This window comes from Xiphophorus maculatus, chromosome 24, assembly GCF_002775205.1.
Source record: "Xiphophorus maculatus strain JP 163 A chromosome 24, X_maculatus-5.0-male, whole genome shotgun sequence".
NCBI lineage: Eukaryota > Metazoa > Chordata > Actinopteri > Cyprinodontiformes > Poeciliidae > Xiphophorus > Xiphophorus maculatus.
Genome location: NC_036466.1, coordinates 9767140 through 10000000, shown reverse-complemented (window position 1 = coordinate 10000000; position 232861 = coordinate 9767140). Strand labels below are relative to the sequence as shown.

At 39.2% G+C, this 232861-nt stretch overlaps 12 protein-coding genes across 27 annotated transcripts in view; 7 read left to right on the top strand and 5 right to left on the bottom strand.

Annotated features, from left to right (window-relative positions):
- Nucleotides 1-805, top strand: part of lig4 (DNA ligase 4) — a 4283-nt gene extending 3478 nt beyond the window's left edge. The window contains exon 3 of the mRNA XM_005813318.2: nucleotides 1-805. This exon is cut by the window's left edge and continues 22 nt beyond it. Within this exon, the coding sequence (XP_005813375.2) occupies nucleotides 1-639 (639 nt within the window). The 3' untranslated portion in view covers nucleotides 640-805.
- Nucleotides 806-4648: 3843 nt separating this feature from the next.
- On the top strand, nucleotides 4649-29106 carry LOC102226345 (transmembrane protein FAM155A-like). Its single transcript, XM_005813317.3, has 3 exons — nucleotides 4649-5868; nucleotides 23799-23970; nucleotides 25242-29106. The coding sequence occupies exons 1-3, from the start codon at nucleotides 5182-5184 to the stop codon at nucleotides 25538-25540; spliced, it is 1158 nt and encodes a 385-aa protein (XP_005813374.1). The 5' UTR covers nucleotides 4649-5181; the 3' UTR covers nucleotides 25541-29106.
- A 27469-nt stretch (nucleotides 29107-56575) lies between these two features.
- LOC102231199 (cholecystokinin receptor-like) lies at nucleotides 56576-92018 on the bottom strand. The gene is made up of 5 exons (XM_005810197.3): nucleotides 91784-92018; nucleotides 78534-78782; nucleotides 67521-67782; nucleotides 61890-62017; nucleotides 56576-59836 (listed from the first exon to the last, which is right to left on the bottom strand). Exons 1-5 carry the CDS (start codon nucleotides 91932-91934, stop codon nucleotides 59262-59264), a joined length of 1365 nt encoding a protein of 454 aa, XP_005810254.2. The 5' UTR covers nucleotides 91935-92018; the 3' UTR covers nucleotides 56576-59261.
- Nucleotides 92019-92145: 127 nt separating this feature from the next.
- On the top strand, nucleotides 92146-103225 carry LOC102235083 (carboxypeptidase O-like). 3 transcript variants are annotated; one of them, XM_023329431.1, is made up of 11 exons: nucleotides 92146-92230; nucleotides 98982-99131; nucleotides 99209-99750; nucleotides 99913-99958; nucleotides 100039-100140; nucleotides 100229-100333; nucleotides 100489-100605; nucleotides 100879-100969; nucleotides 101051-101253; nucleotides 102630-102714; nucleotides 102786-103039. In XM_023329431.1, exons 3-11 carry the CDS (start codon nucleotides 99683-99685, stop codon nucleotides 103037-103039), a joined length of 1071 nt encoding a protein of 356 aa, XP_023185199.1. In that variant the 5' UTR covers nucleotides 92146-92230; nucleotides 98982-99131; nucleotides 99209-99682. The 3 variants fall into 3 exon arrangements, with proteins under 3 accessions (XP_023185199.1, XP_023185198.1, XP_014328461.1); XM_023329430.1 differs by having other exon boundaries at nucleotides 98982-99750; XM_014472975.2 differs by lacking the exons at nucleotides 92146-92230; nucleotides 98982-99131 and having other exon boundaries at nucleotides 99683-99750; nucleotides 102786-103225.
- A 472-nt stretch (nucleotides 103226-103697) lies between these two features.
- Nucleotides 103698-112544, top strand: LOC102234813. The gene is made up of 16 exons (XM_014472977.2): nucleotides 103698-105844; nucleotides 105961-106630; nucleotides 107404-107499; nucleotides 107717-107950; nucleotides 108618-108777; nucleotides 109106-109138; nucleotides 109225-109260; nucleotides 109342-109434; nucleotides 109513-109554; nucleotides 109634-109684; nucleotides 110430-110585; nucleotides 110683-110787; nucleotides 110925-110960; nucleotides 111040-111114; nucleotides 111226-111291; nucleotides 111721-112544. The coding sequence occupies exons 2-16, from the start codon at nucleotides 106010-106012 to the stop codon at nucleotides 112293-112295; spliced, it is 2379 nt and encodes a 792-aa protein (XP_014328463.1). The 5' UTR covers nucleotides 103698-105844; nucleotides 105961-106009; the 3' UTR covers nucleotides 112296-112544.
- Nucleotides 112545-112770: 226 nt separating this feature from the next.
- LOC102234554 (trafficking kinesin-binding protein 2) lies at nucleotides 112771-127533 on the bottom strand. 5 transcript variants are annotated; one of them, XM_014472972.2, is made up of 17 exons: nucleotides 127430-127533; nucleotides 124935-125125; nucleotides 123589-123780; nucleotides 120670-120729; nucleotides 120245-120321; nucleotides 120057-120173; nucleotides 119424-119636; nucleotides 119261-119339; nucleotides 119027-119157; nucleotides 118867-118941; nucleotides 118648-118785; nucleotides 118482-118561; nucleotides 117746-117886; nucleotides 117364-117662; nucleotides 115888-116388; nucleotides 115706-115805; nucleotides 112771-115577 (listed from the first exon to the last, which is right to left on the bottom strand). In XM_014472972.2, the coding sequence occupies exons 2-17, from the start codon at nucleotides 124987-124989 to the stop codon at nucleotides 114794-114796; spliced, it is 3042 nt and encodes a 1013-aa protein (XP_014328458.1). In that variant the 5' UTR covers nucleotides 124990-125125; nucleotides 127430-127533; the 3' UTR covers nucleotides 112771-114793. The 5 variants fall into 5 exon arrangements, with proteins under 5 accessions (XP_014328458.1, XP_023185344.1, XP_023185345.1 ...); XM_023329576.1 differs by lacking the exon at nucleotides 120670-120729; XM_023329577.1 differs by lacking the exons at nucleotides 123589-123780; nucleotides 124935-125125; nucleotides 127430-127533 and adding an exon at nucleotides 122147-123561.
- A 774-nt stretch (nucleotides 127534-128307) lies between these two features.
- On the top strand, nucleotides 128308-136840 carry LOC102234302 (STE20-related kinase adapter protein beta-like). 4 transcript variants are annotated; one of them, XM_005810209.2, is made up of 13 exons: nucleotides 128309-128569; nucleotides 129311-129395; nucleotides 129519-129585; nucleotides 130234-130314; nucleotides 131280-131382; nucleotides 131464-131585; nucleotides 132792-132900; nucleotides 133021-133141; nucleotides 133215-133386; nucleotides 134302-134406; nucleotides 134480-134736; nucleotides 134816-134858; nucleotides 135899-136840. In XM_005810209.2, the coding sequence occupies exons 3-13, from the start codon at nucleotides 129574-129576 to the stop codon at nucleotides 136061-136063; spliced, it is 1290 nt and encodes a 429-aa protein (XP_005810266.1). In that variant the 5' UTR covers nucleotides 128309-128569; nucleotides 129311-129395; nucleotides 129519-129573; the 3' UTR covers nucleotides 136064-136840. The 4 variants fall into 4 exon arrangements, with proteins under 4 accessions (XP_023185341.1, XP_023185340.1, XP_005810266.1 ...); XM_023329573.1 differs by lacking the exon at nucleotides 130234-130314 and having other exon boundaries at nucleotides 128308-128569; XM_023329572.1 differs by having other exon boundaries at nucleotides 128308-128569; nucleotides 129311-129585.
- A 92-nt stretch (nucleotides 136841-136932) lies between these two features.
- On the top strand, nucleotides 136933-181350 carry nbeal1 (neurobeachin like 1). 4 transcript variants are annotated; one of them, XM_023329569.1, is made up of 56 exons: nucleotides 136933-137169; nucleotides 138048-138142; nucleotides 138551-138817; nucleotides 146203-146294; nucleotides 146516-146677; nucleotides 146757-146838; nucleotides 146927-147054; nucleotides 147338-147420; nucleotides 148072-148157; nucleotides 148460-148823; nucleotides 148906-149012; nucleotides 155599-155685; nucleotides 157535-157618; nucleotides 159405-159503; nucleotides 159577-160148; nucleotides 160629-160761; nucleotides 160846-160965; nucleotides 161887-162196; nucleotides 162983-163068; nucleotides 163191-163280; nucleotides 163361-163538; nucleotides 163617-163750; nucleotides 164812-164971; nucleotides 165049-165151; nucleotides 165223-165382; nucleotides 166098-166256; nucleotides 166331-166490; nucleotides 166581-166669; nucleotides 167638-168243; nucleotides 169097-169272; nucleotides 169352-169640; nucleotides 169999-170307; nucleotides 170401-170550; nucleotides 170621-170778; nucleotides 170958-171082; nucleotides 171169-171295; nucleotides 171383-171531; nucleotides 171600-171733; nucleotides 171831-171932; nucleotides 172635-172730; nucleotides 172808-172932; nucleotides 173020-173160; nucleotides 173250-173380; nucleotides 173455-173564; nucleotides 173637-173754; nucleotides 174628-174725; nucleotides 174805-174921; nucleotides 174994-175083; nucleotides 175177-175286; nucleotides 175654-175826; nucleotides 175915-176009; nucleotides 176091-176207; nucleotides 176919-177080; nucleotides 177168-177316; nucleotides 178284-178419; nucleotides 179130-181350. In XM_023329569.1, exons 3-56 carry the CDS (start codon nucleotides 138767-138769, stop codon nucleotides 179229-179231), a joined length of 8274 nt encoding a protein of 2757 aa, XP_023185337.1. In that variant the 5' UTR covers nucleotides 136933-137169; nucleotides 138048-138142; nucleotides 138551-138766; the 3' UTR covers nucleotides 179232-181350. The 4 variants fall into 4 exon arrangements, with proteins under 4 accessions (XP_023185337.1, XP_023185339.1, XP_023185336.1 ...); XM_023329571.1 differs by lacking the exon at nucleotides 155599-155685; XM_023329568.1 differs by having other exon boundaries at nucleotides 178284-179222.
- Nucleotides 181351-181438: 88 nt separating this feature from the next.
- On the bottom strand, nucleotides 181439-186654 carry LOC102233786. Its single transcript, XM_014472970.2, has 7 exons — nucleotides 186583-186654; nucleotides 186442-186479; nucleotides 185855-186067; nucleotides 183723-185680; nucleotides 182942-183079; nucleotides 181776-181887; nucleotides 181439-181654 (listed from the first exon to the last, which is right to left on the bottom strand). Exons 2-7 carry the CDS (start codon nucleotides 186476-186478, stop codon nucleotides 181581-181583), a joined length of 2532 nt encoding a protein of 843 aa, XP_014328456.2. The 5' UTR covers nucleotide 186479; nucleotides 186583-186654; the 3' UTR covers nucleotides 181439-181580.
- Nucleotides 186655-189304: 2650 nt separating this feature from the next.
- Nucleotides 189305-198296, top strand: fdx1 (ferredoxin 1). Its single transcript, XM_005810196.3, has 4 exons — nucleotides 189305-189850; nucleotides 196302-196426; nucleotides 196508-196637; nucleotides 197771-198296. The coding sequence occupies exons 1-4, from the start codon at nucleotides 189717-189719 to the stop codon at nucleotides 197877-197879; spliced, it is 498 nt and encodes a 165-aa protein (XP_005810253.1). The 5' UTR covers nucleotides 189305-189716; the 3' UTR covers nucleotides 197880-198296.
- LOC102233530 (rho GTPase-activating protein 20-like) lies at nucleotides 197956-213923 on the bottom strand. The gene is made up of 16 exons (XM_005810206.3): nucleotides 213837-213923; nucleotides 210771-210856; nucleotides 208419-208592; nucleotides 208193-208342; nucleotides 207008-207049; nucleotides 206834-206918; nucleotides 206664-206741; nucleotides 206478-206544; nucleotides 205585-205782; nucleotides 205332-205504; nucleotides 204530-204694; nucleotides 204143-204255; nucleotides 203881-204073; nucleotides 203531-203645; nucleotides 200578-201110; nucleotides 197956-199511 (listed from the first exon to the last, which is right to left on the bottom strand). The coding sequence occupies exons 1-16, from the start codon at nucleotides 213909-213911 to the stop codon at nucleotides 198852-198854; spliced, it is 2907 nt and encodes a 968-aa protein (XP_005810263.3). The 5' UTR covers nucleotides 213912-213923; the 3' UTR covers nucleotides 197956-198851.
- A 13-nt stretch (nucleotides 213924-213936) lies between these two features.
- LOC102233271 (paraspeckle component 1) lies at nucleotides 213937-232346 on the bottom strand. Of its 4 annotated transcripts, XM_005810205.3 has the most exons (10): nucleotides 231851-232346; nucleotides 230862-231011; nucleotides 230616-230767; nucleotides 229681-229776; nucleotides 229406-229602; nucleotides 229240-229324; nucleotides 228893-229004; nucleotides 225872-225929; nucleotides 221831-221967; nucleotides 218813-220788 (listed from the first exon to the last, which is right to left on the bottom strand). In XM_005810205.3, the coding sequence occupies exons 1-10, from the start codon at nucleotides 232232-232234 to the stop codon at nucleotides 220615-220617; spliced, it is 1545 nt and encodes a 514-aa protein (XP_005810262.2). In that variant the 5' UTR covers nucleotides 232235-232346; the 3' UTR covers nucleotides 218813-220614. The 4 variants fall into 4 exon arrangements, with proteins under 4 accessions (XP_023185061.1, XP_023185060.1, XP_023185059.1 ...); XM_023329293.1 differs by lacking the exons at nucleotides 218813-220788; nucleotides 221831-221967; nucleotides 225872-225929 and adding exons at nucleotides 213937-214021; nucleotides 216682-216724; XM_023329292.1 differs by lacking the exons at nucleotides 218813-220788; nucleotides 221831-221967; nucleotides 225872-225929 and adding exons at nucleotides 215234-215591; nucleotides 216682-216724.
- Nucleotides 232347-232861: the final 515 nt, after the last annotated feature.

The window sequence follows — 232861 nt, the reverse complement described above, 5'->3', positions numbered from 1 at the left end:
AACCCGGGACGGGACACTTACTGCGTGGTTGCCGGCGTGGAGAACATGCGCGTGAAGAACCTGATTTCCTCCAATCAGCACGACGTGGTCTGGGCGTCATGGCTGCTGGAGTGCCTGGATCAGAAGGAAGTGGTGCCATGGCAACCGCGCCACATGATCCACATGTCGCCCTCGACCAGGGAACACTTCGCCAAGGAGTACGACAGCTACGGCGACAGCTACTTTGTCGATACGGACGAGCAGCAGCTGAGGGAAGTGTTCAGCAGGATCGACGGGGAGCAGGCGGCGATGGCGTCTGTCGGCGCGGCGCAGGTGGAGGAGCGTTACGGCTGGGACGACCTTCCCACCAGCATGTTCAGACCCTTCACCTTTTACTTCCACATCTTGGATCCGAAAAGCGCAACAGGTGCTACCTGTCTGGACATCAGGGCACTGGAGGTTCGATACCACGGGGGAACGGTGGCGAAGGCGCTGGAGGAAGGAGTTTCTCACGTCGTTGTCGAGGAAGAGACGAGACTCCTGGAGCTGAGGACGCTGAGGCGCCGCTTCAGGAAGAAGTTTAAGATCGTTAGAGACTCGTGGGTGACCGACTCCATTACGGCAGGGCATCTGATGGACGATGCTGACTACCTGGTTTGAAGCTACAACCGATTAGCGAAGTTTGCATTTTAGCTGATTTTAACACAAAATTTTACCAAGTCATTTTTCGCCGAGTTTCTTATACTAACTTAAGTTAGTATAAGACAAAACTAACTTATAAATAACCTTTAAGCAAGATATAGGAGCTTATTTTAAGTAAATAATTCTTCGGTATTGATGAAAAAGTAGATTATTTAACTTATAAAATGGGAAACATTTCTTGTTACAGTTAAATAATCTGCCAGGAAAACGAGTATCTTGCTGAAAAGTTGCTTGTATGTTTATTTTTTGTCTCATTTCAAACTAGACAAAAATACTTGATAAGATTTTCGATCAGATTAGAAATAAAGTTAGAAATTAATTAGTGTCATTAATATACTTCTCAGTGTTTTAACATAGTAAATGTTTTCTTTATGATTCGAAATTGAACAGAAAATTATGTTTTATCCAGTTTGAATTAATTTAGGAAATATTGAGAGGACGTTTTATGGGATTTTATGCACATAGGAGTGTAAGGAAAATGATACATAGTGAAACATGGTGGTGGCACCATCATGCTGTGGGGAGGTTTATCTTTTTTAGTACAGATGTGTGATGATATGTATGGAACGAAAAACTGAACTCTAATAAACATTTTTGTCTGAAATGCAGAAAACAGCACCACCACAGCATGATGCTGCCACCACCATGTTTTACTACGTGTTGGTCTAAAAGTCTAAAATGCTACACTGAATATGTACATTTATTATAGAAACATGCACATGAATACTACATTCTTTTAAGAGACACTATGTTGCAGCATCTATATGCTTTTTAAATTTAACTATTAAACTATTTTTATTATTTTATTGCGTTATGATTGATCAATAATGAATTGAATCCTATCCACCTGTCGGATTGAATGAGCATTAACATGATTTGTTTACAGTCAATAAAATTTTTGTTTTATTTCATCAGCATGTTTATTGGCTTGTTTTTAATAGATAACCTTCAAAATAAATAGCTTCAGAGTTTTTAAATTACGTTGGATTTAAATTATGTTTTTTGTTCAAAAAAAGTTAAAAATTTTTATGGGAGCCGTAGCCTTTTTGATTTCACATGTATGTGGGCATTTGGTGGAGGATCTGTGATGCTGTGGGAATCTTTCTCTTCTTTTCCAATGGGTAAGATGAGTAATAATAATTGTAAAACTGGGAATATTTCTAAAGAGATGGTTCCCCCATTGAGTAAATGTGTGGTAGTGGTCTGTCTTTTTCTAACTGTCTGCAATTTGAGTCGCAGCTTCAGAGAAGAATTACCCCGACCGCTGCCGGGAGCTTTGCATCAAAGGTGCGGCCATGTTGTTTCTGTCTTCAGAAATGCCAGCAGTGCGTCTGGGGACTCGGTTATATGTTCTAACCTTCATCAGCATTGCCTCGTGGGTGCAGGTAAGCTCCCTGTAACCGCCCTGAGTGTTGTTGTGTGGAAATGCTGCGTGAATACATTTTCAACTGAGTTGTAAAATTCTTGCAGGGGCAGTAATATGTAAAATTGACTTTTTTTGGCTTTAAATCACGTTATAATCATCAAAAACATACCTGGAGTGTTGTTTTGATTATTTCATGCATGTTTGAGGAATCCTTTAATCTCCATGACAACCATTCAGCTGTTCAAAACACCTGGGTGGACTTAGCCCCGCCTTCCAGGCACAGCTCCTCCCCCACTGAGCTCCTGCAGACTAGCCAGCAGCAATTAGCAAACACCTGGTAGAACTGCACATCTGTTATGGGGAGCTTTTATAAGTAAAAACATTAAAGGGTGGATGTGACGACATCCTGAAGAGCAGGAGTTTTTAAAGACACAGAGGCCCAATTTCAAGGCATTTAAATATGACTTAAAGCTTTTTTTAAAGTCAATTACCGTTTTTATAACAGTTGATATTAACATAGTTACTTGATTGTGCTATAAAATGGCACTATGTGGCTGGATAATGCATAATACTGCCCATTTAAAGCATTAAAACAATACATTTAAAGGAGTGGAGAAAAATTTGGTGCTTATAAAACATGTGGCCCACTAAGCACTCTGTAATCCATCGCCCACTCTCGACTATTTCTAGGTGATTCAGAGTGAGCATTTGAGTGACAGGCTTTAATTAGAGGTACTCAACTAGTGCTTACTCCTGCGTGGAGTTGCAAGTGTGAAGCCTTGACCAGCCCAACTGTTGGCCGTCTGAAAGAACTTCCAAGACTTTATCATTCTAAAGTAAGTGTGAACAAAAAGCTTAAGTGCTTTAAACTGCCATATATATCGACTATAAAGAAAGTGCTATATGACGGCTTTTTTCCCTCATTGTCTGCCACTGCAATACATTGAGGTCTGTGGTTGTAACTTGATAAAATATGGAAAAGTTTAATGGGTAGTAAGTTTGAGATGGTTTTGCGGAATTTCAGATGAATAGATTTGGTAATATGTCTAAAAAAAGAGCCAGGTGTGGAGCAACCTGCTGTTAAGACAGCCGCCATATCCTGCTGAACTGCATCTGCTGGTACAATATTACAAAATAAAACAACTCTCATGAACTCCTCCTCAAGGCAAATGGCTTCTGTGCGCTTTGTATTTACCCCTGCTTGATTTCAAACTTCCCAACATTTTCTTCTTTATCTCAATTTAATCTCCCCCGTGGCTCTAAACAGGGAAGCTCATAAAAAAACTGGTTTTAATGCGAAGTTTAAGCTCCAGTCTTCGTGGGAACATTGTAGCGCAGTCGCTCTGACTTGATGCGCCCTTGAACGACGGTTGCAACGGCTGTTGTGCGCGCGCATAACGTCAGAGTTGGAGAAGCTTCGTCAGGTTCACGAGATTACTGGGGGAAGATACCGGATATTAGCCGGCAAGACCTTCAAAATAAAACAGCAATGAGACTGAAAAGCACAGGTGGTCCTTACGTGTGAAATTTGAAAATTTGAGCTACTATAAAACATTCTAGAAAATTCGGTTTGCATATATCATTATGAACGTAATGTGTAGCACTGTTATGGTTACTCTATCTACATCATCCACACTAATAACAGGCGGGGGGTAAAACTGAGCCGGGTAGGGAAAGATGCATTCAATTTCCCCTGGAAATTAGAATGTCTTTTTCCAAAACTGTTTAAATTTTCAGCCATAGTGTTTACAATAAACTGTATATTTTTAAATTAACTTTCTTTTTTTGTAAATTCAGTATTCATTTACTTTTGGACCAAATATAACACTGAAATTGTTTTCAAAATTGACATTTTTTTATATTTTTATGATTTAATAATTAATTATCAGCTAGTTTTAGTTAATTAAAATCAGTTTTACTCTTTAAAAGCTTTTAGTTTAGACTCTTTAAAGAGCAACAGGGGACAAAGGGCTTTGGGGTTTTTTTTCTTTTAACTTTCAGAGCTGTAGTCCAATAATTTAAAGCTGAGTTTAATGCACATCATCTGTTAGCAGTAGGATTTTTGATTGTTTGTAATTTTGTTAGCCAATTCACTGTAACTCTGAGTACTTCCTGAAGAAGACTATCAAAATATCAGGACACTCTATAAAGTTATTTTTCTTTTAAAGAAGAAGCACAGTTCATATTTTTATGTATGTGTACATTTAAAAGATATAATTTGAAACATGGTGGCAGCATCTTGCTTTGGGAATGCCATAGAGCCTGTGAAAAGTATTCACTACCATGTTTTACTTTCTTGCTGCTTTTACAAATCAATCATAATCAACAAAATCTTGGATTGAGGTCTGGTCTTTTTTTTATTAAAACATATAAAAAGTTATTAACCCTACATTAATGTTTAATAAATATAAACAGAACAAAAGTCAATAATAAAAAAATAAAATAAAGTAATGTTTATATTTTTTGCTCAAGGAACTATCAAGAGTCAAGGCAAGAAAGTAATATACAATAAAATGACCCCAAATGTCGCCCCAAAACAGAAAAAAAAAGACAAACGGCAACTTATGATATCTTATTTTGAAATTTACAACAGGAAGTAAGGCTACGTGTCGTGGCCGAATTGACGCAGGATGCTGCAAACACACACCGTCTCTTGGCGGACATGGCGGCAACTTGATGAAGACGGCGAGGGCTTGAAAAAGAAAAAAAGACGTCCGTAGCAGGCTGTAGCTAGGCCCCATCGCGCTGACACAAAAAGGCAACAGTCCTTCGCCATGTTGGAAGACGATAGCGCCCTTGTCCGCGCACGACCGAGGCCGGGGAAAACGTAAGCGCGTCAGTGAGTGTTTCTAAAAGCGGAGTCGCGGCTACGCAGAGGAGCGGAGCGGAGCGGCGCCGCGCGGCAGCTCGGGGCGGACGGGAGGACAGCCATGGAGGATGCGGCCCGCGGTCGCAGGAGTCTGATTACCCACCCTGCCCACGCTCCTTTGGATGGGAATTTCCGCTGAGCGCGACGGAAAGCCGGGACAACCCACTAGCCGACTCTTAAGGGGAGGAAAACGCGATCGGCTCCCGACGTCCATGACTGTTGCGGCAGAGGAGCCCCCACGGTGGAGTCGGCCGGTTCCCAAAATATGACCAGGGGTGCTGGGACGTGTTGGCAGCAAGAAGACGACGACGGCTTCCAAATCTGGCTCGAGCCCCCTCGCGACCACCAAAAGCCATTCACCGACTCTGAGAGGGCGCAGAGATGGCGACTGTCCTTGGCATCTCTCCTGTTCCTCACCGTCCTCCTCTCTGATCGCCTGTGGTTCTGCGCCGAGGCCAGGCTGGCCCGAACCCCGGACAAGTTCGCGTCCTCCCACCTCCGCTCCCCCCACACCCGCTCGGTGCACATCAGCCTCACAGAGAACCCCCACGCTATTTTTCTAGGAAACTCCACCAAACATCTGTGTCGCCTCGAAACTCGCCACCGGGACAGTTCGTCCGGCGACTGCTTCGCCTTCGCGGATGCGGACGACCTGTGCCGCGGCCTCTCCGACAAGCAGGGCCCGCGGGTCGCTAACATGAGCGACTTGTACCTGTCCTTTTGTAACTCCTACTCCCTGCTGGACCTGTTCGACGGCTCGGCGAGCCCGGACAACCTGAACTGCAGCGTCCGGGCGCTGGAGGACGGCGACGCGACGCGATGCGGCGAGTGCGTCCAGGCGTTCCAGCGCTACGACCAGCACGCCCAGGAGAAATACGAGGACTTTGAGCTCCTGACGGAGAAATACGAGCCGGGGGCTTATTCGGTGAGGACGTGCATGGAGCAGTGCAAGGTAGGTGGAGGGGAGGGGATGCAGGAGGAGGGGGTGATGTGGTGGCCATCTGTTGATTTGGGCCCGGATAGATGCCAGTTTTGGTCCTCCTGCTCCTGTCGCCATGGAGACGGGTGTCAGATCCAAGGAGACTCCCGGTCTCATTCATCTCCTCATTGTATTTAGTGCAGATGGAGGCCCCGCTAGTGAATCCCTTATTTTTTATTTTATTTTTAGCGCAAAATCTGCAATCGGCCTCAACCTATACAATAAGGCTGATAGCTTCTGCAAACATCCCTGTGTGTGTGTGTGTGTGTGTGTTGTCGCAGTCCGACAGGTGTTCACCGTGGCCGCCCTACTCCACATCGAGTGCAGTTTCATTAAAGTCAAGAGGTGGTTTCCCTGCCTAATGTGCTGGAAGTCCATTTTTTATGTGTGTTTGCTCATCAGCAGGCCGCCTGTATCCTCTGGGTTTGTTTGATTTGCCTGTGGCTCAGTTCAGCACCACGGACAGCACCGAGCTGTTTCTTCTTCTTCTTTTTCTTCTTCTTCTTCTTCTGCTGAATGGCGCTACCCCGGCTCCATTCACAGAAGCCCTGGCCAATCCCAGATGGCCTCCATTCACCCAACTAGTAACAGACTCGCATTGCATTGGCGCAAAAACTAAAGAAACTCAAAAAACTACCAGATTGTCTGACTTTATTTTTATACTGTTTAGTTTTTAGCATCTTTAGGACGTAATCCGTTGCAAAAAGTATTCCTATCCATTCAAATGAGACATTTTAGCATATTATAACTCCAATATTTCATTTATTTTATTGGGATTTTATGAATTAGACCAACACAAAGTAGTGGATGATTGTACTGTCCACATGGTGAATTATGGTGGCCGTTTATAAATGAGAATTGAGAAGAAATTTGAAAAGTGCACATTTGTATGCATCGGTTGTAAATTGATGTTTGTTGAACTAAATTTCACTTAAAAATTAAATGTTTGTCAATTTTCTGTATGACTTTAGTCTTAAATTACAGCCCCAACTTTTGTTTTCGTTGCAGATTGGATGGAAAGAATCAGTTTTTAAATCTTGGCACCCTCTTGCAATTCATCTGGACTTTGACTAGACCATATAACGCTGATACGACTCTATTTATATGTCTGCTTTTAGAGGATAAGTTTCAGATTTCTTCTTTCTGTCATAATGTCTGTTTTCCTGAGCTTGATTTCATGTTTTTATCCTCCAACAAGCTCAGATCCATTCTCAGAGCGCTCACCCCCTTGGCATTTGTAGTGAAAACAGTCATTTAGTCATGCTGCTAATTTCCTTAACAGTGACCATTATCCTTCACCTTTGTTGATTATAGGTTTTCTCCTGGCCTTTTATGTGTTACAGAAAAAGCAGCATGACTCAAACGGTAATGTGGCGCTCTGATGGAGTTAATGGCTACCTGCCTTGGAGAGGGTTAGCGGTTTAAGTTGACGGTTTCGTGTGTTTTCCCTGTGAGATCACAATCCCCTCGACCCTCCGAGCTGCAAAGTGTGGAAACATTAAAGAAGCGGATCTGCGCCGTATTGTCTCGCTCACAGGAAGCGTTTGCCAGGAGGACGATCTCTGACATTTTCGAGTCGTTTCGTTAAACGGGAGCATCTCCGGGGGTCCGCAGGTGGTGCTTTGATTCCTCTAGCCTGAGGTGAAGCATCACAAGGCGAACACGGCCGGTGTTTGCGGCTCCTCGCAATGGGATCCTCCATCATCTGACTCTCTGGAAGCCCGCCATTCATTCATCCATCCATCCATCCACTCATTCATGCTGACAGAACATTGAAAAAGCAGAAGTAGGTAACGGCTCACAATGTCAGGAAACAATGAAGCTTCTGACGTTAACAAAGCCGGCCACCACTGAGACTTTTTCAAAAAGAAACATTATTTTTGCGATTTCCCAAACAGATAAAACAGATGTAATATCTCAGACATGTCTCAGCCTTTATGTATTGAAGTTGGGTTTGTGTTTGAAGGGAGAAAATGAGTTTTAAAAGTGTAAAATGGACCAACAGTTGATCTTGAGGCAGTTAATAATTGATAAATAAAACAAATTCTTATTTATTTTCATTTTCTGTAAGGCGACAAGCTTGTTGGAAGGCATGTTTGTCTCACTACTTGAGGTGTTTGTGATATTGATTCACGTAGATTTAAATAATTACCACTCTTCCTTAAAGTCATAATAAATATGAGGCTAACACATTTTAATTTGTACCAGATTGAACATAAAGACATAATAAAACACAATCTAGCCTTTATTACTCTGTAAAATGATTGAACACTAATCACAAGTATACAAAGAAGTAATCATAAACATTTGTTTTGCTAACGCTAAAGCGAAAATGCTATTTAGCATTAGCTAATGCTAACACACTAACTGCAGTTCAAATTACATCACTAAGAGGACTAATTTAATTTTGACATGTTCTATAATGTCCTTAAGTATTGTATTTATGTTTATATCTGGTTCTTTCCTGCCCACAGTTTTTTTGTTTTGAAATAAGCTAAGACACCCTCTTCAAAATAAGAGCTTGACGTTTAACTACTTCAACACAGATGTCAAACTTTATTCACCTGAAAGTTTACAGAACAGTTAAGTAATTTATCTGCAAAAATTAATTTAGGGGAATCTAAATGTGCTAAATGTTTTCAAAGTTAACAAAAACACTGTTGGCGGATTAGTGGAAGTTTGCCCATCACTGCAAATTACACGTCTTGTTTTTTTAAAAACTGGAAAAACGTTATTTGGTTGCAAATTTTAATTTAAGCCACTAGATGTCACTATATCATACAAATACCCTATTAATGTTTAGTTTTTAGCCAAAATATAAAGTACATTTTAAAGGCTACTCATATTTTTGCATTTTTAGCCTATTTTGCTGTTGTCTTGGTAGTTTATATTGAAAAATATGAAGTTATTTTATTTTTTTTTTTTGTAGAAAACAGACCTCAAGAAGTTGGATAATTGTCTGCGGCTACAGAAACTCCTCCAGCTGTCTCTTGGCTACCCCCACAGAGTAGCCAGGCGCAGTTTCTGTCAAAATGTCTACGTAGGATGGGAAAATTGCAGTTCACTCAACAGTCTGCCTTGTTTGTTGTAATTACTGTAATAATAATCATCTGAAATGATGCAAAAAGTCACCTTTTTAATCAAATAAAACCTACTTGTCCCCGGGAAAGACCCCCCAGCTGCCCTGAAAGCCCCTATCTTCATTTCGGATCTCTCCAGGAGGAAAATGTCTCGGCGCCTGCCCAACATTATCTCTGCACGAGACCGAAATATCCACACTTTTTCAGAACTCATAATAATTTGACAAGAATAATGAACTGGCAGTGCAGGTGTCTGCACCCGGATCCTCCCTGGTACTCATTTGTGGATTTGAAAGGCTCCTGCATGACTAAGTAGTCACAGAGTCGGTGAAACTCAGCGGCTCTTATCTGCCTGCTTCTCCTAAAACCTCTTTTTTTTCCTCCCCTGCATGTTCCTGCCACTTCTGACCCCACTTTCACTACATCAGTACTCCAATCCCTTGCTCCACACGCTCTTGATATCAAACTGAAACATTGATCTTAGCCAGTGATGCGCTTAAGTGAGAAGGAGGACATAAGCCGCGGCGTCCTACGGCTCTAGATCCTTGTCATCCACACACATCAGCATTGATCTCAGGTCTTTACTGAGCGGCGATACCAGGAAGTTGATCTCTATTGATTCACACTGGGCACTCTGTGTTTCCTCGTCCTTTATTTGATAGTAGGCAGCTCCTGCGACCCAAATAGGGCGAGTAGCTGAGCGGTGATGTCTCTATCTGACTGGACCACATGACCTGTTTACGGCTTTTTGCTAATCTCTTCCATGGTCTTGAGATTTTGTGGGTTTCGTTACAACCAGAAACTGCAATTTTAGTCTTTTTAGGATCTTGTGTGACCCTTAACCTGCTGTCCCCATGGTGATACAGTGAAAAAATAAATTCCTACAAACTCTGATTCTTTTAAATAAAATCCAGAGGAACCAAGTGGCTTTAAAAGTTGCCTTAATAGTAAATACATTCCAAATGTGAATATTACTATTTTTCACATCAGTGCTTGTTGAACAGAGAATATCAGGAGGTAATTAACTTAAGTTTTTATACTGTTTTACAGCTAATCTTATTCTTCATGGAGTTTTATATCACTAATTCCCCACTGTGGGTAGAATATTACCAATAAACAGTGATATTCAGTAATATAATTAGTAATTAACCCCGATTACCAACCTTCTGCTGTCATATCCAAATACATTATTTCTATCTTGAGTGTTTTGCCATATTTAATGTCTGATATGTTTGGTCTGGCTCTGTATTGTTGTGGAGAGCCCTGAATGCTTTCACCAGTGTCTGGCCTCAGTTGGCCAGCATTAAACATTTACAAGCTGGGGGACATAATGGAGCATTAAGCAGCCAGACAGACACCTAGTTTTGCTAAAAGGAGAACAAGTATTTCATTTACATTCATCAGAATCCTCCGAGGAATATTAATGCGGTTTGGTTGGAAACCGGTGATTACCTTTGTAAATCTTTTGGGACTGTTTTTATAAAATGATCTGCTGCCAAATTGTTGGGGTGTCTCTGAAATCTTTTCGCTCGGTGATGGTTCAGGAGTTGCTCTGCAGTTGCCTCAGTTGTGCATCATCGTTCTGGCTTTGATTCTGGATCTGGCCGGTTGACATTTGCTTTTGTTGCACCGATTTTTGCCTGTAGACTGAGAAAGGAAGGAGATTGCATACAGGAGCTGCTGCTGCTGCTGCTGCTGCTTTGATTTGCTCTCACTCGCCCCACGGTACCTCCCATTTGATAAGACATTTATGTGGCTTACTAAAGGATTCACACTTTTATAATTTTTGTCTTGGTGCAACCGCAAACTTTAACGTTTGAAACTGAGCCTACTAAACCTTCAGTGCGTCGGTGACTGACAGACTGTTGCAGTTCATTGCACTCCCTGCCTGCCCGAGTGTTTCCGAGAACCCACAGCGGTGCGCTCACGTGGGTTTTCCGCCATTGTGGCTTCCTGCAGCGTTTGTGGATGCTGACCTTGGAGAGGGATTTGTCCCCGCGCAATGCCTGTCCCACTCCGGGACAGGCACATTTATGAATGGGCCGAGCCCTGAGCTGAATGCTAATGAGGATGGGAGAGAGGAGACAGGACGCTGCTGCAGCGGAGAGCTTCACAGCTGTGAGCTGCTGCTGTCCGCCGGGGAGCGGTTCAGATCCACCTGAAGCAAAACAAAATATACATATAAAGGTTAACCTAGTTCACCTGTGTGGCGTTTTAGTTACAGATGAGTCATCTATCTGATAATGTTGTCAGTGAAGGCTAGTGATAGTCGCTGTTAATAGGAACACAATTGATTCTGTTTAAGCTTAACTAAATTTCCTATGGTACAATTTAGATTACTTAAAAGATTTCTAGCAACATCTGCCATAATGTTAGCACTAGAAAACACTTTGACTCCAAACAAGGAAAATCAGTTTTCTGTAAGTTAAATTAGTCTAATGCACCGTTTTTATTTAAGCCAACCAGCTCCAGCTAGCTAGCTATACATGTTTTGCCATGAAGTTGCTGCAGACATTCAAATGGATTCAGTAGCCTCGTATGTAGCACTGAGTCAGATTTGGATCAGCATCTGGAATCTGCATTAGTCATAAACATTAGTCCTGCTAACGCTAAATTGATATACCAACATGGTATTTAATGGAAGCTGATGCTGAAGTACTTCTACAGCAATGCATTCTGGGCACAAAGTAAACATCATAAGTGGAGGAAATGACACTTCTGTGGAAACACTCTTCACCCACTTCAAAATAAGAGCATGAATATAAATGTGCAACTTCTTCGTAACTAACACTTCAACACAGATGTCAAACGTTGTTCAGCTGAAAGTTTACAAAATGACCAAATAAATTAACGCTTTAGAATTTATCTGGAAAAATGTAAAGATGTTTTTAAAGTTAGCAAAAACGCTAATGTGCTAACCGAAACATTACCTTCTAATGGGGTTTCTTCCGGGCCTGCCCTGTGTTTACCTCCATCCATTTCCCCCCCTACTCTAAACTCCTTCACTGTCCAAACATCACCACAGCATGATCCTGCCACTACCATGTTTTATTGCTTCATCTGTTGGCTTTGTTTTCTTCATGTTGTTCACCGATTGATAATTATGTGACTTTTTTTAAAGCAGTAGGTTGCCCTGGATTTTATTTAAGCACATCGGTCACTACACACACACTTCACACTTTTCAGATTTTATTGATGAAAAGTGAAGTATTGTTTTTTACAACTTTACATTTCTATGCTACTTTGAGTTGATTTATCACATCAATCTAATAAATACATAGAAATGTCTCATTGTAACTGATAAAATTATGTTTTTGTCAAAATGGGAACAGTACTGTTATTCAGATATAAACCTTTCGCAGGAACTCTCTTGCTAATATCCTTCAGTTTTTTTTATTCAAAATATCACTGTAGTTATTCACATGTGGTCCAATTTTTCTCTGGTGAAAAATAATCATATTATCTGTGTCAGGAAATTATTTTTGCGGAGAAAGTATGTGTGTTAAATTTATGTATTTGTCTTTTCTAGATGTTTTAAAGAGGGAGTGGCTAAGCTGCATCAAGTGAAGGCAGTTCCTCTGTCGACCAATCAGGGCTTAGCGCTTGATTCAGATCTACTGGCAATATTTAAATTTGATTAAAAATGAACGGTCCTGACTGGATAGATAACCCTGTTTAAAGAAGACACTTTTTCACAACTGAATATTAAATAAATAAATGTAGATTCCCGTCTTGTACCTTTGCTTTCTTTGAATTACTGTATGTTGTCCTGAAGAAAACACGGACAGATGTGTCTTAGTGACTAATTCTTTCAAAAATCCTCCCCGGAGATGGCTCGCATTTAGCTGCCAAGCTGTTCTCCTGTTCAGGCAATAATGGAACATGCAGAATTTAATTATAGTCAAAACATTCATTAGCTTGCCTTCATAAACTGTGAGAAAATGAAGATGTTTCAAGCAGGATGTTCTTTTCCCATGAAAAGGATCAGACTAATGCCTTCATTCATTTAGTGCGTGACATCAATTAGTGAGACGGTGCTATTGTCTGCGTACATATTTAAGTGGATTGTTTTTGCTGGGGCAGATATGAGGCTGAAAGCGCAGCCCCGTTGCTTTGTGTTAATGTTATTTCATTACACAGCAGAGTTTGGCTAATAAAACGTGTATTAGAGGCGGGGTGGGGATGTTTGTAGAGCGTCGGGGGTTTGTTGGTTACTCTTGCGTGATTATAACCTGTATTTCCTATTAATTCGACCGTATAGACCTATTTCTATCCAGCTCTGGTGTATGTATATTCAGATTGTCTGCTAAGCTCCATTAGGATGATTGAGGATGATGTCTTGTTATAGGAATTGCCGGCTACATAATCTTATTTTTTTTGGATTTTATGTCTCTCTTTAAAATCTCAGTTATTAAGCGTAATCAAAAAGTAGTGTATAATTGGAAGGAAGAGCAACAAATTGTCTAAATTTGGAAATTAATACTACTTTTCAAGTAATGCAAACAGAGTAACTATTCTGCTAATCTAAAAGAAGCTAGCTTGTGTAGCTAGTCTAGTGTTAAAACCTTAAGAAGAGTGACAGGTGGCACCGGTGTACTTTGTGTTTTGGCTTCTTTTAATGAGGGAATTGTTTAGTAGCTTCCTTTCAGCTTGCTGACCAGCAGTGTGCACCATCAAGTGGGGCAGGGGAAGAGCTGTGGAAATATATATGCAATAAAACATTTTTTTATTGACATTCTATTGAAAAATGGGATATTAGAGATGATTTATATACCAGTGCTGCTCAATAATCAAAGGATTTGATGTATTGGTGTTACATCCAAATCTTAATTAATTAATTTTATCATTGTTGACAACCATTTTGCAGGTTTTTATTGGTATTTTGATGATCTGTCTGTGGAGTTGAGCTCCCAGTCTTTGCGGCTGAAAGGCCTCCTTACAATCACCAGATTCTCTCAAAATGTTAATATTAGTTTCAGTTCAAATGAACGAATTAAAAAGATTAATTGAAACAAAATCTACCAGGGGTATGAATAAATTATTCACAAAGCCAAGCTATTTCTTGTAGCAAAGCCAAGAAAAGTCTTGTAGCTTGGCTATTTCAAGAAGAAATAAAAAAAGGCTCAGAAAGGTTGCATGGGTTCTTTATTCAAACGGGACCTCAAGATCCAACATGGCCACCCTGCCTGTAAAAACTAATAATTAGCTATAATACAGCAGTTTCTTAGCTCTGTTCTTAAGTTTTTAAATCCTAGTGTTGAATCTTTATTACTGATGTTATTGAACTGAGCATGAATCTTGTGTTTGGGTCTCAAGCTACCAACCAACACAGTTACGATTGTATTGTTTTTGTATTCTTCCATATGGTACATTTGCTTGGCCAACTATTCTGTGCTGAGGCAGCTTCTTAGACAGAATATCTGCTGGTAAAGCTCGATATCATTGGTTAAAAATGCAACAGTAACAACTTTACTGCTGACAACAGGAAACTGATGCAGAGCATTAGCAACTTCCTGAACCGCAACGCTGCAGACGAAACACGTAACAATCTGGCTGAGAGTTATGTTCCATTTAGCAAGTGTAGATTGAATGTCACCCCATTATCAGAGCCACCAACGATCCTCCTGCTCGACCTCCTCTTCAGAACCTCTCCCGGTCGGATCCGCAGAGTGGCCACCTGAGCTGAGAGCTGCTGCTGTCGGGACCCCTCTCCTAACTCTTCAGTGGCGTTCAGATTAGAATAGCAGTTTCAGCAATTTAAAGCTTCTTCTCATTTCCCATTTGGTTGCATTAGCTTTTGTGCTCGACTGCAAATATTTTGTCTACCAGATTTTTAAAGGAAATAGTTTGTCCATAAGTTAAATGATTGATTGTGTTGCGCAACAGTTGGTTGATTTAACAATTTGGGAACCAGATGACTATCAGGAAATAGTTTTTAGTCTCTTATTGCTTATGAATACCTACCTGATAAAGCTTAGTTGTTAAATAGATGAAGGATTTAAGTTCAGTACTGCATAGATTTGAATACATGTGTGGAATAATATCAGATAAGATGAGTTTATTAACAAAAACATGAAACATTTCAGTTAAAATAGCAACTCAACTAAACTAGGAAATGGAAGAATTATGAAACTAACCTGCTGAAAATAAAGCAGGTTTAAGAATAAAAACAACAACCATTAAAAAATGATGAAATTATGTCACATTTCAATATGAACTGCAATGAGAACCCAAAGTGGGAATCTGAAAATAAACCAAATTAGCCTTTAGCTAAGAAAGATTAGTTTACATCACACAGCAACACAGCATTTTAGGAAATAGTCTTTAAAGCTCCATTAATGACCATATAAATCATTTGGAAGCATCATTTGTGTGCTACAGCAGCGACATAAAGCTCTTTAGTCAAATTAATAAAAGTCATTTAGCTTAGCATTAGCCTCTACGATAACAAATGCCGTTTAGCACATTTCATGGACAATTTTAAGTAGTTTAATGTGAAAAGAGGAACGGAAAAAACTCTGATAAAACATAGTGAGCAGAGTGAAAATGACTTTACTTATCATTAATCTTATAAAACAAATGTTTACACCACAAGCCTGCTTATGACATGGCATGTCTGCACTCAAGCAATTTAAAAATCCTGCAATACACAGTCCAAACCCAATGTTTTAATACCCACCTGTCATGATATATTGAGCAATCTGATGTAAAGTTGTATACGTTGGTTAAAGGTTTGTACAAGAACTTCATTCTGGGATTAATCGTTTTTATACCAATCATTCATGGCTGGGTCCCAACAGTTTTAAAGAAAAGGGGCCCAAACATTTATGATCCTCAGAGGGAGAACTCTGGATTAAAATTTTTCCAATCGACATCATTACTTGCTCAATGATACCTGGTATGAATTATGAATGAATCTTATTTCCTTCCACTGAGCCAGCATCTTAGAGCTTCATCTTTTTTATTATGGAAGTCTTTAATTTTTGAACATAATCATTCTATACATTTTTTTGCACTGACTCAGACTAGGATTATTCTCATTTGAAGTGGAAAACGTGCTTTGCATCAATTTCAAAAGTTTTTACCAACAGCTTATTTTTGTCATAAAACATTAGTAAAAAATATACATTTAATTGCATATATTTTTTGTACATTTTAATTTATTTCTCTTAGATTCTTCCTTTTGGTTTGTACACTTGGAAAAACAAAATATTACAAAGTATTTTTGGTCTAATTTCTTGTGCAAATATCTTATTCCACTTGAAATAGACAAAACTGACTTACAAATAACTTTTCAGCAAGAAATAGAAGCTAAAAAGTGGAACAAGACATTTTAATTTATAAAACATTTCTTGTTCCACTGACACATTACTTCACTTTTAGCTTGTAATTTTTCATCAATAGTAAGTAATTATTGACTTAAAACAAGCTCCTATATCTTGCTGAAAGGTGACTTGTAAATTAGTACACTTGAAATAAGACGGAACGAAGATATTTGCACTAGAAACGGGACCAAAAATACTTGGTTTTGTCTGCATTTGAGTTTTTTCAAACATGATATTTTCTTATTGGCTGGTTTACATGAGAGTAAATCTGTAATGTTTTACAAAAGTTATAATTGCTACAATTATTTCTTTACGCTAAAATGCCAGAGTAATGAGAGTGGAAACCTTGTTAATTTGTTTTTATTAAACTTTTGGCGTTTATATACAGTAATACTAGGATTTTAAATAAATTGGTCCACATTTTGAAGCTCTTGTGTCTTCATAAACTTTTTATTTCAAGAAATTTTAGCAAAATGGAGTCACAACGCCTCAAATATATGGTTTCCTTGCGTGACATCATGAGAAAAAAAATCAGGAAGAGAACTGCAGCTCTCCATAGATCTGATTAATCCTTGAATGCAGTTGTTCACCATAGAAATGTCCAGTCATCATAATAAGTTTTATGTCTCAGAGATAAACCTGTTTCCTTTCTTTTTATGTACCTCAGCCTCAGTAGAAAAGCCAAAAACCTCACTAAAGAAAGCTCAGAGTTGAGTGTGGTTCACCTCTGGACATTTATCTGTCCATCTTCATCATAGAGCAACTGGTGGATGCGTTCATGCTGGAGTCACCACTGTGACCTCTCCAGCGCTCTCTCTGAGCTCTAATCCACCTGCCAATCCTCTAAACCTGCAGAGTTGAGGGCTGCATGTCTGCTTCAGAGCCTGGTTCAACCTGGGTGTTATAAACTTTGATTTCTAATGCATGGGTTTAGTTTTATTTATCATAAACTGACTCAGACGTATCGTTTTTTTTTTTGTTTTTTTTAAATTGAGCCAATTTATTGTGACGCAGAAGCAGGTAGATGGTAAATCCTCCCATGCACATTCATGATCATGTTTTCTCAGTAAGCATCCCTGAAACATGCTTCAGGGAAAGGGAGCTGCTTATCTCAAACTTATTGTATTCTCATATGAAAGTCAGACATCTCCAGAACGCTATGACTCCATGTTCTCTGAGGCTCAAGCTTTCTCAGAGCCTATCAATATAATTGATGGATGGTTAATCATGTTGTTTACTGACTGGGTCATTTTAAATCATCTCTTTATTCTGAATGATTGTCCAGTAAAGTCCAGATAAGTTTATATCCCTCAAAGAATTAACTTAAATATATTTTTTATTCAACCACAAAGTTTGTTTTTGAAATGGGCATCTCCAAAAAATAATAAAAGTGAAATTGTAGAGCAGATATTTGAGCATTATAGATGCTAATCAGCTGCTTCTTGTCTTGTACACAAGAGTGATTGACAGCACTAAGACCCTCCTCCTGGCTCTGATTGGTTGGTTCTAATTTGGAATGTTAAATTTCTGCAGATGGCAGTAGAACCACAGAGAGGAGGTACTTTTACTGCATATTTTCCTTGCTCTTAGTTCCTCCTCCTCTGAGGATCAGCTGTTAATCAGTTGTTAATCAGTTTTTCTGTCTCATCCTCAAGTATTTGGCAGGTTTTCTCCACCATATTTAGATCCATTCCTTTTCTCATAATTTCTGGCCAGTTTTTATGCTCTTGTTCACTGCAGGAATGGTGTGTTCAAGGGCCTGTGCAGTGTTAGTTTTCCTCTTTCACCTTCCTCCAGCCACTCTCCCATAAAGCTAGATTAATGACCTGGATGACTAATAGTTGTCTCGTCGACAGACTTTCCTGTCTCCCGACTTTCCGGAGCACATTCCAGCTCCTCCACATCAACCTCCGTTGACCCTGTTAAACTGAGGAGATGGCCGGACGAAGAAGCAGCAAATCCGCCAAAATTGCACACCGTTTAATTCGATGGGGCCGCTCTGTCTCGGAGTCATTTTCCGGAGCACCTGTATACAGTACGTTACATCAGCGGGGAATTGGATGGGAATGAGTGCGGACATCAGCACCGGGGAAGGCAGACAGTGTTTGCCTTTCCTGCCGGATTATCCGGCGGTTGCGTCAGCGGCTTGAGGCGGACTCTCGGAGCGAGCTGGAAGAGCATCAAAGTCCTGCGTCAGCAGAAGTTTTCAGGGTCAATTGTGTCTCTTTTTTGTTGGTAATAATCGACTAACAATATTTAAAGTTAAACAAATAAGGTGGTTTCCCATTAACTTTAGCCAACCTTACCTTAACCCTAATATCGCAAAATTCCCTGAAGGTTTTTCTGAATTCGCCCCTCAAAATCAATGATTCTGATTGATTCTGGTCACAAAATCCCAAAGGGACTAATAGTTGTTGCTGTATTATTAGTTTATTAAGGGGTTTTATCAACACATTCTGGAACAACCAGCCATGTGAGAACATTCATGATCAAGTGGATTAGGTGATCCCTTTTGTTTCCCCACTGTGAGGCTGGAAAACTGCCACACTGTGTAGCCGGGGAAAAGATAAATAAATAAAACGCCGGGCCCTATCATCACACAAAGAAAAGCAGCTGAAAATAGTCCAGGTAGTGCGAGAGCCGCTTCCTGCTCAACCAGAGCTGTGATTTGTGCGAGTGGTAATGATCTGTGTCATTCAGCTTCTAACTGGGATCTCACTCTGCAGCTGACTCACATGCTTTTTATAGCCGCTGCCGCCGTCGCCGTCTCTTGTCATTCCGCTTTCTAGCCGCCGCGTGCGGGCGTGAGTGTGTGTGTGTGTGTGTGTGTGTGTTTACGTGTGCGGAGAGGCCGTCCTGCTGGGAACGAAACGGAGTGTTGATACTTCACAGCAGGTTCAGTTAAAGTTTTTACAAACTGTCGGAGCTTAAGCCAACACGCATGGCTCACTTGGCGCTTGATTTGCGAGGTATACACCACTGTACTAATAAATGCATGCGCTTTATTAACTTTGTCACCTCTTTTGCAAGTTTTTGCTATAATTAAAGCTTGTGGATGCAGGTGGCGTATAAGATTGTTCTGCTTGCTGCTTACATTGGTGAGGAAATGATTATATCTCAACTCTTTAACCTTTTCAAGCCATCAATTGGTGGAGGTTAAACGTTAATCAGAATAACATAAAGCTGGATGGGCAGAAATTATCCAGATGTGCAACACTGGAAGAGACATGCCCAATTAATCAATTACTTGTATAGTAAATTTAAATGATCTTAAAATGTTTTTCAATTGGCTATTTTATTTAGAGAGAGGTCATAATTCATTTTATTATGGTTTCAGTTATAAGTAGTTTTTATTTCTTTTTTGTTTCCTGTTTTATATTATTTAAAATGTCTTTCTTTCCCAGTGTTAAGTGAGTTTTACAAAATTAAAGTTTAATCCATGAGAGACCAAACATGCACTATTATGCCATTATCACTTAAAATGGTCTCAAAACAACAATATTATCATTTCTGGGACAATTTATCATCCAGCAAAATTAGGTTTTGTGACAAACATTTAAATGCTGAGTTTTCTGGTTTTACTTTTAATAGATATATGTTTGAGTAAAATGAACATTGTTCTTTTATTCTATTAATTACTGGCAACATGTCTCTGAAATCCCAAGCAAAAATTTACTATTTATTTGCAGAAAATGAGAAATGGTCAAAATTAGGAAAAAGATGCAGCGCTTTCAGACTTGAAATAAGTTAATTTTAAATGAGAAACAACAATAGTAATGTTTTAACTCAGACATCAATATTTGGTGGAAAAACCATCAGGTTTTAATGCAGCTGTATGTGATGACGTGTTGACATCTTGTGGCTGCAGATCACTTAGAGCTACTGTGTGCTTCTTATATAATGGAAATCACTGTAGAGAAATGTTGGACACCACACCTTAACATTGCTTTTAACCACACCGCCAGTTGGACGGCAGACGTAGTAGTGGGCATGTTGGGTCTGGAATCAGCTGAGCGCTGACCAGCTTAGTGCGCTGCTCCATCTGCGGCTCTGGGCTCCGGTGCATTGTTTGAAGCAGCCTAAGCTGCATGGTGACAGAGACTCTGAGTGCCAGGTTCCCATTCACACTGATCACACATTAGACTGATCAAATCAGACTCTAGGCCTGCTTCCTGACTAACTCAATTTGCTCTTGTACGCTTCCCTTTTCATGCTGTGCACGAGCACATCCACACACACACACACACACACACACACACACACACACACACACACACACACACACACACACACACACACACACACACACACACACACGCATGCACGCACGCACACGAGTTGCAGACCTGGATGCACTTCTTCTTCTTCTTCTTTTTTTTAAAATGTGCACGCACACAGACAGCAAAAGCCGGCAGCGAGCGGGGCAGCACCCATTGAGCTTTAATGAAAAGCAGAAAAAGCCGTTACCTTGGCAACTGCCTGCATACATCTACAGGAGGACCCAGATTTCCTGTCTCACAGCGGCCGTATTGTTTTGGTTCTCTTTTGAAAAAGCTGCGGCATCCCTGCGTGGATTGTCTCACCGCTGGGAGAATTTATGCAACATCATCTTAAATTAAGCAGCATTTGTTTAATTGGGGGGGGGAAACAGGAAGTCCCGCCCACTTTCTATTACAATCCTTACCTTCAACATCTCAGGCCGGTTGATCTTTTTAGTGATTTTTAGCCGGTTTCCCCTCCACGCTGTTCAGCTGTTGAGCTCTTCTACAACAAGAACACAGCTGCCAAACGCAGAGGATCATGGGAATTAATCTGGCTGCGTGAATCATCCACAAAAGCCCCCCTCTAACACAACAAAAGCTGTAAATGCTATAGTCTGAATGGACAGAACACGTTTTTTTCACCAAGGCAATAAAAGCATACAGAGTTGACCTTTTTTTTTCCGTTTTGCTTTGAAGCGCCCAGACATTTCCTCCATGAAAGCACACATGAAGTGTAAACACGACGTCCTGCATGTCGGCAATATATTTGATTACACAAAGCACACTGCTCTTCCATTATCGTTCTCATCACCGTCGCCATAATCAGATTACTCTAATTATTATAATTGTCTGCGCAGGGTTTGTTATCTTTGTTTGCTGGCGTAAACAGGAAGCAGATCCGAGTCCCCGCATGGGGAAGGGATGAAGATTTACCTCGCTGTGATTCAACCAAACATCCAAACTGTGATGAACCTGACGGCGAACTGTCCCGCCTTTCACATCTCCAATGCTCCTCTGTGCTTCCATGATTAGCAACGTTGGCAACAGGTTCTCCACTGAGACGTTCACAGCAGTAAAGCTTCTTGCTTTTTCTCATTTTATCACCTTAAAGCAGCAAACTTTACATAAATTTCCATTAAAATACAGTGCGGCCAGCTTCATTCTTAAGTTTTTAACTTACATTTGAGTCTAAATTAAAAGATATGCATTGATTCTCTCATTGTTTGAAGTTAAATCAGACCAAACTTCTCTCTTTTAAGTTAGTTACAATTTCCAAAATTATTTCTATTTGCTAAATGTCGAGAACATTTATTTTCTAGCTTTCTTTCCGGTGGTGCATGTCAGTCTTCGCCAGGGCAGCTTTGGCTACTCTGTAGTAGCTGCCTACACCCATTCACACATGAATGTGTGCTTGAATGGGTGAATTTGGATTTGATAAAGCGCTATACAAGTACACTCTGTATTCATCCTATTTCTGTTTCTCATTTCTAGCATTGATTCCTTCCTTCTTTCCCTCTTTGTCTCAAAGCTGTACCCTTTTTGCCTTTTTTCTGTCATTCCTTTCTTACTTTATATTCCTCCAATATTTGGGTCAGGGTGTCCACACATCCTTAAAGTTTTGAATTCGTGTAATTAAGGCCATAAAATGTAAATAAAAATGCCTTTAATACATTAATCACAGGTTTGTCTTCACAGGACTGTTTAGTCTTATATAGTCTTTGTATTTTTTTTCTAATAGGTGAAAGTTTGAGTCACAACCCTGTGTTGATCTATCACATAAAATACAAAAAAAACTTACATTGTGAAAAATGTTCAAAGTTGACTAGTTTTTGCTATTTTTATATATTATATATATAAAATATAAAATACATATTTAAATGTTAGACCTTCATAATAATTTTGGACTCTACATTTTTAATCAAGCTTTTCAGCACCAGGGTTTCCTCCACTGTATTATAAGCCTGGTGGCCACCAGGCTTTACTTGTGCCCCACCAGGCTAAGCATTGCATATTTCTTTAAATCTTTTTAAGATGTTTGCATTTTTTAAAGACTTTATAGTTGGTATTCAGGTGTTAATCTTCCAATAACACATGATTATCAAGTGATATTTTCAATTTTCTTGTTAATTTAAAACATTTTTTAACTCAGAAACACGACGGGCCGCTGGATGAATGACTGCCCTACCACCCAAACACCGGGATAAACATGTTTTCTGGGGGAAACCTTCAGCACTGTGGACTTTTAAAAAAGCTTGAATTTATTCTTATTGTTTTTGTCCTACACACCTCGTTTTCTATTTTTTTTTAAATGTCTGCTGTTGGCATGAACTAGTTGGATACTTCAGATCCACCTTTACAGTTTTTCAAAACTTTAAAACAAACAATTGCTTTCATTTAAAACAAAGTATTTCTGCTGCTGTTAAGATGATTGAATACGTGGACTAACATAGTTCTAGTTTATAAAGGATGTATCTAATAATCTTTATAAGCAGAAACATAATAATAAGTCGGTGGTTTTCAAATTTTGCACAATTTTGCTCGACTTAATTGGTTAGTCACAGGTTTTATTTGTCTGATATAAAAGTTTTACTTGCTGATCTGAAACTTTTATGTGCAACAGAAACACAAAAACATTACAAATCCTTAAGGATGTAAATACTTTTAAAAGCACTTTAGTCTCCTATGATGGGTCCCTCTGCTGAATAACTATAATATAATAACAGCTAAAACTAAGAACGATTCCCGACCCGGTTTTGGCTGCATCATGCCACCATCTGTCTGCTTTAAATCTGATAAATCTGTCCATCTAATGTGACTTCCTGGCTTAAACTAAACCAGAGGAAGCTCTTCCTGGAAGGAGAAAACCCGTTTTGGCTTTAAACCGTGGTGACACACACCAAATCGAGCAAAACGCCTGCAGTAGATTACAAGCAGCTGGTTAGCCTGGCTATTATCTCCTCAGCTTTCACTGCATTAAATGCTGGGTTTCTTTGTGCTTGTCAAAACATTCCTATTAGATGCTAAGTGGTTTAAGCAAGCAGGTAATTACTGCTTATTATAAAATAACAAAAGTCATTTGGCTCCTGTTTGGATGTGATATTAACACAAGCTCTGGGTTTTCTGCCCAGCAGAGGCAGAAAACTTCCTCCAGTCCTCAAGGGGATCATGAACCTGCATCTATTTATGTCATTTTCCTCCCTCTCTCTCCTCCTCTTCCTCCTCCTCCTCCTCCTCAGATGGCCTATAAGCCCTGGCTCTGTGCTCAGTACTTCCCCAACATCAAGCAGTCTTGTCAGAGGAAGATACCGTGCCATCGGTACTGCCTGGAGGTCCAGCAGAGCTGCCCGTTCATCCTGCCCGACAACGACGACCTGATCCACGGCGGAAACCCCAGCTTCATCTGCACAGGTTAATATGCATGTGTGAACACTGGCCTTGACTTCCTATGGCTCGTTTTTTTAAGTAAACATCATTTTATGAAATGATTCAGAGAATGAATTCATCCACTTATTGACTCCACGGCGTCCCTGCTGGAAGTCGTCTTTCTGAAGGTTTTCTGATGACATCTAGTGGCTGGATTGAGGACTGCAGCGAGCATCCAAGGACATTTTGAAAACTGCATGGATAAATTGAATTTGGCTTGTGTCTCTGTATTTACTACAGTTTGTTCAGTTCTAACTAAACCACAGAGGAGCTAATGTCGCCTGAAGTCGTTATTACTACCTGTCTGAGGGAAGATGAGCGAAGTTTTCTTTTACTCAGTGCCGTTTCAGCGTGAAAATGTCTCAAATGATGTTTAGAAAGCGACAATTTGGACAATTTTTAATCTTTTGTGAATTTTCTCTACTCTAAATAATGCATACTGACTCAACTATATACATATTTGAATAAATGTCCTCTAATTTGAATTTTTTTTATTATCCGGTTGCATAGATTTACAGAGGATAAAATAAGTGTTGAATACATCACAATATTCATACTAAACATATATTTATAAATGTTTACTATGAAGCAATCCATACATAAAAAGAAAATTAAAGAAATAAGTTAAAAAGGGAAGTTATGTGTACTAATACTTCTATTTATGGATTACTTGGTTTATTATCAACACCTGGTTCAAATTTCATGACAATAGTGCACTTAAAAATGTTTACTTTGAAAAATACTACTTTTACCTGCTGTATTTTATAACCATGCTTCAACTCTGTGTCAAACGTGAATGAAGTTTCTTTCTTCTGCCAAGAAGAGCGGTCAACTTTTCAGGGTTCAATTTAAATGGGGTGTGTTTGTTTTTGAGCCTGCATGTAAAATTCAGACGGTGCCGATCAGATCATTTGAAGACTAAAACTCCAGCCTTTGCTTCCGGTTCTTTGTTCTAAAATTCACTGAAGACGGGATTAAATTCTTCAATGAAAGCCTGAAACATTCTTATAGATGGGTGTATGTAAACTTTTGATTTGTACAATTCATTGCAATTCAAAAGCAACAAGGCCACACTGTGATACACTGGATTGAAAAATATAGTTATCTCTAAAAACCCACACAGCATCTGGTTTCATTTTCTTAACTTAAAGCTTGTTAGCAGGTTGTTGATTGTGTCTGCTTGTTAAAAGTCTTGTTGCAGCCCAAACACAGCCGTCATCTGTCAACATTTTCATCCTGTGTCATTTCTTTCCCAGGGCTCCTGGGAGACCATCCATCAGACGGCGAGGCGGAGTGCTGCGACGTTCGATGGGACTCCAAAATGGACAGCCCTTCAGGCAGCACGCTTCAAAGGACTGCTTCTTCCTGCCAGCCCGAGGGGGCTTCGGTCACTTCCGCCGCCAGCCCGAGACTGTGCAGCGGGCGACTGAAGATATGCCTGCTGGCCCTCGTCCTCCTACAAACTGTCATCATCATCTCAGCCTCGCATAACTCTACGTTGCTGGACGTGGCCGCCATTTTCTCACCGGAGGAGGCCGCTCCGAACGAGGAGTGAACCCCTCGATGGGGGGTGTCGGGGAGCGGGGTTATGGCTTTTTACAGTGTCATGGCCGCCAGGGACGCATCTGGCGAGACGTGCCAGAGATGTCACCGCGATCTGCTGCCAAACGAAGCGTCAATCACACAATGCAGGAGGGCTTGAACCGGAGATCACTGGGCTGGGAGCGGACATCGACCCAACCGAGATGTTCGGGGACCACGCCCTACGAAGAACTGACCTCTTGCCACTAGAAACCTGCTCTTTGTTTCTATCTCATCCAAATGTTTTCTAGCATATCGTCCCTGTTTTCCTTCCTCTCCTACCTTCCCTGTCCTCTGGTTTCAGTGTCTGGGTGGGTGAAGCGGACATTGACGACGTGTGCATTCCAGCTCATCGTTACCTTTAGATTTTTGCTGCACTTTTTCCCCCTGGGTGTCAGATTATTTTGACATTTCCGATCTGTTCTTCTCTCAATCCTTCATCTCCATCGGTGCGCCGTACGTGTTGTTGCTCAAGGGTCTGTTGGCATCAGCTCATCCTTTAGTTGTGGGTCATGCTTTCCCTCAGAAATGTGGTTCTCCTGTGTTCTGTTGTCGAGCTTATGTTTTTTTTTTCTACTAGATCTTTTGTGAACCCCTTACAATGGCACATGCCTAAGCATTTTAGGACCTTAAGTGCTCTGAGACTCGCTTCCTCCTCTGACTTGTTCTGCAGTTGGATAAGTTGGGAGTCAAGTGGAAAAGTTAGTGATACTGCAACTGTCTGAGGCGTTTTCTTTAACGTTTTCATTTTAGTCTTTGACGGGACGCTGCTTGTTCTAAAGTGTTTAGTTCACCTTACACCACAGTGGCTGGTCTTACTGATTAAATTGGTTGTGTGGGAGAACGCTGGAGTTGCGAAAGGCCAGAACACAGGGAGCCTCACTCATCAACCATGAACCTGTCTCCATAAATAGGCTCTTCCCACCAATCGGTTCCGCTGCTTAACCATAGATGGTGCAAAACCCACTTCTTAACTGGTCCAGTTTGGGTTTCCACAACCAGAAAACAACTTTTACTATTCATCTCAGTATTCCTACAAAACAAATGCACCAGTATCCCCATCTTAGTTATTAAAAGTTATAAACAAACCGCAGATTTGACTATAATAAAAGACAGCTGGGACTTATTAGAACATGGCAGAGGGTGATATCAAAATAAACAGCAGGAGGCAGAGTTGTAAACATTTGCTCTAAACTTACAAGCATAAGAAAAGGCATTTATTGTTTGCAGCCGTTTTCCTGTGACCCTAAACCGCTCTAATTCTCACCAGTAAGCGCTTTAATTTAGTAAGAAATTACTTCATGCCTCAACTAATAAAGTGCCTCTCTTTACACACAAGAATAAACACGATAAATAAACTTAAATTAAAGTGCAACAAGACAACTGAGTCAAAGTGAAAGATTTATTGTGATAAATGTTGAACTCTAAAATGTTGTTTTTTAAAATTTCACTTTATTTTCACCAAAATTCCTTACTGCTTTCACCTGACAAGGTATCAATTAAAACACCTCAATAAAATAGTTCAAAACAGTTTGCAGCATCAAAATCTAAATTCTTTAGATAGAAACTCAAATTTCTACCTTTGATTAGATGACCCACAATAGTTGGAATAGATATTATTCCAGTTTGAAAACTTTACATGGGAATTATAGGATGTAACTTGGATTTACCGGGACATATCCCTGCAACCTTCTCAGCTCAACGCGGGAACAACGAAGCACATGTCATGGCAGGAGGATGGGAAGTCATGCATAAAAAAACTGCAAAAATCAAAACTGTAATTTTGACCAGTGGTTTTAAACCTGTGTGAAAAGCGGCCATCACTTGGCATGTTTTTGGATAACTTTTTAACCAGATTGGTGGCATGTATGGCTTCCCATAGAAGGCGATGTCGCTGTTGTTTCAGTTCCGAAGCGCGAAAGTTATTGGAAAAGCAACAACAACAAAAAAAAAACGAATCCCTTCACTTCAGAGTTTTTCTTTACAATGTGCCCAATTAGCAACCAGAAAGTACATGGTGTATATGTGTCCTGGTGTGCTGTTTTAGTCAAGAGACCATTTCAGCTCAACACCCAATCGGTTGAAGATACTCCCATTTAAATTGTAGCATCTCCCAAAAGTTTCCGTTGACATTGTGCAGGGGGTTAAATACACAGAGGTGAGGAACCAACCTATTTGCCTCTAAATAAGTGGCAGTGAAACCTGCGTGGGATCCTATTTGAGTCCTCTTGTAGAGTACTGGAACTCAGGAGTTTTCTGGCCGCTCTAGATGGCCGCAAATATTTTACTTGACGAATGAGGCTCCCGGATCTTTGGGTGATGTTTGGCCCAATGAGGCGTCTGCTGGCATCAAAGGGGGAGAAAGTGGTGAAATCGAAACACTTCAGGGTTAAGCTTCTTCTTCTAGACAAGTTCTCCTGCGGTCAGTTTGGCTTTTCAGGATCTCAGAGTTCGTACAAGTCAGTCAATCAAACTACCTACTCTGAAAATCACCTGACGAGTTGATCAGTTACATTCTTTATCTGACTAGCAAAGAGTCAGTGTGCAAGGAGTGTGAGGAGTTTTTAAAGGGCTGATCCATACACTTTTATGCTGTTTTCCCTATTTTCAAATGGCGCCTTCTAGTCAATCATCTTTCCCCCCCTTTTTTTTACTAGCGATAGGACAAAAACAAGACATTTATCCAAAGCCGAATCACCGAGAAAACATTGCATTAATAACATGGTTGCTTTCTAACAGCTGATCTGTTCGAATACTTTTAGTGATGGAAACATTGTATGAGTGACTCCTCTTCGGCATAAGATAACAACCGTTAAATCTGTCCCAGTTGGATGACCCTTGACCCTTCTTTTACGACCTCCCAGATGGGAGAAGACATTCTCTCCCCACATGTTTGGCTCCTCCCATATATTTGGCTCCGCCCCCTTAATCATTAGCTGACTGAGTCCTGTGGATCTATGCAGATGAACCCCCCCCCGCCTCAAATCTCCCCAGCCACTGTCCTTCGTTTCCTCTAGTCCTTTCTGTTGTAAATATGTCCTGAGGATGTGGGATCCCCTAAAAGTCGCCCCTTCCTGCCTCTCCTGGTGCCCCTCCCCCACCCGTTGGAATCTCTGTGTTTTCTGTTCGGCTCCTTGGTTTTTGTCTGTTTTTTGAGATTTTTGCCACATTTTTCTGTTGTCTAAAGCAGTGGTGTGAGTTGATGAGTAGGACAAAGTTGGATGTTTAAAAGGATGACATAAAGAGGTCTTTAAAAATATATAGATATATATATATATAAATATATATATATGAAAAGACAAAGCTTGAAATGAGAAAAGGTTTAAATATAGAGAAAAAATATGATAAAAGTTGTCATATTGTCATACTAGAGATGCTTTAGTTTGCTATTTTACTTTCTTTTTTTTTCTACAAAAGACTTGGATGAAAATTATTTATAAAAATGCGTCCCACAAGTCATGACCTTTTTTGGACGTGAAACGAATACATTTATTAACATTTTGTTCAAAGGAAAATAAATATAAATTATGTTAAACATGACTTGTGTTTGTGCCTTTTTAATATCAGAGAGGTCAAATGTTTAGTACAAATGTTAAAGCCATTCCATTGGATATATTTGTATATAAATACATTTACTTATATGGGTAAATTTCATTGAGACACATGGTATTTTAATCATACATAATTTTCTATTTTCTCCAACAATTTTGATTGCTATGTTTAATTGTAAGAGTACAGGGAACTGTTTGCAGAATTTAAACAATTAAGATTTTGTTTTACCTGATTGGCATCAGAAATATTCCACTCTTTGCTCTTGCAGAGAGATTTTTGACCAAATATATATGTATGTTACATATAGAGCTGATGTATGGTTAAAGAAAATCCTCAAAAGTCAGTTTGACTAAAGCAAGTATGAGAATTTACAGTAAACAAAACTGGAGAAAATAGTAACTGCACTGTATTTCTTTTTTTTTTTTACTTCAATTCTATTTTTTTATTGCTTTTGTTGTATTGTCTTTGCCAATATTGATCTTTTAATCAATCATCCTCTGCATCTTCTGTTTTCCAGAGCTGCTGAGGAAAATCTATACCCACATAAAAGATTAAAACCCCAATGACGACTATTTTGGACGTTCTGAATTTGGCCGTCCCCTTCTAGCTTTTTTTGAAAACCTGTTTACCAAGTAATGAGAGAATAAACTCTCCAAGGATGATATTCTCGAGTGAAATAGTAATTTTCCTCAAACTGAATTCTTGCAACAGCATGAAATGCCTCATGCTGGCCTTTAGAAGCGTGGCTGGTTTAAAGACGTTTCCTTTTCCTTTAGATAGAAGCAGACAGCTGTGCCTTGACCTAAGAAGCTGCATCTTTGCTGCTGTGCCAAGGTAAAGGGACACTCTTTGAGAACAGCGATGTCTATATTCTGTACAGAAAAGACAGACAGTTTAAGAGTGAAGTAAAATATTAAACTGTGAAACCCATCAATAAGAGAAGTGGCCTTAGGCATCGACTTTATATTGCCACCTTCTGGGGAATAATGACAATAGCTTAACAGTGAAATGGGATGTTAAATTTATGCCAGCACAGGAGGGAGGTACATTCATTTGTGCATTAAAAAGATGTTACTACAGATTTATATTGCCTTGTTGGATATGTCCTTACTACGGAAGAATTTTTTATCAGAATTCTGACTTTAATCTTTTATGGTCAACAGAATGCTGAGAAAAAACTCATAATTCTAAGATTTAAGTCAGAATTCGGGGAAAATTTCAAATTACATATATTTTTTTCAGTGATCTTGTAGCTTCTCAATGCAGCATAATTCAATAAAAATAAAATAAATCACTGAGGGAAATGAAATGTTGTAACTCGGCTGATGCTAACGGCTACTTCCGGTATTACTGTGGCGCTGCGATTCCGATTTTAATCTTTTAAATTTAAAGTTAAATTTTAAATTTCATCACCGTGAATAATTTTCAATATCTAGTTTATTTTTGATCAATTTATTTTTTTTTTTTGCCGCTAGCTAAATAGTTAGTAGCTAAACAACACCAAAGGCCGCCACTGGGGGGCAGCATTCAACCGGAAGATAACTCAACTGTTGCTATGGCAGCTTAATGGCGTTCGACTTAAAATTATGGCGGCAGGGAACAACAAGGATTTCATTCGGAGTCACACCGGGAGACATTGAAAGGATAAAAATGCTGCTGTTCGGACACAAATGGAGGAGAATGAGCCACAAAACCGAGACAGAGCAGCTGACTGGCAACATAACCGGTATGTGTTTTTATTAGTAGTAATTTTGGCTATTTTTCAAGACTACATTAGCATGTCGTTGGTGTTTTTCTGGGAAATGTATTTCCTGTGATGTCTCTATGCGTAAACACTTCATTATTAATTTTATTGGTGATTTTTACCGCGACATGGTAAAGTTAACGAACATATTAAGTCACCAGTTCTTTATACAGAGGACGGTAGAGTAACCAAAAAATGTTCTCAAGTAAGAGTAGCGATACTTCGACATATTTTTACTCAAGTACATTACTCAAGAGTAAAAATATATTTGGTAGAAAGTCTACTAAAGTACTGAGTTAACTGATCAAATGATCAATCATTTAATATTTAAAAATTACATTAACAGGCGTTAAAGTTAAGTGGAAATTTTGGTATTTTAAGGACCAAAATGACAATAGTTCATATAGGTAGAAAAAAATAACGCCATGAGGCAAAAATAAAAAATTCCAAATCGATTTCTATCAACATGAAACTTTAATAAACAATCAAAAAAATTAAATGAAATATTCACCAGACACAGACAGGTTTTTTAAAAATGTATAATAATAATAAATATATTCCTTTATTTGTACGTTGCTATGAAAATATACAGCCAGTTCAGGGGTGCTGTGGTGGCGCAGGGGCAAAGCATGACCCACGTTGAGGCCTTAGTCCTTGTAGCGGTGGTCGTAGCTTCGATTCCCGGCCTGGCGACGTTTGCCGCATGTCTTCCCCCTCTCTGATTACCCTGTTTCCTGTCAAACTACTTTCAAATAAAGGCCACTAGAGCCAACAAAACCTTTAAAAAAAAAAAAAAAAGAAAATATACAGCCAGTTTTGATCATTGACCACCAGGGGGTAGCATCGCCTTAGTTTTAATCAGACCTTTGCATCGATTGTTAAATACAGTTAATATTGCATTTGTAAAGAAGTATCTGCGCTTTTTCAAGTTGGAACTTTTCCATTAATATTATTTCCACGTGCTATACTTTTAATTAAGTATTAATGTTTTATATTTGCCGTAAAAGGATTTGCATCACTTGAATTTTGTCTCAATAATCCATTTGGGAGATTCAAGTGGCATGTACTGTATGTCACGTTCATCTGCTCAAACAATTATAAAATTACCTAACCAGGTAAAAAGTGGCTCATTGATAAGAAACTCAGTAATTTAAAGTCGCCATCTCGAATCCCTGATTCACTTGTCTCATTAACATTACCCCAAATGCAATGTTGTACCAAAAATGTTCCTTTAAGCCAATTAATTGTGATCTTTGGTAACCACGGGGTGAGTAAAAGCTGTCTAAAATGTATTTTAGTGAACGAAAACACTGCTGTGAGGTATAAATTATGTCCATAGGGGGCAGTATGTCTCCATGTAACGTATCTACAGCAGTGTTATAACTGTCAATTCAAAGTGGAGACAGTAAATATTTATACATGAGACTAACAAAAGGTCATATGAACAGAAGAACCTGGTTCCTCTTGCGTTCAGACAGCTTTCCGAGCCCCAAACAGCCGGAAACGACTCCAGCTGCAGGTTTGACTCCAGCATCCCTGCTTGTTCCTTTGCCATTTCATCCAGTCTGCCACAGCAGCACTAACACTACTCCCACTCGCTCATGTTTTTTTCCTCTCTTTTTCTCTGAACCACATTTCAACTAACCTGACATTTCCCTTCTCATGGGGTCTTTCTTCCCAGACTGGAAGACCTTTGCACAGCTGATGGAATATACGTATTTTTCTATGAACTCCTGCTGAACGAAATAAATCTTGTGCAAAATTAATATTTTCTTTATTTGATCCAGCAAAATGTAGTGCACATATACCACACAGCTATCTGACTGAACTTCTAAATGGTGCTTTAGCTTTTAATTTTCTGACCACACATTGGGGTCCTTCCATCATTTCTGTGCCTTATGATAGAAGAAGCTAACATGCGGTTCAGGCTTTACTGTAGAACCAATCCTGCTTTAACTCTCTGCGCCTGACAGAAATACAAAGCAGCCAAATGTTGCAGAATTTTGTTGCTCCTCACCAGGCCTGAGGCAAGCAAGGCAATTATCCTCATGTTTGTTATGCTGATGTTAATTACAGGAGGTGTGTATAGAACCAGGCTAAGGAGCTTATTCTGTCCAAAAATGTTTTTACATTCACTTATACACAGTGAGTTGCAGAGTGTTCACACTGCTTCTGCATTTTGGCACATTATAGCACATTTTCAACTTTTATGTATTTTTTATTCTGATATTCCTAAATAAATGGTATTTACTTCACAAGTCACCGAATTATTAATTTTGCGGTTTTCCAAATTAAAGTCTCACTTTTCTGCAACATTGTATCAGGGCCATTGTTGATAGAAAACGAAGGAGTAAATTTTCCCCCAAAAACTCAGAAATGTTCTGTAACATGTCTGAGCTGGAAAAGTGAAAGATTTCATAGAAGACCTCAGTAATTTTCTAGAAAAACCTATTTGAAATTTCTGAGTTTGAAAAGTCAAACATTTGTTTGAAAAAACAGACATTTTGAGATTAATCTCAGAAATTTTCTAGAATGTTTTTCTCCAAATGTTGAGAAATTTTGACATTTTAAACCTAGAAATTTTCTTGTTTTTTTTCCAGATAAAATTCTGAGTCTTTTGTGTGTGTGTGTGTGTGTGTGTGTGTGTGTGTGCTAATTTTCAACTTCTCAAATTCAGAAACTTCTTTTTTTTTGGACATTTTCTGAGATTAATCTGAAAATTTCTGAGTTCTTTGGTGGAAAATTACTCTCCATTTTTTCTTATCTACTATGACCCTAATATTTACATTTTAAGCTTGTTTAGTTTTGTTTTGAGGGTCTTATGGGGAAAATAAATCAAACATGGTTTAGCATTTTTAAGTCTTGCGGATCTTTTTCTCAAAAACCCTAAATTTAAAAAATCGTCTAAAGTCACCAAAGTATAAACAGGTAAATACTTTTGTAGTATTTCTGTCCTTCAGTTACAGATTACTTGTTTTTTAATAACTTATTTTTTGTTTAGTTTAGCAAATTTTGACTCACAGATTAAAAAAGAAACAAAATAAGGATTTTAAAGACACAGAAAAGTAATTAACAGTAAACTTGCAATCTGTTTGTGGAAGAAAAAGTGATCAAACTTTCCCATCGTTTTCTGAAGGCATTTGGTTGCTCTGGCCTTCATTTAGTGGATGAGTAAGATTTCATTTTGCAGACATTTTGAAAATGTTATTTTTCTTGCTTTGTTGATCTGTTACAAAAAAATCCAATAAAATGGATCATTTGGTGTGACAAAAATGGAAAAAGTTAATATCTGTGAACATTTTGCAAGGTGCTGTACATTAAAAAATATATATATTCTGTGCATTTGTTCAGAAAAAAATAATGTTACAGAAACTGATCTAGTTGATTTTATGAACTAGAAGTTAGAGTTTATACAAAACACACTTTATTCTTCACTGTAAGGGCCAGGCAAGTAATAATAGAGAGTTCAAGTTTATTTTCTGATTTTCTGCCTTACTGAGCTTTCAATAAAATGTTTCAAAAGCAATTTGTTGATTTCTGCTTTGCTGCTATTTTAGTGGTTATTCTGGAATTTTCTTTTTGACACAATGTGTGTTTATGCTTTGCTGACTCTGTCACTGAATTTCACTTTCTGTGCTGAAACACGCTTCCAAGAATATTTTTTGTTCATTTTACAACGTGCCAGGACGACGTTTGATGGCTCTGTCTTGAAACACGGACAGTTTTAACTGTTTGCCCTTTGCAGGAAGTCAGAAAGGTGACATGGTCTGACACATACAGAAATAAATGAAAACTGCAGTAACTATGAATAAAGGCTTTATATACCATTTTCCTACATATCAGTGGAAATACATGGTCAGAAATGTTACCTATGTCCAATTCAAGGCATTTAATTTCCTTGTTGGCATTGGATCTATATATATATTGGTAATGTGAAATGTTGTGCAGTTTGCTGAGTGTTTTTCTGAGCTTGATTGCTGTGTCACCTTAGGAAATAGTCACTGCAGCAGTGATTACCTCCACATCTCTGCAGCAGCTGTCTTGTTTTCCCTTCTCTCAACTTTCCATCTTTGTTAGGTTGCTTCAGACCTCTGAAGCAGACTTGGAGCGACTAATTTAGAAACCTTTAGAAAACCGTTATCCCATCGGTTGTAGTTGCATTGTCCTTCGGTGCAGGCCTACTCACCGATTTAAATTAGTAATAAATGTAGGCTGGGATTAATTCCCAGAGGATTACTGTCAGTGTGGAGGTTGTGTTGGCTCCCTCTTCATCTATTTGCTTTGCAATTTTTGAGAAATATGAATAAGTTATGTTGATTTAGTTGTCTGAGCATCATTTTTGAGTTTTTTTGGGGTGTTTGCTTGTTCCCACAGTATTGTATTATAAGCCTGGCGGGCCACAAGGCTTTGCTTGTACCCCACCAGGCTTAGCACTGCTTATTTATTTATGTTTTTTTTTTAAATGTTTGCATTTTTAAGACTTTTTAGTTGATGTTCAGGTATATAACACATAACTATCAAGTGATATTTTCAAATTTCCTGTCACCTTTAAACATGTTTTAACTCAAAAACATGACGAGAATGACGGCCCTAGGATCCAAACGTCGGGCTTAGCAAGTTTTCTGGGGGAAACCTTGAATCTTAATGGTTGGTGGGATAGTTCTGGGTAAGGTTCTCCTCCTATCACACGTCTATAACCTCCTGCTGAGGGTTTTTAACCCTCTCTGTAAGAACGTGTGTACTTTGAGTGATCATGTAACTGGTTCAGTCCATTTTCCATCCAGTTTCATGTTTACAAACTATTAGCAAATCTTACGATGGCGACACTGTTGGTAAAAATTGCAATGATGATATCATAGATGCCATAGATCATAGATGTGACATTATGCAACCTTACTCCAGAAGTTAAGGTCTTTGTCCCTAAGTGCAATTTAAAACTGTAGTCTGTCTTTTTATGTTGTTTGCAGAGTAATGGCTTCTTCCTCGAGGAACGGATCTTCAGCCCATAACTTGTTCGATTGATGACATCCTGCTACCAGCATCTTCACAGGTTATTTTTGGGGTAGATATGAACATTATGCACCAACACATTTTCTTCATCGTTTAGCTCTTTTTAGACCTTTATGACAGTTGGACTTTCTTCTAGTGGTTATATTTTCATATAATTGTTTAAACTAAACACCACCAGACATCTGGAAATTGTACCTAATGACTTGTGGAAGTCCTGAAATCTCAAAACATCTTTTTCTTCTGATTTGAGTCAGAGAATCTGACAAAGAACCACTTGGTGAATCGTTTCTTTCTAGCTGCACCAGTAGCTTTGCAAATATCCGTCTGTGCAATTCTTCTGCAGCTTCCTTTATACTGGTTGCCTCTGTGTGAATTATTCATAAACAGTGAGCTGGATAGTTCAGCTAGAAGGGACTTATCTCAGAGGAACATTTTTCTCACTTTCTGCAGTGTAGGACTTCTGCTTGTGTTTTATTTCCTTCCTTGGATAATCTCTCCAATGCCAACATGGATTAGTAATGGCAGGAAAAGAATAGTTTAATGCTTTTATACACAAATTGAGTCAGTAAATTACTGACTCGATATACAGTAAGTTCTTTCTTGTTGTTGAATTCAACAGCCTGGATCCAGGCAGGTCATTCACTGAAATTATGTTAGCATTAGAGAAAAGCAAGCTGTCAGTCGTTCTCATTTTCTGCTATTGATTTTTAAGCATGAGTTGGAGGTGGGGATAATAACTTTTGTTTGAGATGTACTTATTGAGGCTCGTATAATTCAACAGCTGAACAATTGGCTCTCACCCCAGGCCAATTACAGCCTGGCAGACCCCTGAGGCGTGGAAGAAAAACCATTCCAATAAATAGAGGTTTAAAAAAAAGGCCATGAAATGACTCCAAAGTAACTTTTAATAAATTCACTTCACAACATTTTTTAGAGTCCATAAATACAAATTCACATTGAAAATCTGTGCTTATTTGTAAGGAGAGAGTGAGCTGATCATCTGTCGCAATAGGAAATGAACGGGTGCACTCACCTTAGGAAAGAAAAACACAAACTCTGATTGTAATCAGGGAATTGTTGAAGCACTCAGACCGGTCAAGTGTTGGCTGAGGAAAAAAGAGACAAGAACAAAACTCCAGTCTGGATGGGAAAAAACAATATTGTGTATGCACATTCATTTGAAATTAAAGTTCAAGGTGGAATTCTTTTAAAAGGTTATTTTCCTGAGCTTTCTGACTTAATTAGTTGGTCATGGAGTCGTCCAAGAAGAGCAACAACCAAAGCTGACTCCAATCATCTTAACACAAATCCAGTTGCAAGAACCTCAATGTTTATGCTATTTCAAGTTATTATTCCATCATCATGTTTTCTTTGGCTATTTTATTACCATAAAACCAATAATTAATAATGCAGAAAACTGAAATATGAGGTTGTGCTCCACCAATTATCTCCCTGTGTAGAACACCTACAGAGAATGGAACATGTCAGTAATTTATGATCAGAATAATCCAAAATTTTGCAGCCATTTAATTGATTTTTACACACCTTTCTTTTAGTTTTTAGTAAGAGTTTCACACAGGAAGAGAACTGGTCAAGCTGATAACACTCTCTAAGTGTGTTTTACATCAGACAAACTGTTCTGTAATTTAAATAAAAGTAACTAACAAAGTCTGCAAGTCAGCTAGCAAAAGGTGGCAAACATAATGAGATTCATGCTAACGCTGTTAGCATAGTGATTAGCATCCTGGAAATTCAAGATTTGTACCCAACCAAAATTTAAAAGATTAGGCAGAAAAACAAACCACTGGATCCTTTTGGATCCTTAGTGATCAAACGATTGGGTTTTTAAGTTTGAGGTAGGACTAAAAGATGTGACTTTACAGATTTTATGTGTTATACCCACTTGAGATCCAGTTCAGGATTGCCAAACTGGTTTTGTCAATATTTCAGCGATTTTAGATCTTGCTCTAATGTCTTGGATTTTTATGGTCCAAAGATTTAGTCAGGCCCAGAAATAGCGTTATGTTCCCTGTCACCGGATGTCCTGGAACATCCTAGAGCATCTACTGGTCAGTGTCAGCTTAATGGTATCAACCAAATGATAAATTATCTTAAAAAACAGAAAAACTATTAAAACCAATCCTATGATGAACAGGAAGTCGGTGGACTGCAGCCAGCGTTGGTTTTGTATGATTACTCATTTTTTCTGATAAAAGCCAACAATTTAATTATGTACCTTCTGCAGAAACACAGATCTATACCCACGCTTAAAGGATCACAATATTCTACCCAACAGGAAATAAAGACCAAGAATCTAATTACAAATTCAACGGGGGGAAAGATAAAATTAATGGTCTAAGTTTTGTAACAGCTAAATATTTAAAGCAGGAAGTTTTTGTTGCACTTTCCTGAATATATTTCATATAAGGAGAGCTTTTCCAATGACATCAGTGTTAAAAGAGTCAAAATAAAGGAAAAGAAAGCAGTCAGAGACAGCAGGATGTCAGTTAACCAAATGTTTTTAGGTTCAGGGAATCTATTTCACAAGAATCCGTAAATGACTTTATTTCCACCTTGAGGGAGAAGCTATTGGCAGGGCTGCAGCTATGAGAGCCCAGAAAACTGCTGTTTTTTGGCGTCATTTGAAGTATTCCTCTTTTCTGAGAAGCCCTCATGAATTAATCAGTGTTTAAAGGCAAAAAAAGGAATGAGATTAACTCATCATTCAGCTGTTGTGGAGCTTTCCAAAGCTGCCTGTGAATAACTGAATGAAATTTTTAACTTTATTCCTAGGAAAAACTGAAAATAACACATCCATTTTGGCTATGCAGGGAAAACAAAAAACAAGGGACAATTTACATTATAAATAGAGTTTAATTATAAAGAAAACGTCCAGTAATCGAAAAATAATGAAATATTTCTCTTCTAGCTTCAGATATGGCAACTGCCAGGCAGACAGAACCAGACAGCGCTGATAGAGGCTTGAAAAAGTGTCAGGCGAGGGCGTTTTCTCTCAGTTAATGTCATTCATTTGCACTGAACGCTCAGAATTTCACGGTTAGCTGGAGTGTCAGGAAAAAAAAAAACTGACTGCTTTCTATAAATGGACTTTGAATGCAAGTACAAAGCTCCCCGCGTATATTTCTGCTGCAGCAAGTTGTAAATTGATGGATTTCTAAAGCCAGAAGGATGTTTTAGTGAGACGTGGATGAAAATAGGCATTTTAGTTTAGGAGCCATGAAGAGAGAGGATCAGATAGTGAGGATATTATTCTTGATAAAACTATCTAGGAAAAGATTTGCTATAATAAGAAATGGTAACTTCTTTCATTCCATATCTGGAAATGTTGTTGCAAAAAATGACACTAAGACGTTTTTCCTAAATTTGAAAAAGAAAAAGAATGAAAAGAAACTTTAAAGTTCAAGAAAAACATGCAAAAAGGCATAATTTTTTCAGTAATTAGCTCTTTTTTTGTTCTTTCAAAAAGAGTGGCTTTGCGTGATGACTAAATGAGAGTGACCAAACTTCTCACTTGTGTATTGTATAGTAATACAGAATATTTTGAGGAGGAATTTAATTAAATTAACACTGAATTGCCGCACAGCACAAAACTGCAAAAGGAAAATGAAAAAATGTCTCAATTCAAAACTATTCAGATGGTTTGACAATGCAGTCAACATATTATTTTGTGACATTTTCCTTTATTCCAAAAAGTGAAGACAGTATTTTTTGGTGTAGCTGTGTGTCTCTGTGCATTTTTGGTTTTAACAGGCTTGTTTTTAATTAACTGAAGTTACTTGAGGTGGCTAGAGTAAGTGGTGATACTTGGTCATAATAATATTACTCGGGCAAAAGTAAAACGTATGATGCAGTACAACTTCTACTAGAAATAATTTTTGCCAAAAAGTCAGTCTTTTAGAAACAGGTTTAAAGCTTCACCAAAAACGTACAAAAACGATAACACAATAAAATAAGTTGATAAAAAAAGAAAAGATGAACATTCTACAAAAAAGTAAATGTAATTAAGTAAATCTAAGTAGTTTTGAAATAATATGCTCAAATTTAAGAAATTTTAACTTCAGAATGAACGAAACAGGAAGAGCTTTTATTTTGTTATTTTCAGCCGGAAGTGCCCTTGTCATGACCGCTTAACAGCGAAATAATATTGGGGTAAGTTGCGCTTATTTTGTTTCATAAATGAGTCAAAGTCATTTATCATAACGTTCAATTTGAGGCAAATTAATGTGTTTATTACTATGAAGCTTCAGCTTACATGGGAAAGTTGTTATAATGCGTTAAAATCCCCTAATAATCCACCAGTGACACTAGCTAACAATCGTAATTTTACAGTAAAACAGGCGCAGAAGTTGTAGTCTGTAGCTCATTTCGCTCTTAAATACATGATAAAAAAAATAGTCAGTTGGACTTAAGTTTTAGACCAAGGAGACTAATTAAATCTCAGGTTTTTACGAGGCAGGTTTAGGTCAAACTTAAATTCTTATTTTTGCATCTTGAGGCGCCATCTTTGCTCCTTGTCCCGCTCTGACATGCTAATTAATGACCTGTTATTATTCCTTCTCAGTATTTATAGTGGAACTGAACCGCCACTGAAGCATAACTCATCTACAGACCATTTTATTTTAAATCCAATAAAGTGGGCAGTACCAAAAAAAAACACTGAGGGTTCACCGGAAGTGGTCAGGAAAAGGTGAATCAAAAGTCATAAATGGTGCCTCCAGCTACTTTAAGCGCTTAGTTTTGTCATTTTTGATATATTTTACTGCATATTTTCCTTACTCTTAGTTCCTCCTCCTCTGTGGATCAGCTGCTACATCTACAAGTTCTGGATATTATGTTATTTTTATTTAGTTGATTCCTCATGAGACTATTTCTGTGCCAAAAAACAAAAAGATTTAGTTTATTTAGCGCTTTTACACCCCTAGTTATTTTGACTCTACATCTTCAGACTGTCCAGTGCATCTTTGTAATGTTCCCATCTGGCCAGATTTAGTTTTTGATCACTGTAGAGAAGCAAAGATAAAACCAAAATAGATTTTGGAACCAAGATGAACAAGTAATTATTGTTTTCTCTTCTTGTTATGGCTGATTAATGTCTCCTACTCTCAAGGATAGATTGCCTCTTTTAAGTTGTCAAAACATAATTCATCTACATCTCTTAATTGTGGCGCTTTTACTTAGTATTACTCTGACCTTTACCTCTCTGGAGACGTATGTGCAACCCCAGGGCTTTGAGAAGTGAAAGCTTTATTGCTCGTCAGATTTAAAGAGACTTTGCTGCTTGTTTGGTTTTGGCAACTTGGACAGGAGAGTAAAAGCCCAGTTCAGGGGTCACAATTTACATAAGAGGGCAAAAAATAACTCCTCCTGTGAAGCCTCTTTGCTTCACTTCCAAAGAAATCTGTAAAGCTTGTTGTTAGAAAACAGATGTAGTTATGAAAAGTTAAATAATAATAGTACCTAATTCATTGATGCTTTGTATCACGTTCTGCACTAAAATATGCAGCATTTAAGCTTCAAACAAGAAGAGAAAATGGTTCCCATGGACAAGAGAAAAGTAACAATTGTAAAATAAAAATGTAAATATGAAGTTGTAATAGCCTGGCTGAATATAAGTGGTTTTAAAATATGCATGGGTCATTAAAGTTAAAGGGTAAGATCAGACTATAATGACCCTTTTCTACTTTGTGTTTTGATCCCCACAGATTGAATGTCATGTGAATTGATTTGACTTGATGGCCTGCTTTTAAACATGAGCTGAATACCTGGATAACAGTGTGTTCCTGCATATTGCAGTACGACTCAAGCTGTGTGTGTAGTTGGTGAATTATAGCCTGTGATTATCTGCAGGTCGCCTCATTAGTGACTCTACGCTAATTTACCCTCCTTGTTGGCTCTGTCGGTCATTATTGAAATGAGTTGGTTGGAAGCGGCATGCTAAAGCTGCATGTGCTTATTTTTATATTTTGTGTAATTATAGGGATTTCAACAAATTGACAAAGAAATCAGTGGATAAATGTGAAGGAGAAAAAGAAATGTACATGATTTTCCATTTTACAGGGCACATCTCTTGGCTTTGTACATTTAGAGACTTTAACCCGGTCTTCTTTGCAAAATTGTCCAAACTCAGTCAGATTGGACAGTGAATGTCTGTTTGTTATCAGCCATTTTTAAAAAATATTGGCTGGTTGGATTTAAGCCGGTAGGTTTTTCTCATCTATCATCATGCTACTGCCTAGGCCTGTCAGGATAACACGTTTTGCTGGACAATAAATTGTTCCAGAAGTTATTGCGATAAATGATAATATTGTTGTTTTGAGACCATTTTTAAGTAATATAATGGTAATGGCGAAATAATAATGGCAAGATCACATTCTCAAAGATCAGTAAACTTTAAATTCTAATGAATATTTAACACTGGAACTGGAAGAAATTTTAAATATCCGAAATAAATAAAGAAAATAACAAATAAAATGAATTTTGAAGTCTTTGTAAACAATATTGCTAGTCAAAAAAAGGGCTAGTTGAGACCAAAGCACCAAACTGAAGACTTTTATTATCTAGTTTTTGGTAGAAAGAGAGAAAAAAAGAGATACTGCTACTGCCTATCTCCTGGCTGAATTTGACTCCTCGTCAATCTTTTATCGAAATAATTATGCACTAGTTTGTGATGGCATATCGCATGAAATACCCAAAAAAGACATATTTTAAGATTCCAACAACCCAAACTGCAAAAAATTACAAGTAGAGTCAATACTACTTCTATCTCTGCTGGTTTGTATATTATATTCAGAGATTTAAAAATGTCCAGAAATGTTTATGTAAAATAATAACCACCTAATTTTTGTCTAGACTAGAACTCTGATTGTTTTATTGATGGCATAAAGGAACCATTAAGCCAGTGGGAGTCCTGTGATTCCTTCAATGGAGGTGCCAGGTGCTGAGAACGGAGCCAGCGTTCAACCTTTGACTCCTGCTACTCCTCCTCACTGTCAGTCCTCCGAGCCAGCTGCCAATCAGGATGACTGGCATGCAGCTCAAGTCAAGTCCTCTCTTTCAGCTCCGTTACTGACTGATATTTATCCCACTGGAGTTAAATTATGATTTGTATTTCACTCTGAGGAAAAAGAGACATAATCTCTAACTCAATTTGACTGAGTGGCAGATTCACGTTTACAGGAAATCGGGTAAAAATGCTGACTTGAAATGTCATCGCCTTGCTTTGAAAAAAGAAAGACGTAGGTCATAATAAATAACTTGTCACTAAGATCCTGCATATGTCATACAAGAGATATTTTTTTCACCTTAATTCCAGTTAAGGCATTAAATAATGATTTCAGCCACAACATCTGAGTCAGTTTATGATTTATACTGGAACTAACCGTATCACAGGAAATACAACCTGGCTGAATTAGATTTCAGATTTATTTAACTTAAATAGAATATGCAGAACTGTGGAAATGTATTTGCCCTCTTACAGATTTCTTCTGTTTTTAGCACAATTCAATATTTGAACTCGATACACAAATTTTAAAATCTGATTTATCCTGATTTAGTACACAAAGTAGTTTTTAAATGATTATTTCAATTAAAAAGGGTAAAGTAATCACCCTGCTTGTTGAATCATAATTTTTTGAAGATCTGAGTTAAATTTCATAAGTCTTAACCAAATCTGATTACTGTCAGATCTGTAGAATAAAGAAATCTTTTTGGCTAGGACCTGTCTGACGACATGAAGTAGGCTAAAGCCCAACAGATGTTTGTCACAATCAGCCCCGGACAAATTCGTCTCCATTTGCACATCCTGCGCGGCTCCCTTTTGTGGAATCAAGCCGAGGAAATTTATTGGCAGCAGACTACAGTCGTCAATTGTCCCATAGATTTACGTCACTGAATGAACGACGGCGATACTTGCGGAAGATCAAACACAACGTCAACTGAATGGGGAAACCCACAACAACCAAATATACCCAGATATTTTGGATAAACTGGACACCTAATGGCACACGTTGCCAATGGAGACTCATCCAATTTGGCTCGAACCAAACAGACTAGAAAGAAAAATATTATAAGATCAGAAAGCGCAACATATCATGGCCCGATCTGAAGAAATGTTGAACTTTCCCAAGAGTGGGCAGCCAACCAAAAGTACTACAAGATCAAAAATGACATGATATGTTTCAGAAAAAGAACATGGTGCTGATTTAGGACTTGGACCAACGGCCATGTTTACCAGAATCATTCATTCTTCTTTCTAGGGGAAAAATAATTACAGAGAATTTCCATAGAGAACTTGAAATATCTCATTTTGATTTGACGTAATGGTTTATCAACTAGATAGATTTTGCAGCAAGTTTACAGTTTGCAAACTTCCATTAATTGTGTTTCTACATTGTGGACGTGTTCATCATTCCTGGTGGGACTGATTTATTCAGTGCCCTTTAACTCTCAATCCTACAAAAACATGTAGTATCATTTTTCAAACAACACTGAACCCAAACTCACTTGTAGTGAAAAGTTCAAAAATCTGTTTTCATCTCTGTCTGGATGTGAAACCCCAGAGATCTCAGATGTGATGAGAGTCGAGCTTCTTTCCCCGTAATGAACACCTAATCCCGTTGCTTTGATGTCACTCCGAGGGGCACGTACTCTCTGGGAGAAGAGTAACCAATTTTAACCAAAGGGGCTTATTTGCGATGAAAAAAACATCTTTTGGAAACAGAGCAGCCTTTTTCCAGCCTCTGAGCTCATTAAGTGCAGCTCTGAACGTGTAGCTCCGTTCAAAAGTATTCAAACTCCTTGAAACATCCTTATTTTGGCATTAATATATTGATATACTGTAGATCAAGGGTGTCAAACTTATTTTCATTTTGGGCTACTAAAAGGGCAGGTTGTAGCAGAATGGATTGATAAAATCCATGAAGAAACTGTTAAAATATCAACATCTTTTCCATGATTTCGCAAATGTTTTTGTGATCCAAACCACAGTTTTTTTTTTTGTGGTATTACTATAGAAATCTTTGCAAGGAATTCTGCGATATTTATGCTTACGTATGATGGTAAATGTGTCTTTTTGTCACTCTTCACATCTATCCCAGACTATAACCTGACATCAAGTAAGTGAGGGATCTGTGTAGTGGAAGTAAGAAACACTGCCACCTGCAGATTGGGAGTGAGCATCGCTTAAACTCCATGTTTTTGACCATTTTTGGAGAAAGTTTGCAACAAACTCACAATTACAAATTGGTGCAAAAAACCGCTTGATTTAACTTAAAAAATAATCTTGATCAGATTGTATTCACTGTCCCTTTGGAGATTTGGCACCCAAGCCTTGAGTTTGACACCTTTTAGATGAACGCAAAATATCAAGTTATTGTGAAGTGCAAGCTTAAGTTGCACAGTACAGAACTGTTTTCTTTCTTTCTCCACTTCTATCTGTCACTCCGTCGTTATGCACATAATCTCTGCCTTTCCGAAGCCAAGGGAGTATCCTCTGACAGCCCTGTTGGCTCGCATTTGGGTCAGTGAACGGAGCCAGCAGCAAGAGGCCGCTAAGCCATGTGGCGTGGCCAGAGAGGACTCCATTTTCATAATGACGTGTCAACACAGTTGAAAGATGATCTCTCCCCTCCTCCTCATCTCCAAGATGCTCCAAGAGTCCTGGAAATGGAGCCAGGAGTAAATCAGAAGGCAAAGGGAAGCAAGGAAGATGTGAGCAGCATGTCCACTTCTCCCAGTTTGGAAGACATCCCCCGTGGCGCCAGCTCAAAAAAGTGCTACAGCTGATTTCTTTAGCCTCGATAATTTGATTTCCACACGATCATTGGTGTCGATCCGTGCTCTGAAACGCCGTTATGGGTTTTTTGCACTTTGGCTTGGTGAAATTACATTTGAGATGTAAACCTGGGGTGTATTCCTGCTCCTTTCTCTACTTATTTATTGCTTCACATTGACTAAACAAATCTATGTGTATTTAACAGAAAGTTTTAATTTATCCCTTGGTGTGAAACTATTTGCCATTTATACGTTGCCAATTTTAACAACCCCATAGCTGGTTGTTGTTTGAAGCACTGGCTGAAACCAAATGCCACAAGTTAATTATTAAGGCTGTGTTTTGATATAAAATTCCCTCTTATTTCATAAGTTTAAAATGCACAGTTCTGACTTTTGAAACGGACGTTAACATGCAATTTGCATACAAGAAAAGATCCTTTTGCTGCAGCATTTCATCGTCATTCTATTCTTTCCTTTTGCTGTTCTCCAATAAAGAGTGAAAATTCATTATGAAGCTACAATATGATTTAGAAAGCAGCATGAGATAAGCAGAAAGTTTGAATCCAGCTGCGAGACAAATTATGACTGTACTTACATAATAAGACAAGGATTAATCAATCACCAGGAGCCGGTGTTTGATGCGTGCCAACTCTCTCGGTCAGTGCTGTAGCAGAGTTAGACATGCAGCTGCTTTCAGTAATTATTTCAACCAGTGGAGTATCCCTAATTAAAAGATCATCCAGATCTCACTGTGGGACTTAAATTAAATTTGGTTTCATGAAAAGCTTACATTTAAAGCTGAGACTCTGCATGTAAGGTGCCTGACAGGTTTCTTATTAACAACATGAGAACTATTGCTGCTGTAATTATCAAATTAATGAACGTTTAGATGATTGGACTCCTTGATGATGCATGTGGATATTTTTAGAAACAATCAACAGCACTGATTCGTTTCTCATTAGTTTTTCACTCAGATTTTTAAGCTTCTTTAGCATGTAGTGAACCTTGGTTTATGCTTTAACCATGCTGACACATTATTACAGTGGTTTCAACACAAAGTGAGAGTAAGGGTTCTTTGTTGCTAAAAGGAGAGCTAACATTAGCGATTAGCATTGGCAAGTAATTTGGTTTGAAGCGTCACCATTTCTAAGAAATTAAGGAGTGGAGATATGAAACGCCAGAGTAACATCTTTTATTTTTTAAGAATGTATTTGTTACTACAGATGCTACGATGGATGCTAATGTGCTAACAAAGGCTGTATCAAGCATGGACGAAGATAATAATCTTCTTAAGGTGCGTCTAACTGGTACCAATCTATTTACTTTCACATTTGAAGTCATATTTTGCTGTTACTAATTTTAAAATCAGATATGGATATTTTACTCTGCCTGGCAACCTGCTTCTGTATGTTTTTGTTGCCAAATTATCCGGAAACATTCGGGATTTAAAAACGCTAAAGGAAATGTGTGAATAAAAAACTGGAACACCAAAAGTCGGACTTTCAACCAATTAACCAATTGATAAACCTTCGTTTAAATCAACATGCTCAGCCTTCTTTTACTTCACATCTGAACATTTTTTTGTTTAACTGGCCTCACATAATTTTTTAAAGGTTTTGTGACACTATTTGGGTTTATTCATGTATTATTATTATTCATTAGTCTCAAGAGCCTATTTGACCTTTTGCTGATCACTCCAAATCGACCTGAGCACTTCTTGAACCGTCATAGAAACAAGAAGAAAGACACTTTACCAGAGATGAGAGCGTAAACCTGTTATACCGACACTTCTTCACACTTCCCTCTGATGTAGAAAATGTATGCACAGCCGTTGCCAAGTACATCAAGCTGTTGGTCCTGGCTTGGAGATGGCCAGCACAGACAAAACAAATGCCAGAATAGGATTTCATCTCTCTTCCCTCACAAAAGACAGGCCAAGAAATTACTTAATGAAATTTTAGGACAGTCTTGTCAAAAAGCAGAAAATAGCTGAGGAGGATATTCCTTTGTTCCTCAGACATATACATACAATTTTCGTATTTATATGCTCTAAACTTCAGAATTGGCATACCTATCTCAGGTCGATACAGCCTCCAAACTGCAGGCATCGTTTTCTATGTGCAAGGACGGTGTCACATACTGAACCGGAGAGAATGTTCTTTTGATTTTAGTTTCTTAGCAACTAAATGACAGATTGCTCAAAGACCAACCCGTGCCCTCAGAAGTGAGGAAACACAAAAACAGAAGGACATCACTGATTCTTGTGACAAATGTGTCTCCTTGCTTCAAACTGACGTCCAGTTCAGGTGGAAGTGGTGACCTCGAGATGTTCTTTCCATGTCAGGTCGTCAGACTGACTCGAATGGCACGCCCGTCAGTGGCAGTGGATGTCATAGAAACCACCTGAGCGCTAAGGCAAAGGATGGCAACTAGAGCTGGGTTGCCAGGTCAATATTTTAGTCAGCTTTTTCTTTTCTGTGATGTTACTGAGTAATTTTGTTGTTTTTTAAATGTAATAATTGCATAAAAAGCTGAGAGGTTGGTCGATAAAGAGTCTGTTAGCCCAATCAAGTAGTCAAATAACTAAAAGCTGAATTATTTAGGAAGTAGAACGGAATGCTGTCAATTTGAGCAGCTTCTACTAGCAATACTGGATCAATGTTCATCAGCGTAGACAAAGCATCTGCATAACATAGCATGAGATCATGTAATCTCTATGGATCCTTACTGCACTTGCATTGATTCTGTTATTTGGAAGTATAAGTACGTTTATCTATATTTTAAATAATCTTGAGTTTAAAATCTCATACTACAGAAAGTTTTGTCATGTTAGAGAAATCCTTGTGAGCCTGCTTTAACAGGAGATCAAAATTAGCTTGATGGAGCCTCCGGCTCCATTACAAATATGCGCAAAATATTCTTCTAATGTTGAAAAAAACATTCGTAATTGAGGTGTTTAACTAAGCACGTAAAAAAAAACCCGTCTCACCATCATCCTCCAACCACTTCCTGTCGTCTTCTTCGTCATTTCCACCAGTAGTAACATCTGGCTGTTGATCACATTTCGATACAGCTAAAAAAGCCTCCCCATCATAGCGCAAAAATATTTTTATAGAAAAACATGAGTTTTTCTCTAAATTGTTGTGTTTCTACAAGCAAATTAATTTTTGTAATTCCAATTTGCACAGTTTTGTGGTGAATGGAAACAGAAGAGTTATGAGTTATACACATGCTTACAAAAACAAGCTGCTGTTTCTTTCTTCGATAAACAGGAAGAAATCAACTGCATCAAGGGAAATATCAATTCTCTTTTTAATTTGGATAAGATGAAGACTTTTAACTGCATTTTTTAAAATATCTTAAGAAGAGAATGTCAATAGGATAACATTTTCTGTACATGCTAAAATTTTCACAGTTTTGGTTCTGTAACAATTTCATTTATTTCTGGTTCCTCCTGTTTTATAACCATATTAGTTTTTGCTATCAGAGCCCGCTTCATTTGTGTTTTTTGTTAAGTTTGACTATACCACGTGCAGCGCACATCTGTCATTATCCTCCCTTAGTATACATGCTGAGTATATCCTCATGAGTTTTTCTGTTTATTCTCAGTCTTTGTGTCTGCATTGCCAGTGGTGTTTCCTCATGCGAGACTCTGTTTGCTTTAGCTCTGCCTTGTTCTTTGTTTTGTTAAAATAAAACCTTATTTACTTTCTCCACCAACCTGCCATTTGACTCTGCAAGTTCTCAACACTGGAAAATCACACTTGGTCATAGTTTAGCCACCAAGTTTATCCTAAGTTTTGTTTTCAACATGCAGAATACCAGCATTAAAGACCAAACTGTCCAACTTCTATGTCAGATTGTCTGTTTCCTTGTTTTTGTGGTACACTGTTTACCTTTTCTATTCCTTATTTATTGTTCTTCATAAGTGAGTTAAGTTAGCAGCTATCAATCTGACTTGTTTCATGTTTTATGAGGCAACATGTGAAGAGAAAATGAGAGAATTCCTACACAAATGGTTAGAAACAGAATAAATTACCTGTCTGCACTTCAGGAAGATAGGCACAGTTGGGTGCAACACAGGTGTTGCTTTCCCATTCGGTTGACGTTGTGCTTTTTCCACCCATTACAGAATCCTGCGGGTGAAAGAAAAAGCTGACATGACAGATGATGTAGGAATTGGCAAGCAGCTGGCACAGTGCAGACAGACCGAGCTCCAGCGTCTCACATAACCCAGGTAAAACATTCTTGGCTTAAATAAGAAGCAGCCTTATGGCTGCTGCATAAATAATTTGGCTCCCTTAACTTCTTGCATTCAATAAAATAATAATCATAGTTATTAATTCTAATCCTACTTCTGTCTAGTACAGTATAAAACATTCATAGTTTCTACTTGGAGGTTTGTTGTTGGTGGTTTTCTCCATGATATTTTGGATTACATTTTAAAATGACCTTCATCTTCATCTCAGACCTTCATCTCAGGCTCTGTTTGGCAAAGGTCCAATTCCATTTCACCCCTCTCTCTGCAATTTGGCCCCAGCCATCCATTTTGCACATTTGTGCCAAGGAACAGGGTCTCTCCAATTATTTCAATAGCAAAGGCACATAGCAAACAGACAGGGCTTTCTGATCCTTAAAATGGACAATGTTTCCATTTTCTATATATATATGTAAATATAATTCTATAATCCAACATAATTAAGTTTAGCTTATGGTGAACATCCAAAAACAACAACAAAAAAACATTTATCTTTATTACACCAAAGTCTTCTCAGGTTTTTCAGTGATTTGTTGCAAGCAAGAGTTTTCATAATTGCTTTTTTTTCTTGTTTATAATCTCAAAGCTATTATTTCAACAACTGGTCTTATCCCTAACCCTAATGAAAGCTTTCAAGGAGCCAATTACTTTTTACCCTGCACTTTTTGAATTTACTTAGGTTATATTAGTCTGATATTAAAATGAAGTTGCTTTACAAACCTTAACATTGTTTTAACAGAGTTTAATCACTCCATATTTGGTTTATTTGCACAATTTCTTCCTGGTTTAGCTTCTAAAGACAAGTAAACGTCTAAATCTACTACAGCTAAAGCTAATGAGGAGCTAGGAAATGTGGAGAACTGCCACTTGAAGAAATCAGGAAGAATATTGGCATCATTTATCATTTTATGACAAGATAAAATGATAAAGTATTATTCTGAACTACAGCGTTAAATCCCCTTAATACTGTGAAACTGCCGTACAAAGTGGGATAGCTTTAGAGACTAATTCGGAGAGCGTTTTCTTAAAGTAATGCCTTGAGTGCTCCCCAGCCTTCAACAGATATTCATTACCACAATAAAACACTGTTGTGTTGTCCGTGTTCTCTCTGTAAAATATTAAAAAGTCTGCATGGACATCTGCACTGCCTGGGGAAGAATAATGTGTTTCTGTTTTTACACAAGCCAGTATCATTTCTCTGAAGAATATAAGGAAAAAGAGGTGTACTGCCATTGTTATCGGCTACTGAACAAGCGATTAAAGCCGGCGCTTTGCAGCAGTGATGACTCTTCAGCTCTCATCCCAGTCTGTGAATTTAGTTTGAACTTCTGGAGGCTGGATCAACCCCCGTAGACTTCGATTTGACTGTATTCACAAGGGATGCTGTCTCTTCCATCGCTTTTTTTTTTTTTTATCCCTCTTCATGCATTTGAAGAGCTTGAATCTTATTCTTAGACGAGTGAATAGCAGAATTAGTCATTCTGAAGTGATTATTTTTTTTGAGTAACCAGCGTAACTTTATAATCTTAGGCATGTATTTTAACACCTACGATGCTTCCTCAAAGGCTGTTACGGAGCGTCTCCAAAGTCTCTCTTGTTTCTCCTTTCTAGCCTTCGGTAAAGACAAGCAGCAGGGGATATACCAGGTGCTGGGTTGAGCAAAGCAAAGTATGAAAATATAGAAAAAAGGAGAGTTCACAAATGCTCTGGAGCAAACCCTGCAGGCCAAAACAAAATGTTTCATTCTGTGCTCGAGGTGAACGGCACAAAAAAGTGAATAATTTAGCAAGACAACAAAATGAGACGTCCATCCAACGGAGGATTTATTTTACTTGTAACGGCCCTCCTGGAAGTCATTATAAATAATTGAGAAACCTCGTCTTGTAATTGACTCGTGGATTATTTGTCAGTGCTTGCTGAGGGGTGAAAACACAAAAACATTTCTTCAATACACAAAAATACTTTAAATTAAAACTGAAAGAGGAGCTAATATCTTTCTGTTGCCGAATGGAGGGGAGGATGATGCTGCAATTTTGCTGTCGATTTGTCACGTTTGACCAGATCTGATCGAAATTAGTTTCACGTATCGTATCGACGCTTGAGGCAAATGAAGCTTTTGTTTATGCCTTGTCTAAAGCAACTAATGGGAATATTTGAGAGAGAGCTGGAGATGGGAAGGAAACCCGACATGAACGCTGTTGGTTTCCTCAGGCTCATTTCAGGTCCAATTTGCAACAGCTTGTGCTCATAGAACAGCACCAGTAATGGGTTTTTCATCTCTGGTGCTGGAAACGTACCATGTTATTTAGATAGCACACAAACCTAGTTCTCTAACCAACTAGTTGGAGAACTGCGATTTTCATTGTCGGAGTTTCATGGTGAAAATTGGATTATTTTGTTCCCGTCTTCATGTCGTCCACCCCTTTTTTTCCCTGGTGAACTTTTCACCCCATTCTGTATCGGAAACTATTGCGTGATTGGTGAGAATAACGTGGAAAAGAGCCCCACCAAGCTGGTTTTTCAGCCAGAGAGCATGATGAATAGTTTTGACCATGAGGAAGTATGACCAAAACAACTTGCTCAGTTCTGGTCCAATGCAGCAAAGGAACCTCTTTTTTTGGTTAATCATTGTTCTCAAAACTTGGAAACTCGTAATAGTCGTTCCTCTCTGTCTTGATGTTGTAAACACACGTATGCCTTTGGTTCACTAAAAGAAGTGTCTTGAAATTAGCTGGTTTTGTAAACAATCTGGACATGAAAAGTCACTGAGTGACATTGATTACGTTGTTTTGTTTTCACTTGTCATGGCATTTCAGGCATATGGAGAAGCTGGTTGCCTACATGAGCCAGAGCAGCTTTGCTCTTCAAAAACGACAGCCGGAGATGGTAACCGAATTACTTAATTGACTTTATTCAATCAGGGTTGCATCCGACGTCAAAGTGGACAGATAAAATATGAAGCCATGTTGACATTTTTACACATTTAATCTAATAAGATTGTACAATGGTGAGAAAAATACAAACCTTGCAGATTTAAGTCAATGAGCAGCAATGGTCAGGTAGCCTCTGCTCCCCGAGACTGCAGCAGCCTCAGGCAGACAAACACCAGGAACCCTACAGAGTAGCCACAAAACACGGATGCAGATCGACAGCAAAACACAGCAAACAGCAATGCCTAGGTCAGAGAGGTAGAGAGAGACACTGGGTACCAAAACATCAACCTATCCCTGCTGTGACGTACCCCGATGCATGTGGGACATTCCTGTGAACCTTATGCCATAAATAAGGAACCCCCTGACCTTCCCCATAACACACCACCAGCGTGAGCTACTAAAGTTAACCTGTGACATTGACTAAATAAATGTGTGGAGAAAAAACAGAATAAAGCTTTGGAGGAACTTCAAAAACAAAAAAATTGACAGAAGTAAGACATTTACTGCAACCAAATCCATAACCATTGCTTTGACTCGGCTGGGCAAAATCTTCGTTCTACTCCGTTGTTCTGATTATACGTCCTTCCCTGTTTAGATCAAGAAAACGTTCAACTCTTACCAACTTTCAGGACAGGTGTTGTCACAAACTTGACCAACCAATTAAAAGTAGACTTAAGAAAATATAGTTGCGGTTTTCCCACTACATTCTTTAAACTACTGTTGTAGATAAAACGCTGTTTCCTGGCTGGAGCCGATTCAAAATCAAAGTTTAAAGCACATATTAAAGTCATTGTAAAGGAAATCGATTACAAATAACAACAAATTTCCATTAAAACCTTCCTTTAAAGGAAATTTGTAGCCACAACTGGAGGCTCATTCGAATGTTTCCAGCACCCGAACATATTCATTCACTGAAAAATAATTGAAAGCAAAAACAGGCAAAAGAATAGAAATCACTCATTGTTTCCTGACTTAATTACAAAAGCACGAAGAGGGGAAGCTGTCAGGCTGAGTGTTTACAAGTAAAGCTCTCTGGGATTTCAGTTTGCCAATTGTCAGTTTGGGAGCCGAGCTCTCCGCCGCTGCCTGTAAGGCTCTCTCGGACTGCGCTTGTGCCTGCAAAATCTCTGCTGTCACCCACACGCTATTGTCATTCATGTATTTATACGCCTCTGCTGTGAAAAAGATAAAAGCTGGGTGGTGGGTGGGTGGGTAGCTGAAGGGCTCTGGGGACACGGAGTGCAACCGGATGGCATGAAAAACAAGGACCAAACTTGAAAGTGACAAGACATGACAGCGCTAAGCTGTCAGCACTCACCGTATGTAGGACAAAAAGCAGCACATCACACTGGTTCACACGAATCCTGTTATTTCTGTGCTGCTGGGGCCAACTGATGCAATTAGGGTACTACTCCATGTTGGGATGCAGTGTTAAGTTATTCACTGCAGGACAATCACATCCATATTTTGGAGTAGTAGATGAAATTCATGAATGGAAATATGAATTGTTTCCATCCAAATTTGATTTGGTAATGAGCAAATGTGACAATGTTCATAATTTAACAAGTTAAACAACAGCCAATGATTGAATCCTCTAAAATACAGTTGACTGACTCGTACCATTTGCCAAAAGAACATCTTATGCCACACAGAGAGCGTCCTGAATGTCCTCGTGTGCATATTTTAGTGACCGTGAATAATCTCTGACACCCAATATAATTGGATTCTTGGATTCTCTCTCTTTTTAAAGACTGTGCCCCCCCCAAAAAATATTCAGTTTTTCTTATCAGCTGACCAGAGCAGCATGGCTTCCCTCTCTCCAAAGTCGTCCTCTGATTGGTTAATCTCCACATTGTGATGACTCCTCCTCCTGAAGCTACACCTGAGCTGAGTCAGACAAAGAATAAACCTTATCGAGTGTGGTCAGATTTAGCTACTTTCATTAAATGTTTGTGAACAGTTAATTTTATTTTTCCTTCACTCTTAAACATGTTTATCTTCACTCAGTGACTTTTTAAAGACCATATTTTCCTCATATACAATTAGATTCTGGAGGCTGGAAATTACTGCAAGGCATTTCTCAGTTTATTGTTTCGGATATTGTTAAAGGCATAATCTGTGGCATAAAGGTTCCTAATAAACAGAACAGCTAGCTTGAAATTAGCTTTCAAGCTAGCTGTTAGTGAAACTAATAGCTTTTCAAATACAATAAAAACATGTTTTAAAATATCCTGGCAAGTAATATGTGCTCTGTTATCTGAATTACTGTCACTGTCTCATCAAAGTTTATATAGTTATGTCTGTGTAATTTAGATTTCTTAAAACTATAACATGAATATCAAAGTGAAATTTAGATAGTAAATGTCTAAATCAAAAGCTGACACTAACCTGAACCACTATAGGTTTCGTTTGAGCCTATCTTAGCAACATAACCTGTTTGTTCTACTTTTGTGGCTGTATTCTGGCTAGGTATAAAGGTTTCTCATTCCCAAGGCTGCATAAAAAAATTTGGAAATCAACTTGATTGGCCTTTAAAAACATCTAAAAGCCTCCCATGATTGGAGCAGTTTGAGTTCAGTTTTGCAAATTGAAAGTGCCCAGCAGGAAAAGGCCAGAGTAACACCTTTTCATCCAGCAAATGGGAGCTTTGAACTTAAGTAAAGCATTTGAAAACACAATACAGTGGCCACAGAGAATAACTGAGCAGAGTAAGTGAGGATGAATGCAGCACTACTTTCTGCATTTTGCTGCAGAGATGGGCCACAGTAGAACAACAGAAGGCCTAACCAGCCTTTCAGCGATGGACTATTAGAGCTTGTTGAGCTATGTTATATCCCAATAGGATTGCCTACATCAGTATTCAGTGTAGACCAGCAGCTCGACTGCAGATTTCAGTTTCATAAACAACTCTGTCTGAGCCCCATTTGTTATACAGCAGAGTGGACACTATGATACTCCCTAATTCAATTTTCTTTATTTCTCCAGGAAGTTAAACTCCGCTGGGTCTGAACATAAGATGGGGCTGCAAATACCTTAAAGTTTGCAATTTTATAAAGGTGTGTGTATTATTTCATGCTTAATTTATCAAATAAAGTCGAAACAGTAACAAAAACCAATATGGTGCAACTGGTTTCAAAACTGATCTAAATTCGAGAGATATTGTATCATTATATCATTTGAACAACTAACAAAGAAAATGCAGAAGTTTGCCGCCATAGTCCTGGTCATTCCACAACATTTAGAGAAGGATTCAAGTGGAAAGAAGCAAAACAGGAAATGGAAAATCTGGTTCTTGGTCAAACTGTCCTTAACTTCCCAGAATAACAAATCTTAAGCCCCTTTTTGCACTAGTACCTCCTCTGCTTGATTCAACTCGACTTTTAGTTTTCAGCATCTTTTTTATTTCTACTTGAAATGAAATGAGCTGAAAATGTGACGCGAGTCGACTGCATGTCATTGATTGGCTTGGGGATGTTGTAACTGGTTGAGTTATTGGAGCGAATCCATTACATGGTTTGTTGCATACAAATCCCGTCACTTTTCTGGCTGCATTTTCATGAGGACTTGCGTACATTGTGGTGGTGGAAAACGACCCAAACCTTGTAGAGTTTAGTAGAACCAAGTTCAGTTGAACTAAAATGTGTTTACCGATCCCAATTCATCACTACTAAATTACATTGGATAAACATAAATAAATGTAATACAATGTTTTAGCTCAAGTTTTTTCTGCTTTCATTTTTATTAAATTATTACTTGTCGACACAACAGCATTAGCACACCAACAACACTGTTGCACAACATTAAACAACCATTGTCTACATAATCATGGACATATACACACACATTTTCCACATCAAATATTTCATGTTTACATTTATTTCCCTTCCTGCACTTCATGTTTGATGTTAAGGTGGACTTCACACTGAATAAAACCCACAAAACTGTTTTGAAAATGGGAAGCCTTTCCGTGATCATCTCATCACATGCAGTGGATATAAAAAGTCAGCCTTTAATGTGAAAGGAGCAGACATGGTTTCATAAGTGTGTACACCATCAGAGGAATCTATTTGATTCAGTTTCAGGTTACTTAAATTCACACTTGGACCAGAAATAAAGTTTAGCTATTGAGACTTTTGATCCTTTGTAATTTCTTAGTTTCAGGTAAAAATGTCCAAATTGTACAAAAGTATTAGTAAGGAGAAGGGTACAAAAAATGCACAGTAAAGATAGTTATCAATAAATGGAGAAAATTAGAAATAACAGTAATTAAAACTGAGTGTTTGATAAAAAAAAAGGCAACACAGAAACTAGTCATAGCGCTTTTTATTCTAATTTTTCCCCTCCAACAAATAATTTTATTATATCATGGTTTTGAAATGATTGATCGTTATCTCATTTCTCTTTACAAAAACCTGGCATATTACTGTAAAGGGAGTAGACACTTTATATACACTGCATGGCCACAATATCTTGACCCCATGGACTCCATAGTGCCACAGCTCTATTGGATCCTATCAGGTTGTATCTGCCTATGAAGATCATGCCCTGCTAGCATAATGCTACAGCAAAGGCAGTCATGTCTGGTTCTTATCTTGTAATTGAATAAATCAGGTGATTTAATGTTTTACTGTAGTTCTATATACATCATGCTGGCAGCACTGCAGGTGAAAAATAGAGTGTATAGATAAAACTGGCAGAATAACATGATAAACTGTAGTAAAATAAATAAAAAACCCAGTGCAAAGACATCCTAGTCACCAATCTTTCTTCTTTTTATTTCCAACACGATCTCAACCTATAGTAACGTTCTCCCATTCTAGGGAAAAGCAACATGTTCCTTTTGTAGCTTTCTTGCTAGCACACCTAAAGTCTGTCCTTTGCAATGCCTGAAAGACCCTTTGGGATAAACTGTTCCACGCTGTGCTTGATGCTCAGATAAGACAGTAACAGAGAAAATTTAAATTGGAAAAATGAAGTTTTCAAACCTTGTGGATATTTGCAATGGAATAATACACTGCATACCTACAACATGCTAGCATATCACACATCTCGCATTGCCTGCTTGAGAAACATGACAAAGGGAAAACCTTATTCTGGGTCCTTTTTTGGACTCAGATAATTCAAAACATTTGAATTCTACCTTTTGTAGAAATGCCTTTTATGAATTTACATGCTGTCTTTAGCTCTTCTCCTTAGCTGTTCTTCTTAAGCAGACAAATAGAATCGTGCTCATACAGTAGCCTTCAGTTATTTCAACGTAATGATTCTGGGCAGCTAGGTTGCGCTCATGGATATCTGAAAGTTCAAATGATTTCTTTTAGACAATAAATTATATTATTCACTGAATGACAATGCAGTGCCTTACAAAGGTGATATTACACCTGAAACTTGAATTTTTCCTTTATGTCTTGCTAGAGGCACTAATTTTGATTAATTTTATTGGGTTTTTATATGTTTATGAACAACAGTATTGTAACAGTAATGTATTTGTCCCCTTCACACTGACACCCATAAATTAAATCTGATACAACCAATTGCCCCAAAGCTAGTATTCCTAGCTATAAATAATTTAATACAAATATAAACTTAGTTGAACATTATTGAACAAACAGCGCCATGGCCACAGGTCAAGGAGAAAGTTGCTGAGAGACATTTAAAATACGGTTAGTTTATAAAACTAGAACAGTTTTCAATATATCTCAATTACTCATTGAATCTGGTGGGATAAATACAAAAGTACTTTCTACTTTTCAGATGTTTATTTGTAAAACAAAAATGTGTACTTTTTCCTTAATGTCCAGAATTGTGCGGTAGTTTGTTTTGCTACATTGCTGTTTGCGGTTGACAGAAGCTGGAAAAGCTCAAGAGGTTTTAATACTTTGTAAGGCACAGCAGACTTTCAGAAAAAATCATGGTGTTACACAGCAATGAACTCAAAAGAAGCTAAAAGTATAATGAGAAATTTTTCTGACAAAACATTTTTCATTGGCACATTCACAACATAAAGACGATATTTATGTGTACAGTTTGTAACTTTTGTTTTAACCGAGAGAAGTTCATTCCACCAAATGAACAAGAAATCATGACAGACAAAGCTACAAGAGCACAGGCACTTGATGTTCTCTTTTTGGATGCAATAAGGCGGTTGCTGCCAATTAAAAGAGGTAAAAGAATGTCACCACGTTGAAACGGCACTTTCCACGCCTTGCTTTCTGCAATCATGCACACAGAATTTGAGCAGGACCTTTTCAGAGAGGCCTTTAAATGAGGACGTGGATATTACTCAGCTCGTGACTCACAGCATATTAGGATGAGGACTGACAAACGGAAGATTGAAAAAACATATGGTGCACTCAACGATGCCTTCTGACAGCCTCCGATACGACCACTTCACTCCCCTTCAGGCTCAGCAGGTACCAACGGAGCTGACAGTGGTGTAGCTAAACTTGGACATGGAGGTCACCATCGATGTGCCCATGGAGGTGGCGTTGATGCCGTCTTCCCCCTCTCTCCTCCGGCGCCACCAGATCCGGCGGCAAAGGCGGTTGCGGCAGCAGCAGGCGAACGTGGACAGCAGCGCCTTGCGGAAACGCGTGTTCATGAAGCAGTAAATGATGGGGTTGACACAGGCCGACGTGTAGGACAGCAGGTGGATGAAAGAGATGGGTGCTCCAGTGAGGGCGATGGCGGCGGACTTGGGGTCGAAGGCCTTCCAGGTGTTGACCGAGTACAAGGGCATCCAGCAGATGAAGAAGAGAGCTACGATCACCATCAGCATGCGGATGACTCGCCTCTTGGCTTGCAGCTTAGCCTCGGAGGTGTTGCTACGGGCACGCTCAGCTTTGTTCAGGATGGTGGTCGTTGAGGACGAGAGGGTGGGAAGCTCCACAGCAAATGATGGCTTTTTGGAAACCTGGATGTAGCAGCCATCGTCATCCTCACTTGGCCCTGCCGTAGCCCTGCCTACACCATTCTTCTGGCCTATGAAGGAACCGGGTACACTGTCAGATTGGGACACTTTTACATAGGTAAAGCAAACAAAGTATAGGCATTTAATAGACATATCACTGATACTTAAGAATACACTCAAATCAAGTGGCAAAGGTTCAAGAACTGCCAATACTTTTTGGTGATACGTTTGAACAGTGGCATTTTGACAAGAAGGGCTGTTCGTCTTATAATCGGTGGGTCGCCAGTTTGCTTCCTGCTCTGTCCGCCTTTGTCGTGTCCTTGGGCAAGACATTTTACCTGCCTCGTCTGCTGGTCAGGACCAATGGCGCAAAATGGCCACTTCTGTAGCTTTCCATCATCAGTTTGTGAATATATGTGTGAATGGGAATGACTGATTTCATTGTGAAGCGTCTTTGAGAAGTGTTGAAAAGTGCAATATAAGTCTGATTTCATTTCATGAAGTGCTTTTCAAGACTTTAAAGCTTTTAGTTTTTCTGCTTCAGCCTCATGGAATAGTTGCATTCAGAGCTTAAACTTAAACATTAGTGTCTGTACGTGTATTTAAGACCATGATAGATAGATCCCATCACTTTTAAGTTGTAAAGTGCAATTGTTTTACTTGGGGCCTTTTGCATTAGTTTTTTTTGTAAATCTATGTTTATTGTGACTATGTGTGGTAACTGAGGCCAGGTCTCTCTTGTAAAAGAGAGCTTTTAATCTCAATGAGACAAACCTGGTGAAATAATGTTTATTAATATTATTAAGTAACAAGATGGACAGTAGAGGTTGTTGCAAAGTTATACGTGATCATTTATCTTTTATAAGTTATAGTGGAAAAGCATTTTTCTGGGAAGAAAAAGCTGAAAGCTACCATGTGTTACAATTTGTAGGATTGGTTTTAATCCGAGGAAGTGGTCCTACTCCCAATTATACCCAAGGACACTGCCATGAATAAAGACTGAGCTCAAATGTCATTCAAGAGGAACAATCCAGACACAATCTGCTGAAGATCTGTGGATTTTTCTGCTTGATGTAGCACCATGTAGCTCGGTGACAAGGCAACAATGATCAAATGTGGGTTTTTATTTAATGTGTGGCTAATAAAACGCAATGTAATTTATAACTTGTTTTATTGTTCTTCAGTGGAACCATAAAATGTTTTGAAAAGAAAAAAAGCTGAAAATGGTGAAGCTATAAAACATTGTTATGACTGCAAAATGGTAAATTGCTCGTAACTTCTTGGACAGCTCCAATCACTATATATCAGTACCTGAGACAATTTTTAGTGGAAGCGCTCCACTGGAGGACGACCTATTGGACTCGAAACTGTGGTGGAGGTTGGCGAGAAGGAAGGCCAAAATCAGGGGGGCTGAATACAAATTTACATCATATTTTTTAGATATGTTTGTAAGAAAATGTGACTTTTTTTTCTCATTCGCAATCGCATAAAAGAAAAGTCCAATAAAATACATTGAAGTTTGTGGTTGTAACATGTCAAATTTTGGAATAAGATATACGTTTAGGTGCTTTTTAAAACACGTAATACGGTTTTATTAATTGTGTATTTCAGGGTGGTTATCAGGAAGGAATGTCAGATGTTTCAGATGGAATGTTAGTCATTGTCTGCTTCATAAAAGAGTAAGAAGTGTGACCCTGGTGGTTATTTTTTGCTGCCTGCCACAGCCTTGACGAACTCACTGCTGTCTAGTTTATGTTGAAGCTGATTATCCTGACACATAGAGCAAGTATAATTCGCCAGACGAGACTCTGTTTCAGCTTTTCCAGACAGGATTATCCTTTTGCTCCTGCGTGAGATAGCGCTCCAGTGTGGCTTGGCATTAGGAAGACAGAGAGGAAGGGCAATTTTGGATGTCACAGGTGCAAAATCTATGGGTGTTCAAAAAATATGTCAGTCTCTGCTTGAGGCAAAATTAACAAGAATCCCATTGTACGTCAGTAAAAAACTTAGGTAAATCCTTTCATCTCTTCCTCTAACACAGCTAATCAGAGTAAATCTGGTTAGTGAAATCAACAGGAACAAGGAGCTTTTTGAAGGTCAGAGTGGATTTGTGACGAATCTCACCAGCGGTCTCTTTGTTCTGGCTCAGTTCAAACTGAATGCCTCGGTACAGCTCCCTGGAGATCAGACCGTAGGCTATAATCATCACCACGCCCGGGATGAAGAACAGAATAAACAGCAGCAGAACATACCTGCAAAAGAGAGAGACACATGGCACAGAGCTGAACAAGTTGGATGTGAACCTAAAGTTTTCTCAGCTAGCCTAAACACCTCAGAGCGTGTGTTGCACAGCCATGCTGGAGGCTGTCCAGATGGCTCCAAACTGCTCTCTGAGAGCACTGCGGCACACACTCCATCCTATTAAGATGTTTACTTACAGCACAGGGGGCGTTCCTGCTGATGCAACATTTTTATGTATCAACATATTTCACTACAGCTTCAGTGGGAGATATTTACGAAGCAGATTGATTGCATAAGAATCCCCGCTTGTCAGTAGTTAGGACCGTCTTTTCTTTCCCGAACGCCACATGGAGATGAGAGTGACATTAGTAAAAACCCAACTCTTGTGTTCTGTGTTTTTCTATTTAGCCAGTTGTTAAATATGACACCAAATCTAAGTCCAGCATATCGGAGCGCATCAATTTCAGAACCACAATGGGTAATTTATCAGCTGTCATTTAGTTTTGAGGTTCTGCTGACGTTTCGGAGGAACATTTACAGTCGTTTCTAATCTCATCAGAGCTCAGCCACGAAAAGTTTATGTTACTTTTAGTAATATCCAGATCCGGCGCCGTGCAAGTTTCAGACCCCTTGAAATTCTCCATGTTCTGTCACATTACAACCATAGACTATTGGCTTAAAACTAATTTAATAATTTTTTTTTCTTGGATTTTATTTCAATCATCCATTTGGTGAATTGTACAACATTTTTGTTATTGTTTAATTACGAGAATATAGTCATAATATTAGCAGAATAAAGACGCAAAAATAAAATAACATCTAAAAATTACAAGAAAGGGTTATATAAAGTTATCAAGATATGACGGTAGCACCTCTGTCTGTGTAGTTCTTCTTTCTAAATAGATACATCCAGCATTCTCTGATCATGAATCGCATTTGTTTCTACAAATACAGGCCCATTAAGTTTAGCTAATATATCAGGGAAACTGGAAAGGTGTTGCACTAATAGGATAAAAAAAGGATGGTCAGCTGCCACTTTGATCAATAATAATAGCCTTTGGTCACATGCAGAGGATCCCCTTCTTTATGAAGGATGTCCGCCTTGCAGATCAGTCAGCACATAAAAGCGGCACCAAAGAAGAAGAGGCTGTGTTTCATTCACTGTGATATTCTAATGTCTTCCTGGGCAGCACTAAGAACTCTTATTCATTTCTAGTTTAAAGAGAAAACTTCAAAGTATTCCATCAGCTAGCTGTTTGATAATGTGAAATATCTTTTAGACAAAAACCTCCTGGGACTCAAGTGGGTGCAAAAACTATATTTATATTTATATAAAACATACATATGTGTGTGTGTTTTTAGTCTAAATGTAGAGAGACTGCTGGATGTGAAGCAGGGGAATAGATGGAGAGAAAAACAAACCTATTGAATATTAATAGATATCTGACTGTTCCCACAGCACCCAAAAGCTACGTGATTATCAACCAGCAGAGTTGTGTTTTGGTTTAAACTAATCAGCAAAGGGAAAAAAAGAATTTACATGTGTTATTCATCTGCTTTACATAATGATAATTTCCCCACCTGCAAAGACTGCAAAGGTGAACTGAGCTCATCACGGCACAACACAAACTAAAACATCTAGAAAACTCCTATTGCTACTGTACATGAAACTTGATAACTGTTAACTTAATTTTAACACATCTTTTCCTCCTCCATATAAAACACATTTACCCTTGGAAACATTGTTTTATGTTTTGATACTACAATATGTGAGCAGTATAAAATCCAATTTGAGATCCTTAGGGCTTATATGACTTAGGAAATATATGAAATACTTTAAAATGTGCAGAGTGGTCTAGACTCTAGACATGGAAGGCTTCCCAGTGTGTTTCACTGGTAGAAATCATATTGTGTGGAAATTGGGTAGTGAAATGCGTTTCACATGTGCTAGAAATTGTAGTGACATTTTTCACATGCGATAACAATGTGATATAGTTACACGTGCTTCACATGTGAAAATGATATTGTAGACTATGTTTCTCTTGTGAAAAAGAATAATAAAATGTGTTTCATATGTGGAAATGATATCGTAGTGTGAAATCTTTCACATGTGAAAGCTATGTAATAGCTATGTTACATGTGTTTCTCATGTGAACATGATATTGTGTAGTGAAACAGGTTTCACTTAACTATAATGTAGAGACATGTTTCACATGTGAAAGCTATGCAATATGTTATATGTGTTTCTCATGTGAACATGATGTTGTGGAGTGAAACTGGTTTCACTTAACTATAATGTAGAAACATGTTTCACATGTGAAAGCTATATAGCAGTGAAATGTGTTACGCATGTTGAAAATTAAATCATGCAGTGACGTGAAACTTTTCCACAGGGAAAACATATTTTTGCTTCTTTGCCATTTTGCTATAATTATTTTCAACCGAGGAACAAAGTGCTGTAGTTATTTTCACATGTGGATCATGTTTTTACGACGTCACATTATCGTTTAGTACCATCCATCCGGGTGCGATAAACATGTGAACGTAGCATTTTATTCTGTAAGTGTTCCTGCTTCAGTAACTCTCTTGATGTGAAAAACCTGTCTGCTGAAGTAATTTTAAAGACAGCGATGTTACCTAGATTTGAGATGCATTTATTCTGTCATAACCTTATTCATCTTTATCCTTCACCTCACCAACCAGACTAATTATTTCTTCCACTTCTTGAAGTTCGGAGGCCTGATAAGCGGCTACAACACAAAAGCCTGTCGAGAGAAGTAGAGTGTTTTGCTGTGGTCTGCTTTGCTCCTGATTGTGTTACCCCTGAAGGTCCAACGTTCCTTACGTCTGGATCTCAGAGGTCTATGACTGTAGATGCTCAAACGTATTGTGATTCTGTTTCTGTATTAATCCAGGCCTGCAGAATCTCCCAAGCAACAAAGCAGCTTTTACTGGTCCACAGGGGGGGGGGTTGCTGATGAATTGAAGGCTTTTCTCACACAGAGAAGCTCCTACTGCAACAGCAGTAATTGTTTCTCTCCTGACCTTTTCCAGAAATGTTACTCTTCCTCAGCAAAATGTAGGAAGTAGATGGCAATTACATTCATTTTAAAATGACAAGGAAATTGTAATAGTGAGAGAAAAAAACATTAGTATCTTGATCACTTTTATCGTTTTTAGTGCCATCCATTCTGGATATTAAAAAGAAAAGTTTCTGGTTCCAATTTATCTTTGAGAACAACCATTCAAACTTGTACAACTTTCATCAGTCTAAAATGTCAATAATGTAAGAACCTTTTCAGAAATATTGCAGAAGCCTTCCAATGTCCTCACATTTATACCGGCTTGAGAACAAAAAGGTGCAAAATAACACAGCAATTAAGATTGTGCAGGTGCAAAAAGTGAGTTAATTATTGGTTGCAGTTAAACATCTGATTTAGAAATTAAAGCACCTGCTTTAGATGATGTGTTAACAGAACATGGATGCAGCATCCAGAGTGTTCTTAAAGAGTTAAGACCTTTTTCTAAGAGTTAGATTCCCAGAGAAAACCCAAATACATCATATTTGTGTTTTATTGTGGCCCAGTCAAAGCCCAGAACTAAATTCTACTGAGAATGCTTCTCTGTATTGCTCTATCGCATTAAAATACATCGAATGTACGGGAAAAAATAAGTGAATGTATCCTTTTTTTAGGGCACTGTATTCTCATAAATTAGATAAAAATATACATTTTTAAAACTGTGATGCTGTTGGGGCTTAATGTAGTTACGGTTTCTAAATGCATAAATCATCTATCTGCAGATCTAATAAAAAACACTCTATAGATAAATTATCTGTCTCCACAAACCAGTTTCTGTGCTGCGTTTAGATCATTTGTTACACAGCTGCAGATTTGAGTCAAAGTCATTTATCCATCACAGCTCTGTTTGGATTAAAGGAAGATTTAAGACTACTATTTATTTTTAAAATTTCCCCTCGAACAGCACCAGTGGCATCATATTCACATTGATGATCACATGATGAGAGCTACCATCAGTCAGCTGCCCATCTGCTTTCTTCAATCTGCAGCATCTGGCAACAGGAAATCAAACTGAGACTGGCTCGCAGTAGTAGTCAGGCATCAGGTCACCAGCTCCAGCTGTGGGTTAGCCCTGCCAGCGGCTCATGCATCACTCCGCCTCAAAGCCACCTATTTCACAAAGACTCAAGGATGTAATTCACTGTGACACTTTCTGGAGTGACTCTCCTTTTTCTGGTTCCTACCGTTCACAGTTATGGCAACAGATTAAGGAGCTGTTTGCTGCAGTAGAGCAACTAGGTGATAGGAATCAGGTACACAATTCTTCTGTTGTAAACATGCCAGATTACCAAGCTAATTTTATTATTAGACAAATAAAAAGCATTTTTTTTAAATGAGGCTTTTATTTATTTGTGGGAAAAGCTATCCAAAACAACCTGACATTATTATTAAATCATTAACTGACTATGTTTGTTTTTGGAGAGTTTAGTTAAATTTCACTAGTCTCAACCAGTCCAAAATTGGTAAAATCAAGAAATCACTTCAATAAAACCTGTCTGACAGCATTAATTAGGCTAAAAAAATCTGAAAAGCAACCAATCTAAGAAAAAAATCAAACAATTGAAAAACAATCGTTTTTAGCTTTTAAATATTAAATATTTTAAAGCTAAAAGATCTTACAAACTACAAATTAAAAAGCAAATTCAAACAATTAATCAGTCTAGAAAGGTTTGCAAAACCATTTGTAAGAATTTGATACTCAAATTGAAGGATTTGGAGAGGTCTAGTCAAAGTCCAAACTTAAAACCAATTGAGATTCTGTGGATATGACCTTAAACTGTTTGTTCATACTATAAAACCTCAGATTTTAACCTAAGTTAAAAGAATTATACAAAGAGAAATCCAAAACCTAAAACAAACACTATTTTGGATTGCTTTTTTTCCTCAGAAAATTAAGAAATCACTTGAAATTGTCTTTTTGTATTCCCTCAGGTTGTCTAATCTAAAATGTAGTTTGATCTTATTTGTAAAGGTGGTAAAAAAAAAAGAAAAACTGCGTCATTCTGTATGGAGGAAATACATTTTCACACCAGACTCTATGAAGTTCCTTGTCTTTTTCTTAAACTGGGAAGCTGAAATGGGTGAACAGTAATTTGTCAAACTCGCCGTGTCGGCACAAGTCACCAACAGTTTGAGCAGGAAAGCTGAGCGTAATTACCAAAATGAGCTGATCAGCTTTCAACTTCTTTTCCCAAACGTGTGCAATCAGGAGAAAGTCATCTGATTGCACCATTCTGAAGACAAAGCTACCGGCAACACACATGCAAATGACATCATTTGACTGAATTTCAACTTTTTCTCCACATATTTGGAGGCAGAAAAAAGGAAACAATATTTCACAAGCTTTCATCAACGTTTCCCTGCTGAGGTTAAAGAGACAAATCTACCTAATGATTGTTGAGTAATTGCAATCTTTCTGATTTCCTGCTCTCACCAGGTCTGCTCCGCTTGCTCACTGGGCCAGTCCAGGCGGCACATGTTCCCCACCGTCCCGTTGCCCTTGGGGAAGGACTTGAGGACGCTGAAGACGGGGTAGGGCACCATGACGAGCAGCGACACCACCCAGGTGGCGGCGATGACGCGGTAGGCGTGGGAGCGGGTCTGCCAGGCGCGGGACTTGAGCGGGTTACAGATGGCGCTGTACCGCTCGATGGCGATGGCCACCAGGCTGAACGTTGAGATGCTGACAGAGACGCCTGCAGGTAGGAAAGAGGAGGTTAGCACTCTTTACCTTTTTCTTTTTTTGTTTAAATTTGCAAATTTCATTGAAATTATTTTATTTCAAACTTCACTTCAGATAGTAAGTTATTCATTTAATGCCATCGATAAGTTATCTTATGCAAAAGAAGTCCATAACAAGATAAATGTTAATGTAGCCAAGAGGATAAAATGGTCCAGTTCGTCACATCTGAATAATATGGATGTCTGGAGAGAAAATGTTCCATATTTATATGAATTAATGCCAGGTTCATTCTCTGTTATGTGAGTCTCATATTGCTGCAAATGGTCTTTGTCTTCTGCATATAAATTGTAAAAAATAAATCCCAGTAACTGTTTAACATACAGAGTAGAAAAGCTCATATCACACATTTTAATAGTTTCTCACTGATTCAGCCCAACAGCTCAGCTAATGAATACACCCATTCAATAACCATGATAGCAAAAAATAACAAGGTCATCCTGACAATACACACAAAGACACATGATGTAGAAACATTTATATACAGTTAGAGCTGAATAAAAAGACAAAAGCTAATTTTTTATCTCACTGTCAAAGTTAAGTCAGTCCAGACCTTTCTTGGTTTAGCTTGGATAGAATTACCCAAATTATTTCTCTTTGCTGAATCCTAGAAAACATATTTTAGAAAGTTTGTTTGGTAACTTTATTTGGTCAGTATCAGGCATAATTGTCTTTTAAAATGTATGAATTGGGTCAAAGGTTTTGGGTTTCCTCCCAAAAACTCTTCTTAATAGTTAGCTGGAGTTCTGGCCCATTCCTCCTGACAGAACTGGTAGAACTCAGATTTGTTGGCCAGATAGATCTACTCACACCGTTTCAGTAGGACTGAGATCAGGGCTTTGTGGTGGCCACACCAAAACATTGACTTTGTAACCACTTTGGTTGTATGCTTAGGATTATTCTGCATTTTAACTTTTAACTTCCTGGATCAAATCTTTCATATTTATACATAATGTCCTTTCTTCATGATGGCATCTATTTTATGAAGTGCACCAGTTCCTCCTGCATCAAAACAGCACCATCCCCTTTTGGTGCTGGCGATCCAACAAACACTTCAATGTTAGTGTCATCAGACCACAGGATATGTCTCTAAAAGTCAAGATCTTTGTCCCTGTGTGCATTTCATGTTTCTTTTGGAGTAATGTTGGTACAGGACAGTTTCACTGAAGATAATGACACTGTCTTACCAGCTTCACCCAGTGTCCAAAGAAGGTCTTTGGTCAATCTGCACATTTTGGACCACAAGACAGGACCTCCTTCCTGTGCAATTATAGACATGATGGTTGGACATTCCCATCATGTCTATACTTGCATAAAATAGTTTTAACAGATGAATGTGATATCTTCAATCATTGGTAAAATGTTTCCAATGATGGCCTAGATTTCTAGATTTCTCTTCCTGATATCTTAGCTGATTTCTTTTGGCTTTCCCATAACAAAGTGTTCTTGGTGTGGCTTCAAAATACATCCAATTAACTCAAATGTCTCACTTAACCAATCAGAGATTTCCAAAGTCGTCATACTCTGGGCTTTCTCACATTGTTTAAAGAGACAGTGATCATTCTGTATAACAGATTTGGGATTTCCCCTAACTACCATCTGTGTTTTACTTTATTGTTACGTTTGGCTCTTCTAACCCCTCAGGATAATAACTTGCTCTTTTCCTGAGAACTGCAGTGTTTCCTAAGGAGCATAGAGTCTGGTCATTAGAGTAGTTCTCTTTGCACCAAAACAAGCAGCCAGCTGAGGCTTTTCTGTGAGGCACTGACAGTGAACTAAATTAGCCCATAAAAGGGACAAGAAACCAAACCAATCAATTACTGAGCCCTTCAAACCAAAATAAGGCTTTAAAAAAATCTTAACAAATGTAATGAATGTTATATAAACCCCTGTGATGTCAACTAAGCACATTTGTTCAATTATATCCTCCATCACCACTACAATATATATTTTAATTGAATGTACATCACTTTTTGTCCTCTCAATAAAGATGTGACATGTTCAGAGACAATCCAAGGCCAAGCTGGATTTGCATGAATGAATATGGATGACGTGCAGTGGAGTGGGGGAGTAAACCCAGCCTGTGTTCTGAGTGAGTCAAGGCGAGACAAATAGCATTAGCATGCCCATACCTGTGTGACAAAAACAGCAACTAAGAGCAAGCACTTAATCCTGGATCTGCCAAGAAATAAATTCACAACATTGATCTGCTATCGATACGAGAAGCTGCAGCTTTGATTGAAGAACACAGAGATCGAGGAAAATCCCAGCTGCATCTTAATAAACCAGATTATTATTGAAATGTTAATTTGTTACAGTAAATCAATTTAAAAAATGAAACTCATTTAGATTGAATGCACACTGAGTGGCCTATTTCAACCATTTATGAAAATGAATTTAGATGATTATGGTCCACAGCTAATGAAAACCTCAAATATTTTTTTGCTGAAAGTTTGAATATTACATAAGACAAATGCAAAAAATAATCATGTTGTGTGGCCTGGAAAATGATGTGGATTTGTCTTAATGTTTACAGAATGCTGTTAGTGGAAAGTTTAATGGAAGAAAAAAATATGGGTTCAACAAAGGGTGCTAAAGCAACATGATAAAGCAAAAATAATGCATTTTAAATTATGTACTATTAAAGGGGCAGTTTTAATTTCCAGGCACATAGTGACATTTTATAGCACAACCAAGTAACCATGTTACCTTCAGTTGTTATAAAAATGCCACATATATGAAATATGACTTAAAATAAATTTGACTTTGTAATTTAGTGCCTTGAAATTGGGTCTCTGTCACTTTAAAAACTCCTGATCTTTCTGAAACTCCGCCTTCAGGAAGTCATCACAACATGGCTCCTCTATTAACCCTTTAACAAAGTTTTCACCAACGTTTCACTGACAAGTAGCTCCTATAATGAGCTCAGCAGTTCCAACAAATGTTTGCTAATTGCTGCTGGCTAGTCTGAAGGAGCTGAGTGGAGGAGGAGATGCCTCTTGAAGGCGGGGCTAGGTCCACTCAGGCGTTTTGCACAGCTGAGTGGTTGCCATGGAAATGAAAGGATTTCTCAAACATTCATGAAAGAATCAAGGCAACACTCCAGGTATTTTTATAACATGATGTAAAGTTCTAAAAAGTTAATTTGGTATAATACTGTCCCATTAAAATGTGTAATTGATTAATACTTTCCTAAAAACAATCTTAAATGCAGCTTAAATTAAACCACCTTGCAATAAATATTGCTATCAAAAGCTACACTGTTCACATGAAGAGTGTCAACTGCAATATCGCAGCAACAGTACCCACAACACAGAGGCGCAAAAGAACGGGAACACGCTTAATGACATGCGATGTGAAGTCTGACAGAAGCAAAGATCAGCTTTTATATCTTATTCATGCAGCTGAACAAAAGCAGCACTACTCAAGAACAAAGAGAACATCAGCGGCTCAGAAAGACGTCTGAACACCAGTTCTGTTCCCGGAGAAGTCGGAACATTCTCCGCGGTGCATTATTAAAACCGTTCAGCTCTCAGAGAGGGGTTTTAGAAACCTGACAGGCTACTACAATGGATCAAACCGAAACCACCACCCACTGTCGCACTGAGATGAAGAGGAAGACGTAGACGCTGCAGCGTACTGTTGCACCTTCATTAACTTTGCACTGGGATTTTCAAACTGCTGCGATAAGAAAACCTATTAAAGTTTGGTGATAATTCAGCCGAGAGAGACGCACCAGGCGAAGCTCACATCATAAACGGGAAAAGGAAGTTTAGTTTTTAGAAAACCAAAGTTTTGGAAGTGATCTAGCTGCTGTGCTTTCTTTACAGATTTCATACAAAGTAAAGCACAACAATCATTATCAAATTATCCCTGCAGAATTGAGCAGACCAGCCAAAGTCCAGACTTAAATTTGACTGAGGAAGAAATCTCAAATTGCATTAGCATAGTTTGAATAGGTGTAGGCTTGACTTAATTATTCATCAGATCTTAAACCTGTTGATCATCTGCAGGATGTGCTGGACAAACACATTGGATCCTTAGACAACCAGAAAGCTTCCAGGACTTAAAGGATCTGCAGGGGAAAACTCGGTTCCACACACAGCAGACCTTCAGGAGATTTAGTGGCTCTAATGTTAGCTAGCTGGCTAATCTGTGTTTTAATCCCAAATATACAGTTCTTAGTTTTACCAAAAATATGTTTAAATCTTGCATGTAGACACAAAACCTGGTGATTTTAACCTTTCCAGACTAAACGTGTCTGCGATAATCCAGCCAAATTTGCAGTACCGTAACTCTGCCACACTTTACGCTATCTGAAAAATGCCAACGGTTTCTGAAAATAGAGATGTTGCGCTTTCCAGCCAATATCGGGTTATTACGGTAATTTCACCTCCGCCGTAGCAGGGAGTGAAATTAATCTGATGAGACACTATTTTAATTGACGGTAAATTGCGAAAATAACTTGCTTGATTTTGAAAGTTCCAGTTGTTATGGATAAATGGGCAAATACATATTTACTCACAGGACATTTAAAGAACTGCGTACAATTAAAACAAATAAAAATGTCCAGGCAGAGATTTGAAACTTGGGTTTCAAAGGATTAAACTGAAGAGATCTCCGGACGTAATGCGTGTTCATCAGAAAGAGTTTTTATCTTTTTTTCTTCATGGTCTGCAGGACTCAGCATGAACCTCCAACGCCAAACCTGAGCAGGAACCAGTGAGCGACCGCTGCACACAGCTGGTCAACTGGGGTGGCCACATCCAGCATCCAGGTCCGGCTCAGCAGAAGGAGGTGGGTGGGTGGCACAATGCGCACACACAGATCTGATCAGGCGCTGAGACAGTCTGACACAATAAGTCACTGAAGCCCACACACACAGGAGGTACAGAGGGGGCTCCTTTGTTGATGCTGGAGGGCGAATACGCTCAGCTGCATCTCTGGGTCAAATACAAGGGAGAAACTGCTGAAATGTGGTACTTTTCTTGAGGAAATAATGAAGAACTGGTCCAATAATTATTAATAACAATAATTGAAATGTTTATTTCTCTAAAAACCACAACAGAAAGCAGTTACAACAGTTAATCAGAAAATGTAAACATAGCCAATAAAAGATTATTTAAAGTCTGAAATGCTATTTTTATGGACAGGTTAAGATCTACAGTATGTAATCATAACAAGGAGAAACTGGAAAAATCCACAATTCTGGACGAAACATTTTTCCAGAAGTTATTGCGATAAACGATTATTTTGTCATTTTGAGGTTATAATTGTAATGGCAGAATAATGCACAAATACGTTCTCAAAGATCAATAAACTTTAAATCATAAGAAACATTTAACATTTTAAATACCCAAAACAACAAATAATTATAAAGTCTTTGTAAAGAAAATCGTCCTTTAAAAAAGGGCTAGTTGAAACTGAAAGACTCTTATTATCTAGTTTTTGGTAGAAAGAGAAAAAGGAAAGGGAAAAATAACGCAAATTGAAATGATTGAGCTCGTTGGTTATTGAAGCAGAGTGGACTTATTGATGGAATGTTTAGTGGAAGGAGAAAGTAAGGTAGACATAAACAAAGGGGGTTGAACCAAAAGGAGCCCATACATTTCTGTATTGAAAATTCATAAAGAATTTCTAATAAAGTAAATTTCAGGTGTAATATATTTTTTAATATATAATTGCTAAAATATATTAAGAGTTATCTACTAATACAACATCACTCTATTAAAAAAAATCTGAAATCTGTTTTTAAGTTTCTCATGTCAGCAGAATCTCAAACCAGCTTTTCCAGCAGCCAGAGTTAGAATAAAAGACATTGTTGACATTTTTAACATGTTTTCATGCTAGTAATGAGCAAAATCTTTCACAAAGAAATTCAAAACTTGTATCCTTTCACCTGCATGTCAGATCATATCCAAATGTCATCTGTCAAAGTTCTTTTCTTGGAGACGAAATGAGGCAATTTAATCTTCATCACCCACAGGCACATGAAGTGCATGAGAAATCAGGAAACATAATGAAGGCAAAAGCCGCAGAATGAGGAGTGAGCTCATTTCCATTGTCAGACTCAAGTGGGGTACCGGATACTTCAGTGATTTAAATTGATGTTGCCGACCTGAGCCCACATTCATCAACCCTTTCACCGTCTCAGCCCCGTAGCACTCAGACGCCTGTTACATCAGGAGCCACCAAGGGACGGCACTGATCTCAAATCAGATTTGTTTGACTCCTAGAGAGGAAATATTAAGCCGAAGCTAGGCGTAGTCATTTGCTGAACATTATTGTTGCAGTTTTGGGTGTACGTTGCCCTTTTCACATTTTGACACAAACTTTGTAATAGAAAGAAGAGACAAAAAAAATACTTATTTTTTAAAGCCAACATGACGTATTATGTAAAGTTGACTTTTTTTTAGCTTTAAATCATACTATGTTATTCCCTTGTCAAATAAAATACCTGGAGTGTTCCCTTGATTCTTCCATGCATGAAGAGAAATCTTTTAATCTCCATGGCAACCATTTAGTTGTTCTAACGCCTTGGTGGACCTAGCTCTGCCTTTGAGGCGTAGCTCCTCCTCCTCAGAGCTGCAGTTTCCAAGCTTCTGCCTCACAGAGATCCCCTCCCCCACTCTGCTCCTTCAAACTAGCCAGCAGCAATTAGCAAACACCTGCTGGAGCTGCGCATCTCATTGCATGAGATGCTTCACGGTGCAACTCTGGTAAAAACATCATTAAATGATTAATAGAGGAGAGATGTAGTGATGACTTCCTGAATATGGAGTTCTTAAAGAGACAGACACAATTTCAAAACGTTAAAGTTACATTTCTTTTTAGCCATATTTGATATATATGCAGCATTTTTATAACAATTGAATGTAACTTTATTGTTGTGTAAAATAATCATATGTAGCAACATGTTCCGGAACAAAGTGTATTACTCGTTTTATTGTTTTATTTGTAAAATTGTGTCATTTTCATGTCTCGCTCTACTTTGACTTGATGTGTGTAACAAAAAAAACAACAAAATGTGGAAAATGTTTAAAATGCATACAGCAAGGCACTGTATGCATTGTTTATCGATGTCTGCATAGATTAAACATGAATTTTAATTTAAAAAGCATTCTTGGGAACAGAAACACATGAATGTTGCTTCCTAAGTCTAATGCCAGTCATCTCCTCCATATCGCTGCTGCTACATTTTCTCCAGTAACATTAAGCAGAGCGGACACTCTTCCATCTTACATGTCTCCTGAGTCTTTGTTATTGGCTCCCTAAAGCCGTCCTGGTGGAGTTTTCTGACAGGAGTGCTGATCAAAGAGTGGCGGTGAGACTCATCTCTGAGGAGATTCTGACCACACTGCCTTTTAGTTAATCACCAGTCCACTAACCAGCCCGATTTTCTCTTTCTATTTGAAAAAGTGGTCGGTTTAATCCCTTTCTTGTGAGTCTTCTGATAAGAAGCTTTTGAGGGAACCTGAAGTTTCTTGGTCTTGGTTCCCTCGGTAGATCTCCACCTGGGAGGAAAGCTTTACTTTAGCCCAATTACCTGCTATCTGTCATGTAATGCTCTGCTGAATGTTGCTTTAAAATACGCCTAAAGGCATAAAAAAGTGGATTTAGGTTCCTGGATGTAGCAGCCGGATCAGTAAATGGCGTTGCCAGAAGCCATGTTTAACCCAAACTCCGGAGCTTTTGTGAGCTGCACCCTGGAGGCGGGAGCTACAAAACAGGGCCCGTAAGTTGATTAGTAACTGCATGATGCGAGCAGCAACAAAAACAAAAACAAGGATACATAGACGTGGTTGAAAAGGGAGGGACGTGCAATATTACAGCATCAATCTAATTACTGCCAGCAAAACGCTACGGCCCAATCGCTCATGTGAATTATCGAGGCACACCCAATGAATGGATTCCAGCTCCAATGGTAGGGGAAAGGCTGAAGGATGTTGGTGTGTAATGTGTGTTTTAACAGATCATTTCTCAAAGAGTTGATGAGTTTGTGGAGCCGCTTTGCCACAAAATCAATCCAAGACGATCCTCACATTGATCCTTCGTATTGATCAGCTTCGACTGAAAGAAGGCCTTTCCCACGCAGGACGTTTAATGGCTTTTTGACGGATAAGCTGTTGCTAACGTTGGGAAGGTCATATTTCATTTCAGTGATTCTAGTTGATGGTTCTGCGCCTCAGCAACGCATTGATCTTCAGTGAAATGAGACGACAGACAGATCCAGGAAGAAAAATCCAGAACAATAAGAGAAACTTGGAGAAAGTTTCACAGAAATTCGAGTAATTTTGAAATGGGAAGTGAGAACGCCATTAGTGAGGCGCTGGCAAGTGTTCATGAATAAAATGTCCTTTTGCTGGTCGTCTAATGGAGCTTTTCAAAGGCGGATGTTGGACACTTTCCCTCTGGCTTTTACTTTTATAAGTTCAGAAGGAAGAAATTTTAAATTGGAGAAGATATGGTCAGACATCTGGTAACTACTTCTGCTGTAATCACCTCGACTGAGTGGCATTTGTTGGCTACTTTAAGATTTTTCAATCTCAAAAAATTTAAGTAAATGAGTATTTACTTTTCAATTCACATTGCCGATCTTAATGGTAGATGCATATTCTTTGGTGACATTTGACCATTTTTTGAATTACATGTTGAATCGCATGTTTTTAAAATGTGGATTTAACTGTAGTAAAAATTTGTTAATTTTAGTAGTTTTTTGGGCATTTTTATCCAAAGTAGCACTACCAGTCAGAGGAAATCCTGGTCATAACTCACAGCTTGAAGTAAGTCCAGCACGGCTGTGGTTAAGTAACTTTTATTATTTAATATAGCCTGCAGTCCTGGCTGAAAGACAGAGAATAAAATGATACAAAAAGCGAAAAATTGTATTTAGAGCCTGAGAAAGCTGGGACCTGCTACCACCCTCCATCTTATCACAGTTCAGAGAGCCCAGTAATTGAAAAGGAGATTCGGCTAGCGTGTCCTCACAGATGGTGCATCACATTTCTGAGACAATAATAGGATTGTGAACCTCGCCATTCAATACCTCCCCTCAACCATTGAAGGCTCAAAGTGAGGAGACGAAGTTTCGCAGCGGATCTCAGCCTCTTGTGCCTCAGTCTGAGTCAGGCCTCACGTGGCACCTTAACTCTGGCCTGATGGGAGCCAGCTCATCGCTAAGTCACACTCCTGAAGACGTGTGACTGTTTGAGCACTTTTACAGAGACTGTGAGGCTTTGAAAAGGAGGGGAAATGAGACCCAGAGAAAAGGCTTGATGGAAGACGGGCTCCTTTTGGATGCAGAGCCATTTTCAGACAGGATTTTTAAGCTGGAGCCGATGGTGGAATGAGCTGCCATCTTAAGAAAGGTCAGATTTCTGAATTCAATTATTGTATTACGTCGATATCAACCTGATTTCCCGGTTGATGCACAATATTGGTAAAACTATATATTAGTGCTTTGCGTACCCTAACCGCAAACATTGATGGATTTTATTCTCTGTCCTTTTTACTCTGAACAAAAAAGAGCCCCTCTGAAATAATTATGCCCTGTAATAAATCTCACATTACTGTTCCAAATGCCTCGCAAGTTTCCCTTCTTTTATTCTTGAGTCCCCCAAAATGTATGTGCACGCCACTGTCAACCAAACGAAGCGGCACACTAAAGAAGTTCGTAAAACATATCCTCTTTAGTGTTTGGCACAGCAAACATGTTCAATAAGTTGCTTTGATCAGAGCAAAACCACAATTTTTGGGCAACATTGAAACTGTTGAAGACAAGCTTCCTAAATCACCTTAATGTTTAGATCAACGCATTGGAATGGTCCAGTCTAAATCCAGACCTGAAACCATTTCAGAATCCGAATCAAGACCTGATTTCCCCAGACATTCCTCATCCAGTGGGTCTGAACTTAACCTTAATGGTCATTTTTAACAAATTTTGATTTTACCTTCATATTTCTTAATGGAAACCATTAATATTGCCGTATGTTGTATCCATTTTTTCAGCACAACCCAAACCTTGTGAATTTAAACGTACATTTTTCTTTTGGATATATTGCTATTGCATATTAAACCTGGAGTCACATGAAAACATAAAATCCAAGTTTGACAAATTTCAATTTATTCACTGTGAAACCCACAAATATTCACAATGAATGGTTTTTATAACTTAGAATGACAATGAATACTGTAAATTTCTTAAACTGATATAAAAATATTGCAGACAATGCAATTTTTATAAAATTATTAGCATAAAAATGAAGGCAATTCCTCATTTGTTTGTATACAACTTTTGACAAAACATAATTGGGTAATTTTGCACTCCTTTCACGTCGCTGCGCCATTCCCCCTTCTCATCGTTACTCTTTTCATTGTTACTTGCGCAACTTTCCTTTGTTTCTCAGCAACAAAATACAGCCCATAATTATTCATTGAAGATGTGAGATTTCAAATAACAGTTATCTAATGTTGCGTTTCATTTTTACGTTTGTAAGCCCAGACTAGCCTGTTCTTAGCATTTCTTTGACATTCAGAAATATATGGTTTAATTATCTTAGCATAATTCTGGTTTCACTTTATCTATTAACACAATTCAAAAACTGGTGTGTAGTTTATAATGTGAACTTTAAGCACAAGTTGGAAGTCTTGCTGCTACGCTACGCGTCCATGGACTCCTAAGGTTATTAAGGCAGAACCAAGGCTCACCCATTAGGTAGGTGACTATCTTGCACATTGTGGCCCCAAAGATGAAGTCCTCCAGGATGTTTGGGATGAGCGTGAAGGGCATGCAGAAGATGGCCATCATCAGGTCGCTGACCGCCAGCGACAGCAGGAAGGAGTTGGTGACGGTCCGCATGCGTTTGTTCAGCATCAAGACAACGATGATCAGCAGGTTGCCGAAGACGCTGAGCAGGAAGATGAGCGAGTAGAGCAGAATGCGGAAGGAGTCCATCTCTGGCGGAGACAAAAACAATCAGCTTCATGAAGCAACGGCGTTACATACATGGTTTAATTGGACTTATCAGTGTGCAATGGTTCTTGTTGGAGTCAAGACAGGAAATATAAACAAATGGAAGAACACATAAAGTAGAGAAGGGGAGATTAATCAAATTAATTTGATAAGAAAACTGTTCATGTAGCGGTATATGTGAGAAATGAACCATAATAAAATGTAATGATCCCAATAATATCTCCATATGAGAATCACAGTCACTACAAACCAGACAAATAACACAGCTCTGTTGCATAAACAACACTAAAGTCTTTACAGGACCCAGTAATTTGACATAAACAGCACTTCAAATTGTGCTAGCGCCAATATTTCCCAGTTTTCCCTGTGAGCCGAGCAATAATTGTAATGATCTAAAAAAAAAAAAAAAGATAAATATCATCATCACAGCAAAGCAGAGTGTCTCATCGTGCACTGGGGGAAAATGAGACGTGAATTATAACGATCGTCTACATTTATCACTGGAGCAGAGCCAAAGGAGAATCCAAAGGCGTTTTAGACTGGAAGGATGACTGATTTAATGTTGTTATGATGAAAAGCAACGGGAATAAATTTAATGCAAAGATTTGTATTCAGCAGAGCATCACAGAACAGGGGTACAAGACGTAAAACTTTCAAGATGAGATAATGTTGGGTTCAGGAGAAGAAAATGAGGAGTGATTTCAGACATAATTTTAGGAAAAGAAAGTATCACCATTTTATGTGTTTGTTTTCTCAAATTAAGTAAAGTGTTAGCCCTCCCTACTTCCTGGAGTAGCATAAACTAATTTCCCCGATTTCACAGTGGTTATTTATTAAGCTTAAATAGCTTCACACATGCCTTGACATTACTAACAAAATCTAATTTGCCTTATTTTATAGATAATATTTAGCATGACGGTGATATATGATTTAAAGTACATCATAACTCCCAAGCATCAGGGTCGCCCAGCCAGAGGGTTTTGGGGATGCTCCCTTCACTGACACCAGCCTGTGACAGTGAGCCTGTTTGAGAATGAGAGCATTTGACAGGACAAGGGCGAGGTCAGCCATGTGCTTCTCTGACCGGGTCCACGACTTGAAGACAAGTCTAAAGGTCTTCAGCTGGGCCTGCAGACAAGCAGGACAGGGATTCAACATTTCTCTCTGCGCCTCAGCAAACGCGCCATGGAAATGGTTTTAGTATCACCCAGCAGGAGACGTTTTTATTTTCACTCACTCTTCTTGTTCTCCACCCAAGACCCGTTATTGGCATTCCAGTGATTTTAAAACGGCTAAACCAAAGAGGCAAAAGTCAACACCTGGCATTTAGATTTAGATCATTTTGCCAAAGGGCGAAATGTAAGCTAAGCAACAGGAAGGATTCAAAGTGAGGCTTGCTTGTGTCTTTCTGATTTGTCAATTAAAATCTAGCTAAAGGGGTAGCCAAACCTTAACTTCCACAAAGTCAAAATGGTTTCAGTGCGAGCAGTTCCTCATAGTTTATTAATCACACAGTTTATAAACATAAAACTTATTTAAGTCCACTTTTCAAATTCACTTCAGATAATAAAGCATAATCCATCTACAGGAGTGATGGTGCATCAGCTTCTACCATTAGCTCACACAAAATTTAGCTTAACAGTTTCAGGCTTGTGTTTTTGCTTATATTTGGACAAGTTTTATGAAAAAAATAACCCAGAAACGTTTACAACGAAAGTTTTGGATTAGAAGTGCACCGTTTAGCAGCCAGCCAATTTATGGTTGCTAATTTCCTTAATTTTGAGGACAGTAGTCAACCAAAACTATGACTTTCTTGCTATTTTCAGACAAAAAATAATCAGAATCGGCAGGTCAAGCTTTTTAAAGATTGGTTATTGGCCCGAAAACTGCAATAACCGTTTTCTGTTATTGCCGAAAAAGACCCCTAGTTTGGGTCTTTTGTGAATACTATAATTTCACAACTAAAACCTAGCTAAAAGATTAGCCAGCTGTTAGCCCCCGCAAAATGTAGCTATAATAATAATAATGCTTTCAGTTTCCGGAAATTGAAAGGAAACAGTTTAAAAAGATGCCAAACATATAAATTGAGTTTCTGCTACAGGCTGAGTTTATTTTGTAGCTGCTGTAAAATTAAAGAAAAGAAAACTATTAAGTGTTTTTCAGGTTCTTGTAAAATTGGAAATGGAGCAGGAATTGCAATAAGATTTTTATAATATTTTGAGACCATAGTTAATATCCAAGCAATTGTTTTTAATTGCCATGGAAATACCCAGATGTGCTGTACACCAAAGATAAACAAAAGGAGGCCTGAACCCATGACACTGCTGGAAACGTTAATCACGTCTGTTAGGATTGAGTTAATTTAGTTTCAGTCATGGAAAGACAGATTTCCAACACATAAGTGAGTAGAGTTTACATCAGAGAGCAGAAACGCACATTCAGCGCTGCCATTGAAGAAATTCCAGCCCAAATATCATGCAGAGAGCTGCCACTGGCCAGACGGTCTGCTTTATGATTAGGTGTGATGTGAAAAATGATTTATCTATCAACTGAGTGCCGGCGGTACAGCATGGTGGATGTGTTGCGCCTGAAGACTGCAGGGTGATTTTCCCTGGTTCCTTTGACTCAACCAAGCATGACAGGCGTGTTTAAATCCACTATCATACATACGCTGTGGATAAAAGCGAGGCATCACCTCTGAAATGCTTACCTGCTACAAAAATGGAGCATTTTTGGTTTGATCTATGACAGAAACACCATTGCCACCATTTATTAAACCACCACTTTTTCCAATTTTCCTGCAATCTCATCCAAAATTTTGCTTTTCCACACATGATTAAAGTGTTATTACGTTGCATTACATTATTATCGGTGTAGTCAGACGAAAAAAGCAAATCACTATTAGAGAGCCCCGTCATCTGTTAAAAGTAGGGTTGTGGAAAAAGGAGAGTGCTTTTACAACCTCTGTAGTTAGGTTGGATGTTGGCATGATTCACGTCTAAATCACTTCAGGGTTCATAAATAACGAGCAATAAAAATCTAAGAGCTACAAAGAAACAGCTGCAGCCTTGTCCTTTTAATTACAACCTTGCTCTGGTGATATTTCATTGAGAAAATACCTGATAGATGAGTTCAAAATGCTTCTTAGCGTCCAATTCTGATGCTTTCCTTATTTTTAATTTAGCTTACAGTGCTGTCCTACTAGAAACATCCAGAGTTGGGTTGTAACTGGTTACATTTACTCAATCATATTTACTTGGAGTAACTTTTGTGGAAAATGTTACTTTTAGGAGCATTTTTACTGTGCATTTAGTTTAGTTAGAGGGAATCCTGAGGCTTCACTTTAAAAGATTTGTCATTTCAGATCTCCAATTTGAGGTTTTCAAGCAATTCTTGTTAGCATCTCAATCAGATTAAGCTCTGATTTGACTAGGCCACACTAAAACCTTGATTTTATTGTATGTTTTTCAGCCACTCAGAGGTAGACTTTCTGGTGTGCTTTCAGCATTGTCTTTCAGGATTTTCTGTTAGAGAGCAAATTAAAGCAAATTGTAAAGGTCCCATACCATCACACTACCACTACCGTGTTTGACAGTGAGATGGTTTTTCTGAAACACTGTTAGTTTTCAGAGTTTCAGAGTTCCACATTTGTCTTATCAACCCATAAAACATTTTATTTTCTGGAGTTTTTCCCTTGGATATAATTTTGTTGTCCTTCTGGAATACTGTCAACTTTGCAATTTGTATTTTTCTTTTTTATTTGATGACGTTTCACCTAGTCTTTTTTGTTCTTGAATCATGAACTTTGACCTTAGCTGAGGTGAATAAAGCTTGCAGTGCTTTAGTCGTTGTTCTGTTTCGTTATACGTTTTGTTTGTGTTGGAATAAAAACCCTCGCTTATGATTCATTGGAATCTCATGGCTTTATAACAATTTTCCAACTTGATATCAATGACTTTGTTTCTCATTTCATCTTTAATTTAGACCTTTTAGCCTACTTCATGTTGTCAGATCATGTTGTTCTATTCAAGTGATTTTACAAATTCATTATTAAAAAAATTAGTGAATTTGTCACATTGGGCTAGGTTCCTTTGGATCACTTTTCTCCTGAAAGCTTGTGACAAAATAGCACAAATAAACACGTCCGGAAGGACAAATTTAGAAAGCTTCTAAAATAAGCAGAACATGAGTCAGAGGCAGGCCTCTGCAGCAGCATAATAATTATTTTCCTTTGTAAATATTTAATGCGGCAGGAAGTGCACCTATAGGATCAATGCTGAACATCAAGGACGCACATAAAGAAGCTGTGAAGGAATCTATCACTTTCTTCGCTCATAGGCATCGCTCAACAAGATATTTTGAGAAATTAAAGGAGCTTTATCACTTGAATCAGCATCAATATTCACCTTTTGGTTCTGATTAGTTTCAAGACATTAAAGGGGAATGAAACCTCACCTCCTTAGTAAGGGGAGTTTCTTTAAATGTAGTTTTGTTGCATCATAAACCTCACTACATTCTAAATGATGCAATCCCAAACAAGCCGCGGCTTGCATCAGAATGCACAGCCACACGCTGTAATCCCTTCTCACCTCCACATTTCGCATCCTGCTACCTGACCCCTGATTAAACACCTACACGGCACAGGCAGCCGCCGCGCTGCTAGTCAGCAGCTTTCGGCAAAAAGCCGCAAATGTCTTCTAATTGGTGCAGCTTGTAAGACACACAACACACGCCGGCCCAAGAGTGTTATTGATTTTCATTAGCTGGCAGCAAGTCAAAAGAGGATGGAGCCCTTCGGTTTGGCCTGAGGTGTATTATTATTATTCTCACGGCTTAAAGGAGTGAGCTCTGAATGTGGTTTGTGTAACTGGATCTCTGCTAATTCTTGTCTAAAAATAAATTCCATCGTTTGTCTCACAATAATGACTTTTTTTTCAATTTACCACATGTTGCTTTAGCAACGAGTAACTGAATCACCTTGCAGTGTTCAAACCGAATCAGTGGTTGAACTTCTTTCTATCAAATGGTGACTAAACCACTTTAGTGTTTCTGCTAAATGTTTGCATCACTTTTTGTCGAGAGGAAGATTTAATGTAAGCCTGTTCCAACAACAGATTTTGAGACCATTTTCAAGTAATATGGTAGTAATGGCGTAATAATGCAAGAAGACATTCAAACATTAAACACCAGAACTGGAAGATATTTAAAATAATCACTAAAGATACAAATACAATTAAATATGAAGTCTTTGTAAACAAAATTGTATTTCAAAAACGGGCTAGTTGAGACCAAATCACCAGACTGAAGGCTTTTATCTTCCAGTTTTTGTTGGAAAAACATAAGAAAAACAATGAAGGGTTAATTTAAAGTGTCTATTTTTATAGTATGTCCCTTCTAGCTCTACACAATCTAGAGACTAATGGTTTCTACAATAAAACTCAAACTCAGTCATTTTCCTTGGCCCACTCCATAATATCCCAAAAATAAAATACTCAAAGGTTTGTAGTCATTGACTAAAAGTAAAAACTTCGAAGATTATCAATCATTTTTCAAGGTACAGCAATCTCTCCTAACCTCAATGGCGTGCAGAAATCTCAGTGCACATTTGATCTTTTTGATCCCTGGATGTCTTCTCAGGTTCAAAAGACGAACAAAAAACAGTTTTTAGAGCACAAAGGTAAGAGCTTACAACATTTATTGTTCTCACAAGAGATTCGATCAGGAGACGGGGGATCTGCTTCCCCCTTATCTTCCATTTCCTATATGGAAAAGTCGCTGGGCATAAAAATGATTCGGCTTTTTTCCCCCACCATGTTTGGTAGCTGGGTTATGTTTGGAGATAGATATGATTTCTGATTGAACCGCTACACTCCCACAATGCATTTTCACTGCATTACAAGCAAATGAACCCTTTGACAGCAATTATCATGCTGCTCAGTGCGCATAAGTCCGTCTGTATTTTATCACGGTAATCAGGGGGTTGCTAAATGTAACAGTCAGCACTCTAATTCAGCTAAATAAGCTATCTCACCATGAGTGATTAATATTGGTTCCACACTACATTCAGATTTTGCAGCAGGAAACTCCTTATTTGTAGGATATATTTAATCACCCATGAAGGCTGTATTTAAATTAACTTTCAGTGCCAGTCGATTTTTCTTTTTTTTCCCTGCATGTTTCACCACATTTGCACTGAGTGTTTTGACTCAAAATCATTCAAACAGATTAAAAAATAAGTTAAAAATCTTCACGGAAATGAAGCTTCATGGCATTTTGGCTCATGATTGTTTAAACAAAAACATTAGCCAGAGTTACTGCTGCAGTCTGTCCTCAGGGTGACAGATTGGGTTAATTATATCCACGCTGCGGTCTTTGGAAAAACAATGGCAGGAAGCAAGATGTCTGCAAAAAGCTGTCAGTCAATTATGAATCAATTAGGATTGGGACGTCTGAGTGGCCTTCAGACAGTCTGCTTGTTAAATATATTAATTTATTGTACAGTAAGTACTTTACTAAATCTTCCATTTGCATTTTTATTAGAATTGATTGAGTATTGAGGTGGTTCTCAAACTATGGGGTGCGCCTCTTAATGTGTACCTGGTCTTTTTTTTTTTTTATTATTCTTTTACCAATTTGCCATTTTATGCCTTTGCAACATATTATTAACCTCCTGAGACCCTGCATCCTCATATGAGGACATTACATTTTTGTAAACACAGATGTAAATAATAACATTGATTGAATGGTCTTATCGTCACACAGATAGACCCAATGTCCTCGTCTGAGGACATTGGGTTTTGAGAAAACCACTTATTGTAGAAAGCTGAAATTTCATTTTTAGGCCAATTGGGTCCTTATGATCCCAAATGACAAGGAGAAATGTATATGCAAAAACAGACCCATTGTCCTCATATGAGGGCATTGGTTTTGACATAGTTCAAGAGCACATAGAAAGCTAAAATTTAATTTCAACTAAAATTAGGTCATACTAATCCCAAATGGTAAGGAGACATAAAAAATGCACATCAAACAAAAGCCCGGGTCTCAGGAGGTTAAAAAATACAGTTGTTTCCCACCCTAACTTTTCATGTATTTAAGATGTTTTGGGCATTTCAAACACACTTTGACTTGGATCCTGATCCACTCCTTTCTAGTTGCAGATCTGTGCTTTGTGAGTTGTAGACCATATTTTCCCCCCTCAAAAAAAATCAAAACGCTTACCAAATGACTGGATCTATGAAAGCAAGAACAGTTTTGTATATGGGTGAAAATAATCATTATAATTTTTGTTGTTGGAAAGGAGACAAAAAGTGAATGACTGTTAATATATTTTCCTTTTCCAGTAAAAACGATCTGCCAGAAAGATGTGATTTGTGCACCAGATATTAGGATTTAGCATTCTTGGCTGTTATTTTCTAAAGTTTATCATTTATTGCACCACAGTGTTTCTCCAGTTCAAATCCTGGATTGTAAGAAGTACATTTCTCATTTCAAATTATTTAAAACTCTTAGCATCCACGTGATAATTCTGGAGAATGTTGGTGTGTCATATTAACGTGTTGAATTTGTACTTTTCTTAATCTGATTGGTTTTTGAAGCTACAGTAAAACATTATGTTTCAGATTGCTGCACTGCTTGAGTTACGGTCAAATCTTTGAACTTCTTTTTAAAAGAAAAAACAAAAATAGGCACACATTGCATCAGTTTTCACATCTGATAAATACATTTAAAGGAAATATTTGTTACATTTTACATTCTCTAATTAAAACGCTATAGAAAAAAGAGGATTTTTATTTTTAGATGTCAGTGTTTTTAAAATATAGTGACTAAAATGCAACATTTAGGGATGGTTACACTGTGAAATTGACTAATAATTTAAGTTTGCATCCTGCGTTAGCTAGCTAATGCTAATATCAAGCTTCCTAGTATGGTAATTTTCTTAACCGCTCAGCAGTTGTTGATAATCTTAGCTGTCACTCTCAATAAAAATGTTTATAGGCCCCCTTTTAACGAAAACTTAAAAGCGCTTAGCTTATTTAGTTAAGTACTTTCGAAATATTTAGTTGAATTTAAATACTTTATTTAGCAATCCTTTAGATTTAGCTCAGAAATATGAGTCAAATTACTTAAATAAAATGTAATTTTTTTTGTTTTTGTCTAATTTCTAACCATTTCTGTTTTTAAGAGTGTAATTACAGGCAGTGTAGATGTTTTAGAGAATATCTGTTAAAAACTACCTCAGGAAAAGAATCTAAATGAAAAGCAGAGGCCTCTTTTTTATTTTTTTTACATGATTTCCGTTTTTTTTTTCAGTTCACGTTTCATTATAATTGAAACTTACATCTCACACCTATTAGAGGAGCTGCATCTTCAGGGATTTCTGTAGTGAAATAGACCCTTTGCCAAGGTGTTTGCTATCTGAAGTTATTATGCCAGAACCACGCCAGAGGCCCGTTTAATTCTATAGAAATAAAAGTGCTGTCCAGTTTATAATTACTTTTTGTCACACTGTGGAGGCCATTAAATGCACAGAGTAAAAATCTGTTGTCAAAGTGTAAATAGTTATGGGTCGTTCATCATGTTCTTAAGCTGCAATGTAATTGCACAATCTTCCAACTTTCAAGTTGGATTAGTATGAATTTTCATTTACATAAAACATATTTTATGTTTTGAAACACCACTACTTTTCATATTGAAAACACCAAACTGTGGAAATGCTGGACTAAAATACTCAAGATGTGCACTGTAAAATCTTTGACAAAGTAAAATCATAATGGCTCATTTTAAGAGATTTTTGAGATAAACTTCTGTAAAAAAAAAAAAAAGAAAATACTACCAAAATATATTTACCAAACTACCAAATAAAACCGTATGACTGTACAAAGTTCAGTGACATAGTGCTCACTTAAATTTAATATTTTTGTGTTTTACAAACTTTTGATTTTATACATATGACGGCAAAGGCAAAAAATATGTCCCATTCTCAGTTTATGTTTCCAATAGGAAGATTATTGGTGCTACACAGCTTCCAACTGCCATTCCCCTTATGTAAACAAAACAAACAACAAATCTCCCAAATATGACCAAGGTTTAAAGTTTCAGGAAAGTTTATGTTAGCTTAAACATCAGAGATTTAAAACAACAGAAGTCTGTTTTGGTCTTTGCATAGCATGCTGGTGCTATCAGTGTGTATGTAGCTAACAGATCATCTGAAGCAGCAAGTTTCCGTATCATTCCTTGGTCTGCCTTTGAAAACCTGTGTTCATTTAATGCTTATGAAATCCCTTCATGCTCACTCGCAAGCTCTCAGAAGGATGGAGTGAGCTCAGCAAAGTGCCACTTTGAATCAGTCGGGGAGCAGAGTCCGAGCAGAGCCAAGGTGCGGATACAGATGTTGCTCCACATAGGCAGGACCCCGTCTGACCCCACCTGCTCTCAAGAGTCTGCAGCCATTAATGCGATGGGATGCATGTCAGCTGTGCTTTACAGCTTCTTTATAAGCTGTGGGAGCCTCAATACCTCAAATAGCAATCCAAATAAGTAACACATCCGTTGGATCAGAGCAAATGAAAAGAAACGCAAAGGAATATGTCAGAGCACACAGCTGGTGTTGCTGATGTGGTATCAATATTCTGGTTAAAGCTTAGAATTGGCCAATGAATACAGCTGGAAGGAAAGCATGTGGATTTGATGTTCTCTATTTAATCGGACTGAGCTTGAAATCTCCATCTCTACGAGCAAAATGGATAGAAACAAAACCCAAAAGACTTGGTTCCTCTGGGAGTAACTCATGGTTTTTTATATTTTATTTTCAAAAACTAAAAAACCATGTATAATTATCCTTCAGCTTCACAATGATTCTCTAATTAGTGTTTTCTGTTGCATAAAAGTCCAAAAAACACATTGAACTTTGTAACGTAGGACACCATGCTGATTCTCTACATACATTACACTTTTTTGAAACCAAATGTTCAAAGACTTGGTTTTGTCCTGTCTCAGTGTGGTGGACTGGTATATCTTTTTTCCTGAAATCGAACTAGTTTCAAACTGTGTTCAAATGTAGCCGATAAAGTTTTTTACTTTAAAATGTCAATGCTACCACCTGGTGAGATAGAAGAGGAGAAAAAGGAGAAAATATTCCAGTTCAAAAACATATTTTTTTTCTGTCTGTTCAACACAGAAAGAAAAACCCTGAGTTACGTCCTCCATTCACTCTACCTGCAGGTAATGCTAAGTCAGTCAATGTTTAGCTGACTTGTTACTACCATGTCATACTGTTTGGACATACTACTGAGGGTCTGCATGCATACAGGGGTAGGTTCACCTAAATGTTGTGGCAATGCAGCTTACTGAAAAACATTAGCTACACAGGAACAACCAGTTAGTCAGGAGCTCAAAGTTAGCTTGCTAATTAGCTTCCATACTCAGACCTTCTAGGAATGTTTGCAGCTTTACAGCTGTCCAGGTCTGTGATATTCAGTTGAAAATGGTCCCACATTGGTTTAGATCTTGAACTTTGTCTCACCACCCTCAAAGCTGTGGGACTCTTGTGTCTTAGGGTGTATGCACATCAAGAAAGTCTTTTTGTCTTTTGAATTTCAATAGCAGCTCATACAGCGTAGGTTTGACCCACAACATGTTGGCAACAGCATCGCTACGCAGAAAACGGTGAACGATTTCAGCACAATCAGTACATGCAGTAGTAGCATTAGAAACACTGAAGGGCTCCCGGTCCCGACGACCTTTGCCGCATGTCCTCCTTCAAAAATGGCGCCGGCTCAGCTGGCTGCCTGCAGACGCAGCTCCTGTCGTGTGTGTGTGTTAATCTGTGTATAAAAAAAATTCTTGCTATAACTGTGAAATAATTTCCCTGCTGGGATGAATAAAGTAATTCTTCTTCTTCTTCTTCATTTTAAACATTGTGTCCAGAAACTCTGGGTCATGAAGCCCAAAATGACATACATTTCCTGCTGTTGCTTTGGATTGAGGCCGATCTGTATTCACACCAGAAGCAAACCGCACCAGAGTTTATTTGGAAGACAACTGAGACTACTTCAAAAAGTGGATCTCGTTCCGGTTGTTTAGTCCGCACCAGGGTTCACTTAAGTGCATTCACAGCTACAAAAAAGGTCCAGACCGATGGGGGAATAAACTCTGGTTCGTTTAAACTGAACCACATATGTCAGGTGTGAATACACCCAAAGTAGTCTTTGGTCTTTGTTTTGTTTTGGTGTGCTCTGGTCTTCATCTTACCTCCTTTCAAAGAATTGGCATCATGTTGGTATGCTCTGGTTTTTCTTTTGGTGTCAACCTCCTTCAAGTGGTTGGACTTGGTATTCTCTGGTCTTGTTCTTGGTATCTCCTCTATTCCTTGCAAGGGATTCTACCTCCACCTGTCTATAGTATCAAGAGATCTTGTCCAAGTCTGTGATGTTCAGTTGCAATTTAATACTGTTTTTCTTTTCGGAAGAAGTAATAAAACATCAAATAAATATACTTTAGCTGTATTTGAAGGTCACTTGTGTTAGAAAATAAGATCTTGTACACACATGGAAGGGGTGCGGCTTTAATTTCCTGTCATAACTGCAGACCCCTGAGAGCAACAAAAATGCATAATCAGACTCCACTGTTCCCCTCTGACCTGAAGCAGGAGGTAGGTGAAAGTAAATAATGCATCTAAATGGATAAAGGCTCAATATCATCTAATGTTTAGGAGTTGAGGAACAAAATGGAAGCATTTCTGTCAATTCAAAGCTGAAACTCTCCACTATGTTTGATTCCTCCCTGAAGAAGCTGGGCTTACATCCTGCTGAAGAGGTTCACAGGTCTGAAAGAGTAAGTCGGCACAGAAGAAGGAATGGCTGAATTATTTATTGGGGAACGATCTCAAATCTTTTTTCAATACTGCAGCTGAGGTGGTGGGGGGAAAATATTAAAACCGTCTCTCGCTCTTGTTCCGACCTCATTAGCAACCCAGTCTGGATGTGCAACTGGTGCCCTGATACAGGACTCGGGGGGCCTTATCTCCTCCACTGCTGGGTTTAATCTCTGTTGCGCTTCCGAATTAGAGGCATGCAAAATAAACACTGTGAATTAAAACAGCTTTTTTCACACTGTTGTTGTTCATCCCAGCTTTGTTGATGCAGGAGTTGGGAGAAGGCAGCAGTAAATCTGCCTGACTTGGTGATTTATTGTATGCAGGTCTGGGGAAGTTGATTAACACAAAACCCAGGATTGCAAATAATTTTCAGCTTAAGCAGACATCAGTGCACGAGAGACTCGGATAAAGGCTTTTTTTGAGTTTGTGCTTTTACACTAACCAGTTTAAGATAGTCCATTAGCTCAACTGGTGAGTTTTTTTAAATTAGTTAATCATTAATAAATTTCAGATGTTAAAAAAAAACTTTCATTTTTTGGTAAATACTCTGTTACTGAAGAAAGGAAGAATAAAAATGCTCATTGCACCACTAACAAAAAGCAACAGGAAAAAAGAAACAAGGCCTGTCACAATAATAAATATTGCTGGATGATAAATTGTCCCACAGGTTTTCCCATTTTCAAGTCATATAATGCGATAAAAATGAAGGAAGACATTCTTAAAGATCAATAAAATGTCTTTGTAAACAAAATTTTTATTTTTTATTTGTAAAGAAGGGCTTGTTGAGACCAAAGCACCAGACTGAAGATCAGTGTTTTTATAGATAAAAGAAAAAACCGGATAAATAACGCAAATGGAAATGATTTTATTGTGACAACTTAACACTTATATATGTAGATAAATTAAACCGTGTTGGAATAGCTTGTTCAGGAATCATGAATAAATAGACACGTGATGTCTTTCCAATTTTATTTATGAGTACTTACGTCTCAGACGGACTTAAATATACCCACATACTTATTATATTATTATTACTATTTGAGTATGCGCATGTATTAGAAATCAGCAGCAGAAAACGAAAGGGAGTCATAAAGGTGCGGGTTTTACCTCGGGCTCTGGTGGCAGGTCGGTTCAGTACGGAGCTGTTGGAGCAGGTCGTGTTCTGTTCCATAAGTTCCACGCTGATGTTCCCCACGCTCACGTCCCCGCGCTCCCCGCACACGGACAGCAACTCCTGCGCGCTGCCGTTCGCCGCCATCCTCTCCGTCCTCGAGGCTAATTACCGATCTGCTTTTACCACACCTGAGGACCGCTTTAAGACCGCCGCGCTGGAGTCAACCCGTCGCTTTTTGTCTTCATTACACCGCGGAGGAATTCAGGGTGCGCTGGAAAACTTGGTGACAACGCAAAGTGGAGTTGCGCGCTTCTGGAAAAAACGAAGAAACTCAATTTAAGCACCTGCGGATGTTAATTGGAGCGAGGCAGGAGACGCTCTTAATAATCGGACTGAAGCCCGACTGTGGAGGAATGAGGCTGCGCTGCTAAGGGCAACTGGTGAGCTCTCTCCTCTCACACACACTTATCTTCTCTCTCTTTTTTCTCTCTCTCTCTCTCCTTCATTCAACTCTGCTTAGACCGAAGCTGCACATCAACATTACCAATTGTTTTTTTTTCTTTCTTTTCTGCGTTTTGTACAACCTGAATATATTTTTTGGAAACAAAAAAAAATCATAAACATAAGTCTGTAGGAAGATAATATTTATCTTTAATTTCTATGCATTTGTATTCGTCCTGCAGAGTCAATCCATTTTAGAGCTACCCTGTCTTTTCACTGAATAGAATCTTAATTGGATTTCAGTCTGGACTTTGGCTGAGTCATTATTGTGGATTGAACCATTGTTGTCCAACATGTGGCCTGAGGGCCATTTGCTGCCCTCTCAATGATTGTGTCCAGTCCCTATCACAATTCTGGAGTGCAGCAAATCTGGCAGAAGTTTTTACAGATAAATAAAATCTCACATGGTTTTTAGCAAACTGGGCAACTTACAGTTTTCGGTAACATTTTATTTGAATGGTTGTGCATAAGACTGACATTACACTATCATAAACTTGACATAACACCCATTATGAACATGAAGGAGTATTCATGAATGTTTACAACTGTTGTCATTAAGTGTCATTTGCTAAATAATTACACTTTTAATGCAAAATTGACTCTTTTAGTTGACTTTTACTGAATAAAAATGTAATTATGTACCAAATAATGCTAATTTGGCACTTTCAATGCAATTTTGCATTAAAAACTGCATTATTTACTGAAAGGCACTTTATAACAACAGTCTTCAAGCATTCATGAAGACTCCTTCATGTTTGTGGCAGGTGTTATGTCATGTTTATGACAGTGTAATGTCAGTCTTATGCACACCACTTCAAATAAAGTGTTACCTAGTTTTCTTTCAACAATGAATTTCTTTTTCTACAAAGTGTATAAGGTTCACTGACTCAGCAGAACCTCAGCAGCTCTATTAGAGTTACCAGATCTTGTAAATTATTCTGGTTTTATGACAATAATGCTTTAAGAAACTTACTAGATTTGAGGCAGTAGACATTTCTAAGACTGGGATTTGAACCTACATGCTTGCTGCAAAATAATGTATTCCCAACAAGAAATCTACCATGTTGTCTAAAAGTAGAAGGGAAATTATTTGGATTGAGGCAACAATTGGTTGCGTCAGGAAGTTCTGAGTTATTACCCAGGTTTGCATGCAATCTTGCTGTTCTATCATCATTCCAGGGTCTTACATGGTTGTGTGGAGACCAAACAGCTAAATCTATTCACTTAAAGCTTTTTAATGAGGAGTAATAAACCTTCTTTGTAGCATCTCATAAATCTGTCCAATAAATTAGTTTGGAGCGGGCTTTGCCTTTAGATTCTGACCATCTATGGGCTGGAGATAATTTATTTTCTTTGGTGAAAAAACTTCATAACGATGGTAAGTAACGATGTGTTTAGGGTAGTTTTTTTTTTTTTTAAAGTTTACTGGAACTTCCAATACAACTGGATTCTTATTTACTACTTAGAAGTTGTCTTAAGCCATTTGGGTTATTGATTGGTTGATTAGAACTGAAGATGCATTGCCATCTATTTATTCAGGATTTATTTTGGTTTATTGTATCATGTTTATCACTTTCTCTCTGAGAATGGTTGCAGTTGTATTTCCTGAACCAGGGAGCAACCGTCAAATTGTCCAGCATGTCCGGTGACAAATGGCTCAATCAGCCACAATTTGAAGTGGTTCACAGAGAAGCAACGAGCCCTCTAACTTAAATTGTCTGGTGGTTTAAAGAACAGCGTGGTGCTGTAGCTTCGAACCAATGGTTACTTGCACATCCTGTGTTTTAGATGAGAGTGGTTTACACATTCTATGCGAGTACCACCGTCTTGTTTACACACCGACTGATTTGAAATGGCTTGTTTAAAAGTAGAAAATATCTCTGAGATTTTGTTTTCGTAGTCTATGGAGCAACTATTGCATTTTCCATCTGGCTGACCCACAAGGAAAATAAGAGCTGTTTGAGGACTCCTCTGATGCGTTATTTATGGGGAACAATTCGAGAGACTCTCAGGGTTTAACTCTGTTCATGTTTTAGCGCTTCGGAAACATATACGGAGGCTATGGAGGCAGCGGGGGTGGAAGGGGAGGCAGCCTGTTCTGTGGGGGAGGTATGCAGCTTGGTTTGTTTTTATCGGGAAGTTGCTGTCGGCCCTGGTGATGGTTTCTGCTTTTATCGTGCTCTAATGTGTGGGAGGTATATCTATATATGTGTGTGTGTGCGGTGCTCCAGCTTGGCTAACATGTGCTGGTGTTTTTTTCTCCAAACACTGATAACAGCTTATTAAACTATTGCCAAAAGTCTCGTCCTTCCTCCTCCACTCAAGCAATAAGTGTTTAGCTTTGCAGTATTGATCTCTACTGCCTTAAGGGGCTTTGCACAGGTCAAGACTGGTATGTCTGATGTTTCTGAACTATTTTGGTCAGAACATCCTGCCCCAGTTGAGTTTTTTGTTTTCTCAGTGTACCTCCATTGATTAGCTATTATTTCTATTTGCTCAATTCTGCAGCAATGAGAAAGTATTTATTATTTATGTTTTTAAAATCTGTAGTGTTAATACTCATAAAACATTTCGTCTGACTTAAGAAAAAAATGGAGTAGGTGTCTTTTTATTTGGTGTTTGTAAACTCTGGTTTCAACTGTAAAATCCATTTTTGGGCTATAATAATGTAGATTTTCTAAGTGAGAGTACATTCAATTAATATGACAATGAGTTATCTGTGCCCCTACAGTAGAAAAGGACAATATAAAATTATCACTATTCTGTTTCGCACATTGATTCAGCTTCCTTCCTTCCAATTACTTTCTGAACTCTAGCTGAAAGTACCTGAGTTTAATTTGATTTCGTGGGAATGTGTCACTTGAAATAAGCATAAAAATGAGTGATGTAACAGCTGGATTCATCATCAGGTTTAGACAGGCAGCCAGAAGGGAAATGACAAAACTAAACCCTAATAAATGGGCTACAAATCTGGAAATTACTCATGAAGGAATTTAAATTTAAATTCCATGCATTGTGACTTTAAACCATGATTATAATATAGGAACAAATAATTGACTAAAACAACCTGCTGTTGGTGATTCATAAGATTTTATTGACAGTCCTGTTAGTTACTTTGGAAATGAGTGTTTATCAGTTCTTGTATATTCATATAAGGTAACTACATGCCGATTGAATCCAGCAGCAAAAATTAAAGAAAACAATTATGTAAGTTTGAGTTACATAACTTTTCACTGCATCAATATTAGCTCACTTCAGAATTTATATTACAAGTGCAAATAAAGTCTGTTGCTCAACACGTGACAATCTACTTCTGTCACTGTTTAATTAGGAACCACCTCAGAACTGGTTTTCACCTGCATATCATCCAGTTCAATGCCGTTCAAACCAGTCCTTTTAACAGTACAATAAAATGTATTTGCCCCATTGCAGATTTTAGCTTTTGTGCTTTAGCACAAAGCCCCTTCCAACAGATCTAATAAAATTAACAATGTTTTTATGCTTGATTCAAATCCAGCAGGATATCCCAACCATCTTCTTTATTTATATTTTTTCTGTCTTAAATTTTATTCATTGTGTCATTAAAAAGGTTTTAAATTGGACCTGCAGAAACCTGCAGATACCCGGTGTTTTCTTTTGCAGACAAAGTAAATGTTTGAAGAAGTTAGCCTTGTTAATTTGACTGAGAACAATGAGCTAACACAGTATTTAAGCTATGCACATTAATCATTTTTAACAGTAGAGCTGATATATTTTGAATTAATACAATAAGCTAATTGTACCACAAACTGCCCAGCAGTTTGTTTCTCTAGCTTAGTTTTGTTTGACTGTTCTTGAGTAAATTATTAGGTATTTTTGTTTTTTGCCATATATATTTGCATGTAGTGACCATAGATGCGGTGGGGCAGATAAATGAATTATCAAATAAAATCCCAGAGCATTGCAAACATGGACCAGCAGCATGAAAAGCTTACAAGACCCCATTTAGAGCTATGAAGCTACGTGACACCCTGTAAATCACACTCCTGTCTAATATTTAGGAAGCCAAAAGTGAGGCATGAGTCCAAAGAAATCAATGAATGAGTCCAACACAAATCAAATGCCCAAAACATTACTCACAACATGTCAATGAGGCCGGGACAGAGCTCATTTTCAGAATGATCCATGGGAACGCCTCAGGAATGTGCACTAAAATATTTTCCTGCCATATCTCTGCAACTCTGTTAACGAGCTTCATAAACCATCAGGATGACTAGAACATCAGTCAATGACTTGAACCTCATCTAAATTTTACCAAAATGCCATTAAGTAAAAGTTAATTTACTTCTCATGTCTTGGCTGTAAAGTTCTTTATTCTATAAAATGCTTGCAGTAAAGTTAATTATTCATCCTTGGAAATGTTTCCGGATACAAGGAAGTTGTATTTTTAAGGTTGCGTCTAAGTGCAACACTATGGCCCGTCTCTCTCATCCAAAAGCATTAGCGCTTTCATCCGTCATTGTGAAGAAAAGAAGCTGTGATGTATTTTGATTCTGTATCTGGGACACACATACACACAAACCGGGTTCGTGTGCACATTAATTTGCCTCAGTCAGGTCTTGTCTCTACATCTTATGAGCAACTCGCAGAAAGACATGATGCACATGTCAGCAAAGGTGAAGGAGCAAAGGCTTGGCTTGCCACGGCATTGGAAAAGATGGTGAGTATTCTTATTCTCAGACATGAGAAAAAGAATGTACAGGAAAAAAGACAAGGCAGCATTCCTTTATTCATTTAAAAGAACTAAAACTTTGATTTTGTTGAGGAATTGTTGAAGACAAAGCAAATGTTCTTGGGAACAAAACCTTACATCTACCAGCACTCATTGCTTTTGGGTTGGCTCAGAGCTTTACAGCAGTGTGTAACCCCAAGAGCCTGATTGTGAATGCAGAAAGGCAAAGGAAATGTTATGGATTTTAGGACATCAAGGAAAGTAACCATCAACACAGAGGCCTTGGAGGGAAAAACCTTTCTTGGGTCGATGCATCAGCCATTTGAAGGATCACAAGGCCTTTCATTTTTGAGGAAGTTAAGAAGAGCGACCTCCTTCAGAAGCTGCTGATCATGTAAACAGAAAGCTCCCTGTTGAGCGACTTGATGATTTGGTATTCCTGCTGCGACGCTCATCAGTTGTCGTCCAACTGATTTAATTTCACAACTTACAAGTTTAAGAGGTAAATCCAGATCTGAGATCTAAAACTCCTGTGAATAGTGATTTCTAACTCTGAATTAAGGTCTCGACCATACTAACACTTGGATATAGTTTGATCTTTGTCCGACTGCCTGGCCTCAGGTCAACTTTGGGATTGACCCCTAATCAGTTCCCGTAATGTCTGACTGGCTTCTCCATTCCTTGTGCAGAAAGATATATTTCACCTTCATTTACAGTGTGTTTAACACTAAGCATTGTTCTGACCCCTGCTGGTAAGATGCTACCACTAAGTGTCTTAGGTTAACATGAATACAAACAATAAAAACATACTTTGCATCATTTAGGTGCACTTCAGCACCAATAATAAACCAAAAACAGCCCTTTAATTTAGCACAGTCCAGTTGATTTTGGACAGGTTTACCAGCTTCCTGAAAAATGAACTACTACAAAAAATAAACCTGATTTCAGGGCTTTTTAAAGGATTGCTGTTGTTCCACAGTTGGCATAGTGTGTTTGCCTATTTAAGGCTGCACAAGAGGCGTTGATTGCTACCTGCTGCTCACTCCATGAAGCGGTGAATATGTAAATATTTCTTATTCCACCAGCTCAGTCACAGATTCTTCTCATCACACATCTGTTAGCAGCTTATTGGGCCTAGATTGGCCTCTCAGTGCAATGATTCTTCTGAGTATCATGCTTTCAGTGCAAATTAATGAGCCGGAAGAACCTCTTTATTTTCTAGACATATCAAACAGACGTATGGAAACAACAAAAATCTGCACCTGGGTTTAGATTGTGGGAATATTTTGTGGTTATAACGTGACAAAAAGTGAAAAACTTTTACTGAGGTGTGAATACTTTTGCGTGGCACAGGATAACCTTATATGGTGTGGACCTTTGCCCTCTTCCTTTAGTGAAGCCGTGATACTGTTTGTGTCAGATGACTGATAATCTAGAGACTCTTTACTTTTTTCTTTTTTTTTTGGTGTTTGTAACTCATTTAATCTGATCTAAAAATGAAAGAAAGCAATTCCTCTTGTGGAGATAAACTTTAGTAACACTTCTTAAAATTAATCCCTTAGGCCTATTTTATCGTTCATTGCTGTGTTCCTCTTCCTGAATATTTATTTCCTTTACATTTTTTCTTACTGTTTTTACTTCCATTCAGATCTTGCTCAAATGGTCTTGCCATATAAATATATTAAATTGTATTTGTTTTTGTTTATAGTAGAATTTTGTTCTTTGTGCGTTTCAATAGTTTTAGCATTTCTTTTGTTTTGTACCGGCCCATTAAAAGCACTGCTTAACTGTATGAAATGTTGAAAAATAATTAGCTTGCATTGCTAACAGATGTTAGCCTGATTGCTAAGCACAACCATTAGCAATTCCGACCAGATTTTAGCTTGTAGCTAAAACATGACTGGTTTAGTTTGTTCCCAAAACAAAAACACACCAGTAGATGCTTGTGACGTCCGTCTGTTATTGTGTTTTGTCCTGAGGCGGAGCAGAAGGGGCGGGACCAGGATTCGCCAGGCCCAGCGCGTCCTCGGGATATAAGCAGCCTGCTTCAGCGCGTGAGAGGGAGAGGACAGGAGCTGAATCTGGCTTGGAGCTGAGCCGGCTTTCCCACCCAGCTTGATTCTACAGAGGTGGCTCTTCCCCCAGCTGCCTGCCCACCCGGTCCTGGTTTGGGATGGTTTGTTTGACCTTTCTTTTCTTTTCGCAGGGCTTATCCGTGGAGCAATGACACCGACCACACGGGGGGAGGGGCACCCGCTTGTCGATGCTGGTCCTGTTTATTTGCTTGGATTGTACAATAAAGACTGTATTCTTTTATTGAGGGCCGTGCCTCTCTGGCTTTTTGTTGCGGCTCACGAGCCGGGTCGTAACAATGCTTTTGCATCTATTGAGTGATTACTAAATGTTTACAGTGCTTCACAAGTCATCTAACTATCTTGAAAACAAGTTTATCAGGACATGGTTGATGACTATCCAAAAAATACAGGTATTACTTTGCATAATAACAGGTGTGAACTAATGTTTGCTCATAAAAGATTAAATATTAACTGTGGTAATGCTGCTAGCGCTTTGCAGCAGAGGCAAAGGTGAACTTTTATCAGATAAACATGTATATTAAGGCTTTGTAAAGGGAAATTAGACTGACGGTAACAAATGAGCTGCTTCATTCGACTAAGTGAAGATGCTGAACGTGGTGAGTCTCAGCTTTGTGCCATTGCTCTTAGCAGTGGGGGCATTGACGCTGGAGAGGTGGGTTTTTAATCAGCAAAATTCCTCCTGTTTATGTACTTCATACTGGTTTTTACCAACAAATTCTCAGTCAAAATACAGATCCAAGCTAAAAATCTGCTCTGATATTTAGCAAAATGTAGGAGTATATGTAGATTCTCATGTATTTTGTGCTTTGTTAAGCAACAAAGTGGAGTATGATTACTTCCAATACCATCCAATGGAGGAGGTGAGAGAACCCGATCGTTGTTTCACACATAATAAAACACATTTAGTGTGATTAAAGTCTATTGAAGTTCTGCCTTACAGATCAGCAGCTGGATGTCTCAGATGGCGAAGCAATACCCCGATGTTGTGGCCATAGTGGATTATGGGAAGAGCTATGAGAACAGGACAATTAGCTTGATGAGGGTGAACCAGATTCTGGTTTTAAAAAATTTATTTGGTAGAAAAGGCTGGGATCTGCTGATATTTAGAGGCATTGGAACTGGTTTTTCAGATCGGCCTGAAGTCTGACACCAAAAAGAAAGCCATCTGGATGGACTGTGGTATTCATGCCAGAGAATGGATCGCTCCGGCGTTTTGTCAGTACTTTGTCAGACAGGTAAGAGAACCTTCTGATGTACGGTTCTCCAGAGCTACTATGAACCCCTTTAATGCTGTTTGTTTAAATTTGTGAGTAAATATGTGAGTTATCGTCTGCCGTTTTATGCAGAATTAAACTCTTTCAATCTGTTTTCTTGTTTTTTTTAAAATCAGATTCTCCAAACGTACAAAACAGACGCTAAAATGGAAGCCATGATGACAAACATGGACTTCTACATCACGCCGGTGCTCAACATCGACGGCTACATGTTCTCCTGGAAGAACTCCTCAGTCAGTATCTTGATGGATATTCATCAAATTAAATCCGGTTGATCTGCTGCAAAGCTCTCAAGCTGGACATGAGCAGGATATGAGAGGATATGCTATTAGGAAAAGGGCACTCGAGTAAAAGTGATTTGTGGTTTAATCATCGAAAAAGATGACTTCCGATGAGCCCAAAGTATAGGAGACGTCAGCGGTTTAATATTTAGAAAAATGTCAAGTGGTTAATTTCTTGCGTTGCTGGATTTAGACTCAAGTGACTGAACACTCTGATCCTCTCAGACCCGACTGTGGAGGAAGAACAGGTCACCGGGACCTTCGGGCGATTGCTACGGCACCGACCTCAACCGCAACTTTGATGCCAACTGGGGCAGTGAGTGTCTCATCACCGAGCTCCGCGTCATGAAGCAGCTTGTTGGTTTGTGTCAGCGACTGATTCTGTTTTCGTTTGCAGCCATCAGAGTGTCGTCTGACTGCAACTCCGACATCTACCCTGGCAGAGGGCCCATCTCAGAACCCGAGGCCCAGGCCGTAACTTACTTTGTGGGAAGCAGAAAGGAAGACTTCCTGTGTTTCCTCACCATCCACTCCTACGGCCAGCTGCTCCTGATTCCCTACGGACACCCCGACTTCACCGCCTCCAATTACGATGAGCTGGTATTTACATCCATGCATGCTTTGCACATGCAATACTCTGTTGCTGCACAGGACCATCTGCACTAGGAGCTTTTGTTGTTGTGCACATTTTGTTTGCTTTCTGTCAGGTTACATGAGATATTTAGGTCTGTGCTGATTGTGCATGAGGAAATATGTAATAAATTTGCTCTACATAAATAAACGACATGCATCATAACCCTCATCTGCAAACAACAAAGCGGAACAAGCAGGAGGAAGCTGACAGTAAGTAGCAAATGAGAGACTGACCAGGAACGATGCAGGTAATAAACTAAAAGAGACAAGAGTTACTGTTCGCAAAACAGGATTATGAAGCTCCATGTGTTGTTCCAGGCCTTCAGCAGAGAGAAGCGTTCAGGCAGTGCTGCTGTTTGTAAGGTTGGCTGAACTCAACAGAGGAGTTTCTAATGAATACTCAGTTCTCTGAATCACCATAGAAAAGTTCATTTGTTCCAGTATTTGAATTCAAAATGTGAACCGTATCAAAGAATGATGTTTCAAATGTTTATTTTTGTTCGTTTTGATTACAGTTTTCTGATTTTGCACATTTCACAGGATGATTTTGGCCAAAGCCAAGCACTAACTCATTTTTACAGTCACTTCTATTCCTGCATATGGCATTATTAGGGTAATATTGATTTAAATTCAGTCTTGCTAAATGCAAAAGATGTCAATGTATCACATATTTAGTGAAACATTATGGCAGCTATGAATAGATTCACTAATATTTCCTCAGTAGATAAAATCTGGAAAGTGAATCATAAACGATCCAATCTATTTTGCAGCGATTCCTCCCTGGACTTTTAAATGTACACTTTTCTTACTTCCTGTAACGACTAGCTGTGCTATAGCTTTCTCGCACGTGGTTTGTGAATATTGATACAAGTATTTTATGCCCTACTATCACAAACATTCATTAACAACATTAGTTTCCTATTCTTTGCTCAGCTCTTTGCTCTAAAGATTGAAAGCTAAACCAGAAATATAAGCAAAAACTAGCAATTTTGGTGATCTAGTATGAATGCACACATGATCTCAAGATGAAAACAGATCCCATATAAACAGTTGGCATTTATCGAGGCCCACTGTGACTAAAACCGGGCCGCAGTGTTTCCTCCTTGTGTTCTCGCACTCCCCCGCCGAAGTGTTTGTGCATGGCCGGCGCTGCCGTTCTCTGGCGCCGAGCACAGCTGAGCCGAATCTCTCTGCTCATTTTGCCGTAATACATGTCAGTAACAGGATGGAGTCATGAATACAGATGAAGCTCCAGAGCGTTTCTTTGTTTGGTAAACTGCTTTCTTTATGTTTTGTCTAATAAATCAATGAGAAGAGTTGTCTGACTATTCCCGGCTCCTCAGATGAAGGTGGGAGAGGAAGCAGCTGAAGCCATTTTGAAAGTTCATGGGAAAACGTACAGAGTTGGAACCTCTCCAGCTGTGTTATGTATGTATAGTTATTTCAGTACCTATAAATCAGAGGTTTTAAGGATTTTACCAACATAATTCTCTCTTCAGACCCCAACTCTGGTTCATCCAGAGACTGGGCTCGAATGCAGGACATCCCCCTGACTTTCACCTTCGAGCTGAGAGATAACGGCACCTACGGCTTCGAGCTCCCCCAGGAGGAGATCCAGCCGACCTGCGAGGAGGCCTACAGCGGCGCCCTGCACATCATCACCTACGCCCACGACAAGACCTTTAACGGCGCCGCGGCCACCGCAGCAGCGCTCTGGACCACGCTATTAGCGCTGGGGGTCCACCTGATGTGAGCGGAAAAGCTCACATCACACTGTAAAATGGCATGAGTTTTTATATGTAAGCAGAACCTCAAAAAGATGCTGGAAGCTTGACGTTGTTAGGATAAAATATTGGCTCAGAAATTCATGATTAATTCAAAGTACTACAGCAAAACAAAAATTTTTACTAATAAAGATTTTACAGTGTTTCCTCTTTAATCTCTTTCTTGTGAATCTATTACAAATTTCTCCCAAAAAACCTGCAGTATGTAACTTTTATTAAACAAAGGTTGGCTTTTTTACATATTTGTTAAAACAAAGGAGACAGATTATCTGTGGAAAGATCAATATTCTCCACTTCTTCTCTGGCCTACTATTACTGTCTGAAGAAATCCACCAAAAACAACCAATCAGAGCCAGGAGGCGGGGCTTAGTGCTGCCAATCAACCTCATGTACTCACTGTTAAATGTGCTAATGGAAAAGGAACAACTTGCCTTTACAAAAAACTGTTTACCGCTGTTATCGGTGGCCATGCTAACTAGCCTTAGCATAGCAGGGCATACCTGGGCATGATTGACAACGCAAAGGCCCGCCTCCTGACTCGGATTGGTTGGGGGAAGCTCAGCTTTTTTTTCACAGATTATCTGTCTCATACTATACCGTCATGACATAGTGACAGCTTCAACAAATACGGCAAACAATTTTTTTATAATGAAAATTACTTACTGCAGGTTTAAGTGACTGCTAACTCCCACCTGCAGGTGGCAATACTTCTTTCTTCGCCACTGCTGCCTCAGTCATACTTGAATTTTTGTTATAGTCCTTGACAAAAATTCACATTTACCGTCACACATAAATCCAAATATTTCTAAACTGTTATTTTGACGGCAAAAATAACAGTTTTGAATGTGTGTTCAAAACTGCACACATTTCTTGTCCCTTTGGTTTTCTCCAGCTTCATGATTGTAATTTTGCTCTGAAAGGTAGATGGAGTTTACCACTGAAGTGATGTTCGCCACTACTCTGTTAGCACATTTCTCCCAAGTTTTTTTGTCAGAGACATAAATCAGGGCCATATTTACCAGGAAACTACAAGTGTTTTCTTTCCTCAATTCTTAAGATAAAGTTCTCAAAATTAGGGTCATGGCATGAAAAAGAAAAAAGATAACGCTCTTCCAAGTGTAGATATTTCCACATCAGAGTGTTCTAAAAATGGTTTAACATTTTAACAGCCCATTCAACAGCAATAACTCTCAGTAGATGTTTACTATGTGATTTTATCAGCGTTAGAGCAATGCTTTACTTTCTTGAGGTTTTAAGCTGCAACGAATCCCATATCATCACACCTCCAGCACCATGCTTTGATTCTCAAGAGAATACACAAGAGAAATTGGCAGATGGCAAAAATTGGTTGATTTTTAGTTTGATCGACCCTTATTAGTGACTGGATGATTGCAGACTTGCTCTTTTTGAGATCCTTCCTGTTGGAAGCTAGATGTTAATATCATAAGTGAACAGTTTTGTCTTTGCTTCATAATGTTGTTGCGTCTCTGTTTTACTGTGATCTTGTTGTCATGATCATGATGCCATCTCCTTCGTCTAGTTTCTTTTAGCTGCACTGAACAATTCAAACAACAAATCTCTACTGACAGCATTTATGATTTGGTAGTAGATAAATCCAAAACCTCTTATTTACAACAACCGCAGGCCTTGAAACATTTTTTTCTGGTAATACAACATGGAAATGTAAACACTTCACCTACACTTCATTATAATTATATGCAAAACCTGTTCTGACAAACATTACTGTGATTAAGCAAAAGAAAATAACCCAATTGTGGGATTTAGGATTTGATAAAGCCAAGTGTTGCGTCGCACAAACAGGTTGAGATTTCTCCCACAGGAACAGATCACTACATGGCACTTGTAGATTCTGTTTGTTCATTATGTTTTTATACTAAAAATGTTTTTATGTGGAATAATAAAACAACACAGCACTCATTACTCAAAGGTTTATGATTCTGGTGTCAAAAATCCTTACAAATTGTGAGGAAACATTAAATTCTCTCTTATAATATTCACACATTACTTGAAAGAAAATGTAATTCTGAGTCATTTTGCATAAATTAGGTTAATGAGGCTGATTTGGTTTCCAGATTTAAATTGTACAAGTTTCATCATATTTCCAAAAATAGAAAGAAATAAACCCTGGATTAGCTGGTAGCTAGTTTTCTGCTAGCTTAGTACGGATTCTGCTTCAGATAATTTAAATGTTTGTTAGCTGTGTCATGGTGATGAAAACACAAGGGCTAACTGGTGTTAGCCTAGCCTAGCTTATGCTACCATTAGCTAGGCTAGGCTGACTGGTATTAGCCTAGCCACTGAGCCCAAATGTTAGCAGTACTAAAAAAAAAAATGATTCTAACTAGTTACTCTACCCAACAACAACAAACTGCCGTTACGCATTTACATATATACCTAGACTTTGACTAGGGTTAAAAAAATTAAAAATCTAAGTAAATTAAGGGAGTGAATACTTCTTCAGTAGCTACACAGCATGACTCTGACTCATTTTACCATTCTTTAGGATGTTGCTGTGATTTTCCTTAAAGTAACTGCTCTTTTAGTGATTCGCTGTTTGAAGATCCAAGACTTTTTCCTTCCAACTCTCCCTAAATATATCTCTACTATCTGAATCTTCACTCTTGTGACCAGGAAAGAAACCTAAACCTGAATGCTTCCTGTAGTCCTGCATCACATGAACAGGACAATGACCAGACACTCCGTTCATTCAGCAGTTTTCTGCCGACACCCGTTTCCCCAGCTAGACCTGCCTGGTGAGTTTGGCCCCACCCATCTTTTCTTTTTGCTTTCTCTCACCTGAGACTCAACATTTTCCTCCTGAGAATCTGGATTGCGCACAACCTTCCCTAATTTTTGTATTAATCTTGAGGACTCTCAGCTAAACATCTCTGGCTTTCTTCATATTTGGCTAAATCACAATGAGTGGGAAGCTGTGGACGGAGGAGCAGTTCAACTGCCCCGTGTGTCTTGATCTCCCCAATGATCCGGTCACCATACCCTGCGGACACAGCTACTGCATGGCCTGCATCAAAGACTTCTGGAGCAAGGATGACCCCAAAGGGATTTACAGCTGCCCCCAGTGCCGCCAGACCTTCTGCCCCAAACCGCCCTTGTCCAGAAACACCATGCTGGCCGAGGCTGTGGAGCAGCTCCGCAAAGGGGCCCTCCAATCAGAAGTTCGAGACTCCATCCGAAGCGCTCGCGGGTTGTCCTCTAGATCCAAGTCCAGGCTGTCCACCGGAGCCGTTCTGTGCGACATGTGCAAAGGGGAGCAGCGTGCCGCTGTGAAAAGCTGCCTGGCGTGTATGAGCTCCTTCTGCGAGACCCACCTGAAGCCTCACCAGACCAAGAAGTCTCTCAAGCAGCATGAGCTCATCCCGCCGACCAGCAATCTGGCAGAGAAGATCTGCACCCAGCACAAGTACCTGCAGGAGTTCTTCTGTCGTCAGTGCAAGATGTTTGTCTGCTGGCTGTGCACCAGCAATCAGCACAAAGACCACGAGTGTGTGTCCACCAAGGTTGAGCGACAGGAGAGAGAGGTGCGTAAAAAACGATTCCCAAGGGCAACTATTCTCAAACTGTATTTTTCACATTTTGCCATGTTACAACTACAGACTTATGGGCATTTTGTTGGGATTTTGTGAGAGACCAACATAAAGTATTGTCATGAGTACTGTCTTCAGCTTTCAATTTCCCTTGTGAAATGGCTCAAGCTTCGTGACATTGGATGAAGTCTTGCGATAGATTTTCATTTAAATTTGGTCTAACTCATCAACATAGTCTGATGTGAACCTAGAGGTTTGGCTGTATTGGCTGTTTAGTTGAAGGTGAACCTAAGCCAAAAACTCAAGTCTTCAACATCAGATTTTCTTCCTTATTTAGCTTTATCAATCTTCACATCAACTCATGATCTCATCTTGTAGTGAACTAAAACCTGGACTTTAACTGCTTTCATTGCCATCATGATCTCCCTTCTCTTCAACATTTTGTACAGCTTTTTGTTGGTCTGTCTCAATAAACACAACAACGGTCCCAATGTTAAAACTTCAAGCTATATTAATACTTTTACTAGTCATTGTGGGAGTAAAAATCCAGAATCCACCCTCCTGTGAGGCGCTTATTGTTATATCTAACGGCTTTCTGCCTGACGTGTCCTTCCTCTGCACCTTTTGTTGGGTAATGAGTCTAAAGCCAGGCTGAATGCATTCCTAACAGCATTCCTATCCCATTACACCGCTCCTCCTGGCCACTACTGTACCCAGTTGCTTCCTTCAGCTCGTCCTGTTTTTCATGCCGTTTCATCCCTGTGCAGAAGCTGCTTTCAGACATCCAAGCAGACAACCAGCTGAAGCTGAAACACAGGGAGCAGGAGCTGAAGGATATGAAGAAGATGATGGAAGAAGTGAAGGTTGGTGGAACTGCAAGATAAATTTAGTATCCAGAATGAAAAAGTACCCAACGTTGAAATGTGGTTAGACAGAAATTGAATCTATTTAGTTAACTGGATATAATTGGGTGATTGTTTTGACCGTCAATTGACCATAATTCAACAATTAATTACCATGTTTTGCTGTCTGGATAAAACAAGAGCTAATTGGTGAGTGGGTCTCCAATCTTGGCAACAGCGTTCTGGGGACAAGGTGCACGATGAGACGGAGAACATTCTGGGCGAGATGCTGCGCTCCGTGGAGCGTCTGCAGGAGCTGCTGGAGGAGGTGCTGGACCAGGCCAGCCTGGAGAAGATGAACCAGGCCCAGGAGGTCGCCGACAACCTGGAGGCCGAGATCAGGGAACGGAGGAAGAGGGACACGGAAATGAAGGACCTGGCGGACTGTGGAGACAACATCTACTACCTCCAGGTACAGATCACTCCTGAAGAGTGATCTGTACCTTGTTTTTGTTTTATTTTTTCAGTCAGTTACAACTTAAAAAGCAGAAATATTCTCTGATCATTTGCTATAATTTTTTTCTTATTTATATGAACAATCCATCAACTTAGAATAGATTGGGAGAGGGTAAAAACAAATATATTAGAAAAATAAAACAGGACACACACACAAAAGAAAACCACAAATAGGGTGTTTAATACGACAAATTTAAGAGGTTTTTATAATAAAATGTTAACAGTAGGCCAGAGCTGACATGACATTCTAACAGTGTGATAACTTTATGTAAAAATCACATTTTTTCCCTAAGTTAATGCAAAAATTTCAACTCTATATGATCTAAGAACATGTGATGAAACATATTGATTATTATAATATAACACTGACATGATGCAACTTGCTGTGTCTCCTTTGGTAAAAACCTTTTAAGCTAGTTTGATAATTAATTGAGCATACAGTACAGTTAGATAACTAGAATAATTTGGAATATATGTTTGATTACATTTAAATTGTTTTTCTTTGTACCTTAAGATGGCATTTATTGTAAATTTGCTCTTAAAGTTTCCTAACATGAGAGGAAACATTTTCATTAGTGTTGATTGTCGTCTGACTTCCTCTAAAGCCGTTTACTTATCCTCAGACGTGCGACACCATGAGCAGTCCCCTTGACTGCGGCGACCTGCCGGCCGTGCATGTCAATCACAATGCGACCTTTGAACCCGTTCTAGAAGTAGTGCTGGCCCTCAGGGACCGAGTGGAGGATCTGTGCAATCAGGAGCTGGGGAAGATCAACAAGCAAGGTCTGTCAGAAGAAACTCTTCACAAAAACTTACCAGATATTTTTGTCCAGTTTCTACTGAAAGTATCTTAGTAGACCTGAAATAAGACAAAACTAACTTACAATTAACTTTTCAGCAAGATATACGAGCTTGTTTTAAGGAAAAATATTCCTTAACATTCCAGATTATTTCACTTATAATGTGGAAAAACTGTTTAGTTGTAAAAGAAATAATCTGCCAGTGGAATAAGTTAGTTTTGTCCAAGCATACTTGGTAAGATTTTGTGATTTTGCAGTGCAGGTTTGGACCTTTCTTTCAAGTCATAACTGTTTTGTCTGGTCTGTTTCAGTCAATGAAACCAAACTGTTCACTTTGGGAAACTGTAAGTACAGAGCACTGTCCTTTTTGCCATCACAGAACATTTTTAGCTTTTTTAACCCAACATTGACGGTTTCTGATCTTTTTCAGCCAGCCGGTTGGGAGGGAAAAAAGTATTTCGTGATTGTGAGTTTTCTTCTGAGCTCTAATGAACTCTTCAGAAAGTATTTTCATAAACCTGACAGGTGTTTTTTCTCCTCTTTCTAGTGTTTTCCGGTCTGAGTAAAAGCAACACCAACAACCGTAACCCGACTTCAAGCATTTCACTGGATGTCCGAAGTACCGACCGACAAGGACTAGGTACGCCACGCTTTTAAGAACTGTAATTTGAAAGGATTTCAGTCAAACATGGTGGTGAGTGGTTTTTATGTCCAACAGCACTCAGAGGTCCCAACGTGAGGAGCAGGGACGCACCTCGAGGTGAGATTTTTAAAAAGAATGCTTTTGAATTTCATGCAGTCAGCAGAAACACATCAGCATGTTTTCAAAATGGTTGCAGACAGAGGAAACACAAACTCACCCAGACGGAGACGAGAGGAGAGAGAGGCTGGTAAGCGGGCGCCGGTTGGGGTTTAAAAATCTCCTCACTTCCTGCTGGAGGTCATGACATTCTCAAATTGAACTGAAACCATTAATACATGCAAATAACGGCCTAGTCCAAACCTGTATCTAATTTATTATGTTAAATTGACTTCTTTTTTTAGCTTTACATCATGTTATAATTTTAATCACTCATCAAAAACATGCCTGGAGTGTTTTCATCCCTTCTCCTCTACTCCTCCATTCAGCTCCTTCAGACTAGCCAGCAGCAATTAGCAAACACCTGGTCCAACTGCGCATCTGCTGAGCTCATTATACAAACTACTTCTCAGTTCAACTGAGCTGTTAAAAATGTTATTAAATGGTTAATAGAGGAGAAATGTTGTGATGACTTCCTGAAGGCAGAGTTCCAGAAAGAGTAGAAGCTTCTTAAAGACACAGAGGCCCAATTTCAAGGTCTTAAGCTACAAAGTCAAATTTCTTTTAAGTCATATTAGATGTATGTAAATATATAAAGCATTTTTATAGCAAATAAAGGTAACATACTAAGTTGATTTGCACTGTGTACATCCCCTTTAGAAATTATGTTCATGGAGATTCAGCTAGAAACATCTTTTCAGATTTTTAATGAAACATATATATTTTTTTTCTTCCCCTTCAAACTTCTTCACTACCTTCTGTCTTTCACATATAATCCTAACAGCAAAAACTAAAAGTTCAAAGCCGTGGAAACATTCATATCTCCATCCCAACAGAGCGTGAGTCTAACCCCAGCCCCACCCCCAGCCGCAGAGGGGGGCCGTCTCTCTGGAGCAGGTCTAGTCAAAACCCGGTCGCCCCTCCTGCAGCTATGGCTCCGATTCCAATCCCAGCCTCTCCTATTCCCGCTCCAGCTCCAGCTTCATCCAGTGGTATAATCACATTGTTGCATTTTGTCGCCACCATGTGGCAGAATTTGAGCATTGCAGCATTTACAAAGAGTAAGTAAACATTCCTCTTTCTATGCAGCGTTCAGCAGGATGGCGTCGATCAGCAGCCTGTTTCGCTCACACCGACGAGGCGCCAACCAGGCCACCCCGGTTAATAACACCGCAGCTGCAGGAGGAAACCCGGGTAAGACCCGAACGCTTCTTCCATCAGTGTTTGATCAATCTGCTCATTTCAGGAAACAAAACCGTTAAAAGTTTAAAAGTTTGGTTAAAGCTGAGCACAAGGGAGAGGTTTTCATTTTTAATTCTTTGGTCCAACAGGCGGGATGGTGGATCTGTTAGAAACACCAACAGAGAGTAAGATGGCTGCTCTTCCTTCCTGGTAAACATCTCATAGTTTAGAGAAACGGTTTAATCGTGGTTTCTCATTGGACAGTTAACCCAGGTCTGTTCTTGGACACGCCTCTGCCGAACGCCATGACTCAAGCTTTTCCTGCAGCTTTTCCTGCATGTGAGCCAACCCTGTCACCTCTTTATAACAAATATATCTGAGATTATATGTTGCAACAATAACTAAACCGTAAGATCTGCTCATTCAATGACATACTGGCAATTTTTCCAGTGAGAGAAATCAACCTTGACAGCATCCAGGCACCAGAACCGAGATCCAGAGAGGAGTTTCTCCAGTGTGAGTGAAAGAAGTGAAACTACATTTTGTTTAAAGGGGCAGTATTATGTAAAATATTCTTTTTTGAGCTTTACATCATCAAAAACATAGCTGGAGTTTTTCCTTGATTCTTTCATACATGTTTGATAAATCCGTTAATCTCCATGGAAACTATTCAGCTGTGCAAAACGCCTGGTTGGATCTAGCCCCGCCTTTGAGACGCAGCAATTAGCAGACACTGGGAATGTAACATCTTCTCGATGAAACACTGGTTAATAGAGGAGCCATGTTGTGATGACTTCCTGTAGGCGGAAAGAGCAGAAGTTGCTTAATGAGACAGAAACCCAGTTTCATATTTGATATTTATAGCATTTTTATAATATCTGTTCTTGTGCTATAAAATGCAACCACATGCCTGTAAACACATTTACACAGTTAACTCTCTTCTAGATTCTGTGATCCTGACCCTTGACCCCAATACAGCTCACAAGCGCTTGGTACTCTCTGAAGGCAACACCAAGGCTACCCTGCAGGGTCCAACGCAGCCGTACGCCGACACACCCCAGCGCTTCGACGGCTGGACCCAGGTGATGTGCCAGAGCCCGCTGCAGGCCCAGCGCTCCTACTGGGAGGTGGAGTGGAGGGGGCGTGGGTCCTCAATGGGCGTGGCCTACGCCTCGCTGAGCAGGAAGGGCAACGACGCCCGGTCCGGCCTCGGCTACAACGCCCAGTCCTGGACGCTGGAGCTGTCCGACACCTGCTGCTCGGCGATGCACGCCAACGAGAAGAGGGACATCGCCGTCACCTACTCGCCCCGCCTGGGCGTCTACGCCGATCTATCGGCGGGGACGCTGGCGTTCTACAGCGTGGCGGACAACATGACGCACCTCCATAGCTTCAGGGCTAACTTCACCCAGCCTATTTATGCGACGTTCGGAGTGGGGAGCGGGGTCGGGGTGGGTCTGGACTTCGCCCTGGGGCAGTTCTCATCCAGCTGTGACAGCATTAAGATCTGTCCGCTGTGAAGCAGCGGGTCGGAGTGCTGAACGATTCAAATCCCCATCCCCTTCATCCTTTTTCTTTAAAATTTAATGTATGGATCAACACAAATTGGTGCAAAATTTAAAAGTTTAAGTCAAATTTTACAAATAAAAATCTAAAAAGAGTGGAATGCATTTGTATTCAGTCCCTTGGAGTCAGCTAAAATCATTTGGGGTGCGTCTCTACCAGCTTTGAACATCAACTCTGGATGGACAGGGTCTGTGAAGAAGCCCGGCCACAGATTCTCAACTGTACTTTGACTAGGTCATTATCCATGAAGCTTTCTTTTCAACTCCTCTGGGATTTGGGGTCATAGTTCAGGTATTTTTTGAGCTTTTGAGGTGCTAATCAGCTGCTATAAGTTGTAAAAACAAACAAAAAACGCATCTAACACCTTCCTTTATCTTCATAAGTTCCTACACAACATCCTCAAACAAACCTCTCATAATAACCCAGACATTTTAATTTCAGTAGCTTTATTTTACAAAAGAGGCAACAACATATTATCCTGATTACAGCTAGGAAACACCAGGAAGTTTTGTTTTTATTTTAAGATATTTAATCCATCAAAAGCCACAAAGCTGAACTTTGAATTTTACAAGGAAAAGATGAAAATACTCATTATGCCTTCATCATAGGTCATTTTTTCCTTTTCACAATGCTTACTTAAACATATACAAGCCTGAAATATTTATTTTTAACAAAAATAAAGTTTTTTCAAGTTAACATGGATTCCCTCTATGTGGAAAAAAATGCAACATTAGTTAAATTATTAGCTTATATTGTTACCAGACACATAACATGTTTTCATCAATGTCAGGATTTAAATACAGATGTCAGTAAAGGTTAACTATAGAACATAAGAGCAGATACAAGTTCATGTTTAGGCATTTTAGAAACATGGCTGATTTCAAGTACTTTCTAGGTGGGAAATGCTCCCACCTGCTGGCCAATGTTGGTACTGAATTTTCCCTTTCCCTTCAGTCTGAAGCTGACTTCTGCTTCAGAAAAATCAAATATGTTCAGTTTAGTTCAGCAATGATCCCCAGAACCGACTAAGTGCAACTAAAACATAGCAACAAACTTTATTGAAAACAGTGCTTGCCTCTATTTAAGGCCTCATATTCATAAAAACACACAAAACACAAAAACCTGAAGGAAAACAGATCCCTCCCACACCCCATTACTCCTTCCCTATTTTTAAAATTTTGTCTATTTTGGTTTTAGCCTTGCTTTAACCTTTCCCCACCTGCCTGCTGACAGATGCATGCTGGGACATGTAGGCAATGTTGCTTTTCATGCAGATGCTTTTGCCATACCACACGGACGGAAAAGTTAAGGTATATTAACAGTAAAAATAAACCCATGACTGGTATGTTTACAGGCATAGCTGGACTACAGGATTAGCCTGGCAGTTTCATGCTATGCTTTAAGTCTTCTAGCTAGCGCCTAAGTAATAAAAGCAAGTAGGATCGCTCCTCCACCGACACCAGAGGCTCGTCTTTCTAGAAGTGGACATAATCACCATTTACGGGGTTATAGACTGGGATGACATTGTTCTACAGTTTTTCTTGATGATTAGAGTACAAGCCCTTGGAACAGCAAGACTCTGGATGCTCAGTTGTTCAATCAGTCACCACTTTCCCTCATTATCCAACAAAACAAACGTTCTTTCTTTCACAACATTTTCCTTGTTCTTTCTTATCGACTTCCACAAACCCTCAGACACTTACAAGTTTACTTTACTTCCTCCCCCACAGGATTCCTGCGACTTTACTGGAAAAGTTTCGTACTTTTCCAGGCTCAACTTTCGAAAGTTTACCTTAATTTTAAAACATAAACACACTAACGTTTACCACTGATTTACAGAAAATACTTCTATGAATGCTGGAAAAAATCAAGAAAGAGAAATACATTCAGAAGACACACAAAAGGAATGCAGAATATGGGGAAGACAGGAAAAAAGGTAAAAAGGAGGCAACAGATACAAGGGGGGAAAAAGGATACAGAAATAAAAAAATAATTATGCAGAAAGGAGGAAATGAAGAGGAAGCATTCAATAAAAAGGAGAAAGAACTTTTAGATATTAGGATTGGGAATAAAGTCTGGTCTGCAAAAAAAAAGTTTCCAAACTGTTCTTTTCCTCAAATTATTCTGACCTGGGAAGATTCTGAGATCAAATTCCAGACCTTTTCCTGACTAGGAAAGAATCCTGCTTCCAGTTGCACCTGAACATCCAGAGTCTCACAAGAACTACTGAAATGCAAACCCAACACAAGAGTCAAGCTAAGGCCAAGCGTCATGTCGGATGGGTACATTTAGAAAACTCAGCATTACTAAAAACAGTTGAGTTCAATTGTGCTTTTAACTGAAGTCATGAAAAGGAGGGACTGTTCTTCCTGCTGATTCCCTGACACCTCTCTCCAAAAGGCAGAAAGGAAAGAGTTTAAGTGGAGGTGTTAGCGATTTGTGGCTCCTTCCTTTAGTGTTTTGAACTTCTTGGAGGGTGCGAGATGGAGGCAAGATGCCGGCGTCGTTCTTTAAGGTTTCCCCATGGTGGTGGGGGGATAGCCAGGGAGGTCGGATGAGGAGGATGTCCGGTTGACTTACTACCTGCTCTGGCGCCAATCATCGCCGGGAGACTCTGATTGCGCCGCAGGCCGTCCATCAGGCTTCCACCACCTGCTGACACAAATGTGGCGGACTCTTGGTGCGGCACTGGCATGTCAGACTCTGAACTGTGCAGCACCTTAGTGAACCCCAAACGACAAAGTCTTTCTACCAGACTAACGCTGACTAGATTGGCCTTGTCTCTGCCTGGCTTAGAACAAGAGGAGAGGCTGGGAGTTTCCTGGGAAGGGCTGGGCAGGTCAGGATGTGGGGCTCGGCCCAGGTTCAACCCGTACACATCTTGGAGAAAAAGCTCTGCAGGCCGCGAGGCTAGAAAATTGTCAGACGGATGTTGGCGAGGCTCCGTAGGCACGAGCGAGGGAGTGGGAGAGTGGGAGGGGGAGTTGGGCGGTGTGCTTGGCATAATTTGCAACAGGGGTTGCTGTGGAGCAGATCTGGGCAATGGAGAGGGTACATCAGTGGAAACTTGTGCAGAAATACCTCTCTCTAGGACCAGTTTGGCCAGGCCGCAGGGGGGAGCTGGAGGGCGTCGAGGCGGGAAGGAGTCACCCAAACTCAGCCTGCAGGGAGTTACCGGAGTACTGGGACCCGTTCTCATGGAGCTGGGCGTGTTGGCCGAAAGGGACGACTGAGAGCTAGAAAACACAAAGAAGTCAAGAAAATGACTTTGAATTCAGAGTTATCTCAACTACTCTCTCAATACAGCGCTTCCAAATCTGATGTTTTAACTTATTTTCTTTGTCATACTCTGCAGTTGGCTTACCTTGGTGTGACCTGCGTGATGTCAGTAGGGTGGAGAATACGACAGGTTGTGAAGGTGTAGGTAGAGAAGGTGGAGCTCTGACTCTTTCCTGGGTTTTGGACTAAACACAAAACAAAGCTCATGAAAAAACCTCACAGTGATGGTGTCACATTAAAGTATTAACATTTTAAGAAAAACTGTACCACAAGAAGAAGTTGTTGAGGTGGAAACTCTACTTTGTGATTGGACAGCTGTTGCAGAAGCTCCTGGAATGGGAAGAGCCAATTGGTTGGATTTCTCTGTGACGTGATTGGATTTCAAACAGAGGTCCGAAGGGACAAAGGAGGAAGTGGAAGACGCTCCAGGTGATGTTGATCGGATCGAGGCGGGAGGCGCATTGGTGCAAGGTGCAACAGAACGGTTTCTGTCCTCGGGTGTGGATGAACGGCGTACGTTAAAGGTTATCCCACATTCCTCCTCTTCCTCATCCAGCTCCTCTTTACCCTTTTCAGCTGTTCCTTTCTCAAGGGCAGCAATCTCTCTGTGCTTTTCAGCCTCTTCGTCTTCCTCCATGTCTGACAGCCGGAACATGGCATCCTGAGCCAGAGGTCGGAAACCCTTCGTCACAACACCAGGGTGTGGATCTAAGATGGTGGCCAGGTGAGGCTGGGCAAGCTGCTGCCAGTGATGAAGCGTCAGGGAGCCTAAAGACAAACAATGTGATCTAAATTTGGAAAGGGAAGTGCATATTGGAGCAGAAACCAAACAACGAAGGATTTATCTGCAGAGCCACACAGTTTCAGGAACAATCAGAGTTTCCTTGAATAGACTGGTGGGTCTGGATTTCCTATTGATTTTGGAAAAACCTACAAATCTCTTGGTGCAGATGCTACCCACCATATTTGACTGAACCCATGAAGAAAACCTGCCATTCCAAGAAGGCCTGTAAAAAATATACCAAAGACAACTGTAACGCTATCAAAGGTGAGTAAAGCCCCCAACAATGTTGTTTGGAAATTTGCAAAAATGTTACATTTTATATTTAGTCATGATGGCATTTTGTTTATAGAATTTTAAGTTTGGAAAAAAGCTCTAACATTACACAAAAAATAAGTTAAGTGTAGGGAATACTTTTCTATTTTGCAGAAGACTGAACGGCTCACAAGCTAATATTACAATGCTAACTTTTGACTTTTAGCTGAAAGAGTTAATCAAAAATATTGTATAGTTAAAATGTCTGAACCAACACCTATTAATCACATGGCAACTGCTTTAAATACCAGTTTCCTTAATTGGGATTAACGCTTGCTCATATTAGCAAATACACTAGCCAGTTAGCATAATCAAGCTAATGTAATTCAGATCATTTTAAACTAATTTAAATAAATTATCTAATTATCTAAACACTTTCTCCAATAAAAATAGAAACATTTAAAATTTAAAGAAATTTTAAAAAGTAATTTGTAAATGAAATTACAAGCTAATGTAAAAGAATTAAAAACAAGCCTTCTATTGAAATTAAAATGATCCTTTTTTAGATAGTAAATCAAACTAAAACTAGCTTAAAACTTAAAAATAAATATCTAAAACTTTGTCACTGTCTCTATTTCACCTCATCTGTTTAAAAATGTTAGTGGTACGTGAATTTTCTAGTGATGTTTCTGTTGCAGAAACATTACCTTCCATTGGTTTGACGATTTGAAGCTTCTCCGGCAGGAAGGTTTTGAAAACAGTGGAGCCGACTGTGAGATCGGAGAGGTTGGAAAAGGAGGAGAGCACGCTGCCCATCGGGGAGCTGCAGCTGCTGCCCTCTACACCGGCTTCTGCCCGGGTCTGATTCTGCAGCTTCTTCTCACGCTCCGCCTGGAAGAACTGATGCTCAGACAGGAAGTTTTGCCGCCTTAAAGAGAGTCGATGGAGAGCTTTGGTGAGGTCATTTCCTCCTGGTAGTCCTGGCTTTCCCATTCGTACCTCGTCCCTGCAAACAAGATATAAATCAAGACTTAAAGACTTAAAATATGTCATTATATCTTGACTGTAGGTCAGATACAGGTTTCTTACTCTTGTGCTGACTGGAAAGGTTGGGCAGTCATTACTAGAGAACTCTGTCCAGAACCGGGGATAGGCGGGGTGGCCAAAGCAGCGCGAGACGCTGAGGCGTTGACCGAGCGGACTGTTTGGAAGACTCTCTTTTGAGAAATTCTATTAAAATAAATAGAATAAAAATAAGTTTTGTTTCTGATTTGTAAATGCCAAGTATATACAGATGACATTGGTACAAGTAATCTTTTTAACCCTGTGCACGGTCTGGCAGGGTTCCACTGCACTTTTCCAAGTTTCTTTTGTTGTGTGTGATTTCGGGAACTGACTGTCTGACCGTGACATCTGCTGCACTCCTCCTGAGCGTCACACTCAAACTGCAGGACCGTTTAAAAACCAAACACTGCTCCACTTCAGCATTTTTTAATTTTCAAGAAACAAAGATAATTCTTTAAAACAAATCTTCAAAATATAAAATAGCTAATTCCTATATCTTCCTGGCACAAACCAGTCACTGTATGTTGGCATTTGAATCATTTTGTTTCGGTACATTTAGTGCAAGACCTTCAATCTCTCTAAATCAGAACCATTGTTTGTTTTTTTCTAGAAACGTTACAGAGCAGAGCATATTTCTAATATATGCAGAAGACACTGCTACATACATTTTATTTCTTAAAGCTTAAAATGCTTCAAATAAAGAGTTGAAAGTGTAATAAATATTCAGAAAGGCAATGCTGGAACAAACAGTCAGATTTACCTTTGGTCTTGAAAGGCGGTTTCCTCATCGATGCTCAGCTCTCTCCTCATTGAACCTTCTATCTCTGCTGCCAACGATTCCTGTGTGGGATAAGATTTCCTAAATAGACCAACTAAAATCCTTTTTACACATATAAAAATTTCTGATTTGGAAGTCGTTTCCTTACCATGGGGTAGAGGCCGTATGAAAGATGTCGTCGCATCCCGGAGGAGGGACTGCTTCTACTTCGCAGCTCTCTGATCTCGTCCTGCGACTCATGGAGCATTTCCACACACTCTGCGTTCCTCTCTGCCAGCTCATTCAGCTGCCAGAGCGCAAATACAGGATTAACTTAAAAAGTTAAAATATTTGCAACAATAATGCGAACACAAAATCGGATACGTACCTCTGCTGTTAGCTGTCTCTGAGCATCTTTGGAGGCCTGGAGGTGGATCCTTAGCTCTTCTTTCTCCAGAACCAGCTTTAGAGAACCAACAGAGAGCAAGTCTTTACTGCAGTTTTTGGTCGTTATGTGGGTTAGGCTTCTAAAATCCAGGCGTTCTCACCTCCTTCCCTCTGTGTTGCAGCTCTACAATCTGAGAAAGCAGCTGAGCGATTTCCTCCTGGTGTCTGAGCAGCTCTTCGTTCTTCTGGGACAGTTCGTCCGTTAGACACACCATCTGACTGTTGGACTCGCCTGTGAGGAAGAAGACGCATCAGTAGGAGGTACAGCTACCACTGTCTGAAACAATCTACATTACAAACACAAATTTCACTATAATAGATCAACGCCGACTCACGTAGTTCTTTGACGCAGTCGCTGACCAGCTGCTGCTCCTTCTCCTCGTATGTCATGGTGTCTTTCTTCAGCTGACATGCCTGGAAGAAAAATACTGTCTTTTGGAACAAATCTACTATTTTTATTCATTTAATTCCTTAATTTCCACCTTGGGAGCTCTGTACCTCAGACCTCAGTGCCTGGTTCTCCTCCTCCACCTCCTGCAGCTTGTTCTGCAGCTGCTCCAGCTGGCTGAGCGCGGCAGCGGCCCCCCCCAGCAGCTGTTGCTGCTGCTGCGGGGTCGACACGGTGGCGTCTTGCTCCCCCTCCTCCGAGGCGCTGGCCACAATCCGGAGCAGTTCATCCTTCTTGTTTAGCTCATGCTGCAGCTGGTGAACCTGGAATGTAGAAAATCTTGTAATTTAACGGGACAAATTTAGTAAAATATTTGACTATCATACATGCAGCTTGATACTGCCACCACCATGCATCAACATGGGAATTGTATTCTGAGAAAGATCTAGGTTTGTTCTGTCCTTTGTGGCTTAAAGGTTTAATTTTCATCTCAAAAAAGCCTTTTCGGAAACTTGAAACTTAAACTATGTTGCGGTCATTTGAGATTTATGTGACTTCTAAATGTAATATGAGGTTAAAAAACAAGCTGTTTTAAAAGTTTTCAAACAGACAAAGGCTCTTTATCTCTGTCTGGCATCATGCATCTTGTGCCTTCAATCTCATTTAGTTCCTTTACGGCGTAAATGTGGAGACTCATTCTCTAAACGTTACGATTTTAAGTGCCATAATTTGTAATGAGTTACCTGGTCCACTGCTTGTGCCAGCTGCTCCTCCACAACGTCGTTTCGTTCCTGCAGCAGGTGATTTCTCTGCAGAAGGGACTGACCAATCCGAGCCGCAAGCTCCAGATCTCTGTCTCGCTATTCAATAAGAACGCAGGAGGTTACTACGGTTACCAGCTGACATATGTTTGCCATCCAGGGATATCTACCTCAGCCAAAAGATGGGTGACCACTTCGATGTCATTGTAGGTTTTGGTCATCTGCTCAACTCGATCGGCACTGAGGACTGAGCCAGAAAAGTTTTTTTTAAAATCACCCTGAGCTAGCTTACACGTTATCTAGCATGCACATGCAACCAAAACTTGCACTCATGCACCTCAAAATAAAACCAGTTTCACTCCAAACTACAGGAAATGGCTAGCAGGCTACTTTCTGTTTACCAAAAGGTTTTGTCTACTCGCAACACACCCAAATAAAAGACACGCCAAACATATCTAATTATATTTCCTGCTGTTCTCTACAGGCAGAAGGCAAAAAAAGGCTCCAAATGAAGGAAAAGTGAAGCCACTCTCACAATAATGGTTAATGTAGAAAGTTTCAGAGTAACAGGAGGCAGGAAAGGAGAGAGGGATACCTTTGGAGAGGCTCTGAGAGCCGGGATGGGAGTAAGGAGAGGGCTCCAAAGCAAAATAAGCTAGAGAGAGAAGGGAGAAAAGATGGTACAGTTTAAGAAGAACGCAGTGCTTTGCATAAGTATTCAACACATTACAGCTATGAACTTTAATGTATTTTAATCAGGATTTGACAGATTTTTAATTAGAATTTCTACTCAAATAAGAGTATATAAGTATTTGGTAAAAAGTCTTTTCAAGTACTGAGTGGCTGACCAAATTATTAATCATTTAATATTTCAAAATTACACAATCAGATGGACCAAAATATAAAGTTAAGAGGTAATTTTGGTATTTTAAGGATGAAAATGACAATAATTCATGTAAGTAACAAAATCAGGCAAAATAAATTTTCTCCAAATCAATTATAAACTTTAACAAAAACTGCAGCTCTGTGTCTGGTGAATCTTTGGTTAAAACATGTTTGTTTTTTATTCAGTGGGTAGAAAATCCAGAAATTTTACTCAAGTAGAAGTAGAGATACTTCATAATAAAATCACTCAAGTAAACAGCGTAGTAAAAATACTCCTAAAAGTTCTTTTTTTCAAAAAGGTACTCAAGTAAATGTAACTAGTTACTCCCTAATTCTAGGGTTTGATGTGACAGCCAAAGTAGTGCAAAATTGCGACAAACAGGAAAATAGTTTATGAACCGGAAGAAGTTTGACTTGCAGTTTGTCGCAGGTCATGTAAGAAAACAACAAAAACATGGACGAAATCTAAACTTTTGTATCACTGGCACACGGTGGTGGCAGCATGATGTTGCTGGACGGAAAACGGATGGGAGTTAACAACAACACTTGCAGCTATAACTGCATGTTCAGTTTTATTTCTGAACAAAGAGAGCAGACGTTTTCCTTCCACTAAACCTTTCCCGGTTCATCTACTAAAAGTTCAAGAGATCTAGGACTTCTGCAAAGCACTGTTGAATCAACCTGCCTGTTTTTAAAAGGAGAATTGGGCAGAAAGAAGAAACTAACGAGAAGAAATGAAGCGTGAAAGCAGAAGCTTTAATAAACCACGTTAGTGTTCTGGAGCTCTGAGGTTCTACTCATTAGTCCGATCTGCTGTTAGCACCTGAGTGGGAGTCAGCGGCGCTGCACAAAACGCTTCCCCAGCTCCACCTGTTTAAAGAGACGCAGCAGCTTCACACTCCAACAATGCTGGACTTGAGCACTATAATAATTTCCTTTGATTTAAAGTGCAAACATAACCGTATATTAGCAGTTTTAGCTAAAAGATAATAGAAAGTAACGATTAAGAACAAAGTGGAACAGCAGATCAGCTCTCTTATCCTTCATAATAAAAGCAGATTAAATCAGATGAGAGCGTCGTTCGGTAATCCGAGCCCCTCGACGACCTCTGGGTCGGACCGGCTGAAAATAACCTCGAAAGATGGCCGCAGTAAAAAAAAGATATGTGCTCACACACATCTTTTTACCTCGTGGCTGGAGCATGTCGCTGTGGTCAAGGCGATGCACATCCATGGTCCGGTTTTGATTATGTTTAATCTCGTGTTTACTTCATAAGTCCCTGTGAATAAAGATGGCTGGACTCTGGCCACAATGAATTGCGTAACTGAACAGCTTCTTACTTAACGAACTGCGTCGTTTTGACATTTATGAGTTTCACACAGTACAACGGTCGATGTCTGATTGGACCTTTGGTTCCAATAAACTAACTAGAATGTAGAGAAAAGTGGAAATGGCAGTATAAATAATTATCAGGCCGTAAAATGGGGTCAAATGATGGTTTGTTTTGAAAGAGGACTGAACTTCTCCCTACAGATGCTGTTTGGGTGAACCGATTGCAGTTTTCTGGCTGATCACCGATCTTTAAAAGCCTGACCTGCCAATCTCGATTTTTTTTATTTTTCTATCTGAAATGTTTCCCTTGCTCTCAGCAGAAAAAAGTGGGACAGTAGCAAATTTTCAGACCAGATAAGATCAGTTTCAGTTTAAAAATGACAGAAAATCAGGGTTGATTCATCAGTGACACCTTGCTTTAACTCAAACTGATCTTCCTACTTTCGTTTTTAAATTTTGCCACAGATTCTTAAATGGATTTATGACTAGACTTTGACTACGCCAGTCTAACATACTTTCAGTCTGAATCATCAAACCAGAGAACCTACTTCCAACTTTTGCGCTTGGCAAAAGGACACTAGTAAAGACAAATTTGTGAATATTTTAATAAGGCTGTGTATTTAGCTAATTAGAAACTATGCTTTATAAATATAGTTCATAAGTCGTTTTCTTAGTGTCTGTTCGTTGATAGCACACCGGACCTTGTTTAAGAGCTATTAGTAGTCGGAACAAGCTGTAATAAAAACTCTGCACTTAAAAACGTCTTCAGTTCTGACTTCCTTTTCTGTATTTTTGCAGTTTTTATTCACTGGTTTTATTGCCAACTGTATTTTAAAGCAGTTTTGATCCAGAATGTGCAGTTGTTGCATTTGTGAAGAAAACAAGAAGTTGTCTCTTTGACTGGTAACTCACTTCCTGCATACCACCACTTGTTTGATTGGACAGTAAACAAAGCTTGAGATTTACCCTACTTCCTTTCTCATGAGCAAACTATTTCCATGCAGCTCTCTCCCTGAGCTTGCTGACAAATTGGACACACACAAGGAAACAGCAGCATGCTAACGGCTCACCTTCCACAGCGACAGCATCGTACACCTCCTCATTTTGGACGTTTAAACCCGGCATTATCCGTGTTTCTTCCCTACTGTCCTACTTTCACCCTAGCTCCCCCCAGTAAGACTCTGTCTCGTGACTCTGGCCTCTGTGCGTCCCTCTGGTGAGGTCAGTGCATTCCTCTTTAGTTCACACACACACACACACACACACTGGTTAGAAGAAAAGCCGGATGCAGTCTTACTCATGTAGCGCAGAGTCTCTTCGGCCAGCATTGGTGAGATGGAGCTGATCTGTGTGGGGGTTTCGTCTGGAGAGCAGCTGGGGGAAACCACCCAGTCCTGACTGTCGGACAGGTAGAGTGAGCCGGACCCGGCCGAACACGAGCCCAGGGAGCTGGAGGTGTAGTGCCTCCCACTGCTACCCAGTCCTTCATCTGGAAACCAGGAACACATCCTGATCAAGTTTCCAATATCAAACTCTACTCAGAATTACAAAATACAACCGCACGGCATTCTGGGAAACATAGGCATAAGAAAAGCTTTAGTCGCTTTCACGGTTAGCTAAGCAAGGTTGAATCAGCTAAGTCACTCTCTCTTCGGTTACCTAGCGACAACCTGTTGAGTAACTAGTGGTTACCTAGCAACAACCTGTTGAGTAACTGGAGCAGCAGCAGTTTTAAGTTTTACCTCTTCGCTGTTTAATTGTGGATTTCAGATATTTAAAACAAAAAACTAATCAACAATTAGCGATATCAACTGATATGAAACTTATATCGTAATACGTTTTTCAAACGTGTTTGTATATCGATATGAGCACATATTTCTGGAGTGAAACTTGTGCTTTATTTCGCCTCAGAAGCAACAAATCACACCACTCTTCAGTTTAAACCAACAACATTACCCATAATGCAGTTCCTTTAGATGTATAGGACTCTGCTGTTAGATTAGATGTATGTTAGATGAATTGTATTGCTCACCATGTCTCCACATTTTCGTCAAATTACAGCAGTGACACACAGTACCATTACAACCATGATTTTGTAGTGCTGCCATATTACCATAGCAACCTACTGTGGGAAAACCAAACACTGGCTCTAAAGCAGACATTTTGCATTTGTCATTGCCTTTGTACAGTTTCTGTTTACCTAATTAAACTGGTGTAACCTAAATTAAATCTCTAACACCTAACAGGCCATAATTCTTTCACAAAAAGAAGAAGCTCTAGCTTTTGTAGAGCAACAGGAAGTACATTTGTGTTGTCGTTATGCAGTTTAAGTGAATCAGTGTGTGTGTGTGTGTGTGTGCTCTCTTGGGTCTGGAACTGTACTAGTCAATGACCTTCCACTTGAGCAAATATGTGGTTTACTGGGACACGAGCTAACAATAGCATCTGTCCCAGAGACTCGGCATACTGCACTGAGGGGAGGCGGGGCAGAAACATATTTTATACCCACCAATCTGAGGTCAGAAACATTACAATATGCTCTGTACAAAGATTTTATTCTCTCTCACATGTAAGTAAGTCAAATCAAACAAAAATAATTTGAGTTATAAACAAAAAAAAAAACTGCATCGTCAGATTCCTGACCTGTCTCCGTGCTCGACTCCTTCTTCTCCACCGCCCGGGGTTTCACCTCAAACATGTCCTCTTCTCTGGGTGGGAGTGAGGGGCCCCCCTCCCAAAAAACACAAAGCTGGACAAGACAGGGAGGCAGCTACTGCCGTGACATCACATCCTGGTGCTGAGCTGATGGGCCGTGACCTCATGAACACCTTTACCTGCAACAGAGTGAACAATCTGTGATTACACAGCGGCTTCAAGACATTCTGACCTACAGATTAGGGGAAGACATTTTTGAAAAAGTCAGGAGAAATTAGTGCCACAGCTTCATAACCAACTGTAAAAAAATGTATCCAAACTAAAACAAAACAACAAATAAGATGAATTATGAAGTAAACAAAATAGTCCTTCAAGAAAAGGGATAGTTGAGACCAAAACACCAAACTGATTATTTTTGTCACTCGGTTTTTGGTAGAAAAACAGAGAAAAGAGAAAAACAGTAAATCATAAAAATGTAAATCATTGGGCTCAGTTTAATTAAATTTTATAGTGACATGCCTGTGCATCTTTGTAGGTTCTGAGTAACAGGAATCAGGCCATGGGAAGGAGAAGAGTCCTGATTACACAACAGTAAAGCTGAAACAGCTGGGATCGTAAAAGAGATTAAGGCAGATGTTTCGCACACAACCTTACAGTCTGGAAATTTTTATCCAGAAATTGTTGAGATTTGAATCGCACCTTGCAGCAGTGCTTTGCACCAATTTGTTATTAGTGTCCGAGTAAATAGATTCAGGATCCATTATGTTCCTACTCGCCATAGCTCTTCAAATACATGCTTCCTGTTTCAGTGATTTAAAAAGCCGGGACCGAGTGTCTGTGAGTCATGCCTCGACTGAGGCCGACACAGACCGCTACGCCAACACCGCTCTCTTCATAATGTTTATGAAACCCAAAGAAATTAAAACCTTAATGTCGGTTCCCAACCACAAACAGACACAAAAATGACCTGCTACTTACCAGAGGCGACATTACTGAGACCGTAAAACCACAGCCAGCGGCTCAAGTCCCAGCTGCTTACCTCAGCTTTTCACATCCCATCACATCTAATCTGCATTCACCGGACGATCCAATAGCAAGTGACACAGAGCCGACACAGCAGTGGAAGATGGCAACACGTCAATAATGAAGTACAAACTGAGGTTAAAGCGGTCATCGGGAACTCCAGCAACAACGAGCGTGGGATTTACAATGGGTACGACACAGTGATGAAGCTGGACTTAATTACACAAAGGTGGGCAACTCCCTGAAGCCCCAGCTAATAACCCCTAGCTTAATACTGTTATAACTAATTAGTCATTTACATCACTGTGGAGGGATTCTGGCCCTTTCTTCTTTGTACAATTGTTGTAACTTGGCCACGTTTATCAAATTTCAACCATGACTTACCTGTTTAAGGACGTACACTTTGACTAGATTGTTTGGTTATTTAGTGCTTTGGATTATGGTCCTATTGAGTAACACAAGCAAGCTTGAGTTTAATGTCCCAAACTTATGCTCAGATATCAGATGTTCTCTGGAAATTTTCACATATTTTTGTTTGACTAACCTTAACTGGGGCAAGTGAGGCCTACAGTGTTTGGCATGTTGTTCTGGGTTCTTTTGTGACTTTCTGGATGAGTCATGGATGGACTCTTGGAGTAATTTTGGTTGGATGGCCAGTCTTGTGAAGGTTCACCACTGCTCCATGCTTTCTTTAATTGGGGATAATGGCTCTAATACTAGCAATGTGTTTCGTATTTTAGATCCTTCAGCCTACTTCATGTTGTCTGATGGGTTCCATTACAGTAATTTACAGTTATAAATCTGATCTTGGTGCAGCAAACTAAAATTAACTGTGACTTAACAAAGGGATTAATAATTTGAAAGTTGTATTTACTTTAGCAAAGTTGTTTTTGCTCCTGTAGTTAATTAAAGTCAAGATCTAGTTGTATTATGAAACAACAATGAGCTACAAATAGGTGGTGTTGCTAAATTTGGAGTGAAAAAAGGGAAGTCGGGGCCCCATTACAGGACCCCACTATGACTAAATCCGCCTCTGGAAACAACTACTTTGATTTATCATCCGTTTCTAATATATGATTATTTCCAAACAACTATTTTATGCTGAGAGATACAGAATGTTAAAAAATGTTAGCAATAAATTCATGCAAATGCTTCTACTTTAAAATGAAAGCCTTTATTTTGTCAGTTGGACGCGTCTATAGAAATGCGCTCACTAATACATATGTTTAGATATCTAACAGAGTATGCCATTATTTCCACAATAACCAAAATAGGCAACAGTGGGATAAAAACAGTATGAATATCTTCCCGTTAGCCTCGCGCTATTCTGTCTCGTGCGCTTCGATGACAGCTTCTAACCGTTGCGTCAGCGAGCAGTTCCTCCGCGAGCTCAAAAAAAAAGATTATTATTACAGCCGGATTTATGTTTACAGCAGCAGTTCAGTCATGATCGAACTCACCCGGTGTCAATAAACTTCCACTGCATGAGGTTTTCCAACGGTACGGGCTCAGAGATCCGTTTCACGAAGCATCTAACAATGGAGAAGAAGGATGACGATGAAGTTGGCCTGCGATTCGTCGCTCCGTAAATAAAGGGCCATTCCGCCGCATTTACCACTTCTGTCTTTGCTGTAAGACCATTGGTATTTTTCCATAGGACCAAAAAATGTCATGTTCAAGCAAAATACTCAGTCAGCTACCAAATAAAAAAATTTCCCACGCTCTTATAACACTATGTATATTTTTCTTTTTACCTGTTCAACAAACTCATATTTTAATGAAAAAAAGCAAAGTAGTCTGACTTCTGTAGAAAAGAAATCTGTAAAATCAGTAGGTATGAAACTTAAGACTTTCTAACTCCTGTTACAAATTAAGAGAAAAAATGTGGCACTTTTTGATTTGTTTATTATATTTATTTAAATTTTGAGTGTGTATGACCAGGCTGCTTTAGACAAACTAAACCTGGACAGATTTTTTTCTCTGTGAATGATGGACTGTATAAATGAAAGTCTTGTTTACAGTTTAAATTTAAAAGAATGATTTTGTTAGTTGTTCTTTTCCCTTTGTCTGCAGGCATATTTAGAAGCCATAACTATTAATAATGTTAAATATCAAGCTAGTAATTTGTGAATCCTTTAGTTAATATGTTAAAACTTAAAATATGTGATTTCAAGGCCCAATTTGATTAGAAATTTAACATGTTTTTAGCTAGGTGGAGTAATTAAATGCAGCGGAATAACCCTTTTGTTTTGAACCAAACAGAAACATACGAATCGGATGCTAACTTCCTCCCTGTCAGGAGGAAAAGAGAAGGCGTTTCACAGCAGCCATCATCATCATCATCTAATGGCGACGGCCAAAGCCAATCACGCCTCAATCAAGCGCCGGAGATCAGTGTCAAATTAAAAGTCTCCCCAAAGGAAGATGTCGTTTTTTTATTGTCCAACATTTATGTAAATATTAGGTTTTTATGCAGCGCTATTCTAATCTGGAGAAGGAATAGCGCAGGATGGAGCGTATAAAAGACACGTCGTGCGGGGTGACCGACGTCCCTTTGTGTCTTTAAGTTGTTTATGTCGACGCGCTATCGGGAGGTGAAGGTAAGCAGATTGCTTTGGTTTTCTTACCTCAGACAATTTAAAGTAAAGGAGAAAACTATAAGAAAAGTAACCTGTGTTAGTTCAGTGCAGCAACTGTTTACACAGATATCTGCAACAACTACAACTCCCAGTCTGGTTACTGGCATAAATATGCAAACTGGCTGTATTAATTGATCTTTTGAGTCATGAAGTGAATGTTTAATATTACATTTCTGCAAACACAACCATTATCGTGGACTAAAACACAGCCTTTCAGCACAGTATTTGAATAAAACTTGCTTTCACTTGGTAAGTGACTTAAGAGATGCGTCGAATAATTACAAATGTCCTATATAATTAATTTACTATATCAAGGACTTAATACATCAATTTAAATGTGGAAATCCTTCATTAAGCTTTGAAATCATTAAGTTAGTTTTTTGCTGCCCAGATTTATTGACTGTTCCACGGTAATTTACATAAAAATACACTATTAATTACATTATTGATTATTTCCAGGTCTTTTTACTTGTCAAATTCCCTTTTAGTTGAAGTGAAAAATCTGGAATCTCATTACTTTATTAAATGGGAAGGAAATAAATCACCCTTCACACAGCTCTTTTAGCAGATTACTAGGGATTTATGTATATTAACATAATTTAATGTTGCTTTTCAACACTGTATTCCCAGTTTTATTTAATAAATCATGCATAATTAAGTAACAAGTTATTGCACATTAAATTGTGGCACTCTGTTTTCCAGGAATCCATCTCAGATCCCCACCAATCATGGACGTCTGCTGGTGAATTGAGTTTCCTTGGAGCTAAAGATCAGCTGATGTAGCCAGGTAAGCTCCAGCAGGCTGACGGATCCGGCCTGCTGCTCATCCTGGAGTTTCCTCCGTGTGTCTCATGCTTCGCCGCCGCGCCTCACCCTGCTGTCTCCCTCTGTCACCATCGGACCCCTGCAGCTCTTGAACGAATGAATGAAAAAGTCGGTCACTTCACCATCGCCAAAAGGACTCCATGTCTTTCTTGGTAAGACCAACAAGCAGCATGGATTTCTTTTCCCGTCGTGCATTTCTACTGTGACTTAGCAAAATTAGAAATTCAGGAGATTAAATGATAGAAAAACAACTGATTTCAGCATAATTGTAGTAGAATATCAATGAACTTTAAAGTCACATGAACATTTAACACTTGAACTAGAAGACATTTTAAATGAAAACTAAATAAACTAAACAACAAATACAATTAATTATGGAGTCACTGTAAACAAAATAGATTTTTTTGTGATAGACCTACTTACTGCTTTAAAAATGTGATTTTTCTGTTATTAAATGTATAACACTGTAATAATATAATAAAATGTTGTTTATTTGACAGTTTCTAAGGGCGTTGTAAGGAGTTTATTTTCATTCTGATACCTAAAAAGTGAGCTGTATGGTGTTAGCGCTGAATTGTTTAATGGTTCATCTATTCACACGTTCATCGACTCGCTCTGCTTTAGTCACATGACGTCATCCGGGTCCCTTTCCCTTTCTCATATCACATTTTCACCCATGGATGCGTTGGGTGTACCATGTTTCCTGATGCTCGCTCGCTCTTTGTTTCCTCCTCTTCCTCCTCGTCCTCTTCCTCCTGTATGGGCATGTCTCACCACTGCTCCTCCACCCTCCTCCCCAGGACTGTTCCTGCATATCCCACTCTCAGGTCCAGCCCATGGACATAGAGGAGCGCTATGAAGACACCAGCCACCAGTTTCTGGTCAGTAGCTGACATGCTGTCATCATCAGCTTAGAGATTAAAACGCTTAAAACCTCGCAAAAGTATTCACTCCCCTCAAACTTGAATACTTTTTCAAGGAGATATCAAGCTGGAAGCACACCCTTCCCTTCACATTATCCTCTACATTCCTAATGCAGTAGTTCATGATTAATATTTATTATTAACGTGCTGCTGAGGCCATGTTCCTGTGGTGATGTAATGCAGAGGGGAAGTTTCCTCTTTGCTCCCTGCATCATCAAAACCTGCAAGCATCCCCCTGCACTGCTTCACTCTGCTGCTTTTTGTGTTACAGCGCCACCTGCTGAGAGCAGGGAAACGATCTAACATTAAGACTCAAGCATTTTACTAGAGGATAAATGTCCCATATTGATGATATTGATATTTTAAAACCATTTTTAAGAAATATATAGATAATAATACACTTAATATGTATGTGACATCAAAGTCCAGTTGCACATGTTGTCTTTGTTTTTCTCTCTTGTCTGATATTATTGTGATGTTTTAATTTTATGTAGTTTTGTAACTTTAAATTAAAAAAGATAATAAATAAAATACATATGAAACATAATGCCAGCATGCCCTCTCAAAGGCTGATGAACTTTAATTTTGTAGAGAACACTTCATACTGGTGCAGCAAGATATTTTAAATATCCCAAATGAAACATGAAAACATAAATAAATAAAAAGGAAATTAAAACTAAACACAGCCGAAACCATAAATAAAAAGCACTAGGAAGTCTCTATAAACAAAATATTTCATCAACATGAAAATTTATTATGCGATAAACTGCAAACCTTAAACTCAACAATTATTTTGATTTTAGTTTTTAATTAGTGGTTTACTTTGGAGATGCGGTTTATTCTGAAATTTAACAGAATAATCAAACAAATGGATGATTTTTCTGTCACATGTACGCTCAGTTTTTGCCTTGGATGCCCTGCAGAGCTGCGACGGTTCCGAATACACCCTGCAAGGCCCGGCCGGCGGCGATGACATCACGGGCCTGTCGCCCGAGCCGGCCCATTACCAGCTGCTGAACGAGCTGGGTGAGGCCACCCAAACAATATAATACAAGTCCTTAACTGTGATTTAAAGGGATGATGGAGAGATTTCACCTTCTATCGCAGGTAAAGGGTTCAATAACCTGAGCCAGGTGAGCATGGCGCGACACATTCCGACCGGCCAGCTGGTGGCCGTCAAGCAAACCAACCTGGACGAATGCACCGAGGAGGAACTGCTGCAGCTCATGGTAAACTCATATCTGGCATCTAGAGACTTTTTCTTTCTTTATCTTCAAAACCAGAATGTGATCTTATTCAATATGTGCAACAATCTTTGTAAATCTAAAACAGAGTTGCAGTACCAACGTCTGTCATTTCAGCTGATTTTAGGAATCAAATTATGAGGTTGGGTGTTTTTTTTTAACATGACCTTAATCCTCATAAAGAGCCAACATTCAGCTCAGTTCACAACAGAACTACAAACCAAACTAACACTTGTACTCAGAAACATGCTGTGAAAATGAATAATTCTTAAAAACCTGGTGCTACGACAGTCATTTTGTGATGTGTTTCAGTTCTTCACGGCTGATCTAGTCTTCTAGTTCTTGTTTTCAGAGATTAGCATTATGAACCATCAATTCAGAACTTATTCAGCTTTGATAGTTTCCAAGAACACCAAGTTCCTGAAGCCTGAAACAAATGTTTAGAAGTCGTGCTGAGATTATTGTAAAATTATATTTTATAAAACCAATATAAAGTGTTATATATAAATATAGAATATAACCATATCTGCATGTGCTTTTTTTATCTGCCTTCTCCTATTTTACAAAAAATAAAAAACTTATCTGCTAATGCACAATTCGGAGGTGTGTGTGCTAGACTTTGCATATTCTGGTCTAACACCACTAAGAAGAGGATCCTAACTAGTAGAAGAAAAAACTTCACTGTTAGAATCTAAAACTTTTAGCAAAATTCTACTGTGTTGCACATTTTTGTGCACATTTTCGTTTCATTAGTTAAATGTATGAATTATGATATTTTGTAACGTAATGGATTAATTAATAACCAAAACAAATTGCTTTTTTTTTTTTACTTTTGTTTTCTTAATGTTTCAGATCATTAAACTAATTTCAACTTGAGTGAATATTTTTAGGAGATATCTAAACTAACTTAATCATTTGTGAAATTGTAAAATAACTGATCAACAATAATCAATGTCAGGAGCCACATCCACACCTAATTTTTGCCACAATGTAAAATTAAGAAATGATTTAAATAGAACCTGATTGACAACATGAAGTAGGCAAAATGATGACTTTCTCACATCAACCCACGGTTGTTTAAACTGCTTTCCCTTCTTCTCTCTTAAATTAATTAATTAACCTCTTGGCATCCTCTCCTTACATAATAAAGTGTTTAATACCCGGCATGAACGTATTTTCATTCCACCGCAGAACGAGGTTCTTCTCTCCCGGCTCTTCCGTCACTCCAACCTGCTGACGTCCCGCCTGGTGTTCTGCTCGTCCTGCCAGCTGTGGGTGCTGACGCCCCTCATGGCCTACGGTTAGCCGCAACGCTCTCCCTTTCACAGCCCGATGGTCTTATCTCCCATCAAAGCTCCATGCATACCTAAGCGGTTTAAATAATTTAGGAGTTCAGATTATTCTCCGTTTTTCCCTGCAGGCTCTGCAGATGCCTTACTTACGTTTTTCCCCGATGGAATGAGTGAATCCCTGATCGCCTACCTGCTGCACGGCGTCCTGAAAGCGCTGGATTACCTGCATCGGATGGGCTACGTTCACCGGTCAGTGGACCAGAAGCACATCGTTTTTGTTAATGTTTGTAAATGTCTCCATGTCTTGGTGTTGTCCGGTCAGCGGGGTGAAGGCCAGTCACATCCTGCTGTCAGAGGAGGGCCGGGTCTACCTGTCGGGCCTGCACAGCGTTTACAGCATGATGCGTGACGGGAAGAGGATGAGGGCCGTGTTCGACATGCCGCACCACAGTCCGGCGCTGCTGCCCTGGCTCAGCCCAGAGCTGCTGCGGCAGGTCAGGACTCATCCTGTAAAGATATTCACACTCCTTTAATGTTATACATTTTATTATGGGAAAACCACTGATTCCAGTGTGTTACTGGATTTCAGTGGGGCAGACTTTGACTAGACTGTGTAGACTAGTAAAGGCGGCTGAATAATTGCAACTATGTTTTACAAAACTTTCAGAAAACGACACAAAAGATAAAAAATCTGCCATTTATAAATCAGAATGCATTGATTTCCTTATTTTTTAACATAAAACTGATATTATTTTAAATAAGATTGGAATATCCAGGAAGCTGCTGCAATTATTTTTTTCTTCATAGTGCAAGAAAACCTTAAACTCAGTTTGTATTATTTGTAGTTGTTTATCTTTAAAATGTTTTTTAATCAAATAAGTTTGGAACATTGAATGTGTATTGTGACCTTCTAATACCTGACAGTTTCAGTTATTTACAGCTGTGGAAAAAATTAAGAGGCCACTTGAAATGATCAGTTTCTCTGATTTTTACTTTTTATAGGTTTATGTTTGAGTAAAATTAACGTTGTTCTTTTATTGTATGAACTACTGACAACATTTCTCTGAAATCCCAAGCAAAAATGTAGCATTTATTTGCAGAGAAATGAGTAATGGTCAAAATAACGAAAAAGATGCAGTGCTTCCATTCGTCAAACAAGTTCATATCCATTTAGAAACAACAATACTAATGTTTTAACTCAGGAAGAGTCCAGAGGTTTTCATTGGGGTTCAGTGTAGTAATCTCTTCAATTTTTCCAGAGATGTATATAAAATAAATCAGAATTAAAGATCAAACATGAATTGGTGCACTCCTATTTGCAACATAGAGAAATAATTCCCCAATTATTCCCTGTAAGTTTCAGTTTTATGTTGAGCAGTCCTGTTTCCCTGTGGTTTTGTCCTCAGTAGGACCTGCATGGTTACGGCGTGAAGTCAGACATCTACAGTTTGGGAATCGTAGCCTGTGAGCTGGTGAGTGGCAGGGTTCCCTTCCAGGACATGCCACCCACTCAGGTAACCACTTCCCTCCTGAACCGTGGGTGTGTTTAAGCCTGCCGCCATTAAACCGTCTGACCGTCTCAATCAGATGCTGCTTCAGAAGCTGCGCGGCTCCCACTGCTGCCTGCTGGACGTGGCTCCCTTCCCGCTGGGCGAGCTGGGCGGCTTGAAGGTTTCCCGCTCCGGGGTGGACTCCGGCATCGGGGAGAGCGTGGCCACCGGGAGCCTGATGCACAGCGCCACCGCGCCGCCCACCGACCGGCCGCAGAGCCCGGGACCCAAAAACCACTCGGCGACGCTGCACAGCCTGGTTCAGCTGTGCCTGCAGCAGCAGCCGGAGCGCAGGTCGTTACCGAGGCGGCTGCTACGTTACATTTAATTAAACACGAAGGCAAAAATGATAACAAAACGTTTCCTTTTATAGGCCGTCGGCTTCTGAACTGTTGAGCCACGCCTTCTTCAAGCAGGTATGATGTCCTAAATACTTAGATCAGGGTTGGGATACATTTACTTGAGTAACTTTTTTGATAAAATGTACTCTTACTGCGCTGTATTTTTTACTTTTACTTGAGTAATTTAATTATAAAGTATTGGCTTTTCTTACTTGAATAAGGTTTCTGGATTTTCTACCCACTGAATGAAAAAGAAACATGTTTCAACCAAAAACACACCTGCAGTTTTTGTTACTTTCATAATGTTTTTGTTGAAAGACACTGATTTGGAAACATTTTATTTTGCCTGATTTTATTATTTTTAGTTACTTATATTAATTTTTGTCAATTTCATCCTTAAAATACCAACATTTCCACTTAACTTTATCTTTTGGTCCATCTGATGATGTAATTTTTAAATATTAAATGATTGATAATTTGATCAGTTACTTGAGTAGACTTTTTATCAAATACTTTTTTACTCTTTAGTAATTTCTTCGATAGCTACTTTTTATTTTTACTTGAGTACAATATTTTTATCACCTCTGACTACAATTCCCTGAAACTTAAATAGTTTCATAAATTTTCACTGGGGATTTATTTTGTTTTTTTGCTTCTTTTTTTATTTGACTTAAAGCTGCAGTATCTAACTTTCATAAAATAAATGTTTTTATATATTTGTTGCTCTGTTAAAACAATGTAATAATATCAGAGAAATAATCTGTGAAAAGATTGTTTTACATTGAAAGAAATTGTTTTGGAAAAAAGTTAAAATGCCAAAATTTCCACATAACTATATGTTGGTCTGTCTAATGATGTAATTCTTCAAAGTCAAGATTTAAATCATGCATAAAAACTCTTTTTTTATTCTGAAGCATAGAAGTGGTGGTGTTGTTGTGTGTATTGGTTATTAAACAAAATAAAAATCTTAATAAGTACATTTTCTGTTATTTAAGTATCAACTTTTACTCAAGCATTAAACTCTTGTCAGTAAAACAATATGGTGGTTAATTTTTTACCTAAAATGATTTTTTTCTGGCTGTAGTAGCGTCAGACATTTTCCTGCTTTGTTCCAGGTGAAGAGGCACACCAGAGACTCTTTCCTCAGCTTGATGTACCCAGCAGTGCCCCTCTCCTGTCCTGAGGACCGGCCCGTGTCCAGCCCACCGGGCCCCACGTGTCCCACTCCACCATCAGCCACCGCCGAGCCTCCAGAGGCGGAGTGGGACTTCTCCGACTAGCAACCCAAATACAGACAATCAAAGAAAAGCAAGGCCATGCTCTACTGTGTTTTTTTAATTTGTATTATTAATATTAACCCAACAGTCTGAGCATTTTTATATAATTTTATCATTTGCTTTTCTTTTTTATCTGTTTGTCTGATGGATAGATTTTGGCGTGAGCCAACTGTGAAAGTGCTGGACTACAGAAGCTGCTCAAATATATAAATCTTTAGTAATTATATCTTTAAAATGAGTCAGCACACTAATAATCGTGACACATTCTGTAAAGAAAGGGCCACTGCTACATGTTTATTGTAGATTCATGTGTTCCAGCTGTGAATATGAAGTATTAAGGTACATAAAACAACAGGTTTCTTATTGTATTGAAGGAGAAAACAGTGTTTTTATTAAGTCATTCTCAACACAATTAGAGCCAGCCTTGTAATCCTCTTTCTGCTGTATGTTCTTGTGTGGAAAATTTACAACATGGGTGTTTAAATGTGCTCTAAAAAGGCACAAAAGCAATAAATGTGCTGTATCTAGTGCTAACCTAATGTAGCGGTTAGGAATCATTAGTCTTCCCTGTCCTGATCTACATAAAATGTTCCTATTGTGCTCTTCAACCACTTATCCAGCAATGCCTTTGTTTTTAATAGGATCTGGTGAATTCTTTGTAACTGTGATTAAGCGTGCTGTGTATGAGAACTGTGAGTTACAGTACATATCAAACATGGTAGCTGTATAAGCCTTACTTGTATTAATGGTACAATATCGATATATATGTTTTTATTCCCATGCTTGCTGTTATTCCTGAGTGGTTATTTTTCAATGGGAGTTTATTTTTGTTTTGATTTATTACTCTTATGAATACATTTCTGATGAGAAACCATTTTGAGGGAATTTGAAGCAAGTTTTATTTTTGAGCGAGAGCAGCTAATTCCATGAGTGGAAATAATTAATTCTGCTTTAAAACAAAAAAAATGTATGCTGTTATTTTCCTAAGAAATATTCAGACGTAACTTTTCTGTTTGCTACTCTTCCCACAGGATTGGAAAAATGTGCAAAATACACAAAACTCAACGAGGAGTAAGGTGCCTTGACTTTTGGTTGTGATGCAATCTAAGGTAATTCTCTTTAAAAGTAAAAGTTTCACCAACAGATCAGGGTTTTTTGTAGAGTTGGACAAGCTTTGCTCCATAGTTTTTAATATTTTACATAAAAAACAACGTTTAAACTTTAAATGGATCGTGAAAATTTGACATTCCTCTGACAAATAAAACAAGTGTTATTATATAGGTTTTATGAAAAGTGTGCTGCGTTTACGTCACGTAGTGTAAACGATTACGTGACGTAATCGTTTACTCCAACAACAGCAACAAAAACCTGACCTATTCCTTTAAATTACACATCTGCACAACCTCAAACTAAGCAGTATTTTTCAATTCCTCAAGAGGGCGACAAAGATTCGGAAACGAAATCCTGCTCTTAGCAACCACGTAGATCCACATCGACACCGTAAAGCAGCAGCATGTGTCGCGAATAGGGTACTGTATCAAAATAACTTTAACCAGTTTTTCACTTGCAAATTTATTACCTCGTTTGAATAAACTGGTGTTGAAGGCCAAGCCCGGTTCATTCGAATAGATTTACATTTTATAGCGGTGGAATATTTATAGATCGCAACAGCCTTTTGTTGTTTACCAAAATAAGATTACAGTTATAATCTAGAGTAGACGGCGTACTCAAAGTAATTTAGCTTGGTAGTCCAAAAGTGGGCCTATGAAATTAATTCGTTACTTTGTTTAAATAAATATGTTTGTAATAGTTTAAAAGTAATTGTAATGAATACAACAAACAAACAAAAGTAAAATGTATTAAATTAAGAAATTATTGCTAACAGACTGCATTTGTAGTCATTATTTGTAAGTAGCTTGTTCATTATTTACGTAATGTAGATCATGTTCTGCATCATCTGGTATTTGTGGGGCTTTTATTTTGAAAGGAATCCAAACATCCTCTGACAGGAAGCTTCCCGCAGCAACAGCAGCCCTAGAGACGGCGGTGGCGGAGGTGACAGTTGGGCTTTTCGCTATCAAGGTAAGTAGGCTTCAAGTTGGCGACGAATTTGTCATTGTAATGTCTTTTCTTTTACGTTTATTTTTATTTTATTTCATGAGTCGTGTTGTAGTCGGACTAGCTGGGGCGGACGAGACGTTTCTGTCACATGAAGAGGAGGAGGAGGAGGAAGGGGGGCTTAAAGAAATAGAAACAGGCTTCTTTTATGACAGCTAGGTTTTTAGCTAGCTTGACCAGGTACGGTGGGAATCGTATGACAGCGTTCAGGCCGATAAACCGACGGCCTGTTGTATGTTTAGGTTTAGCGGTAAGCACAGAGTACAGTGAAGTATTATTACTGTATCTTGACATAACCACCAGAGTGTATTTACTGTAGCATGTGTGTACACCCTGCCGCGACACTGTAATTATTCGTGTTGTCCTACACAGCCACACCTCCAGAGAGAAGAAGAGGAAGAGGAGTGGAGAAGTGGGATTACAGGCCGTGGAGCTGCACGTCCTACACAGGAATTAGTTCTGACCTGCTATGGAGTAATTTTGGATTCTCCCGGAAAAGTCATGGATGGCTTCGGATCATGACTGCCAGGGAAGTGACCTCTGTGGGCACCGCAGCCTGAAGGAGGGGGTGTCCCTCTCTGTGGCACTATGGCATCCAACGAAAGACTCTACGAGGTGTGGATGCTCTACTGCACCAAGGTGAGATGATCTACTGCTCCCATAATCCTCCTAAAGGTCAAATGGTGATGTTTCCTTGCATCCAAAGATCCAATCACTTTGTACTGGTGACACAGGAAGATGCAACTTTATATTTTGTAGATTTGTTTGGTATTTGTCCACCAAAAAACTTTCTTTTTGTATTTGTCCACCAATCACAAGTGGAAAAGTCTGGAGGTTTATTCAAGTATTTTCAAATAGACATATAGCAATAAACAATAAATCAATTATTCACGTAAAGCGAGCTCAATAATTTCTAATTGTATAACTTATTGTTTTTCTTCTTCTACCAAAAACTGGATGACAAAAGTCTTCAATCGACTGCTTTGTTGTTTCTGTTGTTTCGTTTATTTATTTTGGATATTTAAATGTCTTCCAGTTTCAGTGTTTATCAGAACTTAAAGGTTCTTGGTCTTTGGGAACGGTCTCTAAACAACAATAGTATTGTTTATCGTGATAACTTCTGGGACAATTTATTGTCTGGTAAAATGTTCTCTATTTTCAAGGTATACATATATGTATGTATGCAAAAGAAAGTGGGTTTATGGGAAAATGTGTGTTTAAGGACCAAAATGGTGCATCTACTTCCCTCCTTCCATCTCTCTACATTCAGCCATCCATCTTTTGTCCAAGCAGCAGACTAGCAGAGCAGGCGTTCCTTGAGTCAGCTGTTGGCTAGATTTAATTCACTCTGCGATAAAGCACGCGCACATCCTGCCGTCCAATCAAAACAGCCTGCCTAAGCTGCTCCTCACGTGAGCCTGGCTGCAGCCCCTTACTTTCTTCCCTCAGTAATCCCTCACCATTACACACACAGACACACATGCTATGCACAGCTCACTACACATGAAGCTGTTATTCCTCCATGCAGCATATGACATGTAATAATCCTCCTGCTGAGAAGTTAAGAGTGTGAACGCTGACGTGGACGGTGTGTCTTCTACCTGCGCCGCAGGGTTCTTGACAGAAGCATTAAGTTGCTGTCTTGGTTGCGCACAACAGTCCCAATCAGTTGTGAAAATGCCAGCTATGTCTGGAAGCATTTGTTCTAGCTGGACTGTGTATTTGCATTGACTAAGAAAAGATCGTTTTACTTCATCCTGGCTCTGAGCCAGAGTCCACAGGGCCGGGGTTTATCTCTGTGTGAGGCCAAAGAGTTGTAGAGAGAAGAGCAGTTCAATAAACGTTGGCCCTTTGAGCCTACATTGTTAAAGTATTCACTCCCTGGAAGTTTTGCACATTTTTTCTGCCACAAATGTTAACATATTTTATGACCTAGATCAACACAAAGTAGAACAAAATGCTAGGAAAAGTGTATGTTTAATTTTTTTTACAAAAATCCTGTCCCTGCTAAAAAAGGATCCCCTACAACATGAGGCTGCCACCGCCATGTTTCATGCTGTATTCATGGTAATGTGCTTTGTATTCTTTTGTCACATAAAGTCTCAATAAAATGCATTGAAGTTTGTGACAAAATATGAAAACTTCCGCAAAACGCTATAGACATGGAGTATGGGACTTCCCTGAACTATATGTGTAGACATGTGTGAGGGTTGCCCGGATAGGTTTTCTGTAAGAAGAACCTTGTAGTCATGTGGGTTATATCAGACAGGAATGTTTGTGTGAAATGCCAGACCTCCTGAGGAGCCTCTTCTTCTCTCTATCCAGCTCAAACTTGCAATGAAATACCACAAAAGTATCAATTTATGTATTTGAAAGTAAAACATGGAAATATTGTACTCCTGATTCAGAGATTTTAGGAGTTTACACATTGAGTGATGGTATTGTGACATGAAGCTTTAAAGTAGCATAAAATATATCAATAGAACTACTAGTGAGTCCTATCAAAACAGAATGCTAACATTAGCTTAGCATTTCAGAATATCGTTCTGTTTGAAAACATTGTTAGTTAAAAAATGTCTGGAATTTCTTCAATACTGTAGCTGTTTTCAATAAATTAACTCATTTATAACTTTAAACACTAATATTACTCTCATTATGGAGCTTAGTTAGCATATAGGTCAATATAGCCTCCATCATTTGTAGGTTAGTAGTTTAAAGGCGTGTTTTAGCTGGGTAAATATGGTAGAAGTAAAAGCTTTTACAACCTTTCTCTGTTTGGGACGAACTGGTTCATCTGGTCCAGTCAGGTAGACTATCTTTTGTTTCCATGACAGCCACTTAGTTCCCGGCGCTAAAAAGGAGGAAGAGGCTTAGCTTCTGTTTTCTCTTTTAGCTCATGATCCAGAGGTCAGAAATGTGGAAGATGTGAAGCACATTTCTGTCTCTGGCAGCTGTCGGAGTGGCAGCGTTTTCAGGGATGAGGTCAGGAATTGTCTCTGGTGCAGCTGTGGAATCCGTGTTGGGAAGCACGAATGGCTCTCTGTTAGTAAATTGTGTTGTATTTTCACGACTTCAACGGGGACATAAAATGATTAGTAGGAAAAATGTGTCTTAAAACACATTTTCTCCTCCATTACGCTTTAACGACTGTAGTTCATAAGATTAACTTGTGGCTACAACATTAGAAATCTCTCGGATTTATTTTTATTGCTTTCAACTTTTATAATTTATATAACATTACAGGCACAAGTTTGATGTTCATTATTGGGATTTGATGTGATGGACCAAACAGAAGGTAATGCTTAACTGTGGAGCTCTTCAAATTAACTAAGAAATGTGTCCTTTTCCTTCTGCTCCACACTTAACTCACTACGTTATGTTGACCCATCACATAACTTTCCAGCAAAATCCACTAAGGTTTGTGTCTTCAGTGCAGCAAAATGTGGAGCAACACTTCAGCTTTGATGTAAATCTGCTGGAGTTGACTCCGACTTGCAGAGGGGTCACAGACGACTAGGGCTGTTACATAGCTCTCCTCTAAGCTGTCTCTCATTGGTCCGGTGTTGTCCCCTGACAGTCGAGGCCTCCCTGAAACGGAAAACGACCTGCATTACCTTCCCTCCTCCACCGGGTTATTAGCTTCAGAGCCTGCAGGAGAAAGTCAAGGCTTTATCGTGGTTTTTGAATAATGCCGGTTTACTCTCCTAAAGCTTTTGTTTGCTGCAGAAAATCCTCTAAATTCCCCGTCAAGGTGGAACAAGCCTCAACTGCCTCTGGGGATCATTTCACCCTTCGTTTTGCTAACTCTAGAGGAGAATGGCCAGCTGTCTACAAATCATGGATTTCCATTTAAGATCACAGAACCGACGCCCCACCCTGCCCTCCTTCGAGTTGCTTTTTGACTCAAGTGGAGGAAAACGCGGCAGTAATTTGCATAAACCTCTGCACTCCTGGGAGATGGAAGAAAAAAGATGACAGACACAAGCTTGCAGTCTACATCCCATATTCAAGCTTCCTTCAGGCTAGCTGTTTTATCTCTGTCATGAATATCTCTGGAATAACAGTGATGTCATCACTCGAAGGGGTTTTAACTCCTCCCATTGGCGTCTATAAATACACGTGCAGGAGTGACATCATGGTCAGAGGAGTTGTCGCAGAAATAGGAAATGATGTCGGGCCAAAGAGGGAGCAGAAACACAAACAGACGACCTTTAAACCTAAAGAGAGGAGAGGGTTAAGCGCCAAACCAAACCAGGTCACGTGTTTCCACACAAACCCGACTGGGAAGCCATTCAACCAGCTGTTCGACCACAGTGGTATACTAATACACTTTACTGACTTAATGATTCTTTTTTACATTATTTCTGTAATCCTGAAGTTTTTAAATTCAGCCCAGGAAGCCGCCCTTGTACTTACTAGACACATTTAAAAGCCATCATTCATGCTGGTCCTTTCTTTACTTGTAGAAATGTTAAACTAATCTCTTAGCTACAGAGAAAAAAAAGGCACATGGTATCAACTTATTGGGTTCATTTGGACAAAATGCACCAAACATAAACAAGATTTACACTTTGGATCTGAAGATTAATCAGGTCTGGTCAGGCTTTTGTAATTTTTGATACACTTTATCCAACTGCTTCGTCTTTCTCATTACTTCACCTCCATGATGGAGGTTCCTGGCCATCGATCGGTGTTTTACTCTCCACTGTAACATTCACACCAACCTCTGATCAATGTGAAATCTCATTTTATAGAACAGAGAGCATTGATCTCCTGATTTCACGGCGGTCAACGTAAACAGATCGTTTGAAATGCCGTTCAGTCTCCTGGTGCGGATCACGAGGTTTCGTTTTTATTAAGGCTGAGGAGGTGAAACCCCATGTTTGTGATTGCTACTTGCAAAGTGTAGATGGTTTTGTGGGTGTGCATGTGTGTGTGTTTGCCCAGGTCTTGATGACAGATGAGAATAAACAGAGCCAGGGCGTGTTCCCCCTCCGGCACAGTCCAAACCCTCAATGGGCATCTGTGCTGGTGCTTAAAAGAGGGCATTCTTTAAGACACACACCACAGTCATTCAGTCAGTGTTTCCTGCAGGCTGCAGCTTCTTGAGAGTAAAGCTGCTGTCTTGAATTATTGTCTTTAAGTGATCTGGCAGCAGTATCCACATCGGGACAATAGGATATTTATTGCTTAAGTATAAACTGGCTTCAGCAGCGGCCAATTAAAAATGCTTTTCTCCCACTGTTGACGTTGATTTATGCGGCTGTAGGAAGAAGGCACTCATGCTTTTCTCCTTTTAGCTTTTTCTTTTTCCACTCAGATGTCTACTAGCCTCTTTTTTCTCCTCTTTCCTGGTCTCACACACACACACACACACACACACACACACCCCTACAGCAGCCAGCGTTGCTAGATTGTCTTGATGACTTCACTTGGACTCGTGCTGATTCACACAGCCTGTTTGCTTCGTTTTGGCTGATTCACTCTCTGACACGCAGACAGAACCCGTCAACCTTTCTGCCCCGTTTCCACTCTTTCACCAGACAGCAGTGAAGAAAAAGAAACATCTACGGTCGTGTTTCTTGTTATTCTTAGATTCCCACAGTGTGATGACCTATAGCAGGGCCATTTTCAGCCCTCAGAATCGTTTTCTGTGGACTTTAATTGAGGAATGGTGGAGAACTGGGCTGCCATCACAATATCCAGACCATATTAGTTCCAGATATATTATTGGCAGGCACAGTTTACATACTTAGCACTTGATATACATTTTCTACCGTCTTTGAAATTGAAAGACGGTAGAAAATGTATCCCGTTTGGGATTAAATGATATATGCTGCTCTAATGTAGATAAACACTTTTCTTTTTGCTATATAGTTTCATGGTAGCCATATTTATAGAAAAGAGACCCATATTCTGTTTTTGTTGCTGAAAATGGACCCACACGATTTTTGAGATTGGAATACTTTTCTATTAAATAACCTTTTTATTTGATAGTTTAAACATATTTTAATTTTAAAATCCTCTCCACCTCCCACACCCCCAAAACGTTGTGATTGTAATTTTGGTTACCACAGTAAAGTGTGAAATAAAAATGAATGACAAATGTAGTTGCTTTAATTTAAAACAAAAAAGAGAATTTTTCCAACTGTGAGTAAGTTTAGTGATATTTTTCAAGTAAAAACGTATTTGATTTCAAAGATATCTGCAGAAAAATCAGCTATATATTTATTTATACAAACTAGAAATTTTCTGACAACTAAAAGAAATATTATTTTGTTCTCAGCAATCAACACAAAATATATTAACTACTAGCTTCAGTGTAAGATTCCAATTAAAGGAAGGAATTTTATACAATTATATATTTTCAATGTAAAGCATGTTGACATATATATGCTATTCATTCAGGAGAAAGAGCAAGACTGAGCAGATAACAGGAAGGCCCGTGGTATCACCAAAGTTTCTGTGTTTTGTTTTTTCTTTCTGGTTTGAAAAATGTAAAATAAGGAAATATTGGCCACCCACATTGGGATCCATTCATTCTTAGAGGATTCTGACTGAACAATGTGAAGGTATGCTCACCTACTTTCATGGACACTAATTTTCTGGTATGTTTTATAACGTAAGAGAGTGCTTTGTTTTTAAGGAGCTAAATCTATTTCTCTGCTTTCGTTTGGATGTCTCATCCTTCCCCTTGTTGTTGTTCAAGGAATTTAGTTAATGTTGCTATTCTAGTTTCTAGAAAGCCAGCCTCAGAATGCAGCCAGGCCAGTTTCCCTCTCCAGCAGGTGAAGGAAGGTTATCCTATCTCTCCTTAGACATTCCTTTTCCCTTCGTCTGGCAGCTGCAACCTTCTGTTTTTATGGTAGCAATTTCTTGTCTGACAGGTTTTTAATTGTTGCCTCGGGGAGCAAAGTACAACCGCCTGATGTTAAACCTGTTGAGCAGTTCTTGAGGGAATTTCAACCATCACTCTCATTCACAGATGGAGTTCTCAACACGTGCTGGGAGTATTAGGCTTGTAGAAGGTAGTGAGAAGAATCACACCAGCAGTCTTGAGTCACTCGCCCAACCCTCCATCCTGTCCATTGTTTGAGTCGTTGCTACTTATGAAATGCTTCCTAACCGCCAACATGCGGGTTGTTTTGGTCACATGCCTCAAGGTGTGAATGGTTATGAAACAGCCTGAGGAGACGAGTCACGGCTGCAGTGTAGGTGTTAGAAAGATGACACCTGAGGCCACTTCCTCTTTTTGGTGTTGGCTTTAAATGCTTTCACACTTCTTGTTTTTTAATATGTAGATGAACCAATGAGTGTAACTGCTGTTTCCTTTTTCTCCAATGTAGAGTCTGAAGACTTTGGATGTTTGGGTAACCCTAAAGCGTTGAATTTAAAATGTATCAAAAGAACAACAATGTTCTTCTCCCTCTTTCTTCTTTCTTTCCTGGACTGAGTTAAGCATTTTCTTGAAATTTTGGATGTCTTATCGTAAGCCTGCTGGTTGAAAGCGCTTTCTTTATCATATTGTTTTCAATTCTGGTTAAAATTTCAGCAGAATTAATCACTTATACATTTGTGATGGTAGGACAGAGAGGACATTATCCTATCATGCCTGCCAAACAATTGGCTGTCACTTAGATGGCATCTAATTGTTGTTTAGGTGATGCAACATTGAGCTTAGAAGATTTTTTAGTTTTTTTATACCTCCTGTAAAGTGAAAGCCTGTCAGGTAGCAAACAGCTGTTTTTTTGCGATCATTTTCCAATCCTATACAACAACATCTGTCTTACTTAATTGCACATCTTCATGTTTTTTTCTATTTTGAAAAGTCTGGCACTGGGGATTTTCTTCAGATTTATTTTTTGGCTCAACTTGACTGATTTTACTTTAAGACATTTCTCACATCTTTACCTAATAAATGTTTAACTTTTAACACATTAACTAACAGTTTTATCCTCTTCTCTTTTCCCTTTCATCCTTCGCTGCTCCCTTGTTCTCTGTCTTCCTCTTCCGGATTTTTCCAGAGAGATCCAGACTACTTCAAGATATGGCTGGAGATTTTCATCAGCTCGTACGAGCAATGCCTCGACGTAGACTTCGAAAAGCCCCCTTCCAGGTAAGCGCCGGTAAACTTCAAAACCAAACGTAGCGCAGCCATGACACGTGATTTGGAGCAGAGCAGCTACATTTTGTTGCATGTATTATCTGATTTCTTGGCTGTCTGTGTTCAATCACATGAGTGTCAGATGAAAGTCGTTTAGCTGAGGCATGCGAGACATTGGAGTCGCTCTATACTTCCATTAAAGATGGCGTCTGTCTTCATCACTGTGTTTTCAGACCAGACGAGGTTCCACCTGTGTTGACGCTGCTACCCGACAACATCCTGCAGGTTTTGCGCCACCAGCTGCTGCAGTGCGTCCAGAAAGCATCAGACGGCCTTGAGCCCGAGCAGCAGAACCTGGCGCTGCTGCTGCTGAAGTTCCTCATCATCATCTGCAGGTCGGATAAGAATTAAATAATCCAGATAATCCTTCCTACACCAACCCGCTGTCTGATCCTTTATGGTTGTTTCTCAAAGGAACTTGTCCAATGTCGAGGAGATCGGCACTTGCTCTTACATCAATCACATCATCACCATGACAACACTGTATATTCAGCAGGTTTGACTCCAGATGCTCTCTCATAGGAGTAATGATAGTGGGACACGTGGTGGCAGGTGTGACGGGTTTTCTGTTTGTTGGTTTACAGCTAAAGAGTCGGACCAAGGAGAAGGAGATGATGGACCACAGTCAGGCGGAGGACTTTGTCCGCCATTCGCTGGCGTTCTGCGAGAGCCTCTACGACCCTTACCGCAACTGGAGACATCGGACAAGCAGGTAACCCCTAAAATAGTAGTTTTTTCCTAGTTATTTACGTGGATACTGGTTAATAATAAGCTAATTCTACAGGCTATTTTCCGTTTGTTTGTTTTTTTACATAATGTAGAGTGCATTTTATAAATTATAATTTTTATAAATGTCCTGGTTTATAATTTGGTCATTCCAGGATTTATTTGTACAGGACAAGCTTATAAATTCGGTATATGATTAATTTGGTTATTGGTCAAATAAATGCATGTGATGAAACTTTTCTTAGATTTCTCCTCTTCTGTCTCCGCAGGGAGCAGCTGGGCGCCGTCGAGAGGGGAAGGCAGAAGTACAAAGCAGCTCCGCTCACCGTTGAATTCGTTCCCTTCTTTTACCGTAAATATCTCCAACAAACCGTGACGTAATCTGATGACCAAGCCGACGGTGGTTATAATCTCACGGTTGATGGGTGAAAATCGCCTTATCATCCTCTCTCAAATGACTCGACAGGTGCAGATGAGGAAGTTGTAAAAATTGCACAACATAAGCTTCCCTCTTCTGTTTCATCTCTGCTTTTCCTGTTGAATCCGCTCTGTGCCTCTGGTTCGTTTGCCAGGGATGAGATGAGCAGATAGTAAATTCTGGCGGCCATGTTGAACAAAGAGGCTCTTCTGTCCCGTGTCGTATGCGCGGCTGCTGTGGTTTTGCAGAAAAGATAACGCTTGGAGCCCGACCAATTAGCCTGTCGTCTGTTTTATGCTGTTTTGGTGACTTCTGCTTCGTAACTAGTTGAAGTTAAAGGAAGTAGACATCCTGGAGCCACAATGTCAGATTTCATTCCTCAGCCGGATGTGTTGACAGATGGGTTAATAGATGACCAAACTAAAGTTAACGGCGCGGCTGCAGTCTGGATGATATCTGGGTTACAGATCGGCTTTTCGTGCTTGACTGTTTTTGTTTGGAGAAAATGACAGGAGCCTCAACGGTTTGCTTGGTTTAAGTTTAGAGATCAAATATGTTGATTTATGGTTTTTATTTTTGGTTTAGAGTGCTTCCAGGAGAGCGAGCATCTGAAGGAGAGCCTGAAATGCTGCCTGCTGCACCTGTTTGGAGCCATAGTAGCAGGGGATCAGGTGAGGCTGGGGTCATAGGTCAGAAAGATGACAGGCTGTAAACATAATCCTTCAGCTTCAGTTGAAGCATATTCTTACTTGCAAATGGTTCGAGTTTAATTTGGATGGAATGGTGAATATAGATGTTTGCTACTATATTTTCTTAAGAACAAGATATAAACAAATCTTCCTCCAACTCCAACAGTCACTCTTTGTGTCTTTTATGTAACATAAAATCCCAGTAAACATAAATTAATTGAAGTTTGTCGTTGTGAAAATGGGGTAAAGTCCCAGAGCATCTCGTCTTGTTTCTCCGCCTGCAGAGGAACGCTCTGCTCGCCATCTCTCCAGCCACCATGGAGGTGCTGATGCGGGTTCTGGCCGACAGCTACACGGGGAGCTGCTCATCGGAGGAGGCCGAGGACTGGGACAGCGAGGACGTCAGCCGCATGGCCCTGCTGACGTTGGGGTGCCTCAGGGAAGTGGTGCAGTGCCTGCTGGCTTCCAGCTCTGACCAGCGACAGGTGGAGATCGCCTCCGTCTTGGAAAACTACTTCAAGCTGCTCAACTCGGACCCAGCTGCTGTGGTCGCTGCTAAGCAACAGCAGCAACCAGCCAAGGGTCGGGTTCCCACACTCGGCCGACACTGGGAGATTCGATTTGTGGCGCTGCAAGTTCACATGCTAGGTAGTATCTTTACCCAAACAAAACAGTAATAATTTCTTCTGTGTTTCTCTGTGTGTTAATTCCTCCTGTTTCTGGCTTTCAGACACAATCAGGGACATGTTCCTGTGTTCAGACAGGCCAGTTCTACAAGCCATCTTCCTCAACAGTAACTGCTTTGAGCATCTGACACGCCTGCTGCAGAACAGCAAGGTAAGGCCTGGAGACGCAGCTCAGAGCAGCCAAAAATAACCAGAATTTACATTTACTGTGTGGTATTTCAGATTTAACGGGGCAAAACATCAACAGTGTTAAATAGTTCATGAAATAATATTTTCTCACTACAACCACAAATTTAAATCCATGTCTGTGGTTGTAACAGGGCTGGGCGATAAATCGATTTTATTGATCGACAGAAGTTTTGTTTAAGTTTTGGTTCAGAGTGACGTCTACCGCCATCTTGTCTGACAAGCGTGTTTTACAGCTTCTATTCATCTGGACATTGAATTCAGGTCAACTCTGCTTCAGTATGTTAGGGTCAGGTTAAGATTTTAGTTTTTTTTTTTTTTTTTTTTTTTTTTTTTTTTAACTTTATTTTTATTGGAATTTTTAGAATATTTTCAAAAAAAATAAAAAAATCAAACACTACAAAAAGACAAACAAAAATAAAGCAGAACAAACAAAACAAATATAACATAGTGGGGGGGAGACTCTTATTACAGTATCACAAGATTCAAGGGTACCGTTCGTATCCAAAATTAGTCCTGTAACGTTGATGTGATGTTTATCCATTTTTCCCATTTGTCCTGGCATTGCTCTTCTTGTGTCCTCAGTCTATGTGTTAGAATCTCCATCTCATATAATGAGTTCACAGTCTGTATCCATTCCTTTCTGGTGGGAGGGTCAGATTGGCACCACTTCCTAGTTATTACCTTTTTGGCAGCCACCAACAGAATTTTAAATAAGTAACAGTCATTATTAAGAACAACATTCTCCAAAAGGCCAAGATATAAAACCAGCCCAGTCTTAGGTATTGTGTAGCCTAATATTTTTACAATCTCTTTGTGTATTTCGTTCCAGAACTGTGTAATTCTAGGACAAAGCCAAAAAACATGCGCATGGTTAACATCAAATTCTCCACAATTTCTCCAACACGGTTGGACAATAGATTTGAATTTGCTGGTAATTTTGGGTGTTATAAAAAATCTGATTATATTCTTCCAACAATGTTCTCTCCAAATTCTGGAAGAGGATGTCGTAGTTTGGGTCTTCCAGATACTAAGCCAGTCGTTTTCCGTTAGCAGGATATCTAATTCCCTTTCCCATTTTGTTTTAATATCCAGAGTATTTGTGCCTCTATTTTCCAATAGATGTTTATAAATTAAAGACACAGTTCTGTGTTTTTTACCCTTATAGGTCTCGACCAGCATTTTGACAATCCCATTTTCATTTTGGTCTACTCTGTGTTTTATCTCTTTGTTATAAAAATCCCTTAATTGTAAATATCTAAAATGATCTTGAGTACTCAGAGCAAATTCTTGTTGTAGTTCCTGGAAACTTTTGAAATGCCCATCTTTAAGGACTACACATAGAGCTGTTAAACCTCTTTCTAGCCATTGTTTAAATCTTAGGTCTTGAGTAAAATATTTATTATAGGCTGGCCATTGGATCAAACATAATTGTTCCTCTAGTTTGTATTTTCGAATTATATATAACCATTTACCCAGTGAGAAACTAGTAATAGCATTAACTTTCTCAAGTGTATTCTTGGTGGTCTCTATATCTCCAATGATACTCCGCAATTCTCTTCCATGGACTTTTTGTTCAATATTTTTCCATTTCGCTTCATAATTTATGTCACTTATATTTATTATGGGAGTTATTTGAGCAGCATGGTAATATTCTCTAAAGTCTGGTAATGCCATACCTCCCTTCTCTTTTGGTAATTGTAAAGTTTCAAATCTTATTCTGGGTTTTTTGGCGTTCCATATGAATCCAGATATAATCCGGTTCCATGTTTTAAACTGTCTGTCTGGGATTTCTATAGGTAGTGCCAGGAAAAGATATAGCAACCTTGGTAATACGTTCGTTTTTATGGTTTCAATTCTAGAGCTGAAATCTAGTGTTAAGACGTCCCACCTTCTGATGTCCCTCTTAATTTCTTGGTCCACTTTAATAAAATTTGCTTTATATAGGTCATCCATATTTTTTGTTAGCTGTATTCCTAGATATGTCATTATAGTAGCATTCCAATTTAATTTATATTGTCTACGAATCGTTTCTGATGGTGTGTAGCCGAATGTTAAAACCTGTGTCTTTTTCAAATTTAATTTATATCCTGAGTAGAAGCCAAATATCTCCAACTGTTTGATTAGACAGGGCAGGGAATTTTCAGGGTTTGATAGATAACAAATTACGTCATCCGCGAACAAACCTATTGTGTGAAATTCATTATGTATATCAATGCCTTTGAGATCATTATGTTGTCTTAGGTGTTGTGCCAGTGGTTCAATATAAATTGCAAACAGTGTTGGTGATAAACAGCACCCCTGACGTGTAGAACGTTCCAGTTTTATATTATCAGTTAGGTTTCCGTTAATCTTGATTCTGGCCACTGGTGATTTATATAAGGTCCTCACACACTGTACGGCCTTTTCATTAAAACCAAATTTTCCAAGTGCTTTATATAAGAAGTTCCAGCTTACGCTGTCGAAAGCTTTCTCTGCATCGAGACTGATTAAAATAGCTCTTATTTTTTTACTTTGAATATGGTCTATAATGTGAAGTGCCCTCCTGATATTATCCCGTGTTTGGCGACCTTTAATGAATCCTGTTTGGTCCTCATCAATGATATCTCCAATGAATTGTTCAAATCGTTTTGCTAATATTGAGGTATAAATTTTATAATCCATGTTTAGAATAGATATTGGTCTATAATCAGAGCATGTCTCACTCACCTTTTTTTTTGGAATAACTGTTATAATTGCTTCTCTCCAAGATGGAGGAAGCACTGCATGTTCCAGAGTATAGTTAAATGATTTTTCTAGTAATGGTAGGAGATCTTCACTAAAGGATTTGTACCACTCGGATGGCAATCCATCACTACCTGGTGTTTTACCGTTTTTTAACCTATTAATTGCTTTTTGTATTTCTATTCTTGTTATGGGAGAAGTGAGAAGTTTATTCTGGGTTTCTCCAATTGAGGGCAAGTCCAGTAAATCCAGGAAGGTTTCTATCTGTCCATCGTCAGCGGACGGAGGTTGACTGTATAATCTTTGATAGTACGTCCTAAACATGTCCTCAATAATTACAGGGTCGTGTGTCATTTGATTTGTTTCACCATCTTTTAATTTATAGATATTCCTATCCGACTGCTGCTTTTTCAGTTTCTTTGCCAGCAGTTTTTTTCCTTTAGGCCCGACTTCATGGTATGATTGTCTAATAAATTTTGATTTCTTTTCAATTTCATATGTAAGCATTTTATCAATGTTGTTTCTTACATCTTTTATTTTAATAAGCAGATTGGGATTTTGGGTTGATTTATGTTGTTTTTCTAGATCTATTAATTTAACTCTTTCTTTTTCATAGGCTTCCATTCTGGATTTTTTAAGAGCCACAGTTTTTGAAATCAGTTTTCCTCTTAATACTGCCTTAAGTGCGTCCCACAGTATTACCGGGTTAACCTGACCATCGTCATTCTCCTCTATGTAGGTTTTGATATCATTAGAAATTTCAGTTTTGAATGTTTTGTGGTTCAGCAAGCCTACATTTAATCGCCAAGTTGTTTTGCGTTTACTGGAAAGTAAGTTAAGTTTTAATGTTAGGGAAGAATGATCAGATATACTTGTTTCTTCTATTTTACATTCCTTTACTTTATATATGTCAGATTTATTCATGAAAAGGTAGTCAATTCTGGAATAACTTTTATTGGGCGCAGAATAGTGGGTATAATCCTTTGTTTTAGGGTTTAATTCCCTCCAGACATCAACAAACCCAAATTCTTCAAGTGCCAGTTTAAATTTTTTTGTAGTTAAATTTTGTTGTTTTTTATCATTTGTTGTATCAAGCTTCGTGTTCAATATCATATTGAAATCTCCTCCCAAGATCAGCATTCCCTCTGTTTCCATAATTATTTTATTGAGGAGATTATTAAGAAATTGAATATTGGTGTTTGGGGGGTTGTAGACATTGACCAGTGTTACCTTTACGTTTTCAAGAGTCCCCTTCACTATCACATATCTCCCTTCTTTATCTGATAGATCATGGCTGCAGTCAAATTTTACTGAGTCATGAATTAAAATTGAAACTCCTCTTTTGTTTCCAAGTCTGAATGAGCTATAAAATGTATTTGAGTAGCCAAAGCCCCTCAGTTTTTCATGTTCTGATTTAGACAGGTGTGTTTCCTGTAAATAAATTACCTGCGCATTCTCTTTTCGCATTTTAGTTAAAATTTTTTTGCGTTTTATAGGATTGTTCATACCGTTCACATTCAACGAAACAATCTTGATACTATCAACCATTATTTAGTTTAGAAAGGTCACCCTTTGATATCAGAAAAAGAACCCCCAACAAATAACTAAACGAGCTATTAAAACATAGATGAACAAATAGAACAGAAACTTCCAAAGGTAGAGATGTGTAAGGACATCCCTCCAGGTCCCTGCTGGTGGGAGGAAGGCAAAACACCACCCTAAGGTGGGGGCCCTCTCTAGTAGTAGCCTGAGGTCTACTTATACTAGATAAGTCCAACATTTGGTAAACTCTGCAACATTTACTCCATTCGGTATTTGGTTAAATATCTAACAAAGACCTATAACAGATAACTTTGGTAACAGAAGCTCTTATAATAATGCGAACCTATGGTTCAATGTTCAGTCACTGGTCTTCACGTCTGAACTCGGTAAGCTTCTCCCTCGCGCGTTGACCTGCATCGGTGTTGATAATCCGTTTCCATGGCAACAGTGAGTCGAGCCTCTCCTTGGCCAATCTTATCTTGTTTTCTTTTGGAACCCAGGTCAAGCCGAAGCCTCTCTTGATCATATCCGATGCCGTTTCGTCCGCGTTCTCATAGGTCCGCACTCCAGAGTCCCAGAAGATTCTCATCTTTGTGTACGGCGTCTGGAATCTGATACCTTTCTGTTTCAAAGCTGCCTTTAATGGGCCGTACGCTTTGCGTCTTTCTATGACATCCGAAGCATAATCGTTATCAAAATAAAGACGTTTGCCTTCCATCTCCATTTTCTGCTCCCACGCTTTCTTTAGAATAATTTCTTTAGTATTGAATTGCAAGAAATTCACAATTATAGATCTCGGGGCTTTGTTAGGAGGCGGTCTGGGTACCAAAGCTCGGTGTGCCCGCTGTATCTGGAGTTCACTTCCATCTGGTCACTTCAGCTGTTTATTTAGCAAATCGGTGACAAACTCTGAGACCGATCTACCTTCTTTGCCTTCCGGAACTCCATAGATACGAAGATTATTTCTCCGGCTTCGACTCTCCAGATCCACAAGTTTGTCGTTCATAGCTTTGTTCCTTTCTAATGTCTCAAGCAGCTCATTTTTCATTTCGAAGCACGCAGCTTCCAGGTCAGCCACTCGGGTCTGTATCTCGGTGATACTGCCCTTCTGGTTCTGCAGCTCGCACATCATTTCCTCCCTGAATCTGCTGAGATCTTCCTTCATTGTGGCTTTTACATCTTCTTTGAGTTTTTCTATGTCGTGCTTCATTTCGTTTTTAAACTCTTTTAGTTCTTTTGAAAGCGTCTTGATACCCTCCAGCAACGCGTATTGCTGTGAGTCAAGGCTAGCCTTCCTCGTGGTAGCATTAGCTTCATCTCCACTAGCATCTCCCGACTGTTCGTCATTTTCTTGTGTTTTAGTCGTTTTCTTTTCGGTCTTGTTAGTTTTCGGCATTTTCCCCCTTTAAGTGATTTAGCCTGTCGTTTTGATAATTATCTGAATTAAGCGAGGGGGAAAAGTTTAATTACCGTCACGGAGGAGCCTGTTTTTATGCGGCCATCTTGTTGCAGCGTTGACCCGGAAGTCCAAGATTTTAGTTTTTAATTAAAAGAATCAAATAATAAAATCAGGACAGTAAACGTTTTATGACTCCCAACACAAAAAATAGCAGAAAATTAAAATGAGGAATGTTGAGCATTTGCTATGAGTTTTAGAAATAATGCTGAATAGAAATAGTTAATCTTTTAACACATCAACATTAAATTATCAATACAGGACTTTAAAACAACTCTGTGTTTTTAAGAATGAATGACACAAACTGAGCTGGTTACGTCAGATCCTGATAACTTTAAATTTTCTCATCAAAACTGTTTTTTTTCCTGGCAAAATTGCAACTTTTCCAGCTAAAATTCTGACTGTAATCTCATAATTAATGAAAAATAGATTAAAATCAGATCAGATCTGAAATGAAAAAACTGGAGATTTAATTTCGAAGCTGTATCGCCCAGACCAGGTTTTAATGACAAAATGTTTAGAATGAACTTCCAGCTTTCTTTTTTCTCTTTCTGACTGTGACTGTTAGATCTTCTGAATTGAAAATCTCTTTCTGTGTCTGACCTCGGTCTTGTTAAAGGTTCAGCGTTAGCGGGAGCATTTTGCAACACCGTGCATGTTTATTTTCTCACAAGGCCGGATCACCGACACCCTGCGGAAGTTCACCGCTTTTAACCTCTCACTTTTTCCTCCTTTCCATCCTCTAAACCTCCCCCCTCTCATCGTCTCCTCCTTCTTTTTGCCTCCTCTTCCCTCACATTGAGTTGACATGTTGCCTGTTGTGTGTCAGCTGGTTAACGCTAGGTGCACGGCGGCAGACAAGGACCAGAAAGATATAACCAACAACAGGTTACAGACAGGAGAGAGGGACACTCAGGTACCGCCGAGAAAAGTCCCCCTTGCCCTCATCCTCATCTGCTGCTGCCAAATCCCACCATGCCACTCCACAGCAAGACTGTCCAGCTGCCATGCTTCACAGGATAACTCTCTTCATGTTGTTAGCTTAGCATCCTTTGGTCCTTGTTTCATTTTCTAAAGGATAAAAACGAAGGTTTCTAAGAGAGAAAACAGGCCTTCTTTTGATTATTTTCACAGTTTCTAATTTGTTGCTTCGTAATTTAAGTTTTAGATTTCGCAAAAACGAAATCTTGCCAAGTATTTTTGTCTAGTTTCTAGTACACTTGAAAAAGGACAAACTAACTTACAATTAACTTTATAGAAGAGTTTTAACTCAGTACCTCCTTAAAATCGATGAAAAGCTAGTAGTTATAACTTAAGCGTCGTAGCATAATTAAATCATATTTTGGCCAAATTGAAATATCTGCATGTCTTCAGCCTATCACAACATCAATTAATATCCAAAATCTGTATTATTTTCCATATTTTATTCATGTTTATTTTATTTTTTTTCAAAAACATTGAAATATGACTTACACTGGGTTACAAAAAATATTTTTTGGAAGTTGTCTATGTTTTTTCAACTGAATAAGGTCTATTTTGCACCTCTGAATCCAAAAAATGACATTTGTTTTTCTCAATCAGGTCAGGTTTTTATTCTAATTTGATCTAATGACTAAACTGATTAAATGTTTATGACATTATCAGTTCATTTCCGTTAGTATTTCTCATTCAAAAAAGGTTTTAGGAGGAAAAATGTTCATTAATTAAATGTTGGAGCAAAACCAATGTGATTTTTGGATTCAGCTCATCAAAATGACCCGAAAACAGTTGAAAAATACCAGACAATTTCTTGCCTGTTGACAGTGTCATCATTAGCCTCACAGGCAATTATGCTAAGTGAAAATAATTTGCCAGAGGAACTGCAACTTTTTCATCAATATTATGGATTTATTGACTTAAAACAAGCTGAAAAGTTTCATCTTATTTCAAGAATGAACTAAACCAAACCTACTTAGTTAGACTCAGCTTATCCATTTGTGTGAAAGCCTACAGAGGGACGTACTCTGATGTGACTCGCCAGGTGTAAAACATCAGGTGTTTGCTGGTATCCAGTGTCAGAAGCAGAAATTCAGGTTTAAAAGTTGTTGTTGTGAGAAGAGAACCAGAAGTTTAGCTCTGAGCAGCGCTGCAGTTGTGGTTTCTTGCTGTGGAGTGACTTGTTTGCCTTCTTCACCACCATTTTTCAGTTTGTTCCCCCTCCTCCCTTTCACATTGTCTTGGGTTCACCTGGAGTTCTGTCACAATGGGCTTGTGTGCAAAATCCAGTGGTTTGATGATGACTCCCAGTCCAGCTGGTCCAAGTCTTTCTCTGTTTGGATGAGGGGTGTGTTTGCGTCCTGCTTGGGTCTGTGGGCTGCATGCTGAGTGTGTTCATGTTGTCGGGGAGATACTTCTACTTTCTTGTGGTTGGCGTTATCTTCCTGCTCCAGTCACGCCTCTATTCTTTTTTTTTTTTTCACCTGGAGCAGAAAGACATCATTTATCTGCAGTAGGGGTTTTGATGCCAGCTCCTACTGCAGCGACCAATGGCGGCTAAAATCCATTTATTGATGATTTTACTCACTCCTCTCACATCGTCTGAATCAAACGCAAAGGCATCGCTACATATCTATTTTATGTCAGGGCCTGAATCAGTGGATTGTTTTTATTCTCTGCATGCTTGCTCATTCATAACATCTGTTTGTAATAAAAAATTTGACATCACTAGTTTCTCTTTTTATGGGAAGAAGTTGGAGTGAGTAACTGAAATGTTTGCTTGTTTTCAGGTGATTCAGGGACGCCTTGACTCGTTAGCGGTAGCCACCATCAAAGCCCTGACGACGGTTATGCATAAATCCCCAGCTGCTAAGGTCTGTCTCACTTAGAGGATATACGGTGCTCTCCATGTTTGTCGCCACCCCACAGCATGATGCAGCCAGATTTACACTCAGTACATTTATAAATCTCTTAACCACTCAAATAGATATCACTGGATATATTGGAGTTTTACTTCATAAGTTGATAAAGTGTCTAGGAACTTTTAATAGCTAATGAATTACTTCCTGTTTCTTTGGGGTAGAAATATGATGAGACACCGATCCGTTTGTTTTAGCCACTCTTCAAAAGCAAAAAGACAAGAGAACATCCCATTTACACAAAAGTTTATGGTCTCCATAAGTGATTATGTGTTATTGATTCAAAAAATGATAAATGCATTTTCTGTGGATCAAAAAAATGTATTTACTAAATCGATTTTGTGGGGAACGGTTTATTTTTCCACAGTAATTCGAATATATTTAGGTTTTCTATTAGCAATTTCCAATATTTTAATAAGACATACATTATATATACGGATGCACAACAAAGCCAACTTTTAAGCATTTAATTTTCAGACTTAAAGGAAAACTGATGATTGCTCTTACTGCTGTTAAATATAATAATGTAATAGGATTAGAATGTTTATTTTTTATTTCTGCAGTGTTTTTACTTATTGTTGCCGTTTAAACAGTTTAAAACGGGGAGGAAAGAAGTTATTTTGTTTTTAAAAATGTGTTTTTGTGAGACAGCATTGAAAGTTTCCACCTTAGATTTTAAATAGTGCAAATGCTCCACTTCTAAACATTAAGTTGAGGGTTTATGTGCTCAATCCACAGTTAGAGATACGGTGGAGGATCTGTTGTGGGATTATTTCTCTTCCAAATCCTCTGGGAACTTGTTAGAGTGCAACGCTTTGAAATCCCGACACAGAAATGAAACAAAAGTAAATAGACGTCTGGTGGGCTCTGCCAGCTAACTGGTAGTTGGCTCTTTCAAGAGGATAATCTAAAACACATGGCTAAATCATGAAGGAACTGGTTTAGTAGACATTAAATCAACCTTCTGTAATGGCCATCTCAGTCCAAAGAGCTAAATCCTGTAGAAAACCACAGAGATGATCTAAATTGGGCAGCAATAAATGTGTTCAGGAACCCAGTGCTCATTAAAAACAATACATGGGAGTTTTCCCCTCTGCACAAATGGACTCAAATTAAGGTTTGGACTTACAGTCAAAATACTTGAGTATTTATATTTAGCTTCTAAGGATACTTTTATTTTTGGGATTGTTAATAGGACAACCAACAAACCCACACTTCTCGCATCAATGCTGCCAAGGTCATGAGATCATTCTAACACGCTAATATACTTTTATTTGGAGCTCAGGAGAACATATATTGCCATGCTAGCTGTAGCTCTCATGCTAGCATTAGCATTTTAGCTAATTTTGTTATAAATGCTTATTTTAACATGCTAAATGGAGCGAGTGTGATGGCACACATGCTGTTGACATTATGTTAGCTGATACTGGATATTTTCAACAAAGGCAGTATTAGTCACAGTGATGGCGCGTTCACACCAAATGCGTTTTGAGCGTCAGGCGCGTCTGGTTTACGTTCAGAGTCTATGTGGAGAGTTGAACTCATCAAACGGTTCAAATGGCGCCGCAATGGCCCTCAGCTCCACTTAGACTTTGAATGTAATCCAGATGACACTCAGCAGTGAACGCACCATTAACCTGGAGTGCCAATAAATATGAAGGGTGCTGCAATGAGACATCATTTACAAATCGGACCTTATTATTGGGTGGACTCATCAGCGGTTGCTCTGTTGCGTCTCCAGGAGGTTTTCAAGGAAAGGATCGGCTACAATCACCTGTACGAAGTTCTGATCTCGCTCGGCCAGCCGTCTCGACTCCTGCTCAAGGAGCTGATGAACATGGTGAGTTTGTGTATTTACTTTGACTGGACCTCGTTTCTCCTCTGAACTCTCTTTGTCTTTGCTCGCCGTCCAGTCGGTGGAGGGGGAACACACCTCAGTGGGGCTCCTGGGGATCAGCAACGTGGAGCCGCTGTTGCTGCTGGTCCAGTGGCTCCCGGAGCTGGACTCGCCCGAACTGCAGCTCTTCACGGCCGACTGGCTGCGCCGCCTTTGCTGCCTCAACCGCCAGACTCGCGCCACTTGCGTCAACGCCGCCATGGTGGTGAGAGCCCTGGCCGCCCTGGAGCACCACGGGCGTCTGCACAGAGCCTGCGCTGAAAGCCTGTTTGGCTTGCTGGGCTCACTGGGCTCCCAGTCTCTGAGTGGCAGGGAGCTGCTGGGACTCATCCGCCTCCTCAGAACCCCAGAGTCCAGCCAAGCTCATCCGTACGTCGCCCCGGCCCTGAGGGCGCTGCTCACCATGGTCCGCAAGCAGGGACTGGAGAATGCCATGCAGTACTTCGACCTGTCCCCCAGCATGGCAGGGATTGTTGTTCCCACGGTGCAGCGCTGGCCCGGGTCCGCCTTCAGCTTCCACGCCTGGTTGTCTCTGGACCAGGACCAACTGGGTCCGCTCAGCAAAGACAAACGGAAGCAGCTCTACAGGTCAGGAAATGAAACAGTTATGAAAACTTTTCCTGCCAACAGCCATCACCGTCTTCAATAACTCTTCTAACAATGTCTTCTAGCAACATTTATTTTCCCTCTGAGCTTAATAAAGTATATTTGAATTTATGAATAAGGACCACCATCAATCTGACACATTAGAATAATTTACTCATTGAACACATTTCAAGGGAAAATAACATTTGGTGTATATTTTATATGATCCTTACTTTATTTATGTATTATGATTGTGGTCTACATTTATCTGCCTCTCAGATAATTTCTTGATTTATTATTATTGTTGTCATTATTATTACTTGATTGTTGTTTCTCCACAATTTCTTCTGCTATTTTCACTTTATTGGTTTGCTTTTTGTTTTCTCACTGTTTTAAATGTATCCTGTAAAATAAACCTCTACATTATAGACCTGCTATTGTCCAATTTTGCTATTTTTATCTTATTGCTACATTTTTTTCCAGCTTTTTCACCAGTGGAGGAACAGGCTTCGAGGCGTTCATCAGCTCAGCGGGGGTTCTGGTGGCGGCTGTGTGCACAAAGAAGGAGTACGTCACAGTGATGCTGCAGGATTACTGTTTCTGCGACTCGCTCTGGGTACGGCGGCTGAAAATGTAACTTCCTAACAGTAGAGCAGCAATGTGCCACGGAATTAAAGGTGCTGTGATTTGTGTTTTGCAGCACAGCATCGGAGTGGTGCACGTACCCGGGAAGAGGCCGTTTGGACAGAGCCTCGTCTACATTTATGTAGACGGGCAGCAGAAACTGTCCGCCCCCCTCAAGTACCCCATCATGACAGAGGTGAGATCAAAACTACATCACTAGACACTAAATCACCTTGGAGACGTTAATTAGTAGAGATGCACCGATCTGATGCTAATACCTGCATCGGTAACAATATTGCAAACAGTTCTAGATCATTAAGGGCAGATCTATTCAATCTAATTCTATGCTTGGTGCTTTATTATTTATTTTACATTATATTTAGTAATCCTGATTGCACTTTCTGAGCCATTTTAACACTTTTCTGTATTTTGCTTTTACATGTTGGACCGAGCTCGTGAAGCTGCTGGTGTATTTAAGTGTAGTGAATTATTAATTTGTAATTTGGTACATTTACGTCTGTGAAACGTTTTGTCAGTTCAGCTGTTTTTCTGTATTTTAGTATTTTTCTGATACTAAATCTCAAATATCTGAATCAGAAATGAAAAACGTGGATCAGTACGTCCCTACTAATTACATTAGGTATGAATTGTTACATATTCTTGAGAATGTCAGATTTAAGTGTCATGTGGAAATAATTTAAGTTTATTTGGTGTTTGGAGATTTAAATGTTTGTAAGTTGATGAGCAGAAAGTCATAACATCTTGTATCTTCGACCTGCTCCTTTTCAAACAGATAATGTAAAATTACATGTCAATTGGGCTTGATAATTTAATTCTTATTTTATTTTTTTCTTTATTCTTTTACTTTGATCTTTTCGAAATAAATGAATAAATAATAATTGATTGTATTTCATAAATTTATAATCAACTCATGAAGGATTGTATTATGTTTTTTGCTCTTTGTATGCAGCCCATTTGACTTTTCTTAATTTTTTTCCTAATATTCTTTTCCTAATCTGTATTTTAATGTGCAAACTAAACTAAAATTGCACATTTTAAAGGTTGTGAATATGATTCTGTTTTAAATGGTTGTGTATTTTTTGTTCTCCGTCTGCAGCCGTTCATCTCCTGCTGCATCGGCTCCGCCGGCCAACGCACCACCACCCCCCCTCCCTCGCAGATCCCCGACCCGCCCTTCTCCTCCGCCGCCACGCCCACCGCTCGCTCCTCGCTGAGCGGCATCCTGTCGCCGCAAACGTGGGGCGGGCTGCTGGGCGGGAAAACCGAGTCGGTCACCAAGCTGATCTCGGCCGGGACGCAGGACAGCGAGTGGGGCAGCCCCACGTCGCTGCAGGGCCAGCTGGGGAGCGTCATGGTGTTTCATGAGCCGCTGCAGCCTGCGCACATCAAGGCCATCTGCAGCGCCGGTAGGCAGGAAGTGATGCGTTTATTTTCAGGCTTTATTCTCTCTCACGTAGCCAAGATATTAGCGGCTTCCTCCTTGTGTCGCTTCTTACTTTTGTTTTCTCGTACACTTCTGTTCATTTTGTACCTCTCCTTTTCTTCCTTGTGTCCTTCTTTGTGTTTTCTATTTTTTATCAACTGTCTTGCTTTTTCCTTCCTTTTGTCCTGCCTACCTTCCTACTTTTTAATAATAAGTGTTAATAAGAAATAATAAGTAAATAACTCCTTTATAATATTTGTCCCTTCTTTTGTTCGTCTTTTTTCCTTACATCCTTCATTCTTTCTTCCCTTCTTTTCTTTCCTTCCCTTCTTTTCTTTCTTTCTTGATACCTACATTCCTTCCTTACTAACATGCCTCTTTCTTCTTTCCTTTTCCCCCTCCTTTCCATTCTTCCTTCCTCCTCTTCTTCTTTCCATTCCTTTCTTTGTTTTTTCTTTCATTTCTTCCTTCCTTAGTTTCTTGTTTTCCTCGTTTCTTCTGCTTTTGTTAATTCTTTCGTTCATTGATTCCTTCTTTCTTTCCTTCCTTCCGATGTAAAGCTCACTGCAGGAATATTTTTGATAAATTGATGGTGAATTTTAGTATTTAAATGATAAAATCAAAAAACAGAACTCTAGAAAGCGCAATCTGGAAAATCTTGCGGAGAAAAATGTTACGGATTGCAAAATGGAAAATAAAAACTGTGATGACAACAACTGCAAACAAAGATTAAAGAGGATTTTTGTTTCTTTTTCTTTGACACTTCCAGGTCCTAACTGCGTCTCTCCATTTAAAGCCCAGGAATCAGAACTTGGTGACATTTCAGCCAAACTGCTGCTGCATTATTCACCCAAGGTGACCGAACCTCTTTTCCTCTCAGATCTTTAAATCCTGGGATTACATGAGTTTATCAAAATGATAATGCAGATTAAACAAAGTGCCACATATGAACCAGATGTTCCCTTTCCTGTCGACAGGCCTGTAGAAATCCCATCTGTCTCGACCTTTCTCCCAACGCGTTGCATGGACGTCTGACTGGGAACAAAGTGGTCAACTGGGACATAAAGGTTAGAGCGACGCATTATTCTAACAGAATTCATTTTTAAAAGGTTTACTAAGGTTTCTGCTTTTTTTGTGTGTGGGACAGGATATGATCAACTGTGTCGGTGGGCTGCCGGTGCTTTTCCCAGTTCTGGAGCAGCTGACCTCCGTGACCTCTGACCAGCAGAGCGCCGATCCTGCAGCTGCGTCAGACTTCATCACGCCAGATGTGAGCACCCCAGCTGACGGGGACTGGGTCATTCTTCCATCCAACAGAGCTTCAGGTCTGTTCTGACAGTCTGTGCAGGGAAGGCGGCGTGTTGCAACATGTTGACAGAAACGTAATTTCTTCTCCATCACAGAGGCGCGTCTGGAGAAGAACCTGGTGGCCACTTTCCTTTTGGTGCTGAAGCACTTCCTGCAGAGACACCCTATCAACCAGGAGAACCTGCTTCACTCGTACGGCGTGGGAACGCTGGGAGTCCTGCTGCAAAAGGTCCCTGCATAAGAACTGGTTCACAAAAATATGTTCTTTTTTACAGTTTGGTGTAATTTCAGTTTATTTAGCACCAATTTGCAGCAAATACAGAATTTAATTCAGTTCAAATTACCACTAAAATCCCTACTGTCAGATTTAGTTACATATAGTGAATTTCAATCCACGTATTTTACATTTGATTAAAATTTAGTAGTTATTCATGTGAAGAAGAAAAAAGGCACTTTCTGTGAGTTATAAAAACAGATTGCACAGAGCTGATGTCTAAAATGTTAGTGGTACCAGCTTGGAAGGAAACTTTAGTACTGGTCCAAAAGAACTGGGTCAGGTGTTCTTTCTATGAGGGGAAACAAAGAGTAAATCTAGTCAATGACTACATTTTTGGCTCCATTTGGACTGAGATGCATCCAAACACAGAAACAGAAGAACCTTCTGATTGTTACTATCAAGGAACACATAGGCTAATATAATTTGAAGTGTTTTTAAGTAACAGCCATTAAAGTCATAACTTAACTAAAAAAAAGCTTTTTTGCTTTTTTCCCAGTTCAGAATGTGTTAGTTTAAGTTTGAGTACTTTGAATTAAGTGATAAAGTACTTTTTGTGCCTTGAATTTACAGGAATTCAGACTTTTTGTCCTCGCCTCTTTTTTTTTTTCTGCCTGATCCTTTTCTATCCTTTGTCTGGTATAATTGCCGCTCTGTTTGTTTGTTCAGCGATATAGACATGTTTCTATAAGTATTGTTGCTATGGGAAAATAAAAGCCTCCACAGAGACGCAGATAAAAATTAAAGCGTCTCAGATGTGGTGAAAGTTGTTTTCGGTAGAGTTGGCCACACCCAGTGACTGGTAACAATCCAAATAAAACACTGATGTGTTTTCCTTCTCCTGCTTGTTCTTTATCTTGTTTCTTGGGTTTCACATTGCCTTATAAAGCTCTAGTTTGGTACCTCGGCTTGTGTTTCATGTGCTCCTGTTTGTGTCTTAAATGGCTGGTTTTGTGCCAATCAGGAAGTGTGTAGATTTAAGCTAATGGCCCGGATGTTGTTTTGTTTGGTTGCAGCTTCCAGTGGGTCATGTGGACGTCAGCGTGCTGGTCGCTGTGCAGCTGCTGATTGAGCAGGTGACCTATGAGAAGAACCAGGCTCTGCTGCAGCAGATCCACTCACATCTGCTGTTCAACTTCAACATCTGGAACAAAGGAGATTTCCCTCTGCGCATCGGTGAGGCCTGGATGGTTTACCTGCTCCGGGAAGAGGGAGGTGTGTTCCCGATTGAACGTTTCCCTGTTTTCCCCAAGGTCACATCCAGTACATGTCCACCGTCATCAAGGACGACAGGAAGCAGTTCAGGAAGAAATATGGAGTCCAGTTTCTGCTGGACACCATGCGGCTGTATTACGGGTACGTTGCAGAAGTTTAGATGTTTCTGCTTCAGTCTGGAAAAGCTGATTATCATCTGCGCCGCGCTTTAGGAAGAACGCCAACAAGGAGAACGACCTGAGCGACGATGACGTTCGGACCATCAGAGCGTCTCTCTGTGGCCTCGTCAAGTATTACATCAGCAAGGGCATGTTGCAGGAAGAGATGCACAGCATTCTGGGATACATTGCTGCCATTGGAGATGAAGACCAGGTGAATTTATTCAGATCTCTAACTGCTGAGTTTCTTACATCGGAGGTTAAATTCTCAACTTTTGTTTTAAGCAACTTTACCCTGATACGGATTATTACGCAGATGCATAATAATCTACATTTATTTCTGTAATTATGATCACAAAATAAACCCCAGCTTTAGTGTTTTTGTTCATTTATAATTGAATATTACTACTGAAGTTAACTAAAACTGGTTAGTCACATGTCGGAGAAAAATAGAAAAAGGCTATACAAGTTGATAAAGTTATATTTTATTTGCTTAGTTACGATTTCTGTTTTAAGTAGGTATTGAATTTAAAAAAATAGTCTTAAACTGAAACCCTGTTCATTCATATACTGTACCTAAAATCATTCTAGGCCTGTCACAATTACATAATTTGCTCAATGATAAATTATTGCAATAAAAAACTCATTTTCAAGTAATATAATGGAATAATAATAATTCTAGTTAATTCTCTCAAAGACCAATAAACTTTCTAAACAATAAATAACCCAAGACTTGGACATTTGAAACATTCAAAACAACTAAAAACCATAAATATAATGGATTATAACATCTCTGTAAACAAAATTGCCCTTCAAAAAATATTAATCGGTAGGTTTGAAAAAAAAGAGCAAAACCACCAGTAGGGATTTTTTTGATAGATTTATTGCGACAGGTTTGGTCATTCCTAGTTTGGTTGTGTTGTTTGCAGCTGTGCAGCCTTCTGGAGATGCTGCTCAGCCTCCTGCAGAGCAGCCCGGCCAAAGACCAGCTCTTCCTGCTCCTCTTTGAGCCCGCAGCAGCAGATTCCTGCTACACGCTTCTGCTCAACAACAAGCACTCAGACCGACTGAGGGAGCTCGTCTTCAAGGTGAGTAGACTCCACCCAGGAAGGAGGGAGCTACTTTTAAGAGATGCTGTGAGTTTGTGGTGTCGTCTGCGCAGCTGTTTGAGCGGATGCTGCGCTGCGATCGGGTTTATGAGAGGAACAAGCAGCGGCTGCGCCTGAGGGAGGCTGGCTATACGGGGCTGTCGCTCGTTTTCTCTGAGCTTCACATCACTCCCACCCTGATCCGCTGCCTCCTCAACCAGATCCTCCATACAGGTCAGCGTCCACTTTTATTTGGGTTTATCCGAAGATGGTCAATTAACATGTTTATTCAAATTAACTAAACTCAAATGTTCAACTCTACAGATCAAGTTGTGAACTACAAGGACCTGATGGCTCTGGTGCAGCTCACACATCGGGCCGGGCCAGGTGTGCGCCTGATTGTTTGCAAGAGGGTAAGAAATGCCGCTAACTCAGTTTGTTGATGACATTGTGATGTATATGCATCGCTTTAAATAGTTAAAGGGGCAGTACTATGTCAAATCAGATTTTTGAGATTTATATCATGTTATAATTTTATTTCCTCAACAAGGACATTCTTGAAGTGTTGCCTTGATTCTTTTATGCATGTTTGAGAAATCCTTTAATCTCTATGGCAACCATTCAGCTGTGTAAAACACCTGTGTGGAACTAGCCCCGCCTTCGAGACGCAGCTCCTCCCCCACTCAACTCCTTCAGACTAGCCAGCAGCAATAAGCAAACACCAGGTGGATCTACACATCTGCTGAGCTCATTATAGGAACTACTTCTCCGTTTAACCCTGGTAGAAATGTTATTAAAGGGTTAATAAAGGAGCCATGTTGTGATGACTTCCTGAAGGCGGAGTTTCAGAAAGAGCAGGGGTTTTTAAAGAGACAGAGGCCCAATTTCATGGAGTTAAATTATGAAGTCAAGTTTCTTTTAAGTCACATATGATTTGACTTAAAAGAACCAGAACAAAACATGGAGAAACAGCTTTCAGCTTTTATGCATCACAAATCTGGGTCAAACTTTCAGAAAATTGTAAAACAGCTGAAAATCTAGATTAAAAACCCGCCTGGTTAGAGTTGCTTAGGAATCATAATAAATTAAATATTGACCAACATTTTGATGTGTAATGACGGCACTTGGAAAATCTGATGTTTTAGTTGTTGATTTTTGTGTTTTTATGATGTAAAGCACTTTGAACTGCCTTGATGCTGAAATGTGCTGCACAAATACTCTTGATTAATTGATTGATTAATTAATCAATTAAACAACTAAAGGTGACATAGTTACTTTATTGCGCTTTAAAATGGCGCTAAGTGGCTGGAAAATACATAATACTGCCCCTCCTTTAAGAGAGGTTACTCTTAAAGTTTAACCCCTTACCTCCTGTCTTCAGGTGTACCAGCTGCTTCAGTCCCAACAGGACGCCGCCCATCAGATCTCCAAGCAGCAGTGTTGGCAGGACACGCTCATGCGCCTGTACTTGCGAGGCGAGGGGTCCCTCACCATGCGCAGCTCCGATACAGCCAGCACCTGCAGTTTCGACTTAAACCGTAATGGCGGCAGCAGCAATAACCGCCTGGAGCTGCCGCTGGAAAGGAGGCCGCGGACGGGCAGCAGCAGCCGCCTGGACCGCCTTGAGGACGACCGACTCAGCGTGGGAGACGCCCGCTCCGTGGACAGCCTGGACAATGGAGATGTCATCTCGCTGCTGGACACGCCGTCTTCCTGTGCCTCCACCGAGCCGCAGCTGCCGGTCAAGCCGTGGGTGCTGAGTAAATCGGGGGGCTTGACGTTGGATCTGTCGCACCTTCAGGCCTTTGAGGGTGCAGAAAGCGGCAACCAAACGCCGGGGAGCATGCCCAGTACGCCGTCGCCCCTGGAAACGACAAAACCTCTCCCTGGGAGCTCTGGGGATAAAGAGCCAACATCTTCCTTTACTGAAGACGGATTCCTCTTTAATGACAATATCTCACTGGGGGAATCCTTCAACAACGTCGAGGTGAGATCAGACAGATTAATTTTTGGACTTTTTAAAACTGATTCCAGGTTATTTTTATTTCTGTTTTGATCTTTGAAATTATTCTCATCCAAGTCAAACTTGTGTATTCAGTATTCCAGGATTGCTTAAACGTTACACTGCCTTACAAGAAGTATTCACACCAATTTTTCACTTTTTGTCACATAATAGCCAAAACATTTGTTGTGTATTGTTGGGATAAACAACACACATCAGTTCATAATTATGGAGAGGAAAATTATGAGTAGTTTTTAGAATAATTTTAGATTTGGTGTGTATTAATTCCTCTTTAATAAGTATGAAACTTTATCTTGTTGCAGTTACAACTGGAAGTACATTGGGGAATATCGCCTCCAACTTTTCATAGAAACACATTTTGGTTCAGAGTTAAATATACTTTAACTAGGCCTACTACAGAAATGCAAACAAAGCAGTTCATTGGCATGCTAGCAATAGCCTTCATGCTAATATTTTAGCTCATTTGTATATAAATGCTAAACTTCTCATACTAAATCATGGAGTAAGTCAGTGTTAGTCAACATGCTAGAGATAGCTCACATGCTACTGACATCATTTTAGCTAACCTTAGCATTTTAGCTAATACTGGACATTTTCATGACTGTGTTAAACAGCAAGAGCTTCCATCACAGTGAATGAAAGGTCACTGCTTCCTCAGGGAATCACTGTTCACTTTCATCTGTGCCCTTTGGGGATTTCACTAGAAGTCAGTAGAAAACCTCCGGGATAGTTTCAATGTTCTCTGGTGTAACTGTACCATAAAGGAGCTTCATTTAATGATGCAGTGAGGAAATGTCTGTCTCTTGTCGCCCTGTAGAGGGCGGAGGAGGAGCTCTGCAGCATGCTGCTGGAGATCGTCCTGTGCGTGATGTGGCGAGGAGTCGAGGGCTCGGACGACTCGGCGTGGCTGGAGCGCGGCCAGGCGTTCTCAGCTCTCACCAAACTGGGGACTGCCAACGAGCTGCTGCTTCCTGTCGACCAGATCAAGCTCAGGTCAGCGTCCGGTCCAGGGAATCATATCCAATATTCTTTGAAGGATAACCTCACTAACTGTTGCTTCATTGTTCTCTAGTCTCTTGGAGCGCATGCTGGAGTGGGCGGTGACTGATAACCGGGAAGCCTCGGCTGCTTCGCTACCACAGCACACTGAGAACGCCGTTCGCCTGCTTCACATCGTGCAGGACTTCCTCCAGGCAGAGGGCTTGGTCAACCCGGCGCTGTGGACCGATAAAGTGCTAGAAGAAGCTGTGACACTAATGGACTGCCTCATGGTGTGGTACTCTGCTGGAACCCAGTGGTTCCAGCTTTCCCAAGTTGGACTGAGACTCCTACTGGGCTTCATGGCTCAGGAAGACACAGAGGTGAATTTTTCTTCATATTTAGAAATTTAATCCAATATAACTATGAATAGTTGAGAGAAGGGGTAAAAAATACCACTCCTCCTTTTCATTCAAAACAGTAACACTTTATAAGACTGGCATGGAGTCTTTATAAATGTGTGTAACTTTTGTCAGGAAGTAAGTAATTCAGTTTTAATGCAAAGTTGACACTTTTAATGTAATTTCACATTAAAAGTGTTATTATTTACAGAAAAATGCACTGCAACAATGTCAGGTCACCCTTTCAAATAAAATGTCTTCAAATCTTTTGCTTATGTCATGTTGATTTTAAACTTTATATGAATTAAATAAAATAAATAATGACCTAAATCTTTCTCAGGTGTGTGCGTTGGCCTCAGCCAAACTGAACGGCATCCTGCAAACTAAAGAAGTGTCAAGTCAGGACGAGGCCTGCTACCTGCTGGGGAAGCTGGAGGGAATCCTGCGGCGAACCATCCAGGAGCAAACCGAGGAGACCTACTCCTTCCTGGTTCCTGTTCTGCGGACGCTGCTCTCCAAAGTCCACCGCCTCCTCTACATGGAGCTGCACCTGCCTCAGCTGCCCGACACCAACGGCAGCCCGTCTTTCTTCGAGGACTTCAAGCTGTATTGCAACTCGCCCGAGTGGCGCGTCTACCTCGACAAATACGTACGAAACTCAGATTCTCTGCTGCTAAGGAATTTATTTCTCATGAGTCGTGATGCAAAAATAAACACGATCTTTTGTTTTTGCCGACTGCAGATCATTCCATACATGAAGCAGTATGAAATCGAGATGTTCAGTCAGGGTCATGAGACCATGGCTCTGTACTGGAAGGAGTGCTATGAGGCCTTCATGGTCAGCTTGCACAAGAGGGAAAGGGAAAGAGGAGAGAGCAAGATCCGCTTCCAGGTGAGCCGACCGTTCCAACAACATGATGAAAACGAAACAAGAAACTCACCGATGTCCTTTCTGCCACTAGGAACAATTTGTGGAGCCGTTCTCGCGCCGCAGCCGGCAAGAAAACCTGCGCTACAACAACATGCTGAAGCAGCAACACAGCCAAAACAACGCCACCCTCAGGCAGTGGAAGGCAGCGCGGCGGGGTTTGGTGTGTGAAAGGGGTCCATGGGCTGACAGGTACACTACGCTTCTCTGCACTTTTCCTCCTTTCATCTTCTAAAAATCAAAAAGCTGAAAGTCTTATGCTTGAATGAACTGCAGACATGTCTGGAATTTGGAGAAGCTTTTTTAAATCCACAAATTTCTGCAATTGTGAAGCTCCTAGTGATTCCTCATTTCTGAACCGTTTCCAATAGACTACAAGACGAGACGCACTGGAGAGTGTCCAGTGCTGAAAACTTCTCCAGAATGAGGCTGAAGCTGGTTCGCAATTACAACTTTGACCCTCACCGAGAGGCCAGCGCTCTGAGAGACAACCTGGGTAAGACAAGCGTGTCCTCGTTATTGTGACGTCGCCTGAGTCAGTCCAGTCAGATTTATCCCGTCTTCTCTCTCCGTTCCACTCAGGCGTCCATCAGCAGCGTGTGAATCCAGAGTCTCTGCTCCTAGAAGCTGTGAAGCAACTTAAAGTCAGCGACTTGGAGGACGACATCTTGGATCTGCCGGAGGACGACCCTGCTGCCACTAGCAACCAGTCAGATAAATAACCAAACACCTTTATGAATAATAGAAATTGAGATACAATGTTGATGTGTCTGTATTGTTCTGCTGTATCCTGTAGGGCCGAAGCAGAGGAGGTGGGTCAGAAGGAGAAAATGGTGTTGTGGGAGGACTGTGAGCTGGTGACGGTGGTGGATGTCGTCCCAGGCCGCCTTGAGCTCACCACTCAGCACATTTACTTCTATGACAGCAGCCAGGAGAAGGAGGAGGGTGAGGAGAAGACGTAACCTGTGGAAAAACTAGTTAAGTTCTTGATTTAATCGTCTGTTTCTTTAAAGGAGTGGGCCATGACTTTAAATGGCCGCTATCACAGATCCGGGAGGTCCACCTCCGACGATACAACCTGCGTCGCTCAGCTCTTGAAATCTTCCTCATTGACCAAACCAATTATTTCCTGAACTTTAAAAAAGAGGTAATACTATTTACTAGCAGTGTATACGTCATTCTTTATCTTTTTAAACTAGAAAAATAATTGGAGTTGTTAAATGTTTTGGGGGTTTTTATTACAGGTGAGGAACAAAGTGTACAGCCGCATGCTGCTGCTGCGATCGCTCAGCCTTTATGGGACCCGATCACCTCAGGAGCTCCTGAAGGCCTCTGGACTCACACAGGTGAAAAAACAACTGATTTCACTTAAATGTTGCAATATAAACATATATTATAGGATCGGATCAAATTACACACATTCAAATTCAGTTTCACGCTGCAAAATAACTTGATGATTGTCAGGTTGTCTGTGGATCCTTAAAAAGCCTTAAAATGTCTTAAAGTAAGTTTAATATGTTAATCACAGGTATTAAATTTTATCTTGACAGATCAAATCTTGTATATTTTATGTATTGTTTTCATCACGGGACTTTTCTGTCAGGTAGATGTTTGAATCACACTAAGACATTTTCATTTTGTTCTGTGACTCAAGTCAGCTAATGCTACCACAACCTGGCTGCCAACATTCCCTTGCTAGCTATCTACCTAGATTTTGTGATCTATCAAATTTATTTGACAGTTGGCTGGATGAATTTTGTACATTTCTGTCATGATGCAGTTCTTAAATTTATTTGAAAAGGGTCTTTAAAAGTCTTAAATTTGAGTTGATGAAACATGCAAAACTGTCATCATTTGGTTAAAAAATGCCTGAAGAAGCTAAATATCACATTAACACCTAAAGTTTATAGGTCCAATTTTTAAAAAAATTCGGTTTACGATATATTTGTGCACCTTCACCAGTAAGGTCTAATTCAGTTAGAACCACATGAAACACTTTGCACGATTAAGTTTCTGTTTCTAAGTGTACATTTTTCGTCTTGTTTCAGAAATGGGTGAACCGAGAAATTTCTAACTTCGACTACTTAATGCAGCTCAACACTATTGCAGGCAGAACCTACAACGACCTCTCGCAGTACCCAGTGGTATGTTCAGAACTCGGTTTCTCACGGTGAAATTGTTGATGCACGAGTATCTGAAGGGATGTTGTGTGTTTGTCCAGTTTCCCTGGATTCTAGCCGACTACAGCTCAGAGGAGCTGGACCTCTCTGACCCGCGGGTGTTCAGGGATCTATCGAAGCCGGTGGCGGTGCAGAACGAACGCAATGCTAAAGCAGTCAGAGAGAAGTACTCATCATTTTCCTGTTGAGGTATCCTCCTTAAAACCTTTGAACACAGCTCCATGAAGTTCAACCTCTCATTGTGTACCTTTAGGTATGAAAGTTTTGAGGACCCAACTGGCACCATAGACCGTTTCCATTATGGTACCCACTACTCTAACGCTGCTGGAGTGATGCACTACATGATCCGAGTGGAGCCCTTCACCTCGCTGCACATCCAGCTGCAGAGTGGACGGTGAGGATGGTTGAGTTCTCCGTCATCCTCTTTTTCTCTCTCTTTCTTTCTTGCTAGCGGTTTAGCTCACGCATGTTGACTCGTCTCAGGTTTGACTGCGCCGACCGCCAGTTCCACTCCATCCCAGCGACGTGGCAAACCCTCATGGACAACCCCAACGATGTGAAGGAGCTCATTCCAGAGTTCTTCTACTTCCCTGAATTTCTGGAGAACCAAAATGGTGAGTCGGTAAAGATTTTTTTAACACCTCCCCTTTATGTTCCTTATTAACCCTCCATATTTTTATCTGATCAGATTTTGATCTAGGCCGCCTGCAGATCTCTAAGGAGAGGGTACATAACATTGTTCTCCCTAAATGGGCCAAATCCCCTGAGGACTTCATCTACAAGCACCGCAAAGCTCTGGTGAGGCCCGGTTGGACTCCTGCTGGTGTGGTGTAACTGCAAACAGCAGCTCATGTGTGTTTACATTATCAGGAGTCAGAGTACGTCTCAGCCCACCTCCACGAGTGGATCGATCTGATCTTTGGTTACAAACAGAGGGGCCCAGCAGCTGTGGAGGCACTCAACGTCTTTTACTACTGCACTTACGAAGGTAACGCACTGCAGCTCTACTAACTGACATAACGTCACCTGTCAATCATTCCAGGGGGTTTGTCAGCAACTGACCAATCAGCAGTTGCTATTTGTTCTGAAGCACACAGCCCTTATTTGGAGGAACTCAACCTCCGACAACATTGCCGGGTTTGTCATTGCTAACGAGAGATTTTGGGGGAAATAATAGGAAATCATGGTCCAACACTATCAGTGAGGAACAGAGCGCCTAGAGGGCGGAATACAATTTATTACATTACCAAAACCAAACGGAGTCTGGAATAATGCCAGAAATGAATAATGGCCTATAGCCGACCTCATGTCCAGTTGAATAACACTGTGATCGACGACAACTACCACATGTTCTTCTGCATGAAGGTAAGTGGTAATGAACGTCCCATTTTTTGTCATAATGACAAAAAATTTCATTATGACACTTATGACATCAAAGATCCATAAGTGAAGGTAGCTATGCTTTCGCTCTCACATCCAATGAGACTTTTTCACCTTCATCATTCTTCCATTCTTTGCTCTGACAGCAAAAGGAAGAATGGCTTTAATGTTGATTTCTCAGTTGTTTCCCACAAATAACCTTACAGATCTGATGTAGGACTCTTTGGAGAAATTTCGTTGCCACAGTGTTCACTAGTGAGGCAGAAATAACTCAGAAAATGTCTTGGGTATTGAGTTTGAGTTCCGCTACGAACAATACTGTTTGTTGGAGGTTTGCTCTACTTCCTCATGGTAGCGGATCCGGTGTCAAATCCAAGATTCCTACCTTTTATGGAAAATCTGGAATTTTATTTAGGTGTTTGCCAATCCATCCATCCGTTTGTCATCAGCTGTATTTATTTTAAGCCTGCTGTGTTTGCAGGAGCTGTGGACTTGGACGCAATCACAGATGAAAAGGAGCGAAAAGCTGTTGAAGGCATGATCAGCAACTTTGGTCAGACCCCCTGCCAGTTACTTAAGGTGCAAGACCCCTGTCTGATGCATAATGTCTCCAAAATATTTAAAATAAAGGGACCTTGACATAATGCTTTGGCCGCAGGAGCCCCATCCGGTTCGCCTTTCTCAGGAGGAAGTGGAGAAGAGGAAGGCTCAGCAGGACTCGAGTCCTCTCAACATGTTCGAACACCTCAGCGACCTCAAGTCCTTCTTTGTTGAGGTATTTCCAATCCCTTCACTTAATAAAAATGCTTCCATCGTGTTCTTATGGGTGAACATCCCGCCTACACAGGGCATCAGCGACAACGTGCCGCTGGTTAAAGCCGTCGTGCCAAAGAATCAGTCCCATTCGTTCATCACCCAGGGAAGCCCTGACACAATGGTGAGCACAGATACTTCAAAAAGTCACATAAAGTAAATTGGATGTGGAAAAGTCAGAGGTATAAATATTTTGTTTTCTTTCTGGTGCCTTCAGGTGACTGTGAGTCAGAACTGCCTGCTGGGGACCCATGGGTGGCTGCCTTACAATAAGAACATCTCCAACTATTTCACCTTCATTAAGGACCCCACAGTGTCCAACACCAAGTGAGAATGCTGCACCGATTACACATAGAGCTGTGTTTTGGATTTTAACTGCTACTACTTACCCTAAAAAATGAAAAATCATCAGGATTTGTGTACAAAATGAATGAAGGAGAGAGGGACTCTATTACAAATTACACCTTCCTTCCTTTCTTCTTGTCTTGTGTTGCTTTAACTGTTTGATTATTTGTTTCTGACCTAAACTTTTGGATCATATGTTTACTCATATGTAAGTGTAATTGGGATCCAAATAAACTTGGATTATATAAGAACTGTTAAGAACATAATGAATGTTTCCTATGAAAATTCAAATAGAAATCATGCAAAGTTGCCTTTTTTTTTCTTCTTTTTAAAAAAAATCTTATTGTAGAACCCAGCGCTTCCTGTCAGGACCGTTTGCCCCCGGCGTTGACCTCGCAGCAGGTCTGTTTGTCGTCTCCCACGACGGGAAGCTGCTGTTCAGTGGCGGACACTGGGACAACAGCATTAGGGTCACCTCACTGGTCAAGGGCAAGACAGTGGGACAGCACATCCGACACATGGGTAAAAGAAATGCCTAAAATGATCAACATTTGTTTGTTTTCCTTGAATTTCTACTTCAATGTTTGGTTTTATTGTGTTTACCCTTCAGATGCTGTGACCTGCTTATCAACAGACCACTGTGGCATCCACCTGATCTCTGGCTCCAGAGACACAACCTGCATGGTGTGGCAGGTTCTGCAGCAGGTTGGGTCTTAAACGAGACACAAAAATAAAAAAAAGAAACATGTGTTTCATGTGATAAAGTGTGTGTTGTGTTTGTTAAAGGGTGGAGCTCCTGTGGGTCTGTCGTCCAAACCTGTCCAGGTTCTGTACGGACACACGGACGAGGTGGTGAGCGTGGCCATCAGCACTGAGCTGGATATGGCCATTTCTGGGTCCAGAGTAAGTTTTCTGATGTCGCCATCTAGTGGTGTGAACAGATCCCAATTCAATTTCTAACCAATTCCAGCATGAGTAAGCTAGGTTTAATTATTTTAAAGTTTAAAGTTTAAATCTCAGATTAAGAAGTACAATAATTGGCAGTCTGGAAAAAGTCCACATTTTTAACAATATTCAGTTTTTCAGTAGAACATGAGCAAAACCTCAGGGTTTCCCCCAGTAAGCCTGGCGGGCTGCCAGGCTTTACTTGTGCCCCCACAAGTAAAGAAAAGCTAGGCATGGATATTTATTTAAGTCTTTTTAGAACGTTTGCGTTTTGTAAGACTTTATAGTTGCTGTTCAGGTGTTAATCTTCCAATCTTTCAATAACACATAATGATCAAGTGATATTTTAAAATCTCCTGCCAACTTTAAACTTTTTTAACTCAAAAACACGATGAGATGAAGGACTGCCCTAGCGCCCAACCACCGGGCTTAGCAAGTTTTCTGGGGGAAATCTTGAACCTGTTCAGTTTAAATTGCAGGAATTTCTGGGTCATTATATGGAATAAATAAGGATTTGATCCCCTAACAATATTGTTATGTCTCTTGTCATGTTTTGCTCACACCTCTTTAAAGAAACTGAATTATTTGAGGTTCCCAGCTTCTACAGATATCTGTAGAAGCATGGTACTTCCACCTTACCTCAGGTTACCTCAGTTCCTCTACCTGCAGGACGGTACGGTGATCATCCACACCGTGCGTCGAGGTCAGTACATGCGCTGCCTGCGGCCGCCGTGCGACAGCTCCCTTCCGCTATCCATCCTCCACTTGGCCGTGTCCTGGGAGGGTCACCTGCTGGTCCACACCTGCCTGGAGGGCAAAGCCACACTCAAAGTAAATCCATGCTTATACACATATAAAGCAGAGCTTTAGAGCTGCATAAATCTGAGCTGTGATGTGTGTTTGCTGCTTTTTCTCCAGGATAAAAATACGCTACATCTTTACTCTGTGAACGGGAAGCACCTCTCCAGCGAGCGGCTGAAGGAGCAGGTGACGGATATGTGTGTTTCAGGGGAGTATGTGATCATCGGGAGTGAGCAGGGATACCTGTCCATCCGGGATCTCTACAGGTAAGCAACACAGCTGCTGGATTCTGGTAAGACCTCTGTCTCTGACAACTAGTTCAAGTATTAAAACTCCTCCATGTTACAACTGCAAACTTTTTGTTTGAATTTAAGTGGCAAATTAGGTCATAAATGCAAACAGAGAATGAGGCACCATGATTTATTGTGGCTGTACCTGGTGGCACTTCCAGGTTTGTAATAGTTCTGGGTTTTTCATTGTGGTTTAAGTTTTATTTTGTTGTGACTATTTGTCTAATTTAATTAGTTTTTATTATTATTTATTAAATATTCTTTAGTTTCAGTTTAGTTTTTATTAGTTATACTAAAGGCTGGACAATAAATCAATAACTGTTTATTGCCATAGATACATAATCAGTATCAATAGATATACAGCTAATAGAATATTCAACATGTAGAATATTCACTGAACCTCAAAGCATTCTGGGAAATGTAGGCAGAGGAAAGGCTTTAGCTGCTCAATCTCTCACGGTTAGCTTAGCAAGGTTGGTGGCTTCAATGCGCTCATTCTGTGGTTACCAAGCAACTCACTCACTCTGGTTACCTAGCAACAGCCTGTTGAGGAAGTGGCGCATTAGCAGTTTAAGGTTTCGCTTCATAACTGCTTAAAAATAAAGAAACAGCAGCACGGAGTCAATAATGGATTTTAGATATTTAAAACAAAAACCTAATCAATAATTATTGATATTGACTGATATGAAGTGCTTGTATTGTGCTTATATAGCAGTAGTTTTAGTTTTTTCATACTTCAGTAACTTTTTAGGGGCAGATTATAGCTCTAATTTCAGCATGTTTTAATTAGTTTTATAAACACAATATTGTTCTGATTAGTTTTCCCCTAGTTTTCCCCATTAATTAACATTTTTATTTACGTAAATTAATGAAAATGTTTTCTCGGTTTCAGTTATTTATGTTTTTAGCTAACTGTGATAACCTCGGTGTTTCTGCTGCGCAGCCTGTCTCTCTGCTCGGAGCCCATGGCCATGCGGCTTCCCGTCCGCAGCGTCTCCGTCACCAAGGAGCAGAGCCACGTCCTGGTGGGCCTGGATGACGGCAAGCTGATCATCGTAGGCGTGGGCAAGCCGGCGGAGGTAAAGAACTCTCTGAGGAACTACATCGCTCAGAGTCTGGAGGGCTCACCGCTCATGGCCTCGCCGCTGCTGGCGCCGCTCCGAGCTCGCTCGCCAACGCGGCTACTCCACCAGCGGGACCAGCTGGTGTTCAGCCCCACGTCCAGCCCGCAGAGACCCTAGCATGTTGCGGCTCTTTTTTAATTTTATTCTCTGCCACCACCCCCATGTTATCGCTGTAGATAAAACACACACACCCACTCACTTTCCACACACTCGCCTCTCCTCCTCAGGGACGGCTGTCACCCGCTGTTGTGAAATCACTGCAAACACACTGACGTGTGAGCCACACGGATCAAATCAAAACAACTTTTTTTGTTCTTATCTCATTCAGTTTTTCTAGTGTTGGACATTAACAGATATGCTGTGAAACTCCTGCAAGCCATAAGACGAAGAAAACTAATAAGGATAATCTTGTGCCAAAATCCCATAAATGTCAATCATTGCACCTTCTCACTTTCCTTCATTTTCGTTTGACTCAGAGATTGACTCACTGAAGTGAATCAAGCCTTGATTGTTTTTTTAATTACCTCACAAGTCAATCAAGCTCCTGTCATAAGTCACATCCCTCCTTTTTTCCCTTTCCCTCCTTCTTTTATTTCTTTTGACTTCACACCTTTCTCCCCCGCCTCCTCTTTACTCCTCCTTCCTCCTTCCTCCACTCTTCCCAGATGCGATCGAACCAGATCACACGAAAGCTGTGGGGCTCCAGCAAGAGGCTGACTCAGATCTCGACGGAGACGGAGTACAACCCGCAGCAGGAGAGCAACTGATCCCAGACCAACCACACACTCCCGCCTCCCCTTCACACCCGGTTCTTATTAATTTTCATAAATCCCCTTAAGTTCCTCCATTACTCCCCCCAAGTTAAACAGGTGCTTGATTCATAAAATCCTGCATCTCCATCTTTATTTTTTATTTTTTTGTTTTCCTGCTTTGAATCGACCATCAAGGCGCTGGCGCTGTGGTACACTACTTATTCCCTCTTCATTCCTCATTATTTTAAACAATCAAACTAGTGTGTGTGTGTATGAGAAGCATTGTTTTAAAATCTAATTTCAAGTGACCTTTATTTTTGAGTCTGACAGGTGAGTCGGTCAGTCGCAGCCTTATGCAGTAAGACTAAACTCTATGCCTTCTTCTATGCTTTTGTATACAGAAGCATTTGTTGGCACACCTGGAAAGATGTATGGGGGAAAAATGATCATTTATTGCAGTAGCAAATTCCCATCCAGTTGATTTGACCAGATGTTCAACATTTTCTGGTATTTCAAAAATCCATCAAATTAAATTAAGAATCCGTGAAGACATGAATTTTACAGATTTTTTTGTCCTGAATCGTACTTCCTGTTCTTTTTCTCATATTTATTCTTTGTTTCACACCCAAACGTTGTTGCAGAAAAGATTGAAATTATGATCATCCAACCAAAGTCCCTGTAAAGTTTATCAAAATCCACGTTTATAGCATTGAATGTTTGATTTCTTTTTACCTCTCTTACCATTCTGCATTTCCAGTTGTTATTTTTGGGGAAGATGTGAGCAACTTTGAGTGAAACTAAAAGTTTTTCTGTTAGACTGACAATTTTTCTTCCTGAAGATTTTGTCAGAATAAGGATGAATATATCACCAGATCAGCACCGAATTAAAAACTAATCAAATTTAATGTCGGGCTTTACTCTGAAAATCTGCTTCAGCAATAAAAGATGTAAGTTTTTCTACACATCTTAACCAGGGATGCCAGTAAAAATGGCCTGTAAAAACATACAATTCTATCGAGGCATACTTTAATTAACACTGACATGAATCAGCGTTGACGTTTCGTTTTGTCACTAAACACTACATTATCCTTCTGACGATTCAACAGGAAAAAACCGGCTGAATGTTTTTGAGTTACTTGAATTTGCGTTTATTTATGAGTAGCATTCATTTATGTCTGATTTATTGTCCTGGCATATTTTTAAAATTCCTCCAACTTGTTGCAGAAGAAAGAGAAGAAAGGGCTTTATGAGATGTCAGTGTTAGCAGCAATACAGCTCCTTCGTCGCGTGCCTGTCGATATCTTCTTCCTGTCTCTGATTCCAGTCTTCCTTCTGCTCTAACCGGGACGGCGTCTCACTAATTTGCTTCCGTCGCTGCACAGAGCGTCCTCTGATATTTTCATATCTGTTTCTCATCATGACTGATAATCGGTGAAGTTTTCTTTTTGCAGGGTTTGCATGCCTTGTTAAAGTATGAGTGAGTTATTTACTCTGCAGTATGAAGCAGCTACGGATGACATTGCTATTTTTGCACCGTATTTTTGTTTTCTTTTCCTGTAATTTGTATTTACTACTTTATTTAAACGTCACAGTTTCGGGGGAGTGCAGACACCAAGCTGCGTCCTCCTTGAGATTTCTGTGAAAGGTGCTTAAATTGTTTTCTGAATACTTTTTTGTATTATTATTTTCATTCTCGCCACTGTTCGAGCTGCTCTACGACTGCAATAAACGGAGTGCCTTCAAGCCAGTCGTGTCAACAAAAGAGCTAGATCCGTCATGAAGCCATTTATCCCTGAAACTACGACTTTACGCAGCATTCCACGTGTCCAACCTCAGCAGTCTCAACGGGAACCAATGATATTGGACTTAAATAATAATCAGAAATACTATTTTGTGTCTTAGCTGCATCCTCTGTGAGTGTCACCTAAATGGATGTGTGTATATCTGTGATTATTTATGAATACAGTATATATATAAATATATATAATGTACAGCATGATTTTTATTTCTTTTAAATGTCCTTTTTGCACTTTCTAGGTACTAAACATTGTTTTACCTTGGCTCCCTAATCTGTACAAACTGCTTTGTATACACATGTGGGAAATGATCATTAAAGTCTTGTCTAAATTAAAAAGTTTTGTTTTCATTTTATGGAAAAAAAAAATACAATTTTTTTTTGCTACATTAAACAATAAAGCTGAAAAATAACAAAGAAATAAACATTTATTTGTGTCATGCTTGGTTTTATTTAAGGAGATTCAATCATGATGAGGTAAGTAGCTCAATCTGAGGAGTACAGCAGATTTGGAGATACTCTTTTGCTGTAGGAGAGACATCTGACATCACTTCCTGTTTCTTTGATTTTTACGCAGTGACTGGGTACGAGCAGAGGGACGCCCTCTTCAGTTCACAATCCGCCACGCTCCACCAGCTCTCATCTGAAAACACGAGTAAGGACACAAAACATAAAAGTGATCAAATACGAGTCAGATTTTTATTCTATTTATGATTCATTCAGATTTTTCCTGGTGCAGTTCTGTTCTGTTGTGTGTTTCGTACCGATCTTGAACATCTCGACACAGGCGGGTTTGTCAGTGTGAATGTTGGGGTGTCCTGGCATCCAGTCGCTGTAGCTCCATTTTGACCCGTCGACCCACGAGGCCTGCTGGTTCTGAGGCGCCAAGCAAACATTTTATAGCCTCATTAACATTAGAAGTGAAAAGTTTGCATATTTTCTTAGATAAATGTTGTTCATTTGGGGTTTTTAACGCCAACCTATCTATTATGGTGACATAGTTTGAATTTCAGGTGAAGTTTAATTAACTCGGTTGGTTTTGAATGTTTTCAAAATAACTTCAGAAATTTAATGTTATCCTGCTTTATCTATTTAAAAATCTATTACTTATGTAAATCTATCAAAGTAGTGCTACTCTTACTTGAGTACAGTTTATGTTTACTCAGAAGCATGTTTTAAAATGTTGACGTTATCCTTTAAGTTTTTAATTTTAATTTGAATGTGTCCAAATCCCATTGCATTAAAATTGGTGGGCTTTACCAGTTACATTTTTAGAATGAAAGCCTTGCTGATAATGCCTAGTATAGTAGAATAAATAGGTTTTTTAACATTACTTTTGCCTTGGTAGTCTTTATATCAGGTAATAAGTCATTTTGGCGAATGTTGTCTACGATGTTTGCAGACAACGTTCGTCAAAATAAAGCGCCATTAAACGTCCGGAGAGCATGGTGTTTTATTTTTACTTTCAGTGAAAGTCAGCTGCTAACGCTGGCCAAATGTCAAAATGAAACATCGTCCACGGTCGGTGGATGTTAGTAGACGAACGTTTATGGCGATGTTCCAGGGACATTCTGTGTTTTCGATCATTTGTTGAAACACCCAGTAATCCCAGATTGTTGCCTGCTGATGTATAAATGTAAAAAGCTTAAGTTTGGAGCTGGAAGTATAACTCCAATCACCGCTAATGCTTTTACATTTTGGCCTTTCCCAGCAACAGGAAAGTGTGCAACTCTTCCAAATAAAGGTTCAAGGGTCAATGTTTCACCAAGGTAAGAATAACACGATATATTCTGTTGATAAGATATCTGATGACACTCTCCATGGCCTCCTTTTGCTGCCACAGTCAGCTTGCGTCATCAGTCCTTGAATAAAAAGGTTTTGTAGATAGATTCCTGTCTGCCTCATCTTCCAGTTTGTGAAAATAACTTGCCTTGACTATGCCTCCCAACCAGGTCAACACAGGGTCGTTCTCGCCTCCTTTGGTCACCAGGGAAACCAGTCGGGAATGGAGGTCTCTGTTTGTTATAGAGGCAAGCTCAGCATCGGGAGCCAGATTTCTGCAAAAGGCCTGTGGAGTGGAGGGAATGGAAATGTTTCAGATTTGAAAGGAAACATCGTTTCAAACAACATTTAAGAAGTGGGGTTTTATTATTCCTGCAAGGAGTTATGCAGAACTTACTGCCAAACCAGTAAAGTCAATAAATCTCTTATAAAGAGCCTGGCTCACAACTAATTATTTAAAATTGTGTCTTGAGCTAAAGAAATTCAAGAACAAATGAGAAACAGATGTCTGAAAAGGGTTACAAAGCCAATTCGAAGGCTGGAACCACAGAGCCATTATCCAAAGATGGCAACCAATTGGAACAGTGAGTTTGGTAGGAGTTGCTGGTCTACCAAAATTACTCCAAGAGTGCATTAACAACTCTTCCAGGGGGGAATGACTGATGCAAGACACTTATTGCTAATTATGGATGTCGTCGTTTAGGTTTAAGATGTAATTAGTTTGTCAAATTTTACCACGTTGGTTTGGGTGTTTGTTTTTTTTTCCTTAATAAATTAAATAGTCTTTTGATTCTACTTTCAGGTTATCTTTCTTTGATTTTAAAATTTGTTTGAACTGAAACATTTTAGTGCCATTAAAAAAACCAACAGAGACAGAAGAAATCTGTAAGGTAGCAAATACTGTTTCACAGTCCTGTAAGCAACCTTACCTGGGCATCTTTGTAGGACAGCGAATTGGGGTTGAACTCGTAACATTTTCCACTGATGATCTCCCCGTTACAGGCCATTTTATGGGTCTGGGCTCTAGTTGCCTGTCTGAAAGCAACTGGAACCTGCATATTTTGCTGAGCTTCCTTTCTGAGCTCAATTAGGTGGGACATTTCTGGCTCAGTTCCCTGTCTGAAGTCAGTTGGGATGGACATCTTTGGCTCGGTTCCCTGTCTAAAGGCAACTGGGATGGACATCTTTGGCTCGGTTCCCTGTCTAAAGGCAACTGGGACGGACATCTTTGGCTCGGTTCCCTGTCTAAAGGCAACTGGGATGGACATCTTTGGCTCGGTTCCCTGTCTAAAGGCAACTGGGACAGACATCTTTGGCTCGGTTCCCTGTCTGAAGGCAACTGGGACGGACATCCTTGGCTCGGTTCCCTGTCTGAAGGCAACTGGGACGGACATCTTTGGCTCAGTTCCCTGTCTGAAGGCAACTGGGATGGACATCTTTGATTCAGTTCCCTGCCTAAGGGCAACTGGGATGGACATCTTTGGTTCAGTTCCCTGTCTGAAGGCAATTGGGATGGACATCTTTGATTCAGTTCCCTGTCTAAAACCAACTGGGATGGACATCTTTGGTTCAGTTCCCTGTCTAATACCAATTGGCAGTGACCATTTTGGTTCAGTTTCCAGTCTGAAAGCAACTGGAACCTGCATATTTTGCTGAGCTTCCTTTCTGAGCTCAATTAGGTGGGACATTTCTGGTTCGGTTCCCTGTCTGAAGTCAATTGGGATGGACATCTTTGGCTCAGTTCCTTGTCTGAAGGCAATTGGGATGGACATCTTTGGCTCAGTTCCCTGTCTGAAGGCAACTGGGATGGATATCTTTGGCTCAGTTCCCTGTCTAAAACCAACTGGGATGGACATCTTTGGCTCAGTTCCCTGTCTAAAACCAATTGGCAGTGACCATTTTGGTCCAGTTTCCAGTCTGAAAGCAACTGGAACCTGCATATTTTGCTGAGCTTCCTTTCTGAGCTCAATTAGGTGGGACATTTCTGGTTCGGTTCCCTGTCTGAAGTCAATTGGGATGGACATCTTTGGCTCGGTTCCCTGTCTGAAGGCAATTGGGATGGACATCTTTGGCTCGGTTCCCTGTCTGAAGGCAACTGGGATGGACATCTTTGGCTCGGTTCCCTGTCTAAAACCAACTGGGATGGACATCTTTGGCTCGGTTCCCTGTCTAAAACCAATTGGCAGTGACCATTTTGGTCCAGTTTCCAGTCTGAAAGCAACTGGAACCTGCATATTTTGCTGAGCTTCCTTTCTGAGCTCAATTAGGTGGGACATTTCTGGTTCGGTTCCCTGTCTGAAGTCAATTGGGATGGACATCTTTGGCTCGGTTCCCTGTCTGAAGGCAATTGGGATGGACATCTTTGGCTCGGTTCCCTGTCTGAAGGCAACTGGGATGGACATCTTTGGCTCGGTTCCCTGTCTAAAACCAACTGGGATGGACATCTTTGGCTCAGTTCCCTGTCTAAAACCAATTGGCAGTGACCATTTTGGTCCAGTTTCCAGTCTGAAAGCAACTGGAACCTGCATATTTTGCTGAGCTTCCTTTCTGAGCTCAATTAGGTGGGACATTTCTGGTTCGGTTCCCTGTCTGAAGTCAATTGGGATGGACATCTTTGGCTCGGTTCCCTGTCTGAAGGCAATTGGGATGGACATCTTTGGCTCGGTTCCCTGTCTGAAGGCAACTGGGATGGACATCTTTGGCTCGGTTCCCTGTCTGAAACCAACTGGGATGGACATCTTTGGCTCGGTTCCCTGTCTAAAACCAACTGGGATGGACATTCTGGACTTAGTTTCTTGTCTAAGAGTTTCAGGAACTTCAACAGTTGAGGGTTTCTCCACTCGAACCCAGCCTGCTCCTCTTCTCTGGGCTGGAACATCGACAGGGACTGAGAAAAGAAGGCATTGCTCGTGTAAAGGGTTTTTTTAATCAATGCTGAAAACATTGAAGACTAGTAATGTTTTACGAGACTTAAAGGGATCTGTTATAGCTGCATTATGAATATTGTGGTCCATCACAAATATATATTTTTGGTAGGATTTGATGTTGTATCTGTACCCACCAACTCTCCTTTCCATCTCACTGATGTGTTCCTTAACAAGTCCAGTGTTCAGGTCAACAAGGAACTTCCTGGACGGCTCCGTTCCTTGTCTGAATCCAGCAGGAACACTTTCACGGACGCCGGCGTGTTCAACGCTCCGTTTAAAGCCATCTGGGTGACGGTCAGGCAAAGACATTCGCTGTCCAGGAGCTGCGATTGGAAGAGCTTGGAGACCTATAGTGGGTTACATAAGGGAACATTTGAATGAACGACTGATTATTTTAGCAAAACTCTTAATAATTTGACATTAAATTAAGACTTTTTCCAGCTGTTACATCAGTAACCTGCAACTGTACCTTCCTGATATGAATGCGTCATTTATGTAATCTATAATAAATCAATAATGGTCAAAGTTCAGCCATTGCTTTGCCACAGTCATGTTGGCATGGCAATACATCACAATACTGAGATAAATTAATAGAAAAGTACAAATATCTTGAGTTATTTAAAAAGATTACCAGTTTGACCCACTATATTGAATAAATGTACAATAAGCTGGTGTTACGTTACAAAATAAAACTGGCTACAGTGATAAACGAAGCTCTTACCTGACAGGGTCAGGAACAGCAACACAAACTTTAACATCCTGGAAAAGAAACGGTAACTTTTAAGGTTCTGACAAACACATTTTATCACCATTAATCAGCTTATTGATCACTGTTTGCTCTCTTTAAAGATTCTGCGCTTACCTGAGGCTTCAGTGGTGAACTGTGAGCACCCAGCGAAAGAAAAGGTTGGCTTTTATAATGTTCTAGTCATTGTCATAAATTTCTCTATTATTACTGTACATAGGATTACTGATTAATACCAGTGTGATTGAAGCTTACTGATATTTGTTGGACTTTGCTTTTAGCCTCATAACCTGATAAACGGAGCCAAGATAAACGTCGCCAGTTCCTGATACGTGAGTTAAATGGTATTAAAGTCAAGTTTTCCCCTTACAGCAGGCAGTTATGCTGGAAACATTTTTTTTTTTGTCTTTGAAAGATGGGAAAGTTGAATGGCACACCGGTTCATGTAAGCTCAATCAATATTTGCAAACTGGGTCGCAGAATGAAATTACAGAAAACAGCAGCAGAGTACACTAAAGTTTATTTAGATTTAACAGATTTATCATTTAAATAGAAGCCCAATTAACCAATTCATGGATTTTTAATAACAACTTAGTGAAAAAGCTGTTAATTGGTAATAGAGTGTGGTTTAATGTCAGTATAAATCCAGCTCTTCTGACGTTAGTTCGAGAACAAACATTATCAATAAAGAGATAAGATGAGGTTCAAAGCAGGATCAGGCTGTAAAACAATATCCCAAGACATGCTATACAAAAACAATATTAATCAGCAAGATGCATGTTGTAACTCTGGAGGAGCTGCAGAAATCCAGAGCTCAGGTGTGAGACTCAATTACCTGGACAGCTGCTAGGCCTTTATGACCTGAAATAAGTTGCTGCAAAACATAATGTTTAGGGGTAAACATATGTTTCGCAAAGAGAAATGTGTTAATTGTTGCATCATGCTGTAGGAATGAGGTATAAGATTTAATTTTTTCCATAAATTAAACTGAGAGCAAATGATTCAGAGTGATTCAGTAATAAAACCTCGAAAATACAACTGAGCTCATAATTGTGGAGTTTAGTTTTGATTTATTATAAAATACCATCAACATACATTAAATCTGCCGTGTGTAAGTTTTTTAAAAATGTCTATTTTTTACTTATTACTTGAAACTCGTGTCAAACTTGAGGCCCAGGGTCCAAATCTGGCCCGTCAGAGCTTTTTATGTGGCCCTCTCGACAATAAGTCCTGCCAGTTTTTCACAAATCTGAAAAATTCACACAAAATCAACAAATCTCCAAATTCTTTTCTGATTTTACTGCAAAATTGGTCTCAGCCTTACTTCATTACTTGATTAGTCATAGTCTATAATCGATACGGCAAGCAATAAAAAACATCCTGAAATTTCTTTACAAACATTTATAAATTGGCACCAGAAAATCTGTTATTTTGATTGCAAAAACACTAAAACAGTCACAAAATCTTGGAGAAACAGCTGTTTAATTATATTTTAGCAGTTTAATCAGTATATTCTGGCACAACTGGCCCTTTAAGAGCATCCAAATTTTTGATACGACCCAAAATGAAAATGAATCTGACAGTAAAAGTTACAGACTGCAGCTTTAAAAGTCTGGAGTTGTAATATGACAAAAAGTATAAAGGGTATGAACATTTTAGCATCCTTATGCTCGGTTTGCTGTATTTACAGTAAGTTAAATTACAAATCATATAATGAATTATTTTAATCAATTAAGTCGTAGTCATTCCCTGACATTTAACTCACTCCTGGTTGGCGCAGATGCCAATAACAAGTTGTGTCCTCATTTCAAACGGTTCAAAAGTTCAAGGTTACCTATAAGATGTGACGTCCGTGTTTGCGCCCCATAACCAATTCCCATTGGCTGGCAGACGAAAGGGAGGGGCCCTTAAATAGGATGTTTGGTTCGACTTTAACTTTCTGGTTTGGCTGTTCCCAAAGATGCTTCCCAGCTGTTTAAATACTTGAAAACCTGGCAACATGCTTGCACTGATGAATAATGTCAGTCCCAGTTGACACGTTAGTTCGTGACATTAGTAAATATGATCTAAACCCCGGATTGCATGGTGATCTGTTGGCAGGATAAAGTTATCAAACATCAGCAGGAAGCAGCCCGTTCTAACTTTCAAAATTAAAGTGAAATAAAACGATTTTTAAAAATTAAATCCAAACTAGTTTGTATGTATGTGTTTGCTATTTTGTTTCATTTGGAAAGCATACAATTATGACAGCAAATAGACTAAGGCCGCCAAATTAGCTTTTACTCAGCTTTTAACAGACATGAAAAGGTTTAGGTTTCTTAGGTCCGCCATATTGAGAGTGGCAAATTCTCTGAAATAAATTCTATTCTTGTAGACATGTTATTTCTTCAGAAAGAAGTATTTATAGTAAATCTGTAATTTGTCATGTGCAAAATATTATTTTGTATTATTAATTGTGATTTCAGGCCAAATTTTTGCAAATGATTCACAAATGATTGTGAATTAAATGTGGGTGTATTTTAAGGCAACACCTCAAACACACTGCTAGGGTGACAGAAAAAAGACTACACACTTCACAAAATGGATTCCAATGTGAATATAATGTGAAAATAATAAATATTAAAATAACTGGGGAAGTTTTGGCACAAATTTGGATAATGACCAAATAATAAGGCAAATGAGTTAGAAAAGAGGCCATGGATAAATATTGTTAAGACGTTGGTGTTAGTCACCGACGAAATACAACTTTATTATATAATTTTTGGCAAATCAACTACAACCCCAGATGCAAGTACCGCATTCGCAGTCGTGTTTAAAATAGTGCCCGTCACAATATGGCGGCCACGGTGACGGTCCCTGTTGTTTTTTGAAGGGGAACTAGCTGCGGAAACCTGTAGCAACTGTAAATTGACTGCATAACCCAGAGCGCTGTGTGATTACAGTAGATAGCGTCTGCTTAAGGAGTTTTTTACCGCTAACCCAGGCATTGCTGGCCGGCAGGTTAATCAGCTAATTGATTTTGAGCCTGATACAGCCGGCAGCGACCATATGCTACATGTTACGCAATGAAGACGACAGTGACAGAGTGACTTCTCGCAGCTAAAACAAGCTAGCCCGGCTGCTAGCCTAGCTTCAGTCCACACCAAACTTTGAGGTCTCATTTGCTAGTCGGTCGCCGGACAGCAGACTCCGAACCTGCCGCTGCTCGCGTTTGTAACACTTTATTTTACAGCCTCCTGTCTCCTCTTCAAATGGCTTTAGTCGCGGCGGCTCGGCGGCTCGCTCAGGCTAGTTTACGGGAATATTCGCGGAGGAACACGGCGGTGTGGCGGGGAGCCTGGCAGCCGGCGGAGCGGAGTTTCACCACCGGAACACAGCCACTCAGGTGAGTTATTCACGTAGATATTTACTAACGGGAACGACGTGAGTCGTTTGGAGGGACATTTGTTGTCAGAAACCCGGAGGAAATGTTGCTGTGACCGGGTCGGTTGCGTGTTTGACTCGGTCATATTAATCTCCATTGTGAGGTGAAGGAATGAAGTTGGTGTTTGATTCAGCTTAATTTGAATACAAAACATGGAGTGAATTATGTTACAAAACTCAGCCGGTTTCTTGTGAAACATTTAATGTGTGTGACGTCAAGTGGGCACTTATGAATACTTGTCAGAGCTTGACTGGTGTTTTTTTTAGGCGTGTAGGGTCTCAAACTCCTGTCTTCGACTTTTAGATGTGCCTCTGCTGCACCACCTGAATAAAATAATTAGGTAATTAGCAAGGCTGGGAGAACTGATCTATACAAGGAGGAGCAATTAAGCCAGTTCATTCCAGTGTTTTGTAGCTGTGGCACATCTAAGAACTGTAGGTCTGCGGCCCTAGAGGACTGGAGTTTGAGAAAAGTCGCTTTTTCAAAACCAAAAGTTTCCAACAAGCATTCCAGAGAAATTCCTCTTAAATTTTCACTGTGAAGCTTAAATAATGCATGACCCACAGGATGATTCTGCCACTATTGTGTCTCATGTTGACGGTAGTTTGTTGGGAATGAAGTAAAGTGTCCTGCCGATTTATCTTTTTTACCACTTCATACCTTGCACATGTACATAACTAAATAACTTCTATTTTACTGTCATTCCTGCACTTTATATTTTATATTTATATTCCAGAGTAACCTCATAACATTGGAACCTCAAAACATTGTTCTGAGCCGTATGCAACGAAATTTCGTTCTGTATACACCCTGTGCATGCAAAATGATAATAAAGTCAGTCTAAGTCTAAGTTAAGCCTTTTTTTTTATAGAATATGTGAAATACATTAAAATATGCAAATGGACAAATCAATTCCTTTTTAAAATGATAAACAAAAAATGCTTGATAATTTGTAACAAAAGATGATCTGCAGCTAAAAAAATGCATTCAAATTGGATAGCAAAAGGTAAACTGTTTAGACTGTTTATTTTCTTTATCTTAAAGGCTATATATATATATATATATATATATACCTGTGTGTGTATTTCTTTCAATTTTTGGCTTAATTTCTGCCCTTGAGTGTGGTGTTCTTTCAGCAAATTACCTTTTTTGAGTCCATATACAATTACTAGACAATTAAATTAGTTGACAATTATTTCAACAGTCGATTAATCCGATTAATCGTTTCAGTGCAACAAGATTAGAAACCTGCTGGTAAATTTAACTTGTAATCTTTTAAAATATCAAGGAAATGTTGTAAAAATGAAATGGCACCTTAGTGCAAATCCAAACCGGCATCCTGAAACCTGCAGTGCAGGAAAAACTGGACTCTAAAAACTGTTTATTTAGTTGATAAGTTAAGATGCTGACTCTACACACTGAAACAGCAAATAGTTTGGACTTTATTTGATTGGAGGCGTCCTTAGAAAGCCTCTATCTGCCACAAGGCTGCGCTGATCCAGGTTGGTGCTCATGTGAAGGCTACGTTCACAGATGAACTCCTCAGGGACAAACAGCGAGTTTAATTGTGTAATGAGAGGCGAGAAGGCGCTCAGGGTGAAGGTTTGGCTCTCCCCAGCTGGCCGCTCTGACAACACATCGGATCAGAATGTCCGGTTGTGACCATCCTGCGGATAACATGTCGAGGAATCCATGCTGCTGTCCAAAGTTGAACATTTCACTCGGCTGCACGTGTTTGGCCCGTAAAGGTCACGCAGTGCAGGGCAAAGCTGGCTGCAGACTAATAACCAGGGTTTCTGTTTTTTGAGCCGATTAGTCGGGATTCTCCCTGGTCTTCAGACTTGGAGCAAGTCATCGAGTTTAAATCTGAGGGCATCACTCGTTCACAAATGGGATCACTTAACAGGGATTTTTAATTCACTTTACTAAAGGGATAGGAGGAGAAAATAGTCCCCAGGATGCTATCGTTAAAGGCTTGCTTTTCCACACTTAAATTATGAAACAATAGCAAAATATTTAAGCAACAAATAAATGCACAAGTTTAAATTCGTCCAAAAATATCCAAACTAAGTCTGCATCTGAATTATTGTAGTGATTTACTATTCTGACAGTTAATTAGGTACATAAGGAAACTGGCATTCTGAAGAGTTTTTATTTAACCACATACTTATACAATGTTAGAAATAAATTAAATGATGCAAATATGTAAATGAATTATTTTAAAATAAGAAAATGCAATAACATCTTGATCTAGCACTGAAACGATTAATTGGATTAATTGATTATTGAAAGCATCATGAACATATTAGTAATTACCTCGAGTATACAAACTTAAAAAACTACTGCTGACAGAAGAACACCAAACGACAAAAAATATATACATTATGGATTTAAGAAAAAGGCTAAACAAAATATTCTGTCAGAAATTATCCTCAAATAGCATTTATTGCTTCACTTATGAAATAAAACTTCTGTTAAACACCTTTTGCTCTCCAATTATTGATTATCTAATCCAAAAACATTAATCAACACATCAGTCAAGCAGAAAGGTTTGAGCTTTTTACATGTTGGTGTTGGAAATAATTTTGTAGTTGCTGCAGAAAATGATCAAGCATTCACTGAAAGAATGCTACATTATCATATTTTAGGCCAAAAATATTTATATTTCAAAAGAAAATAATGTAATTGTCATTTTTATGTATTTCTAATATTGTAAGTTGTTAAATAAAAATCTCCAGAAAGTGGCAACTTTTTCAGAATAATTGTTTTTTTTTAATTATTATTTTAAATGCAAAATATGTAGGTTTTTGTGCTGTTTTGACTTAACTATTGCACTGATTATGTTGGGGTTCTTTTCAGCAAATGACCAATTGATGACTAAATCAGTTGATGATTATTTCCATAATATAAACTTTGCACAGGAGTGTATTTTTGGTGCCACAATGCTGCTTGCAAAGTCCACCTATCCACACGTGTAACTAAAATGTCAGCCGGTTGATTCCATGCAAACTCTTTAAATCGTTTGGTGCCAGATAACAATTTGAGATTTAAATGTCTTGACAGAAATATTTGATTAAACTGCAGAAAAACCCTGCCGCTCTTGTAACAAGCAGGATGGTAAAAACAATAAATACTTTTTTGACCAGGAAGGTGAATAAATCTGCATGAACCACATCTGTGTTTGCTGTGAAACAACTGATTTTATTTGTCCCTTGTTAGTAAAATTTATTTGAATCTGAAACAATGCTTTAGACAAAAGGAAGCTAATAAAACAAAATAGTTATACGTAGGCCTGTTGTGATAAACAATAAATCAATTAATCGTACAATAAATTAAAACTATCGACCTCATTTTAATTATCGGCTTTATCGTTTCTTCCGGTCTTTTTCTCTTTAATAATGGCTACAAGTCCAGTTAACTCATTTTAAAACCAGGCATTAATCAATGCTTTACTACAATCTACCTGCAATGCATGTGGCTAGTGTCAGCGTAAAGTCCTGACCGAATGAAAATCATTAGAACCTATTTACGTCACGTTAACGAAGAACAGCTGAAAAGTTACCGGGTTTATCAACTGCGGTAGTAATTTCGCTCCAACTCCTCCTCTTGTTATTTCTATATTCTTTGCATGTTGAATAAACATTAATGTTGTTTCCACATATCATCTCCAATGTCCGCTGGACTTCGGGTTGCGCCGTCTCAGCTGTTTGGGATTCCCCTCCATAATTTTCCCTCAGAAAGCATGGAGGAGAATCCGCGCTTTCTGATTGGCTGCCTGTCACATTCAACAGGCTGCGTTAAAGCTCCCAGTTGGATCAGAGCGGCCTCAAAGATCTACTGTAACACACTACAGGATGATCGGTTACGAAATCGCAAGCAACAATCTTAGAACGACCAACGTTCTAAGATTGTCGTAAGGGGGAAACCGGGGCAAAAAATCGTGTAGTGTGAACTATTGCATCAGGTAGTCGATGTGCCCATCTTCTCTATTTAAATCTAATTATTACTGAAGGGCAACATAATATACAGACTTCATAATCTGCAGTCTTTGGGTTGAATGCAGTATTTATTTACACTTTGGCTTTATGTTGTTTAGTTTTTATTCAAGTGTGTTTTTTGTTAATGGAGACTGAGAATCCATTTTATTTTTGTTTTTGGTTGTTTTGTTTATTTTATCAGTTAGTGTTTAGTATTCTTTTGAAAATAATGTGTATCTATATTTGGCAGGAAATCGCATGCATTATTACGTAATTTCCATTAAATCAGTGTATAAAGGTCTTCAAACAATATTATCGTTTATCGCAATAAGTTTTGAGACAATTAATCGCTCAGCAAAATTTGTTATCGTGACAGGCCTAGTCATGTGCTATTACAACCAGAGGATCTGAATATCAGCAGTGCCTAATTGTAATATAAAAATTGTAAAATAATTGTGTGACGATTTTTTTTATGAGTAGCAAAATTGTCGTAATTTTTTATTATTTCTGATTAATTTTACGCCTTATTTTAAATGCTCGGAGGGGGGAGAAACGATAAATACCAGCATTATTCCTACGGAACGTTTGTTTGCGGATGTGTGTAACGCCTGACTGGAATAGGTGACGCACTCCGCTCCTTACGTCAGACGCAAAATATACGACAAACCCTACACGAGGCCGCTGCGCTTTTTCTGTACTTTTACAGGTTAGTGGTAAACTAAAAACTCAGAAATGTTCGCTGAAAATTTAGTCAAACTGTGGGGATGTTGGAGAAAGAGGCATAACGTCATTTATAAACAGTTTTCTACGTTAAAAGAATATGTTTCGCTACGCCGCTATCGGCAGCGAAGTGCAAGTTCGCAGGTTAATTTGCCCTTCTCAGTGTCTGACAGGCGAGCCCCCGGTAGCGGTGGATCCGCTTTGCCCTGTGTATTGTCTTAAAGGCATACTGCCAGGTTAAACTAGCAGAGGTTTGTGAAGCTATGTTATGTGTTTATTCAGCGTGATAACTAATTACAAAGAAATAAGTGTCAAGTAAAAGTATTTTGCAAAGCAGGTTAATTTTTCTAAGGTTAATTTATTAAATTGAATACAAGTTAATATATTGTGTAATTTCTGTGCAGGCTAGCGTAAAAAGTGAGCTATTGTTGCAGATTAATTTTCTAAACTACAGAAAAGTTATTGTATTGATGTATAAATATTACAATTTGAACTCTGCTGATTTAGTTCATGAGAGTATTTAAATATTGAGCTAAAAATGATGGCAGAAACTGGCTGTCGGCGAAAATGTTTGGATTTTTTAGCATTTAGCTAAAAATCTAAATTCACCCAAATTGAGGACGTTCATGCTGCTGAGGAGGGAATGTAAATTTCTCAGCATTCAAATGTGAAAGAAACAAACCTGAGAAAGTGTATGGAGAGTCTCCTGCCTGTTTCTGAGCTGTCGGTCCTTCTGTTCACACCTCAGTCGTTCAGATCCTGCTTAATTATTTTAATGCAGTTATACTAATTGAGACTTGTTTCTCAGAAGCGCTCCTCTCTGCAGTGATCTGTTTTCCTTGGTTGGGTTCAGTCCTTTTACTTTTTCTTCACCTCGTAGCTTCGTCCAAAAAGGTTCAAGGATATTTGTGTAATTTGCTTGCTGCCCTCTGCTGGTTGCAGAAGAAATGCTTTGTCTAAGAATGTGTTTTAAAGGATTTGTTTGATTTGATGAAGTTTTAGAGCCGATTAATTTGTTATTGAACTAATTGTCAATTAGTTTGTAATTGACAAATTATTAACTAAAGTATACAGATGCTAAAAGCGGTAACTTGATGAAAAAACAACAGAGTAGTAATTAAATCTAAACGGTACGAATAAATATACATATTTTGCTTTTAAGATGGAGAATCTTTATATATGTAAACAAGTGGCAGTTTTAGCTTCACCTGGTTCAAAATATGTGAAATAAAAATTAAACAGATTAGTTGACAGCATTCTTTGCTACATGACAGGATTATCACATTTTAGGGAATAAAATGTAAATTTTCTAACTAAAAAGGAATTGAATAATTGTTTTTACATATTTTATTGTATTTCTAATATTGTGTAACAAATCTAAAGAATGTGGAAATTATTTCCCTGATTTTAATTTTAAAAGAAAAGATAATTGTCAGCTGTCAACTTAGTATTTATGTTGGTATACACACACAAACAGAAATGTAGATTAAAGAGGGTTTTCCATGGTTTTTATTTGAACATTTTTCCCTCTTATTTTTGTCTTGAGTTTATCAATTAACCTTCAACAGAACCTGATACTTTACTGTTTGGCTCCAGCTAGCATGCATTGTGTTAATGTAGGAAATTGTTGAAAACATTTAAGTAAAATAAATAAAAAAAAAACACTTTACATGATGTGTTTATATAATTATGTGAAATTTTATTTTGTGTCTCAGGTCAGACAGCAAGGTGACGGTCCACTTCATCAACCGGGACGGGGAGAAGATCACAGCGAAGGCCTCGCCTGGCGACTCTCTGCTGGACGTCGTCATCAACGAAGACCTGGACTTTGACGGGTTTGGTATGAAAACACCACCGATGAATATTGATGATGTCACGGCGAGCAGACGGCGGGATGAAGGAGCTGGTGTCTGGGTTTCAGGAGCCTGCGAGGGAACCCTGGCCTGCTCCACGTGTCACCTGATCTTCGACGAAGAGATGTACAAGAAGCTGGGGCCGGTCACAGACGAGGAGATGGACATGTTGGACTTGGCTTACGGCCTGACCGAGACGTAAGGAAGCACACGAGACGTAACGGGAATGTTTTATTTCATCACATTACAAAACACATTTTAGCACAAGAATCAATTATATTTCTGATGTGAATAAAATAGTGGATTAAATTCACCTTCAGCTCAGGAAAAAAATTAAGAAACCACTTAAAATGATCAGTTTCTCTATATGATTGAATAAAATGAACATTGTTCTTTTATTCTAAGAGCTACTGACAACATGTCTGAAATTCAAAGCAAAATTTTGTATTTATTTCAGAAAAATAATAAAAAAGATGCAGTGCTTTCAGACCTCAAACAAGTTTATATTCATTTAGAAACAACAAACCTAATGTTTTAACTCAAGAGTTCAATATTTGGTGATGTAAGCATAAATTTAAATGGCGTTTATTATGGTTGTTTTTGGTTTATTTTACAGATGTTTCTCTATTAAATATGCAGTTATTATAGAATAATTTACTCCATAGAAATAGAAAAGTGAGGATTTGAAATGGAGTTTAGTAAATCAAGCAAATAAAGTAGTTAAATTTGATTAAAAGGTTTTAAATTTCTGCCAAAAAAAACTCATGCGTAGAGTTGAATTCACAAATGCAGGAAAAAGTGTCAAATTTTTTAGTTTAGTAAGTTTATGAGTTGCAACAGGTGAAAATTGTCAATGTGTGAAACTAAGAAATGTAGAAGTGTTTTTTCAGAAATCTTTTCTGTTTTTTTGGCTGAAATTTTCTATATTTTATAATTTTTTGTACACTGGCTTTAATACGTTGTTGCAGATTTTGCACGTTTGCTGTTTTAAGAGAAAAGCATCTAATTTTTTCTTGGGTTTATTCTTTTCAGTAATAACCAGATTCGTTCAAACTGTTTCTTATATTCAGTCAAGTTTAATAAGGTGAATCATTTCAGTAAAAGTTTCTAAATAAACATAATTTTACCTTTTGTTAAAGGTTGGTTATAAGAAGACAAACACTTTATCTTGTACTTCACATTTTTCATTGTAAGAAAATGAGAAATTTTGGACAAAAAAACAGGAACTGGGTGTAAATCCTGCTCCAAAGCTAGTTGTTGTTTGGTGAAATGTGGAAACTGCTGTTCTACCAGCTGACGTTGAATATTGTGTATTTATTGCTCTGCTGCAGATCTCGTCTGGGTTGCCAGATCTGCCTGACCAAGTCTCTGGAGGGCATGGTGGCCAGAGTCCCAGAGAGCGTCGCAGACATCCGGCAAACCAAAGACGGCTCCGCTTAGACCGGGACGCGACGCGAGCGCACAACGGTGGGTGGAAATCAGCCTCGTCACGGACTGCCGCAGAACCGTCGTCCAGTTTTTTTTATAAAACCGTTTTTCTAGAGTAAAATGCGAACTGTAACCAGAGAATTTACAGAAACTTGTCTCTAGTATAAAATCAACTGTATTTATGAGTTATAAACTGCTGTCTAGCTTAGTTGGATGTCTTATAATCACCAAGAAATGCTCCTCCAACCAAACTTTGTCACATCTGCAGGAGAAAATAAAGTCAACATAAAATATTGTAAAAAAAATAATAAAAAAAATGTATCGCCTTAATATTAAATTAGTCCTAAATAGATCTATTTTATCAGACTGTACAGGACTAGAACACACCATGTATAAAAACTGAAATAAAAAAAATCACCTTTCTAACAAGCAGTTTCTGAATCAGAGTTTTCCTTTTAGCTTAGATAATTTAACGTTTTAACTCTACTTAGTTTTAAAACTGCAACATTGGCAACACAGAGCATGTAAAGAAAAATGGCCGTCAAGAACTGGACATGTATCCACAGCAAAAGTATTTCATAATGTTGCCCTCATGTAGAAATATTCAACGCTACATTTTTAACTTTAAAACCACTCAGTGTAAAAGTTTTTAAATGCGAGAACGACTAAAGTATTTCTAGTTTATTGTTATTGGGCAAAAAATGAAACCTTGCTGCTAGAATTATCAGTCCAATGTGTAAAACTACTTTTCAATCCAATTATAAGTTTAGTTATTGATAAAGGAAGGCAACAGCAGGTATTTTTAAAGTTGGCGACATCTACAGAGATGGAAAACTACCCACTGATATCACAATCTTTAACTCAAAGGCACTAAGCAACCGAAACTAAGAACTGAAACTTGTAGCACAAGACGATTTGACTAATTCTAAAAAGGTATTTTGATTATTTAAATGAATAATATACGATAGATGCTGTTATTGAATTTCAAACGTAAGACTCTTCAGCAAACAGAAGCTGCTCCAGATCGGGCTCCGCCGTGGCGTCGCTGCATCTCTTCAGCCACTCCTGTTGGCCCTCCGCCAGGGCCAGCGCCACCTCCTGGCTGCTCTGGGGATTGCTGAGCGGGTGGGAGGTGAAGTAGTCCCTCACTGCCTTGGTGGTGCAGGGCGAGAGGCAGAAACGGGCGTGCTGATCTGCATGGGACGACTTCAGACCCGGGTCGCTGGGCAGCCTGGTGCGGGACAAGGCGGAGGCCTGATCGGCGATCCGCTGCTCTGGTTCTGAGCCTCGGCGCCGAGTCAGCCGGCTGCTGCAGTCCTCCGCCGTTGGAGTTTTGGGTTGTCTGAACAGGGATAGAGCCGGTCTCCCGGGCTTGTAGAAGAACGGCGCTTCGCTCCTCTTCACGTTGACGTTGCCTCCAGGGTTGCTGAGCATGTTGCCCATCTGAATCGTCAGGGAAGATTCTGGCGGCCTGGCGGGTTTGGGAAAGCGAAGGCCGCCTGTGGTCCGGTGGAGCAGGGACGGGCTGGAGGGCGAGTCCTGCGGCGGGTTTTGGATGTTCCCTTTGTCTCCTGTGTCCTTTGAGCCTCGGCGGGACGATTTGGGTTTAGCTTGGCTGTTGCAGGTTGGTTTAGTGGCTCCACCCTGTAGGCAGATGTAGGTTAGTCATTCACAAGCTTTCAAGGTGTTTCAAATAAAAGTATCTTTTATTTTTCATAGAGTAATTATTCGACTGAAATAGTAATCTCATGTTTTTTGTCTTCCTCAGGTGTAAAAATGAGACAGAGGTCAGTTTCTCTTAGTCATTCTTCAAAGCAGGTAAGACAAGAGAACATGCCATTTGTAGGGTTTATAGTTGTTAGCTAAATGTAGCTTTGTGTAGCGTTTGGTGGCTTGGTGGTGGTTTTCAGTAAAGAGTTTGTATTTTCTTTGGTGAGTTGAGTAGCTTTTGATTAGTAAGAGGGTTGACACAAATTAAAAGTGTTTCTGATGTAGTTTGTATTTCCAATTTGTTAAAACTCTTAAGAGAAAACTGAATTAAAAACAACAGAGTGGCTCAGTTGGTGGCATTGTTGTCAGATAATTCATGTTTGAATTGGAGGAAACTTCAGTAGTTATCTGTGGAACCAGTTGTTTGTGTAGTAAGAAATGTGACATTTGAAAGTAAAACACAAAATCCTTTATTAGGATTTTGTGTTTTTGCAGTGCAGCATCAGAGATTGTAAATTTAATCTGCTTTTCTCCATGTTTATGTTTTGAGTCAGTCGTGTAAAACTTTAGATATGAGTTTAGACAAGTAGGCATGTTTTTGTAGTATTTTCTGATTATGCTTAAGGAACATCTGGCATGTTCTCTTGTGTTTTTCTGCTTTCTAAGTAGTAAATCAAACAGTCAAGTTTAGTAAATGCAGACTGAATTTATTAGGGCAGTTTTTAGCTAGTTGTCAGGCTTGTTTCCTTTGAATCAACACAGGTGAATCTCATGATGAGTTTCAGGTGGCGTGCCAACCTTAGAGAGGGTGACGGATATTTGAGCATCACAAGAGTGTTGTAAATATGTGGGATGGCTGGAGAAACCTCACAGCCATCCCACATATTTACAACACTCTTGTGATGCTCAAATATCTGTAACTCCACCTGAAACACATCATGAGGTTCAGGTGTGTTGTTGGAAAGGAGGCTGAAGACACTAATGCTCAGTTTCTCCTCACCGCCCGCCTCTCCTCCTCCAAACTCTCTTGCTGAGTCAGCGAAAGCCTCCTGTCCTTCTTCAGCCAGGAGTTGGGGTGGAGGCCCATGCGGCCTTTCAGCGCCCCCTTGTGGAGAGCCTCTTTAGAAGACACAGTCTGTGGATGAGTTGGTTTGGCCAGGTTTGAGTTGGGATCCAGGGATGACAGAGTGAACAAACTGACTACACCCGTCATGTCGCCACCACTGCTTGAACCTTCACCCAGCTCCTCCTCTTCCTCCTCACCAGCAGATATGTAGGGACAGAACCTGGCAGCATACGCTATAGCGGGCTCTGAGCAGCGCCGCCTTTGGGAATGCTGAGCTTCCAGGGGGGGCGACGTCTCAGCAGTCAGGGCTTCTGGGTCCTGGTCGTAGTCGCTGAACGTCAAGATGGAGTCCAGGCTGCTTGGTCGAAGAGGCCGTCTGCAGAAACCAGGAGAGCCGCCGCTGCTGTCGTCCAACTCGTTCTCCAGACTGTCGTAGGACGAATCGGTCAGAGGGTAAACCCAGGACTCTGCAACAACAAGAAGGTTAGATGTCAAAACTCTAGATATCTAGTTAAGTATCTGACTCTACAGTTAGATACCTAACTGTGGATATCTAGAGGTAGATATCTACAGTTGGATATCTAGAGTTTAGTATCCAACTTGATACTTAACTCTAGACATCCAACTGTAGATATCTAGTGGTAGATATCAAGTTGGATACTTAACTCTAGATATCCAACTTGATACATAACTCTAGACATCTACCTGTAGATATCTAGAGGTAGATATCTACAGTTGGATATCTAGAGTTATGTATCTAACTTGATACTTAACTCTAGATATCCAACTGTGGATATCTACAGTTAGATGTCTAGAGTTAAGTATCAAGTTAGATACTTAACTGTAGATATCCACAGTTGGATATCTAGAGTTAAGTATCAAGTTGGATACTTAACTCTAGATATCCAACTGTAGACATCTACAGTTGGATATCTACCGTTAGATGTCTAGAGTTAAGTATCAAGTTGGATACTTAACTCTAGACATCCAACTGTAGATATCCACAGTTGGATATCTAGAGTTAAGTATCAAGTTAGATACATAACTCTAGATATCCAACTGTAGATATCTACCTCTAGATATCTACAGGTAGATGTCTAGAGTTAAGTATCCAACTTGATATCTACCTCTAGATATCTACAGTTAGATGTCTAGAGTTAAGTATCAACTTAGATACTTAACTCTAGATATCCAACTGTAGATATCTACAGTTGGATGTCTAGAGTTAAGTATCAAGTTGGATATCTAACTGTAGATATCTACAGTTAGATGTCTAGAGTTAAGTATCCAACTTGATACTTAACTCTAGACATCTACCTGTAGATATCTAGAGGTAGATATCTACAGTTGGATGTCTAGAGTTAAGTATCTAACTTGATACTTAACTCTAGACATCTAACTGTAGATATTTACAGTTAGATATCCAACTTGATACTTAACTCTAGACATCTACCTGTAGATATCTAGAGGTAGATATCTACAGTTAGATGTCTAGAGTTAAGTATCAAGTTAGATACTTAACTGTAGACATCCAACTGTAGATATCTACCTCTAGATATCTACCTGTAGATGTCTAGAGTTAAGTATCAAGTTAGATACTTAACTCTAGACATCTAACTGTAGATATCCACAGTTGGATATCTAGAGTTAAGTATCAAGTTAGATACTTAACTCTAGACATCCAACTGTAGATATCTACCTCTAGATATCTACAGGTAGATGTCTAGAGTTAAGTATCCAACTTGATATCTACCTCTAGATATCTACAGTTGGATGTCTAGAGTTATGTATCTAACTTGATATCTACCTCTAGATATCTACAGTTAGATGTCTAGAGTTAAGTATCAAGTTAGATACTTAACTCTAGATATCCAACTGTAGATATCTACCTCTAGATATCTACAGTTGGATATCTAGAGGTAGATATCTACAGTTGGATATCTAGAGTTTAGTATCCAACTTGATACTTAACTCTAGACATCCAACTGTAGATATCTAGAGGTAGATATCAAGTTGGATACTTAACTCTAGATATCCAACTTGATACATAACTCTAGACATCTACCTGTAGATATCTAGAGGTAGATATCTACAGTTGGATATCTAGAGTTATGTATCTAACTTGATACTTAACTCTAGATATCCAACTGTGGATATCTACAGTTAGATGTCTAGAGTTAAGTATCAAGTTAGATACTTAACTGTAGATATCCACAGTTGGATATCTAGAGTTAAGTATCAAGTTGGATACTTAACTCTAGATATCCAACTGTAGATATCTACAGTTGGATATCTACCGTTAAATGTCTAGAGTTAAGTATCAAGTTGGATACTTAACTCTAGACATCCAACTGTAGATATCTACCTCTAGATATCTACAGGTAGATGTCTAGAGTTAAGTATCAACTTAGATACTTAACTCTAGACATCCAACTGTAGATATCTAGAGGTAGATATCAAGTTGGATACTTAACTCTAGATATCCAACTGTAGATATCTAGAGGTAGATATCTACAGTTGGATGTCTAGAGTTAAGTATCAAGTTAGATACATAACTGTAGATATCTACCTCTAGACATCTAACTGTAGATATCCACAGTTATGTATCCAACTTGATACTTAACTCTAGACATCTAACTGTAGATATCCAACTGTAGATATCTAGAGGTAGATATCTACAGTTGGATGTCTAGAGTTAAGTATCAAGTTGGATACTTAACTCTAGACATCTACCTGTAGATATCTACCTCTAGATATCTACAGGTAGATGTCTAGAGTTAAGTATCAACTTAGATACTTAACTCTAGATATCCAACTGTAGATATCTACCTCTAGATATCCACAGTTAGATACTTAACTCTTTACTGTTAATTTAAAATGTTTTTACCTAAACTGCCCTCCTCTCTGCTGCGTCTCCTTGGCAACCCCCCAAACAAGATGGACGGCTCCTCCCCCAGGATCTGCTCACAGTGATCAATCATGAACCTGATCAGCTCACACACCTGCAACACACGAGGAGAGAAAATAAAAACTTTGAATCCAACAAAGAGTAAAAGGCATTTCTGTCATTTTTAAGAAAATTAACCTACATTTGAAAAATCAAACTTCTAAATTTAAACCTTTCAGCCTCTTTAAAGCCCGCTGTGGTTTATAAGCTTTAAATGCTCTGCTAGTGAAAACCCAAAGTTTCTCCAGACTCACAAGCCAAACTAGCTGCATTGTTAGTCCAGATCTCACCTTTTTAGCTCCTCGTCCCTCCACCTCCGGACTGCAAGGCGCTCCTGGAGGCCACAGCAAACTGGGGGCGATGCACACCGACAGATTGAAGGACGTCATCTGGTTCTCCTGAGCTTTGACCTGGACGGCATGCAGCACGGCCAGCAGGTGGCGCAGCAGCAGCGCGTTCTCCTTAGCCAGCCGACCAATCATCCTGCAGAGAACAGCGAAAACTGTCACACTCTGAGTTTGAGTCTCAGTTCAAACATAGAGGAGCAGTTACCTCTTTATGTCTAGGACCTGTTCTTCCTCATCATCCTCTTCCTCCAACACATCCATCCATTCCTCATAGACTTCACAGCCCAATAAGCTGCCTGGGATTCTGCGCAGGAAATCCTGAAAAACAAAGTATTACTCAGAAATTACAACTAGTATAGACTCTGATGCACACATCTAATCAGTATTTCTCTAACTTTGGTCCACAGGTGCCCCCTAGTGGTCTGCAAGGTACTGCATGTAAACAACCATTTATTTCCCTTGAATCAAACACAAAGCGCGGTGCTACAGCTAGCCAACAGTTGAGATACAACACAAAACTACCTCCTATAATTTCTATCTGAAAAATTCAGGTTTTCTGCTATAAGTGAAGGAGTTGTGAGTATTTCTGTACCTTAAAGACTCCAGCGATGATGAAGACGTGCTCCTTGGTGAGAGGAAGCTCAGAGTCTCCGCCATCCAGAGATTCCCGGAGCTCTCTGACGGCCCGCGCCCCGGCCGACCTGCGGAATATTCCACGGGTCCAGCAGCCCTCATGGTACAAGAACACCAGCATGTCCTGATGGGGAAAAACAGCCAGAACTTTGATTATTGTTCACAAAAATCTGATTTGCAACATCAAATATTTCAAATTAAATAAAAATATTCACTAAGAAGTTGAACAAAAATATACATTTTAGAAATTTAATAAGCTAATTACCTAATTAATTAGCAAACACCTTTAAGTGGACTCAGTCTGGTTCTGCAGGCTATATTTGGGGTTTTCATTAGTTGTCGATTCTAATCAACCTTACAAGGAATAAATATTTGAAATATGTGTAATGATTAATTGGAATTACTGATAGAAATCCACCTTTCCATGTTATTCTAATTTTATGACCAGCACCTGAATGAATATGAGAAGAGACGTCTGCCAATGTTCGTTGTGAGAAATAAAGCAAAACGTGACTTTACAAGATGAATTGTATATTTTATAACAAAATACAAAGAAATGTTTCACTAAATATATTCATTTTGGGTGAATTAAAGAGGAAAAAAGCCTCCAATTACCCAATACTTAATATGACGAATGTGTAAAACAACTTTGGTCCTATTAATGAATAAAGTTATCTAAACTTAAAGGTTGGATGTCTAAACATTCTTCAGTGCTGGACTTATGAGTTTTCCACTGTGTGTGTGTGTTGGTCTCCGCTCACCATAATCGGCTTGGGCAGAGCGCCGTCCACGCAGATGGAGCTGAGCGGCCGGCCGAACAGGCGGCCCGGAGCGTCTCCGGCCGGCGGCGGCTCGTTCAGGTGAGACGCCGATCCTCTCCAGAAGGCCCAACCCACGAGCGAACGCCGCCGTTTGAACGACTTCTGGGAGAAATCTGAAACGTTGCAGAGAGAATTCTCAACGTTGTTCTCGTTTCTACAAAACGCCGGCAGGAAGCGGAGAAACACGGCGTACCTGCGAGCGGGTGGTGCTGAGGAGGTTCTGCAGGGCGGGGCTTCAGGATGAACTGACACTGCTTGTACACCTGCATCTGCTCCACCTGCATGGCCATCTGTCGGTCAGCAGGGGGCGCCGCGGCGTCCCGGCCGCCTCCTCCCTGAACCGCTGAGCTTTTCACGTGACTCATCTGGATGCTGAAGGGAAACTCATGACCTGAAGACAAGAGGAGACGAAAAAACTGAATCTTACCAAATTTAGTGCAAATTTCTTAGTACACTTAAAATAAGACAAAAAAAAAACAAGTAACTTTTCACCAAGATATAGGAATTTATATTAACTCTAAATCCTTAGTATTGATGTGAAATAACTCACACTTTATCATCAATGTTAAGGAATTATTAACTTAAAACAAACTCGTATATCTTGGTGAAAGCTTATCTATACATTAGTTTTATCTTATTTCAAGTGTACTAAGAAATTTGCACTAGAAACTACACAAAATACTTGGTAAGATTTTATGTTTTTGCAGTGTAACTGATTTGTGACTTAGCCTTAAATATGCTAATCACACTTCTTTAATTTTCTTTATTCTTGTTTGACTTTTCTGTCAGGAAACAGTTTGAGTCACACGTAGATTTAATTACGTTCTGACTCGACGATGTTGCTATCTATATAGCCTTTGCTAGCGAGCTAATCAGCATTTTGCATTCATAATTGCCAAATGTAAATTATCAGCAGTTATCTGGACGACATTCGTTTCCACCATTGGCTTAATTTAGCTCTACAACTCTATAAAATATATAATTTTCTGTTATGTTTCATGGAGGCTTTAAAAATGATTTGTATTGGAGTTACTGAAACCTGAAATCTGTTTCAGAATAAAAGAGCTGAATGAGTGTGTAGCTCACCAATCAGAGGGTAAGGTGTGTTGTCCCTCTTGGAGACGACCCACAGCTGGAAGTCTTTGACGTTTCCCTGACAACGACACATAAACGGTGACAGGTTTGAGGTCCAACAACAACAAAAAAATGCGTTCTGTCTGCATCCAGACTGACAGAATGTTTGGGCTGACCCGCATCTCCAACTTTACTCACTATGATGCCGAACTGCTGCAGGGCCAGGCGGATCACCTCATTGGCCGAGTCCCAGTTGCTGACAGGAAGTGTCTTGGTCTGATCAGAGGGGTCAGAGGTCAGGAGAGGATCAGCGTACTGAGACAGAGGATCGTTGAGGCGTTACGTTCTGCTGCCGGATTCAAACTCACGACGGCAAAAGTGTTCAGCCCCTTCCCGTAAACTCTCAGAGGAATCGTCTTCGGCTCCTCCTTCTCCTTCTCTTCTTTTATCCGACTGCAGAGAGAAAAAACAAATCGATTAAAAACCTGATCATCTCTGCGGATATACAAAAGATCAATCAATGCTCAGTAAAAGTATTTCACCTCTTGAGGAGGGAAAGCCATCTCTCCTTCTGTTCAGCCGAGCTAAAAGAAAGTATGAAGAGAGTTAACAGCTTAAACACAAATATTAACAAACCCTGTTGAAAATTATGAAGAGCTCAAAATAAACTTGACATTTAGGTGATAATTAAGAACCACATTAACTAGGAATGTTAGTTCTCCATTAACGAGTCAATATAAATTGGATTTTCTCTTTTATCACAAAGATAAAAGAGAAAAAAACATCAAAGGCTGCATTTTTCATAATATGCTGAATTTTAAAAATTTGTCAGCTGAAAAAACAGAAAATGTTGATTTTTCTCAGATTTATAAAATGTAACAAAACAGGAATTTCTTCAGTTTCTGAATAGAAAAATAACAGATGAAAAGAATAAAACATGGGAAACATTTAATTCCCCATGAACAGAAATGTTCATACAGAAGTACCGTCTGTCATTGCACTTAAAGAAATGTAAAACCTTTTCTCTTTTTCCTTCATTTTAATATTTTTCATTGTTATGCTGTCTCCCGTCCTACAGAAGAGAGTTTGGGCCACAATTCAGACTTTTTTCTTAGAAGTAAAATTGTTTAAACATCATCAGATAAATCTAATCTTAAAACTCAAAACTACCAAAACCTTTTGGGACAGTCTGGATCAAGTGCAGCATAACTGACACATAACTAAACATTTATTTGAACTTTGACATAGACTGAGATCAAATTACAATTCTAAGGAAAAAAGCCCAAGTTTTGGCCCTAATCCTCGTCTCTAGTTGAAGATTAGGGCCTCATCTACGGAAGAAAAATTGTGACATAAAGAACAGAAACATGATGCCACAAGCACGGCTGATTTTGAGGGCTGTTGTGAGGAGTTTGCATCTCTAACGGGAACTTTATGGACAGCAGTCCGGTTCTGTTCCATCAGAACAGGCGGTTCTCCTTCCCAGCTGGGTTATTTGTAGATTTATACGCTGCTGTGTTCATTCTTCATCCTGTCTGCTCTGTTTCTTAGACATTTAAGATGCGCTTTGCAGCATCGCCAGCATATCTCATCTGTTGAAACGTAAACACGGCGTGTGCAGCTCAGACCCAAATTCTGATTAGCTTCTCTGTTTGTCTTTGTCTACGGGATACGTGTTGACACCATAAACGTTTGGATTTTTGGTTTTCACTGTAAATGTGTGTTACCTAAACAGAGCCACGCAGTTCCAGGTGGGCCAGCCCATGACGAAGCTCCGCTCCGGGTTCGTGCTTCCCTCACACACCTCGTCCGTACAGCCTGCCGTCCACGTCTCACACACGCGCACCTGGACTTTCTGCTTGAAGTTGTTGGCTGACCTGGAGATGCGGATGTCACACACGCTGATCGATGCCACAAAACACACGAAAAGGCACACTAGCTGCTGGTGCTTACTTGGCTTTGGCGATCACCAGAACGTCGCTGAAGAGGAAGAGGTGCCGGTCCTGGGTCTGCATGCCCGTCTTCAGCTGGGCGTGTCCGTAGAGGAGGAAGAACCTTTCAGAGCCGGTCAGGAAGGACCGAACCAGCGGACAGGTTTCTGGACATGTGGGGAACGAGACGCTCTCTCTGGAATGAGAACAAACAGGAACTCCCGTCATGAACTGTGGAGAAAGTGAGTTGTTCCTGCTAGAGGCTAGAGGTGAACCGTTCGCCAGTCACCAATCTTTAACCTGACCTGCACATTCTGATTCTGATCAAAACCTTTTTTGTTTGAAATGTTCCTAAATATAGCAAGAAAGTCACTGAGTTGGTAACAGTGGGGTGAATATTGCTAACTGCCAATGTGCAGACGTGACCTGGTGGGCGGCGCTAGAGGTCACATCTTTCTCACTGGAGAGCAAAAGAGGAAGGTGGTTGATTTTAAGATCTTTGAAATCAACCAAAGAGGTACATTCTTATCTTCACGTGTAAGTATCAGCTGATAATCTCCCAAAATGAAGAAAATCGGCGCTGATAAGTCGTTGCATCCCTACTTCCTGCTGCTTCAGTTTCTCATATAAGTCCCTCCTCTGATCAGCTCTTTAAAATCAATACTCAATCAATACAGAGCCACCGACTGATGACAGAAAGTAACTATCGTCTGGTCTTTCATAGATTCTTAAATTATTTGGAACTGAATCAAATCTACGAAGCCAAAATGCAAAATCAATGTGTTCGAAACTAAGTACACCCTATGATCAATCAACAGTGATGAATTAAGAGTCTAAAATACTTTGCTTATTAGTATTTTAGTGCTTCACACTTGCCAAGATGTTGTAACATAAGGTTTGCTGCTGTGCATTATGGGTAACCATCTACTTGGGTTTTATTTGTCCTAGAAACAGTGATCCCAGTTTGCTAACCTAACCTATAAACTGAATTGTCTAGTGTAGCACTTTGGCTGAAAGCAAGAAAAAGTAATAGGGTTTAATAAATTAGTTTGAAGCATTATTATTAATATTAAACTCATTCAAATAATAAATTAGAATATAATCCGAGTTTCATTGAAGATTTCTAAACCTAGTTGGTCTCTGATTGGTTAGTTCAGCAGTGTGTCCCTTCCCCTGCAGGAGCATTTTAATTAGGTTACTTATTCTTCACTTTCACACTCCGTATGTCCAAAGCTGCTCTATTAATAGGCGCCTGATCCTTGGATAAGCTTGTCAACAGCAGGATTATCAATTAGAGTGGATCTAAACACTTTACTCATAGGTGTGTGAGTCATTTCAAACTCCGCACATGTGTGTGTTAATCAGAGCGAAGGCGTGTTACATCAATTCACATCTGTAGGCGGCCTTAACTAGAGGGAAGCAATTTCTTCCTCTAAATAAGCTACAGCTGCGTTGACACTGCAGCCGGAAGTGACCCTTAATGCGGCCTGTATCTGAGTTTTTCATGACAGTCTGTACACAGGTCGGTCTTTTTTCGAAGATATCCATTCCACTTGGATACCTTTTCAAATATGACCCGACTCTGTACGTTCAGGTCGCATTCTTCCGACCTGAACGTCATTTATACTCGACAAAAATATCACTATCCCGCGCAAGCGGGAAGAAATACAACAACCATGGCGGACGATAACGAGGATTAAGTTGTTAATATGATGACTCTGGTCGGAGAACAACTTTAAAATCATAAAATATGCTCCACCGTTAGCATCCACATTTACTTACGCTAACACTGGGCACTTCTTTATGGCGGTTGGTAAAACACCGAGCACGCGCCCTGTGCGTGACGTCATCGCGCCCTCTACTGCGCATGCGGGCACTCTACTGCGCATGCGCAACACTTTCAATTCGTTTGCCGTTCTGTCAGACACTGGCCTTAAAACATGCTTTTACTTAATCAACAAAATGACGTAGAAGTTAAATCGCCATACACTTTATTAACAGCTGTATGACATCCTGAATTACCGGTTAGCTAGTCAGACCATCAAAGAACAGGGAGGCGAGTCAACTACAGTTTGTAGTTGACTGTAGCTAAAGCTAAACCCTGCTTTAAAAACACTTTGAAACCACGACAGTGCATATATGTTCATCTAGTTATCACTGAAAATAATTTATTGACTTATGTATCTTGTATGATGCTCGTCTGAGAGAACACCCGTTCACACTGCAGAACACACACAGGTCGGTATATTTGGAATGTGAACGACCACGGCAAAAAAATCAGATTTGACAAAAAAACCAAAACGGATTTGGGTCATATCAGGCTGCAGTGTGAACATAGCCTAAGTGAACCAAACGACAGAAGTCGTAACTTTACCTGGACAAAGTTTTGGACCTGGTGAGGGCCTTGGTGATGACCAGCGACGGGGCGGACTGACGCCGGTAATCCTGAAACTTGGTCCGCTAAAAACAAACAAACACAGGAGTCAAACAGAGAGGAATGGCTGGGAAATAAATACATGCTGATAGAAATATTGGTTTTTCTTCCCATTGAAGGTATGCCAGCCCCAATATTTGTCTGTTTCTCCTAGAGCTACTCCTCCCAACAACTCTGTTGTTTCTCTCCAGGATTAGGTGCTGTCAGCTGGGCTTTCTTTAATCACATTTTTGTTTAGCATTAGATGATAACAGGATGTAAATACGACACGATTACATCATACCAACGAGGATTGAATTAATTCCATTCAAATTGGACCTGGTCTGGTTCCATATAGTACCACAAAAATTTTATCTGTTTTGTTAAGCGCTTTAAGGTTAAATTAATTGTGAAATTGTTGTTGTTTTTTTCATATAATGCATGAAATTCAATTCTCACACAACAGCAGCATCAAGGTAAAAAGCAAAACAAAACATCCGGTCATCTGACTGAAATTTTACATATTTCCAAATTGTTGCTGCGCTGAAGCCCAGCAGCTGCGGCTGGTGGCCATACTGGTATCCTATTGTCTTTGTGTCCTTACAGGGATCAATAAGTTTCATTTAATCTAATTGTGAAAGGCTTTGGGAGACTAATGCAGGGGGAACAAACAGCCGTTACGTAACCGTAGTTTTTTTCATTGTACATCAGATTAACCCACTTACTGGTGATCGCCTGATGCAGAACTGATGCACGGCGTCTTGGGAAACTGTTCACCCCCCGGAGCGTTTCCACGTTTTGTCACGTTACGACCAATAAGAATCTTATTGAGATTTTATGTCACAAATAAACACAATGTAAATGGTTAAAACTAATACTTGCCCCACTTTTCATAAACCAGGATTACATTTTTTTTCCTTACACTCTGCAGCTGTAAAACACTTTGTGTTGGCCTAACATGTAAAATCCAAATAAAACACATGTAAGTTTTAAAGTGAAAAAATCTAGAAAAGATGAATACATACCTTAGCATAGCAGTGACATTTTTTATTGTTTTAGAGGAGGAAAAAATTTAACTACCCTGCAAATATGGAGTCAGTTCTGCAAGCTTGGATTCATGCTAGTATTCAATAAGCAGAAGTAAAACGAGGCAAATGGACGTGTTTGCAGATTTGTTTGCTCACAGCTGGAAACGTCTCCTTGGAAACGTGGAGTTAAGACTGTTTTCCAGCTCTAAGCTAAAAAATGGCTCTAGAGTTAACAAGTCCGCCAGCAGAGAAAATACAGGGTAAACTCTAAATCGTCTGAACTGACAGTCATATCCACACGTTTCTGTCGTTTCACTCAGTCACAGAGTGGTGAAACATTCCTAATGTTCCAGCCACAATGTTCGCTTTCACAACTAAATACAGCAAAAGTATGTAGATGTTGCTCTGCTACAGAAACATTAACTGATTCTAGATCAGGTGGGTTTAGGTGAAACGAAGAATGAATATGTTTAAAAGCAGCTAAGGTACAGTAGAGGATCTGTGATGCTGTGGGCCTGGATATCAATCTGTTTACCGGTCAGGAAGTAAAACCTCTAAAAGTTATTTAAATTTTTTAAATATTTTCAATTAAAATATGCTGTCTTCTGCCAGAAAATTTAAATGGTTCCTCATTTAAACACAAATGACGCCAAAAATGGTCTTTTTAGCAACCAGGATAGAATCCTATAGAAAGCCTTTATTTATTATGTGTAGTTCACATATTCTGATGCTCTGAGAAATGGAAAAGGTTCAGTAGTTCAGTAGTTCTCAGAGGAAACGTGTTTGTTATCCAAACATCACGCCACTCATGGAAGTAAAAGCAAAAAGGTTCGAACCCAACAGGGGAGGATTTAAGTATCTAATTTAACATTTAAACTTTATTAAAATGCATCAATAAGTTCTGATTGAACTGTAATGAAGTAACTGACACTGATTCTGATTGGTCAGAACTGGATCTTAAATAAATAGATCTAAACTGAGCCTATGTTTCAGCAAATTGCCTCAAAACTGTATTTAGCATTTAAATAAAACTGAATTAAACTTATATAATAATTCAAATAGTTTCAATACATCAATTGGGGTCTAAATTCTGAATTTCTTATGGTTTTCTCATTACAGCTCAAACCTCTAAAGTCTTTAATAATGAGGTAACGTCTGCATCCTATTATAGGAAACAAACCGATGCCAACTATTGGATTTTAAAATGATGCATTGTTTTGGTTCCACCTCACAAGTATGTTACAGTGGACACCTGCTTATTGTGGATCCCAGATTTTTCTCTGGGATCTGACCACAAATACTGCTCTTGAAAAACATTCCTATTTGTAAAACACCAATTATATAAAGAAGCGGTTTAATGATTTGAATTATTAAATTGTAAATTGATTTTATACTATTGTCTCATTATTGATGCTTTCATAGCAAAATAATCCCCACATAGGGAGTTTTTGTGGTTTTAAATATCATTAACTGGAATTTATTATAACAATAAATCAAAATTATTACCATCATAAGAAATTAATCACGATAAATAAACGATACGATAAATGCTGAGCTCTGTAAGGAAGACTGTGAATGTTAGCTTCTAATGCTAAGAAGCTTAATAAGGAAAATTACCATATAATTGGTGATTGAACTAATAAATGGGCAGTTACAAACATTTTTAGAGGGTTCGGATTTTATTTTTATTCCAGTTGTGATCTCTAACGGAGGTCCATTGTATAAAGTTTGTGGTGACAAAATGTGAAACTGTTGAACAGTAAGACCCAGATTCAGGCAGTACAAAAATCCTGACACCTCCAAATTACCCAGGCAGAACCTAACGCAATAGTAGATGCCGGTATCACTTTAGTGAAAGTCCTGAACTCTAACCTAACCTCTGCCCCAACACACGGATACAACTTATTCACGTGGAAGGCAAGTGGCGCCACAAGAACAATATCAAACACAACATTTCAGTTTTAAACTCCCCAGGCTGAGAAACGGGGGGAAATCTCACCCGTTTGTTGTCCTGCTGTCCGGCGCGGCTCAGACCGTCCTGCTGCTGCTGCTGCTGCGGAGACATGTCATCCATTCAGTCCCAACGCCTCAGTGTCCAGCAGTCATTAGGTGACGCAGCGGGGAGAGAAATCCCATTAATAACCTCCGTGTCGTCAACACGCGAGACATTTCAGCAGAAACCAACTGAAACAAAACCAAAAAAAAAGTGGCGTAAGGAGAGAATCTGATCAACTTTATAAATAAAGTTAAAGGCAAAAGCAACACAGCTGACGTCCTTCCTCCCAAAGCGCCATCAGTGAGAGTCTGAGCTGTAACCACAAGCAGCTCCTGTTTGGATTAACAGCCGCTGTGCCAATTCTTAATGCGTCTTTACGCACGGCGCGGAGGCGGCGCCGTCGCGCTGCAAAAAATAGGTCTCCACTATTTTTACCTAAACCGGCCCATTCAAATAGCCGATAATCAGATTGGAGCTACTGGGTCTGGACATCTTTACGAACAACGGTTTCAACCTACACTCATACATGAAAAAACTATTATCGTCATGAGGAAAAGTCGCGAACATGTTCTATAAACGAAAATGCTCCAATATTTCCTCACTGTGTCACCTTACCACTATAAACGTCTATGTTTTTATTTGGATTTTATGAGACACAAACACAAAATATAGACACGGAACAAGAATTAGTATTTCCAACATTTTTTTTACAAATAAAAACGGAAAGATTAGGGATAACTTTAGGGACTTTGGTGATCACAGACCGGTCAGGGAGAACGTTGTGGAGAAATTTAAAACAGGATAAAACAATTTCTCAAATATTAAACATCTTAGAACTTAAAGTTTCAATTTCTGTCGTATGGAAAAAATGTACAAACCAACAGACAAGGCAGCTCACATAATCAGAAGAAGTAGCCAAAAGGCCAAAAGACCCTCTGGCACCGTCAAAACGTAAACAAGAATAACTCAGACATTCTCAGACATTTCCAAGATTTTCTTCTCTAAATATTTTCTTCTTTTCTGAGATTTTTTAGATGAATCTAAAATTTCTTTTTTGACATCTACAATGGCTCTACTACGCTGTTATCTTTTAATTTCACTTTACAATCTTTCCAAAATCTCATGTTGGTCATTTACACAAAAAGCTTTAAAAAAACTCAAGAAGCAAGAATAATTTTGTAAATCACTTTAATGTCAATTATTATATTAATAATCGATTATCTTATCACTGGAATTATATTTAGCAATGTCTTGTAGCGCTGGTTTGTGCAGACATTAAAAAATCCCCTGGACAGAGAGCGGAATTGATAAAATATGACAAAATGTGAAATCTATAGCACTAATTAGAAAGTAGGCTATAATCACACGATGTAGGCCACTCGATCAAGTCTTTAAAAAGGGAACATCAGAAAAGTTTCCGTTTTAAAATAGCTGGAATATTCCGGAAAGCGTTTTAAAATAACGCAGACAAAGAGCTGCTTTGTACTTTGGTTGAATAACAAAACAAACCAATCTTATTTCATAAACAGAAGTGGGCCAGAAAGTGGGCTAAAGAAGAACGAGGGCACAAAGTGAAGAACAGAGAAGTATTCATTCCCCACGTTAAACTGGATCACTTCAATGATTAGCTCCCCTACTGTTGGTAATGAACAGCCTTGGGCATGGCGAAGAAAAGTAACACGTCCCCCTTCACGTCTCCAAACATCCCTCCGTCTTCTTCTTCTTCTCCTTTGACGCATCAGTTTGACCCAGGAGGTTCTTTAAAGGTCAGAAGGAAATGTGATGTTTCACATGTGGCTGCTGCTTCGCAACATGAATTAGCCCTTTGTGTAAATAACCCAAAGACCGGCTAGAAAAAAATTAAGATTTAATACAAAAAAATAAACAGTACAATAAATAACGTTTTCATCCATTTTATTCAGCAGAGAAGCAATACGGTTAATTTAACTAATAAATTATTAAAGTAACGGTGATTTAGACAAAGACAAAACACCTCAACATTGATGTCCAAAGTCCTGCTTGGTCCAACAGCTTTCTGGTGTCAAATGAACCCAGTAAAAAATAAACATTACCTGCATCTTCAAAAAAAAGCATTTTGCCCCAAACCGATTTCTTCTCTTTTTTTGTTTCTGTCGCATTTAAATGTTTCAGATAAAATTAATTTTAATATTAAAGATAAACTTCGTCAATAGAAAATAAACATTTTTTTACAGGATAAAAAATAAGAAGTTATCCCTTCTTAGCTGCCAGAGCTGTAGAAGTATTTTAACCAGAACCTATCAGACGACATGAAGTAGGCTTAAAACATACAGTGACCAACCATCATCTTACAATGATGTCCGGTTGTTATTTACAATTCTCATTATTATTATTATCATCCGTATTTTCTTGTCTTGTTATGAGTTAGTTTGTAACCATTTTGTCTGTGTACTAGACAGTATATTGAACAGGCACATGAATATTAGAACATGGTTTTAGCTACATATTTGTGATAATTATTGAGTCAGAAGGTGATATATTGAATTAAATGGAGGTAAACGGTAGGACTGAATAAGTGTTCACTTCTTCCTGTTCCTTTTCAAACAGAAAAGCAGTGGTAAGGTAATTATTTTGTTCTTGGTTTTTAAAAACCAGTTTGAAATAAATAAAATAAAACAAACGTTCTTTAACATTTGTGGTTTTGATGATTATTGGAGCAACAGAAGTGCAACTAAACTCCTTGGAAAAACTTCTTAACCCTCGAAATTTTATGTTTATAGACCTGAAAGTTACAAACTTCAACATTAAGGTTCTGTACTAGTAAAATCCAGTCTAAAAAATATAAATGTGTGTGTAAACAAAAATTTACCAGTTCCATGGCTGCACTACTAGTAGCATCTGGCACACAGAACCTGCAACAGACAAGGACAATTACAACTTTATAAAAATCGATCACCAATTTAACAGTATTGGTATATGTGTGCAGAAACAAGTGAAAAGAAAACAGTGGGTGAAATCCCAATGTTGCATTCAAAACATGAAATAAAACAATTTCCTGTCACCAAGAAAAAATATTTCTTAAATAAAGTTCTAGTTCAGCTGAAATTAATGTTTAATATTCTCAGAAGGTTTGACAAATTTAGAGCAAAAATGCTTTTCCAAAAAACAAATTACTTATTTTCCTTGGTAAGAAACTATTAATATGTTCATTAATTGAAACATTTCAACTGAAAAAGTTCAAAAAGTAATACTTTAAACCCTAAACTAAGTCAAAAGTTTAAAGTATGATAAAACTGCTCACATACTCAAAATCCCCAACTGCCTGGTGCAAGCCATTAAATAATAAATGTGTTTTTAATATATGCAAATATCTGATTTCAATGAGTCTGACTGGATGATCTTAGTAATTTTAAATCCACACAATAATCACACTCAGTGGTGACTGATTAAACTATAATACTCGATAGATTGATGTCAAAACCTCTTAAAGACACAGTACCAGTTTACAAATGAGAGCAACTAAAGAATTTGTATTATCAGGTGATTCAAAGCAATGATACAAAATGACCCAAAACACAGGAAAAGCTTTTTTTAAGAGCAGGAAAAAGAGATCCAGTCACCAGATGTTCAGATATATTTAAGCTGGATGGAAAAAATAAAAACGTTCCAGACATTAAAAAGCTAAATCCTCTTCCTGGTCTGGATGTTAATACACTAAAAACCAAAGCGGAGAGTCGGCCAACATCCCGTTTTCAGTCTAAACAGCTTCATGTCCCGATGAGCAGGTAAGAGAACATCAAGTACTTTAAGTTATTGGGTCTTCACTCATTTTCAGGGTTAATATCATGAATTTCAACAGAAAAAATAGAAAATATTTAAATAAGTTTGAAAGATTTACTAGCAATACTTCACGTTATTGCAACTAGTTACAGCATGTTAATGTTAAAATAAATACTTTTAAAATGCAATTAGATTTTTAATTTGTAGTTTGTATAAAACATGGGACTGCTTTACGTTTTGGAGATAAAACATAATCTACCAAATTGTTCAACAACACCTTCATGGCTGCTTCCACCAATCACAGCGTCAGTAGCGACACGTAAAATGTTAAAAGCCTCACCTGAACTGTTGATCCTTTAAAAATAATTTGTCTTCATTAAATTCAACTTCCAGTTGTACTGAATATTTAAGTTTTTAATACCCAACTTGTCTTTTTTACTCACTATCTTTAAAGCTATCTAGTCGTGTTTAATTGTAGTTTATGAAGTTATGAATTGTTTTGTCCTTCAAGCAAAAGTTTTGTCCACTGATATACGCTATAAAAATAAACTTCGACTTGAAGATTAGGGCTCATTCAAGATTTATCCACTAGCTTACCTAACTGTAGTTTAACTTAGGGGGCATTTCCTTCCTGCAGGTCCAACACTTACATCACTTTTGTCCTGAAACGTTGCAGATCTTCAACAAACTATGATTAGTTGAAAGAAGTTGCATTTGGAAGATATTTAAATCTCACGCTTTGCTCAATTTTAGTCATTTTTCTAAACACAAAATTTCCATGACGTCCTCCCTCCACCCAAAAAATAAATAACTAAACCAGGAAAACAAAGAAAATAGCTTTGCAGCAGTCTTTTGCCATCCATCCTCGCACTTCCTGCAAAGGCAACCAATTCCTTCTGCTAACACACTTTGTTGCAATTAAAATGAAATGGATTACTTTGCAGCAATAATATTAGCTCAATCAAATGACATCTCAAACCATCATAAAGTTAACATAATACTTGTGTCACCATCAAATTTTTTGACCAGTTTATGATGCACAAAGAACGAACATTTTACAAAACAAAAAAATTAAATATGACAATGAAATCCCAGAAACCAAAAGCTTGAAATGACTTATTTAGCTGCAGTCCACACATTCACACACACAGAGCAAATTTATTATAATACTTACACAAAATAAGATTAAAATACTAGAAGTGATGCTTTGTAATCAAACATTTAAAGGATGGATATGATATTTATTGTTCATCAGGTTAAATAAAGACAAAAAACCATTTTATTTCTCTTGACCATCAAGTACAAGATGTACAAAAGCTACAGAACATTTCCTGTAGTTCTGAGCAAAAAATAAGGAGAAATAAAATCCAAAAAAACAAATAAAAGGAGGATTTTACAGTACTCACTCTTATGGAAAAGGTTCAGAAAGTAACAAACACAAATACTTAAAAAAAAAAAAAAAAAACGCTTTAAAACCTTTTAATTGCAAGATTTCTAACCCACAGCAACTTCTGACGAGTTCAAGATGTCGTAATCATTGCACTGGATAAACAAAATCACTAAAGGTAAATAAAGCCTGTGACTACTTAGTGACTACATGTGGCTTCTCTCATTCATAATGCAAATACGCTCTCGCTTTGTCATTGTACAACTGTACAATCTCCACAACAATAGTACAGCACACCATATTCCTGTTCAAGTGATTATTCTCATCTACAGTTAATAATAATCACTTATTTTAAAAATCTATAAAGACCAACTGCAGGAAGTGTAAAGTTGACCGATAAAAGAATCTTGCAGACTCCACATTCTGCACACAAACAAAATTTTAAAAAGCACCAAAGCCCGACTGTACGGTCCGTTTTAAACAAAAGACATTTTCATTCAAGTTTAAAAATGTTGCTGTCCAGAAGCTGGTAAGAAATGTTAATAAAATTAACTAAATAGTTTGTAACATGGCAATAAATTCTGACAGTACCAATTCACCTCTTTGCCAGATTTCTAATTCTACTTCCATTTTGCTCTGTGGAAGCTGTTAATTTAGCAAATACTGCTAAAAATCTTTAATTTTACTCATGATTCCATTTTACTGTCTTTCTTTAGATTTTGTAAATTATGCATAAAACTAGAAGGCAAAAAACTCATTTGTTGCTGACATCATAAAAGCTTCTTGGATAAAATTTATATTCCAAACAACAAGAATATGCCCAAATTTGCAAATGAAAAATGAATGCTAAAATATAGAAAAGTTTGTCTAAAAGAACAAATCTCACTGAAATCTCAAGGCAATGTGTTGACGTAGACTTCCACTGAAACCTATTATCCATATTTTTAAATATAAACCCTTAAACATTGTTTTAATCAGTGCATATTTACTTCCTAGCAAATATGCTTTTGCTAGGAAGTGAGACTGAGTGTCAGGAACGATGTGGGCATGGACAGACCTACTGCCGGTGCTTGGAATCATATTGTAACTACTTAATATTAAAAATAAAATGGCCTGGGGTGAAATGACCAGCACCTGGTTCTTTTAACCAGTTTTTTTCTTGGACCTCGTTTTGTTTCCTTTTTAATCACATGATCAAAGTTTACTAGCAGATGGGTCTGGACAAATATTGGCCAGACCTATGGGAGAAATTAGTGAAACACTCAAAAAGCAATAATAACTGTGAGTTAATCAACCTCCTGTGCTTTTGCTTAGCAAACATCTATTTGACAGGTGGAGAATGATAAAGCAGAAAGTCTGAACCTTTAAAATAATCCACCTTAGAAAGCAATTGAGGTTATATTCCGACTCAAAACTGTTTGCATAATTTAATTTCCAATATGTGTGTGTTTGCAATGACAAGGTCGAAGACTTTCATCCAAATCTTCTGAAAACTGGTAGAACAATCAAAAAGTCAATCCACAAACGGACAAAAACATGCCACTCTGTTGTCCAAAAAATTGGAGTCATGATGGTGATGGGTAGAAAAAGAAGAAATTGCACTGGCTGCTGATCCATATGAGAACCGTTAAGACGTTAGTATCGCCGGCGTTTGTTATTTGGGCCGTCAAAGACTCCTGGACTTGGACTGCCTCTGCTATATCCGGGAGCTGGTCCACCCTGAGGCCCCAATGGCTGCTGCTGTTGCTTTGGGGACTCGACTTCCGATCGACCGCCCATTGATCCGCCCTGAGAGTACCTATCGTTACGCTGAGGGCAACAGGGGTTGGTTTAACAAGATTCAACAAACAGTTGTAAGGAGTCACGAATCCAGTTGATCCAAATAGTGGTGAGGGTGGTAGAGGTATTTTCAGTCAAGGTAGGTCAAAGTTCAGTCAAGGTTGAGTTTGATCCAATTGTCACCATCCAAGTGCAAAAGGGGAAAAAAGAAAGGTGACCCCAAAGAGAAGAGAGAAAAGAAAAAAAGACCATTAGTGAAAAAGACTTAACATTTCCTTCAAGGTTTATTTTTGAAAATAGCTTCTACTTTTTAATCAACAGTGCTTTGCAGAAGTACCACTACCTCAAACATTTCACATTTACCAGCAGAAACTTTAGTGTAAGATGTTCTATTCAATTAGAAAATTAGCATATAATTGTACAGGCAACGGATTTATGTAGTCTGACTCAAATCTTTATACAATCAGAGTTTGCCGTCTTTCATTTTCCTCAGTAAATTAAAATTTTACAGGCGGAAATTTCTGCAAAAATATCTCGGACTGCGTGAGATTATTTCATGGACATCATCTGAATATCATTCTATCTATCCAGAAATTCTACAACTAGATTTTAGTTTTGGCTAAGCCATTCTAACAGAAAATGCTCCTGTAGCTCTGCCTGGATGTTTAGGATCATGGTGAACTTCTGTCCCAGTTTCATGTCCTCTGCAGGTCTTTTTCAAGGTCTGACCTGAATTTAGCTCCATCCATCTTCCCACCAACTTTGGCCAGCTGTCACTTTTGGTCTCCTCTGACCAGATCACCTTCTACATATTTGCTTTGTCCCTTATGTGGCTTGTACATAGATCTAACTTTTTTAGACTTTCTTTCAGCAATGGACTTCTTCTTGCATCTTTTCCACAAAGGTTAGATTTGTGGATTACATGAGAAAGTAGTAGAGATACTAATATCCACATTGGTTCCGATATTTGAGAGCTCCACTAAAGTTTTCTCAACACAATACAAAGAAATCTTGTGCTGTTTTTAAACCAGATCATATTAATGAACAGACAAGCGGTTTTTAGATACGTTACCATGGCTCCATTCTCTGACATCAAAGGTGTCCCCATATTTGACGTTCCCTCTGGGGCAATGGCTCCTCCCCTTCCACTCCCGCCCATCATTTGCCCCTGGTTACCACTGGGCCCTCCAGAGGCCTGGTTAAACCCATCTACATGCAAAACAACGGATTATTGGTTCATCTGTCAGTTTCGTCTGGAACTAATTCATGTATACTGTAAATTAAAACTAGTTTGTTACAATTTGATCAAACTAAAATGCTTTGTGCAGAGTAAAACTGTAAAAGATTATAGGCATTAAAAACTCTGCATCAAGTCAATCCTATAATTTGAAAGAAAAGATTTGATAAACTACACTATATTGTTGACTTCAGCTACATTATTAAACAGAGTAAGAGTGAACTGTTCTTTAAAACAATACGATGTGATGCCATAGATGCTGCATTTAACCGCTGGATTGCACATCACAATACAGAAAAGGAGAGCAATAACAAGACGGGTAACATCCGAGGAGGATTCTACACAAGAGTAATAAAATGGTTTAAAGGTATCAAAGCAAACCAACAGTAAGATAAAGAAGCAAATGTGATATAATTACTCTACTGCAGTGGAGTAATGTCAACTTATGCAGGTTCAGATTATGTTACTGATGTACTTTCACCAACTGTTTTCAAAAGCTGATTTGGTTCATTTTGGAAGCACCAACCAGAAAGCTTTCTTCAATGCCTTCTGGTTGAAAAATCCAAAAATGTCCCTCAAAAATAACTTACTGAACACCTTAAAAATGGCCTCCTGTTGTACTATAGTTCAATGAAGACTTCTCTCATCCATGAAGAGCCTTGACCTTACCACAGGGGCCGCTTTTCATTGGCTGATGCCCATTCTACGTAGTGACGTGCGTGGCCGTCTCACAAACACACTTAGCTTCCCGTTAGCTAAGAACAGCATAATGGCAGAACTGATACAACTTCTACACCTTGAAGCCTGTCTGCTACACAGTCTTACGTTAGCTAAACAGATCAATATACAATGTGTCTGTATCTGACATGCACTAAAGATTTTATTTTAGCAGAAAAGGCTTTGGACTAAACTGTTACTCGTGTTAGCCACGTTAGCACCAAGTGCAGCTAGTCAATCAACCATCGCTGTGTTCAGGGAAGCGCTGATTAATAATCGAGAAATAAATATCAAGCCTGGAAACTTGATATCGTAACGGACTGAATGTTGTGTTTTTAACGTAATCTTTGCTCGTCTTGCGGGGAGCAGGCGGTTGCCACGGTAACAGGTGTGCTTAAACTACAAAGAGAGAGAGAGAGAGAGAGTAAAAAGGTACCAGTGGTTTTGAGTTGATCACCTGTTCGGGTTATTTTACCTTTGTTTACCTTTGCTGTGGCGCATTACAGCCGCTGTAGTTTCTAAACGTTGGACTAATTTCCTCGTTCGTTTGTGAGTTTACCTCATTCACAACAAACATCAAATAGAACAAATATATTTCATAAAATTTTAACAAACAAATGGCTTCTACCGCGATAATTATGTGAAATTAAATTAATTATATCCCAACTTCAGAAGACTTGCCTTTACCTTTACAGAGCTCTTTGGTTCCTCCTATCAGTCTGTAGCTTCTCATATTGACGTCATCAAACCAAATTTCAGATCTACCATAACTGACTGACACCTGCTGGCCTCAGGTTTGCAACCAGCTTGTGACTGAGAAACCAGTAACCTCCTCCCAGATGATGACATGAACTTGTTAGTTCCTCTGACATATTGTGAAACTCCGGTAGAAATGATGCACTAATCGAGTCTTGTTTACATAGAAACAACGTGCCACGAGGCTTTGTTTGTGAGACTTGCGGTCACATGGGTCAGTTGTGGGCGGAGCTTGGTAAGGTCCATTGACAAATTATGTCAACCCTATATGGAAGTACATTTTAGCCACTTGTATGAAGGGTCAGTATTGCATGGCTATAGTTCAGGAATGTTAACAGACAAGTGGATTATTTTGGTTTCTAGACTGGACCAAACTGCAGATGAAGTCCCCATCTGTGAATCCACCTCCTTAAATATCAAACAAGACGGAAAGAAACTTTGAACAAGGTCATCTTTGGGTACAGGACAAGTACACAGCCCATGCTTTCTTCATACAACGACCAGACAACACCTGAGATCATCTCCAAACACAATAAGTAGAGTTGACAATTAAGTCCCACGACCAACTCAGCATTCCTTTAATGACTAATAGTTGGTGTACTGTTTCAGGGCAAGGTTGAAAAACAACATTGCTCCTCTTGAATCAGATTTTAAACTTCTCTCACCCAGAAAATAATTCTCAGGGGATGACAATGTGGATCCCTCCTAAGTTGGGAGACACAAACCTGCATTATTTTTTTAATATTACAACCACTGCCCAGGCCTGCCACTCTGCAGGTCTGCAGTTCATCTCACCAAAAACAAAGCCTGTCAATTCATCCTTCTGAGTTTTTCCTTCTCCAATCACAGAAGTTGCACTTATCCTGCCCCCCTGCAACTTGTCTGCTGCTTCAAGAGTCCCCAAGGAAAATTTAGCATCAAAAGCCTGTTTCTTTAGCTTGAGTCCCTTCTCCATTAGCATGGCATTAGCCGGTTCTTCCCCCGTCAGCCCCAGCCATATTCGTCACAATTTGCAGATGCTGCGCAGTTCCTACTCTTTTTGGCCAAGAGTGGCATTGCGCACAAGCGATTTGATTTTCAGAAGATCCCATTCGTTGATTGACCAATTGATCAATCATCCACCACTGGATGAACAAAAGCAGTACTTGCACACTAATCAAACAACAACATCTGAAGCACCATTTTCAATTGATGATGAGACCAAAGTAGTTGGCAGGATGGAAGCTGATATTTCCATGGTCAAACCTTGAGGTCAAACCTTTTTACCAATTGTGGCAGAACATTGCAGACAACGTCAACTGGACAGGGCAATCCACAACTAAACATACCAAGAGACTTCCAAGAAACTAGCCGCCTAAGGTTACACTGTCAAAATGACATTGGAGCGTCGACCACAGCTCATTCCCACACTCCCCAACCAACATAGTGAGGAACACACTGCCAACAGAGACATACAGAATCGAACCAGACATTAACAGCTACAGTGAGACTTGATATTGGAGAAGAGGCTTATAAACCTGATGAAACGATGATTCTCTTTATGCTTCAGTTTGGCAGCACAACAGCACGGATTTAAAACAGGAATGTGATTCCTCCAACGAGCATTTCAGTTACAAATATGAAAAGAGAAAATAAAACAAAATCTCAACCAGGCCCTTAACTTATGCCTTTAATGCAGTAGTTTAGTAGAGTTAGTATAATTTTACCAGTTTCATAGAACTGATAACTGTAGATGTGAAATCGCAACGTTTTCAGTCCCAACTCATCAATTACAGTAGCTGCTAATCACTCTTAAAATTACAAACATCCATTTTCAACAAGAAACCCTTTTTTATACATGTGAGGGTTTTAGGTGTGATGTGTAAAAATATGCTGACAGCTAAAGTTGTGTCGAACAATAAAAGCATAAAAATGTGGAGAAGCACAGAACGACAAGAAAATGAGACAAAAACATTTCAAACAAGATAAACCTTGATGGACCCGTACACTTTGAGAAAAATATACATACATGATATGATAGATGTTTTTATAAAGATGATGTGCAATCCTGCGTTTTTATATTCTCTTCTGACCAATTTATTTATTTAAATAAAAAAAAAGATTTTACTTGGTCTCTGTCCTTTATTCTCCACTTAGCAAGATGTTATTATGCATCTAATTACTCCAAAACAAATTAAATGCAAAAATGTCTTAAGCTTTTACTTTATTGGAATTATGACTACCCACATATTTGCTAATAACTTCTAAAAGATAAAAAAAGAGAGTGAGATACCTTCTAATCTTTTGCTCTCTGATTTAAAAAGTATACCAAAAAAACAATACGGTAAATTCAGGTTCCTACTGTAACGCTACAAAGAAAAATTGAAACACAAAGATATTTTATCTACACAGTCATGCCCATACCTCCCATATTACCGGCTCCACGAGGGCCCAGCTCACCCACTCTCATTTCCTGTTCCCTCTGAAAGAAGTGAAGAAGAGTCTTCAGAATAAAACTGAAGCATTATGGAACAGACTCCTGCAAATCAATCCTGGATGTAGTATTTCTTTTAATGCATAGCTGACAACAAACATTAAGTTTTTGAAGAACAAACCTGGTAAAATAAATGTAGAAACATTATCAAAAAAATTCAGTTAAAACTTCTCTCTCTTCTAGAAGAAATCTAAAAAAAGTGAAGTCAAAACTTCACATCTTCATTCAGGCAGATAATTAAATAATTAGACAAATAGTAGCCATATTCTGTTCTGATGCAAAAAAAATGACCAGCTAGTCCGTTAACAAAGACGATGATGAGAAAAACAAAGAGCAGAAAACAGAACGTGGTTGGGCGACTTTCAGCTGGTCAGCAGATTTGTAATCATCAACGGAGGGATTTTGTTTTGTCCCTTCGTAGCTCAAACCTTCAGCTGCTACTTTTCTTTAAGCTCACTAGGTCTGGTCTTCTGTTCATCTGGCTGATTGGAAAACGCCCAATACGTTGGCCGTCATCCACCAAAAGTAGACAAACTGGGGTCAAGGTCTTGCATGTAGTTCCAGATAGATGGCATTTGGCGGCCATTTTGTAGTTCTTCCATTTCTAAATGCAGCAGTTTTCAGATTCTCTTCAAACTTCTTACTGATGGTTTTGCAGCCAGTCCAGGATGAGCAGATTGTAAATCACTGAAGTCAGAAATATCTGGGAGCCACAATACTGGCTGTTTCTTTGAGTAAATAATCTAAAATCAGCTTTTTCCCTGGTGTCATGTATTTATCTGGTTATATTCTGTCTTTTTACACTAATATATAAGAAATATATAAACTAAAGAGTGTTTACATATCTACAGGTTAGGAGATTTATCAAATCAGCAGGGGATTCAATATTTTTCCCCCAGCTGGAACGTATAATTGTCAATAATGCCTGATTTTAATTAAGCTTCTAAATGCAAAAATAGGAGATTTTATAACTGAAAATAACACAACAACTTAAGAATATATTTAATTCATACCTTACCTAATGCAGCTAACAGTGAAACAAAATAAAGAAATACACAACACTGTCTGAATGTGATATCAAAGTATTAATATCAGAAGGTCAGGAAGCTATAAGAATATTCTTAACAAAACCAAGTATTCTCCAGTTCAAATCATTAAAATTATGAAAAACAACACTTAGTAATTACAATGATTTAACTTCATAACTTGCATTTTACACATTCAAGTGTAAAGTATCAGTATAGTCAGTGAAACGAGTTTTAAAATGAACTGAAAAAAGCTCGAGTTAAAGGTATAAAATGAAATTTTATCACTTTTATGTGTGAATAAAATGCACATAATAACTAATGTACAAAAATCACAAAAAGAAAATCTAAGAAGAAAAACTTTAAATACCAAATCAAAAAATCGAGTGGAAAATCAAATTAAACCCTGATGAAAAGTTATATAAGGATAAATAAACAAAGTATGAATCAAGTAATAGAAACAAACAAAATCTAATGTTAAGAAGTAAGAGATATGAGCAGATTATTATTTATTTTACATAACTCCAATGCATGTTTACCTTGAAAGAGTCAAAGGACAAGCAAGGAAAGCTTTGTGGTCAACACGTACGCCCCCTAGTGGCTGCTAATTGCAACTGAGATTTTAACTGTATAAAATGGATTTGCTGCTTTGCTTTAAGGAGAGTTTACAAATAATTTTCCACAAATATGCAAATAATAAACAGAAGCAGGAAAAAATGGAAATGCAAAAATTACCAGAGTTTTTTTAAAAAACACTTTTCAGAGATATTTAAGAGTTCTGAATTCATTTCCTTCAAAGATAAAGCAAAGCACACAGGAAGTGGTCATTTAGGTGTTTTTACTAAAAATCACACCTTTTATTTATCCAACCAAAACATTCTGTTCAAGATCTGCCTTTCAGCAAATGATATCAGACTCATTTCTGTTTAAATTAAAGACAAAGTAAATAGGAAACAAACTCCTCTTGGTATTTTTGCTATATTTTATGAAAAATAGATAAATACCCTGGTAAAGCTGTTCATCGCCAAAAGCCACACAATTGATCTGACAGAATCTGGTCACAAACCTTCACACTCTTTCATCAAAGGCAATAGAGAAAATAAATCTGAGAAACTTTGTTCGAAGAATGTATTAGAGAATGTGCTTCATTACCAAATGAAATTATGCACAATTCAAACAGCAGGGACCAAAAGTTTACAAATAAACAACATTATAAATCATATAACATTAATAAATTATATTTTATTAAAGATATTTGGTCATGTTACACATTTTTACTTTCAGTTTTTATATAAATCAGAGGTGGGAGATATAAACTTAGAATTTTAGCGCTAAATTTTGTGAAAACAATAAAGATAAATAAACATTATTACTTATTTTTAGGACTTTACAGTCTTGCGAGACGGTGACTGCATGGCAGAGTATTCATAGTGTCACAATCATAAGTATTCACTTAAAAAAGTGTGACTCATATCACTAAACTGCACACAATATCTGCATTTAATTATATTTTTTTGATTTATTGATACTTATTTATGCTCTCAAGGAACAAAACAGTTGAGAAAATGGAAAAAAAACCAAAAACATTTCTGATCATATACGTCTGTTTTTTATCCAACATCAACAATTGAAATTTATATTAATAAATGAAGATTCTCATAATAAATAATAAACAATAAATGCCCATCCCTAGTGTAAATACTGTGATAATGTGGTATATACAGTAGTTTCAAATTTGAATCTATTAAGAGTTAAAAGTCAACAAAAATAAACAAAACAAATAAAAAGTGTTTTTGTTGTGCAGTATGACCAACTCAGGCCATAATAAAATTATTTGTGTATTTTGACGTTAAAAGAACGACACCGACTTTCTGTCCGTTTCATTTTTTCTGAATGAGTTGGTGAAGACCAAGCGTTTGTACTCACGTTTTCATGGTAGTTTGGAACGAAGCCGCCGCCGTCGGGCTGCCGTCTCAGCTCGTCCTGCTCCCTGTGCCTCATCATCTCCTCCTCTCTCCTCCTTCGCTCCTCCTCATGCCTAACGACACACAGCGTTCAGACAGAAACCAAACTAATCCGATAAAAACAACACAGCAGCATGAGAATCCCCTCACTGGGTTCGGTATCCTAATGTAGCTTTCTATCACCAGCTGATCTGAAACATCGCTAATGGAAAGACTTTTCTGCAGCTTTAACAAAATTTATATTAAATTAAATAATAGGATTATCCAATAGGAATAGATGCTAATTTCTTCCTCGAGATTCTTCTTCACCTCATTTCTATCTGCTTTCGTCTTTGCAGCTCCTGATTTCGCAGCTCCTCCAGCCGCCGCAGTTCCTCCTGACGTCTCAATAGATCTGACGAGAAAAGGTAAAAGGGGGGATGTTTTAAAACGATACACTCTAGAGAGAAACAGACGAACAGCCATTGCTTCTCACCTTGTCTCATCAACATGAGCTGATGTTCGTTTTTGGCGGCCTCCAGCTCCGCCTCCAGTTTCTCTCTGGCCTCCTTGATGTTTCGGTCGACCTGCTCCCGCTGCTGCTTCTCCATCTCATCCAGAGCTTTCCAGCGAGACGCGTATTCAAACTCGAACGTGCCAGGCTGGGCGAATCGGGGCGTCTGCTCCCGCTCTCTGGCAGAATAAAAACTGGTGTAATCGCAGACGCAACATAAACCAAAAGAAATCAATAAACATATAAATACTGCTTACTTGTAATACTTTGGAGTTTTTGGCAGAATCTTTTCAGGTAGACCATCTTCATCGTCCAGGTGCTCCATTGGCTCCACGATGGTGGGACATGGAGTACTGAGATAAGATCGTCAACATGACATGTTTTAGCCTCCATTTTCACTTTTCCAACAGTAAAATTCAAGCACTTTTCAAGCATTTCAAGACAAGTTTTCAAACTTTTCCTGCGCCACACTTCGGAGGTAAAAACAACACCAACGAGCTAAACAAATTACAGCTTCAGTTCACTGTTATGTATCATTTATTACTGTTATTAATAATGTCCTGTGACAGTATTCTACATTACAAATCAGGAGCAAAGTAAACTAAAATATAACTGCATTTTTATGTTTTGAAATGTTTCTCTCACCACACCTTGTACATCTGACTGATCCAAGAACAAAACATTTATTTAACAAAAGAAATACCCCAAATTTAATAATTCAATAATAGATCATTATTATTACATTTGAACAACCCAAGCAAATCGTGTTAAGGGAAATTACCTTCCTGCTCAAATTAAATGCAAACACAAAGAAAGGTAAAAAAATAAGGTTCTAAAAAATGTTCTTGCTATGTTTTTTCGCATTTTGCAAAAATAAATAATTTTGGTGATTCTAACTGACCTAAAACAAGAAAAGATTAATCTGATTGAACTTCAGACAGCGAGAAATAAAAAGTATTATTAGGGTTATGAAAATATCTGGTTTCAACTGCAAATAAGATTTTCCAGATTTAAGCTTTTACTCAAGCTTTAGCTTGTACTTTATTTCCAAACCTTTAAAACACCAAATTGATATTCAAGCACCCGTACAAATCCTGCGTTTCATTTCTCTACAGTTCATCCATTTATACGCTGTGAGAATCTGAAACTGAAAGAGACATAAAGAGTTTTCGGTCTGTTAAACAACACTTACGTCGTCAGCAGCATCGCTCCCTCGTTGCAGCGCTCCAGGGCTTTACGGGCGGCGACTTTGCTTGCAAACTCAACGATGCCTCTCCCAGTGGAACGGCCGCGGTCGTCCGTCACAACAATGGCCCGCTCCACAGGTCCAAACTGAGAAAACGCCTGCGGATACACACAAGTTTGTTTTGCTTTTTTAATCAACTATGGTTGCAAAGATGGTTGCATTATTTAGTGTTCAATTTCACCTCTAACCTACTTCTTCAAGGAGTTCGTTTGTCACCACTGGCAGCAGATTGCGGACTTTGAGTGCGGCTCCGTGCGTCGCGAAGCGGACCTTTAGTGCTCTGTTGCTCAGAACCGACCCGTCCAGCTCGACTTTAGCAATCTCCGCCAGAGTTCGGGTTTCCTGCAAAACAAAGCTGGATTAGCATTCAGCGTAACCAATAAGAAGCCCCTCAAACTGAACCTCCAAATCAACTTTTTAAAGCTGCAATCAACTATTTATAACAGACTTTTTAAACCAAAAATAATGTCTAACAGTTTTCGAATATTTTTAAAACAAGTTTGTTTTTGCAAGTAACTTCACTTTAATGAATGTCTGCTACGTATAATAATAAATAATTTATTTTCAAATTATTGTGGAAGAGAAACACAAATAAATTATAAAATTAAAATTACATATGGTTTCAACATTTAAAAATCTTGTTTTAAACTCAAAAATATTTTTAAAAGTTATAATACATATAATAACTATTATTTAAAAGGTTAAACATTTAACAACAACATAGGTAAATAATATGCATTCACCATAAAACGAATGTTTAATAATAAATATCTAAAATACACAGTTCTCATATGACTTTACTCTTCTCTGAACTTTGTAACTGGCAGCCATTTTGGCAGGCAGTTGCGATGGAGTTGCTATGACAACAACAAACAAGCCACAAGCTTAGAACTAGCTCTAGCCTGTTTCCCATCAAAATATTATTTTGACATTTTCTGGTCGTTTAAACTTATGGGTCTGCTATGTATGGCGCATGCGCATGCCTACTAAGATGGCGCGGATCACTTCCGGGTCAAACTTGTGGGAACTAAATTCATACTGTATATTCTTATGGTATTTTGATATCAAACGTTAAACCCAATAACCAATAAAAGACTGAGAAACATATACACATTAATTTAAATAAAAATACTATAATAAAAAAAGCAAACTGAAACATTTAGGTGCAGCTATGAACATACCAAGCAAACGAATCCAAATCCCCGCTCCCTGTTGATGAACACCTCGTTAATGTTCCCATATTTAGCGAACAGGTTCCTGAACTCCTCCTCCGTGATGTCCAGCGGCAGGCTGCCGACAAAGAGGCGGGAGCGCTGGGTGAACGTCTTCTCTCCGGGCTTCCGAAAACTTGCTATATCCAGAGTCATTTTCGACGGGCATTCCCCCGTTTCCTCCGCGGCTCCTTCGCTTTGGTCGGCCGCGGGAGACTGTTGCTGCGGCGGGGCCGGACTGCCTTTGTTCGCCGGCGTCGGCTCCGACGAGGCCGGGGAGTCCGTCCCTCTCCTCCCCGGCTGAGGAGAGTTAGCACCAGGCATCCTCGCTTGGTGCATATTTCGGTTGGCCATGCAGCTTATTTCACTTTTAAATAAATTAAACCGGACTTAATTCAAATATTGCGCTGCAACAAACCTGCTGCGAATTTCAAAAATGGCGACCTTCTTCTGGTTTGTTTTTGGGAGATTTGAGGTCGATGTTGGGCAGGGGACAGGAGCTGCTGCCCTCTACAGGCCAGGTGTTGAATTCAATAGAGAATTACGGTTGGGCGATTTTGCGCATTAAAAAAAATACATAAACACTTTCAGGCGACCTTTATAATGTTGCAAGGAAAGCCTTGACCCTCAAAATATAATTACAGACATACATTTTAATATCAGTCATAATCATGACAGTAAAGAATTATGAGATATAAAGACGCAAATGTAACATTAATACTTATAATTTCAATTTTAAAGACATATTTTACATTTTTAAGAACCTTAACTAATTATGACGTGTGTTGGGAGATTTGTCAGCCCCATTTACTCTGAAATAAATCCCCTCAAATCAATTGCATTCAAGAAACTTAATGAGAAGCAACATCACAAAGACTAAGGAGATCATTAGACAAGCCAGAGATAAAACAAACCCAAACACTGAGTTAAAATTAAAAGCATTTTTATGTGTTAAAATCATTTGATCAACAGTTTTATACT

Coding starts and splice junctions, on each gene's coding strand:
- LOC102234813 (XM_014472977.2), top strand. CDS start 106,010: ATGAGTGGGAAGCTGTGGACGGAGGAGCAGTTCAACTGCCCCGTGTGT. Junction 109,261..109,341: donor GAAAAAAGTATTTCGTGATT/GTGAGTTTTCTT, acceptor TCCTCTTTCTAG/TGTTTTCCGGTCTGAGTAAA. Junction 111,292..111,720: donor CAGAGAGGAGTTTCTCCAGT/GTGAGTGAAAGA, acceptor ACTCTCTTCTAG/ATTCTGTGATCCTGACCCTT.
- LOC102226345 (XM_005813317.3), top strand. CDS start 5,182: ATGACCAGGGGTGCTGGGACGTGTTGGCAGCAAGAAGACGACGACGGC. Junction 5,869..23,798: donor CGTGCATGGAGCAGTGCAAG/GTAGGTGGAGGG, acceptor CCTCCTCCTCAG/ATGGCCTATAAGCCCTGGCT. Junction 23,971..25,241: donor CCCCAGCTTCATCTGCACAG/GTTAATATGCAT, acceptor TTTCTTTCCCAG/GGCTCCTGGGAGACCATCCA.
- nbeal1 (XM_023329568.1), top strand. CDS start 138,767: ATGGCATCCAACGAAAGACTCTACGAGGTGTGGATGCTCTACTGCACC. Junction 172,933..173,019: donor GCTAAAGCAGTCAGAGAGAA/GTACTCATCATT, acceptor GTGTACCTTTAG/GTATGAAAGTTTTGAGGACC. Junction 173,755..174,627: donor TTACTACTGCACTTACGAAG/GTAACGCACTGC, acceptor CTGTGTTTGCAG/GAGCTGTGGACTTGGACGCA.
- LOC102233530 (XM_005810206.3), bottom strand. CDS start 213,911: ATGGATGACATGTCTCCGCAGCAGCAGCAGCAGCAGGACGGTCTGAGC. Junction 205,783..206,477: donor CACACCTTACCCTCTGATTG/GTGAGCTACACA, acceptor TCTTGTCTTCAG/GTCATGAGTTTCCCTTCAGC. Junction 201,111..203,530: donor CAGAGAGGAGGGCAGTTTAG/GTAAAAACATTT, acceptor TTGTTGTTGCAG/AGTCCTGGGTTTACCCTCTG.
- LOC102233271 (XM_005810205.3), bottom strand. CDS start 232,234: ATGGCCAACCGAAATATGCACCAAGCGAGGATGCCTGGTGCTAACTCT. Junction 231,012..231,850: donor GATTTGGATTCGTTTGCTTG/GTATGTTCATAG, acceptor TTTGTTTTGCAG/GAAACCCGAACTCTGGCGGA. Junction 229,777..230,615: donor GGAGCGATGCTGCTGACGAC/GTAAGTGTTGTT, acceptor ATCTTATCTCAG/TACTCCATGTCCCACCATCG.
- LOC102234302 (XM_023329572.1), top strand. Junction 133,387..134,301: donor GCCCAGAGCTGCTGCGGCAG/GTCAGGACTCAT, acceptor TGTCCTCAGTAG/GACCTGCATGGTTACGGCGT. Junction 134,407..134,479: donor AGGACATGCCACCCACTCAG/GTAACCACTTCC, acceptor CGTCTCAATCAG/ATGCTGCTTCAGAAGCTGCG.
- LOC102231199 (XM_005810197.3), bottom strand. CDS start 91,934: ATGGCGGCGAACGGCAGCGCGCAGGAGTTGCTGTCCGTGTGCGGGGAG. Junction 78,783..91,783: donor ACCTGCCACCAGAGCCCGAG/GTAAAACCCGCA, acceptor TGTCTCCGCCAG/AGATGGACTCCTTCCGCATT. Junction 67,783..78,533: donor GATAGTCACCTACCTAATGG/GTGAGCCTTGGT, acceptor TCCTACCTGCAG/GCGTCTCTGTCAGCATCTCA.
- LOC102233786 (XM_014472970.2), bottom strand. CDS start 186,478: ATGTTAAAGTTTGTGTTGCTGTTCCTGACCCTGTCAG. Junction 186,068..186,441: donor GCTGTTCCTGACCCTGTCAG/GTAAGAGCTTCG, acceptor AACCCACTATAG/GTCTCCAAGCTCTTCCAATC. Junction 181,655..181,775: donor TGTCGAGATGTTCAAGATCG/GTACGAAACACA, acceptor TCGTGTTTTCAG/ATGAGAGCTGGTGGAGCGTG.
- fdx1 (XM_005810196.3), top strand. CDS start 189,717: ATGGCTTTAGTCGCGGCGGCTCGGCGGCTCGCTCAGGCTAGTTTACGG. Junction 196,427..196,507: donor CCTGGACTTTGACGGGTTTG/GTATGAAAACAC, acceptor TCTGGGTTTCAG/GAGCCTGCGAGGGAACCCTG. Junction 196,638..197,770: donor GCTTACGGCCTGACCGAGAC/GTAAGGAAGCAC, acceptor GCTCTGCTGCAG/ATCTCGTCTGGGTTGCCAGA.
- LOC102235083 (XM_014472975.2), top strand. CDS start 99,683: ATGCTGAACGTGGTGAGTCTCAGCTTTGTGCCATTGCTCTTAGCAGTG. Junction 99,751..99,912: donor GGGGCATTGACGCTGGAGAG/GTGGGTTTTTAA, acceptor TGCTTTGTTAAG/CAACAAAGTGGAGTATGATT. Junction 101,254..102,629: donor CCTCCAATTACGATGAGCTG/GTATTTACATCC, acceptor CCGGCTCCTCAG/ATGAAGGTGGGAGAGGAAGC.
- LOC102234554 (XM_014472972.2), bottom strand. CDS start 124,989: ATGTTTGAGGTGAAACCCCGGGCGGTGGAGAAGAAGGAGTCGAGCACG. Junction 118,942..119,026: donor TGCAACACAGAGGGAAGGAG/GTGAGAACGCCT, acceptor GGTTCTCTAAAG/CTGGTTCTGGAGAAAGAAGA. Junction 115,806..115,887: donor CTCAACAACTTCTTCTTGTG/GTACAGTTTTTC, acceptor TTTTGTGTTTAG/TCCAAAACCCAGGAAAGAGT.